Source organism: Periplaneta americana, chromosome 7 (assembly GCF_040183065.1).
Source record: "Periplaneta americana isolate PAMFEO1 chromosome 7, P.americana_PAMFEO1_priV1, whole genome shotgun sequence".
Taxonomy (NCBI): Eukaryota; Metazoa; Arthropoda; class Insecta; order Blattodea; family Blattidae; genus Periplaneta; species Periplaneta americana.
The window spans coordinates 105306017-105594374 of NC_091123.1; the positions used below are offsets into that span (position 1 = coordinate 105306017).

At 33.5% G+C, this 288358-nt stretch overlaps 1 protein-coding gene and 1 non-coding gene across 2 annotated transcripts; both read right to left on the reverse strand.

The window, feature by feature from the left end:
• Nucleotides 1–267562: 267562 nt before the first annotated feature.
• TRNAY-AUA (transfer RNA tyrosine (anticodon AUA)) lies at nucleotides 267563–267634 on the reverse strand. The gene has a single exon. It is a non-coding gene; the product is annotated as a tRNA-Tyr (tRNA).
• A 4145-nt stretch (nucleotides 267635–271779) lies between these two features.
• LOC138703330 (uncharacterized) lies at nucleotides 271780–277525 on the reverse strand. The gene is made up of 2 exons (XM_069831129.1): nucleotides 277309–277525; nucleotides 271780–276835 (listed from the first exon to the last, which is right to left on the reverse strand). Exons 1-2 carry the CDS (start codon nucleotides 277483–277485, stop codon nucleotides 275912–275914), a joined length of 1101 nt encoding a protein of 366 aa, XP_069687230.1. The 5' UTR covers nucleotides 277486–277525; the 3' UTR covers nucleotides 271780–275911.
• Between the last annotated feature and the right edge of the window lie 10833 nt (nucleotides 277526–288358).

Below are 288358 nucleotides of genomic sequence, written 5' to 3' on the forward strand. Positions count from 1 at the left end.
ACAAACCCATATTCATCTGCATGCGAACGTGAATTTGTTGTTATATATAGGTGAATCCATATGAATTAACATTTTTTTAAGAAATTAGACAAATCCCACGGAATTTGTAGATTTTATTGATATTTATATAGTCATAAATCTCGATAAAACAAAATTTTTTGAAAGATTTTTTTTTTGTGGGGAAAATCGAAACCAGTGATATAATACAGTTCAATCATGTATATTCAACACTCTGTCAAAGAATTAGAACAATCGGTTAGAATATAGAGATTTTATTAACGTGTATAGCAAAATCGTGTTTTTACCGCAAAAACGACGTTTTTTACAATTGGACGAATTACAGAAACAAACCCATATTCCTCTGCATGCGAACGTCAAATTGTTGATATATATAGGTGAATCCACATGAATTTAACATATGTTTAAGAAATTAGACAAATCCCACGGAATTTGTAGATTTTATTCATGTTTATATAGTTAAAAATCTCGCAAAAACGAAATTTTTTGAAAGATTTTTTTTGTGGGGAAAATCGAAACCTGTGATATAATACAGTTCAAACATGTATATTAAACACTCTGTGAAAGAATTAGCACAATCGGTTGGAATATAGAGATTTTATTAACGTGTATAGCAAAATCGTGTTTTTCCCGCAAGAAAAGACGATTTTTACATTTGGACGATTTACACAAACAAACCCATATTCCTCTGCATGCGAACGTGAAATTGTTGTTATATATAGGTGAATCCACATGAATTTAACATATTTTTAAGAAATTAGACAAATCCCACGGAATTTGTAGCTTTTATTGATATTTATATAGTTAAAAATCTAACAAAACAAAATTTATTGAAAGATTTTTTTTTTGTGGGGAAAATCGAAACCAGTGATATAATACAGTTCAATAATGTATCTTAAACACTCTGTGAAAGAATTAGCACAATCGGTTGGAATATAGAGATTTTATTAACGTTTATAGCAAAATCGTGTTTTTACCGCAAGAAACGACGATTTTTACAATTGGACGATTTACACTAACAAACCCATATTCCTCTGCATGCGAAAGTCAAATTGTTGATATATATAGGTGAATCCACATGAATTTAACATATTTTGAAGAAATTAGACAAATCCCACGGAATTTGTAGCTTTTATTGATATTTATATAGTTAAAAATCTAACAAAAAGAAAATTTATTGAAAGATTTTTTTTTTGTGGGGAAAATCGAAACCAGTGATATAATACAGTTCAATAATGTATCTTAAACACTCTGTGAAAGAATTAGCAAAATCGGTTGGAATATAGAGATTTTATTAACGTTTATAGCAAAATGGAGTTTTACCGCAGGAAACGACGATTTTTACAATTGGAAGATTTACACAAACAAACCCATATTCCTCTGCATGCGAACGTGAATTTGTTGTTATATATAGGTGAATCCATATGAATTAACATTTTTTTAAGAAATTAGACAAGTCCCACGGAATTTGTAGATTTTATTGATATTTATATAGTCAAAAATCTCGCAAAAACAAAATTTTTTGAAAGATTTTTTTTTTTGTGGGGAAAATCGAAACCAGTGATATAATACAGTTCAATCATGTATATTCAACACTCTGTCAAAGAATTAGAACAATCGGTTAGAATATAGAGATTTTATTAACGTGTATAGCAAAATCGTGTTTTTACCGCAAAAAAAACGTTTTTTACAATTGGACGAATTACACAAACAAACCCATATTCCTCTGCATGCGAACGTCAAATTGTTGATATATATATAGGTGAATCCACATGAATTTAACATATTTTTAAGAAATTAGACAAATCCCACGGAATTTGTAGATTTTATTCATATTTATATAGTTAAAAATCTCGCAAAAACGAAATTTTTTGAAAGATTTTTTTTGTGGGGAAAATCGAAACCTGTGATATAATACAGTTCAAACATGTATATTAAACACTCTGTGAAAGAATTAGCACAATCGGTTGGAATATGGAGATTTTATTAACGTGTATAGCAAAATCGTGTTTTTCCCGCAAGAAAAGACGATTTTTACATTTGGACGATTTACACAAACAAACCCATATTCCTCTGCATGCGAACGTGAAATTGTTGTTATATATAGGTGAATCCACATGAATTTAACATATTTTTAAGAAATTAGACAAATCCCACGGAATTTGTAGCTTTTATTATTATTTATATAGTTAAAAATCTAACAAAACAAAATTTTTTGAAAGATTTTTTTTTTGTGGGGAAAATCGAAACCAGTGATATAATACAGTTCAATAATGTATCTTAAACATTCTGTGAAAGAATTAGCACAATCGGTTGGAATATAGAGATTTTATTAACGTTTATAGCAAAATCGTGTTTTTACCGCAAGAAACGACGATTTTTACAATTGGACGATTTACACTAACAAACCCATATTCCTCTGCATGCGAACGTCAAATTGTTGATATATATAGGTGAATCCACATGAATTTAACATATTTTGAAGAAATTAGACAAATCCCACGGAATTTGTAGATTTTATTCATATTTATATAGTTAAAAATTTCTCAAAAAAGAAATTTTTTGAAAGATTTTTTTTTTTTTGTGGGGAAAATCGAAACCAGTGATATAATACAGTTCAATCATGTATATTAAACACTCTGTTAAAGAATTAGCACAATCGGTTGGAATATAGAGATTTTATTAACGAGTATAGCAAAATCGTGTTTTTACCGCAAGAAACGACCATTTTTACAATTGGACGATTTACACAAACAAACCCATATTCCTCTGCACGCGAACGTGAAACTGTTGTTATATATAGGTGAATCCACTTGAATTTAACTTTGTTTTTAAAAATTATACATGTCCCACGGAATTTGTAGATTTTATTGATGTTTATATAGTTAAAAATTTCGCAAAAACGATATTTTTTTAAAGATTTTTTTTTTGTGGGGAAAATCGAAACCAGTAATATAATACTGTTCAATCATGTATATTAAACACTCTGTTAAAGAATTAGCACAATCGGTTGGAATATAGAGATTTTATTAACGTTAATAGCAATTTCGTGTTTTTACCGCAAGAAACGACGATTTTTACAATTGGACGATTTACACAAACAAACCCATATTCCTCTGCATGCGAACGTCAAATTGTTGATATATATAGGTGAATCCACATGAATTTAACATATTTTGAAGAAATTAAACATATCCCAGGGAATTTGTAGATTTTATTGATATTTATAAAGTTAAAAATCTCGCAAAAACGAAATTTTTTTAAAGATTTTGGTTTGTGGGGAATATCGAAACCAGTGTTTTAATACTGTTCAATCATGTATATTAAACACTCTGTGAAAGAATTAGCACCATCGGTTGGAATATGGAGATTTTATTAACGTTTATAGCAAAATCGTGTTTTTACCGCAAGAAACGAAGATTTTTTCAATTGGACGATTTACACAAACAAACCCTTATTCCTCTTCGTGCGAACGTCAAATTGTTGATATATATAGGTGATTCCACATGAATTTAACATATTTTTAAGAAATTAGACAAATCCCACGGAATTTGTAGATTTTATTGATATTTATATAGTTAAAAATCTAACAAATAAAATTTTTTGAAAGATTTTTTTTTTTGTGGGGAAAATCGAAACCAGTGATATAATACAGTTCAATCATGTATATTCAACACTCTGTCAAAGAATTAGCACAATCGGTTGGAATATAGATATTTTATTAACGTTAATAGCAAAATCGTGTTTTTTTCCGCAAGAAACGATGATTTTTCAATTGGACGATTTACACAAACAAACCCATATTCCTCTGCATGCGAACGTGAAATTGTTGTGATATATAGGTGAATCCACATGAATTTAACATATTTTGAAGAAATTTCACAAATCCCAGAGATTTTTGTAGATATTATTGATATTTATACAGTTAAAAATCTCGCAAAAACGAAATTTTTTTAAAGATTTTGGTTTGTGGGGAAAATCGAAACCAGTGATTAAATACTGTTCATTCATGTATATTAAACACTCTGTGAAAGAATTAGCATAATCGGTTGGAATATAGAGATTTTATTAACGTTTATAGCAAAATCGTGTTTTTACCGCGAGAAACGACGATTTTTACAATTGGACGATTTACACAAACAAACCCATAATCCTCTGCATGCGAACGGGAAATTGTTGTTATATATAGGTGAATCCACATGAATTTAACATTTTTTTAAGAAATTAGACAAATCCCACGGAATTTGTAGATTTTATTAATATTTATATAGTTAAAAATCCCGCAAAAAAGAAATTTTTTTAAATATTTTTTTTTTTTTGGGAAAATCGAAACCAGTGATATAATACAGTTCAATCATGTATATTAAACACTCTGTGAAAGAATTAGCACAATCGGTTGGAATATGGAGATTTTATTAACGTTTATAGCAAAATTGTGTTTTTACCCCAAGAAACGACGATTTTTACAATTGGACGATTTACAGAAACAAACCCATATTCCTCTGCATGCGAACGTGAAATTGTTGTTATATATAGGTGAATCCACATGAATTTAAAATTTTTTTTTAAGAAGTTAGACAAATCCCTCGGAAATTGTAGATTTTATTCATATTTATATAGTTAAAAATCTCGCAAAAACGAAATTTCTTGAAAGATTTTTTTTGTGGGGAACATCGAAACCAGTGATATAATACAGTTCAATCATGTATATTAAACACTGTGTGAAAGAATTAGCACAATCGGTTGGAATATAGAGATTTTATTAACGTTTATAGCAAAATCGTGTTTTTACCGCAAGAAACGACGATTTTTACAATTGGACGATTTACACAAACAAACCCACATTCCTCTGCATGCGAACGTGAAATTGTTGTTATATATAGGTGAATCCACATGAATTTAAAATTTTTTTTAAGAAGTTAGACAAATCCCACGGAAATTGTAGATTTTATTCGTATTTATATAGTTAAAAATCTCACAAAAACGAAATTTCTTGAAAGATTTTTTTTGTGGGGAAAATCGAAACCAGTGATATAAAACAGTTCAAACATGTATATTAAACACTCTGTGAAATAATTAGCACAATCGGTTGGAATATAGAGATTTTATTAACGTGTATAGCAAAATCGTGTTTTTACCGCAAGAAACGACCATTTTTACAATTGGACGATTTACACACACAAACCCATATTCCTCTGCATGCGAACGTGAAATTGTTGTTATATATAGGTGAATCCAAATGAATTTAACATATTTTTAAGAAATTAGATAAATCCCACGGAATTTGTAGATTTTATTGTCATTTATATAGTTCAAAATCTGGCAAAAACGGAATTTTTTGAATGATTTTTTTTTTGTGGGGAAAATCGAAACCAGTGATATAATACAGTTCAACCATGTATATTAAATACTCTGTGAAATAATTAGCACAATCGGTTGGAATATAGAAATTTTATTAACATTTATATCAAAATCGTGTTTTTACCGCAAGAAGCGACGATTTTTACAATTGGACGATTTACAAAAAAAAAAACAAACCCATATTCCTCTGCATGCTAACGTGAAATTTTTGTTATATATAGGTGAATCAACATGAATTTAACATTTTTTTAAGAAATTAGACAAATCCCACGGAATTTGTAGATTTTATTGATATTTATACAGTTAAAAATCTCGCAAAAACGAAATTTTTTGAAAGATTTTGGTTTGTGGGGAAAATCGAAACCAGTGATATAATACAGTTCAAACATGTATATTAAACACTCTGTGAAAGAATTAGCACAATCGGTTGGAATATGGAGATTTTATTAACGTGTATAGCAAAATCGTGTTTTTCCCGCAAGAAAAGACGATTTTTACATTTGGACGATTTACACAAACAAACCCATATTCCTCTGCATGCCAACGTGAAATTGTTGTTATATATAGGTGAATCCACATGAATTTAACATATTTTTTAAGAAATTAGACAAATCCCGCGGAATTTGTAGCTTTTATTATTATTTATATAGTTAAAAATCTAACAAAACAAAATTTTTTGAAAGATTTTTTTTTTGGGGGAAAATCGAAACCAGTGATATAATACAGTTCAATATTGTATCTTAAACACTCTGTGAAAGAATTAGCACAATCGGTTGGAATATAGAGATTTTATTAACGTTTATAGCAAAATCGTGTTTTTACCGCAAGAAACGACGATTTTTACAATTGGACGATTTACACTAACAAACCCATATTCCTCTGCATGCGAACGTCAAATTGTTGATATATATAGGTGAATCCACATGAATTTAACATATTTTGAAGAAATTAGACAAATCCCACGGAATTTGTAGATTTTATTAATATTTATATAGATAAAAATTTCTCAAAAACGAAATTTTTTTAAAGATTTTTTTTTTTTGTGGGGAAAATCGAAACCAGTGATATAATACAGTTCAATCATGTATATTAAACACTCTGTGAAAGAATTAGCACAATCGGTTGGAATATAGAGATTTTATTAACGTGTATATCATAATCGTGTTTTTCCCGCAAGAAACGACCATTTTTACAATTGGACGATTTACACAAACAAACCCATATTCCTCTGCATGCGAACGTGAAATTGTTGTTATATATAGGTGAATCCACTTGAATTTAACTTTGTTTTTAAGAAATTAGGCAAGTCCCACGGAATTTGTAGATTTTATTGATGTTTATATAGTTAAAAATCTCGCAAAAACGAAATTTTTGAAAGATTTTGGATTGTGGGGAAAATCGAAACCAGTGATATAATACAGGTCAATCATGTATATTAAACTCTCTGTGAAAGAATTAGCACAATCGGTTGGAATATAGAGATTTTATTAACGAGTATAGCAAAATCGTGTTTTTACCGCAAGAAACGACCATTTTTACAATTGGACGATTTACACAAACAAACCCATATTCCTCTGCACGCGAACGTGAAACTGTTGTTATATATAGGTGAATCCACTTGAATTTAACTTTGTTTTTAAGAAATTATACATGTCCCACGGAATTTGTAGATTTTATTGATGTTTATATAGTTAAAAATTTCGCAAAAACGAAATTTTTTGAAAGATTTTTCTTTTGTGGGGAAAATCGAAACCAGTGATATAATACTGTTCAATCATGTATATTAAACACTCTGTTAAAGAATTAGCACAATCGGTTGGAATATAGAGATTTTATTAACGTTAATAGCAATTTCGTGTTTTTACCGCAAGAAACGACGATTTTTACAATTGGACGATTTACACAAACAAACCCATATTCCTCTGCATGCGAACGTCAAATTGTTGATATATATAGGTGAATCCACATGAATTTAACATATTTTGAAGAAATTAGACAAATCCCACGGAATTTGTAGATTTTATTCATATTTATATAGTTAAAAATTTCTCAAAAACGAAATTTTTTGAAAGATTTTTTTTTTTTGTGGGGAAAATCGAAACCAGTGATATAATACAGTTCAATCATGTATATTAAACACTCTGTGAAAGAATTAGCACAATCGGTTGGAATATAGAGATTTTATTAACGTGTATATCATAATCGTATTTTTCCCGCAAGAAACGAGCATTTTTACAATTGGACGTTTTACACAAACAAACCCATATTCCTCTGCATGCGAACGTGAAATTGTTGTTATATATAGGTGAATCCCCATGAATTTAACATATTTTTAAGAAATTAGACAAATCCCACGGAATTTGTAGATTTTATTGACATTTGTATAGTTAAAAATCTCGCAACAACGAAATTTTTTGAAAGATTTTTTTTTGTGGGGAAAATCTAAACGAGTGATATAATACAGTTCAGTCATGTATATTAAACACTCTGTGAAAGAATTAGCACAATCGATTGGAATATAGAGATTTTTTGTTAACGTTTATAGCAAAATCGTGTTTTTACCGCAAGAAACGACGATTTTTACAATTGGACGATTTACACAATCAAACCCATATTCCACTGCGTGCCTACGTGAAATTGTTGTTATATATAGGTGAATCCACATGAATTTAACTTTTTTTAAGAAATTAGACAAATCCCACGGAATTTGTAGATTTTATTGATATTCATACAGTTAAAAATCTCGCAAAAACGAAATTTTTTGAAAGATTTTGGTTTGTGGGGAAAACGAAACCAGTGATTAAATACTGTCCATTCATGTATATTAAACACTCTGTGAAAGAATTAGCACAATCGGTTGGAATATAGAGATTTTATTAACGTTTATGGCAAAATCGTGTTTTTACAGCAAGAAACGACCATTTTTACAATTGCACGATTTACACAAACAAACCCATATTCCTCTGCATGCGAACGTGAAATTGTTGTCATATATAGGTGAATCCACATGAAATTAATATTTTTTTTAGAAATTAGACAAATCCCACGGAATTTGAAGATCTTATTGATATTTTTATAGTAAAAAATTTCGCAAAAACGAAATTTTTTGAAATATTTTTTTTTTGTAGGGAAAAACGAAACCAGTGATATAATCAGTTCAATCATGTATATTACACACTCTGTGAATGAATTAGCACAATCGGTTGGAATATAGAGATTTTATTAACGTTTATAGCAAAATCGAGTTTTTACTGCAAGAAACGACGATTTTTACAATTGGACGATTTACACAAACAAACCCATATTCCTCTGCATGCGAACGTGAATTTGTTGTTATATATAGGTGAATCCATATGAATTAACATTTTTTTAAGAAATTAGACAAATCCCACGGAATTTGTAGATTTTATTGATATTTATATAGTCATAAATCTCGCAAAAACAAAATTTTTTGAAAGATTTTTTTTTTGTGGGGAAAATCGAAACCAGTGATATAATACAGTTCAATCATGTATATTCAACACTCTGTCAAAGAATTAGAACAATCGGTTAGAATATAGAGATTTTATAAACGTGTATAGCAAAATCGTGTTTTTACCGCAAAAACGACGTTTTTTACAATTGGACGAATTACACAAACAAACCCATATTCCTCTGCATGCGAACGTCAAATTGTTGATATATATAGGTGAATCCACATGAATTTAACATATTTTTAAGAAATTAGACAAATCCCACGGAATTTGTAGATTTTATTCATGTTTATATAGTTAAAAATCTCGCAAAAACGAAATTTTTTGAAAGATTTTTTTTGTGGGGAAAATCGAAACCTGTGATATAATACAGTTCAAACATGTATATTAACCACTCTGTGAAAGAATTAGCACAATCGGTTGGAATATAGAGATTTTATTAACGTGTATAGCAAAATCGTGTTTTTCCCGCAAGAAAAGACGATTTTTACATTTGGACGATTTACACAAACAAACCCATATTCCTCTGCATGCGAACGTGAAATTGTTGTTATATATAGGTGAATCCACATGAATTTAACATATTTTTAAGAAATTAGACAAATCCCACGGAATTTGTAGCTTTTATTGATATTTATATAGTTAAAAATCTAACAAAACAAAATTTATTGAAAGATTTTTTTTTTTGTGGGGAAAATCGAAACCAGTGATATAATACAGTTCAGTAATGTATCTTAAACACTCTGTGAAAGAATTAGCACAATCGGTTGGAATATAGAGATTTTATTAACGTTTATAGCAAAATCGTGTTTTTACCGCAAGAAACGACGATTTTTACAATTGGACGATTTACACTAACAAACCCATATTCCTCTGCATGCGAACGTCAAATTGTTGATATATATAGGTGAATCCACATGAATTTAACATATTTTGAAGAAATTAGACAAATCCCACGGAATTTGTAGATTTTATTGACATTTATATAGTTAAAAACCTCGCAAAAACGAAATTTTTTGAAAGATTTTTTTTTTAGGGGAAAATCGAAACGAGTGATATAATACAGTTCAATCATGTATATTAAACACTCTGTGAAAGAATTAGCACAATCGGTTGGAATATAGAGATTTTATTAACGTTTATAGCAAAATCGTGTTTTTACCGCAAGAAACGACGATTTTTACAATTGGACGATTTACACGAACAAACCCATATTCCTCTGCATGCGAAGGTGAAATTGTTGTTATATATAGGTGAATCCACATGAATTTAACATTTTTTTAAGCAATTAGACAAATCACACGGAATTTGTAGATTTTATTGATATTTATATAGTTAAAAATCCCGCAAAAAAGAAATTTTTTGAAATATTTTTTTTTTGTTTTGAAAATCGAAACCAGTGACATAATACTGTTCAATCATGTATATTAAACACTCTGTGCAAGAATTAGCACAATCGGTTGGAATATGGAGATTTTATTAACGTTTATAGCAAAATCGTGTTTTTACCGCAAGAAACGACGATTTTTACAATTGGACGATTTACACGAAGAAACCCATATTCCTCTGCATGCGAAGGTGAAATTGTTGTTATATATAGGTGAATCCACATGAATATAACATTTTTTTAAGCAATTAGACAAATCACACGGAATTTGTAGATTTTATTGGTATTTATGTAGTTAAAAATCTCGCAAAAACGAAATTTTTTTTAAAGATTTTGGTTTGTGGGGAAATCGAAACCAGTGACTTAATACTGTTCAATCTTGTATTTTAAACACTCTGTGAAAGAATTAGCACAATCGGTTGGAATATAGAGATTTTATTAACGTTCATAGCAAAATCGTGCTTTTACCGCCAGAAACGACGATTTTTTCAATTGGACGATTTACACAAACAAACCCATATTCCTCTGCATGCGACCGTGAAATTGTTGTGATATATAGGTAAAAACCACATGAATTTAACATATTTTTAAGAAATTAGACAAATCCCAGGGAATTTGTAGATTTTATTGATATTTATATAGTTAAAAATCTCGCAAAAACGAAATTTTTTGAAAGATTTTGGTTTGTGAGGAAAATCGAAACCAGTGATTTAATACTGTTCAATCATGTATATTAAACACTCTGTGAAAGAATTAGTACAATCGGTTGGAATGTAGAGATTTTATTAACGTGTATAGCAAAATCGTTTTTTTACCGCAAGAAACGACGATTTTTACAATTGGACGATTTACACAAACAAACCCATATTCCTCTGCATGCGAACGTGAAATTGTTGATATATATAGGTGAATCCACATGAATTTAACATATCTTTAAGAAATTTGACAAATCCCAGGGAATTTGTAGATTTTATTGTTATTTATATAGTTAAAAACCTCGCAAAAACGAAATTTTTGAAAGATTTTGGATTGTGGGGAAAATCGAAACCAGTGATATAATACAGGTCAATCATGTATATTAAACACTCTGTGAAAGAATTAGCACAATCTGTTGGAATATAGAGATTTTATTAACGAGTATAGCTAAATCGTGTTTTTACCGCAAGAAACGACCATTTTTACAATTGGACGATTTACACAAACAAACCCATATTCCTCTGCATGCGAACGTGAAATTATTGTTATATATAGGTGAATCCACATGAATATAGCATTTTTTTAAGAAATTAGACAAATCCCACGGAATTTGTAGATTTTATTGATATTTATATAGTTAAAAACCTCTCAAAAACGAAATTTTTTTAAAGATTTTGGTTTGTGGGGAAAATCGAAACCAGTGATTTAATACTGTTCAATCATGTATATTAAACACTCTGTCAAAGAATTAGCACAATCGGTTTTTAATATAGAGATTTTATTAACGTTTATAACAAAATCGTGTTTTTACCGCAAGAAACGACGATTTTTCAATTGGACGATTTACACAAACAAATCCATATTCCTCGGCATGCGAACGTGAAATTGTTTATATATATAGGTGAATCCACATGAATTTAACATATTTTTAAGAAATTAGACAAATCCCACGGAATTTGTAGATTTTATTGATATTTATATAGTTAAAAATCTCGCAAAAACGAAATTTTTGAAAGATTTTGGATTGTGGGGAAAATCGAAACCAGTGATACAAAACAGGTCAATCATGTATATTAAACACTCTGTGAAAGAATTAGCACAATCGGTTGGAATATAGAGATTTTATTAACGTGTATAGCAAAATCGTGTTTTTACCGCAAGAAACGACCATTTTTACAATTGGACGATTTACACAAACAAACCCATATTCCTCTGCATGCGAACGTGAAATTGTTGTTATATATAGGTGAATCCACTTGAATTTAACTTTGTTTTTAAGAAATTAGACAAGTCCCACGGAATTTGTAAATTTTATTGATGTTTATATAGTTAAAAATCTCGCAAAAACGAAATTTTTGAAAGATTTTGGATTGTGGGGAAAATCGAAACCAGTGATATAATACTGTTCAATCATATATATTAAACACTCTGTTAAAGAATTAGCACAATCGGTTGGAATATAGAGATTTTATTAACGTTAATAGCAATTTCGTGTTTTTACCGCAAGAAACGACGATTTTTACAATTGGACGATTTACACAAACAAACCCATATTCCTCTGCATGCGAACGTCAAATTGTTGATATATATAGGTGAATCCACATGAATTTAACATATTTTGGAGAAATTAGACAAATCCCACGGAATTTGTAGATTTTATTCATATTTATATAGTTAAAAATCTCTCAAAAACGAAATTTTTTGAAAGATTTTTTTTTTTGTGGGGAAAATCAAAAAACCAGTGATATAATACAGTTCAATCATGTATATTAAACACTCTGTGAAAGAATTAGCACAATCGGTTGGAATATAGAGATTTTATTAACGTGTATATCATAATCGTGTTTTTCCCGCAAGAAACGAGCATTTTTACAATTGGACGATTTACACAAACAAACCCATATTCCTCTGCATGCGAACGTGAAATTGTTGTTATATGTAGGTGAATCCCCATGAATTTAACGTATTTTTAAGAAATTAGACAAATCCCACGGAATTTGTAGATTTTATTGACATTTATATAGTTAAAAATCTCGCAACAACGAAATTTTTTGAAAGATTTTTTTTTGTGGGGAAAATCGAAACGAGTGATATAATACAGTTCAGTCATGTATATTAAACACTCTGTGAAAGAATTAGCACAATCGATTGGAATATAGAGATTTTTTGTTAACGTTTATAGCAAAATCGTGTTTTTACCGCAAGAAACGACGATTTTTACAATTGGACGATTTACACAAACAAACCCATATTCCTCTGCATGCGAACGTGAAATTGTTGTTATATATAGGTGAATCCACATGAATTTAACTTTTTTTTAAGAAATTAGACAAATCCCACGGAATTTGTAAATTTTATTGATATTTATACAGTTAAATTCTCGCAAAAACGAAATTTTTTTTAAAGATTTTGGTTTGTGGGGAAATCGAAACCAGTGCCTTAATACTGTTCAATCTTGTATTTTAAACACTCTGTGAAAGAATTAGCACAATCGGTTGGAATATAGAGATTTTATTAACGTTTATGGCAAAATCGTGTTTTTACCGCAAGAAACCACCATTTTTACAATTGGACGATTTACACAAACAAACCCATATTCCTCTGCATAAGAACGTGAAATTGTTTTGATATATGGGTGAATCCACATGAATTTAATATTTTTTTAAGAAATTAGACAAATCCCACGGAATTTGTAGATTTTATTGATATTTATACAGTTAAAAATCTCGCAAAAACGAAATTTTTGAAAGATTTTTTTTTTTTTTGTGGGGAAAATCGAAACCAGTGATATAATACAGTTCAATCATGTATATTAAACACTCTGTGAAAGAATTAGCACAATGGGTTGGAATATGGAGATTTTATTAACGTTTATAGCAAAATCGTGTTTTTACCGCAAGAAACGACGATTTTTACAATTGGACGATTTACACGAACAAACCCATATTCCTCTGCATGCGAAGGTGAAATTGTTGTTATATATAGGTGAATCCACATGAATTTAACATTTTTTTAAGCAATTAGACAAATCACACGGAATTTGTAAATTTTATTGATATTTATGTAGTTAAAAATCTCACAAAAACGAAATTTTTTGAAAGATTTTGGTTTGTGGGGAAATCGAAACCAGTGACTTAATACTGTTCAATCTCGTATTTTAAACACTCTGTGAAAGAATTAGCACAATCGGTTAGAATATAGAGATTTTATTAACGTTCATAACAAAATCGTGCTTTTACCGCCAGAAACGACGATTTTTTCAATTGGACGATTTACACAAACAAACCCATATTCCTCTGCATGCGAACGTGAAATTGTTGTGATATATAGGTAAAAACCACATGAATTTAACATATTTTTAAGAAATTTGACAAATCCCAGGGAATTTGTAGATTTTATTGATATTTATATAGTTAAAAATCTCGCAAAAACGAAATTTTTTGAAAGATTTTGGTTTGTGAGGAAAATCGAAACCAGTGATTTAATACTGTTCAATCATGTATATTAAACACTCTGTGAAAGAATTAGCACAATCGGTTGGAATATAGAAATTTTATTAACGTGTATAGCAAAATCGTGTTTTTACCGCAAGAAACGACGATTTTTACAATTGGACGATTTACTCAAACAAACCCATATTCCTCTGCATGCGAACGTGAAATTGTTGATATATATAGGTGAATCCACATGAATTTAACATATTTTTAAGAAATTTGACAAATCCCAGGGAATTTGTAGATTTTATTGATATTTAATAATAATAAGAGAGAAATGCGCACGAGTGTGCATTGTTAGAGATACTAGTAAGTGTCACTTTTTCCTATCTCGGTTATTGATTTGTCTGCCCTCTGACACGTCAGTATGTGATATTGCCGACATAGTTCACCACATAATTTGCACACGCAATCTCCGTCAGCAGTATGGAAGCCTGATCTGATGCACAGTCTGTGGTGGTAGCCATGGATTGATAATCTCGTCACCACATGTCGCAACGGTTGGTTTGGTCCCATCCAGTTCCTGTCTATCACGGCTCCCGTGCTGTAGAACCCGTCCGGAATCTGGCGTCTTTTCTCTTCTCTTTCCGATAGAAGCTGCTCGTAGCCGCTGGTAGATGGCAGTAAGTAGTCCGTTCTGAGGTCTTCTATCAGGAAGGTTTCCCTTGAAAGTATATATATCAGCCTCGACGGTGCATATTTTGATGTTCCCAGGGCTCTTTTCAGGAAGGTGGCTTTAACACTTTCTAGCATCTCTAGATCCTTCTTCTTTAAGTACTGCCAGATTATTTGAACCCCGTACGTCAGTACTGGCCTTATCTTCGCCCTGAATAGGTTCATTGCTGTTTCCAACGACAGTGATTGTAGGTGCTTTATGTCGCTTATTGCCCTGATCGCGGCCACTGACCTCTCCTTTACATGCATAGTAAAACAGGTCCCTGATGTTTGGAAGATCACTCCGAGGTATCTGAACGAGTTCACTACTCCTAGTGGCTCTTGGTTATGCTGGATTATATCATTCCTCGATATCCGACCTCCTTTGCGAAATATCATAACCTTAGTCTTTTCTGTGTTTATATGAAGTCCGTTGTTATTCGCCCAGTCATTCAATCTATCGAAGCACGATTGCAGATCCTCCACATTTGCTGCTGTTAAGGCCATGTCGTCCGCATACACGTATACGTCCGTCTGTCCACCTCCGCGAACTGCTTCTATCACGTCCGCTGTCATTAGGTTGAAGAGTAGGGGGCTGACGGGATCTCCCTGCAACACACCGTTTGTTTGCGTGATGGGTCTTGATGTCCTTAGGTTGTCGCTTATGTTCACCACATTATACTCTAACATATTCCTTATTATGTTAGTGAGATAATTCCGTCCAAACTTGGTCTCCAGCTTTGAAACTAATATCTGTCTATCTAGCAGATCGAAGGCCTTTTTATAGTCTATGAAAACTACGTATCGTTTCCCTTTGTCATGACGTAGAGCTTCCTCTATTACTTGTAATAATTTTGTGACAGCCTGGAGCGTTGATCTTCCTTTCCGGAAACCAAATTGCTCTTCTGGTATTATATTTCCTGCAAGTTCCGAGAGTCTTTGTGTGATGATTTTGGTGAAGATCTTGAAAGCAGCATTCTCTAGAGCGATGCCCCTATAAGCGTCCGGTAGCGTTGTATCTCCTCTCCCTTTGTAGAGGACTTTGATTGTCGACGTCCTCCATACTTCAGGCAATTTGCTTGTCTCCAGGCACTTATTGAATAGCATTGCCCATGTTTCCCTCAAATTTGGTAGAGTGTCTTTTAAATTCTCGTTGAAGATTGCGTCTGGACCTGCGGCTTTTTTGCATTTTAGACTCCGTATTGCTGCAGTGACTTCTTCTTCTGTAATTTTTGGGAAATCCTGTGCTTCTGTTATTATGGTTGTAGGGTATGCTCTCTCAGTATGCCTGTTGTTTAATGTTTTCTGGAAGTGTTCCTCCCAAGTACTCATAGATATTTCCTGTGAGAACTTCGGTTTTCTGGATTTTAGTGCTACATATGGGTCTTTCACTGCTTCTTCGACAAGTCTTCTGCCTTCTTTCTCTACGTGCGCTGCTTTTTTCTCTTTTATCAGTAGTTTGTATTGTCTTCTAGCCTGGCCATACTGTTGTAGCGTCTCCGGGGATTTTGCTTTCTTGGCTGAGTGTAGAAGGTTGAGCACGTCGCATCTCTTCCTGTAGCAAGTAATGTCAAACCATGGTTGGGCCTTTCTATCTCTTTTTTCAGTTACAATTTGCACTGTTCTAATGATGTCCGTTATTTTGCAAGCAGCTTCATTTACTTTGCCATCCTCGATGTTCTTGTTCACCGTTATTATTTGTTCTGTGGCTTCTTCCAGTGATGCTGTGTCTACGTGTCGTGTTGTTTTCTTGCTATTGCTTAATTCTTACTTCTTATGAGATATCTCGAGGTTTGCCAAAATGGGAATATGCTTCCTGAGAGGGGTTGTAGCCGACTTTGTCAGTGCTTGAACGGAGATTTTTGTGACACGCGGATTCAGGAAAATGAGGTCGATTGTGCTGGCACCATTATAGCTGATATACGTGGGTTCTTTTGGATCGTTTATAAGCTTGAAGCCTTCCTGTTCAAGATACGCTATTGTTTGGGCTGCTTTAATGTTGTGAATGTCCGTCCTACAATTGAAGTCACCGGCTATCACAACCGCTTCTTCTGTGCTTGTGTTTGCTATAGATTCGTTCAATGCTTCAATTATCTCTTGGGCAGAAAATTCCGGCTGAAAGTATCCGCCAATGATAGTGATGCAATTTGTTTTTAGCATGAACAGATTTGGGGTCCTCTTTAAAACAGTTATAGGAGCTAGCCATGGCTTCACTAGACATGTTATGCCGCCACTTGGTCTTCCCATATTTCCTTGGTTAGCTAGCACGTGGTAGTTGTAAAACCCTGGGAGGTCTACTTCTTTTGTGAGGAATGTTTCGGTAAGTATCGTAATGTCTTCCTTGAATATGTTTACTGGCATGATATTCCTTACACCGTTCAGTCCTTCTATGTTCCATAGGAGCATGGATGCTTTCCCGCTCCTAGAAGGAGCTGCTTGCTGGCTGGTGACTGTCCAGCAGCGCACCGGTGTTTCTTTTTCTTCCCCGAAAAAGGTACTGCCTGACAAGAACATCTTTTGGCCAGAAATCTGGCAGATTCACCCTGTTCAGGTCTGCGAACGGTATGCCTACTCTAAATGCTTTGTTCGTCCCTTTCGTCTCGAGTTGTATACACTCTCGTACTTCTTGAACACCATTCCTAGTTAGGTAATTTCTGAGTTCCTCCGACGTGGTGGCACTGTGAAGCTTGCCTACATAGAGCCACCCGATACGTTCTGCTGCTCTCAGAGAATTATCTGGTTTGTTTCCTGTTATTCGTGTCCGCTTTCGAGCTTGTCTCTGTACTACATTCGACCACGCGTTTTCTCCATGGTCTCCGTCTGGTTCTATCGCCGTACCTGGTTCTCTGCTTGCCTCCTGAACATTCTGCTCACTATCTCCTCGGATTATTGGTTCGCCATGCTGATTTCCTTCTTGGACATCTGTCTTTGTTACTTCTGTGCTTGTTTCCTTCTCCTTGACAATAGCGACATGCTTTGGTTCCTCCTCTTGCGCTTCGGTGCTCCCTCGTTGGGTGTCGTTCTTTGCTGTGATAGCGGGGTGGATGTTCTGGGACATCCTAGACAGCACTTTCTCCTCGATATTGGTTTCAAAGGCGCGCAGTTCCGCTGATATTACATTTCTGATCCTTTCCTCGATACTGAGGTCCTCTTGGATTGATAATAAGTTAACAATCATGTCCACTTTGTTTGTTAGCTTGGAGAGTTCGTCCTCTATTGTCTCCAATCTTTTCAGCTTTGGTTTGCAGTCGCCGCAGAGCCACATTAATTTGCAATTAGGTCGTTTTAAATTGTCAAGCTCTGCTTGGGTTAGTCCGGCGCACTTCTTATGGGTCCGGTTATGGCAGCTGTCGCATTTGACTGAGTTACTGTCATCGGTGAGGTCGTTCATGCAGGTTCCGCATATCTCCTTAGCGGCGCTGTTCTGCTGTGGAGTTCCGCTTCCTGGTTTCATGGTCTCTCGGCAGTTTTCTCGGTCCCGTGTTACTTATCTTTGCCACTAGCTGTCTCTGTTTTATTTCCGTTGTCGCACCCTGTTGTTCGTCTGTTCTCTCCTACGTCACTTCCGGTTTTAGATATTTCAGTTTGGCCAACCTTATTGACGCTGCTTTGTTCCTTTGTCTTGCTCCTTAACCTCAATTTGAGGTATGAACTTTTTGTTCGTTGATTACTTCCTCAATAAATTATTGCCATCGTTGCTAACATATACATTTTATCCTTATCTGTATTACTCACGTTTGCATTAACTTCTCGGCTTCTAGTTACACACCTTTGTCGCTAATATTTATTCATTCTATACGTCATTCATCACTTATCCTGTACCGCCGCCATGTACACTTCTATTCACTATTGATATTTATACAGTTAAAAACCTCGCAAAAACGAAATTTTTGAAAGATTTTGGATTGTGGGGAAAATCGAAACCTGTGATATAATACAGGTCAAACATGTATATTAAACACTCTGTGAAAGTATTAGCACAATCGGTTCGAATATAGAGATTTTATTAACGAGTATAGCTAAATCGTGTTTTTACCACAACAAACGACCATTTTTACAATTGGACGATTTACACAAACAAACTGCATGCGAACGTGAAATTGTTGTTATATATAGGTGAATCCACCTGAATATAACATTTTTTTAAGAAATTAGACAAATCCCACGGAATTTGTAGATTTTATTGATATTTAGATAGTTAAAAATCTCTCAAAAACGAAATTTTTTGAAAGATTTTGGTTTGTGGGGAAAATCGAAACCACTGATTTAATACTGTTCAATCATGTATATTAAACACTCTGTCAAAGAATTAGCACAATCGGTTTTTAATATAGAAACTTTATTAACGTTTATAACAAAATCGTGTTTTTACCGCAAGAAACGACGATTTTTTCAATTGGACGATTAACACAAACAAACCCATATTCCTCGGCATGCGAACGTGAAATTGTTTATATATATAGGTGAATCCACATGAATTTAACATATTTTTAAGAAATTAGACAAATCCCACGGAATTTGTAGATTTTATTGATATTTATATAGTTAAAAATCTCGCAAAAACGAAATTTTTGAAAGATTTTGGATTGTGGGGAAAATCGAAACCAGTGATATAATACAGGTCAATCATGTATATTAAACATTCTGTGAAAGAATTAGCACAATCGGTTGGAATATAGAGATTTTATTAACGTGTATAGCAAAATCGTGTTTTTACCGCAAGAAACGACCATTTTTACAATTGGACGATTTACACAAACAAACCCATATTCCTCTGCATGCGAACGTCAAATTGTTGTTATATATAGGTGAATCCTCATGAATTTAACATATTTTGAAGAAATTAGACAAATCCCAGTGAATTTGTAGATTTTATTGATATTTATATAGGTAAAAATCTCGCAAAAAAAAATTTTTTGAAAGATTTTGGTTTGTAGGGAAAATCAAACCCAGTGATTTAATACTGTTCAATCATGTATATTAAACACTCTGTGAAAGAATTAGCACAATCGGTTTTAATATAGAGATTTTATTATCGTTTATAGGTAAATCGTGTTTTTACCGCAAGATACGATTTTTTCCATTGGACGATTTACACAAAGAAACCCATATCCTCTGCATGCGAACGTGAAATTGTTGTTATATATAGGTGAATCCACATGAATTTAACATATTTTCAAGAAATTAGACAAATCCAACGGAATTTGTTGATTTTATTCATATTTATATAGTTAAAAATCTCGCAAAAACCGAATTTTTTGATAGATTTTTTTTTGTGGGGGAAAATCGAAACCAGTAATATAATACAGTTCAATCATGTATATTAAACACTCTGTGAAAGAATTAGCACAATCGGTTGGAATATAGAGATTTTATTAACGTGTATATCTAAATCGTGTTTTTACCGCAAGAAACGACCATTTTTTACAATTGGACGATTTACACAAACAAACCCATATTCCTCTGCATGCGAACCTCAAATTGTTGTTATATATAGGTGAATCCACATGAATTTAACATATTTTGAAGAAATTAGACAAATCCCACGGAATTTGCAGATTTTATTGATATTTTATATAGTTAAAAATCTCGCAAAGACGAAATTTTTTGAAAGATTTTGTTTTGTGGGGAAAATCGAAACCAGTGATTTAATACTGTTCAATCATGTATATTAAACACTCTGTGAAAGAATTAGCACAATCGGTTGGAATAATAGAGATTTTATTATCGTTTATAGCAAAATCGTGTATTTACCGCAAGATACGACGATATTTACAATTGGACGATTTACACAAACAAACCCATATCCTCTGCATGCGTACGTGAAATTGTTGTTATATATAGGTGAATCCACATGAAGTTAACATATTTTTAAGAAATTTGACAAATCCCAGGGAATTTGTAGATTTTATTGATATTTATATAGTTAAAAACCTCGCAAAAAACGAAATTTTGAAAGATTTTGGATTGTGGGGAAAATCGAAACCAGTGATATAATACAGGTCAATCATGTATATTAAACACTCTGTGAAAGAATTAGCACAATCGGTTGGAATATAGAGATTTTATTAACGTGTATATCTAAATCGTGTTTTTTATCGCAAGAAACGACCATTTTTACAATTGGACGATTTACACAAACAAACCAATATTCCTCTGCATGCGAACGTGAAATTGTTGTTATATATAGGTGAATCCACATGAATATAACATTTTTTTTTAAGAAATTAGACAAATCCCACGGAATTTGTAGATTTTATTGATATTTATATAGTTAAAAATCTCAAGAAAACGAAATTTTTTGAAAGATTTTGTTTTGTGGGGAAAATCGAAACCAGTGATTTAATACTGTTCAATCATGTATATTAAACACTCTGCCAAAGAATTAGCACAATCGGTTTTTAATATAGAGATTTTATTAACGTTTATAGAAAAATCGTGTTTTTACGGCAAGAAACGACGATTTTTTCAATTGGACGATTTACACAAACAAACCCATATTCCTCTGCATGCGAACGTGAAATTGTTGTGATATATAGGTGAATCCACATGAATTTAACATATTTTTAAGAAATTAGACAAATCCCACGGAATTTGTAGATTTTATTGATATTTATATAGTTAAAAATCTCGCATAAACCAAATTTTTGAAGAGATTTTGGATTGTGGGGAAAATCGAAACCAGTGATATAATACAGGTCAATCATGTATATTAAACACTCTGTGAAAGAATTAGCACAATCGGTTGGAATATAGCGATTTTATTAACGTGTATACCAAAATCGTGTTTTTACCGCAAGAAACGACCATTTTTAAAATTGGACGATTTACACAAACAAACCCATATTCCTCCGCATGCCAACGTGAAATTTTTGTTATATATAGGTGAATCCACTTGAATTTAACTTTGTTTTTAGGAAATTATACAAGTCCCACGGAATGTGTAGATTTTATTGATGTTTATATAGTTAAAAATCTCGCAAAAACGAAATTTTTTGAATGATTTTTTTTTTTGTTGGGAAAATCGAAACCAGTGATATAATACTGTTCAATCATGTATATTAAACACTCTGTGAAAGAATTAGCACATTCGGTTGGAATATAGAGATTTTATTAACGTTAATAGCAATTTCGTGTTTTTACCGCAAGAAACGACGATTTTTACAATTGGACGATTTACACAAACAAACCCATATTCCTCTGCATGCGAACGTCAAATTGTTGTTATATATAGGTGAATCCTCATGAATTTAACATATTTTGAAGAAATTAGACAAATCCCAGTGAATTTGTAGATTTTATTGATATTTATACCGTTATAAATCTCGCAAAAAAGAAATTTTTTGAAAGATTTTGGTTTGTAGGGAAATTCGAAACCAGTGATTTAATGCTGTTCAATCATGTATATTAAACACTCTGTGAAAGAATTAGCACAATCGGTTGGAATATAGTGATTTCATTATCGTTTATAGGAAAATCGTGTTTTTACAGCAAGATACGACGATTTCTTCAATTGGACGATTTACACAAACAAACCCATATCCTCTGCATGCGAACGTGAAATTGTTGTTATATATAGGTGAATCCACATGAATTTAACATAATTTCAACAAATTAGACAAATCCCACGGAATTTGTAGATTTTATTGATGTTTATATAGTTAAAATTCTCGCAAAAACGAAATTTTTTGAAAGATTTTTTTTTGTGGGGAAAATCGAAACCAGTGATATAATACAGTTCAATCATGTGTACTAAACACTCTGTGAAAGAATTAGCACAATCGGTTGGAATATAGAGATTTTATTAACGTTAATAGCAATTTCGTGTTTTTACCGCAAGAAACGACGATTTTTACAATTGGACGATTTACACAAACAAACCCATATTCCTCTGCATGCGAACGTGAAATTTTGGTTATATATAGGTGAATCGACATGAATTTAACATATTTTGAAGAAATTAGACAAATCCCAGGGAATTTGTAGATTTTATTGATATTTATATAGTTAAAAATCTCGCAAAAACGAAATTTTTGAAAGATTTTGGATTGTGGGGAAAATCGAAACCAGTGATATAATACAGGTCAATCATGTATATTAAACACGCTCTGAAAGAATTAGCACATTCGGTTGGAATATAGAGATTTTATTAACGTTAATAGCAATTTCGTGTTTTTACCGCAAGAAACGACGATTTTTACAATTGGACGATTTACACAAACAAACCCATATTCCTCTGCATGCGAACGTCAAATTGTTGTTATATATAGGTGAATCCTCATGAATTTAACATATTTTGAAGAAATTAGACAAATCCCAGTGAATTTGTAGATTTTATTGATATTTATACCGTTATAAATCTCGCAAAAAAGAAATTTTTTGAAAGATTTTGGTTTGTAGGGAAATTCGAAACCAGTGATTTAATGCTGTTCAATCATGTATATTAAACACTCTGTGAAAGAATTAGCACAATCGGTTGGAATATAGTGATTTCATTATCGTTTATAGGAAAATCGTGTTTTTACAGCAAGATACGACGATTTCTTCAATTGGACGATTTACACAAACAAACCCATATCCTCTGCATGCGAACGTGAAATTGTTGTTATATATAGGTGAATCCACATGAATTTAACATAATTTCAACAAATTAGACAAATCCAAAGGAATTTGTTGATTTTATTCATATTTATATAGTTAAAAATCTCGCAAAAACGAAATTTTTGAAAGATTTTGGATTGTGGTGAAATTCGAAACCAGTGATATAATACAGGTCAAACATGTATATTAAACACTCTGTGAAAGAATTAGCACAATCGGTTGGAATATAGAGATTTTATTAACGTTAATAGCAATTTCGTGTTTTTTACCGCAAGAAACGACGATTTTTACAATTGGACGATTTACACGAAGAAACCCATATTCCTCTGCATGCGAACGTGAAATTTTTGTAATATGTAGGTGAATCCACATGAATTTAACATATTTTGAAGAAATTAGACAAATCCCAGGGAATTTGTAGATTTTATTGATATTTATATAGTTAAAAATCTCGCAAATACGAAATTTTTTGAAAGGTTTTGGTTTGTGGGGAAAATCGAAACCAGTGATTTAATACTGTTCAATCATGTATATTAAACACTCTGTGAAAAAATTAACACAATCGGTTGGAATATAGAGATTTTATTAACGTTTGTAGCAAAATCGTGTTTTTACCGCAAGAAACGACGATTTTTTCAATTGGACGATTTACACAAACAAACCCATATCCTCTGCATGCGAACGTCAAATTGTTGATATATATAGATGAATCCACATGAATTTAACATATTGTTAAGAAATTAGACAAATCCCACGGAATTTGTAGATTTTATTCATATTTATATAGTTAAAAATGTCGCAAAAAGCGAAAATTTGAAAGATTTTGGATTGTGGGGAAAATCGAAACCAGTGATATAATACAGGTCAAACATGTATATTAAACACTCTGTCAAAGAATTAGCACAATCGGTTGGAATATAGAGATTTTATTAACGTGTATACCAAAATCGTGTTTTTACCGCAAGAAACGACCATTTTTACAATTGGACGATTTACACAAACAAACCCATATTCCTCTGCATGCGAACGTCAAATTGTTGTTATATATAGGTGAATCCACATGAATTTAACATATTTTGAAGAAAATAGACAAATCCCACGGAATTTGCAGATTTTATTGATATTTATATAGTTAAAAATCTCGCAAAAACAAAATTTTTTGAAAGATTTTGTTTTGTGGGGAAAATCGAAACCAGTGATTTAATACTGTTCAATCATGTATATTAAACACTCTGTGAAAGAATTAGCACAATCGGTTGGAATATAGAGATTTTATTATCGTTTATAGGAAAATCGTGTTTTTACCGCAAGATACGACGATATTTACAATTGGACGATTTACACAAACAAACCCATATCCTCTGCATGCGAACGTGAAATTATTGTTATATATAGGTGAATCCACATGAATTTAACATATTTTTAAGAAATTAGACAAATCCCACGGAATTCGTTGATTTTATTCATATTTATATAGTTAAAAATCTCGCAAAAACGAAATTTTTTAAAGATTTTGGATTGTGGGGAAAATCGAAACCAGTGATATAATACAGGTGAATCGTGTATATTAAACACTCTGTGAAAGAATTAGCACAATCGGTTGGAATATAGAGATTTTATTATCGTTTATAGCAAAATCGTGTTTTTACCGCAAGATACGACGATATTTTCAATTGGTCGATTTACACAAACAAACCCATATCCTCTGAATGCGAACGTGAAATTGTTGTTATATATAGGTGAATCCACATGAATTTAATATATTTTTAAGATATTAGACAAATCCCACGGAATTTGTAGATTTTATTGATGTTTATATAGTTAAAAGTCTCGCAAAAAGGAAATTTTTTGAAAGATTTTTTTTTTTGTGGGGAAAATCGAAACCAGTGATATAATACAGTTCAATCATGTATATTAAACACTCTGTGAAAGAATTAGCACAATCGGTTGGAATATAGAGATTTTATTAACGTTAATAGCAATTTCGTGTTTTTACCGCAAGAAACGACGATTTTTACAATTGGACGATTTACACAAACAAACCCATATTCCTCTGCATGCGAACGTGAAATTTTGGTTATATATAGGTGAATCCACATGAATTTAACTTATTTTGAAGAAATTAGACAAATCCCAGTGAATTTGTAGATTTTATTGATATTTATATAGTTAAAAATCTCGCAAAAACGAAATTTTTTTAAAGATTTTGGTTTGTGGGGAAAATCGAAACCAGTGATTTAATACTGTTCAATCATGTATATTAAACACTCTGTGAGAGAATTAGCACAATCGGTTTTAATATAGAGATTTTATTAACGTGTATAGCAAAACCGTGTTTTTACCGCTAGAAACGACGATTTTTACAATTGGACGATTTACACAAACAAACCCATATTCCTCTGCATGCGAACGTGAAATTGTTGATATATATGGGTGAATCCACATGAAGTTAACGTATTTTTAAGGAATTTGACAAATCCCAGGGAATTTGTAGATTTTATTGATATTTATATAGTTAAAAACCTCGCAAAAACGAAATTTTTGAAAGATTTTGGATTGTGGGGAAAATCGAAACCAGTGATATAATACAGGTCAATCATGTATATTAAACACGCTCTGAAAGAATTAGCACAATCGGTTGGAATATAGAGATTTTATTAACGTTAATAGCAATTTCGTGTTTTTACCGCAAGAAACGACGATTTTTACAATTGGACGATTTACACAAACAAACCCATATTCCTCTGCATGCGAACGTCAAATTGTTGTTATATATAGGTGAATCCTCATGAATTTAACATATTTTGAAGAAATTAGACAAATCCCAGTGAATTTGTAGATTTTATTGATATTTATACCGTTATAAATCTCGCAAAAAAGAAATTTTTTGAAAGATTTTGGTTTGTAGGGAAATTCGAAACCAGTGATTTAATGCTGTTCAATCATGTATATTAAACACTCTGTGAAAGAATTAGCACAATCGGTTGGAATATAGTGATTTCATTATCGTTTATAGGAAAATCGTGTTTTTACAGCAAGATACGACGATTTCTTCAATTGGACGATTTACACAAACAAACCCATATCCTCTGCATGCGAACGTGAAATTGTTGTTATATATAGGTGAATCCACATGAATTTAACATAATTTCAACAAATTAGACAAATCCAAAGGAATTTGTTGATTTTATTCATATTTATATAGTTAAAAATCTCGCAAAAACGAAATTTTTGAAAGATTTTGGATTGTGGTGAAATTCGAAACCAGTGATATAATACAGGTCAAACATGTATATTAAACACTCTGTGAAAGAATTAGCACAATCGGTTGGAATATAGAGATTTTATTAACGTTAATAGCAATTTCGTGTTTTTACCGCAAGAAACGACGATTTTTACAATTGGACGATTTACACGAAGAAACCCATATTCCTCTGCATGCGAACGTGAAATTTTTGTAATATGTAGGTGAATCCACATGAATTTAACATATTTTGAAGAAATTAGACAAATCCCAGGGAATTTGTAGATTTTATTGATATTTATATAGTTAAAAATCTCGCAAATACGAAATTTTTTGAAAGGTTTTGGTTTGTGGGGAAAATCGAAACCAGTGATTTAATACTGTTCAATCATGTATATTAAACACTCTGTGAAAAAATTAACACAATCGGTTGGAATATAGAGATTTTATTAACGTTTGTAGCAAAATCGTGTTTTTACCGCAAGAAACGACGATTTTTTCAATTGGACGATTTACACAAACAAACCCATATCCTCTGCATGCGAACGTCAAATTGTTGATATATATAGATGAATCCACATGAATTTAACATATTGTTAAGAAATTAGACAAATCCCACGGAATTTGTAGATTTTATTCATATTTATATAGTTAAAAATGTCGCAAAAAGCGAAAATTTGAAAGATTTTGGATTGTGGGGAAAATCGAAACCAGTGATATAATACAGGTCAAACATGTATATTAAACACTCTGTCAAAGAATTAGCACAATCGGTTGGAATATAGAGATTTTATTAACGTGTATACCAAAATCGTGTTTTTACCGCAAGAAACGACCATTTTTACAATTGGACGATTTACACAAACAAACCCATATTCCTCTGCATGCGAACGTCAAATTGTTGTTATATATAGGTGAATCCACATGAATTTAACATATTTTGAAGAAAATAGACAAATCCCACGGAATTTGCAGATTTTATTGATATTTATATAGTTAAAAATCTCGCAAAAACAAAATTTTTTGAAAGATTTTGTTTTGTGGGGAAAATCGAAACCAGTGATTTAATACTGTTCAATCATGTATATTAAACACTCTGTGAAAGAATTAGCACAATCGGTTGGAATATAGAGATTTTATTATCGTTTATAGGAAAATCGTGTTTTTACCGCAAGATACGACGATATTTACAATTGGACGATTTACACAAACAAACCCATATCCTCTGCATGCGAACGTGAAATTATTGTTATATATAGGTGAATCCACATGAATTTAACATATTTTTAAGAAATTAGACAAATCCCACGGAATTCGTTGATTTTATTCATATTTATATAGTTAAAAATCTCGCAAAAACGAAATTTTTTAAAGATTTTGGATTGTGGGGAAAATCGAAACCAGTGATATAATACAGGTGAATCGTGTATATTAAACACTCTGTGAAAGAATTAGCACAATCGGTTGGAATATAGAGATTTTATTATCGTTTATAGCAAAATCGTGTTTTTACCGCAAGATACGACGATATTTTCAATTGGTCGATTTACACAAACAAACCCATATCCTCTGAATGCGAACGTGAAATTGTTGTTATATATAGGTGAATCCACATGAATTTAACATATTTTTAAGATATTAGACAAATCCCACGGAATTTGTAGATTTTATTGATGTTTATATAGTTAAAAGTCTCGCAAAAAGGAAATTTTTTGAAAGATTTTTTTTTTTTTGTGGGGAAAATCGAAACCAGTGATATAATACAGTTCAATCATGTATATTAAACACTCTGTGAAAGAATTAGCACAATCGGTTGGAATATAGAGATTTTATTAACGTTAATAGCAATTTCGTGTTTTTACCGCAAGAAACGACGATTTTTACAATTGGACGATTTACACAAACAAACCCATATTCCTCTGCATGCGAACGTGAAATTTTGGTTATATATAGGTGAATCCACATGAATTTAACTTATTTTGAAGAAATTAGACAAATCCCAGTGAATTTGTAGATTTTATTGATATTTATATAGTTAAAAATCTCGCAAAAACGAAATTTTTTTAAAGATTTTGGTTTGTGGGGAAAATCGAAACCAGTGATTTAATACTGTTCAATCATGTATATTAAACACTCTGTGAGAGAATTAGCACAATCGGTTTTAATATAGAGATTTTATTAACGTGTATAGCAAAACCGTGTTTTTACCGCTAGAAACGACGATTTTTACAATTGGACGATTTACACAAACAAACCCATATTCCTCTGCATGCGAACGTGAAATTGTTGATATATATGGGTGAATCCACATGAAGTTAACGTATTTTTAAGGAATTTGACAAATCCCAGGGAATTTGTAGATTTTATTGATATTTATATAGTTAAAAACCTCGCAAAAACGAAATTTTTGAAAGATTTTGGATTGTGGGGAAAATCGAAACCAGTGATATAATACAGGTCAATCATGTATATTAAACACGCTCTGAAAGAATTAGCACAATCGGTTGGAATATAGAGATTTTATTAACGTGTATATCTAAATCGTGTTTTTACCGCAAGAAACGACCATTTTTACAATTGGACGATTTACACAAACAAACCCATATTCCTCTGCATGCGAACGTGAAATTGTTGTTATTTATAGTTGAATCCACATGAATATAACATTTTTTTTAAGAAATTAGACAAATCCCACGGAATTTGTAGATTTTATTGATATTTATATAGTTAAAAATCTCTCAAAAACGAAATTTTTTGAAAGATTTTGTTTTGTGGGGAAAATCGAAACCAGTGATTTAATACTGTTCAATCATGTATATTAAACACTCTGTCAAAGAATTAGCACAATCGGTTTTTAATATAGAGATTTTATTAACGTTTATAGCAAAATCGTGTTTTTACCGCAAGAAACGACGATTTTTCAAATTGGACGATTTACACAAACAAACCCATATTCCTCTGCATGCGAACGTGAAATTGTTGTGATATATAGGTGAATCCACATGAATTTAACATATTATTAAGAAATTAGACAAATCCCACGGAATTTGTAGATTTTATTGATATTTATATAGTTAAAAATCTCGCAAAAACGAAATTTTTGAAAGTTTTGGATTGTGGGGAAAATCGAAACCAGTGATATAATACAGGTCAATCATGTATATTAAACACTCTGTGAAAGAATTAGCACAATCGGTTGGAATATAGAGATTTTATTAACGTGTATAACAAAATCGTGTTTTACCCCAAGAAACGACCATTTTTAAAATTGGACGATTTACACAAACAAGCCCATATTACTCCGAATGCGAACGTGAAATTGTTGTTATATATAGGTGAATCCACTTGAATTTAACTTTGTTTTTAAGAAATTATAGAAGTCCCACGGAATTTGTAGATTTTATTGATGTTTATATAGTTAAAAATCTCGCAAACACGAAATTTTTGGAATGATTTTTTTTTTTTGTTGGAAAAATCGAAACCAGTGATATAATACTGTTCAATCATGTATATTAAACACTCTGTGAAAGAATTAGCACAATCGGTTGGAATATAGAGATTTTATTAACGTTATTAGCAATTTCGTGTTTTTACCGCATGAAACGACGATTTTTACAATTGGACGATTTACACAAACAAACCCATATTCCTCTGCATGCGAACGTCAAATTGTTGTTATATATAGGTGAATCCTCATGAATTTAACATATTTTGAAGAAATTAGACAAATCCCAGTGAATTTGTAGATTTTATTGATGTTTATATAGTTAAAAGTCTCGCAAAAACGAAATTTCTTGAAAGATTTTGGTTTGTAGGGAAAATCTAAACCAGTGATTTAATGCTGTTCAATCATGTATATTAAGCACTCTGTGAAAGAATTAGCACAATCGGTTGGAATATAGAGATTTTATTATCGTTTATAGGATAATCGTGTTTTTACCGCAAGATACGACGATTTTTTCAATTGGACGATTTATACAAACAAACCCATATCCTCTGCATTCGAACGTGAAATTGTTGTTATATATAGGTGAATCCACATGAATTTAACATAATTTCAAGAAATTAGACAAATCCAACGGAATTTGTTGATTTTATTCTTATTTATATAGTTAAAAATCTCGCAAAGACGAAATTTTTGAAAGATTTTGGATTGTGGGGAAAATCGAAACCAGTGATATAATACAGGTCAATCATGTATATTAAACACTCTGTGAAAGAATTAGCACAATCGGTTGGAATATAGAGATTTTATTATCGTGTATACCAAATTCGTGTTTTTACCGAAAGAAACGACCATTTTTACAATTGGACGATTTACACAAACAAACCCATATTCCACTGCATGCGAACGGAAATTGTTGTTATATATAGGTGAATCCACATGAATGTAACTTTGTTTTTAAGAAATTAGACAAATCCCACGGAATTTGTAGATTTTATTGATGTTTATATAGTTAAAAGTCTCGCAAAAACGAAATTTCTTGAAAGATTTTTTTTTGTGGGGAAAATCGAAACCAGTGATATAATACAGTTCAATCACGTATATAAAACACTCTGTGAAAGAATTAGCACAATCGGTTGGAATATAGAGATTTTATTAACGTTAATAGCAATTTCGTGTTTTTACAGCAAAAAAAGACGATTTTTACAATTGGACGATTTACACGAACAAACCCATAATCCTCTGCATGCGAACGTGAAATTTTTGTAATATATAGGTGAATCCACATGAATGTAACTTTGTTTTTAAGAAATTAGACAAATCCCAGGGAATTTGTAGATTTTATTGATATTTATATAGTTAAAAATCTCGCAAATACGAAATTTTTTGAAAGATTTTTTTTTGTGGGGAAAATCGAAACCAGTGATTTAATACTGTTCAATCTTGTATATTAAACACTCTGTGAAAAAATTAGCACAATCGGTTGGAATATAGAGATTTTATTAACGTTTATATCAAAATCCTGTTAGTACCGCAAGAAACGACGATTTTTTCAATTGGACGATTTACACAAACAAACCCATATCCTCTGCATGCGAACGTCAAATTGTTGATATATATAGATGAATCCACATGAATTTAACATATTCTTAAGAAATTAGACAAATCCCACGGAATTTGTAGATTTTATTCATATTTATATAGTTAAAAATCTCGCAAAAAACGAAATTCTTGAAAGATTTTGGATTGTGGGGAAAATCGAAACCAGTGATATAATACAGGTCAAACATGTATATTAAACACTCTGTCAAAGAATTAGCACAATCGGTTGGAATATAGAGATTTTATTAACATGTATACCAAAAATATTGTTTTTACCGCAAGAAACGACCATTTTTACAATTGGACGGTTTACACAAACAAACCCGTATTCCTCTGCATGCGAACGTGGAATTGTTGTTATATATAGGTGAATTCACATGAATTTAACTTTGTTTTTAAGAAATTAGACAAGTCCACGGAATTTGTAGATTTTATTGATGTTTATATAGTTAAAAATCTCGCAAAAACGAAATTTTTTGAAAGATTTTTTTTTGTGGGGAAAATCGAAACCAGTGATATAATACAGTTCAATCATGTATATTAATCACTCTGTGAAAGAATTAGCACAATCGGTTGGAATATAGAGTTTTTATTAACGTTAATAGCAATTTCGTGTTTTTACCGCAAGAAACGACCATTTTTACAATTGGACGATTTACACAAACAAACCCATATTCCTCTGCATGCGAACGTCAAATTGTTGTTATATATAGGTGATTCCACATAAATTTAACATATTTTGAAGAAATTAGACAAATCCCACGGAATTTGCAGATTTTATTTATATTTATATAGTTAAAAATCTCGCAAAAACGAAATTTTTTGAAAGATTTTGGTTTGTGGGGAAAATCGAAACCAGTGATTTAATACTGTTCAATCATGTATATTAAACACTCTGTGAAAGAATTAGCACAATCGGTTGGAATATAGAGATTTTATTATCGTTTATAGCAAAATCGTGTTTTTACCGCAAGATACGACGATATTTTCAATTGGTCGATTTACACAAACAAACCCATATCCTCTGCATGCGAACGTCAAATTGTTGTTATATATAGGTGAATCCACATGAATTTAACATATTTTTAAGTAATTAGACAAATCCCACGGAATTTGTTGATTTTATTCATATTTATATAGTTAAAAATCTCGCAAAAACGAAATTTTTGAAAGATTTTGGATTGTGGGGAAAATCGAAACCAGTGATATAATACAGGTCAATCATGCATATTAAACACTCTGTGAAAGAATTAGCACAATCGGTTGAAATATAGAGATTTTATTAACGTGTATACCAAAATCGTGTTTTTACAGCAAGAAACGACCATTTTTACAATTGGACGATTTACACAAACAAACCCATATTCCTCTGCATGCGAACGTCATGTTGTTGTTATATATAGGTGAATCCTCATGAATTTAACATATTTTGAAGAAATTAGACAAGTCCCAGTGAATTTGTAGATTTTATTGATATTTATACAGTTAAAGATCTCGCAAAAAAGAAATTTTTTGAAAGATTTTGGTTTGTAGGGCAAATCTAAGCCAGTCATTAAATGCTGTTCAATCATGTATATTAAACACTCTGTGAAAGAATTAGCACAATCGGTTGGAATATAGAGATTTTATTATCGTTTATAGGAAAATCGTGTTTTTACCGCAAGATACGACGATTTTTTCAATTGGACGATTTACACAAACAAACCCATATCCTCTGCATGCGAACGTGAAATTGTTGTTATATATAGGTGAATCCACATGAATTTAACATAATTTCAAGAAATTAGACAAATCCAACGGAATTTGTTGATTTTATTCATATTTATATAGTTAAAAATCTCGCAAAAACGAAATTTTTGAAAGATTTTGGATTGTGGGGAAAATCGAAACCTGTGATATAATACAGGTCTATCATGTATATTAAACACTCTGTGAAAGAATTAGCACAATCGGTTGGAATATAGAGATTTTATTATCGTGTATACCAAATTCGTGTTTTTACCGCAAGAAACGACCATTTTTACAATTGGACGATTTACACAAACAAACCCATATTCCTCTGCATGCGAACGTGAAATTGTTGTTATATATAGGTGAATCTACATGAATGTAACTTTGTTTTTAAGAAATTAGACAAATCCCACGGAATTTGTAGATTTTATTGATGTTTATATAGTTAAAAGTCTCGCAAAAACGAAATTTTTTGAAAGATTTTTTTTGTGGGGAAAATCGAAATCAGTGATATAATACATTTCAATCATGTATATTAAACACTGTGTGAAAGAATTAGCACAATTGGTTGGAATATAGAGTTTTTATTAACGTTAATAGCAATTTCGTGTTTTTACCGCAAGAAACGACCATTTTTACAATTGGACGATTTACACAAACAAACCCATATTCCTCTGCATGCGAACGTCAAATTGTTGTTATATAGGTGAATCCACATGAATTTAACATATTTTGAAGAAATTAGACAAATCCCACGGAATTTGCAGATTTTATTGATATTTATATAGTTAAAAATCTCGCAAAAACGAAGTTTTTTGAAAGATTTTGGTTTGTGGGGAAAATCGAAACCAGTGATTTAATACTGTTCAATCATGTATATTAAACACTCTGTGAAAGAATTAGCACAATCGGTTGGAATATAGAGATTTTATTATCGTTTATAGCAAAATCGTGTTTTTACCGCAAGATACGACGATATTTTCAATTGGTCGATTTACACAAACAAACCCATATCCTCTGCATGCGAACGTGAATTTGTTGTTATATATAGGTGAATCCACATGAATTTAACATATTTTTAAGATATTAGACAAATCCCACGGAATTTGTAGATTTTATTGATGTTTATATAGTTAAAAGTCTCGCAAAAACGAAATTTTTGAAAGATTTTTTTTTGTGGGGAAAATCGAAACCAGTGATATAATACAGTTCAATCATGTATATTAAACACTCTGTGAAAGAATTAGCACAATCGGTTGGAATATAGAGATTTTATTAACGTTAATAGCAATTTCGTGTTTTTACAGCAAAAAAAGACGATTTTTACAATTGGACGATTTACACGAACAAACCCATATTCCTCTGCATGCGAACGTGAAATTTTTGTAATATATAGGTGAATCCACATGAATGTAACTTTGTTTTTAAGAAATTAGACAAATCCCAGGGAATTTGTAGATTTTATTGATATTTATATAGTTAAAAATCTCGCAAATACGAAATTTTTTGAAAGATTTTTTTTTGTGGGGAAAATCGAAACCAGTGATTTAATACTGTTCAATCTTGTATATTAAACACTCTGTGAAAAAATTCGCACAATCGGTTGGAATATAAAGATTTTATTAACGTTTATATCAAAATCCTGTTAGTACCGCAAGAAACGACGATTTTTTCAATTGGACGATTTACACAAACAAACCCATTATCCTCTGCATGCGAACGTCAAATTGTTGATATATATAGATGAATCCACATGAATTTAACATATTCTTAAGAAATTAGACAAATCCCACGGAATTTGTAGGTTTTATTCATATTTATATAGTTAAAAATCTCGCAAAAAACGAAATACTTGAAAGATTTTGGATTGTGGGGAAAATCGAAACCAGTGATATAATACAGGTCAAACATGTATATTAAACACTCTGTCAAAGAATTAGCACAATCGGTTGGAATATAGAGATTTTATTAACGTGTATACCAAAAATATTGTTTTTACCGCAAGAAACGACCATTTTTACAATTGGACGATTTACACAAACAAACCCGTATTCCTCTGCATGCGAACGTGGAATTGTTGTTATATATAGGTGAATTCACATGAATTTAACTTTGTTTTTAAGAAATTAGTCAAGTCCCTCGGAATTTGTAGATTTTATTGATGTTTATATAGTTAAAAATCTCGCAAAAACGAAATCTTTTGAAAGATTTTTTTTTGTGGGGAAAATCGAAACCAGTGATATAATACAGTTCAATCATGTATATTAAACACTCTGTGAAAGAATTAGCACAATCGGTTGGAATATAGAGTTTTTATTAACGTTAATAGCAATTTCGTGTTTTTACCGCAAGAAACGACCATTTTTACAAATGGACGATTTACACAAACAAACCCATATTCCTCTGCATGCGAACGTCAAATTGTTGTTATATATAGGTGAATCCACATAAATTTAACATATTTTGAAGAAATTAGACAAATCCCACGGAATTTGCAGATTTTATTTATATTTATATAGTTAAAAATCTCGCAAAAACGAAATTTTTTGAAAGATTTTGGTTTGTGGGGAAAATCGAAACCAGTGATTTAATACTGTTCAATCATGTATATTAAACACTCTGTGAAAGAATTAGCACAATCGGTAGGAATATAGAGATTTTATTATCGTTTATAGCAAAATCGTGTTTTTACCGCAAGATACGACGATATTTTCAATTGGTCGATTTTCACAATCAAACCCATATCCTCTGCATGGGAACGTGAAATTGTTGTTATATATAGGTGAATCCACATGAATTTAACATAACTTCAAGAAATTAGACAAATCCAACGGAATTTGTTGATTTTATTCATATTTATATAGTTAAAAATCTCGCAAAAACGAAATTTTTGAAAGATTTTGGATTGTGGGGAAAATCGAAACCAGTGATATAATACAGGTCAATCATGTATATTAAACACTCTGTGAAAGAATTAGCACAATCGGTTGGAATATAGAGATTTTATTATCGTGTATACCAAATTCGTGTTTTTACCGCAAGAAACGACCATTTTTACAATTGGACGATTTACACAAACAAACCCATATTCCTCTGCATGCGAACGTGAAATTGTTGTTATATATTGGTGAATCCACATGAATGTAACTTTGTTTTTAAGAAATTAGACAAATCCCACGGAATTTGTAGATTTTATTGATGTTTATATAGTTAAAAGTCTCGCAAAAACGAAAATTTTTGAAAGATTTTTTTTTTTTTTGTGGGGAAAATCGAAATCAGTGATATAATACATTTCAATCATGTATATTAAACACTCTGTCAAAGAATTAGCACAATCGGTTGGAATATAGAGTTTTTATTAACGTTAATAGCAATTTCGTGTTTTTACCGCAAGAAACGACCATTTTTTCAATTGGACGATTTACACAAACAAACCCATATTCCTCTGCATGCGAACGTCAAATTGTTGTTATATATAGGTGAATCCACATGAATTTAACATATTTTGAAGAAATTAGACAAATCCCACGGAATTTGCAGATTTTATTGATATTTATATAGTTAAAAACCTCGCAAAAACGAAATTTTTGAAAGATTTTGGATTGTGGGGAAAATCGAAACCAGTGATATAATACAGGTCAATCATGTATATTAAACACGCTCTGAAAGAATTAGCACAATCGGTTGGAATATAGAGATTTTATTAACGTGTATATCTAAATCGTGTTTTTACCGCAAGAAACGACCATTTTTACAATTGGACGATTTACACAAACAAACCCATATTCCTCTGCATGCGAACGTGAAATTGTTGTTATTTATAGTTGAATCCACATGAATATAACATTTTTTTTAAGAAATTAGACAAATCCCACGGAATTTGTAGATTTTATTGATATTTATATAGTTAAAAATCTCTCAAAAACGAAATTTTTTGAAAGATTTTGTTTTGTGGGGAAAATCGAAACCAGTGATTTAATACTGTTCAATCATGTATATTAAACACTCTGTCAAAGAATTAGCACAATCGGTTTTTAATATAGAGATTTTATTAACGTTTATAGCAAAATCGTGTTTTTACCGCAAGAAACGACGATTTTTCAAATTGGACGATTTACACAAACAAACCCATATTCCTCTGCATGCGAACGTGAAATTGTTGTGATATATAGGTGAATCCACATGAATTTAACATATTTTTAAGAAATTAGACAAATCCCACGGAATTTGTAGATTTTATTGATATTTATATAGTTAAAAATCTCGCAAAAACGAAATTTTTGAAAGTTTTGGATTGTGGGGAAAATCGAAACCAGTGATATAATACAGGTCAATCATGTATATTAAACACTCTGTGAAAGAATTAGCACAATCGGTTGGAATATAGAGATTTTATTAACGTGTATAACAAAATCGTGTTTTACCCCAAGAAACGACCATTTTTAAAATTGGACGATTTACACAAACAAGCCCATATTACTCCGAATGCGAACGTGAAATTGTTGTTATATATAGGTGAATCCACTTGAATTTAACTTTGTTTTTAAGAAATTATAGAAGTCCCACGGAATTTGTAGATTTTATTGATGTTTATATAGTTAAAAATCTCGCAAACACGAAATTTTTGGAATGATTTTTTTTTTTTTGTTGGAAAAATCGAAACCAGTGATATAATACTGTTCAATCATGTATATTAAACACTCTGTGAAAGAATTAGCACAATCGGTTGGAATATAGAGATTTTATTAACGTTATTAGCAATTTCGTGTTTTTACCGCATGAAACGACGATTTTTACAATTGGACGATTTACACAAACAAACCCATATTCCTCTGCATGCGAACGTCAAATTGTTGTTATATATAGGTGAATCCTCATGAATTTAACATATTTTGAAGAAATTAGACAAATCCCAGTGAATTTGTAGATTTTATTGATGTTTATATAGTTAAAAGTCTCGCAAAAACGAAATTTCTTGAAAGATTTTGGTTTGTAGGGAAAATCTAAACCAGTGATTTAATGCTGTTCAATCATGTATATTAAGCACTCTGTGAAAGAATTAGCACAATCGGTTGGAATATAGAGATTTTATTATCGTTTATAGGATAATCGTGTTTTTACCGCAAGATACGACGATTTTTTCAATTGGACGATTTATACAAACAAACCCATATCCTCTGCATTCGAACGTGAAATTGTTGTTATATATAGGTGAATCCACATGAATTTAACATAATTTCAAGAAATTAGACAAATCCAACGGAATTTGTTGATTTTATTCTTATTTATATAGTTAAAAATCTCGCAAAGACGAAATTTTTGAAAGATTTTGGATTGTGGGGAAAATCGAAACCAGTGATATAATACAGGTCAATCATGTATATTAAACACTCTGTGAAAGAATTAGCACAATCGGTTGGAATATAGAGATTTTATTATCGTGTATACCAAATTCGTGTTTTTACCGAAAGAAACGACCATTTTTACAATTGGACGATTTACACAAACAAACCCATATTCCACTGCATGCGAACGGAAATTGTTGTTATATATAGGTGAATCCACATGAATGTAACTTTGTTTTTAAGAAATTAGACAAATCCCACGGAATTTGTAGATTTTATTGATGTTTATATAGTTAAAAGTCTCGCAAAAACGAAATTTCTTGAAAGATTTTTTTTTGTGGGGAAAATCGAAACCAGTGATATAATACAGTTCAATCACGTATATAAAACACTCTGTGAAAGAATTAGCACAATCGGTTGGAATATAGAGATTTTATTAACGTTAATAGCAATTTCGTGTTTTTACAGCAAAAAAAGACGATTTTTACAATTGGACGATTTACACGAACAAACCCATAATCCTCTGCATGCGAACGTGAAATTTTTGTAATATATAGGTGAATCCACATGAATGTAACTTTGTTTTTAAGAAATTAGACAAATCCCAGGGAATTTGTAGATTTTATTGATATTTATATAGTTAAAAATCTCGCAAATACGAAATTTTTGAAAGATTTTTTTTTGTGGGGAAAATCGAAACCAGTGATTTAATACTGTTCAATCTTGTATATTAAACACTCTGTGAAAAAATTAGCACAATCGGTTGGAATATAGAGATTTTATTAACGTTTATATCAAAATCCTGTTAGTACCGCAAGAAACGACGATTTTTTCAATTGGACGATTTACACAAACAAACCCATATCCTCTGCATGCGAACGTCAAATTGTTGATATATATAGATGAATCCACATGAATTTAACATATTCTTAAGAAATTAGACAAATCCCACGGAATTTGTAGATTTTATTCATATTTATATAGTTAAAAATCTCGCAAAAAACGAAATTCTTGAAAGATTTTGGATTGTGGGGAAAATCGAAACCAGTGATATAATACAGGTCAAACATGTATATTAAACACTCTGTCAAAGAATTAGCACAATCGGTTGGAATATAGAGATTTTATTAACATGTATACCAAAAATATTGTTTTTACCGCAAGAAACGACCATTTTTACAATTGGACGATTTACACAAACAAACCCGTATTCCTCTGCATGCGAACGTGGAATTGTTGTTATATATAGGTGAATTCACATGAATTTAACTTTGTTTTTAAGAAATTAGACAAGTCCACGGAATTTGTAGATTTTATTGATGTTTATATAGTTAAAAATCTCGCAAAAACGAAATTTTTTGAAAGATTTTTTTTTGTGGGGAAAATCGAAACCAGTGATATAATACAGTTCAATCATGTATATTAATCACTCTGTGAAAGAATTAGCACAATCGGTTGGAATATAGAGTTTTTATTAACGTTAATAGCAATTTCGTGTTTTTACCGCAAGAAACGACCATTTTTACAATTGGACGATTTACACAAACAAACCCATATTCCTCTGCATGCGAACGTCAAATTGTTGTTATATATAGGTGATTCCACATAAATTTAACATATTTTGAAGAAATTAGACAAATCCCACGGAATTTGCAGATTTTATTTATATTTATATAGTTAAAAATCTCGCAAAAACGAAATTTTTTGAAAGATTTTGGTTTGTGGGGAAAATCGAAACCAGTGATTTAATACTGTTCAATCATGTATATTAAACACTCTGTGAAAGAATTAGCACAATCGGTTGGAATATAGAGATTTTATTATCGTTTATAGCAAAATCGTGTTTTTACCGCAAGATACGACGATATTTTCAATTGGTCGATTTACACAAACAAACCCATATCCTCTGCATGCGAACGTCAAATTGTTGTTATATATAGGTGAATCCACATGAATTTAACATATTTTTAAGTAATTAGACAAATCCCACGGAATTTGTTGATTTTATTCATATTTATATAGTTAAAAATCTCGCAAAAACGAAATTTTTGAAAGATTTTGGATTGTGGGGAAAATCGAAACCAGTGATATAATACAGGTCAATCATGCATATTAAACACTCTGTGAAAGAATTAGCACAATCGGTTGAAATATAGAGATTTTATTAACGTGTATACCAAAATCGTGTTTTTACAGCAAGAAACGACCATTTTTACAATTGGACGATTTACACAAACAAACCCATATTCCTCTGCATGCGAACGTCATGTTGTTGTTATATATAGGTGAATCCTCATGAATTTAACATATTTTGAAGAAATTAGACAAGTCCCAGTGAATTTGTAGATTTTATTGATATTTATACAGTTAAAGATCTCGCAAAAAAGAAATTTTTTGAAAGATTTTGGTTTGTAGGGCAAATCTAAGCCAGTCATTAAATGCTGTTCAATCATGTATATTAAACACTCTGTGAAAGAATTAGCACAATCGGTTGGAATATAGAGATTTTATTATCGTTTATAGGAAAATCGTGTTTTTACCGCAAGATACGACGATTTTTTCAATTGGACGATTTACACAAACAAACCCATATCCTCTGCATGCGAACGTGAAATTGTTGTTATATATAGGTGAATCCACATGAATTTAACATAATTTCAAGAAATTAGACAAATCCAACGGAATTTGTTGATTTTATTCATATTTATATAGTTAAAAATCTCGCAAAAACGATTTTTTAAAGATTTTGGATTGTGGGGAAAATCGAAACCAGTGATATAATACAGGTCAATCATGTATATTAAACACTCTGTCAAAGAATTAGCACAATCGGTTGGAATATAGAGATTTTATTAACGTGTATACCAAAATCGTGTTTTTAACTCAAGAAACGACCATTTTTACAATTGGACGATTTACACAAACAAACCCATATTCCTCTGCATGCGAACGTGAAATTGTTGTTATATATAGGTGAATCCACATGAATGTAACTTTGTTTTTAAGAAATTAGACAAATCCCACGGAATTTGTAGATTTTATTGATGTTAATATAGTTAAAAGTCTCGCAAAAACGAAATTTTTTGAAAGATTTTTTTTTGTGGGGAAAATCGAAACCAGTGATATAATACAGTTCAATCATGTATATTAAACACTCTGTGAAAGAATTAGCACAATCGGTTGGAATATAGAGATTTTCTTAACGTTAATAGCAATTTCGTGTTTTTACCGCAAGAAACGACGATTTTTACAATTGGACGATTTACACAAACAAACCCATATTCCTCTGCGTGCGAACGTCAAATTGTTGTTATATATAGGTGAATCCACATGAATTTAACATAATTTCAAGAAATTAGACAAATCCAACGGAATTTGTTGATTTTATTCATATATATATAGTTAAAAATCTCGCAAAAACGAAATTTTTGAAAGATTTTGGATTGTGGGGAAAATCGAAACCAGTGATATAATACAGGTCAATCATGTATATTAAACACTCTTTCAAAGAATTAGCACAATCGGTTGGAATATAGAGATTTTATTAACGTGTATAACAAAATCGTGTTTTTACCCCAAGAAACGACCATTTTTAAAATTGGACGATTTACACAAACAAACCCATATTACTCCGCATGCGAACGTGAAATTGTTGTTATATATAGGCGAATCAACTTGAATTTAACTTTGTTTTTAAGAAATTATACAAGTCCCACGGAATTTGTAGATTTTATTGATGTTTATATAGTTAAAAATCTCGCAAAAACTAAATTCTTTGAAAGATTTTTTTTTTGTGGGGAAAATCGAAACCAGTGATATAATACAGTTCAATCATGTGTATTAAACACTCTGTGAAAGAATTAGCATAATCGGTTCGAATATAGAGATTTTATTATCGCTAATAACAATTTCGTGTTTTTACCGCAAGAAACGACGATTTTTACAATTGGACGATTTACACAAACAAACCCATATTCCTCTGCATGCGAACGTGAAATTTTGGTTATATATAGGTGAATGCAAATGAATTTAACATATTTTGAAGAAATTAGACAAATCCCAGGAATTTGTAGATTTTATTGATATTTATATAGTTAAAAATCTCGCAAAAACGAAATTTTTTTAAAGATTTTGGTTTGTTAGGAAAATCGAAACCAGTGATTTAATACTGTTCAATCATGTATATTAAACACTCTGTGAAAGAATTAGCACAATCGGTTGGAATATAGAGATTTTATAAACGTTTATAGCAAAATCCTGTTTTTACCGCAAGATACGACGATTTTTTCAATTGGACGATTTACACAAACAAACCCATATCCTCTGCATGCGAACGTCAAATTGTTGATATATATAGGTGAATCCACATGAATTTAACATATTTTTAAGAAATTAGGCAAATCCCACGGAATTTGTTGACTTTATTCATATTTATATAGTTAAAAATCTCGCAAAAACGAAATTTTTGAAAGATTTTGGATTGTGGGGAAAATCGAAACCAGTGATATAATACAGTTCAATCATGTATATTAAACACTCTGTGAAAGAATTAGCACAATCGGTTGGAATATAGAGATTTTATTAACGTGTATAGCAAAATCGTGTTTTTACCGCAAGAAACGACCATTTTTACAATTGGACGATTTACACAAACAAACCCATATTCCTCTGCATGCGAACGTGAAATTTTTGTTATATATAGGTGAATCCACTTGAATTTAACTTTGTTTTTAAGAAATTATACAAGTCCCACGGAATTTGTAGATTTTATTGATGTTTATATAGTTAAAAATCTCGCAAAAACGAAATTTTTTGAAATATTTTTTTTTTGTGGGGAAAATCGAAACCAGTGATATAATACTTTTCAATCATGTATATTAAACACTCTGTTAAAGAATTAGCACAATCGGTTGGAATATAGAGATTTTATTAACGTTAATAGCAATTTCGTGTTTTTACCGCAAGAAACGACAATTTTTACAATTGGACGATTTACACAAACAAACCCATATTCCTCTGCATGCGAACGTCAAATTGTTGTTATATATAGGTGAATCCTCATGAATTTAACATATTTTGATGAAATTAGACAAATCCCAGTGAATTTGTAGATTTTATTGATATTTATACCGTTATAAATCTCGCAAAAAAGAAATTTTTTGAAAGATTTTGGTTTGTAGGGAAAATCGAAACCAGTGATTTAATGCTGTTCAATCATGTATATTAAACACTCTGTGAAAGAATTAGCACAATCGGTTGGAATATAGAGATTTCATTATCGTTTATAGGAAAATCGTGTTTTTACCGCAAGATACGACGATTTCTTCAATTGGACGATTTACACAAACAAACCCATATCCTCTGCATGCGAACGTGAAATTGTTGTTATATATAGGTGAATCCACATGAATTTAACATAATTTCAAGAAATTAGACAAATCCAACGGAATTTGTTGATTTTATTCATATTTATATAGTTAAAAATCTCGCAAAATCGAAATTTTTGAAAGATTTTGGATTGTGGGGAAAATCGAAACCAGTGATATAATACAGGTCAATCATGTATATTAAACACTCTGTGAAAGAATTAGCACAATCGGTTGGAATATAGAGATTTTATTATCGTGTATACCAAATTCGTGTTTTTACCGCAAGAAACGACCATTTTTACAATTGGACGATTTACACAAACAAACCCATATTCCTCTGCATGCGAACGTGAAATTGTTGTTATATATTGGTGAATCCACATGAATGTAACTTTGTTTTTAAGAAATTAGACAAATCCCACGGAATTTGTAGATTTTATTGATGTTTATATAGTTAAAAGTCTCGCAAAAACGAAAATTTTTGAAAGATTTTTTTTTTTTTGTGGGGAAAATCGAAATCAGTGATATAATACATTTCAATCATGTATATTAAACACTCTGTCAAAGAATTAGCACAATCGGTTGGAATATAGAGTTTTTATTAACGTTAATAGCAATTTCGTGTTTTTACCGCAAGAAACGACCATTTTTTCAATTGGACGATTTACACAAACAAACCCATATTCCTCTGCATGCGAACGTCAAATTGTTGTTATATATAGGTGAATCCACATGAATTTAACATATTTTGAAGAAATTAGACAAATCCCACGGAATTTGCAGATTTTATTGATATTTATATAGTTAAAAATCTCGCAAAAACGAAATTATTTGAAAGATTTTGGTTTGTGGGGAAAATCGAAACCAGTGATTTAATACTGTTCAATCATGTATATTAAACACTCTGTGAAAGAATTAGCACAATCGGTTGGAATATAGAGATTTTATTATCGTTTATAGCAAAATCGTGTTTTTACCGCAAGATACGACGATATTTTCAATTGGTCGATTTACACAAACAAACCCATATCCTCTGCATGCGAACGTGAAATTGTTGTTATATATAGGTGAATCCACATGAATTTAACATATTTTTAAAAAATTAGACAAATCCCACTGAATTTGTTGATTTTATTCATATTTATATAGTTAAAAATCTCGCAAAAACGAAATTTTTGAAAGATTTTGGATTGTGGGGAAAATCGAAACCAGTGATATAATACAGGTCAATCATGTATATTAAACACTCTGTGAAAGAATTAGCACAATCGGTTGAAATATAGAGATTTTATTAACGTGTATACCAAAATCGTGTTTTTACAGCAAGAAACGACCATTTTTACAATTGGACGATTTACACAAACAAACCCATATTCCTCTGCATGCGAACGTGAAATTGTGGTTATATATAGGTGAATCCACATGAATTTAATTTTCTTTTAAGAAATTAGACAAATCCCACGGAATTTGTAGATTTTATTGATGTTTATATAGTTAAAAGTCTCGCAAAAACGAAATTTTTTGAAAGATTTTTTTTGTGGGGAAAATCGAAACCAGTGATATAATACAGTTCAATTATGTGTATTAAACACTCTGTGAAAGAATTAGCACAATCGGTTGGAATATAGAGATTTTATTAACGTTAATAGCAATTTCGTGTTTTTACCGCAAGAAACGACGATTTTTACAATTGGACGATTTACACAAACAAACCCATATTCCTCTGCATGCGATCGTGAAATTTTGGTTATATGTAGGTGAATCCACATGAATTTAACATATTTTGAAGAAATTAGACAAATCCCAGGGAATTTGTAGATTTTATTGATATTTATATAGTTAAAAATCTCGCAAAAACGAAATTTTTTTAAAGATTTTGGTTTGTTAGGAAAATCGAAACCAGTGATTTAATACTGTTCAATCATGTATATTAAACACTCTGTGAAAGAATTAGCACAATCGGTTGGATTATAGAGATTTTATTAACGTTTATAGCAAAATCCTGTTTTTACCGCAAGATACGACGATTTTTTCAATTGGACGATTTACACAAACAAACCCATATCCTCTGCATGCGAACGTCAAATTTTTGTGATATATAGGTGAATCCACATGAATTTAACATAATTAAAAGAAATTAGACAAATCCAACGGAATTTGTTGATTTTATTCATATTTATATAGTTAAAAATCTCGCAAAAAGCGAAATTTTTTAAAGATTTTGGATTGTGGGGAAAATCGAAACCAGTGATATAATACAGGTCAATCATGTATATTAAACACTCTGTCAAAGAATTAGCACAATCGGTTGGAATATAGAGATTTTATTAACGTGTATACCAAAATCGTGTTTTTAACTCAAGAAACGACCATTTTTACAATTGGACGATTTACACAAACAAACCCATATTCCTCTGCATGCGAACGTGAAATTGTTGTTATATATAGGTGAATCCACATGAATGTAACTTTGTTTTTAAGAAATTAGACAAATCCCACGGAATTTGTAGATTTTATTGATGTTAATATAGTTAAAAGTCTCGCAAAAACGAAATTTTTTGAAAGATTTTTTTTTGTGGGGAAAATCGAAACCAGTGATATAATACAGTTCAATCATGTATATTAAACACTCTGTGAAAGAATTAGCACAATCGGTTGGAATATAGAGATTTTCTTAACGTTAATAGCAATTTCGTGTTTTTACCGCAAGAAACGACGATTTTTACAATTGGACGATTTACACAAACAAACCCATATTCCTCTGCGTGCGAACGTCAAATTGTTGTTATATATAGGTGAATCCACATGAATTTAACATAATTTCAAGAAATTAGACAAATCCAACGGAATTTGTTGATTTTATTCATATATATATAGTTAAAAATCTCGCAAAAACGAAATTTTTGAAAGATTTTGGATTGTGGGGAAAATCGAAACCAGTGATATAATACAGGTCAATCATGTATATTAAACACTCTTTCAAAGAATTAGCACAATCGGTTGGAATATAGAGATTTTATTAACGTGTATAACAAAATCGTGTTTTTACCCCAAGAAACGACCATTTTTAAAATTGGACGATTTACACAAACAAACCCATATTACTCCGCATGCGAACGTGAAATTGTTGTTATATATAGGCGAATCAACTTGAATTTAACTTTGTTTTTAAGAAATTATACAAGTCCCACGGAATTTGTAGATTTTATTGATGTTTATATAGTTAAAAATCTCGCAAAAACTAAATTCTTTGAAAGATTTTTTTTTTGTGGGGAAAATCGAAACCAGTGATATAATACAGTTCAATCATGTGTATTAAACACTCTGTGAAAGAATTAGCATAATCGGTTCGAATATAGAGATTTTATTATCGCTAATAACAATTTCGTGTTTTTACCGCAAGAAACGACGATTTTTACAATTGGACGATTTACACAAACAAACCCATATTCCTCTGCATGCGAACGTGAAATTTTGGTTATATATAGGTGAATGCAAATGAATTTAACATATTTTGAAGAAATTAGACAAATCCCAGGGAATTTGTAGATTTTATTGATATTTATATAGTTAAAAATCTCGCAAAAACGAAATTTTTTTAAAGATTTTGGTTTGTTAGGAAAATCGAAACCAGTGATTTAATACTGTTCAATCATGTATATTAAACACTCTGTGAAAGAATTAGCACAATCGGTTGGAATATAGAGATTTTATAAACGTTTATAGCAAAATCCTGTTTTTACCGCAAGATACGACGATTTTTTCAATTGGACGATTTACACAAACAAACCCATATCCTCTGCATGCGAACGTCAAATTGTTGATATATATAGGTGAATCCACATGAATTTAACATATTTTTAAGAAATTAGGCAAATCCCACGGAATTTGTTGACTTTATTCATATTTATATAGTTAAAAATCTCGCAAAAACGAAATTTTTGAAAGATTTTGGATTGTGGGGAAAATCGAAACCAGTGATATAATACAGTTCAATCATGTATATTAAACACTCTGTGAAAGAATTAGCACAATCGGTTGGAATATAGAGATTTTATTAACGTGTATAGCAAAATCGTGTTTTTACCGCAAGAAACGACCATTTTTACAATTGGACGATTTACACAAACAAACCCATATTCCTCTGCATGCGAACGTGAAATTTTTGTTATATATAGGTGAATCCACTTGAATTTAACTTTGTTTTTAAGAAATTATACAAGTCCCACGGAATTTGTAGATTTTATTGATGTTTATATAGTTAAAAATCTCGCAAAAACGAAATTTTTTGAAATATTTTTTTTTTGTGGGGAAAATCGAAACCAGTGATATAATACTGTTCAATCATGTATATTAAACACTCTGTTAAAGAATTAGCACAATCGGTTGGAATATAGAGATTTTATTAACGTTAATAGCAATTTCGTGTTTTTACCGCAAGAAACGACAATTTTTACAATTGGACGATTTACACAAACAAACCCATATTCCTCTGCATGCGAACGTCAAATTGTTGTTATATATAGGTGAATCCTCATGAATTTAACATATTTTGATGAAATTAGACAAATCCCAGTGAATTTGTAGATTTTATTGATATTTATACCGTTATAAATCTCGCAAAAAAGAAATTTTTTGAAAGATTTTGGTTTGTAGGGAAAATCGAAACCAGTGATTTAATGCTGTTCAATCATGTATATTAAACACTCTGTGAAAGAATTAGCACAATCGGTTGGAATATAGAGATTTCATTATCGTTTATAGGAAAATCGTGTTTTTACCGCAAGATACGACGATTTCTTCAATTGGACGATTTACACAAACAAACCCATATCCTCTGCATGCGAACGTGAAATTGTTGTTATATATAGGTGAATCCACATGAATTTAACATAATTTCAAGAAATTAGACAAATCCAACGGAATTTGTTGATTTTATTCATATTTATATAGTTAAAAATCTCGCAAAATCGAAATTTTTGAAAGATTTTGGATTGTGGGGAAAATCGAAACCAGTGATATAATACAGGTCAAACATGTATATTAAACACTCTGTGAAAGAATTAGCACAATCGGTTGGAATATAGAGATTTTATTATCGTGTATACCAAATTCGTGTTTTTACCGCAAGAAACGACCATTTTTACAATTGGACGATTTACACAAACAAACCCATATTCCTCTGCATGCGAACGTGAAATTGTTGTTATATATAGGTGAATCCACATGAATGTAACTTTGTTTTTAAGAAATTAGACAAATCCCACGGAATTTGTAGATTTTATTGATGTTTATATAGTTAAAAGTCTCGCAAAAACGAAATTTTTTGAAAGATTTTTTTTTTGTGGGGAAAATCGAAATCAGTGATATAATACATTTCAATCATGTATATTAAACACTCTGTGAAAGAATTAGCACAATCGGTTGGAATATAGAGTTTTTATTAACGTTAATAGCAATTACGTGTTTTTACCGCAAGAAACGACCATTTTTACATTTGGACGATTTACACAAACAAACCCATATTCCTCTGCATGCGAACGTCAAATTGTTGTTATATATAGGTGAATCCACATGAATTTAACATATTTTGAAGAAATTAGACAAATCCCACGGAATTTGCAGATTTTATTGTTATATTTATAGTTAAAAATCTCGCAAAAACGAAATTTTTTTAAAGATTTTGGTTTGTTAGGAAAATCGAAACCAGTGATTTAATGCTGTTCAATCATGTATATTAAACACTCTGTGAAAGAATTAGCACAATCGGTTGGAATATAGAGATTTTATTAACGTTTATAGCAAAATCCTGTTTTTACCGCAAGATACGACGATTTTTTCAATTGGACGATTTACACAAACAAACCCATATCCTCTGCATGCGAACGTCAAATTGTTGTGATATATATAGGTGAATCCACATGAATTTAACATATTTTTAAGAAATTAGGCAAATCCCACGGAATTTGTTGACTTTATTCATATTTATATAGTTAAAAATCTCGCAAAAACGAAATATTTGAAAGATTTTGGATTGTGGGGAAAATCGAAACCAGTGATATAATACAGGTCAATCATGTATATTAAACACTCTGTGAAAGAATTAGCACAATCGGTTGGAATATAGAGATTTTATTAACGTGTATAGCAAAATCGTGTTTTTACCGCAAGAAACGACCATTTTTACAATTCGACGATTTACACAAACAAACCCATATTCCTCTGCATGCGAACGTGAAATTGTTGTTATATATAGGTGAATCCACTTGAATTTAACTTTGTTTTTAAGAAATTATACAAGTCCCACGGAATTTGCAGATTTTATTGATGTTTATATAGTTAAAAATCTCGCAAAAACGAAATTTTTTGAAATATTTTTTTTTTTTGTGGGGAAAATCGAAACCAGTGATATAATACTGTTCAATCATGTATATTAAACACTCTGTTAAAGAATTAGCACAATCGGTTGGAATATAGAGATTTTATTAACGTTAATAGCAATTTCGTGTTTTTACCGCAAGAAACGACGATTTTTACAATTGGACGATTTACACAAACAAACCCATATTCCCCTGCATGCGAACGTGATATTTTGGTTATATATAGGTGAATCCACATGAATTTAACATATTTTGAAGAAATTAGACAAATCCCAGGGAATTTGTAGATTTTTTTGATATTTATGTAGTTAAAAATCTCGCAAAAACGAAATTTTTTTAAAGATTTTGGTTTGTGGGGAAAATCGAAACCAGTGATTTAATACTGTTCAATCATGTATATTAAACACTCTGTGAAAGAATTAGCACAATCGGTTGGAATATAGAGATTTTATTAACGTTTATAGCAAAATCCTGTTTTTAACGTAAGAAACGACGATTTTTTCAATTGGACGATTTACACAAACAAACCCATATCCTCTGCATGCGAACGTCAAATTGTTGATATATATAGATGAATCCACATGAATTTAACATATTCTTAAGAAATTAGACAAATCCCACGGAATTTGTAGATTTTATTCATATTTATACAGTTAAAAATCTCGCAAAAAGCGAAATTTTTTAAAGATTTTGGATTGTGGGGAAAATCGAAACCAGTGATATAATACAGGTCAATCATGTATATTAAACACTCTTTCAAAGAATTAGCACAATCGGTTTCAATATAGAGATTTTATTAACGTGTATACCAAAATCGTGTTTTTACCGCAAGAAACGACCATTTTTACAATTGGACGATTTACACAAACAAACCCGTATTCCTCTGCATGCGAACGTGAAATTGTTGTTATATATAGGTGAATTCACATGAATTTATCTTTGTTTTTAAGAAATTAGACAAGTCCCACGGAATTTGTAGATTTTATTGATGTTTATATAGTTAAAAATCTCGCAAAAATGAAATTTTTTAAAGATTTTTTTTTGTGGGGAAAATCGAAACCAGTGATATAATACAGTTCAATCATGTATATTAAACACTCTGTTAAAGAATTAGCACAATCGGTTGGAATATAGAGATTTTATTAGCGTTAATAGCAATTTCGTGTTTTTACCGTAAGAAACTACGATTTTTACAATTGGACGATTTACACAAACAAACCCATATTCCTCTGCATGCGAACGTCAAATTGTTGTTATATATAGGTGAATCCTCAAGAAGTTAACATATTTTGAAGAAATTAGACAAATCCCAGTGAATTTGTCGATTTTATTGATATTTATATAGTTAAAAATCTCGCAAAAAAGAAATTTTTTGAATGATTTTGGTTTGTAGGGAAAATCGAAACCAGTGATTTAATACTGTTCAATCATGTATTTTAACACTCTGTGAAAGAATTAGCACAATCGGTTTTAATATAGAGATTTTATTAACGTCTATAGCAAAACCGTGTTTTTACCGCAAGAAACGACGATTTTTACAATTGGACGATTTACACAAACAAACCCATGTTCCTCTGCATGCGAACGTGAAATTGTTGATATATATAGGTGAATCCACATGAAGTTAACATATTTTTAAGAAATTTGACAAATCCCAGGGAATTTGTAGATTTTATTGATATTTATATAGATAAAAACCTCGCAAAAACGAAATATTTGAAAGATTTTGGATTGTGGGGAAAATCGAAACCAGTGATATAATACAGGTCAATCATGTATATTAAACACGCTCTGAAAGAATTAGCACAATCGGTTGGAATATAGAGATTTTATTACCGTGTATATCTAAATCGTGTTTTTACCACAAGAAACGACCATTTTTACAATTTGACGATTTACACAAACAAACCCATATAGCTCTGCATGCGAACGTGAAATTGTTGTTATATATAGGTGAATCCACATGAATATAACATTTTTTTAAAGAAATTAGACAAATCCCACGGAATTTGTAGATTTCATTGATATTTATATAGTTAAAAATCTCTCAAAAACATAATTTTTTGAAAGATTTTGGATTGTGGGGAAAATCGAAACCAGTGATTTAATACTGTTCAATCATGTATATTAAACACTCCGTGAAAGAATTAGCACAATCGGTTGGAATATAGAGATTTTATTATCGTTTATAGGAAAATCGTGTTTTTACCGCAAGATACGACGATTTTTTCAATTGGACGATTTTCACAAACAAACCCATACCCTCTGCATGCGAACGTGAAATTGTTGTTATATATAGGTGAATCCACATGAATTTAACATAATTTCAAGAAATTAGACAAATCCAACGGAATTTGTTGATTTTATTCATATATATATAGTTAAAAATCTCGCAAAAACGAAATTTTTGAAAGATTTTGGATTGTGGGGAAAATCGAAACAAGTGATATAATACAGGTCAATCATGTATATTAAACACTCTTTCAAAGAATTAGCACAATCGGTTGGAATATAGAGATTTTATTAACGTGTATACCAAAATCGTGTTTTTACCGCAAGAAACGACCATTTTTACAATTGGACGATTTACACAAACAAACCCGTATTCCTCTGCATGCGAACGTGAAATTGTTGTTATATATAGGTGAATTCACATGAATTTATCTTTGTTTTTAAGAAATTAGACAAGTCCCACGGAATTTGTAGATTTTATTGATGTTTATATAGTTAAAAATCTCGCAAAAATGAAATTTTTTTTAAGATTTTTTTTTTGTGGGGAAAATCGAAACCAGTGATATAATACAGTTCAATCATGTATATTAAACACTCTGTGAAAGAATTAGCACAATCGGTTGGAATATAGAGTTTTTATTAACGTTAATAGCAATTTCGTGTTTTTACCGCAAGAAACGACGATTTTTACAATTGGACGATTTACACAAACAAACCCATATTCCTCTGCATGCGAACGTCAAATTGTTGTTATATATAGGTGAATCCACATGAATTTAACATATTTTGAAGAAATTAGACAAATCCCACGGAATTTGCAGATTTTATTGATATTTATATAGTTAAAAATCTCGCAAAAACGAAATTTTTGAAAGATTTTGGATTGTGGGGAAAATCGAAACCAGTGATATAATACAGGTCAATCATGTATATTAAACACTCTGTGAAAGAATTAGCACAATCGGTTGGAATATAGAGATTTTATTAACGTGTATAGCAAAATCGTGTTTTTACCGCAAGAAACGACCATTTTTACAATTGGACGATTTACACAAACAAACCCATATTCCTCTGCATGCGAACGTGAAATTGTTGTTATATATAGGTGAATCCACTTGAATTTAACTTTGTTTTTAAGAAATTATACAAGTCCCACGGAATTTGTAGATTTTATTGATGTTTATATAGTTAAAAATCTCGCAAAAACGAAATTTTTTTAAATATTTTTTTTTGTGGGGAAAATCGAAACCAGTGATATAATACTGTTCAATCATGTATATTAAACACTCTGTTAAAGAATTAGCACAATCGGTTGGAATATAGAGATTTTATTAACGTTAATAGCAATTTCGTGTTTTTACCGCAAGAAACTACGATTTTTACAATTGGACGATTTACACAAACAAACCCATATTCCTCTGCATGCGAACGTCAAATTGTTGTTATATATAGGTGAATCCTCAAGAATTTAACATATTTTGAAGAAATTAGACAAATCCCAGTGAATTTGTCGATTTTATTGATATTTATATAGTTAAAAATCTCGCAAAATAGAAATTTTTTGAATGATTTTGGTTTGTAGGGAAAATCGAAACCAGTGATTTAATACTGTTCAATCATGTATTTTAGCACTCTGTGAAAGAATTAGCACAATCGGTTTTAATATAGAGATTTTATTAACGTGTATAGCAAAACCGTGATTTTACCGCAAGAAACGACGATTTTTACAATTGGACGATTTACACAAACAAACCCATGTTCCTCTGCATGCGAACGTGAAATTGTTGATATATATAGGTGAATCCACATGAAGTTAACATATTTTTAAGAAATTTGACAAATCCCAGGGAATTTGTAGATTTTATTGATATTTATATAGATAAAAACCTCGCAAAAACGAAATTTTTGAAAGATTTTGGATTGTGGGGAAAATCGAAACCAGTGATATAATACAGGTCAATCATGTATATTAAACACGCTCTGAAAGAATTAGCACAATCGGTTCGAATATAGAGATTTTATTAACGTGTATATCTAAATCGTGTTTTTACCGCAAGAAACGACCATTTTTACAATTTGACGATTTACACAAACAAACCCATATAGCTCTGCATGAGAACGTGAAATTGTTGTTATATATAGGTGAATCCACATGAATATAACATTTTTTTAAAGAAATTAGACAAATCCCACGGAATTTGTAGATTTCATTGATATTTATATAGTTAAAAATCTCTCAAAAACGTAATTTTTTGAAAGATTTTGGATTGTGGGGAAAAACGAAACCAGTGATTTAATACTGTTCAATCATGTATATTAAACACTCTGTGAAAGAATTAGCACAATCGGTTGGAATATAGAGATTTTATTATCGTTTATAGGAAAATCGTGTTTTTACCGCAAGATACGACGATTTTTTCAATTGGACCATTTTCACAAACAAACCCATACCCTCCGCATGCGAACGTGAAATTGTTGTAATATATAGGTGAATCCACATGAATTTAACATAATTTCAAGAAATTAGACAAATCCAACGGAATTTGTTGATTTTATTCATATATATATATATAGTTAAAAATCTCGCAAAAACGAAATTTTTCAAAGATTTTTTTTTGTGGGGAAAATCGAAACCAGTGATATAATAGAGTTCAATCATGTATATTAAACACTCTGTGAAAGAATTAGCACAATCGGTTGGAATATAGAGACTTTATTAACGTTTATAGCAAAATCGTGTTTTTACCGCAAGAAATTTAAAGATTTTGGTTTGTGGGGAAAATCGAAACCAGTGATTTAATACTGTTCAATCTTGTATAATAAACACTCTGTGAAAGAATTAGCACAATCGGTTGCAATATAGAGATTTTATTAACGTTAATAACAAAATCGTGCTTTTACCGCCAGAAACGACGATTTTTTCAATTGGACGATTTACACAAACAAACCCATATTCCTATGCATGCGAACGTGAAATTGTTGATATATATAGGTGAATCCACATGAATTTTACATATTTTTAAGAAATTAGACAAATCCCAAAGAATTTGTAGATTTTATTAATATTTATATAGTCAAAAATCTCGCAAAAAGGAAATTTTTTGAAAGGTTTTTTTTTTGTGGGGAAAATCAAAACCAGTGATTTAATACTGTTCAATCATGTATATTAAATACTCTATGAAAGAATTAGCACAATCGGTTGGATATATAGATATTTTATTGACGTGTATAGCAAAATCGTGTTTTTACCGCAAGAAACGACGATTTTTACAATTGGACGATTTACACAAACAAACCCATATTCCTCAGCATGCGAACGTAACATTGTTGTTATATATAGGTGAATCCACATGAATTTAATATTTTTTTAAGAAATCAGACAAATCCCACGGAATTTGTAGATTTTATTGATATTTATATAGTTAAAAATCTCGCAAAAACGAAATTTTTTGAAAGATTTTATTGTGGGGAAGATCGAATCCAGTGATATAATACTGTTCAATCATGTATATTAAACACTCTGTGAAAGAATTAGCACAATCGGTTGGAATATAGAGATTTTATTAACGTGTATAGCAAAATCGTGTTTTTACCGCAAGAACCGACAATTTTTACAATTGGACGATTTACACAAACAAACCCATATTCCTCTGCATGCGAACGTGAAATTGTTGTTATATATAGGTGAATCCACATGAATTTAACATTTTTTTAAGAAATTAGACAAATCCCTCGGAATTTGTAGATTTTATTGATATTTATATAGTTAAAAAATCTCGCAAAAACGAAATTTATTGAAAGATTTTTTTTGTGGGGAAGATCGAAAGCAGTGATATAATACTGTTCAATCATGTACATTAAACACTCTGTGAAAGAATTAGCACAATCGGTTGGAATATATAGAGATTTTATTAACGTTTATAGCAAAATCGTGTTTTTGCCGCAAGAAACGACGATTTTTTCAATTGGACGATTTACACAAACAAACCCATATTCCTCTGCACGCGAACGTGAAATTGTTGTGATATATAGGTGAATCCACATGAATTTAACATATATTGTTAAGAAATTAGACAAATCCCAGGGAATTTGTAGATTTTATTGATATTTATTAAGTTAAATTCTCTCAAAAACGAAATTTTATGAAAGATTTTGGTTTGTGGGGAAAATCGAAACCAGTGATTTAATACTGTTCAATCATGTATTTAAACACTCTGTGAAAGAATTAGCACAATCGGTTGGAATATAGAGATTTTATTAACGTGTATATCAAAATCGTGTTTTTACCGCAAGAAAAGACGATTTTTACAATTGGACGATTTACACAAACAAACCCATATTCCTCTGCATGCGAACGTGAAATTGATGTTATATATATGTGAATCCAGATGAATTTAACATATTTTCAAGAAATCAGACAAATCCCACGGAATTTGTAGCTTTATTGATATTTATATAGTTAAAAATCTCGCAAAAACGAAATTTTTAAAAGATTTTGTTTTGTGGGGAAAATCGAAAGCAGTGATATAATACAGGTCAATCATGTATATTAAACACTCAGTGAAAGAATTAGCACAATCGGTTGGAATATAGAGATTTTATTAACGTGTATAGCAAAATCGTGTTTTTACCGCAAGAAACGACCATTTTTACAATTGGACGATTTACACATACAAACCCATATTCCTCTGCATGAGAACGTGAAATTGTTGTTATATATAGGTGAATCCACATGAATAGAACATTTTTTTAAGAAATTAGACAAATCCCACGGCATTTGTAGATTTTATTGATATTTATATAGTTAAAATCTCGCAAAAACGAAATTTTTTTAAAGATTTTGGTTTGTGGGGAAAATCGAAACCAGTGATTTAATACTGTTCAATCATGTATTTTAAACACTCTGTGAAAGAATTAGCACTATCGGTTGGAATATAGAGATTTTATTAACGTTTATATCAAAATCGTGTTTTTACCGCAAGAAAAGACGATTTTTACAATTGGACGATTTACACAAACAAACCCATATTCCTCTGCATGCGAACGTGAAATTGATGTTATATATAGGTGAATCCAGATGAATTTAACGTATTTTTAAGAAATCAGACAAATCCCACGGAATTTGTAGATTTTATTGATATTTATACAGTTAAAAATCTCGCAAAAACGAAATTTTTTGAAAGATTTTGGTTTGTGGGGAAAATCGAAACCAGTGATTAAATACTGTTCAATCATGTATATTAAACACTCTGTGAAAGAATTAGCACAATCGGTTGGAATATAGAGATTTTATTAACGTTTATAGCAAAATCGTGTTTTTTCCGCAAGAAACGACGATTTTTACAATTGGACGATTTACACAAACAAACCCAAATTCCTCTGCATGCGAACGTGAAATTGTTTCGATATATAGGTGAATCCACATGAATTTAACATATTTTTAAAAAATTAGACAAATCCCACGTAATTTGTAGATTTTATTGATATTTATATAGTTAAAAATCTCGCAAAAACGAAATTTTTTGAAAGATTTTTTTTGTGGGGAAAATCGAAACCAGTGTTATAATACTGTTCAATCATGTATATTAAACACCCTGTGAAAGAATTAGAACAATCGGTTGGAATATATACATTTTATTAACGTTCATATCAAAATCGTGCTTTTACAGCAAAAAACGACTATTTTTTCAATTGGACGATTTACACAAACAAACCCATATTCCTCTGCAAGCGAACGTGAAATTGTTGATATATATATGTGAATCCACATGAATTTTAAATATTTTTAAGAAATTAGACAAAACCCACGGAATTTGTAGATTTTATTGATATTTATGTAGTTAAAAATCTCGCAAAAACGAAATTTTTTGAAAGATTTTGGTTTGTGGGGAAAATCGAAACCAATGATTTAATACTGTTCAATCATGTATATTAAACACTCTGTGAAAGAATTAGCACAATCGGTTGGAATATAGAGGTTTTATTAACGTTCATAGCAAAATCGTGCTTTTACCGCCAGAAACGACGATTTTTTCAATTGGACGATTTACACATACAAACCCATATTACTCTGCAAGCGAACGTGAAAATGTTGATATATATAGGTGAATCCACAAGAATTTAACATATTTTTTTAAGAAATTAGACAAATCCCACGGAATTTGTAGATTTTATTGATATTTTATATAGTTAAAAATCTCTTAAAAACGAAATTTTTTTAAAGATTTTTTTTGGGCAAAATCGAAACCAGTCATATAATACAGTTCAATCATGTATATTAAACACTCTGTGAAAGAATTAGCACAATCGGTTGGAATATAGAGATTTTATTAACGTTAATAGCAAAATCGTGTTTTTACCGCAAGATACGATGATTTTTTCAGTTGTACGATTTACACAAACAAACCCATATTCCTCTGCATGCGAACGTGAAATTGTTGTTATATATAGGTGAATCCACATGAATTTAACATTTTTTTTAAGAAATTAGACAAATCCCACGGAAGTTGTAGATTTTATTGATATTTATACAGTTAAAAATCTCGCAAAAACAAAATATTTTGAAAGATTTTGGTTTGTGGGGAAAATCGAAACCAGTGATTAAATACTGTTCAATCATGTATATTAAACACTCTATGAAAGAATTAGCACAATCGGTTGGAATATAGAGATTTTATTAACGTTCTTAGCAAAATCGTGCTTTTACCGCCAGAAACGACGATTTTTTCAATTGGACGATTTACACAAACAATCCCATATTCCTCTGCATGCGACCGTGAAATTGTTGTGATATATAGTTGAATCCACATGAATTTAACTTATTTTTAAGAAATTAGACAAATCCAAGGGAATTTGTAGATTTTATTGGTGTTTATATAGTTAAAAAATCTCGCAAAAACTAAATTTTTTGAAAGAATTTTTTTTGTGGGGAAAATCGAAACCAGTGATATAATACAGTTCAATAATGTATATTAAACACTCTGTCAAAGAATTAGCACAATCGGTTGGAATATAGAGATTTTATTAAAGTTTATAGCAAAATCGTGTTTTTACCGCAAGAAACGACGATTTTTACAATTGGACGATTTACACAAACAAACCCATATTCCTCTACATGCGAACGTGTAATTGTTGTTATATATAAATAGGTGAATCCACATGAATTTAACATTTGTTTAAGAAATTAGACAAATCCCACGGAATTTGTAGATTTTTTCATATTTATATAGTTAAAAATCTCGCAAAAACGAATTTTTTTAAAAGATTTTTTTTTTGTGGGGAAAATCGAAACCAGTGATATAATACAGTTCAATCATGTATATTCAACACTCTTTCAAAGAATTAGCACAATCAGTTGGAATATAGAGATTTTATTAACGTGTATAGCAAAATCGTGTTTTTACCGCAAGAAACGACGATTTTTACAATTGGACGATTTACACAAACAAACCCATATTCCTCTGCATGCGAACGTGAAATTGTTGATATATATAGGTGAATCCACAGGAATTTAACATATTTTAAGAAATTAAACAATTCGCACGAATTTGTAGATTTTATTAATATTTATATAGTTAAAAATCTCGCAAAAACGAAATTTTTTGAAAGATTTTTTTTGTGGGGAAAATGGAAACCAGTGATATAATACAGTTCAAACATGTATATTAAACACTCTGTGATAGAATTAGCACAATCGGTTGGAATATAGAGATTTTATTAACGTTTATAGCAAAATCGTGTTTTTTACGCAAGAAATGACGATTTTTTCAATTGCACGATTTACACAAACAAACCCATATTCCTCTGCATGCGAACGTGAAATTGTTGATATATATAGGTGAATCCACAGGAATTTAACATATTTTTAAGAAATTAGACAAATCCCAAGGAATTGTAGATTTTATTGATATTTATATAGTTAAAAACCTCGCAAAAACGAAATTTTTTGAAAGATATTGGTTTGTGGGGAAAATCGAAACCAGTGATTTAATACTGTTCAATCAAGTATATTAAACACTCTGTGAAAGAATTAGCACAATCGGTTGGAATATAGTGATTTTTTTAACGTTTATAGCAAAATCGTGTTTTTACCGCAAGAAACGACCATTTTTACAATTGGTCGATTTACACAAACAAACCCATATTCCTCTGCATGCGAACGTGAAATTGTTGTTATATATAGGTGAATCCACATGAATTTATCATAATTTTAAGAAATTAGACAAATCCACGGAATTTGTAGATTTTATTGACATTTATATAGTTAAAAATCTCGCAAAAACGAAAATTTTTGAAAGAATTGTTTTTTGTGGGGAAAATCGAAACCAATGATTTAATACTGTTCAATCATGTATATTAAACACTCTGTGAAAGAATTAGCACAATCGGTTGGAATATAGAGATTTTATTAACGTTCATAGCAAAATCGTGCTTTTACCGCCAAAAACGTCGATTTTTTCAATTGGACGATTTACACAAACAAACCCATATTTCTCTGCAAGCGAACGTGAAATTGTTGATATATATAGGTGAATCCAAATGAATTTAACATATTTTTAAGAAATTAGACAAATCCCACGAAATTTGTAGAATTTATTCATTTTTATATAGTTAAAAATCTCGCAAAAACGAAATTTTTTGAATGATTTTCTTTGGGGGAAAATCGAAACCAGTGATATAATACAGTTCAACATGTATATTAAACACTCTGTGAAAGAATTAGCACAATCGGTTGGAATATAGAGATTTTATTAACGTTAATAGCAAAATCGTGATTATACCCCAAGATACGATGATTTTTTCAATTGGACGATTTACACAAACAAACCCATTTTCCTCTGCATGCGAACGTGAAATTGTTGTTATATATAGGTGAATCCACATGAATTTAAATTTTTTTAAGAAATTAGACAAATCCCACGGAATTTGTAGATTTTATTGTTATTTATATAGTTAAAAATCTCGCAAAAACGAAATTTTTTGATAGATTTTTTTTGTGGGAAAATCGAAAACATTGATATAATACTGTTCAATCATGTATATTAAACACTCTGTGAAAGAATTAGCACAATCGGTTGGAATATAGAGATTTTATAACGTTTATAGCAAAATCGTGTTTTGCCGCAAGAAACGACGATTTTTTCAATTGGACGATTTACACAAACAAACCCATATTCCTCTGCATGCGAACGTGAAATTGTTGTTAAATATAGGTGAATCCACATGAATATAACATATTTTTAAGAAATTAGACAAATCCCAGGGAATTTGTAGATTTTATTGATATTTATATATTTAAAAATCTCGCAAAAACGAAATTTTTTCAAAGATTTTGGTTTGTGGGGAAAATCGAAACCAGTGATTTAATACTGTTCAATCATGTATATTAAACACTCTGTGAAAGAATTAGCACAATCGGTTGGAATATAGAGATTTTATTAACGTTTATAGCAAAATCGTGTTTTTACCGCTAGAAACGACGATTTTTACAATTGGACGATTTACTCAAACAAACCCATATTCCTCTCCATGCGAACGTGAAATTGTTGTTATATATAGGTGAATCCACATGAATTTAACATTTTTTTAAGAAATTAGACAAATCCCACGGAATTTGTTGATTTTATTCATATTTATATAGTTAAAAATCTCGCAAAAACGAAATTTTTTGAAAGATTTTGGTTTGTGGAGAAAATCGATACCATTGATTAAATACTGTTCAATCATGTATATTAAACACTCTGTGAAAGAATTAGCATAATCGGTTGGAATATAGAGATTTTATTAACGTTTATAGCAAAATCGTGTTTTTACCGCAAGAAACGACCATTTTTTCAATTGGACGATTTACACAAACAAACCCATATTCCTCTGCGTGCGAACGTGAAATTGTTGATATATATAGGTGATTCCACATGAATTTAACATATTTTTAAGAAATTAAACAATTCGCACGGAATTTGTAGATTTTATTAATATTTATATAGTTAAAAATCTCGCAAAAACGAAATTTTTTGAAAGATTTTTTTTGTGGGGAAAATGGAAACCAGTGATATAATACAGTTCAAACATGTATATTAAACACTCTGTGATAGAATTAGCACAATCGGTTGGAATATAGAGATTTTATTAACGTGTATAGCAAAATCGTGTTTTTACCGCAAGAAACGACGATTTTTACAATTGGACGATGTACACAAACAAATCCATATTCCTCTGCATGCGAAGGTGAAATTGTTGTGATATATAGGTGAATCCACATGAATTTAACAAACTTTTAAGAAATTAGACAAATCCCACGGATTTTGTTGATTTTATTGACATTTATATAGTTAAAAATCTCGCAAAAACGAAATTTTTTTAAAGATTTTTTTTTGTGGGGAAAATCGAAACCATTGATATAATACAGTTCAATCATGTATATTAAACAATCTGTGAAAGAATTAGCACAATCGGTTTAAATATAGAGATTTTATTAACGTTTATAGCAAAATCGTGTTTTTACCGCAAGAAACGACGATTTTTTAAATTGGACGATTTACACAAACAAACCCATATTCCTCTGCATGCGAACGTGAAATTGTTGTTATATATAGGTGAATCCACATGAATTTAACCTTTTTTTTAAGAAATTAGACAAATCCCACGGAAGTTGTAGATTTTATTGATATTTTTACTGTTAAAAATCTCGCAAAAACAAAATTTTTTGAAAGATTTTGGTTTGTGGGGAAAATCGAAACCAGTGATTAAATACTGTTCAATCATGTATATTAAACACTCTGTGAAAGAATTAGCACAATCGGTTGGAATATAGAGATTTTATTAACGTTCATAGCAAAATCGTGCTTTTACCGCCAGAAACGAAGATTTTTTCAATTGGACGATTTACACAAACAATCCCATATTCCTCTGCATGCGAACGTGAAATTGTTGATATATATATAGGTGAATCCACATGAAATTAACATATTTTTAAGAAATTAGGCAAATCCCACGGAATTTGTAGATTTTATTCATATTTATATAGTTAAAAATCTCGCAAAACCGAAAATTTTTGATAGATTTTTTTTGTGGGAAAATCGAAACCAGTGATATAATACTGTTCAATCATGTATATTAAACACTCTGTGAAAGAATTAGCATAATCGGTTGGAATATAGAGATTTTATTAACGTGTATAGCAAAATCGTGTTTTTACTGCAAGAAACGACGATTTTTACAATTGGACGATTTACACAAACAAACCCAAATTCTTCTGCATGCGAACGTCAAATTGTTGATATATATAGGTGAATCCACATGAATTTAACATATTTTAAGAAATTAGACAAATCCCAAGGAATTTGTTGATTTCATTCATATTTATATAGTTAAAAATCTCGCAAAAACGAAATTTTTTAAAGATTTTTTTTTGGGGAAAATCGAAACCAGTGATATAATACAGTTCAAACATGTATATTAAACACTCTGCGAAAGAATTAGCACAATCGGTTGGAATATAGATATTTTATTAAAGTGTATAGCAAAATCGTGTTTTTACCGCAAGAAACGACGATTTTTACACTTGGACGATTTACACAAACAAACCCATATTCCTCTGCATGCGAACGTGAAATTGTTGTTATATATAGGTGAATCCACATGAATTTATCATAATTTTAAGAAATTAGACAAATCCCACGGAATTTGTAGATTTTATTGACATTTATATAGTTAAAAATCTCGCAAAAGCGAAAATTTTGAAAGAATTGTTTTTTGTGGGAAAATCGAAACCAATGATTTAATACTGTTCAATCATGTATATTAAACACTCTGTGAAAGAATTAGCACAATCGGTTGGAATATAGAGATTTTATTAACGTTCATAGCAAAATCGTGCTTTTACCGCCAAAAACGACGATTTTTTCAATTGGACGATTTACACAAACAAACCCATATTTCTCTGCAAGCGAACGTGAAATTGTTGATATATATAGGTGAATCCAAATGAATTTAACATATTTTTAAGAAATTAGACAAATCCCACGAAATTTGTAGAATTTATTCATTTTTATATAGTTAAAAATCTCGCAAAAACGAAATTTTTTGAATGATTTTCTTTGGGGCAAAATCGAAACCAGTGATATAATACAGTTCAACATGTATATTAAACACTCTGTGAAAGAATTAGCATAATCGGTTGGAATATAGAGATTTTATTAACGTTAATAGCAAAATCGTGATTATACCCCAAGATACGATGATTTTTTCAATTGGACGATTTACACAAACAAACCCATTTTCCTCTGCATGCGAAGGTGAAATTGTTGTTATATATAGGTGAATCCACATGAATTTAAATTTTTTAAGAAATTAGACAAATCCACGGAATTTGTAGATTTTATTGTTATTTATATAGTTAAAAATCTCGCAAAAACGAAATTTTTTGATAGATTTTTTTTGTGGGGAAAATCGAAACCATTGATATAATACTGTTCAATCATGTATATTAAACACTCTGTGAAAGAATTAGCACAATCGGTTGGAATATAGAGATTTTATTAACGTTTATAGCAAAATCGTGTTTTGCCGCAAGAAACGACTATTTTTTCAATTGGACGATTTACACAAACAACCCATATTCCTCTGCATGCGAACGTGAAATTGTTGTTAAATATAGGTGAATCCACATGAATATAACATATTTTTAAGAAATTAGACAAATCCCAGGGAATTTGTAGATTTTATTGATATTTATATATTTAAAAATCTCGCAAAAACGAAATTTTTTCAAAGATTTTGGTTTGTGGGGAAAATCGAAACCAGTGATTTAATACTGTTCAATCATGTATATTAAACACTCTGTGAAAGAATTAGCACAATCGGTTGGAATATAGAGATTTTATTAACGTTTATAGCAAAATCGTGTTTTTACCGCTAGAAACGACGATTTTTACAATTGGACGATTTACACAAACAAACCCAAATTCCTCTGAATGCGAACGTGATATTGATGTTATATATAGGTGAATCCACATGAATTTAACATTTTTTTAAGAAATTAGACAAATCCCACGGAATTTGTAGATTTTATTGATATTTATACAGTTAAAAATCTCGCAAAAACGAAATTTTTTTTAAAGATTTTGGTTTGTGAGGAAAATCGAAACCAGTGTTTATAATACTGTTCAATCATGTATATTAAACACCCTGTGAAAGAATTAGCACAATCGGTTGGAATATATACATTTTATTAACGTTCATATCAAAATCGTGCTTTTACAGCAAAAAACGACTATTTTTTCAATTGGACGATTTACACAAACAAACCCATATTCCTCTGCAAGCGAAAGTGAAATTGTTGATATATATATGTGAATCCACATGAATTTTAAATATTTTTAAGAAATTAGACAAAACCCACGGAATTTGTAGATTTTATTGATATTTATGTAGTTAAAAATCTCGCAAAAACGAAATTTTTTGAAAGATTTTGGTTTGTGGGGAAAATCGAAACCAATGATTTAATACTGTTCAAACATGTATATTAAACACTCTGTGAAAGAATTAGCACAATCGGTTGGAATATAGAGATTTTATTAACGTTCATAGCAAAATCGTGCTTTTACCGCCAGAAACGACGGATTTTTTCAATTGGACGATTTACACATACAAAACCATATTACTCTGCAAGCGAACGTGAAAATGTTTATATATATAGGTGAATCCACAAGAATTTAACATATTTTTTTAAGAAATTAGACAAATCCCACGGAATTTGTAGATTTTATTGATATTTATATAGTTAAAAATCTCTTAAAAACGAAATTTTTTTAAAGATTTTTTTTTGGGCAAAATCGAAACCAGTCATATAATACAGTTCAATCATGTATATTAAACACTCTGTGAAAGAATTAGCACAATCGGTTGGAATATAGAGATTATATTAACGTTAATAGCAAAATCGTGTTTTTACCGCAAGATACGATGATTTTTTCAGTTGTACGATTTACACAAACAAACCCATATTCCTCTGCATGCGAACGTGAAATTGTTGTTATATATAGGTGAATCCACATGAATTTAAATTTTTTTAAGAAATTAGACAAATCCCACGAGAATTTGTAGATTTTATTGATATTTATATAGTTAAAAATCTCGCAAAAACGAAATTTTTTGAAAGATTTCTTTGTGGGGAAAATCGAAACCTGTGATATAATACTGTTCAATCATGTATATTAAACACTCTGTGAAAGAATTAGCACAATCGCTTGGAATATAGTGATTTTATTAACGTCGTGTTTTTGCCGCAACAAACGACGATTTTTTCAATTGGACGATTTACACAAACAAACCCTATTTCCTCTGCATGCGAACGTGAAATTGTTGTGATATATATGTGAATCCACATGAATTTAACATTTTTTTAAGAAATTAGACAAATCCCACGGAATTTGTTGATTTTATTCATATTTATATAGTTAAAAATCTCGCAAAAACGAAATTTTTTGAAAGAGTTTGGTTTGTGGAGAAAATCGATACCATTGATTAAATACTGTTCAATCATGTATATTAAACACTCTGTGAAAGAATTAGCATAATCGGTTGGAATATAGAGATTTTATTAACGTTTATAGCAAAATCGTGTTTTTACCGCAAGAAACGACCATTTTTTCAATTGGACGATTTACACAAACAAACCCATATTCCTCTGCGTGCGAACGTGAAATTGTTGATATATATAGGTGATTCCACATGAATTTAACATATTTTTAAGAAATTAAACAATTCGCACGGAATTTGTAGATTTTATTAATATTTATATAGTTAAAAATCTCGCAAAAACGAAATTTTTTGAAAGATTTTTTTTGTGGGGAAAATGGAAACCAGTGATATAATACAGTTCAAACATGTATATTAAACACTCTGTCAAAGAATTAGCACAATCGGTTGGAATATAGAGATTTTATTAACGTGTATAGCAAAATCGTGTTTTTACCGCAAGAAACGACGATTTTTACAATTGGACGATGTACACAAACAAACCCATATTCCTCTGCATGCGAAGGTGAAATTGTTGTGATATATAGGTGAATCCACATGAATTTAACAAACTTTTAAGAAATTAGACAAATCCCACGGATTTTGTAGATTTTATTGACATTTATATAGTTAAAAATCTCGCAAAAACGAAATTTTTTTAAAGATTTTTTTTTGTGGGGAAAATCGAAACCATTGATATAATACAGTTCAATCATGTATATTAAACAATCTGTGAAAGAATTAGCACAATCGGTTTAAATATAGAGATTTTATTAACGTTTATAGCAAAATCGTGTTTTTACCGCAAGAAACGACGATTTTTTAAATTGGACGATTTACACAAACAAACCCATATTCCTCTGCATGCGAACGTGAAATTGTTGTTATATATAGGTGAATCCACATGAATTTAACCTTTTTTTTAAGAAATTAGACAAATCCCACGGAATTTGTAGATTTTATTGATATTTTTACTGTTAAAAATCTCGCAAAAACAAAATTTTTTGAAAGATTTTGGTTTGTGGGGAAAATCGAAACCAGTGATTAAATACTGTTCAATCATGTATATTAAACACTCTGTGAAAGAATTAGCACAATCGGTTGGAATATAGAGATTTTATTAACGTTCATAGCAAAATCGTGCTTTTACCGCCAGAAACGAAGATTTTTTCAATTGGACGATTTACACAAACAATCCCATATTCCTCTGCATGCGAACGTGAAATTGTTGATATATATATAGGTGAATCCACATGAAATTAACATATTTTTAAGAAAATAGGCAAATCCCACGGAATTTGTAGATTTTATTCATATTTATATAGTTAAAAATCTCGCAAAAACGAAAATTTTTGATAGATTTTTTTTGTGGGGAAAATCGAAACCAGTGATATAATACTGTTCAATCATGTATATTAAACACTCTGTGAAAGAATTAGCACAATCGGTTGGAATATAGAGATTTTATTAACGTGTATAGCAAAATCGTGTTTTTACTGCAAGAAACGACGATTTTTACAATTGGACGATTTACACAAACAAACCCAAATTCTTCTGCATGCGAACGTCAAATTGTTGATATATATAGGTGAATCCACATGAATTTAACATATTTTTAAGAAATTAGACAAATCCCAAGGAATTTGTTGATTTCATTCATATTTATATAGTTAAAAATCTCGCAAAAACGAAATTTTTTTAAAGATTTTTTTTTTGGGGAAATTCGAAACCAGTGATATAATACAGTTCAAACATGTATATTAAACACTCTGCGAAAGAATTAGCACAATCGGTTGGAATATAGATATTTTATTAAAGTGTATAGCAAAATCGTGTTTTTACCGCAAGAAACGACGATTTTTACACTTGGACGATTTACACAAACAAACCCATATTCCTCTGCATGCGAAGGTGAAATTGTTGTGATATATAGGTGAATCCACATGAATTTAACATATTTTTAAGAAATTAGACAAATCCCACGGATTTTGTAGATTTTATTGAAATGTATATAGTTAAAAATCTCGCAAAAACGAAATTTTTTTAAAGATTTTTTTTTTTTGTGGGGAAAATCGAAACCAGTGATATAAAACAGTTCAATCATGTATATTAAACACTCTGTGAAAGAATGAGCACAATCGGTTGGAATATAGAGATTTTATTAACGTTTATAGCAAAATCGTGTTTTTACCGCAAGAAACGACGATTTTTTCAATTGGACGATTTACACAAACAAACCCATATTCCTCTGCATGCGAACGTGAAATTGTTGTTATATATAGGTGAATCCACACGAATTTAACATTTTTTTTAAGAAATTAGACAAATCCCACGGAAGTTGTAGATTTTATTGATATTTATACAGTTAAAAATCTCGCAAAAACAAAATATTTTGAAAGATTTTGGTTTGTGGGGAAAATCGAAACCAGTGATTAAATACTGTTCAATCATGTATATTAAACACTCTATGAAAGAATTAGCACAATCGGTTGGAATATAGAGATTTTATTAACGTTCTTAGCAAAATCGTGCTTTTACCGCCAGAAACGACGATTTTTTCAATTGGACGATTTACACAAACAATCCATATTCCTCTGCATGCGACCGTGAAATTGTTGTGATATATAGTTGAATCCTCATTAATTTAACTTATTTTTAAGAAATTAGACAAATCCAAGGGAATTTGTAGATTTTATTGGTGTTTATATAGTTAAAAATCTCGCAAAAACTAAATTTTTTGAAAGAATTTTTTTTGTGGGGAAAATCGAAACCAGTGATATAATACAGTTCAATAATGTATATTAAACACTCTGTCAAAGAATTAGCACAATCGGTTGGAATATAGAGATTTTATTAACGTTTATAGCAAAATCGTGTTTTACCGCAAGAAACGACGATTTTTACAATTGGACGATTTACACAAACAAACCCATATTCCTCTGCATGCGAACGTGTAATTGTTGTTATATATAAATAGGTGAATCCACATGAATTTAACATTTGTTTAAGAAATTAGACAAATCCCAAGGAATTTGTAGATTTTTTTCATATTTATATAGTTAAAAATCTCGCAAAAACGAATTTTTTTAAAAGATTTTTTTTTTGTGGGGAAAATCGAAACCAGTGATATAATACAGTTCAATCATGTATATTCAACACTCTTTCAAAGAATTAGCACAATCAGTTGGAATATAGAGATTTTATTAACGTGTATAGCAAAATCGTGTTTTTACCGCAAGAAACGACGATTTTTACAATTGGACGATTTACACAAACAAACCCATATTCCTCTGCATGCGAACGTCAAATTGTTCATATATATATATATATATATATATATATATAGGTGAATCCACATGAATTTAACATATTTTTAAGAAATTAGACAAATCCCACGGATTTTGTAGATTTTATTGACATTTATATAGTTAAAATTCTCGCAAAAACGAAATTTTTTGAAAGATTTTTTTTTTGTGGGGTAAATCGAAACCAGTGATATAATACAGTTCAATCATGTATATTAAACACTCTGTGAAAGAATTAGCACAATCGGTTGGAATATAGAGATTTTATTAACGTTTATAGCAAAATCGTGTTTTTAACGCAAGAAACGACGATTTTTTCAATTGCACGATTTACACAAACAAACCCATATTCCTCTGCATATGAACGTGAAATTGTTGATATATATAGGTGAATCCACAGGAATTTAACATATTTTTAAGAAATTAGACAAATCCCAAGGAATTTGTAGATTTTATTGATATTTATATAGTTAAAAACCTCGCAAAAACGAAATTTTTTCAAAGATATTGGTTTGTGGGGAAAATCGAAACCAGTGATTTAATACTGTTCAATCAAGTATATTAAACACTCTGTGAAAGAATTAGCACAATCGGTTGGAATATAGTGATTTTTTTAACGTTTATAGCAAAATCGTGTTTTTACCGCCAAAAACGACGATTTTTTCAATTGGACGATTTACACAAACAAACCCATATTTCTCTGCAAGCAAACGTGAAATTGTTGATATATATAGGTGAATCCAAATGAATTTAACATATTTTTAAGAAATTAGACAAATCCCACGAAATTTGTAGAATTTATTCATTTTTATATAGTTAAAAATCTCGCAAAAACGAAATTTTTTGAATGATTTTCTTTGGGGGAAAATCGAAACCAGTGATATAATACAGTTCAACATGTATATTAAACACTCTGTGAAAGAATTAGCACAATCGGTTGGAATATAGAGATTTTATTAACGTTAATAGCAAAATCGTGATTATACCCCAAGATACGATGATTTTTTCAATTGGACGATTTACACAAACAAACCCATTTTCCTCTGCATGCGAACGTGAAATTGTTGTTATATATAGGTGAATCCACATGAATTTAAATTTTTTTAAGAAATTAGACAAATCCCACGGAATTTGTAGATTTTATTGTTATTTATATAGTTAAAAATCTCGCAAAAACGAAATTTTTTGATAGATTTTTTTTGTGGGGAAAATCGAAACCATTGATATAATACTGTTCAATCATGTATATTAAACACTCTGTGAAAGAATTAGCACAATCGCTTGGAATATAGAGATTTTATTAATGTTTATAGCAAAATCGTGTTTTTGCCGCAAGAAACGACGATTTTTTCAATTGGACGATTTACACAAACAAACCCATATTCCTCTGCATGCGAACGTGAAATTGTTGTTAAATATATGTGAATCCACATGAATATAATATATTTTTAAGAAATTAGACAAATCCCAGGGAATTTGTAGATTTTATTGATATTTATATATTTAAAAATCTCGCAAAAACGAAATTTTTTCAAAGATTTTGGTTTGTGGGGAAAATCGAAACCAGTGATTTAATACTGTTCAATCATGTATATTAAACACTCTGTGAAAGAATTAGCACAATCGGTTGGAATATAGAGATTTTATTAACGTTTATAGCAAAATCGTGTTTTTACCGCTAGAAACGACGATTTTTACAATTGGACGATTTACACAAACAAACCCAAATTCCTCTGAATGCGAACGTGATATTGATGTTATATATAGGTGAATCCACATGAATTTAACATTTTTTTAAGAAATTAGACAAATCCCACGGAATTTGTAGATTTTATTGATATTTATACAGTTAAAAATCTCGCAAAAACGAAATTTTTTGAAAGATTTTGGTTTGTGGGGAAAATCGAAACCAGTGATTAAATACTGTTCAATCATGTATATTAAACACTCTGTGAAAGAATTAGCACAATCGGTTGGAATATAGAGATTTTATTAACGTTTATATCAAAATCGTGTTTTTTCCGCAAGAAACGACCATTTTTACAATTGGACAATTTACACAAACAAACCCATATTCCTCTGCATGCGAACGTGAAATTGTTTTGATATATAGGTGAATCCACATGAATTTAACATATTTTTAAGAAATTAGACAAATCCCACGAAATTTGTAGATTTTATTCATATTTATATAGTTAAAAATCTCGCAAAAACGATATTTTTTTAAAGATTTTTTTTTTGTGGGGAAAATCGAAACCAGTGATATAATACAGTTCAATCATGTATACTAAACACTCTGTGAAAGAATTAGCACAATCGGTTGGAATATAGAGATTTTAGTAACGTTTATAACAAAATCGTGTTTTTACCGCAAGAAACGACGATTTTTACAATTGGACGATTTACACGTACAAACCCATATTCCTCTGCATGCGAAGGTGAAATTGTTGTTATATATAGGTGAATCCACATGAATTTAACATTTTTTTAAGAAATTAGACAAATCCCACGGAATTTGTAGATTTTATTGATATTTATGTAGTTAAAAATCTCGCAAAAACGAAATTTTTTGAAAGATTTTGGTTTGTGAGGAAAATCGAAACCAATGATTTAATACTGTTCTATCATGTATATTAAACACTCAGTGAAAGAATTAGCACAAGCGGTTGGAATATAGAGATTTTATTAACGTTCATAGCAAAATCGTTCTTTTACCGCCAGAAACGACGATTTTTTCAATTGGACTATTTACACAAACAAACCCATATTCCTCTGCAAGCGAACGTGAAATTGTTCATATATATAGGTGAATCCACATGCATTTAACTTATTTTTTTAAGAAATTAGACAAATCCCACGGAATTTGTAGATTTTGTTCATATTTATATAGTTAAAAATCTCGCAAAAACGAAATTTTTTGAAAGATTTTGGTTTGTGGGGAAAATCGAAACCAGTGATTTAATACTGTTCAATCATGTATATTAAACACTCTGTGAAAGAATTAGCACAATCGGTTGGAATATAGAGATTTTATTATCGTTTATATCAAAATCGTTTTTTTACCGCAAGATACGACGATTTTTTCAATTGGACGATTTACACAAACTAACCCATATTCCTCCGCATTCGAACGTGAAATTGTTGTTATATATAGTTGAATCCACACGAATTTAACACTTTTTGAAGAAATTAGACAAATCCCACAGAATTTGTAGATTGTATTCATATTTATATAGTTAAAAATCTCGCAAAGACCAATTTTTTTAAAGATTTTGGTTTGTGGGGAAAATCGAAACCAGTGATATAATACTGTTCAAACATGTATATTAAACACTCTGTGAAAGAATTAGCACAATCGGTTGGAATATAGAGGTTTTATTAACGTTTATAGCAAAATCGTTTTTTTACCGCAAGAAACGATGATTTTTGCAATTGGACGATTTACACAAACAAACCCATATTATTTAGCATGCGAACGTGAAATTGTTGTTACATATAGGTGAATCCACATGAATTTAACATTTTTTTTAAGATATTAGACAAATCCGACGGAATTTGTAGATTTTACTGATATTTATATAATTAAAAATCTCTCAAAAACGAAATTCTTTGTAAGATTTTGGTTTGTTGGGAAAATCGAAACTAGTTATATAATACTGTATAATCATGTATATTAAGTACTCTCTGCAAGAATTAACACAATCGGTTGGAATATAGAGATTTTATGAACGTTTATACCTAAATCGTGTTTTTACCGCAAGAAACGAAGCTTTTTACAATTGGACGATTTACACAAAAAAAACCTTATTCCTCCGCATGCGAACGTGAAATTGTTGTTATATACATATAGGCGAGTCCACACGAATTAAGCATTTTTTTTTAAATCAGACAAATCCGACTTAATTAGTAGATTTAATTCTCTTTATATAGTCAAAATTCTCGCAAAATCGAAATTTTTTTAAAGATTTTTTTTTTGTGGGGAAAAACGAAACCAGTGACTTCGTACTGTTCAGTCATGTATATTAAACACTCTCTGCAAAAACTAGCACAATCGGTTGGAGTATAGAGATTTTTTTAACGTTTATACCAAAATAGTGTTTTACCGCAAGAAACGACGATTTTTACAATTGGACGATATACACAAACAAACCCATATTCTTCCGCATGCAAACGTGAAATTGTTGCTACATATCGGTGGGTCCACACGAATTTAACATTTTTTTAAGAAATTAAACAAATCCGACGGAATTTGTAGATTTTTTTAATATTTATGTAGTTAAAAATCTCGCAATAACGAAATACTTTGAAAGATTTTGGTTTGTGGGGAAAATCGAAACCAGTGATTAAATACTGTTCAATCATGTATATTAAACACTCTGTGAAAGAATTAGCACAATCGGTTGGAATATAGAGATTTTATTAACGTTTAAACCTAAATCGTGTTTTTACCGCAAGAAAAGACGATTTTCACAATTGGACGATTTACACAAACAAACCCATATTCCCACGCATGCGAACGTGAAATTGTTGATATATATAGGTGAGTCGACACGAATTAAACGTTTTTTTAAGAAATCAGACAAATCCGACTTAATTTGCAGATTTTATTCATATTTATATAGTTAAATATCTCGCAAAAACGAAACTTTTTTAAAGATTTTGGTTTCTGGGCAAAATCGAAACCAGTGATTTAGTACTTTCAGTCATGTATATTAAACACTCTCTGCAAGAATTAGCACAATCGGTTGGAATATAGAGATTTTATTATCGTTTATACCAAAATCGTGTTTTTACCGAAAGAAAAGGCGATTTTTACAATTGGACGATTTACACAAACAAACCCATATTCCTCCGCATGCGAACGTGAAATTGTTGGTATATATTAGTGGGTCCACACGAATTTAACATTTTTTTTTTTTTTTAAAGTAGACAAATCCGACGTAATATGTAGATTTCTTTGATATTTATATAGTTAAAAATCTCTCAAAAACGAAAGTGTGTGTAGGATTTTGGTTTTTGGGGTAAAATCGGAGCCAGTTTTATAATACTGTACAATCATGTATATTAAACACTCTCTGCAAGAATTAGCACAATCGGTTGGAATATAGAGATTTTATTAACGTTTATACTAAAATCGTGCTTTTACCGCAAGAAACGACGATTTTTTCAATTGGACGATTTACACAAACAAACCCTTATTCCTCCGCATGCGAACGTGAAATTGTTGTTATATATATGTTAGTCCACACGAATTAAAAATTTTTTACCATATCAGCCAAATCCGACTTAATTTGTAGATTTTATTCTTATTTATATAGCCAAGAACCTCGCAAAATCGAAATTTTTTGAATGATTTTGGTTTGTGGGGAAAATCGAAACCAGTAATTTAGTACTGTTCAGTCACATATATTAAACACTCTCTGCAAGAATTAGCACAATCGGTTGGAATATAGAGATTTTATTAACGTTTATACCAAAATCGTGTTTTTACCGCAAGAATAGACGATTTTCACAATTGGACGATTTACACAAACAAACCCTTATTCCTCCGCATGCGAACGTGAAATTGTTGATATATATCGGTGAGTCCACACGAATTAAAAATTTTTTAACAAATCAGACAAACCGACTTAATTTGCAGATTTTATTCATATTTATATAGTCAAAAATCTCGCAAAATCGAAATTTTTTTAAAGATTTTGGTTTGTGGGGAAAATCGAAACCAGTAATTTAGTACTGTTCAGTCACGTATATTAAAATCTCTCTGCAAGAATTAGAACAATCGGTTGGAATATAGAGATTTTATTAACGTTTATACCAAAATCGTGTTTTTACCGCAAGAAAAGACGATTTTCACAATTGGACGATTTACACAAACAAACCCACATTCTTCCGCATGTGAACGTGAAATTGTTGTTATATATAGGTGAGTCCAGACGAATTAAACATTTTTTAAGAAATCAGACAAATCCGACTTAATTTGTAGATTTTATTCATATTTATATAGTTAAATATCTCGCAAAAAGGAAATTTTTTGAAAGATTTTGGTTTGTGGGGAAAATCGAAACCAGTGATTTAGTACTGTTCAGTCATGTATATTAAACACTCTCTGCAAGAATTAGCACAATCGGTTATAGTATAGAAATTTTATTAACGTTTAATACCAAAATCGTGTTTTTACCGCAAGAAACGACGATTTTTACAATTAGACGATATACACAAACAAACCCATATTCCTCCGCATGCGAACGAGGAATTGTTGCTATATGTCGGTGGGTCCACACGAATTAAACATTTTTTTTTTAAGAAATCAGAGAAAACCGTCTTAATTTGTAGATTTTATTCACATTTATATAGTCAAAAATCTCGCAAAAACGAAATTTTTTTAAAGATTTTTTTTTTGTGGGGAAAAACGAAACCAGTGATTTCGTACTGTTCAGTCATGTATATTAAACACTCTCTGCAAAAACTAGCACAATCGGTTGGAGTATAGAGATATTTTTAACGTTTATAACAAAATCGTGTTTTTACCGCAAGAAACGACGATTTTTACAATTGGACGATATACACAAACAAACCCATATTCCTCCGCATGCAAACGTGAAATTGTTGCTACAGATCGGTGGGTCCACACGAATTTAACATTTTTTTAAGAAATTAAACAAATCCGACGGAATTTGTAGATTTTTTTAATATTTATGTAGTTAAAAATCTCGCAATAACGAAATACTTTGAAAGATTTTGGTTTGTGGGGAAAATCGAATACAAGTGATATAATACTGTTCAATCATGTATATTAAACCCTCTCTGCAAGAATTAGCACAATCGGTTGGAATATAGAGGTTTTATTAACGTTTAAACCTAAATCGTGTTTTTACCGCAAGAAAAGACGATTTTCACAATTGGACGATTTACACAAACAAACCCATATTCCCACGCATGCGAACGTGAAATTGTTTATATATATAGGTGAGTCGACACGAATTAAACGTTTTTTTAAGAAATCAGACAAATCCGACTTAATTTGTAGATTTTATTCATATTTATATAGTTAAATATCTCGCAAAAACGAAACTTTTTTAAAGATTTTGGTTTCTGGGCAAAATCGAAACCAGTGATTTAGTACCTTTCAGTCATGTATATTAAACACTCTCTGCAAGAATTAGCACAATGGGTTGGAATATAGAGATTTTATTAACGTTTATACCAAAATCGTGCTTTTACCGCAACAAACGACGATTTTTACAATTGGACGATTTACACAAACAAACCCATATTCCTCCGAATGCGAACGTGAAATTGTTACTATATATCGGTGGGTCCACACGAATTTAACATTTTTTTTTTAAATTAGACAAATCCGACGGAATATGTAGATTTCATTGATATTTTTATAGTTAAAAATCTCTCAAAAACAAAATTGTTCTTAAGATTTTCGTTTGTGGGGAAAATCGAAGCCAGTTTTATAATACTCTACAATCATGTATATTAAACACTCTCTGCAAGAATTAACACAATCGGTTGGAATATAGAGATTTTATTAACGTTTATACCAATATCGTGCTTTTACCGCAAGAAACGACGATTTTTACAATTGTACGATTTACACAAACAAACCCTTATTCCTCCGCATGCGAACGTGAAATTTTTGTTATATATAGGTGGGTCCACACGAATTAAAAATTGTTTAACAAATCAGACAAATCCGACTTAATTTGTAGATTTTATTCATATTTATATAGTCAAAAATCTCGCAAATCGAAATTTTTTTAAAGATTTTGGTTTGAGGGGAAAATCGAAACCAGTAATTTAGTACTATTCAGTCACGTATATTAAACTCTCTCTGCAAGAATTAGCACAATCGGTTGGAATATAGAGATTTTATTAACGTTTATACCAAAATCGTGTTTTTACCGCAAGAAATGACGATTTTCACAATTGGACGATTTACACAAACAAACCCATATTCCTCCGCATGCGAACGTGAAATTGTTGCTATATATCGGTGGGTCCACACGAATTTAACATTTTTTGTAACAAATTAGACAAATCCGACGGAATTTGTAGATTTTATTTACATTTATATAGTAAAAAATCTCGCAAAAACGAAAATTTTTTAAAGATTTTGAATTGTGGGGAAAATCGAAACCAGTGATATAATACTGTTCAATCATGTATATTAATCACTCTCTGCAAGAATTAGCACAATCGGTTGGATTATAGAGATTTTATTAACGTTTATAACAAAATCGTGTTTTTACCGAAAGAAACGACGATTTTTACAATTGGACGATTTACACAAACAAACCCATATTCGTCCGAATACGAACGTGTAATTGTTACTATATATCGGTGGGTCCACACGAATTAAACATTTTTTTTTAATAAATTAGACAAATGCGACGGAATTTGTAGATTTTATTGATATTTATATAGTTAAAAATCTCTCAAAAACGAAATTTTTTGAAAGATTTTGGTTTGTAGGGTAAATCGAAACCAGTTTTATAATACTGTACAATCATGTATATTAAACACTCTCTGCAAGATTTAGCACAATCGGTTGGAATACAGAGATTTTATTAACGTTTATTCCAAAATCGTGCTTTTTCCGCTAGAAACGACGATTTTTACAATTGGACGATTTACACAAACAAACCCTTATTCCTGCGCATGCGAACGTGAAATTCTTGTTGTATATAGGTGAGTCCACACGAATTAACATTTTTTTAAGAAATCAGACAAAACCGAATTAATATGTAGATTTTATTCCTATTTATATAGTCAAAAATCTCGCAAAATCGAAATTTTTTTAAAGATTTTGGTTTGTGGGGAAAGTCGAAACCAGTGATATAATACTGTTCAATCATGTATATTAAACACTCTCTGCAAGAACTAGCGCAATCGGTTGGAGTATAGAGATTTTATTAACGTTTATACCAAAATCGTTTTTTTACCACAAGAAAAGACGATTTTCACAATTGGACGATTTACACAAACAAACCCATATTCCTCCGCATGCCAATGTGAAATTGTTGCTATATATCGTTGGGTCCACACGAATTTAACATTTTTTTAAGAAATTAGACAAATCCGACGGAATTTGTAGATTTTATTTTCATTTATATAACTAAAAATCTCGCAAAAACGAAATTTTTTGAAAGATTTTGGTATTTGGGGAAAATCGAATCCAGTGATATAATACTGTTCAATCATGTATATTAATCACTCTCTGCAAGAATTGGAACATTCGGTTGGATTATAGAGATTTTATTAACGTTTAAAACAAAATCGTGTTTTTACCGCAAGAAACGACGATTTTTACAATCGGACGATTTACACAATCAAACCCATATTCGTCCGAATGCGAACGTGAAATTGTTACTATATATCGGTGGGTCCACACGAATTAAATATTTTTTTAAAAAATTAGACAAATCCGACGGGATTTGTAGATTTTATTGATATTTATACAGTTAAAAATCTCTCAAAAACGAAATTTTTTGAAAGATTTTGTTTTGTAGGGTAAATCGAAACCAGTTTTATAATATTGTACAATCATGTATATTAAACACTCTCTGCAAGAATTAGCACAATCGGTTGGAATACAGAGATTTTATTAACGTTTATTCCAAAATCGTGCTTTTACCGCTAGAAACGACGATTTTTACAATTGGACGATTTACACAAACAAACCCTTATTCCTCCGCTTGCGAACGTGAAATTGTTGCTATATATCGGTGGGTCCACACGAATTTAATATTTTTTAAAGAAATGAGACAAATCCGACTGAATTTGTAGACTTTATTGCTATTTATACAGTTAAAAATCTCGCAAAAACGAAATTTTTTTAAAGATTTTGGTTTGTGGGGAAAATCGAAACCAGTGATACAATATTGTACAATCATGTATATTAATCACTCTCTGCAAGAATTAGCACAATCGGTAGGATTAGAGAGATTTTATTAACGTTTATACCAAAATCGTGTTTTTACCGCAAGAAAAGACGATTTTTACAATTGGACGATTTACACAAACAAACCCATATTCCTCCGCATGCGAACGTGAAATTGTTGTTATATATAGGTGAGTCCACACGAATTAAACATTTTTTTAAGAAATCAGACAAAACCGACTTAATTTGTAGATTTTATTCATATTTATATAGTCAAAAATTTCGCAAAATCGAAATTTTTTTAAAGATTTTGGTTTGTGGGGAAAATCGAAACCAGTCATTTAGTACTGTTCAGCCATGTATATTAAACACTCTCTGCAAGAAGTAGCACACTTGGTTGGATAATAGAGATTTTATTAACATTTACACCAAAATCGTGTTTCTACCGCAAGAAAAGACGTTTTTCACAATTGGACGATTTACACAATCAAACCCATATTCCTCCGCATGCGAACGTGAAATTGTTGCTATATATCGTTTGGTCCACACGATTTTAACATTTTTTTAAGAAATTAGACAAATCCGACGGAATTTGTAGATTTTATTTACATTTATATAGCTAAAAATCTCGCAAAAACGAAATTTTTTGAAAGATTTTGGTTTGAGGGGAAAATCGAATCCAGTGATATAATACTGTTCAATCTTGTATATTAATCACTCTCTGCAAGAATTAGCACAATCGGTTGGATTACAGAGATTTTATTAACGTTTGTAACAAAATCGTGTTTTTACCGCAAGAAACGACGATTTTTACATTTGGACGATTTACACAAACAAACCCACATTCCTCTGCATGCGAACGTGAAATTGTTGTTATATATAGGTGAGTCCACACGAATTAACATTTTTTTAAGAAATCACACAAAACCGAATAATTATGTAGATTTTATTCATATTTATATAGTCAAAAATCTCGCAAAATCGAAATTTTTTTAAAGATTTTGGTTTGTGGGGAAAGTCGAAACCAGTGATATAATACTGTTCAATCATGTATATTAAACACTCTCTGCAAGAATTAGAACAATCGGTTGGAATATAGAGGTTTTATTAACATTTATACCAAAATCGTGCTTTTACCGCAAGAAACGACGATTTTTACAATTGGACGATTTACACAAACAAACCCATATTCCTCCGCATGCGAACGTGAAATTGTTGCTATATATCGGTGGGTCCACACGAATTAAACATTTTTTTAAGAAATCAGACAAAACCGACTTAATTTGTAGATTTTATTCATATTTATATAGTCAAAAATTTCGCAAAATCAAAATTTTTTTAAAGATTTTGGTTTGTGGAGAAAATCGAAACCAGTGATTTAGTACTGTTCAGGCATGTATATTAAACACTCTCTGCAAGAACTAGCACAATCGGTTGGAGTATTGAGATTTTATTAACGTTTATACCAAAATCGTGTTTTTACCGCAAGAAACAACGATTTTTACAATTGGACGATATACACAAACAAACCCATATTCCTCCGCATGCAAACGTTAAATTGTTGCTATATATCGGTGGGTCCACACGAATTTAACATTTTTTAAAGAAATGAGACAAATCCGACTGAATTTGTAGACTTTATTGCTATTTATACAGTTAAAAATCTCGCAAAAACGAAATTTTTTTAAAGATTTTAGTTTGTGGGGAAAATCGAAACCAGTGAAATAATATTGTACAATCATGTATATTAATCACTCTCTGCAAGAATTAGCACAATCGGTTGGATTAGAGAGATTTTATTAACGTTTATACCAAAATCGTGTTTTAACCGCAAGAAACGACGATTTTTACAAATGGACGATTTACACAAACAAACCCATATTCCTCCGCATGCGAACGTGAAATTGTTGTTATATATAGGTGAGACCAAACGAATTAAACATTTTTTTTAAGAAATCAGACAATTCCGACTTAATTTGTAGATTTTATTCTTATTGATATAGTTAAATATCTCGCAAAAACGAAATTTTTTTTAAAATTTTGGTTTGTGGGGAAAATCGACACCAGTGATTTAGTACTTTTCAGTCACATATATTAAACACTCTCTGGAAGAATTAGCACGATCGGTTGGAATATAGAGATTTTATTAACGTTTATACCTAAATCGTGTTTTTACCGCAAGAAAAGACGATTTTTACAATTGGACGATTTACACAAACAAACCCATATTCCTCCTCTTGCGAACGTGAAATTGTTGCTATATATCGGTGGGTCCACACGAATTTAACATTTTTTTAAGAAATTAAACAATCCCAAGGGATTTGTAGATTTTATTGATATTTATGTAGTTAAAAATCTCGCAAAAACGAAATTTTTTGAAAGATTTTGGTTTTTGGGGAAAATCGAATCCAGTTTCATAATACTGTACAATAATGTATATTAAACACTCTCTGCAAGAATTAGCACAATCGGTTGGAATATAGAGATTTTATTATCGTTTATACCAAAATCGTGTTTTTACCGAAAGAAAAGACGATTTTCACAATTGGACGATTTACACAAACAAACCCATATTCCTCCGCATGCGAACGTGAAATTGTTGCTATATATCAGTGGGTCCACACGAATTTAACATTTTTTTTTTTTAATTAGACAAATCCGACGGAATTTGTAGATTTCATTGATATTTATATAGTTAAAAATCTCTCAAAAACGAAAGTGTTTGTAGGATTTTGGTTTGTGGGGGAAAATCGGAGCCAGTTTTATAATACTGTACAATCATGTATATTAAACACTCTCTGCAAGAATTAGCACAATCGGTTGGAATATAGAGATTTTATTAACGTTTATACTAAAATCGTGCTTTTACCGCAAGAAACGACGATTTTTACAATTGGACGATTTACACAAACAAACCCTTATTCCTCCGCATGCGAACGTGAAATTGTTGTTATATATATGTTAGTCCACACGAATTAAAAATTTTTTACCATATCAGACAAATCCGACTTAATTTGTAGATTTTATTCTTATTTATATAGTCAAAAACCTCGCAAAATCGAAATTTTTTGAATGATTTTGGTTTGTGGGGAAAATCGAAACCAGTAATTTAGTACTGTTCAGTCACATATATTAAACACTCTCTGCAAGAATTAGCACAATCGGTTGGAATATAGAGATTTTATTAACGTTTATACCTAAATCGTGTTTTTACCGCAAGAAAAGACGATTTTCACAATTGGACGATTTACACAAACAAACCCATATTCCTCCGCATGCGAACGTGAAATTGTTGCTATGTATCGGTGGGTCCACACGAATTTAACATTTTTTTAAGAAATTAGACAAATCCGACGGAATTTGTATATATTATTTATATTTATATAGTAAAAAACCTCGCAAAAACGAAATTATTTAAAGATTTTGGTTTGTGGGGAAAATCGAAACCAGGGATATAATACTGTTCAATCACGTATATTAATCACTCTCTGCAAGAATTAGCACAATCGGTTGGATTATAGAGATTTTATTAACGTGTTTTTACCGCAACAAATGACGATTTATACAATTGGACAATCTACACAATCAAACCCATATTCCTCCGAATGCGAACGTGAAATTGTTACTATATTTCGCTGGGTCCACACGAATTTAACATTTTTTTAAGAAATTAGACAAATCCGACGGTATTTTTAGAATTTATTGATATTTATATAGTTAAAAATCTCTCAAAAACGAAACTTTTTGAAAGATTTTGGTTTGTGGGGTAAATCGAAACTAGTTTTATAATACTGTACAATCATGTATATTAAACACTCTCTGCAAGAATTAGCACAATCGGTTGGAATACAGAGATTTTATTAACGTTTATACCAAAATCGTGTTTTTACCGCAAGAAACGACGATTTTTACAATTGGACGATTTACACAAACAAACCCACATTCCTCTGCGTGCGAACGTGAAATTGTTGTTATATATAGGTGAGTCCACACGAATTAACATTTTTTTAAGAAATCAGACAAAACCGAATTAATATGTAGATTTTATTCATATTTATATAGTCAAAAATCTCGCAAAATCGAAATTTTTTTAAAGATTTTGGTTTGTGGGGAAAGTCGAAATCAGTGATATAATACTGTTCAATCATGTATATTAAACACTCTCTGCAAGAATTAGAACAATCGGTTGGAATATAGGGGTTTTATTAACATTTATACCAAAATCGTGCTTTTACCGCAAGAAACGACGATTTTTACAATCGGACGATTTACACAAACAAACCCATATTCCTCCGCATGCGAACGTGAAATTGTTGCTATATATCGGTGGGTCCACACGAATTAAATATTTTTTTAATAAATCAGACAAAACCGACTTAATTTGTAGATTTTATTCATATTTACATAGTCAAAATTTTCGCAAAATCGAGATTTTTTGAAAGATTTTGGTTTGTCGGGAAAATCGAAACCAGTGATTTAGTACTGTTCAGGCATGTATATTAAACACTCTCTGGAAGAAGTAGCACACTCGGTTGGAAAATAGAGATTTTATTAACGTCTATACCAAAAAGGTGTTTTTACCACAAGAAAAGATGATTTTCACAATTGGACGATTTACACAAACAAACCCATATTCCTCCGCATGCCAACGTGAAATTGTTGCTATATATCGTTGGGTCCACACGAATTAAACATTTTTTTAAGAAATTAGAAAAATCCGACGGAATTTCTAGATTTTATTTATATTTATATAGCTAAAAATTTCGCAAAAACGAAATTTTTTGAAAGATTTTGGTTTGAGGGGAAAATCGAAACCATTGATATAATACTGTTCAATCATGTATATTAATCAATCTCTACAAGAATTAGCACAATCGGTTGGATTATAGAGATTTTATTAACGTTTATAACAAAATCGAGTTTTTACCGCAAGAAACGACGATTTTTACAATTGGACGATTTACACAAACAAACCCATATTCGTCCGAATGCGAACGTGAAATTGTTACTATATATCGGTGGGTCCACACGAATTTAAAATTTTTTAATAAATTAGACAAATCCGACGGGATTTGTAGATTTTATTGATATTTATATAGTTAAAAATCTCTCAAAAATGAAATTTTTTTAAAGATTTTGGTTTGTAGGGTAAATCGAAACCAGTGATTTAGTACTGTTCAGGCATGTATATTAAACACTCTCTGCAAGAACTAGCACAATCGGTTGGAGCATAGAGATTTTATTAAAGTTTATACCAAAATCGTGTTTTTACCGCAAGAAACGACAATTTTTACATTTGGACGATATACACAAACAAACCCATATTCCTCCGCATGCAAACGTGAAATTGTTGATATATCGGTGGGCCCACACGAATTTAACATTTTTTTTTTAAATTAGACAAATCTGACGGAATTTGTAGATTTTATTTATATTTATATAGTAAAAAATCTCGCAAAAACGAAATTTTTTGAAAGATTTTGGTTTGTGGGGAAAATCGAATCCAGTTTCATAATACTGTACAATAATGTATATTAAACACTCTCTGCAAGAATTAGCACAATCGGTTGGAATATAGAGATTTTATTATAGTTTAACCCAAAATCGTGTTTTTACCGAAAGAAAAGACGATTTTCACAATTGGACGATTTACACAAACAAACCCATATTCCTCCGCATGCGAACGTGAAATTGTTGCTATATATCAGTGGGTCCACACGAATTTAACATTTTTTTTTTTAAATTAGACAAATCCGACGGAATTTGTAGATTTCATTGATATTTATATAGTTAAAAATCTCTCAAAAACTAAAGTGTTTGTAGGATTTTGGTTTGTGGGGGAAAATCGGAGCCAGTTTTATAATACTGTACAATCATGTATATTAAACACTCTCTGCAAGAATTAGCACAATCGGTTGGAATATAGAGATTTTATTAACGTTTATACTAAAATCGTGCTTTTACCGCAAGAAACGACGATTTTTACAATTGGACGATTTACACAAACAAACCCTTATTCCTCCGCATGCGAACGTGAAATTGTTGTTATATATATGTTAGTCCACACGAATTAAAAATTTTTTACCATATCAGACAAATCCGACTTAATTTGTAGATTTTATTCTTATTTATATAGTCAAAAACCTCGCAAAATCGAAATTTTTTGAATGATTTTGGTTTGTGGGGAAAATCGAAACCAGTAATTTAGTACTGTTCAGTCACATATATTAAACACTCTCTGCAAGAATTAGCACAATCGGTTGGAATATAGAGATTTTATTAACGTTTATACCTAAATCGTGTTTTTACCGCAAGAAAAGACGATTTTCACAATTGGACGATTTACACAAACAAACCCATATTCCTCCGCATGCGAACGTGAAATTGTTGCTATGTATCGGTGGGTCCACACGAATTTAACATTTTTTTAAGAAATTAGACAAATCCGACGGAATTTGTATATATTATTTATATTTATATAGTAAAAAACCTCGCAAAAACGAAATTTTTTAAAGATTTTGGTTGTGGGGAAAATCGAAACCAGGGATATAATACTGTTCAATCACGTATATTAATCACTCTCTGCAAGAATTAGCACAATCGGTTGGATTATAGAGATTTTATTAACGTGTTTTTACCGCAACAAATGACGATTTATACAATTGGACAATCTACACAATCAAACCCATATTCCTCCGAATGCGAACGTGAAATTGTTACTATATTTCGCTGGGTCCACACGAATTTAACATTTTTTTAAGAAATTAGACAAATCCGACGGTATTTTTAGATTTTATTGATATTTATATAGTTAAAAATCTCTCAAAAACGAAACTTTTTGAAAGATTTTGGTTTGTGGGGTAAATCGAAACTAGTTTTATAATACTGTACAATCATGTATATTAAACACTCTCTGCAAGAATTAGCACAATCGGTTGGAATACAGAGATTTTATTAACGTTTATACCAAAATCGTGTTTTTATCGCAAGAAACGACTATTTTTTCAATTGGACGATTTACACAAACAAACCCACATTCCTCTGCGTGCGAACGTGAAATTGTTGTTATATATAGGTGAGTCCACACGAATTAACATTTTTTTAAGAAATCAGACAAAACCGAATTAATATGTAGATTTTATTCATATTTATATAGTCAAAAATCTCGCAAAATCGAAATTTTTTTAAAGATTTTGGTTTGTGGGGAAAGTCGAAATCAGTGATATAATACTGTTCAATCATGTATATTAAACACTCTCTGCAAGAATTAGAACAATCGGTTGGAATATAGAGGTTTTATTAACATTTATACCAAAATCGTGCTTTTACCGCAAGAAACGACGATTTTTACAATTGGACGATTTACACAAACAAACCCATATTCCTCCGCATGCGAACGTGAAATTGTTGCTATATATCGGTGGGTCCACACGAATTAAACAATTTTTTTAATAAATCAGACAAAACCGACTTAATTTGTAGATTTTATTCATATTTATATAGTCAAAAATTTCGCAAAATCGAAATTTTTTGAAAGATTTTGGTTTGTGGGGAAAATCGAAACCAGTGATTTAGTACTGTTCAGGATTGTATATTAAACACTCTCTGGAAGAAGTAGCACACTCGGTTGGAAAATAGAGATTTTATTATCGTTTATACCAAAATCGTGTTTTTACCACAAGAAAAGATGATTTTCACAATTGGACGATTTACACAAACAAACCCATATTCCTCCGCATGCCAACGTGAAATTGTTGCTATATATCGTTGGGTCCACACGAATTAAACATTTTTTTAAGAAATTAGAAAAATCCGACGGAATTTGTAGATTTTATTTATATTTATATAGCTAAAAATTTCGCAAAAACGAAACTTTTTGAAAGATTTTGGTTTGAGGGGAAATTCGAAACCATTGATATAATACTGTTCAATCATGTATATTAATCAATCTCTGCAAGAATTAGCACAATCGGTTGGATTATAGAGATTTTATTAACGTTTATAACAAAATCGAGTTTTTACCGCAAGAAACGACGATTTTTACAATTGGACGATTTACACAAACAAACCCATATTCGTCCGAATGCGAACGTGAAATTGTTACTATATATCGGTGGGTCCACACGAATTTAACATTTTTTAATAAATTAGACAAATCCGACGGGATTTGTAGATTTTATTGATATTTATATAGTTAAAAATCTCTCAAAAATGAAATTTTTTTAAAGATTTTGGTTTGTAGGGTAAATCGAAACCAGTGATTTAGTACTGTTCAGGCATGTATATTAAACACTCTCTGCAAGAACTAGCACAATCGGTTGGAGCATAGAGATTTTATTAAAGTTTATACCAAAATCGTGTTTTTACCGCAAGAAACGACAATTTTTACATTTGGACGATATACACAAACAAACCCATATTCCTCCGCATGCAAACGTGAAATTGTTGATATATCGGTGGGCCCACACGAATTTAACATTTTTTTTTTAAATTAGACAAATCTGACGGAATTTGTAGATTTTATTTATATTTATATAGTAAAAAATCTCGCAAAAACGAAATTTTTTGAAAGATTTTGGTTTGTGGGGAAAATCGAAACCAGTGATATAATACTCTTCAATCATATATATTAATCACTCTCTGCAAGAATTAGCACGATCGGTTGGATTATAGAGATTTTATTAACGTGTTTTTACCGCAACAAACGATGATTTTTACAATTGGACGATTTACACATACTAACCCATATTCCTCCGCATGCGAACATGAAATTGTTGATATATATAGGTGAATCCACACGAATTAAACATTTTTTTTAAGAAATCAGACAAATTCGACTTAATTTGTAGATTTTATTCATATTGATATAGTTAAAAATCTCGCAAAAACGAAATTTTTTTAAAAATTTTGGTTTGTGGGGAAAATCGAAACCAGTCATATAAAACTGTTCAATCACGTATATTAATCACTCTCTGCAAGAATTAGCTCAATCGGTTGGATTATAGACATTTTATTAACGTGTTTTTACCGCAACAAACGACGATTTTTACAATTGGACGATTTACACAATCAATCCCATATTCCTCCGAATGCGAACGTGATATTGATTCTATATTTCGGTGGGTCCACACGAATTTAACATTTTTTTTAGAAATTAGACAAATTCGACGGAATTTTTAGATTTTATTGATATTTATATAGTAAAAATTCTCTCAAAAACGAAATTTTTTGAAAGATTTTGGTCTTTCAACAAATTACGATTTTGCGAGATTTTAGCTATATAAATATGAATAAAATCTACAAATCCCGTCGGATTTGTCTAATATCTTTAAAAAAAATGTTACATTCGTGTGCACGCACCGATTTATAACAAAATTTTCACGTTCGCATGCGGAGGAATATGGGTTTGATTGTGTAAATCGTCCTATTGTAAAAATCGTCGTTTCTTGCGATAAAAGCACGATTTTTTATATAAACGTTAATAAATTCTCTAAATTCCAAGTGATTTTGCTAATTCTATCACAGTGTGTTTAATATACATGACTGAACAGTATTATATCACTCGTTTCAATTTTCCCCCCAAAACCAGAATATTTAAAAAAATTTCGTTTTTGCGAGATTTTAGCTATATAAATATGAATAAAATCTACAAATCCCGTCGGATTTGTGTAATATCTTTAAAAAAAATGTTACATTCGTGTGCACGCACCGATTTATAACAAAATTTTCACGTTCGCATGCGGAGGAATATGGGATTGTTTGTGTAAATTGTCCCATTGTAAAAATCGTCGTTTCTTGCTGTAAAAGCACGATTTTTTGTATAAACGTTAATAAAATCTCTAAATTCCAAGCGATTTTGCTAATTCTTTCAGAGATTGTTTAATATACATTACTAAACTCTATTAGTTCACTTGTTTCAAATTTCCCCACAAACAAAAATTTTTAACAATATTTCGTTTTTGCGAGATTTTTAGCTATATAAATATGAATAAATTCAACAAATCCCGTCGGATTTGTCTAATATCTAAAAAAAAATGTTACATTCGTGTGCACGCACCGATTTATAACATCATTTTCACGTTCGCATGCGGAGGAATATGGTTTTGTTTGTGAAAATCGTCCAATTGTCAAAATCGTCGTTTCTTGCGATAAAAACAACGATTTTTGTATAAACTTTAATAACATCTATATATTCCAACCGATTGTGCTAATCCTTTCAGAGAGTGTTTAATATACATGATTGAACAGTATAATATCACTTGTCTCGATATTCCCCACAAAACAAAAGCTTTCAAAAAATTTCGTTTTTGCCACATATTTAGCTATATAAATATGAAAAAAATCTACAAATCCCGTCGGATTTGTCTAATGTCTTAAAAAAAATGTGACATTCGTGTGCACGCACCGATTTATAACAACAATTTCACGTTCGGATGCAGAGGAGTATGGGTTTGTTTGTGTAAATCGTCCAATTTTAAAAATCCTCGTTTCTTGCGATAAAAACAGCGATTTTTGTATAAACGTTAATAATATCTATACATTACCAACGGTTGTGCCAATTCTTTCAGAAAGTGTTAATATACATGATTGAACAGTATTATATCACTGGTTTCGATTTCCCCACAAACCAAAATCTTTCAAAAAATTTCGTTTGTGCTAGATTCTTAGCTATATAAGTAAGAATAAATTCTACAAATCCCGTCGCATTAGTCTAATATATTAAAAAAATGTCAAATTCGTGTGCTCGCACCGAATTATAACAATTTCACGTTCGCATGCGCGGGAATATGGGTTTGTTTGCGTATAGCGTCCAATTCTAAAAATCGTCGTTTCTTGCGGTAAAAGCACGATTTTTTGTATAAACGTTTTTAAAACCTATATATTCCAACCGATTTTCGCAATTCTTTCAGAGAGTGTTTAATATACATGACTGAAAAGTATTATATCACTGGTTTCGATTTTCCCCACAAGCCAAAATCTTTCACAAAAATTTCGTTTTTGCGAGATTTTTAGCTATTTAAATATCAATAAAATCTACAATTTCCCTCGGATTTGCCTAATATCTTAACAAAAAAGTTACATTCTTGTGCTCGCACCGATTTATAACAACAATTTCGCGTTCACATGCGGAGGAGTGTGGGTTTGTTTGTGTAAATCGTCCAATTGTAAAAATCGTCGTTTCTTGCGATAAAACAATGATTGTTGTATAAACGTTGATAAAATCTACACATTCCAAAAGATTGTGCTAATTCTTTCAGAAAGTGTTTAATATACATGATTGAACAGTATTATATCACTGGTTTCGAATTTCCCCTCAAACCATAATCCTTCAAAAAATTTCGTTTTTGCGAGATATTTAGCTATATAAATATGAATAAAATCTACAAATCCCGTCGGATTTGTCTAATATCTTTAAAAAATGTGAAATTCGTGTGCACGCACCGATTTATCACAACAATTTCACTTTCGCATGTGGAGGAATATAGGTTTCTTTGCGTAAAGAGTCCAATTGTAAAAATCGTCGTTTCTAGCGGTAATAGCACAATTTTTTGTATAAACATTAATAAAATATCTAAATTCCAAGCGATTTTGCTAATTCCTTCTGAGAGTGTTTAATATACATGATTGAACAGTATTATATTACTTGTATCGATTTTCCCCACAAACCAAAATCTTTCAAAAAATTTCGTTTTTGCTAGAATTTTAGCTATATAAATATGAATAAAATTTACAAATCCCGTCGGATTTGTCTAATATCTTAAAAATATTTTAAATTCGTACGCACGTTACGATTTAAAATAACAATTTCACGTTCGCATGCGGGGGAGTATGGGTTTGTTTGTGTAAATCGTCCAATTGTAAAAATCGTCGTTTCTTGCGATAAAAACAACGATTTTTGTATAAACGTTAATAATATCTATATATTCCAACCGATTGTGCTAATTCTTTCAGAGAGTGTTTGATATACATGATTGAAAAGTATTACATCACTGGTTTCGATTTTCCACACAAACCAAAAATCTTTCAAAAAATTTCGTTTTGCGACAATTTTAGCTATATAAATATGAATAAAATCTACAAATCCCGTCGGATTTGGCTAGTATCTTAAAAAAATGTCAAATTAATGTGCACGCACCGATTTATAACAACAATTTCACGTTCGCTTTCTGAGGAATATGGGTTTGTTTGTGTAAATCGTCCAATTGAAAAAATCGTCGTTTCTTACGGTAAAAGCACGATTTTGTGTATAAACGTTAATAAAAACTCTAAATTCCAAGCGATGTGCTAATTTTTTCTGAGAGTGTCTAATATACATGACAGAACAGTATTATATCACTTGTTTCAATTTTCCCCTCAAACCAAAATCTTTCAAAAAATTTTCGTTTTTGCGAGATTTTTAGCTATATAAATATGAATAGAATCTACAAATCCCGTCGGATTTGCCTAATATCTTAAAAAAAAATGTCAAATTAATGTGCACGCACCGATTTATAACAACAATTTCACGTTCGCATGCGGAGGAATATGGGTTTATTTGTTTAAATCGTCCAAATGTAAAAATCATCGTTTCTTGCGGTAAAAACAACGATTTTTTTATAAACGTTAATAAAACCTCTAAATTCCAAGCGATTTTGCTAATTCTTTCAGAGAGTGTCTAATATACGTGATTGAACAGTATTATATCACTTGTTTCGATATTCCTCATAAACCAAAATTTTTCAAATAATTACGTTTTGCGACATTTTTAGCCATATGAATATGAATAAAACCTACAAATCAAGTCGGAAATGTCTAATATCTTAAAACAATGTTAATTTCGTGTGCACGAAGCGATTTATCATAACAATTTCACGTTTGCATGCGGAGTAGTTTGGTTTTGTTTGTGTAAATCGTCCAATTGTAAAAATCGTCGTTACTTGCGATTAAAACAACAATTTTTGTATAAAAGTTAATAATATCTATACATTACAAACGGTTGTGCCAATTCTTTCAGAAAGTGTTCCATATTCATGATTGAACAATATTATATCACTGGTTTCGATTTTACACAGAAACCAAAATCTTTCAAAAAATTTCGTTTTTGCGAGATTTTCAGCTATATTAATATGAATAAAATCTACATATCCCGTCGGATTTCAATAATATCTTAAAAAAATATTACATTCGTGTGCACGCACCGATTTATAAGAACAATTTCACGTTCGCATGCGGAGGAGTATGTGTTTGTTTGTGTAAATCGTACAAATGTAAAAACGTCGTTTCTTGCTTTAAAAAAACGATTTTTGTATATACGTTAATAATATCTATACATTCCAACCGGTTGTGCTAATTCTTCCAGAAAGTGTTTAATATACATGATTGAACAGTATTATATCACTGGTTTCGATTTTCCCCACAAACCAAAATCTTTCAAAAAATTTTGTTTTTGCGAGATTTTTAGCTATATAAATATGAATAAAATCTTCAAATCTCGTCGGATTAGTCTAATATCTTTGAAAAATGTCAAATTCGTGTGCTCGCACCGAATTATAATAATTTCACTTTCGCATGAGCAGGAATATGGGTTTGTTTGCGTAAAGCGTCCAATTCTAAAAATCGTCGTTTCTTGCGTTAAAAGCACGATTTTTGTATAAACGTTAATAAAATCTATATATTCCAACCGATTTTTGTAATTCTTTCAGAGAGTGTTTAATATACATGATTTAACAGTATTATATCAATTGTTTCGACTTTCTCCACACAGCAAAATCTTTCAAAAAATTTCGTTTTTGCGAGATTTTTAGCGATATAAATATGATTAAAATCTAGAAATCCCGTTGGATTTGTCTATTATTTTAAAAATATGTTAAATTCGTGTGCACGCACCGATTTATAACAAAAATTTTACGTTCGCATGCGGAAGAATATGGGTTTGTTTGTGTAAATTGTCCAATTGTAAAAATCGTCGATTCTTGCGATAAAAAAAACAATTTCTTGTATTAATGTTAATAAAACCTATATGTTCCAACCGACTTTGCTAATTCTTTCACAGAGTGTTTAATATACGTGATTGAACAGTATTATATCTGTGGTTTCGATTTTCCCCACAAACCAAAATCTTTCAAAAAATTTCGTTTTTGCGAGATTTTTAGCTATGTAAATGTGAATAAAATCTCCAAATCGCGTCGGATTTGACTAATATCTTTAAAAAATGTTAAATTCGTGTGCACGCACCGATTTATATCAACAATTTCACGTTCGCATGCAAAGGAATATGGGTTTGTTTGTGTAAGTTGTCCAAATGTAAAAATCGTCCTTTCTTGCGGTAAAAACAACGATTTTAGTATAAACGTTAATAAAATCTCTATATTCCAACCGATTGTGCTTTTCTTTCAGAGAGTGTTTAATATACATGATTGAACAGTATCATATCACTGCTTTCGACATTCCGCACAAACCAAAATATTTCAAAAAATTTCGTTTTTGCGTAATTTTTAGCTATATGAATATGAATAAAATCTACAAATCCCGTCGGATTTGTCTAATATTTTAAAAAAACGTTAAAATCGTGTGCACGCACTGATTTATAACAAAAATTTTACGTTCGCATGCGGAGGAATATGGGTTTGTTTGTGTAAATCGTCCAATTGTCAAAATCGTCGTTTCTTGCGATAAAAACAACGATTTTTGTATAAACTTTAATAAAACCTATATATTCCAACCGATTGTGCTAATTCTTTCAGAGAGTGTTTAATATACATGATTGAACAGCATTATATCACTGGTTTCGATTTTCCCCACAAATCAAAATCTTTCAAAAAATTTCGTTTTTACGAGACTTTTAGCGATATAAATATGAATAAAATATACAAATCACGTCGGATTTGTCTATTATCTTAAAAAATATGTTACATTAGTGTGCACGCACCGATTTATAACAACAATTTCACGTTCGCATGCGGAGGAGTATGAGTTTGTTTGAGTTAATCGTCCAATTGTAAAAATCTTCGTTTCTTCCGATATAACAACGAGTTTTGTATAAACGTTAATATAATCTCTATATTCCAACCGATTGTGCTAATTCTTTCAGAGACTGTGTAATATACATGATTGAACAGTATTATATCACTGGACTCGATTTTCCCCACAAACCAAAATCTTTCAAAAATTTTAGTTTTTGCGAGGATTTAGCTATATAAACATGAATAAAATCTACAAATTGCGTCGGATTTGTCTAATATCTTTAAAAAATGTTAAATTCGTGTGCACGCACCGATTTATCACAACAATTCCACGTTCGCTTTTGAAGGAATATGGGTTTGTTTGTGTAAGTCGTACAATTGTGAAATTCGTCGTATCTTGCGGTAAAAACAACTATTTTTGTATAAACGTTAATAAAATCTCTATATTCCACCCGATTGTGCTAATATTTTCACAGAGCGTTCAATATACAAGATAAAACAATATCATATCACTGGTTTCGATTTTACCCACAAACCAAAATCTTAAAAAAATTCGATTTTGCGAGATTTTTAGCTATATAAATAACAATAAAATCTACAATTCCCGTCGGATTTGTCTAATATCTTAAACCAACGCGAAATTCGTGTGCACTCACCGATTTATAACAACAATTTCACGTTTTCATTCGGAGGAATATGGGTTTGTTTATGTAAAAAGTCCAATTGTAAAAATCGTCGTTTCCAGCGATATAATCAACGATTTTTGTATAAACCTTAATAAAATCATTCTGGACGCGACCATCAATCTTTGGTTACAAATACGTGTGTACACACTAATTTGATATTTTTTTAAGAAACTAGACAAATCGGATGGGATTTGTAGATTTTATTCCTGATTATATAGTTTAAAATCTCGCAAAAACCAAATTTTTACAGAAATTTTGTCTTAAGTGGAAAATCGAAACGATTGATAAAATGCGGTCTCATTGTGAATGAGAAACCCATTCAGAAAGTATTAGCACAATCGGTTGAAATTTGTAGGTTTTATTAATGTATATACGAAAAAACGCATTTCTAGCTCAAGAAACGACGATTTTTCCACTTTAACGATTTAAACTAACAAACACACCTCTTTCTGGACGCGAACATCAAACTTTGGATAGAAATACGTTTGTCCACACGAATTTGACATTTTTTAAGAAACTAGAGGCATCGGATGGGATTTCTAGATTTTATTCATGATTATGTAGCTTAAAATCTCGCAAAAACCAAAATTTTTTAGAAATTTTGTTTGAGTGTAAAATCGAAAAGAGTGATGAAATGCGGACTCATTGTCAATGTTACACACATTTAGAAGGAATTAGCACAATCGTTTGGAATTTGTAGGTTCTATTAATGTATATACAAAAAAACCGCATTTCTAGATCGAGAAACGACGATTTTTCCACTTTAACGAATTACACTAACAAACACACCTTTTTCTGGAAGCGAACATCAAACTTTGGATAGAAATACGTTTGTCCACATGAATTTGACATTTCTTGAAGAAACTAGAGAAATCGGATTCGATTTGTAGATTTTATTCATGATTATATAGCTTAAAATCTGGCAAAAACCAAAATTTATGACAAATTGTGACAGAGTGGAAAATCGAAACGAGTGATAAAGTGCGGTCTCATTGTGAAAGTTAAAATCATTCAGAAAGAATTAGCACAATCGGCTGGGATTTGTAGTGTTTATAAATGTATATAAAAAAACACATTTCTAACTCGAGAAACGACTATTTTTCCCCATTAACGATTTTCACTAACAAACTCATTTCTTTCTGGACGCGAACATCAATCTTTGAATATAAATACGTGTGTCCACATGAATTCGACATATTTTTAAGAAACTAGAGAAATCCGATGGGATTTTTAGACAACTTTTGTTTGAGTGGAAAATCGAAAGGAGTGATAAGATGCGGTCTCATTGTGAATGTTAAACCCATTCAGAAGGAATTAGCACAATCATTTGGAATTTGTAGATTTTATTAATGTACATACAAAAAATTGCAATTCTAGCTCTAGAAACGACGATTTTTCCACTTTAACGAATTACACTAACAAACACAACTCTTTCTGGACGCGAAGATCAATCATTGGATAGAAATACGAATGTCCACACGAATTTGACATTATTTTCAGAAACTAGACAAATCCGATAGAATTTGTAGATTTTATTCATGATTATGTAGCTTAAAATATCGCAAAAACCAAATATTTAGAGAAATTTTGTGTGAGTGGACAATCCAAACGAGTGATAAAATTCGGTCTCATTGTGAATGTTAAAACCATTCAGAAAGAATTAACAAAATCGGTAAGAATTTGTAGGTTTTATTAATGTATATACGAAAAAACGCATTTCTAACTCGAGAAGGAATGATTTTAACACTTTAACGATTTACACTAGCAAACTCACCTCTTTCTGGGCGCGAACATGAATCTTTGGATAGAAATACTTGTGTCCACACGAATTCGACATTTTTTTAAGAAACTAGAGAAATCGGATGGGATTTGTAGATTTTATTCATCATTATATAACTTAAAATCTCGTAAAAACCAAATTTTTTGAGAAATTTTGTTTGAGTCGAAAATCGAAAGGAGTGATAAAATGCTGTCTCATTGTGAATGTTAAGACACATTCAGAAAGAATTAGCACAATCGGATGGAATTTGTAGGCTTTATTAACGTATATACGAAAAAACGCATTTCTAGCTCGAGAAACGACGATTTTTCCACTTTAACGGATTACACTAACAAACACACCTCTTTCTGGAGGCGGACATGAATCTTTGAATAGAAATACGTGTGCCCACACGAATTTGACATTTTTTTAAGTAACTAGAGAAATCGGATTGGATCTGTAGATTTTATTCACGATTATATAGCTTAATACCCCGCAAGAACCAATATTTTTAAAAATTTTGTCTGAGTGGAGAATGAAAACGAGTGATAAAATGCGGTCTCATTGTGAATGTTAAACCCATTCAGAAAGAATTAGCATAATCGGATGGAATTTGTAGGTTTTATTAATGTATATACGAAAAAACGCATTTCTAGCTCGACAAACGAGGATTTTTCCCCTTCAACGATTTTCACAAACAAACTCACCACTTTCTGGACGCGAACATGAATGTTTCGATAGAAATACGTGTGTCCACACGAATTTGACATATTTTGAAGAAACTAGAGAAATCTCATGGAATTTGTAGATTTTATTCATGATTATATAGTTTAAAATATCGCAAAAACCAAAATTTTAGAGATAGTTTGTTTGAGTGGAAAATCGAAACGAGTGATAAAATGTGGTCTCATTATGAATGTTAAACCCATTCTGAAAGCATTATCACAATCGGTTGGAATTTGTAGGCTATATTAATGTACAGCCCATACGAAAAAACGCATTTCAAGCCGGGGAAACGAAAATTTTTCCACTTTAACGAATTACACTAACAAACACACCTCTTTCTGGAGGCGAACATGAATCTCTGGATAGAAATACGTGTGTCCACACGAATTTGACATTTTTTTTAAGAGACTAGAGAAATCCGATGGAATTTGTAGATTTTATTCATGATTACATAGCTTAAAATCTCGCAAACCCTAATTCTTGATAAATTTTGTCTGAATGGATAATCAAAACGCGTGATAAAATGCAGTCCAATTGTGAATGTTAAACCGATTCAGAAAGAATTAGCACAATCGGTTGGAATTGGTAGGTTTTATTAATGTACATACGAAAAGAAGCATTTCTAGCTCGAGAAACGAAGATTTTTCCACTTTAACGATTAACACTAACAAACACAACTCTTTCTGGAGGCGAACATGAAACTATGGACAGAAATACGTGTGTCCCCAGGAATTTGACATTTTTTTAAGAAACTAGAGAAATCCGATGGAATTTGTAGATTTTGTTCATGATTATATAGTTAAAAATCTCGGAAAACCAAATTTTTTTAGAAATTCTGTCTGAGTGGAAAACCGAAACGAGTGATGAAATGCGGTCTCATTGTGAATTTTAAACCCATTCAGAAAGAATTAGCAAAATCGGTTGCGATTTGTAGGTTTTATTAATGTATATACAAAAAAAACATTTCCAGCTCGAAAAACGACGATTTTTCCACTATAACAATTTACACTAACAAACTCAACTCTTTCTGGACGTGAACATGAATCTCTGGATAGAAATTCGTGTGTCCACACGAATTTGACATTTTTTTTAATAAACTAGAGAAATCCGATTGGATTTGTAGATTTTATTCTTTATTATATAATATAAAAACTCGCAAAACACAGATTTTTAGGGAAATTTTGTCTGAGTGGAAAATCGAAAGGAGTGATAAGATGCGGTCTCATTGTGAATGTTAAACCCATTCAGAAACAATTAGCACAATCGGATGGAATTTGTAGGCTTTATTAACGTATATACGAAAAAACGCATTTCTAGCTCGAGAAACGACGATATTTCCACTTTAACGATTTACACTAACAAACACACCTTTTTCTGGAGGCGAACATGAAACTATGGACTGAAATACGTGTGTCCACACGAATTTGACATTTTTTTAAGAAACTAGAGAAATCCGATAGGTTTTTTAGATTTTATTATGGATTATATAACTTAAAATCTCGTAAAAACCAAATTATTAGAGAAATTTTGTTTGAGTGGAAAATCGAAACGAGTGATAAGATGCGGTCTCATTGTGAATGTTAAAGCCATTCACATTAGCACAGTCGTTTGGAATTTGTAGATTTTATTAATGTATATAAAAAACGCATTTCTAGCTCGAGAGACGACGATTTTTCCACTTTAAAGGATTACACTAACAAACACACCTCTTTCTGGAGGCGGACATGAATCTTTGGATAGAAATACCTGTGTCCACACGAATTTGACATTTTTTTAAGTAACTAGAGAAATCGGATTGGATTTCTAGGTTTTATTCACGATTATATAGATTAATACCCCGCAAGAACCAATATTTTTGAAAATTTTGTCTCAGAGGAGAATGGAAACGAGTCATAAAATGCGGTCTCATTGTCAATGTTAAACCCATTCAGAAAGAATTAGCATAATCGGATGGAATTTGTAGGTTTTATTAATGTATATACGAAAAAACGCATTTCTAGCCGACAAACGAGGATTTTTTCCCCTCAACGATTTTCACAAACAAACTCACCTCTTTCTGGACGCGAACATGAATGTTTGGATAGAAATACATGTGTCCACAAGAATTTGATATTTTTTTAAGAAACTAGAGAAACCCGATGGATTTTCCATAGTTCTTCATGATTATATAACTTGAAATCTCGTAGAAACGTAATATTTGAGAAATTTTGTTTCAGTGGATAATCGAAAGGAGTGATAAGATGAGGTCTCATTGTGAATGTTATACCCATTCAGAAGGAATTAGCACAAACGTTTGGAATTTGTAGGTTTTATTAGTGTACATACAAAAAAACGCATTTCAAGCTGGGGAAACGAAGATTTTTCCTCTTTAACGAATTACACTAACAAACACACCTCTTTCTGGACGCGAACATGAATCTCTGGTTAGAAATACGTGTGTCCACACGAATTTGACATTTTTTTTAAGAAATTAGACAAATCGGATGGGATTTGTAGATTTCATTCATGATTATATAGATTAAAATCTGGCAAAACCCAAAATTTTTTAGAAATTTTGTTTGAGTGGAAAATCAAAAGGAGTGATAAGATGCTGTCTCATTGTGAATGTTAAACCCATTCAGAAGTAATTAGCACAAACGTTTGGAATTTGTAGGTTTTATTGTTGTATATACAAAAAATCGCATTTCTAACACGAGAAACGATGATTTTTCCACTTTGACGAATTACACTAACAAACACACCTCTTTCTGTACTCAAACATCAAACATTGTATAGAAATACGTGTGTCCACACGAATGTGACATTTCTTGAAAAACTAGACAAATCGGATGGGATTTGTAGATTTTATTCATGATTATATAGCTTAAAATCTGGCAAAACCAAAAGGTTTGAGAAATTTTATCTGAGTGAAAATTAGAAACGAGTGATAAAATGCGGTCTCTTTGTGAAAGGTAAACCCATTCAGAAAGAATTAGCATTATCGTTTGGAATTTGTAGGTTTTATTAATGTATATACGAAAAAAAAAAACTTTTCTAGATCGACAAACTAGGATTTTTCCTCTTTAACGATTTGAACTAACAAACTCACCTCTTTCTGGACGCGAACATGAACGTTTGGTTAGAATTACGTGTATCCACACGAATTTGATATATTTTGAAGAAACTAGAGAAATCTCACGGAATTTGTAGATTTTATTCATGATTATATAGTTTAAAATATCGCAAAAACCAAATTTTTAGAGATAATTTGTTTGAGTGGAAAATCGAAACCAGTGATAAAATGCGGTCTCATTATGAATGTTAAACCCATTCTGAAAGAATTATCACAATCGGTTGGAATTTGTAGGCTTTATTAATGTATAGCCCATACGAAAAAACGCATTTCTAGCTCGAGAAACGAAGATTTTTCCACTTTAAAGAATTACACTAACAAACACATTTCTTTCTGGACGCAAACATCAATCTTTGGTTAGAAATACGAGTGTCCACACGAATTTGATATTTTTTTAAGAAACTAGAGAAATCGAATGGGATTTGCAGGTTTAATTCATGATTATATAGTTTAAAATCTCGCAAAAACCAAATTTTTGGAGAAATTTTATTGAGTGGAAAATCGAAACGAGTGATAAATTGCGGTCTCATTGTGAATGTTAAACCCATTCAGAAAAAATTAGCACTATCGTTTGGAATTTGTAGGTTTTATTAATGTATACACAAAAAAAGGCATTTCTATCTCGAGAAACGACGATTATTGCACTTTAACAATTTACACTAACAAACTCACCTCTTTCTGGACGCGAATAAGAATGTTTGGATAGAAATATGTGTGTCCAAACGAATTTGACATTTTTTTAAGCAAGTAGAGAAATCCGATGTGATTTGTAGATTTTATTCATGATTATATAGATTAAAAGCTCGAAAATTCCAAAAATTTTACAAATTTTGTCTGAGTGGAAAACCGAAACGAGTGATAAAATGTGGTCTCATTGTGAATGTTAAACCCATTCATAAAGAATTAGCACAATCGGTTGGATTTTGTAGGTTTTATTAATGTATATACGAAAAATCGCAATTCTAGCTCGAGAAACGACGATTTTTTCAATTTATCGAATTACACTTACAAACACATCTCTTTCTGGACGCCAACATCAATCTTTGGATAGAAATACGTGTGTCCACACGAATTTGACATTTCTTTTAAGAAACTAGAGAAATCGGATGGTATTTGTACATTTTATTCATGATTATATAGTTTAAAATGTCGCAAAAACCAAATTTTTAGAGAAATCTTGTTTGAGTGGAAAATTGAAACCAGTGATAAAATGTGGTCTCAATATGAATGTTAAACCCATTCAGGAAGAATTAGCACAATCGGTTGGAATTTGTAGGCATTATTAATGTATATACAAAAGAAACGCATTTCTATCTCGACAAAAACGACGATTTTTCCACTTAACGATTTACACGAACAAACTCACCTGTTTCTGGACGCGAACATGAATCTTTGGATTGAAATACGTGTGTCCACACGAATTTGACATTTTTTTAAGAAACTAGAGAAATCCGATGCAATTTGTAGATTTTATTCATGATTATATAGCTTAAAATCTCGTAAACACCTAATTCTTGAGAAATTTTGTCTCAATGGAAAATCAAAACGGGTGATAAAATGCAGTCCAATTGTAAATGTTAAACCCATTCAGAAAGAATTAGCTCAATCGGTTGGAATTAGTAGGTTTTATTAATGTATTCACGAAAAAACTCATGTCTAGCTAGAGAAACGACGATTTTTCCACTTTCACGATTTAAACTACCAAACACACCTCTTTCTGGACGCGAACATGAATCTTTGGATAGAAATATATGTGTCCACACGAATTTGACATTTTTTTAAGAGACTAGAGAAATCCGATGGAATTTGTAGATTTTATTCATGATTATATAGCTTAAAATCTCGTAACACCCTAATTCTTGAGAAATTTTGTCTGAATGGATAATCAAAACGCGTGATAAAATGCAGTCCAATTGTGAATGTTAAACCCATTCAGAAAGAATTAGCACAATCAGATGGAATTGGTAGGTTTTATTAATGTATATACGAAAAAACGCATGTCTAGCTCGAGAAACGACGATTTTTCCACTTTAACGATTTACACTACCAAACACACCTCTTGCTTGAGGGGAACATGAAACTTTGGACAGAAATATGTGTGTCCACACGAATTTGAAATTTTTTTTAGAAACTACAGAAATCGGATGGGATTTGTAGATTTTATTCACGATTATATAGTTTAAAATCTCGCAAAGACCAAATTATTTGAGAAATTTTGTCTGATTGGAAAATCGAAACGAGTGATGAAATGCGGTCTCATTGTGAATTTTAAACCCATTCAGAGAGAATTAGCAAAATCGGTTGCAAATTGTAGGTTTTATTATACGAAAAAAAATTTCTAGCTCGAAAAACGACGATTTTTCCAAATTAACGATTGACACTAACAAACTCACCACTTTCTCGACACGAACATGAATCTCTGGATAGAAATACGTGTGTCCACACGAATTTGACATTTTTTTTAATAAACTAGAGAAATCCGATTGGATTTGTAGATTTTATTCTTGATTATGTAACATAAAAACTCGCAAAAACCAAATTTTTAGGGTAATTTTGTCGGAGTGGAAAATAGCAAGGAGTGATAAGATGCGGTCTCATTGTGAATGTTAAACCCATTCAGAAAAATTTAGCACAATCGGTTGGAATTTGTAGGCTTTATTAATGTATTTACTAAAAAACGCATTTCTAGCTCGAGAAACGACGATTTTTCCACTTTAACGAATTACACTAACAAACACATCTCTTTCTGGACGCGAACATTAATCTTTGGATAGAAATACGTGTCCACACGAATTTGACATTTGTTTAAGAAACTAGAAAATCGGATGGGATTTGTAGATTTTATTCATGATTATATAGTTTAAAATCTCGCAAAAACAAAATTTTTAGAGAAATTTTGTCGGAGTGGAAAATCGAAAGGAGTGATAAGATGCGGTCTCATTGAGAATGTTAAACCCATTCAGAAAAATTTAGCACAATCGGTTGGAATTTGTAGGCTTTATTAATGTATTTAATAAAAAACGCATTTCGACCTCGAGAATCGACGATTTTTCCACTTTAACGATTTACACTAACAAACAAATATCTTCCTCGAAGCGAAAATCAATCTTTAGATAGAAATACGTGTGTCCACACGAATTTGACATTTTAATAATAAACTAGTGAAATCCGATGGAATTTGTAGCTTTTATTCATGATTATAGCCTATAGCTTAAAATCTCGTAAAATCCAAATTTTTTAGTAATTTTGTCAGAGTTTAAAATCGAAAAGAGTAATAAAATGCGGTCTCATTGTGAATGTTAAAACCATTCAGAAAGAATTAGATCAATCGGTTAGAATTTGTAGTTTTTATTAATGTATATACGAAAAACTCATTTCTAGCTCGAGAAACGACGATTTTTCCACTTTAAACATTTAAACTAACAAACACACCTCTTTCTGGAAGCGAATATGAATCTGTGGATAGAAAAACATGTGTCCACACGAATGTGACATTTTTTTAAGAAACTAGAGAAATCCGATGGGATTTGTAGATTTTATTCATGATTATATTGCTTAAAATCTCGCAAAAACCAAATTTTTTTAGAAAATTTGTCTGAGTGGAAAATCGAAACGAGTGATATAATTCGCGCTCTCATAGAGAATGATAAACGCATTCAGAAAGAATTAGCACAATCGTTTGGAATTTGAAGGTTTTTTTAATGTATATACGACAAAACGCATTTCTAGCTAGAGAAACGACGATTTTTCCACTTTAACGATTTACACTAATAAACTCATCTCTTTCTGGAAGCGAACATGAATCTTTGGATAGAAATACGTATGTCCACACGAATTTGACATTTTTTTAAGAAACTAGAGAAATGCAATGGGATTTGCAGATTTTATTCATGATTATATAGCTTAAACTCTCGCAAAAACCACAATTTTTCAGAAAATTTGTCTGAGTGGAAAATTGAAATGAGTGATACAATGCGCTCTCATTGAGAATGTTAAACGCATTCAGCAAGAATTAGCACAATCGCTTGGAATTTGTAGGCTTGATTAATGTATATACGAAAAAAAGCTTTTCTAGCTCGAGAAACGACGATTTTTCCACTTTAACGACTTACACTAACAAACACATCTCTTTCTGGAAGCGAACATATATCTTTGGATAGAAATACGTGTGTCCACACGAATTTGACATTTTTTTAATATACTAGAGAAATCCGATGGAATTTGTAGATTTTATTCTTGATTATATAGCTTTAAATCTAGCAAAAACCAGAATATTTCAGAAATTTTCTCTGAGTGGAAAATCGAAACGAGTGATAAAATGTTGTCTCATTGTGAATGTTAAACCCATTCAGAAAGAATTATCTCTATCGTTTGGAATTTGTAGGTTTTATTAATGTATATACGAAAAAACTCATTTCTATGTCGAGAAACGACGATTTTTCCACTTTAATGATTTAAACTAACAAACACATCTCTTTCTGGACGCGAACATGAATCTGTGGATAGAAATACGTGTGTCCACACGAATTTGACATTTTTTTAAAAAACTAGAGAAATCGGATGGGATTTGTAATTTTATTCATGATTATACAGCTTAAAATCTCGCAAAAAACAAAATTTTTTAAAAATTGTGTCTGAGTTGAAAATCGGAACTAGTGATAAAATGCGGTCTCATTGTGAATGTTCAGAAATAATTAGCACAATCGGTTGGAATTTGTAGGTTTTATTAATGTATACACGAAAAAACTCATTTACTAGCTCGAGAAACGACGATTTTTCCACATTAACAAATTACACTATCAAACACATCTCTTCATGGATGCGAACATCAAGCTTTGGATAGAAATACGTGTGTCCACACGAATTTGACATTTTTTTAAGAAACTAAAGAAATCCGATGGAATTTGTAGATTTTATTCATAATTATAGCCTATTGCTTAAAATCTTGTAAAAACCAAAAGTTTAGACATTTTCTCTGAGTGGAAAACCGAAACGGGTGATAAAAAGCGGTCCCATTCTGAATGTTAAACCCTTTTAGAAAGAATTAGCACAATCGGTTGCAATTTGTAGGTTATATTAATGTATATGCGGTAAAACGCATTTCGAGGTCGAGAAACTAAGATTTTTCCACTTTAAAGATTTACAGTAACAAACTCACCACTTTCTGGACGCGAATATGAATCTTTGGATTGAAATACGTGTGTCCACACGAATTTGACATTTTTTTTAAGAAACTAGAGAATTCGAATTGGATTTGTAGATTTTACTCATGATTATATAGCTTAAAACCTCGCAAAACCAAAATTTTTGAGATAATTTGTCTGAGTGGAAAATCGAAACAAGTGATAAAATACGCTCTCATTGTGAACGCTAAACGCATTCAGAAAGAATTAGCACAATCGTTTGGAATTTGAAGGTTTTATTAATGTATATACAAAAAACGCATTTCTAGCTTGAGAAACGACGATTTTTCCACTTTAACGCATTACCTTAACAAACACACCTCTTTCTGGATGTGAACATCAATCTTTGGATAGAAATACGTGTGTCCACATGAATTTGATTTTTATTAGGAAACTAGAGAAATCCGATGGAATTTGGAGATTTTATTCACGATTATATAGCTTAAAATCACCTAAAAAGCAAATGTTTAGAGAAATTTTCTCTGAGTGGAAAATCGAAACTAGTGATAAAATGCGGTCTCATTGTGAATGGTAAACCCATTCAGAAAGAATTAGCTCAATCGTTTGGAATTTGTAGGTTTTATTATTGTATATACGAAAAAACTCGTTTCCAGGTTGAGAAAAGAAGATTTTTTCACTTTAACGATTTAAACTAACAAACACACCTCTTTCTGGACGCGAACATGAATCTGTGGATAGAAATACGTTTGTCCACACGAATTTGACATTTTTTTTAAAAAACTAGAGTATTCCGATGGATTTTCCAGCTTTTATTCATGATTAGCCTATGGCTTAAAATCTCGTAAAATCCAAATTTTTAGAAATTTTGTCTGAGTGGAAATTCGAAACGGGTGATAAAAGGCGGTCCCATTCTGTATGTTAAACACTTTCAGAAACAATTAGCACAATCGGTTGGAATTTGTAGGTTTTATTAATTTATATACGATAAATGCATTTCAAGCTCGAGAAACGACGATTTTTCCACTTTAACGAATTACACTAACACACACATCTCTTTCTGGACGCGAACATCAAGCTTTGGATAGAAACAAGTCTGTCCACACGAATTTGACATTTTTTTAAGAAACTAAAGAAATGCGATGGAATTTTTAGATTTTATTCATAATTATAGCATATTGCTTAAAATCTCGTAAAAACCAAATTATTTTAGAAATTTTGTCTGAGTGGAAAACCGAAACGGGTGATAAAAAGCGGTCCCATTCTGAATATTAAACCCTTTTAGAAAGAATTAGCACAGTCGTTTGCAATTTGTAGTTATATTATTGCATATACGATAAAACGCATTTCTAGGTCGAGTAACGAAGATTTTTCCACTTTAAAGATTTACAATAACAAACTCACCTCTTTCTGGACGAGAACATCAATCTTTGGATAGAAATACGTGTGTCCATACGAATTTGACATTTTTTTAAGAAACTAGAAAATTCGGATTGGATTTGTAGATTTTACTCATGATTATATAGCTTAAAACCTCGCAAAACCAAAATTTTTGAGAAATTCTCTGAGTGGAAAATCGAAACCAGTGATAAAATGCGCTCTCATTGTGAACGCTAAACGCATTCAGAAATAATTAGCACAATCGTTTGGAATTTGAAGGTATTATTAATGTATATACGAAAAAACGCATTTCTAGCTCGAGAAACGACGATTTTTCCACTTTAACGATTTACACTAACAAACACATTTCCTTCTGGAAGCGAACATCAATCTTTGGATAGAAATACGTGTGTCCACACGAATTTGACATTTTTTTGAGAAACTAGAGAGATCCGATGGAATTTGGAGGTTTTATTCATCATTATATAGCTTAAAATCTCGTAAAAAGCTAATTTTTAGAGAAATTTTGTTTGAGTGGAAAATCGAAACGAGTGATGAAATGCGGTCTCATTGTGAATGTCTAACCCATTCAGAAGGAATTAGCACAATCGTTTGGATTTGTAGGCTTTATTAATGTATATACAATAAAAAAGCATTTCTAGCACGAGAAACAACGATTTTTCCACTTTATCGATTTACACGAACAATCTCACCTCATTCTGGACGCGAACATGAATCTTTGGATAGAAATACGTGTGTCCACACGAATTTGACATTTTTTTAAGAAACTAGAGAATTCCGATGGAATTTGCAGATTTTATTCATGATTATATAGCTTAAAATCTCGTAAAAACCAAATTTTTGAAAAATTTTGTCAGAGTGGAAAATCAAAACCGGTGATAAAATGCAGTCCAATTCAAAATGTTAAACCCATTAAGAAGGAATTAGCACAATCGTTTGGAATTTGTAGGTTTTATTAATGTATATACAAAAAAACGCATTTCTAGCTCGAGAAACGACGATTTTTCCACTTTAACGAATTACACTAACAAACATATCTCTTTCTGGACGCGACCATCCATCTTTGGATAGAAATACGTGTGTCCACACGAATTTGACATTTTTTTAAGAAACTAGACAAATCGGATGGGATTTGCAGATTTTATTCCTCATTATATAGTTTAAAATCTCGCAAAAACCAATTTTTTAGAGAAAATTTGTCTGAGTGGAAAATCGAAACGAGTGATAAGATTCGCTCTCATTGTGAATATTAAACGCATTCAGAAAGAATTAGCACAATCGTTTGGAATTTGTAGGTTTTATTAATGTACATACGAAAAAACGCATTTCTAGCTCGAGAAACGACGATTTTTCCACTTTAACGCATTACACTAACAAACACACCTCTTTCTGGATGCGAACATTAATCTTTGTATAGAAATACGTGTGTCCACACGAATTTGACATTTTTTTGAGAAACTAGAGAGATCCGATGGAATTTGGAGGTTTTATTCATCATTATATAGCTTAAAATCTCGTAAAAAGCTAATTTTTAGAGAAATTTTGTTTGAGTGGAAAATCGAAACGAGTGATGAAATGCGGTCTCATTGTGAATGTCTAACCCATTCAGAAGGAATTAGCACAATCGTTTGGAATTTGTAGGCTTTATTAATGTATATACAATAAAAAAGCATTTCTAGCACGAGAAACAACGATTTTTCCACTTTATCGATTTACACGAACAATCTCACCTCATTCTGGACGCGAACATGAATCTTTGGATAGAAATACGTGTGTCCACACGAATTTGACATTTTTTTAAGAAACTAGAGAATTCCGATGGAATTTGCAGATTTTATTCATGATTATATAGCTTAAAATCTCGTAAAAACCAAATTTTTGAAAAATTTTGTCAGAGTGGAAAATCAAAACCGGTGATAAAATGCAGTCCAATTCTAAATGTTAAACCCATTAAGAAGGAATTAGCACAATCGTTTGGAATTTGTAGGTTTTATTAATGTATATACAAAAAAACGCATTTCTAGCTCGAGAAACGACGATTTTTCCACTTTAACGAATTACACTAACAAACATATCTCTTTCTGGACGCGACCATCCATCTTTGGATAGAAATACGTGTGTCCACACGAATTTGACATTTTTTTAAGAAACTAGACAAATCGGATGGGATTTGCAGATTTTATTCCTCATTATATAGTTTAAAATCTCGCAAAAACCAATTTTTTAGAGAAAATTTGTCTGAGTGGAAAATCGAAACGAGTGATAAGATTCGCTCTCATTGTGAATATTAAACGCATTCAGAAAGAATTAGCACAATCGTTTGGAATTTGTAGGTTTTATTAATGTACATACGAAAAAACGCATGTCTAGCTCGAGAAACGACGATTTTTCCACTTTAACGCATTACACTAACAAACACACCTCTTTCTGGATGCGAACATTAATCTTTGTATAGAAATACGTGTGTCCACACGAATTTGACATTTTTTTGAGAAACTAGAGAGATCCGATGGAATTTGGAGGTTTTATTCATCATTATATAGCTTAAAATCTCGTAAAAAGCTAATTTTTAGAGAAATTTTGTTTGAGTGGAAAATCGAAACGAGTGATGAAATGCGGTCTCATTGTGAATGTCTAACCCATTCAGAAGGAATTAGCACAATCGTTTGGAATTTGTAGGCTTTATTAATGTATATACAATAAAAAAGCATTTCTAGCACGAGAAACAACGATTTTTCCACTTTATCGATTTACACGAACAATCTCACCTCATTCTGGACGCGAACATGAATCTTTGGATAGAAATACGTGTGTCCACACGAATTTGACATTTTTTTAAGAAACTAGAGAATTCCGATGGAATTTGCAGATTTTATTCATGATTATATAGCTTAAAATCTCGTAAAAACCAAATTTTTGAAAAATTTTGTCAGAGTGGAAAATCAAAACCGGTGATAAAATGCAGTCCAATTCTAAATGTTAAACCCATTAAGAAGGAATTAGCACAATCGTTTGGAATTTGTAGGTTTTATTAATGTATATACAAAAAAACGCATTTCTAGCTCGAGAAACGACGATTTTTCCACTTTAACGAATTACACTAACAAACATATCTCTTTCTGGACGCGACCATCCATCTTTGGATAGAAATACGTGTGTCCACACGAATTTGACATTTTTTTAAGAAACTAGACAAATCTGATGGGATTTGCAGATTTTATTCCTCATTATATAGTTTAAAATCTCGCAAAAACCAATTTTTTAGAGAAAATTTGTCTGAGTGGAAAATCGAAACGAGTGATAAGATTCGCTCTCATTGTGAATATTAGACGCATTCAGAAAGAATTAGCACAATCATTTGGAATTTGAAGATTGTAGTAATATATATACGAAAAAACGCATTTCTAGCTAGAGAAACGACGATTTTTCCACTTTAACGATTTACAATAATAAACTCATCTCTTTCTGGAGGCGAACATAAATCTTTGGATAGAAATACGTCTGTCCACGGGAATTTGACATTTTTTTAAGAAACTAGAGAAATCGGATGGGATTTGTAGGTTTTATTCATGATTACATAGTTTAAAATCACGCAAAAACCAAATTTTTAGAGAAAATTTGTGTGAGTGGAAAATCGAAACGAGTGATAAGATTCGCTCTCATTGTGAATGTTAAACGCATTCAGAAAGAATTAGCACAATCGTTTGGAATTTGTAGGCTTTATTAATGTATATACGAAAAAACGCATTTCTAGCTATACAAAGGACGATTTTTCCACTTTAACGATTTGCACTAATAAACTCATCTCTTCCTGGACGCGAAGATAAATCTTTGGATAGAAATTCCTATGTCCACACGAATTTCACATTTTTTTAATAAACTAGAGAAATCCCATGGGATTTGTAGATTTTATTCATGATTATATAGCTTAAAATCTCGCAAAAACCACAATTTTTTGGAAATTTTGTCTAAGTGGAAAATCGAAACGAGTGATAAAATGCGGTCTCATTGTGAATATTTAACCCATTCAGAAAGAATGAGATCAATCGGTTAGAATTTGTAGGTTTTATTAATGTATATACGAAAAAACTCATTTCTAGCTCGAGAAACGAAGATTTTTCCACTTTAACGATTTAAACTAACAAACACACCTTTTTCTGGACGCGAATATGAATCTGTTGATAGAAAAACGTGTGTCCGCACGAATGTGACATTTCTTTAATAAACTAGAGAAATCCGATGGGATTTGTAGATTTTATTCATGATTATATAACATAAAATCTCGTAAAAACCAAATTTTTTAGAAATTTTGTCTAAGTGGAAAATCGAAACGAGTGATAAAATGCGGTCTCATTGTGAATATTAAACCCATTCAGAAAGAATGAGATCAATCGTTTGGAATTTGTAGGTTTTATTAATGTACATACGAAAAAACGCATTTCTAGCTCGAGAAACGACGATTTTTCCACTTTTTCGCATTACACTAACAAACACAACTCTTTCTTAACGCGAAGATCAAACTTTGGATAGAAATACTTGTGTCCACACGAATTTGACATTTCTTGGAAAAACTAGAGAAATCGGATGGGATTTGTAGATTTTATTCATGATTATATAGCTTAAAATCTGGCAAAAACCAAAATTTTTGAAAAATTTTGTCTGAGTGGAAAATTGAAACGAGTGATAAAATGCGGTCTCATTGTGAATGTTAAACCCATTCAGAAAGAATTAGCAACATCGGTTGGAATTTGTAGGTTTTATTAATGTATATACGAAGAAACGCATTTCTAGCTCGAGAAACGACAATTTTTCCAATTTAACGATTTACACTAAGAAACTCACCTCTTTCTGGACGCGAACATGAATATTTTTTTGTACAAATACGTGTGTCCAGACGAATTTGACAAGTTTTAATAAACTAGAGAAATCCGTTGGAATTTGTAGATTTTATTCATGATTATATAGTTTAAAATGTCGCAAAAACCAAATTTTTAGGGAAATTTTGTCGGAGTGGAAAATCAAAACGGGTGATAAAATGCAGTCCAATTGTGAATGCTAAACCCATTCAGAAAGAATTAGCACAATCGTTTGGAATTTGTGGGTTTTATTAATGTATATACGAAAAAACGCATTTCTATCTCGAGAAACGACGATTTTTCCACTTTAACGATTTACACTAACAAACTCACCTCTTTCTGGACGCGAACATGAATGTTCCACACGTTGTAAATACGTGTGTCCACACGAATTTGACATTTATTTAAGAAACTATAGAAACCAATGTAATTTGTAGATTTTATTCGTGATTATAGCCTATAGTTTAATTTCTCGTAAAAACCAAATTTTTTAGAAATTTTGTCTGAGTGGAAAATCCAAACGGGTGATAAAATGCGGTCCCATTGTGAATGTTAAACCCTTTCAGAAAGAATTAGCACAATCTGTTGGAATTTGTAGGTTTTATTAATGTACATACGAAAAAACGCATTTCAAGCCCGAGAAACAACGATTTTTCCAATTTTTCAGATACACTAGCAAACATATATAAATCTGAACGCGAACAAGAATTTTTGGATAGAAATACGTGTGTACAAACGAATCAGATATTTTTTTTTAATGAGCCAGAGAGATCAGTTGGGATTTGTAGATTTTATTCATGATTATAAAGCTTAAAATCTTGCAAAAACCAAAGTTTTAGAGAAATTTTTTATGAGCGGAAAATCGAAACTAGTGATAAAATGCAGCTTCATTGTGAATGCTAAAGCCATTCAGAAAGAATTAGCACAATCGGTTGGAATTTGAAGGTTCTATTAATGTATATACGGAAAAATCGCATTTCTAGCCCGAGAAACGGCGATTTTTCTCCTTTTCACAATACACTAGCAAACGCAGATATTTCTGGAAACGAACATAAATCTTTGCATAGAAATACTTGTATACACACGAATTTGATGTATTTTTAAGAAACTCGAGTATTCCAATGAGAATTTTTAGACTTCAATCATCATTATATAGCTTAAAATCTCGCAAAAGCCAAAGTTTTAGAGAAATTTTGTATATGTGGAAAATCGAAACGAGTGATAAAATGCGGTTTCATTGTGAATGTTAAAGCCATTCAGAAAGAATTAGCACAATTGGTTTCAATTTGTGGGTTTTATTAATGTATATACGAAAGAACGCATTTCTAGCCCGAGAAACGACGATTTTTCCACTTATTACCATACAATAGCAAACGCATAATAATAATAATAATAATAATAATAATAATAATAATAATAATAATAATAATAATATTAATAATAATAATAATAATAATATAATAATAATAATAATAATAATAATAATAATAATAGCAACCGCATATATTTCTGGATGCGAACATGAATCTTTGGATAGATATACGTGTCTACACACGAATTTCATATTTTTTTTAGGAATTAGTGAAATCCGATGTGATGTGTAGATGTTAATCATGATTATATAGCTGAAAATCTCCCAAAAACCAAATTTTTTTTAATTTTTGTATGAGTGTAAAATCGAAACTAGTGATAAAATTCGGTTTCATTTTGAATGTTAAAGCTATTCAGCAAGAATTTGCACAATCGTTGGCATTTTTTAGGATTTATTAATGTATGTACCAAAAAACGAATTTCTAGCGCGAGAAACGAAGATTTTTCCAATTTCTCAGATACACTAGCTAACATATATATATATATATATATATATATATATATATATATATATACGCGAAAAAGAATCTTTGGATAGAAATACATGTGTACACACGAATTTGACAATTTTTAAGCTAATAGAGAAATGCGATGGGATTTGTAGATTTTATTCATGATTATGTAGCTTAAAATATCGCAAAAACCAAATTTTTAGAGAAATTTTTTATGACTGGAAAACGAAACGAGTGATAAAATGCTGTTTCATTGTGAATGTTAAACCCTTTCAGCAAGAATTAGCACACTCGATTAGAATGTCTAGGTTTTATTAAGGTATGTACAAAAAAAAACGCATTTCTAGCCCGAGAAACGACGATTTTTTCACTTTTTCAGATATACTAGCAAACATATATATGTTTGGGCGCGAACAAGAATCTTTGGATAGAAATGCCTTTGCACTCAACAATTTGACATTTTTCTAAGAAACTAGAGATATCCGATGAAATTTGTAGATTTTATTCATGATTATGGAGCTTAAAATCTCGCAAAAACCAAATATTTAGAGAAATTTTTTATGAGTGGAAAATTGAAACGAGTGATAAGATGCGGTTTCATTGTGAATGTTATAGCCATTCAGAAAAAATTAGCACAATCGGTTGGAATTTGTAGGTTTTATTAATGTATATACGAAAAAACGCATTTCAAGCCCGAGAAACGACGATTTTTCCAATTTTTCAGTTACACTAGCAAACATATATATATATATATATATATATATATATATATATATATATATATCTGGACGCGAACAAGAATCTTTGGATAGAAATACGTGTGTACACACGAATTGGACTTTTTTTTAAGGAGCCAGAGACATCCGATGGGATTTGTAGATTTTATTCATGATTATATAGCTTAAAATCTTGCAAAAACCAAAGTTTTAGAGAAATTTTTTATGAGCGGAAAATCGAAACGAGTGATTAAATGCGGCATCATTGTGAATATTAAAGCCATTCAGAAAGAATTAGCAAATCTGCTGGAATTTGTACGCTTTTTTAATATATAGGAAAAAACGCATTTCTAGCCCGAGAGACGATGATTTTTCCACTTATTACCATACACTAGCAAACGCATATATTTCTGTACGCGAAGATGAATCTATGGATAGAAATACATTTGTTTCAGAAACAAGAAAAATCCGATGGGATTTGTAGATTATATTCATGATTATATAGCTTAAAATCTCCCAAAAACCAAAATTTTAGAGATATTTTCTATGAGTGGAAAATCGAAACGAGTGAAAAATAGGGTTTCATTGTGAATGTTAAAGCCATTCAGAAATAATTAGCACAATCGGTTGGAATTTGAAAGTTTCATTAATGTATATACGGAAAAAACGCATTTCTAGCCCGAGATACGGCGATTTTTCTGCTTTTTACAATACACTAGCAAACGCAGATATTTCTGGAAACGAACACAATTCTTTGGATAGAAATACATGTATACACACGATTTTGATATTTTTTTTAAGAATCAAGAATATTCCAATGGGAATTTTTAGATTTCAATCACCATTATATAGCATAAAATCTCGCAAAATCCATATTTCTAGGGAAATTTTGAATGAGGGGAAAATCGTAACGAGTGATAAAATGCTGTTTCATTGAGAATGTTAAACCTATTCTGAGAGAATTAGCACAATCGATTGGAATTTCTAGGTTTTATTAATGTATGTACAAAAAAACGCATTTCTAGCCCGAGACACGACGATTTTTCCAATTTTTCAGATACACTAGCAAACATATATATATATATATATATATATATATATATATATCTGGACGCAAGCAACAATCTTTGGATAGCAATACATGCGTACACACGAATTTGACATTTTTTTAAGCAACTAGAGAAATCCGATGGAATTTGTAGATTTTAATCTTGATTATATAGCATAAAATCTCCCAAAAACCAAATTCTTAGAGAAATTTTGTATGAGTGGAAAATCGTAACGAGTGATAAAATGCTGTTTCATTGAGAATGTTAAACCCATTCTGAGAGAATTAGCACAATCGATTGGAATGTCTAGGTTTTATTAATGTATGCACAAAAAAAACGCATTTCTAGCCCGAGAAACGACGATTTTTCCACTTTTTCAGATACACTAGCAAACATATATATATATATCTGGACGCGAACAAGAATCTTTGGATAGAAATACGTGTGTACACACGAATTGGACTTTTTTTAAGGAGCCAGAGAGATCCGATGGGATTTGTAGGTTTTATTCCTGATTATATAGCTCAAAATCTAGCAAAAACCAAAGTTTTATAGAAATTTTGTATGAGAGGAAAATCGAAACGAGTGATAATATGCGGTTTCATTGTGAATGTTAAAGCCATTCACAAAGAAATGGCACAATCGGTTTCTATTTGTGGCTTTTATTAATGTATATATGAAAAAACGCATTTCTAGCCCGAGAAAGGACGATATTTCCACTTAATACCATTCAATAGCAAACGAATATATTTTTGGACGCGAACATAGATCTTTGGATAGAAATACGTGTCTACACACGAATATGATATTTTTTTCAGAAACTAGAGAAATCCGATGGGATTTGTGGATTTTAATCTTGATTATATAGCATAAAATCTAACAAAAACCAAATTCTTAGAGAAATTTTGTATGAGTGGAAAATCGAAACCTGTGATACAATTCGGTTTCATTCTGAATGTTAAAGCCTTTCAGCAAGAACTAACACAATCGGTTGGAATTTGTAGGTTTTATTAATGTATATACAAAAAAAAACGCATTTCTAGACAGAGAAACGACGATTTTTCCACTATTTCAGATACAATAGCAAACATATATATATCTGGACGCGAACAAGAATCTTTGGATAGAAATGAGTGTGTACACACGAATTTGACATTTTTTTAAGAAACTAGAGTATTCCAATGGGAATTTTTTAGGTTTCAATCATCATTATATAGCTTAAAATATCGCAAAAACCAAATATTTAGAGAAATTTTGAATGAGTGGAAAATTTAAACGAGTTTAAAAATGCGGTTTCATTGAGAATGTTAAAGCCATTCTGTAAGAATTAGCACAATCCGTTCGAATTTGTAGGATTTATTAATGTATATACGAAAAAACGCATTCCTTGCCCGAGAAACGACGATTTTTCCACGTTTTACTATAAACTGGCAAACATATATATATATATATATATATATATATATATATATATATATATATATCTGGACGCGGACAAGAATCTTTGGATAGAAATGTGTGTGTACACACGAATTTGACATTTTTTTAAGAAACTAGAGAAATCCAATGGGATTTGCAGGTTTTATTCTGGATTATTTGGCTTAAAATCTAGCAAAAACCAAAGTTTTTGAGAAATTTTGTATGAGTGGAAAATCGAAACGAGTGATAAAATGCGGTTTCATTCTATATGTTAAAGCTATTCAGAAAGAGTTAGCACAATCGGTTGGAATTTGTAGGTTTTATTAAGGTATATACGAAAAAACGCATTTCTGGCCTCAGAAACGACAATTTTTACACTTTTTGCGATACACTAGAAGACGTATAGATATCTGGTCGCGAACAAGAATCTTTGGATAGAAATGAGTGTGTGCACAAGAATTTGCCATTTTTTTAAGTAACCAGAGAGATCCGATAGGGGTTGTAGTTTTTATTCATGATTATATAGCTCAAATTCTCGCAAAAACCAAATTTTTAGAGAAATTTTGTATGAGCGGAAAATCGATATGAGAGATAAAAGGCTGTTTCATTGTGAATGTTAAACACATTCAGCAAGAATTAGCACAATCGGTTGGAATTTGTAGGTTTTATTAATGTATACGCAAAAAAAACGCATTTCTAGCCCGAGAAACGACGATTTTTCCAAGTTTTACAATACTCTACCAAACGCAATTATTTCTGGACGCGAACATGGATCCTTGGAAAGAAATACGCGTGTACACACGAATTTGACATTTTTTAAGTAAATAGAGAAATCCGATGGGATTTGTAGATTTCATTCATGATTATATAGTTTAGAATCTCGCACAAACCAAATATTCAGACAAAATTTTGTATGAGTGGAAAATCGAAACGAGTGATAAAATGCGGTTCTTTGTGAATGTTAAAGCCATTCAGAAAGAATTAGCACAATCTGTTGGAATTTGCAGGTTTTATTAATGTTTATAGGAAAAAACGCATTTCTAGCCCGAGAGACGACGATTTTTCCAAGTTTTACAATACTCTAGCAAACACAAATATTTCTGGACGCGGATATGAATTTTTGAATAGTAATACGTGTGTGCACACGAATTTGACTTTTTTTTTTTTAACTAGAGAAATCCGGTGGGATTAGTAGATTTTAATGATCATTATATACGATGGAAGAGTAATGGAACGGAGAAAAATTCTCTCCGGCGCCGGGATTTGAACCCGGGTTTTCAGCTCTACGTGCTGATGCTTTATCCACTAAGCCACACCGGATACAACCCCGACGCCGAACAGAATCGTCTCTGATTGAGTTCCAGCTCTTGGGTTCCCTCTAGTGGCCGCCCTTTGCACTACGTCATAGATGTCTATGAACATCGGACCGAAGTCCACACATGTGCTCAGGTGCACTCGTTATGAGTGTACTTCGGTACATTGAAATAATAATAGATCATTATATAGCTTAAAATCTCACAAAAACCAAATTTTTAGAGAAATTTTGTATGAGTGGAAAATCGAAACGAGTGATAAAATGCTGTTTCATTGTTAATGTTAAACCCATTCTGCTAGAATTAGCACAATCGATTAGAATTTGTAGGTTTTATTAATGTATGTACAAAAAACGCCTTTCCAGCTCGAGAAACGACGATTATTCCACTATTTCAGACACACTAGCAAACATATATACATATATCTGGACGCGAACAATAATCGTTGGATAGAAATACGTCTGTACGCACGAATTTGACATTTTTTTAAGAAGCCAGAGAGATCGGACGGGATTTGTAGATTTTATTCCTCATTACTTAGCTTAAAATTTCCCAAAAACCAAATTTTTAGAGAAATTTTATATGAATGGAAAATCGAAACGAGAGATAAGATGCTGTTTCATTGTGAATGTTAAACCCATTAAGAAATAATTAGCACAATCGGTTTCAATTTGTAGGTTTTATTAATGTATATACGAAAAAACCTATTCCTAGCCCGAGAAACGACGATTTTTTCCACTTTTTACAATACACTAGCAAACGCAGATATTTCTGGAGGCGAACATCAGTCTTTGGATAGTATTAGGTGTGTACACTCGAATTTGATATTTTTAAGAAACTAGAGATATCCGATGGGATTTGTAGATTTTATTATTGATCATATAAGTTAAAATCTCGCAAAAACCTAATTATTAGAGAAATTATGTATGAGTGGAAAGTCGAAACTAGTGATAAAATGCAGTTTCATTGTGAATGTTAAAGCCATTCAGAAAGAATTAGCACAATCAGTTAGAATTTGTAGGTTTTATTAATGTATATACGAAAAACCCATTTCTAGCCCGAGAATTGATGATTTTTCCACTTATTACCATACACTAGCAAACGCATATATATCTGGACGCGAACAAAAATCTTTGGATAGAAATACGTGTGTACACACGAATTTGACATTTTTTTAAGGAGCCAGAGAGATCCGATGGGATTTGTAGATTTTATTCATCATTGTATAGCTTAAAATCTCCAAAAACCAAATTTTTAGAGAAATTTTGTATGACTGGAAAATCGAAACGAGTGATAAAATGCGCTTTCATTGTGAATTTTAAAGCCATTCAGAAACAATTATCACAATCGGTTTGAAATTGCAGGTTTTATTAATGTATATACGACAAAACGAATTTCTAGCCAGAGAAACGACGTTTTTTCCACTTATTACTATACTCTAGCATACGCATAAATTTCTGGATGCGAACATGACACTTTGGATACAAATACGTGTCTACACATGAATTTGACATTTTTTCCAGAATGTAGAAAAATCCGATGGGATTTGTAGATTTTATTCGCAAATCTCGCAAAAACCAAATTTTTAGAGAAATTTTGTATGAGTGGAAAATCGAAACGAGTGATAAAATACAGTTTCATTGTGAATGTTAAAGCCATTCAGAAAAAATAAGCACAATCGGTTGGAATTTGCAGGTTTTATTCATGTATATACGAAAAAAACGCTTTTCAAGCCCGATAAACAACGATTTTTCCAATTTTTCAGATACACTTGCAAACATATATATATCTGGACGCGAACAAGATTCTTTTAATAGAAATACGTGTGTACACACAAATTTAACATTTTTTTAAGTAGCCAGAGTGATCCGATGGGATTTGTAGATTTTATTTATGAATATATAGATTAAAAACTTGCAAAAACAAAAGTTTAGAGAAATTTTGTATGAGCGGAAATCGAAACGAGTGATGAAATGCGGCTTCATTGTGAAAGTTAAAGCCATTCGGAAAGAATTAGCAGATCTGTTGGAATTTGTAGGTTTTATTAATGTATATATGAAAAAACGCATTTCTAGCCCGAGAAACTTCGATTTTTCCAGTTATTACTATACACAAGCAAACGCATATATTTCTGGACGCGAAGATGAATCTATGGCTACAAATATGTGTCTACACACGAATTTGACATTTGTTTCAGAAACTAGAAAAATCCGATGGGATTTGTAGATTATATCATGATCATATAGTTTAAAATCTCCCAAACACCAAATTTTTAGAGAAATGTTGTATGAGTGGAAAATCGAAACGAGTGATAAAATGGGGTTTCATTGTGAATGTTAAAGCCATTCAGAAAGAATTAGCGCAATCGGTTGGAATTTGACGGTTTTATTAATGTATATACGGAAAAAACGCATTTCTAGCCCGAGATATGGCGATTTTTCTGCTTTTTACAATACACTAGCAAACGCAGATATTTCTGGAAACGAACATAAATCTTTGGATAGAAATACGTGTATACACACGATTATGATATTTTTTTAAGAAACTACAGTATTCCAATGGGAATCTTTAGATTTCAATCATCATTATATAGCATAAAATCTCGCAAAAGCCAAATTTTTAGGGAAATTTTGTATCAGTGGAAAATCGAAACGAGTGATAAAATACTGTTTCATTGAGAATGTTAAACCCATTCAGCAAGAATTAGCACATTCGATTGGAATTTTTAGCTTTTATTAATGTATGTACAAAAAAACGCAATTCTAGCCCGAGAATGACGATTTTTCCACTTTTTCAGATACACTAGCAAACATATATATATCTGGACGCGAACAAGAATCTTTGGATAGAAATGAGTGTGTACACACGAATTTGACATTTTTTTAAGAAACTAGGGTATTCCAATGGGAATTTTTTAGGTTTCAATCATCATTATATAGCTTAAAATGTCGCAAAAACCAAATATTTAGAGAAATTTTGAATCAGTGGAAAACCGAAACGAGTTTAAAAATGCGGTTTCATTGAGAATGTTAAAGCCATTCAGTAAGAATTAGCACAATCGGTTCGAATTTGTAGGATTTATTAATGTATATACGAAAAAACGCATTTCTTGCCCGAGAAACGACGATTTTTCCACGTTTTACTATAAACTGGCAAACATTTCCACTTTTTGCGATACACTAGAAGACGTATAGATATCTGGTCGCGAACAAGAATCTTTGGATAGATATGAGTGTGTGGACACGAATTTGACATTTTTTTTAAGTAACCAGAGAGATCCGATGGGATTTGTAGTTTTTATTCATGATTATATAGCTCAAATTCTCGCAAAAATCAAATATTTAGAGAAATTTTGTATGAGCGGAAATCGAAATGAGTGATAAAAGGCTGTTTCATTGTGAATGTAAAACACATTCAGCAAGAATTAGCACAATCGGTTGGAATTTGTAGGTTTCATTAATGTATATACAAGAAAACGCATTTCTAGCCCGAGAAACGACGATTTTTCCAAGTTTTACAATACTCTACCAAACGCAATTATTTCTGGACGCGAACATGGATCCTTGGAAAGAAATACGCGTGTACACACGAATTTGACTTTTTTTAAGTAACTAGAGAAATCCGATGGGATTTGTAGATTTCATTCATGATTATATAGCTTAAAATCTAGCGAAAACCAAATATTCAGACAAATTTTGTATGAGTGGAAAATCGAAACGAGTGATAAAATGCGGTTTCTTTGTGAATGTTAAAGCCATTCAGAAAGAATTACCACAATCTGTTGGAATTTGCAGGTTTTATTAATGTTTATAGGAAAAAACTCATTTCTAGCCCGAGAGACGACGATTTTTCCGCGTTTTACAATACACTAGTAAACGCAAATATTTCTGGACGCGGACATGAATTTTTGAATAGTAATACGTGTGTGCACACGAATTTCACATTTTTTTTAACTAGAGAAATCCGGTGGGATTTGTAGATTTTATTGATCATTATATAGCTTAAAATCTCGCAAAAACCAAATTTTTAGAGAAATTTTGTATGAGTGGAAAATCGAAACGAGTGATAAAATGCTGTTTCATTGTTAATGTTAAACCCTTTATGCAAGAATTAGCACAATCGATTAGAATTTGTAGGTTTTATTAATGTATGTACAAAAAACGTCTTTCCAGCCCGAGAATAGATGATTATTCCACTATTTCAGACACACTAGCAAACATATATATATATATATATATATATATATATATATATATATATATCTGGACGCGAACAATAAACGTTGGATAGAAATACGTCTGTACGCACGAATTTGACATTTTTTTAAGGAGCCAGAGAGATCCGTTGGGATGTGTAGATTTTATTCCTCATTACTTAGATTAAAATTTCCCAAAAACCAAATTTTTAGAGAAATTTTATAGGAATGGAAAATCGAAACGAGAGGTAAGATGCTGTTTCATTGTGAATGTTAAACCCATTAAGAAATAATTAGCACAATCGGTTTCAATTTGTAGGTTTTATTAATGTATATACGAAAAAACCTATTCCTAGCCCGAGAAACGACGATTTTTTCCCCTTTTTAAAATACACTAGCAAACGCAGATATTTCTGGAGGCGAACATCAGTCTTTGGATAGTAATACGTGTGTACACTGGAATTTGATATTTTTTAAAGAAACTAGAGATATCCGATGGGATTTGTAGATTTTATTAATGATAATATAAGTTAAAATCTCGCAAAAACCTAATTATTAGAGAAATTATGTATGAGTGGAAAGTCGAAACTAGTGATAAAATACAGTTTCATTTTGAATGTTAAAGCCATTCAGAAAGAATTAGCACAATCGGTTGGAATTTGTAGGTTTTATTAATGTATATACGAAAAACCCATTTCTAGCCCGAGAATTGAAGATTTTTCCACTTATTACCATACACTAGCAAACGCATATATATCTGGACGCGAACAATAATCATTGGATAGAAATACGTGTGTACACACGAATTTGACATTTTTTTAAGGAGCCAGAGAGATCCGATGGGATTTGTAGATTTTATTCATCATTGTATAGCTTAAAATCTCCCAAAAACCAAATTTTTAGAGAAATTTTGTATGACTGGAAAATCGAAACGTGTGATAAAATGCGCTTTCATTGTGAATGTTAAAGCCATTCAGAAACAATTATCACAATCGGTTTGAATTTGCAGGTTTTATTAATGTATATACGATAAAACGAATTTCTAGCCAGAGAAACGACGTTTTTTCCACTTATTACCATACTCTAGCAAACGCATAAATTTCTGGATGCGAACATGAGACCTTGGATACAAATACGTGTCTACACATGAATTTGACATTTTTTCCAGAATCTAGAGAAATCCGATGGGATTTGTAGATTTTATTCGCAAATCTCGCAAAAACCAAAATTTTAGAGAAATTTTGTATGAGTGGAAAATCGAAACGAGTGATAAAAATCGGTTTCATCGTGAATGTTAAAGCCATTCAAAAGAATTAGCACAATCGGATGGAATTTGTAGGTTTTATTAATGTATATACAGAAAAACTTATTTCTAGCCCGAGAAACGACGATTTTTTCACTTTATCAGATACACAAGCCAACATATATATATCTGGACGCGAACAAGAATCTTTGGATAGAAATGCGTTTGTACACAAGAATTAGACATTTTTCTAAGAAACTAGAGAAATCCGATGAGTTTTGCAGATTTTATTCATGATTATGGTGCTTAAAATCTCGCAAAAACCAAATATTTGGAGAAATTTTGTATGAGTGGAAAATCGAAACGAGTGATAAAATACGGTTTCATTGTGACTGTTAAAGCCATTCAAAAAAATTAGCACAATCGGTTGGAATTTGTAGGTTTTATTCATGTATATACGAAAAAAAGCATTTCAAGCCCGATAAACAACGATTTTTCCAATTTTTCAGATACACTAGCAATCATATATATATATATATATATATATATATATCTGGACGCGAACAAGAATCCTTTAATATAATACGTGTGTACACACGAATTTAACATTTTTTTAAGTAGCCTGAGAGATCCGATGGGATTTGTAGATTTTATTCATGATTATATAGATTAAAAACTTGCAACAACCAAAGTTTTAGAGAAATTTTGTATGAGCGGAAAATCGAAACGAGTGATGAAATGCGGCTCTATTGTGAATGTTAAAGCCATTCGGAAAGAATTAGCACATCTGTTCGAATTTGTAGGTTTTATTAATGTATATATGAAAAAACGCATTTCTAGCCCGAGAAACGACGATTTTTCCAGTTATTACTATACACAAGCAAACGCATATATTTCTGGAACCGAAGATGAATGTATGCCTACAAATATGTGTCTACACACGAATTTGACATTTGTTTCAGAAACTAGAAAAATCCGATGGTATTTGTAGATTATATTCATGATTATATAGCTTAAAATCTCCTAAACACTACATTTTTAGAGGAATTTTGTATGAGTGGAAAATCGAAACGAGTGATAAAATGGGGTTTCATTGTGAATGTTAAAGCCATTCAGAAAGAATTAGCGCAATCGGTTGGAATTTGACGGTTTTATTAGTGTATATACGGAAAAAACGCATTTCTAGCCCGAGATACGGCGATTTTTCTGCTTTTTACAATACACTAGCAAACGCAGATATTTCTGGAAACGAACATAAATCTTTGGATAGAAATACGTGTATACACACGATTTTGATATTTTTTAAGACACTACAGTATTCCAATGGGAATCTTTAGATTTCATTCATCATTATATAGCATAAATTCTCGCAAAAGCCAAATTTTTAGGGAAATTTTGTATGAGTGGAAAATCGAAACGAGTGATAAAATAATGTTTCATTGAGAATGTTAAACCCATTCAGCTAGAATTAGCACATTCGATTGGAATTTTTAGCTTTTATTAATGTATGTACAAAAAAACGCATTTCAAGCCCGAGAAACAACGATTTTTCCACTTTTTCAGATACACTAGCAAACATATATATATCTGGACGCGAACAAGAATCTTTGGATAGAAATGAGTGTGTACACACGAAATTTACATTTTTTTAAGAAACTAGAGTATTCCAATGGGAATTTTTTAGGTTTCAATCATCATTATATAGCATAAAATATCGCAAAAACCAAATATTTAGAGAAATTTTGAATGAGTGGATAATCGAAACGAGTTTAAAAATGCGGTTTCATTGAGAATGTTAAAGCCATTCAGTAAGAATTAGCACAATCGGTTCGAATTTATAGGATTTATTAATGTATATACGAAAAAACGCATTTCTTGCCCGAGAAACGACGATTTTTCCACGTTTTACTATAAACCATCAAACATATATATATATATATATATATATATATATATATATATATACATATATATCTGGACGCGGACAAGAATCGTTGGATAGAAATGTGTGTGCACACACGAATTTGATATTTTTTAAGAAACTAGAGAAATCCAATGGGTATTTGCAGGTTTTTATTCAGGATTATTAAGCTTAAAATCTCGAAAAACCAAAGTTTTAGAGAAATTTTATATGAGGGGAAAATAGAAACAAGTGATAAAAGGCGGTTTCATTGTGAATGATAAAACCATTCAGAAAGAATTAGCACAATCGCTCGCAATTTGCAGGTTTTATTAATGTATGTACAAAAAAATGCATTTCTACCCCGAAAAACGACGATTTGTCCACTTTGTCAGATACACTAGCAAACATATATATATATATATATATATATATATATATATATATATATACATATACATATATCTGAACGCGATCTAGAATCTTTGGATAGAAATGCGTGTGTAAACAAGAATTTGATAATTTTTTAAGAAAGTAGACAAATCCGATGGGATTTGTAGTTTTTATTCCTGATTATAGCGCTGAATATATCTCGCTAAAACCAAAATTTTAGAGTAATTTTGTATGAGTGGAAAATCGAAACGAGTGATAAAATGCGGTTTCATTGTGAATGCTAAAGCCATCAGAATGAATTAGGAAATTCCGTTGGAATTTGTAGGTTTTATTAATGTATATACGAAAAAACGCATTTCTAGCCCGATAAACGACGATTTTTCCAATTTTTTCAGATACACTAGCAAACATGTATATCTGGACGCGAACAAGAATCTTTGGATAAAAATACGTGCGTACACACGAATTTGACATTTTTTTAAGAAACTAGAGTAATCCGATGGAATTTGTAGATTTTATTCATGATTATATAGCTTAAAATCTCGCAAAAACCAAAGTTTTAAAGAAATTTTGTATGACTGGAAAATAGAAACGAGTGATAAAATGCGGTATCATTGTGGATGTTAAAGCTATTCAGAAAGAATTAGCACAATCTGCTGTAATTTGTAGGTTGTATTTATGTAATATACGATAAAACGCATTTCTAGCCCGAGAAACGACAATTATTCCACTTTTTGCGATACACTAGCAAACGTATAGATATCTGGTCGCGAACATGAATTTTTGGATACAAATACGTGTGTACACAGGAATTTGACCTTTTTATAAGTAACTAGAGAAATCTGACAGGATTTGTAGTTTTTATTCATGATTATATAGCTTAAAATCTCGCAAAAACCAAATTTTTACAGAAATTTTAAATGTGTGCAAAATCGAAATTAGTGATAATAGGCTATTTCACTGTGAATGTTAAACTCATTCCGCAAGAATTAGCACAATCGGTTTCAATTTGTAGGTTTTATTAATGTATATATAAGAAAACGCATTTTTAGCCCGAGGCACGACGATTTTTCCACGCTTTACAATACACTAGCAAACGCAAATATTTCTGGACGCGAACATGTATCTTTGGATAGAAACACGTATGTACACAAGAATTTGACATTTTTTTAAGAAATTAGAGAAATCCGATGGGATTTGTAGATTTCTTTCATCATTATATAGCTTAAAATATCGCAAAAACCAAATTTTTAGACAAATATTATATGAGTGGAAAATTGAAACGCGTACTAAAATTCGGTTTCATTGTGAATATTAAAGCCATTCAGCAAGAATTAGCACAATTGTTTGAAATTTGTAGGTTTTATTAATGTATATAAATAATGCATTTCTAGACCGAGAAACTACGATTTTTCCACTTTATCAGATACACTAGCAGACATAGATATATATATTTATATATCTGGACGCGAACAAGAATCTTTGGATAGCAATACGTGTGTACACACGAATTTGAACTTATTTTTATAAGAAACTAGAGAAATCCGATGGGATTTATAGATTTTATTCATAAATATATAGCTTAAAATCTCGCAAAACCAAAGTATTTGAAAAATTTTGTATGACTGGAAAATAGAAACGAGTGATAAAATGCGTTTCATTGTGGATGTTAAAGCTATTCAGAAAGAATTAGCACAATCGGTTGGAATTTGTAGGTTTTCATTAATGTATATACGAAAAAACGCATTTCTATCCCGAGAAAAGACAATTTTTCCACTTTTTGCGATACACTAGCAAACGTATATATATCTGGTCGCGAACAAGAATCTTTGGATAGAAATACGTGTATACACACGACTTTGACATTTTTATAAGAAACTAGAGAAATCCCGTAGTATTTGTAGTTTTTATTCAGGATTATATAGCTTAAAGTCTAGCAAAAACCAAATTATTAGAGAAATTTTATATGAGTGGAAAATCGAAACGAGTGATAAAAGGCTGTTTCCGTGTGAATGTTAAACACATTCAGCAAGAATTAGCACAATCGGTTTCAATTTGTAGGATTTATTAATGTATATACAAGAAAACGCATTTCTAGCCCGTGAAACGACGATTATTTTACGTTTAACAATATACTAAAAAATGCATTTATTTCTGTACGCAAACATGTATCTTTGGATAGAAATACATGTGTACACAAGACTTTGACATATTTTTAAGAAACTAAAGAAATCCGATAGGATTTGTAGTTTTTGTGTAGTTTTTTATATAGCTTAAAACCTCGCAAAAAAACAAATTTTTAGAGAAATTTTATATGAGTGGAAAATCGAAACGAGTGATAAAAGGCTGTTTCATTGTGAATGTTAAACACATTCAGCAAGAATTAGCACAATCGGTTTCAATTTCTAGGTTTTATTAACGTATATACAAGAAAACGCATTTCCAGGCCGAGAAACGACGATTTTTCCACGTTTTACAATACACTAGCAAACGCAAATATTTCTGGACGCGAACATGAACCTTTGGATAGAAATACGTGTGTACACTAGAATTTATCATTTTTTTAAGAAAATATCGAAATCCGATAGGTTTTGTAGGTTTTATTCACGATTATATAGCTTTAAATCTCGCAAAAACCAATTTTTTAGACAAATATTTATATGAGTGGATAATCGAAATGAGTGATATAGGGCTGTTTCATTGTGAATGTTATACACATTCAGCAAGAAATAGCAGAATCGAATTCAATTTGTAGGTTTTATTAATGTATATACAAGAAAACGCATTTCTAGCCAGAGAAACGAAGATTTTTCCACGTTTTACAATACACAATCAAACGCATATATTTCTCGACGCGAACATGAATCTTTGGATAGTAATACGTGTGTACACTCGAATTTGATACATATTTAAGAAACTAGAGAAATCCGGTGGTATTTGTAGATTTTATTCATGATTATATAGTTTAAAATCTCGCAAAAACCAAAGTTTTAGAGAAATTTTATATGACTGGAAAATCCAAACGAGTGATAAAATGCGGTTTCTCTGTGAATGATAAAGCCATTCAGAAAGAATTAGCACAATCGGTTGGAATTTGTAGGTTTTATTAATGTATATACAAAAAAAAAGTTATTCTATCTCGAGAAACGACGATTTTTCCACTTTTTCAGATACACTAGCATATATATATATATATATATATATATATATATATATATATATATATATATATATATCTGGACGCGAACAAGAATTTTCGGATAGAAATACGTGTGTACACGAATTTCACATTTTTGCAAGAAACTAGAGAAATCCGATGCGATTTGAAGATTTTATTCATGATTTTATAGCTTAAAATCTCGCAAATCCAAAGTTTTAGAGAAAATTTTGTATGACTGGAAAATAGAAACGAGTGATAAAATGCGGTATCATTGTGGATGTTAAAGCTATTCAGAAAGAATTCGGACAATCCGTTGGAATTTGTATGTAGTGTTAATGTAATATACCGAAAAACGCATTTCTAGCCCGAGAAACGACAATTTTTCCACTTTTTGCGATACACTAGCAATCGTATAGACATCTGGTGGCGAACAAGAATCCTTGGATAGAAATATGTGTGTACACGATTTTGACATTTTTTAAGCTAATAGAGAAATCCGATGGGATTTGTAGATTTTATTCATTCATATAGAGCTTAAAATCTCGCAAAAACCAAATCTTTAGAGAAATTTTATATGAGTGGAAAAACGATACGAATGATAAATGGCTCTTTCCTTGTGAATGTTAAACTCATTCAGCAAGAATTAGCACTATCGGTTTCAATTTGTAGGTTTTATTAATATATATACGAAAAAACGCATTTCTATCCAGAAAAAGACAATTTTTTCACTTCTTGCGATACACTAGCAAACGCAAATATTTCTGGACGCGAACATGAATCTTTCGATAGAGATACGTGTAAACACAAGAATTTGATATTTTTTTAAGAAACTAAAGAAATCCGATAAGATTTGTAGTTTTTATTCATGATTATATAGCTTAAAATCTCGCAAAAACCAAATGTTTAGAGAAATTTTATACGAATGGAAAATCGAAACGAGTGATAAAAGGCTGTTTCTTTGAGAAAGTTATACACATTCAGAAACAATTAGCAAAATCGGTTTCAATTTGTAGGTTTTATTAATGTATATACAAGAAAACGCATTTCTAGCCCGAGAAACGACGATTTTTCCAAGTTTTACATTACACAAGCAAACCCAAATATTTCTGGACGCGAACATGAATTTTGGATAGAAATACGTGTGTACACAAGAATTTGACTTTTTTTTTAAGAAACTAGAGAATTCCGATGGGATTTGTATATCTTATTCATCATTATATAGCTTAAAATCTCGCAAAACCAAAATTTTTGAGAAAATTTGTCTGAGAGGAAAATCGAAACGAGTGATAAAATGCGCTCTCATTGTGAATGTTAAACGCATTCAGAAAGAATTAGCACAATCGTTTGGAATTTGTAAGTTTTATTAATGTACATACGAAAAAACGCATTTCTAGCTCGAGAAACGACGATTTTTCCACTTTAACGCATTACACTAACAAACACACCTCTTTCTGGATGCGAACATGAATCTTTGGATAGAAATACGTGTGTCCACACGAATTTGACATTTTTTTGATAAACTAGAGAGATCCGATGGAATTTGGAGGTTTTATTCAACATTATATAGCTTAAAATCTCGTAAAAAGCAAATTTTTAGAGAAATTTTTTTTGAGTGAAAAATCGAAACGAGTGATGAAATGCGGTCTCATTGTGAATGTCTAACCCATTCAGAAGGAATTAGCACAATCGTTTGGAATTTGTAGGCTTTATTAATGTATATACAATAAAGAAGCATTTCTAGCACGAGAAACAACGATTTTTCCACTTTATCGATTTACACGAACAATCTCACCTCATTCTGGACGCGAACATGAATCTTTGGATAGAAATACATGTGTCCACACGAATTTGACAATTTTTTAAGAAACTAGAGAATTCCGATGGAATTTGTAGATCTTATTCATGATTATATAGCCTAAAATCTCGTAAAAACCAGATTTTTGAAAAATTTTGTCAGAGTGCAAAATCAAAACCGGTGATAAAATGCAGTCCAATCCAGAATGTCAAACCCATTAAGAAGGAATTAGCACAATCGTTCGGAATTTGTAGGTTTTATTAATGTATATACAAAAAAACGCATTTCTAGCTCGAGAAACGACGATTTTTCAACTTTAACGAATTACACTAACAAACATATCTCTTTCTGGACGCGACCATCCATTTTTGGATAGAAATACGTGTGTCCACACGAATTTGACATTTTTTAAAGAAACTAGACAAATCGGATGGGATTTGTAGATTTTATTCCTCATTACATTGTTTAAAATCTCGCAAAAACCAATTTTTTAGAGAAAATTTGTCTGAGTGGAATATCGAAACGAGTGATAAGATGCGGTCTCATTGTGAATGTTAAACGCATTCAAAAAGAATTAGCACAATCGTTTGGAATTTGTAGCCTTTATTAATGTATATACGAAACAACGCATTTCTAGCTAGACAAAGGACGATTTTTCCACTTTAACGATTTACAATAATAAACTCATCTCTTTCTGGACGCGAACATAAATCTTTGGATAGAAATACGTGTGTCCACGGGAATTTGACATTTTTTTAAGAAACTAGAGAAATCGGATGGGATTTGCAGGTTTTATTCATGATTACATAGTTTAAAATCACGCAAAAACCAAATTTTTAGAGAAAATTTGTGTGAGTGGAAAATCGAAAAGAGTGATAAGATTCGCTCTCATTGTGAATGTTAAACGTATTCAGAAACAATTATCACTATCGTTTGGAATTTGTAGTTTTTATTAATGTATATACGAAACAACGCATTTCTAGCTAGACAAAGGACGATTTTTCCACCTTAACGATTTACGTCAATAAACTCATCTCTTTCTGGAAGCGAACATAAATCTTTGGATAGAAATTCCTATGTCCACACGAATTTGACTTTTTTTTAAGAAACTAGAGAAATGCGATGGGATTTGTAGATTTTATTCATGATTATATAGCATAAAATCTCGTAAAAACCAAATTCTTCAAAAATTTTGTCAGAAAGGAAAATCAAAACGGGTGATAAAATGCAGTCCAATTGTGAATGTTAAACCCATTCAGAAGGAATTAGCACAATCGTTTGATATTTGTAGGTTTTATTAATGTATATACAAAAAAAAACGCTTTTCTAGCTAGAAAAACGACGTTTTTTCCACTTTAACGATTTACACCAATAAACTCATCTCTTTCTGTACGCGAACATGAATATTTGGATAGAAATACCTATGTCCACACGAATTTGACATTTTTTTTAGAAACTAGAGAAATGCGATGGGATTTGTAGATTTTATTCATGATTATATACCTTAAAATCTCGCAAAAAACCACAATTTTTTAGAAAATTTGTCTTAGTGGAAAATCGAAACGAGTGATAAAATGCGCTCTCATAGAGAATGTTAAACGCATTCACAAAGAATTAGCACAATCGTTTGGAATTTGTAGGCATTATTAATGTATATACGAAAAAACGCATTTCTAGCTCGAGAAACGACGATTTTTCCAGTTTAACGATTTACACAAACAAACACATCTCTTTCCGGAAGCGAACATCTATCTCTGGATAGAAATACGTGTGTCCACACGAATTTGATATTTTTTTTAATATACTAGAGACATCCGATGGGATTTGTAGATTTTATCCTTGATTATATAGCTTAAAATCTCGCAAAAACCAGAATATTTTAGAAATTTTCTCTGAGTGGAAAATCGAAACGAGTGATAAAGTGAGGTCTCATTGTGAATGTTAAACCATTCAGAAAGAATTATCTCAATCGTTTGGAATTTGTAGGCTTTATTAATGTATATACGAAAAAACGCATTTTAGCTAGAGAAACAACGATTTTTCCACTTTAACGATTTACACTAGTAAACCCATCTCTTTCTGGACGCGAACATGAATCTGTGGATAGAAATACGTGTGTCCACACGAATTTGACATTTCTTTAAGAAACTAAAGAAATCCGATGGAATTTGTAGATTTTAATGATCATTATATAGCTTAAAATCTCGCAAAAACCGAATGCTTAGAGAAATTTTGTATGAGTGGAAAATTAATACGAGTGATAAAATGCTGTTTCATTGTTAATGTTAAACCCGTTCTGCAAGAATTAGCACAATCGATTAGAATTTGTAGGTTTTATTAAGGTATGTACAAAAAACGCATTTCTAGCCCGATAAACGACGATTTTTCCAATTTTTCAGATACACTAGCAAACATGTATATCTGGACGCGAACAAGAATCTTTGGATAAAAATACGTGTATACACACGAATTTGACATTTTTTGAAGAAACTAGAGTAATCCGATGGAATTTGGAGATTTTATTCATGATTATATAGCTTAAAATCTCGCAAAAACCAAAGTTTTAGAGAAATTTTGTATGACTGGAAAATAAAAACGAGTGATGAAATGCGGTATCATTGTGGATGTTAAAGCTATTCAGAATGAATTAGCACAATCCGTTGGAATTTGTAGGTTGTATTAATGTAATATACCAAAAAACGCATTTCTAGCCCGAGAAACGACAATTTTTCCACTTTTTGCGATACACTAGCAAACGTATAGACATCTGGTCGCGAACAAGAATCTTTGGATATAAATATGTGTGTACACGATTTTGACATTTTTTAAGCTAATAGAGAAGTGCGATGGGATTTGTAGATTTTATTCATGTTTATATACCTTAAAATCTCGCAAAAAACCACAATTTTTTAGAAAATTTGTCTGAGTAAAAAATCGAAACGAGTGATAAAATGCGCTCTCATAGAGAATGTTAAACGCATTCAGAAAGAATTAGCACAATCGTTTGGAATTTGTAGGCATTATTAATATATATACGAAAAAACGCATTTCTAGCTCGAGAAACGACGATTTTTCCACTTTAACGATTTACACTAACAAACACATCTCCTTCTGGAAGCGAACATCTATCTCTGGATAGAAATACGTGTGTCCACACGAATTTTATATTTTTTTTTAATATACTAGAGACATCCGATGGGATTTGTAAATTTTATTCTTGATTATATAGCTTAAAATCTCGCAAAAACCAGAATATTTTAGAAATTTTCTCTGAGTGGAAAATCGAAACGAGTGATAAAATGAGGTCTCATTGTGAATGTTAAACCCATTCAGAAAGAATTCTCTCAATCGTTTGGAATTTGTAGGCTTTATTAATGTATATACGAAAAAACGCATTTCTAGCTAGAGAAACAACGATTTTTCCACGTTAACGATTTACACTAATAAACCCATCTCTTTCTGGACGCGAATATGAATCTGTGGATAGAAATACGTGTGTCCACACGAATTTGACATTTCTTTAAGAAACTAAAGAAATCCGATGGAATTTGTAGATTTTATTCATGATTATAGCCTATAGCTTAAAATCTCGTAAAAACCAAATTTTTAGAAATTTTGTCAGAGTTGAATATCGAAACGAGTGATAAAAAGCGGTCCCATTCTGTTTGTTAAACCCTTTCAGAAAGAATTAGCACAAGCGGTTGGAATTTGTAGGTTTTATTAATGTATATACGATAAAACGCATTTCTAGCTCGAGAAACGACGATTTCTCCACTTTAACGAATTACACTAACAAACACATCTCCTTCTGGACGCGAACATCAAGCTTTGCATAGAAACAAGTGTATCCACACGAATTTGACATTTTTTTTAAGAAACTAGAGAAATCGGATGGGATTTGTAGATTTTATGCGTGATTATATAGTTTAAAATGTCGCAAAAACCAAATTTTTAGAGAAATTTTGTTTGAGTGGAAAATCGAAACGAGTGATAAAATGCGGTCTCATTATGAATGTGAAACCCATTCAGAAAGAATTAGCACAATCGGTTGGAATTAGTAGGCTTTATTAATGTATATACGAAAAAACACATTTCTAGCTCGAGAAACGATTATTTTTCCACTTTAACGATTTACACTAACAAACACATCTCTTTCTGCAAGCGAACATCAATATTTGAATAGAAATACGTGAGACCACACGAATTTGACATTTTTTTAATAAACTAGAGAAATCCGTTGGGATTTGTAGATTTTATTCATGATTATATAGCTTAAAATCTCGCAAAAACCAGAATTTTTAGAAATTTTCTCTGAGTGGAAAATCGAAACTAGTGATAAAATGCGGTCTCATTGTGAATGTTAAACCCATTCAGAAAGAATTAGCTCAATCGTTTGGAATTTGTAGGTTTTATTAATGTATATACGAAAAACTCGTTTCTAGGTCGAGAAACGAGGATTTTTTCACTTTAACGATTTCAACTAACAAACACACCTCTTTCTGGACGCGAACATGAATCTGTGGATAGAAATACGTGTGTCCACACGAATTTGACATTTTTTTAAGAAACTAGAGAAATCCCATGGAATTTCAAGCTTTTATTCATGATTATAGTCTATGGCATAAAATCTCGTAAAATCCAAATTTTTAGAAATTTTGTCTGAGTGGAAAATCGAAACGGGTGATAAAAGGCGGTCCTATTCTGTATGTTAAACCCTTTCAGAAAGAATTAGCACAATATGTTGGAATTTGTAGGTTTTATTAATGTATATACGTTAAAACGCAATTCTAGCTCCAGAAACGACGATTTTTACACTTTAAAGATTTACACTAACAAACTCACCTCTCTCTGGACGCGAACATGAAACTTTGGATAGAAATACGTGTGTCCACACGAATTTGAGATTTTTTTTAAGAAACTAGAGAATTCGAATTGGGTTTGTAGAATTTATTAATCATTATATAGCTTAAAACCTCGCAAAACCAAAATTTTTGAGAATATTTGTCAGAGTGGAAAATCGAAACGAGTGATAAAATGCGCTCTCATTGTGAATGTTAAACGCTCTCAGAAACAATTAGCACAATCGTTTCGAATTTGTAGGTTTTATTAATGTACATACGAAAAGACGCATTTCTAGCTCGAGAAACGACGATTTTTCCACTTTAACGCATTACACTAACAAACACACCTAATTTTCTGGATGCGAACATGAATCTTTGGATAGAAATACGTGTGTCCACACGAATTTGATATTTTTTTGATAAACTAGAGAGATCCGATGGAATTTGGAGGTTTTATTCATCATTATATAGCTTAAAATCTCGTAAAAAGCAAATTTTTAGAGAAATTTTGTTAGAGTGCAAAATCCAAACGAGTGATGAAATGCGGTCTCATTGTGAATGTCTAACCCATTCAGAAGGATTTAGCACAATCGTTTGGAATTTGTAGGCTTTATTAATGTATATACAATAAAAAAGCATTTCTAGCACGAGAAACAACGATTTTTCCACTTTATCGATTTACACGAACAATCTCACCCCATTCTGGACGCGAACATAAATCTTTGGATAGAAATACGTGTGTCCACACGAATTTGACACTTTTTTAAGAAACTAGAGAATTTCGATGGAATTTGTAGATTTTATTCATGATTATATAGCTTAAAATCTCGTAAAAACCAAATTTTTGAAAAATTTTGTCAGAGTGGAAAATCAAAACCGGTGATAAAATGCAGTCCAATTCTGAATGTTAAACCCATTAAGAAGGAATTAGCACAATCGTTTGGAATTTGTAGGTTTTATTAATGTATATACAAAAAAACGCATTTCTAGCTCGAGAAACGACGATTTTTCCACTTTAACGAATTACACTAACAAACATATCTCTTTCTGGACGCGACCATCCATCTTTGGATAGAAATACGTGTGTCCACACGAATTTGACATTTTTTTAAGAAACTAGACAAATCGGATGGGATTTGTAGATTTTATTCCTCATTATGTAGTTTAAAATCTCGCAAAAACCAATTTTTAGAGAAAATTTGTCTGACTGGTAAATCGAAACGAGTGATAAGATTCGCTCTCATTGTGAATGTTAAACGCATTCAAAAAGAATTAGCACAATCGTTTGGAATTTGGAGATTATATTAATGTATATACGAAAAAACGCATTTCTAGCTAGAGAAACGGCGATTTTTCCACTTTAACGATTTACTCTAATAAACTCATCTCTTTCTGGACGCGAACATAAATCTTTGGATAGAAATACGTGTGTCGACGGGAATTTGACATTTTTTTAAGAAACTAGACAAATCGGATGGGATTTGTAGGTTTTATTCATGATTACATAGTTTAAAATCTAGCAAAAACCAAATTTTTAGAGAAAATTTGTGTGAGTGAAAATCGAAACGAGTGAAAAGTTTTGCTCTCATTGTGAATGTTAAACGCATTCAGAAAGAATTAGCACAATCGTTTGGAATTTGTAGGCTTTATTAATGTATATCCAAAAAACGCATTTCTAGCTAGACAAAGGACGATTTTTCCACTTTAACGATTTACACTAATAAACTCATCTCTTTCTGGACGCGAACATAAATCTTGGGATAGAAATTCCTATGTCCACACGAATTTCACTTTTTTTTTTTGAAACCAGGGAAATGCGATGGGATTTGTAGATTTTATTCATGATTATATAGCTTAAAATCTCGCAAAAACCACAATATTTTAGAAATTTTGTCAAAGTGGAAAATCGAAACGAGTGATAAAATGCGGTCTCATTGTGAATGTTAAACCCATTCAGAAAGAATTAGATCAATCGGTTAGAATTTGTAGGTTTTATTAATGTATATACGAAAATACTCATTTTTAGCTCGAGAAACGACGATTTTTCCACTTTAACGATTTAAACTAACAAACACACCTCTTTCTGGACGCGAATATGAATCTGTGGATAGAAAAACGTGTGTCCGCACGAATGTGACATTTTTTTAATAAACTAGAGAAATCCGATGGGATTTGTAGATTTTATTCATGATTATATAACTTAAAATCTCGTAAAAACCAAATTTTTAGGGAAATTTGGTTAGAGTGGAAAATCGAAAGGAGTGATAAGATGCGGTCTCCTTGTGAATGTTAAACCCATTCAGAAGGAATTAGCAGAATCGTTTGGAATTTGTAGGTTTTATTAATCTATATACAAAAAAACGCATTTCTAGCTCGAGAAACGACGATTTTTCCACTTTTTCGCATTACACTAACAAACACAACTCTTTCTTAAAGCGAAGATCAAACTTTGGATAGAAATACTTGTGTCCACACGAATTTGACATTCCTTGAAGAAACTAGAGAAATCGGATGGGATTTGTAGATTTTATTCATGATTATATAGCTTAAAATCTGGCAAAAACCAAAATTTTTGAAAAATTTTGTCTGAGTGGAAAATTGAAACGAGTGATAAAATGCGGTCTCATTGTGAATGTTAAACCCATTCAGAAAGAATTAGCAACATCGTTTGGAATTTGTAGGTTTTATTAATGTATATACGAAGAAACGCATTTCTAGCTCGAGAAACGACGATTTTTCCACTTTAACGATTTACACTAAGAAACTCACCTCTTTCTGGACGCGAACGTGAATCTTTGGGTACAAATACGTATGCCCACACGAATTTGACAAGTTTTAATAAACTAGAGAAATCCGTTGGAATTTGTAGATTTTATTCGTGATTATATATCTTAAAATCTCGTAAAAACCATTTTTAGGGAAATTTTTTTTGAGTGGAAAATCGAAAGGAGTGATAAGATGCGGTCTCATTGTGAATGTTAAACCCATTCAGAATAAATTAGCTCAATCGGTTAGAATTTGTAGGTTTTATTAATGTATATACGAAAAAACTTATTTTTCTAGATCGATAAACGACGATTTTTCCACTTTAACGATTTAAACTAACAAACACACCTTTTTCTGGACGCGAACATGAATCTGTGGATAGAAATGCGTGTGTGCATACGAATTTGACATTTTTGTAAGAAACTAGAGAAATCCGATGCAATTTGTAGATTTTATTCATGATTATAGCTATAGCTTAAAATCTCGTAAAAACCAAATATTTTAGAAATTTTGTCTGAGTGGAAAATCGAAACGGGTTATAAATAGCAGTCCCATTGTGGATGTTAAACCCTTTCAGAAAGAATTATCACAATCGGTTGGAATTTGTAGGTTTTATTAATGTATATACGAAAAAATGCATTTCTAGCTTGAGAAACGACGATTTTTCCATTTTAAAGATTTACACTAACAAACTCACCTCTCTCTGGACGAGAATATCAATCTTTTGATAGAAATACGTGTGTCCACACGAATTTGACATTTTTTTAAGAAACTAGAGAAATGGGATTGGATTTGTAGGTTTTATTCATGATTATATAGGCTAGCTTAAAACCTCGCAAAAACCAAAATTTTTTAGAAATTTTGTCTGAGTGGAAAATCGAAACGAGTGATAAAATGCGCTCTCATTGTGAATGTTAAACGCATTCAGAAAGAATTAGCACAATCGTTTGGAATTTGTAAGTTTTATTAATGTATATACGAAAAAACGCATTTTTAGCTCGAGCAACGACCATTTTTCCACTTTAACGATTTACACTAACAAACACACCTCTTTCTGGATGCGAACATGAATCTTTGGATAGAAATACGTGTGTCCACACGAATTTGATATTTTTTTAAGAAACTAGAGATATCCGATGGAATTTGTAGGATTTATTCATGATTATATAGCTTAAAATCTCGTAAAAAGCAAATTTTTAGAGAAATTTTGTTTGAGTCGAAAATCGAAACGAGTATTGAAATGCGGTCTCATTGTGAATGTCAAACCCATTCAGTAGGAATTAGCACAATCGTTTGGAATTTGTAGGTTTTATTAATGTATATACAAAAAAAAAGTATTTCTATCACGATAAACAACTATTTTTCCGCTTTAACGAATTACTCTAACAAACACATCTCTTTCTGGACGCGAACATCAATCTTTGGTTAGAAATACGTGTGTCCACACGAATTTGACATTTTTTTAAGAAACTAGAGAAATCGGATGGGATTTGTAGATTTTATTCATGATTATATAGTTTAAAATGTCGCAAAAACCAAATTTTTAGGGAAATTTTGTCTGAGTGGAAAATCAAAACGGGTGATAAAATGCAGTCCAATTGTGAATGCTAAACCCATTCCGAAAGAATTAGCACTATCGTTTGGAATTTGTGGGTGTTATTAATGTATATACGAAAAAACGCATTTCTATCTCGAGAAACGACGATTTTTCCACTTTAACGATTTACACTAACAAACTCACCTCTTTCTGGACGCGAACATGAATGTTCCACACGTTGTAAATACGTGTGTCCACACGAATTTGACATTTTTTTAAGAAGCTATAGAAACCGATGGAATTTGTAGATTTTATTCATGATTATAGCCTATAGTTTAATTTCTCGTAAAAACCAAATATTTTAGAAATTTTGTCTGAGTGGAAAATCGAAACGGGTGATAAAATGCTGTCCCATTGTGAATGTTAAACCCTTTCAGAAAGAATTAGCACAATCGGTTGGAATTTGTAGGTTTTATTAATATATATACGAAAAAACGCATTTCTAGCTCGAGAAACGACTTTTCCAGTTTAACGATTTACACTAACAAACTCGCCTCTTTCTGGACGCGAACATGAATCTTTGGATAGAAATTCGTGTGTTCACACGAATTTGACTTTTTTTTAAGAAACTAGAGATATGCGATGGGATTTGTAGATTTTATTCATGATTTTATAGTGGATATTCGAACTTTCTGGGGTGCAGACTGTAATTCTGACCATTATTTGGAGATTGGAGAATTAAGAGAAAGATTATCAGTAGCCAAACGAGTAGAGCAACAAGTTAATATTACTAAATTCAATATTTTGAAATTAAAGGACGAGGAAGCGAAGCAAAATTATCAGGTCGAAATTTCGAATAGGTTTGCCACTTTAGAAAGTTCCGACGAAGTTCAGAAAGAATTAGATGTTAATAGCGTGTGGGAAAATATCAGAGATAGTATCAAAATTGCAGCTGAGCAGAGCATAGGCTATTATGAAACTAAGAAAAAGGAACCTTGGTTTGATGAAGATTGTTGCATGGTAATATAAAGAAGGAAACAGGCAAAATTGAAATTCTTACAGGATCCAGTTGAGGAGAAGAGAGATAATTATTTCAATGAAAGACGGGAAGCAAGTCGTACACTTAGGAATAAAAAGAGAGGTTACTTGAAGGATAAACTGAATGAGGTAGGAACAAATAGTAAGAATAAAAACATTCGAGATCTATATAAGGGTATAAAGGAATTTAAGAACGGATATCAGCCAAGGGTAAACGTGATCAAGGATGAGAATGGTGACTTGCTTGCATACTCTCCATCAATCCTAAACAGATGGAAAAACTATTTTGCGCAACTACTAAATGTACATAGACCAAATAGAAATGATCGGGACGAAATTGAAATACAAACTGCAGAGCCATTTATACCCGAACCGACGCTTTCAGAAGTCGAAATTGCGATAGAAAATCTGAAAAAGTGCAAGTCTCCAGGTATCGATCAAACTCCAGCAGAATTAATACAAGAGGGTGGGAGTGCATTATAGAGCGAAATTTATAAACTTGTACTTGCTATTTGGGAAAAGGAAATTGTACCAGAACAATGGAAGGAGTCCATAATTGTACCTATTTTTAAAAAGGGGGACAAAACCAACTGTGGTAACTTTCGAGGAATATCACTTTTGTTGAAGTCGTACAAAATTTTGTCCAATATTCTTTTGAGAAGATTAACTCCGTACGTAGATGAAATTATTGGGGATCATCAGTGCGGTTTTCGGCGTAATAGATCGACTATTGATCAGTTTTTTAGTATTCGACAGATAATGGAGAAAAAATGGGAGTATAAGGGTACAGTACATGAGTTATTCATAGATTTCAAAAAGGCATATGACTCGGTTAAGAGGGAAGTATTATATGATATTCTTATTGAATTCGGTATTCCCAAGAAACTAGTTCGATTAATTAAAATGTGTCTCAGTGAAACATACAGCAGAGTCCGTATAGGTCAGTTTCTATCTGATGCTTTTCCAATTCACTGCGGGCTAAAGCAGGGAGATGCACTATCACCTTTACTTTTTAACTTCGCTCTAGAATATGCCATTAGGAAAGTTCAGGATAACAGGCAGGGTTTGGAATTGAACGAGTTACATCAGCTTCTTGTCTATGCGGATGACGTGAATATGTTAGCAGAAAATACACATACGATTAGGAAAAATACGGAAATTATACTTGAAGCAAATAGAGCGATCGGTTTGGAAGTAAATCCCGAAAAGACAAAGTATATGATTATGTCTCATGACCAGAATTTTGTACGAAATGGAAATATAAAAATTGGAGATTTATCCTACGAAGAGGTGGAAAAATTCAAATATCTTGGAGCAAGAGTAACAAATATAAATGACACTCGGGAGGAAATTAAACGCAGAATAAATATGGGAAATGAGTGTTATTATTCGGTTGAGAAGCTCTCATCATCCTGTCTGCTGTCCAAAAATCTGAAAGTTAGAATTTATAAAACAGTTATATTACCGGTTTTTCGGTATGGTTGTGAAACCTGGACTCTCACTTTGAGAGAGGAACATAGGTTCAGGGTGCTTGAGAATAAGGTGCTTAGGAAAATATTTGGGGCTAAGCGGGATGAAGTTACAGGAGAATGGAGAAAGATACACAACACAGAACTACACGCATTGAATTCTTCACCTAACATAATTAGGAACATTAAATCCAGACGTTTGAGATGGGCAGGGCATGTAGCACGTATGGGCGAATCCAGAAATGCATATAGAGTGTTAGTTGGGAGACCGGAAGGAAAAAGACCTTTAGGGAGGCCGAGACGTAGATGGGAGGATAATATTAAAATGGATTTAAGGGAGGTGGGGTATGATGTTAGAGACTGGATTAATCTTGCACAGGATAAAGACCACTGGCGGGCTTATGTGAGGGCGGCAATGAAACTTCGGGTTCCTACAGAGCCATTTCTAAGTAAGTAAGTTACATAACTTAAAATCTCGCAAAAACCAAATTTTTAGAGAAATTTTGTCTGAGTGGAAAATCGAAAGGAGTGATAAGATGAGGTCTCATTGTGAATGTTAAACCCATTCAAAAAGAATTAGCCCAAACGTTTGGAATTTGTAGGTTTTATTAATGTATATACAAAAAAAACGCATTTCTAGCACGAGAAACGACGATTTTTCCACTTTAACGAATTACACTAACAAACACATCTCTTTCTGGACGCGAACATCAATGTTTGGATAGAAATACGTGTGTCCACACGAATTTGACATTTTTTTAAGAAACTAGAGAAATCGGATGGGATTTGTACATTTTATTCATGATTATATAGTGTAAAATCTCGTAAAAACCAAATTTATAGAGAAATTTTGTTTGAGTGGAAAATCGAAACGAGTGATCAAATGCGGTCTCATTGTGAATGTTAAACCCAATGCGGTTCCATTGCGAAAGTTAAAGCCATTCAGAAAGAATTAGCACAATCGTTTGGAATTTGTAGGTTTTATTAATGTATATACGAAAAAATCGCATTTCCAACCGAGAAACGACGATTTTTCTACTTATTACCATACATTAGCAAACGCATGTATTTCTGGACGCGTACATGAATCTTTGGATAGTAATACGTGTGAACAGACGAATTTGACATTTTCTTAAGAAACTAGAGTAATCCGATGGGATTTGTAGATTTTATACATGATTATGGAGCTTAAAATCTCGAAAAACCAAATATTTAGAGAAATTTTGTATGAGTGGAAAATCGAAACGAGTGATAAAATGCTGATTCATTGTGAATGTTAAAACCATTCAAAAAAAATTAGCACAATCGTTTGGAATTTGTAGGTTTTATTAATGTATATACGAAAAAACGCATTTCAAGCCCGAGAAACAACGATTTTTCCAATTTTTTCAGATACACTAGCAAACATATATAAATCTGGACGCGAACAAGAATCTTTGGATAGCAATACGTGTGTACAAACGAATCTGATATTTTTTAATGAGCCAGAGAGATCCGATGGGATTTGTAGATTTTATTCATGATTATAAAGCTTAAATTCTTGCAAAAACCAAAGTTTTAGAGAAATTTTTTATGAGCGGAAAATCGAAACGAGTGATAAAATGCAGCTTCATTGTGAATGTTAAAGCCATTCAGAAGGAATTAGCAAATCAGTTGGAATTTGTAGGTTTTATTAATGTATATACGAAAAAACGCATTTCTAGCCCAAAAGACGACAATTTTTCCAATTATTACCATACACTAGCAAACGCATATGTTTCTGGACGCGAAGATGAATCTATGGATACAAATATATTTGTTTCAGAAACTAGAAAAATCCGATGGGATTTGTAGATTATATTAATGATTATATACCTTAAAATCTCCCAAAAACCAAATTTTTTTTAATTTTTGTATCAGTGGAAAATCGAAACTAGTGATAAAATTCAGTTTCAATGTGAATGTTAAAGCCATTCAGCAAGAATTGTCACAATCGATTGGAATGTCTAGGTTTTATTAATGTATGGACAAAAAAACCCATTTCTAGCCCGAGAAACGACGATTTTTCCACTTTTTCAGAGACACTAGCAAACATATATATATATGGACGCGAACAAGAAATTTTGGATAGAAATACGTCAGTACACACTAATTTGACATTTTTTTAAGAAACTGGAGAAATCCGATGGGATTTGCATATTTTATTCATGATTATATAGCTTAAAATTACGCAAAAACCAAAGTTTTAGAGAAATTTTGTATATGTGGAAAATCGAAACGATTCATAGAATGCGGTTTCATTGTGAATGTTAAAGCCATTCAGAAAGAATTAGCACAATTGGTTTCTATTTGTTGGTTTTATTAATGTATATACGAAAGAACGCATTTCTAGCCCGAGAAACGACGATTTTTCCACTTATTACCATACAATAGCAAACGCATAATAATAATAATAATAATAATAATAATAATAATAATAATAATAATAATAATAATAATAATAATAATACCAACCGCATATATTTCTGGATGCGAACATGAATCTTTGGACAGATATACGTGTCTACACTCGAATTTGATATTTTTTTTAGGAATTAGTGAAATCCGATGTGATGTGTAGATTTTAATCATGATTATATAGCTGAAAATCTCCCAAAAACCCAATTTTTTTTAATTTTTGTATCAGTGGAAAATCGAAACGAGTGATAAAATGCGGTTTCATTGTGGATGTTAAAGCTATTCAGAGATATTTTGCACAATCGGTTGGAATTTGTAGGTTTTATTAAGGTATATACGAAAAAACGCATTTCTGGCCACAGAAACGACAATTTTTCCACTTTTTGCGATTCACTAAAAGACGTATAGATATCTGGTCGCGAACAAGAATCTTTGGATAGAAATGAGTGTGTGCACACGAATTTGACATTTTTTTAAGTATCCAGAGAGATCCGATGGGATTTGTAGTTTTTATTCATAATTATATAGCTCAAATTCTCGCAAAAACCAAATTTTTAGAGAAATTTTGTATGAGCGGAAAATCGAAATGAGTGATAAAAGGTTGTTTCATTGTGAATGTTAAACACATTCAGCAAGAATTAGCACAATCGGTTGGAATTTATAGGTTTTATTAATGTATATACAAGAAAACGCATTTCTAGCCCGAGAAACGACGATTTTTCCACGTTTTACAATACTCTACCAAACGCAATTATTTCTGGACGCGAACATGGAAAGAAATACGTGTGTACACACGAATTTGACATTTTTTAAGTAACTAGAGAAATCCGATGGGATTTGTAGATTTTATTCATGATTATATAGCTTAAAATCTCGCAAAAACCAAATATTCAGACAAATTTTGTATGAGTGGAAAATCGAAACGAGTGATAAAATGCGGTTTCTTTGTGAATGTTAAAGCCATTCAGAAAGAATTAGCACCATCTGTTGGAATTTGCAGGTTTTATTAATGTTTATAGGAAAAAACGCATTTCTAGCCCGAGAGACGACGATTTTTCCACGTTTTACAATACTCTAGCAAACGCAAATATTTCTGGACGCGGACATAAATTTTTGAATAGTAATACGTGTGTGCACACGAATTTGACATTTTTCTTTTAACTAGAGAAATCCGGTGGGATTTGTAGATTTTAATGATCATTATATAGCTTAAAATCTCGCAAAAACCGAATGTTTAGAGAAATTTTGTATGAGTGGAAAATCGAAACGAGTGATAAAATGCTGTTTCATTGTTAATGTTAAACCCATTCTGCAAGAATTAGCACAATCGATTAGAATTTGTAGGTTTTATTAATGTATGTACAAAAAACGCATTTCTAGCCCGATAAACGACGATTTTTCCAATTTTTCAGATACACTAGCAAACATGTATATCTGGACGCGAACAAGAATCTTTGGTTAGAAATACGTGTGTACACACGAATTTGGCATTTTTTGAAGAAACTAGAGTAATCCGATGGAATTTGTAGATTTTATTCATGATTATATAGCTTAAAATCTCCCAAAAACCAAAGTTTTAGAAAAATTTTGTATGACTGGAAAATAGAAACGAGTGATGAAATGCGGTATCATTGTGGATGTTAAACCTATTCAGAAAGAATTAGCACAATCCGTTGGAATTTGTAGGTTGTATTAATGTAATATACCAAAAAACGCAATTCTAGCCCGAGAAACGACAATTTTTCCACTTTTTGCGATACACCAGCAAACGTATAGACATCTGGTCGCGAACAAGAATCTTTGGATAGAAATATGTGTGTACACGATTTTGACATTTTTAAGCTAATAGAGAAGTCCGATGGGATTTGTAGATTTTATTCATTCATATAGAGCTTAAAATCTTGCAAAAACCAAATTTTTAGAGAAATTTTATATGAGTGGAAAAACGATAAGAGTGATAAAAGGCTGTTTCCTTGTGAATGTTAAACACATTCTGCAAGAATTAGCACAATCGGTTTCAATTTGTAGGTTTTATTAATATATATACGAAAAAACGCATTTCTATCCAGAAAAAGACAATTTTTTCACTTCTTGCGATACACTAGCAAACGCAAATATTTCTGGACGCGAACATGAATCTTTCGATAAGAATACGTGTGTACACAAGAATTTGACATTTTTTTAAGAAACTAAAGAAATCCGATAAGATTTGTATTTTTTTATTCATGATTATATAGCTTAAAATCTCGCAAAAACCAAATGTTTAGAAAAATTTTATACGAATGGAAAATCGAAACGAGTGATAAAAGGCTGTTTCTTTGTGAATGTTATACACATTCAGAAACAATTAGCAAAATCGGTTTCAATTTGTAGATTTTATTAATGTATATACAAGAAAACGCATTTCTAGCCCGAGAAACGACGATTTTTCCACGTTTTACAATACACTAGCAAACGCAAATATTTCTGGACGCGAACATGAATTTTGGATAGAAATACGTGTGTACTCAAGAATTTGACATTTTTTTAAGAAACTAGAGAAATCCGATGGGATTTGTAGATTTTATAGCTTAAAATCTCGCAAAAACAAAATTTTTTAGAAAATTTGTCTGAGTGGAAAATCGAAACGAGTGATAAAATGCGCTTTCATTGTGATTGTTAAAGGCATTCAGAAAGAATTAACAGAATCGTTTGGAATTTGTAGGTTTTATTAATGCATATACGAAAAAAAGCATTTCTAGCCCGAGAAACGACGATTTTTCCACTTATATCCATACCCTGGCAAACGCATATATTTCTGGATGCCAATATGAATCTTTGGATAGAAATACCTGTCTACACACGAATTTGACATATTTTTCAGAAACTAGAGAAATCCGATGGGAATTGTAGATTTTATTCATCATTATATAGCTTAAAATCTCGCAAAAGCCAAATTTTTAATAGAAATTTTATATGAGTGGAAAATCGAAACAAGTGCTAAAATTCGGTATCATTGTGAATATTAAAGCCATTCAGCAAGGATTAGCACCATCGTTTGGAATTTGTATGTTTTATTAATGTATATACAAAAAAACGCATGTCTAGCCCGAGAAACGACGATTTTTTCACTTTTTCAGGTACACTGGCAAACATATATATATCTGGACGCGAACAAGAATCTTTGGATAGAAATACGTGTGTACACACGAATTTGACATTTTTTTAAGAAACTAGAGAAATCCGATGAGATTTGTAGATTTTATTCATGATTATATAGCTTAAAATCTCGCAAAAACCAAAGTTTTAGAGAAATTTTGTATGACTGGAAAATAGAAACGAGTGATGAAATGCGGTATCATTGTGGATGTTAAAGCTATTCGGAAAGAATTAGCACAATCCGTTGGAAATGCGGTATTTCTCTCCAAACATTCATCTTCGATTCCAGAAATATGAGTGTTTGTTAGTGTATATCGTAAAAAGTGGAAAAGTCGTCTTTTCTCTAGCTAGAAATGCGTATTTGTATATACTTTAATAAAATCTCAAAATTCCACCCGATTGTGCTACTCCTTTCTGAATGTGTTTAAAATTCATAATGAGACAGTTCTTATCACTCATTTCGATTGTCCACTCCTACAAAATTTTTCTAAACATTTAATTTTGCGAGATTCTAAGCTATATAATCATGAAAAAACTACAAATCACATCGGATTTCTCCGTTTCTTAAACATACGTCACATTCTTGTGTACGCATATATTTCTATCAAAATATTCATGTTCGCGTACAGAAATATATGTGTTTGTTAGTGTAAATCGTAAAAAGTGGAAAAACCGTCGTTTTTCGAGCTAGAAATGAGTTTCTTTGTATATACATTAATAAAATCTACAAATTCCTAAAGCCTGTGTTAATTCTTTCTGAATGTATTTATTATTCATAATGAAACAGCATTTTATCACTCATTTCGATTTTCCACTCATACATAATTTTTCTAAACATTTACTTTTACGAGATTTTAAGCTACATAATCATTAAAAAAAACTACAAATCATATTGGATTTCTCTAGTTTCTAAAAAAAATATGGAATTCGTGTGTACACACATATTTCTAACAAAAGATTCATGTTCGCGTCCAGACATATATGTGTTTGTTAGTGTAAATCGTAAAAAGTGGAAAAATCGTCGTTTCTCAGGCCAGAAATGCGTTTTTTCTATATACATTAATAAAATCTACAAATTCCAAACGATTGTGCTAATTCTTTCATATATGTTTGATATTCATAATGGAACAGTATTCTGTCACTCGTTTCGAGTTTTCACTCAAACAAAATTTTTCTAAAAATTTAGTTTTTACGAGATTTTAAGCTATAAAATAATGAATAGAAGCTACAATTCCTATCTTCTTTCTATAGTTTTTTTAAATATGTCAAATTCGCGTGTACGAATGTATTTCTCTCCAAAGATTGATGTTCTCCTCCAGAAATATCTGTGTTTGTTAGTGTAAATCGTAAAAAGTGGAAAAATCGTCGTTCCTCGAGCTAGAAATGCTTTTTTTATATACTGCAATAAAAACTAAAATTCCAAACGTTTGAGCTAATTCTTTCTGAATGTGTTAAATATTCAAAATGAAACAGCATTATATCACTCATTTCTATTTTCCACTCATACAAAATTTTTCTAAACATTTAATTTTGCGAGATTTTAAGCTATATAATCATGAATATAAACTACAAATCACATCGGATTTGTCTAGTTTCTTAAAAAAATATCAAACTCTTGGGTACGCACATATGTCTGTCAAAAGATTCATGTTCACGTCCAGAAATATGAGTGTTTGGTAGCGTAAATCGTAAAAGTGAAAAAATCGTCGGTTCTCGACCTAGAAGCGCATATTTGTATATACATTAATACAATCTACAAATTCAACCAATTGTAATATTCCTTTCCGTATTTATTCAATATTCATAATGAAACAGTATTTTATCACTCATTTCTATTTTCCACTCCCACAAAATTTTTCTAAACATTTATTTTGCGAGATTTTAAGCTATATAATCATGAATATAAACTACAAATCACATCGGATTTGTCTAGTTTCTTAAAAAAATATCAAACTCTTGAGTAGGCACATATTTCTATCGAAAGATTCATGTTTGCGTCCAGAAGTATATGTGTTAGTCAGTGTATATCGTAAAAAGTGGAAAAATCGTGGTTTCTCGGGCTAGAAATACGTTTTTTGTGTATACATTAATAAAATCTACAAATTCCAACCGATAGTGCTAATTCGTTCAGATTGTGTTTCATATTCATGAAGAAATAACATTTTATCAGTCGTTTCGATTTTCAACTACAACAAAATTTTTCTAAAAATGTAGATTTTGCGATATTCATGAATACAATCAACAAATCACATCGGATTTCTCTAGTTTCTTAAACAAATGCCAAATTCGTGTGCACACACATATTTCTATCATAAATTCATGTTCGCGTGCAGAAATATATGCTTTTGTTACAGTAAATCGTAAAAAGTGGAAAAATCGTCGATTCTCGAGCTTGAAATACGTTTTTTTTATATATATACATTAATAAAATCTACAAATTCCAAATCATTGTGCTAATTCTTTCAAAATTGTTTAATATTCATAATGAAACAGTATTCTGTCACTCGTTTCGATTTTTCACTTAAACAAAATTTTTCTAAAAATCTAGTTTTTGCGAGATTTTGAGCTATATCATCATGATTAATCCTACAAATCACATCAGATTTCTCTAGTTTCTTTTAAAAAATGCCAAATTCGTGTGTACACACATATTTCAATTACAATTTCATGTTTGCGTCCACAAATATATGTGTTTGTTAGTGTAAATTCTAAAACGTGGAAAAATCGTCGTTTCTCGAGCTACAAATGCGTTTCTCGAATATCCATTAATAAAATCTACATTTTCCAAACGATTGTGCTAATTCTTTCTGAATGTGTTTAATATTCATAACGAAACAGCATTTTATCACTCATTTCGATTTTCCATTCTTACAAAATTTTTCTAAAAATTTATTTATTCGAGATTTTAAGCTATATAATCATCAATAACATCTACAAATCCCATCGCACTTGTCTAGATTCTAAAAAAAATATCAAACTCCTCTGTACGCACACATTTCTTTAAAAAAAAGATTCATGTTCGCGTCCAGAAATATACGTGATTGTTAGTGTAAATCGTAAAAAGTGGAAAAATCGTCGTTTCTCGAGCTAGATGCGTATTTGTATATACATTAATAAAATCAACAAATTCCAACCGATTGTGATAATCCTTCCTCAATGTATTTAATATTCATACTGAAACAGCATTTTATCACTCATTTCGATTTTCCACTCATACAAAATTTCTCTAAAAATTTATTTTTACCAGATTTTAAGCTATATAATCATGAATAAGATCTACAAATCTCATCGGAATTGTCTAGTTTCTTTAAAAAACATCAAACTCCTGTGTACGCACATATTTCTATCTAAGGATTCATGTTCTATCTATGGAAACTCGTTTCGATTTTCAACCCCAACAAAATTTTTCAAGAAATGTAGATTTTCCGATATTTTAAGCTAATATAATCATGAATAAAAATTACAAATCATATCGGATTTCCCTAGTTTCTTTTAAAAAACATCAAATTCTTGTCTACGCACATATTTCTGTCAAAAGATTCATGTTCGCGTCCAGAAATATATGTCTTTGTTAGTATAAATCGTAAAAAGTAGAAAAATCGTCGTATCTCGGGCTACAAATGCGTTTTTTCTATACACATTTATAAAATCTACAAATTCCAACCGCTTGTGCTAATTCTTTAAAAAATGTTTAATATTCATAATGAAACAGTATTCTGTCACTCGTTTCGAAATTTCACTCAAACAAAAATTTCCTACAAATTTAGTTTTTGCGAGATTTTAAACTCTTTAATCATGAATAAAAAGTACGAATCACATCGGATTTCTCTAGTTTCTTAAAAAATGTCGAATACATGTGTACGCACGTATTTCTCTCCAAAGACTCATGTTCGCTTCCAGAAATATCTGTGTATGTTAGTGTAAATCGTAAAAAGTGGAAAAAGCGTCGTTTCTCGAGCTAGAAATGCGTATTTATATGTACAATAATAAAATCTACATTTTCCAACGGATTGTGCTAATCCTTTCTGAATGTGTTTAATATTCATAATGAAACAGCATTTTATCACTCATTTCGATTTTCCACTCTTACATAATTTTTCTAAACATTTATTTTTGCGAGATTTTAAGCTACATAGGCCTAATCATTAAAAAAAACTACAAACCACATCGGATTTCTCTAGTTTCCTAAAAAAATATGAAATTCGTGTGTACACACATATTTCTATCAAAAGATTCATGTTCGCGTCCAGAAACATATGTGTTTGTTAGCGTAAATCGTAAAAAGTGGAAAAATCGTCGTTTCTCAGGCTAGAAATGCGTGTCTTCTATATGCATTAATAAAATCTACAAATTCCAAACGATTGTGCTATTTCTTTCAAATATGTTTAATATTCATAATGGAACAGTATTCTGTCACTCGTTTCGACTTTCCACTCAAACAAAATTTTTCTAAAAATTTAGTTTTTGCGAGATAATGATTAAAAGCAACAAATCCCATCTTCTTTCTCTAGTTTCTTAAAAAATGTCAAATTCGCATGTACGAACGTATTGCTATCCAAATATTCATGTTCGCTTCCAGAAATATCTGTGTTTCTTAGTGTAATTCGTAAAAAGTTGAAAAATCGTCGTTTCTCGAGCTAGAAATTCGTTTTCTGTATATACAGTAATAAAATCTACAAATTCCAACCGATTGTGCTAATTCTTTATGAATGTGTTCCATATTCATAATGAAACAGCATTTTATCACTCGTCTCGATTTTCAAGTACAACAAAATTTTTCTAAAAATGTAGATTTTGCGATATTTTAAGGTACATATTCATAAAAAAAATCTCAAATCACATCGGATTTGTCTAGCTTCTTTAAAAAATATCAAATTCGTGTGTGCGCACGTATTTCTATCAAAACATTCATGTTTGCGTCCAGAAACATATGTGTTTGTGTGTGTAAATCGTAAAAAGTGGATAAATCGTTGTTTCTCGAGATAAAAATGCGTTTCTTGTATATACAGTAATAAAACCTACAAATTCCAACCGAGTTTGCTAATACTTTCTGAATGTGTTTAATATTCATAATGAAACAGCATTATATCACTCATTTCTATTTTCCACTCATACAAAATTTTTCTAAACATTTATTTTTGCGAGATTTTAAGCTATATAATCATGAAAAAAACCTACAAATCACATCGGACTTCTCTAGTTTCTTAAAATATATGAAATTCGTGTGTACACACATATTTCTATCAAACGATTAATGTTGGCGCTCACAAATATATGTGTTTGTTAGTGTAAATCGTAAAAAGTGGAAAAATCGTCGTTTCTCGGGCTAGAAGTGCATATTTGTATATACATTAATAATATCTATAAATTCCCACCGATTGTGATATTCCTTCCTGAATTTAATCAATATTCATAATGAAACAGCATTTTATCACTCATTTCCATTTTCCACTCATACATAATTTTTCTAAAAATTTATTTTTGCGAAATATTAAGCTATATAATCATGCATCAAAACTACTAATCCCATTGGATTTGTCTAGTTTCTTAAAAAAACATCAAAATCCTGTGTACGCACATATTTCTATCTAAAGATTCATGTTCGCGTCCAGAAATATATGTGTTTGTTAGCGTAAATCGTAAAAAGTAAAAAAATCGTGGTTTCTCGGGCGAGAAATTCGTTTTTTGTATATTTATTAATAGAATCTACAAATTCCAACCGATTGTGCTAATTCGTTCACAATGTGTTTCATAGTCATGAAGAAATAGCACTTTATCACTCGTTTCGATTTTCAATTACAACAAAATTTTTCTAAAAATGTAGATTATGCGATATTTTAAGCTATATAATCATGAATAAATCCTACAAATCACATCGGATTTCTCTAATATCTTAAACAAATGCCAAATTCGTGTGTACACACATATTTCTACGACAAATTCATGTTCACGTCCAGAAATATATGTGTTTGTTAGTGTAAATCCTAAAAAGTGGAAAAATCGTCGTTTCTCGAGCTAGAAATGCGTTTCTGGTATATCCATTAATAAAATCTATATTTTCCAAACGACTGTGCTAATTCTTTCTGAATACGTTTAATATTCATGATGAGACTGCATTTTATCACTCGTTTCGATTTTCAACCCCAACAAAATTTTTCTAGAAATGTTGTTTTTGCGATAATTTAAGCCAATATAATCATGAATAAAAATTACAAATCACATCGGATTTCCCCAGTTTCTTAAAAACAAACTCAAGCACATACTTCTATCTAAAGATTCATGTTCGTGTCCAGAAATATATGAGTTTGTTAGTGTAAATCGTAAAAAGTGGAAAAATCGTCATTTCTCGAGCACGAAATGCGTTTTTTTGTATATACATTAATCAAATCTACAAATTCCAAATGATTGTGCTAATTCTTCCAAAAATGTTAAATATTCATAATGAAACAGTATTCTGTCACTCGTTTCGATTTTTCACTTAAACAAAATTTTTCTAAAATTTTAGTTTGCGAGATTTTGAGCTATATCATCATGAATAAATGCTACAAATCACATCGGATTTCTCTAGTTTCTTTAAAAAAAATGCCAAATTCGTGTGTACACACATATTTCTATCACAAATTCATGATCGCGTCCAGAAATATATGTGTTTATTAGTGTAAATCCTAAAAAGTGGAAAAATCGTCGTTTCTCGAGCTAGAAATGCGTTTCTGGTATATCCATTAATAAAATCTACATTTTCCAAACGATTGTGCTAATTCGTTCTGAATGTGTTTAATCTTCATAGCGAAACAGCATTTTATCACTCATTTCGATTTTCCACTCTTACAAAATTTTTCTAAAAATTTATTTATTCGAGATTTCAAGCTATATAATCATGAATAACAACTACAAATCCCAACGGATTTGTCTAGTTTCTAAAATAAATATCAAACTCCTGTGTACGCATACATTTCTTTAAAAAAAAAGATTCATGTTCGCGTCCAGAAATATATGTCTTTATTAGTGTTAATCGTAGAAAGTGGAAAAATCGTCGTTTCTCGAGCTAGAAATGCGTATTTGTATATACATTAATAAAATCTATAAATTCCAACCGATTGTGATAATCCTTTCTCAATGTTTTTAATATTCATAATGAAACAGCATTTAATCACTCATTTTGATTTTCCACTCAAACATAATTTTTCTAAAAAAATTTAATTTTGAGATATTTTAAGCTATATAATCATGAATAAAAACTACAAATCCCATCGGATTTGTCCACTTTCTTAAACAAATATCAAACTCCTTTGTACTCACATACTTCTATCAATAGATTCATGTTCGCGTCCAGAAATATACGTGTTTGTTAGTGTAAATCGTGAAAAGTGGACAAGTCGTGGTTTCTCGGGATAGAAATGCATTTCTTGTATATACATTAATAAAATCTACAAATTCCAACCGATTGTGCTAATTCTTTCTTAATGTGTTTCATATTCATAATGAGACAGCATTTTATCACTCGTCTCGATTTTCAACTACAACAAAATTTTTCTAAAAATGAAGATTTTGCGATATTTTAAGCTATATAATCATGGGTAAAAACTACAAAATATTTCGGATTTGTCTAGTTTCTTTAAAAAACGTCACATTCTTGTGTACGCATATATTTCTATCAAAATATTCATGTTCGCGTTCAGAAATATATGTGTTTCTTAGTGTAAATCGTAAAAAGTGGAAAAATCGTCGTTTTTCGAGCTAGAAATGCGTTTATTTTTTATATACATTAATAAAATCTACAAATTCCAAACGATTGTGCTAATTCTTTCTGAATGTGTTTAGTATTCATAATGAAACAGCATTATATCACTCATTTCGATTTTCCACTCATACAAAATTATTCTAAAAATTTATATTTGCCATTTTTTATGCTGTATAGCCTAATCATGAACAAAAACTACAAATCACATCGGATTTCTCTAATTTCTTAAAAAATGTCAAATTCTTGTGTACGCACATATTTCTGTTAAAAGATTCATGTTCCCGTCCAGAAATATCTGTGTTTGTTAGTCTAAATCTTAAAAAGTGGAAAAATCGTCTATTCTCGAGCTATAATTGCATATCTGTATATACATTAATAAAATCTACAAATTCCAACCGATTGTGCTAATTCTTTCAAAAATGTTTCATATTCATAATGAAGCAGCATTCTGTCACTCGTTTCCATTTTTCACTCAATCAAAATTATTCTAAGAATTAAGTTTTGCGAGATTTTATGCTATATAATCATGAATAAAAGCTACAAATCAAATCGGATTTCTCTAGTTTCTTAAAAAAATGTCAAATTCGTGTGTGCGCACGTATTTCTCACCAAAGATTTATGTTCGCTTAAAGAAATATCTGTGTTTTTAGTGTAAATCTTAAAAAGTGGAAAAAAATCATCGTTTCTCGAGCTAGAAATGCGTTTCTTGGTATATACATTAATTAAATCTACAAATTCAAACCGATAGTGCTAATTCCTTAAAAAATGTTCAATATTCACAATGACACAGTATTCTGTCACTCGTTTCGACTTCTCACTCAATCAACATTTTTCTAAAAATTTAGTTTTTGCGAGGATTAAAGCTATATCATCAGGAATAACAACTACAAATAAGATCGGATTTCTCTAGTTTCTTTAAAAAGAATGTCAAATTCGAGTGTGCGCACGTATTTCTCTCCAAAGATTCATGTTCGCGTGCAGAAAAATATGTGTTTGTTAGTGTAAATCGTAAAAAGTGGAAAAATCGTCGTTTCTCGAGATAAAATTACGTTTTTTGTATATACATTATTAAAATTCAGAAACTCCCACCGATTCTGCTAATTCTTTCGCAATGAGTTTAATATTCTTAATGAAACAGCATTTTGTCACTTGTTTCGATTTTCAAGTCCAAAAATTTTTCTAACCATGTAGTTTTTCCGATATTTTAAGCTATATAATCATGAATAAAAGCTACAAATCACATCGGATTTATCTAGTTTCTTTAAAATATGTAAAATTCTTCTGTACGCACATACTTGTATCAAAAGATTCATGTTCGCATCCAGAAATATATGTGTTTGTTAATGTAAATCGTAAAAAGTGGAAAAATCGTCATTTCTCGAGCTAGAATTGCTATTTATATATATATATATATATATATATATATATATATATATATATATATATATATACATATATATTAATAACATCTACAAATTCCAACGGATTGTGCTAATCCTTTCTGAATGTGATTAATTTTTATAATGAAACAGAATTTTATCACTCATTTCGATTTTCCACTCATACAAAATTTCTCCAAAAATTTATTTTTACCAGATTTTAAGCTATATATTCATGAATAAGAACTACAAATCACATCGGATTTGTCTAGTTTCTTTAAAAAAATATCAAACTCCTGTGTACGCAATTATTTCTATCTAAGGATTCATGTTCGCGTCCAGAAATATATGTGTTTGTTAATGTAAATCGTAAAAAGTTGAAAAATCGTCGTTTCTCGAGCTAGAAATGCGTTATTTGGTATGTACATTAATAAAATCTACAAATTCCAACCGATTGTGCTAATTGTTCTGAATGTGTTTCATATTCATAATAAAAAGCATTTTATCTCTCGTTTTGATTTTCAAGTCCAACAATATTTATCTAAAAATGTAGTTTTTGCGATATTTTAAGCTATATAATGATGAATAAAAGCTACAAATCACATCGGATTTCTCTAGTTTCTTAAAAAAATGTCAAATTCCTAAATACGCACATATTTCTATTACAAGATTCATGTTCGCGTCCTGAAATATTTGTATTTGTTAGTGTAAATCGTAAAAAGTGGAAAAATCGTCTTTTCTCGAGCTAGAAATGCGTATTTGTATATACATTAATAAAATCTCAAAATTCCAGCCGATTCTGCTGATCCTTTCTGAATGTGTTCAAATTCATAATGAGACAGCTTCTTATAACTCACTTCGATTTTCCACTCATACAAAATTTTAATAAATATTTAGGTTTGCGAAATTTTAAGCTATATAATCATGAATAAAAGCTACAAATCCCATCGGATTTGTCTAGTTTCTTAAAAAAAATATCAAACTCCTGTGTACGCACATATTTTTAGCAAAAGGTTCATGTTCGCGTCCAGAAAAATTTGTTTCTTAGTGTATATCTTAAACAGTGGAAAAATCCTCGTTTCTCGAGCTAGAAATTTGTTTTTTGGTATAAACATTAATTAAATCTAGAAATTCAAACCGGTAGTGCTAATTCCTTAAATAATGTTCAATATTCACAATGAAACACTATTCTGTCACTTATTTCGATTTCACACTCTATCAAATTTTCCTAAACATTTAGTTTTTGCGAGATATCAAGCTTTATAATCATGAATAAAAGCTACAAATCAGATCGGATTTCTCTAGTTTCTTAAAAAAATATCATAATCGTGTGTGCGCACGTATTTCTATCAAAACATTCATGTTCGCGTCCAGAAACATATGTGTTTGTTTGTGTAAATCGTAAAAAGTTGAAAAATCGTCGTTTCTCGGGCTAGAAATGCGTTTTTGTATATACATTAATGAAATCTACAAATTCCAAACGATTGTGCTATTTCTTTTAAATATGTTTAATATTCATAATGGAACAGTATTCCGTCACTCGTTTCGACTTTTCACTCAAACAAAATTTTTCTAAAACTTTAGTTTTTGCGAGATAATGATTAAAAGCAACAAATCCCATCTTCTTTCTCTAGTTTCTTAAAAAATGTCAAATTCACATGTACGAACGTATTGCTATCCAAATATTCATGTTCGCTTCCAGAAATATCTGTGTTTCTTAGTGTAATTCGTAAAAAGTTGAAAAATCGTCGTTTCTCGAGCTAGAAATTCGTTTTCTGTATATACAGTAATAAAATCTACAAATTCCAACCGATTGTGCTAATTCTTTATGAATGTGTTCCATTATCATAATGAAACAGCATTTTATCACTCGTCTCGATTTTCAAGTAAAACAAAATTTTTCTAAAAATGTATTTTTTGCGATATTTTAAGCTACATATTCATAAAAAAAATCACAAATCACATCAGATTTGTCTAGCTTCTTTAAAAAATATCAAATTCGTATGTGCGCACGTATTTCTATCAAAACATTCATGTTCGCGTCCAGAAACATATGTGTTTGTGTGTGTAAATCGTAAAAAGTGGATAAATCGTTGTTTCTCGAGATAAAAATGCGTTTCTTGTATATACAGTAATAAAATCTACAAATTCCAACCGAGTGTGCTAATTCTTTCTGAATGTGTTTAATATTCATAATGAAACAGCATTATATCACTCATTTCTATTTTCCACTCATACAAAATTTTTCTAAACATTTATTTTTGCGAGATTTTAAGCTATATAATCATGAAAAAAACCTACAAATCACATCGGACTTCTCTAGTTTCTTAAAATATATGAAATTCGTGTGTACACACATATTTCTATCAAACGATTAATGTTGGCGCTCACAAATATATGTGTTTGTTAGTGTAAATCGTAAAAAGTGGAAAAATCGTCGTTTCTCGGGCTAGAAGTGCATATTTGTATATACATTAATAATATCTATAAATTCCCACCGATTGTGATATTCCTTCCTGAATTTAATCAATATTCATAATGAAACAGCATTTTATCACTCATTTCCATTTTCCACTCATACATAATTTTTCTAAAAATTTATTTTTGCGAAATATTAAGCTATATAATCATGCATCAAAACTACTAATCCCATTGGATTTGTCTAGTTTCTTAAAAAAACATCAAAATCCTGTGTACGCACATATTTCTATCTAAAGATTCATGTTCGCGTCCAGAAATATATGTGTTTGTTAGCGTAAATCGTAAAAAGTAAAAAAATCGTGGTTTCTCGGGCGAGAAATTCGTTTTTTGTATATTTATTAATAGAATCTACAAATTCCAACCGATTGTGCTAATTCGTTCACAATGTGTTTCATAGTCATGAAGAAATAGCACTTTATCACTCGTTTCGATTTTCAATTACAACAAAATTTTTCTAAAAATGTAGATTATGCGATATTTTAAGCTATATAATCATGAATAAATCCTACAAATCACATCGGATTTCTCTAATATCTTAAACAAATGCCAAATTCGTGTGTACACACATATTTCTACGACAAATTCATGTTCACGTCCAGAAATATATGTGTTTGTTAGTGTAAATCCTAAAAAGTGGAAAAATCGTCGTTTCTCGAGCTAGAAATGCGTTTCTGGTATATCCATTAATAAAATCTATATTTTCCAAACGACTGTGCTAATTCTTTCTGAATACGTTTAATATTCATGATGAGACTGCATTTTATCACTCGTTTCGATTTTCAACCCCAACAAAATTTTTCTAGAAATGTTGTTTTTGCGATAATTAAAGCCAATATAATCATGAATAAAAATTACAAATCACATCGGATTTCCCCAGTTTCTTAAAAACAAACTCAAGCACATACTTCTATCTAAAGATTCATGTTCGTGTCCAGAAATATATGAGTTTGTTAGTGTAAATCGTAAAAAGTGGAAAAATCGTCATTTCTCGAGCACGAAATGCGTTTTTTTGTATATACATTAATCAAATCTACAAATTCCAAATGATTGTGCTAATTCTTCCAAAAATGTTAAATATTCATAATGAAACAGTATTCTGTCACTCGTTTCGATTTTTCACTTAAACAAAATTTTTCTAAAATTTTAGTTTGCGAGATTTTGAGCTATATCATCATGAATAAATGCTACAAATCACATCGGATTTCTCTAGTTTCTTTAAAAAAAATGCCAAATTCGTGTGTACACACATATTTCTATCACAAATTCATGATCGCGTCCAGAAATATATGTGTTTATTAGTGTAAATCCTAAAAAGTGGAAAAATCGTCGTTTCTCGAGCTAGAAATGCGTTTCTGGTATATCCATTAATAAAATCTACATTTTCCAAACGATTGTGCTAATTCGTTCTGAATGTGTTTAATCTTCATAGCGAAACAGCATTTTATCACTCATTTCGATTTTCCACTCTTACAAAATTTTTCTAAAAATTTATTTATTCGAGATTTCAAGCTATATAATCATGAATAACAACTACAAATCCCAACGGATTTGTCTAGTTTCTAAAATAAATATCAAACTCCTGTGTACGCATACATTTCTTTAAAAAAAAAGATTCATGTTCGCGTCCAGAAATATATGTCTTTATTAGTGTTAATCGTAGAAAGTGGAAAAATCGTCGTTTCTCGAGCTAGAAATGCGTATTTGTATATACATTAATAAAATCTATAAATTCCAACCGATTGTGATAATCCTTTCTCAATGTTTTTAATATTCATAATGAAACAGCATTTAATCACTCATTTTGATTTTCCACTCAAACATAATTTTTCTAAAAAAATTTAATTTTGAGATATTTTAAGCTATATAATCATGAATAAAAACTACAAATCCCATCGGATTTGTCCACTTTCTTAAACAAATATCAAACTCCTTTGTACTCACATACTTCTATCAATAGATTCATGTTCGCGTCCAGAAATATACGTGTTTGTTAGTGTAAATCGTGAAAAGTGGACAAGTCGTGGTTTCTCGGGATAGAAATGCATTTCTTGTATATACATTAATAAAATCTACAAATTCCAACCGATTGTGCTAATTCTTTCTTAATGTGTTTCATATTCATAATGAGACAGCATTTTATCACTCGTCTCGATTTTCAACTACAACAAAATTTTTCTAAAAATGAAGATTTTGCGATATCTTAAGCTATATAATCATGGATAAAAACTACAAAATATTTCGGATTTGTCTAGTTTCTTTAAAAAACGTCACATTCTTGTGTACGCATATATTTCTATCAAAATATTCATGTTCGCGTTCAGAAATATATGTGTTTCTTAGTGTAAATCGTAAAAAGTGGAAAAATCGTCGTTTTTCGAGCTAGAAATGCGTTTATTTTTTATATACATTAATAAAATCTACAAATTCCAAACGATTGTGCTAATTCTTTCTGAATGTGTTTAGTATTCATAATGAAACAGCATTATATCACTCATTTCGATTTTCCACTCATACAAAATTATTCTAAAAATTTACATTTGCCATTTTTTATGCTGTATAGCCTAATCATGAACAAAAACTACAAATCACATCGGATTTCTCTAATTTCTTAAAAAATGTCAAATTCTTGTGTACGCACATATTTCTGTTAAAAGATTCATGTTCGCGTCCAGAAATATCTGTGTTTGTTAGTCTAAATCTTAAAAAGTGGAAAAATCGTCTATTCTCGAGCTATAATTGCATATCTGTATATACATTAATAAAATCTACAAATTCCAACCGATTGTGCTAATTCTTTCAAAAATGTTTCATATTCATAATGAAGCAGCATTCTGTCACTCGTTTCCATTTTTCACTCAATCAAAATTATTCTAAGAATTACGTTTTGCGAGATTTTATGCTATATAATCATGAATAAAAGCTACAAATCAAATCGGATTTCTCTAGTTTCTTAAAAAAATGTCAAATTCGTGTGTGCGCACGTATTTCTCACCAAAGATTTATGTTCGCTTAAAGAAATATCTGTGTTTTTAGTGTAAATCTTAAAAAGTGGAAAAAAATCATCGTTTCTCGAGCTAGAAATGCGTTTCTTGGTATATACATTAATTAAATCTACAAATTCAAACCGATAGTGCTAATTCCTTAAAAAATGTTCAATATTCACAATGACACAGTATTCTGTCACTCGTTTCGACTTCTCACTCAATCAACATTTTTCTAAAAATTTAGTTTTTGCGAGGATTAAAGCTATATCATCAGGAATAACAACTACAAATAAGATCGGATTTCTCTAGTTTCTTTAAAAAGAATGTCAAATTCGAGTGTGCGCACGTATTTCTCTCCAAAGATTCATGTTCGCGTCCAGAAAAATATGTGTTTGTTAGTGTAAATCGTAAAAAGTGGAAAAATCGTCGTTTCTCAAGATAAAATTACGTTTTTTGTATATACATTATTAAAATTCAGAAACTCCCACCGATTCTGCTAATTCTTTCGCAATGAGTTTAATATTCTTAATGAAACAGCATTTTGTCACTTGTTTCGATTTTCAAGTCCAAAAATTTTTCTAACCATGTAGTTTTTCCGATATTTTAAGCTATATAATCATGAATAAAAGCTACAAATCACATCGGATTTATCTAGTTTCTTTAAAATATGTAAAATTCTTCTGTACGCACATACTTGTATCAAAAGATTCATGTTCGCATCCAGAAATATATGTGTTTGTTAATGTAAATCGTAAAAAGTGGAAAAATCGTCATTTCTCGAGCTAGAATTGCTATTTATATATATATATATATATATATATATATATATATATATATATATATATATACATATATATTAATAACATCTACAAATTCCAACGGATTGTGCTAATCCTTTCTGAATGTGATTAATTTTTATAATGAAACAGAATTTTATCACTCATTTCGATTTTCCACTCATACAAAATTTCTCCAAAAATTTATTTTTACCAGATTTTAAGCTATATATTCATGAATAAGAACTACAAATCACATCGGATTTGTCTAGTTTCTTTAAAAATATATCAAACTCCTGTGTACGCAATTATTTCTATCTAAGGATTCATGTTCGCGTCCAGAAATATATGTGTTTGTTAATGTAAATCGTAAAAAGTTGAAAAATCGTCGTTTCTCGAGCTAGAAATGCGTTATTTGGTATGTACATTAATAAAATCTACAAATTCCAACCGATTGTGCTAATTGTTCTGAATGTGTTTCATATTCATAATAAAAAGCATTTTATCTCTCGTTTTCATTTTCAAGTCCAACAATATTTTTCTAAAAATGTAGTTTTTGCGATATTTTAAGCTATATAATGACGAATAAAAGCTACAAATCACATCGGATTTCTCTAGTTTCTTAAAAAAATGTCAAATTCCTAAATACGCACATATTTCTATTACAAGATTCATGTTCGCGTCCTGAAATATTTGTGTTTGTTAGTGTAAATCGTAAAAAGTGGAAAAATCGTCTTTTCTCGAGCTAGAAATGCGTATTTGTATATACATTAATAAAATCTCAAAATTCCAGCCGATTGTGCTGATCCTTTCTGAATGTGTTCAAATTCATAATGAGACAGCTTCTTATAACTCACTTCGATTTTCCACTCATACAAAATTTTAATAAATAGTTAGTTTTGCGAAATTTTAAGCTATATAATCATGAATAAAAGCTACAAATCCCATCGGATTTGTCTAGTTTCTTAAAAAAAATATCAAACTCCTGTGTACGCACATATTTTTAGCAAAAGGTTCATGTTCGCGTCCAGAAAAATTTGTTTCTTAGTGTATAACTTAAACAGTGGAAAAATCATCGTTTCTCGAGCTAGAAATTTGTTTTTTGGTATAAACATTAATTAAATCTAGAAATTCAAACCGGTAGTGCTAATTCCTTAAATAATGTTCAATATTCACAATGAAACAGTATTCTGTCACTTGTTTCGATTTCACACTCTATCATATTTTCCTAAACATTTAGTTTTTGCGAGATATCAAGCTATATAATCATGAATAAAAGCTACAAATCAGATCGGATTTCTCTAGTTTCTTAAAAAAATATCATAATCGTGTGTGCGCACGTATTTCTATCAAACCATTCATGTTCGCGTCCAGAAACATATGTGTTTGTTTGTGTAAATCGTAAAAAGTTGAAAAATCGTCGTTTCTCGGGCTAGAAATGCGTTTTTTGTATATACATTAATGAAATCTACAAATTTCAAATGATTGTGCTAATTCGTTCTGAATGTATCTCATATTCATAATGAAACAGCATTTTATCACTCGTTTCGATTTTCAACTCCAACAAAATGTTTCTAGAAATGAAGGTTTTAGCAATATTTTAAGCTATATAATCATGAATAAAAGTCACAAATCACATCGGATTTGTCTAGTTTCTTTAAAAAATATCAAATTCGTGTGTGCCCACGTATTTCTATCAAAACATTCATGTTCGCGTCCAGAAACATATGTGTTTGTTTGTGTAAATCGTAAAAAGTTGAAAAATCGTCGTTTCTCGAGCTAGAAATGCGTTTTTTGGTATGTACATTAATAAAATGTACAAATTCCAACCGATTGTGCTAATTGTTCTGAATGTGTTTCATATTCATAATAAAAAGCATTTTATCTCTCGTTTTGATTTTCAAGTCCAACAATATTTTTCTAAAAATGTAGTTTTTGCGATATTTAAGCTATATAATCATGAATAAAAACTACAAATCACATCGGATTTCTCTAGTTTCTTAAAAAACGTCAAATTCTTGTGTACGCATATATTTCTATCAAAATATTCATGTTCGCGTCTAGAAATATATGTGTTTGTTAGTTTAAATCGTAAAAAGTGGAAAAATCGTCGTTTTTCGAGCTAGAAATGCGTTTCTTTGTATATACAATAATAAACATACAAATTCCAACCGATTGTGCTAATTCTTTCAGAATGTGTTTTTTATTCATAATGAAACAGCATTTTATCACTCATTTCGAATTTCCACTCATACAAAATTTTTCTAAAAATTTAATTTTGAGAGATTTTAAGCTATTTAATCATGAATAACAACTTCAAATCCCATCGGATTTGTCTAGTTTCTTAAAAAAATATCAAATTCCTGTGTACCCACATATTTCTGTCAAAAGGTTCATGTTCGCTTCCAGAAATATCTGTGTTTTTTAGTGTAAATCGTACAAAGTGGAAAAATCGTCGTTTTTCGAGCTAGAAATGCGTTTTTTGTATATACATTAATAAAATCTACAAATTCCAACCGATTTTGCTAATTCTTTCAAAAGTGTTTAATATCCATAATGAAACTGTATTCTGTCACTCGTTTCCATTTTCTTAATTTACTAGAGAAATCCGATGGGATTTGTAGCTTTTATTCATGATTATATAGTTTAAAATATCGCAAAAACTACATTTTTAGAAAAATTTTGTTCGACTTGAAAATCGGAACGAGTGATAAAATACTGTTCCATTATTTATATTAAACACTTTCTGAAAGAATTAGCAGAATCGGTTGGAATTTGAAGGTTTTATTAATGTTTATACAAAAAACGCATTTCTAGCTTGAGAAACGACGATTTTTTCACTTTTTTTTACGATTTACACTAACAAACACAGATATTTCTGGAAGCGAACATGAAACTTCGGAGAGAAATACATACGTACACACGAATTTGACATTTCTTTCAGAAAGTAGAGAAATCCGGTGGGATTTGTAGCATTTATTCATGATAATATAGCTTAAAATATCGCGAAACTACATTTTTAGAAACATTATATATGAGTGGAAAATCGAGATGAGTGATAAAATGCTGTTTCCTGATGAATATTAAACACTTCCTGAAAGAATTAGCATAATCGATTGGAATTTGTAGGTTTTATTAATGTTTATACAAAAAACGTATTTCTAGCTCGAGAAATGGCGATTTTTCCACTTTTTACGATTTACACTAACAAACACATACATTTCTGGACGGGAACATGAATCTTTTAATAGAAATATGTGCGTACACATGAATTTGACATTTTTTTTAGGAAACTAGGCAAATCCGATGGTGTTTGTAGTTTTTATTCATGATTATATAGCTTAAAGTCTCGCTAAATTAAATTTTTAGAAAAATTTTGTATGAGTGGAATATCGAAATGACTGATAAAATGCTGTTTCATTATGAATATTAAACACATTCTGAAAGAATTAGCACCATCGGTTGGAATTTGTAGGTTTATTATTGCATATACAAAAAACGCATTTCTAACTCGAGAAACGACGATTTTTCCACTTTTTACGATTTACACTAACAAACACATATTTCTCTGGACGCGAACATGAATTTTTGGATATAAATACGTGCGTACAAACGAATTTGACATTTTTTTTATGAAACAAGAAAAATACGATGGGATTTGTAGTTTTATTCATGATCATACAGGGTTTTTAAAGAAGGGGGCATAATTTCAGGTATGTATTTCCCACATGTAGACAATCAAAATAGTTCATTACAACATGTGTCCGGAAATGCTTTATTTCCGAGTTATGGCCTTCACAACATTGAAATTCACCGGAACGTTTTTCTTTCCGCAGGTCGCTGCCGTCAAAGGAGACATTAATAGGGCCCACTGGCAGTTCATTCCGAGGCGAAGGTTACATTCAGTGTTGTGTAGGCGTTAGACTGTGCGTTAGACTCACTCACCTGATCTGAACCGTCTCGATTTCTTCTTGTGGGGCCATTTAAAATCATTGGGTTATTCGTCTCCTTTGCCTGATTTGTTATCCCTTCGGAATCGAATTGTGGCATGTTTTGAGGACATATGCAATACTCTTGGAGTTTGGGATCGTGTTCGCAGGTCAATGAGACATCGATGTGAGGTCTGTATTCAAGCAGGAGGTGGACATTTTGAACATCTTCTGTAATGACAACGACCTGCGGAAAGAAAAACGTTCCGGTGAATTTCAATGTTGTGAAGGCCATAACTTGGAAATGAAGCATTTCCGGACACATGTTGCAAAGAACTATTTTGATTGCCTACACGTAGGAAATACATACCTGATATTATGCCCCGTATTTTTTTAATACCCTGTCAAGCTTAAAATGTCCCAAACACTAAATTTTTAGGAGAATTTTCATTGCGTGCAAATCGAAACGAGTGAAGGAATACTGTTTCATTATGAATATTAAACACTTTCTGAAAGAATTAGCACAATCGGTTGGAATTAGCAGGTTTTATTAATATATATCAAAAAATGCATTTCTAGCTCGAGAAACGATGATTTTTCCACTTTTTACAATTTACACTAACAAACACATATATTTCTGGACGCGAACATGAATCTTTGGATAGAAATACTTGCGTACACACGAATTTGAAATTTTTTTAAAAAACTAGACAAATCCGATTGGATTTGTAGTTTTTATTCATGATTATATAGCTTAAAATCTCGCAAAAACTAAATTTTTAGAAAAAATTTGTATGAGTGGAAAATCGAAACGAGTAACAGAATACTGTTTCATTATGAACATTAAACACATTCTGAAACAATTAGTACAATCGGTTGGAATTTGTAGGTTTTATTAATGTATATACAAAAAACGCATTTCTAGCTCGAGAAACGACGTTTTTTCCATTTTTTACGATACACGAGCAAAGACATATATTTCTGGACGCGAACATGAATCTTTGGCCAGATATACGTGCGTACACAAGAACTTGACTTTTTCTTAAGAGACTAGACAAATCTGATGGGATTTGTAGTTTTTATTCATGGGTATATAGCTTAAAATCTCGTAAAAACTAAATTTTTAGAAACATTTTGTGTGAGAGGAAAATCGAAACGAATGATAAAATACTGTTTCATTAGTAATATTAAACACATACTGAAAGAATTAGCACAATCGTTTTGAAATTGTAGGTTTTATTATATATATACCAAAAACACATTTCTAGCTCGAATAACGACGATTTTTCCACTTTTTACGATACACTAACAAACACATATATTTCTGGACGCGAATATGAATCTTTGGATACACACGAATTTGACATTTCCTTTAGAAACTAGACAAATCCGATGGGATTTGTAGTTTTTATTCATGATTATATAGCATAAAATCTCGCAAAAACTCAATTTTTAGAAAAATTTTGTTGCACTTGAAAATCGAAACGAGTGATAAAATATTGTGTCATTATGAATATTAAACATTTTCTCAAAGAGTTAGCACAATCGGTTTGAATTTGAAGGTTTTATTAAGGTATATACAAAAACACATTTCTAGCTCGAGAAACGACGATTTTTCCAATTTTTACAATTTACACTAACAAACACATATATTTCTGGACGCGAGCATGAATCTTTGGATAGAAATACGTGCGTACACAGGAATTTGACATTTTTTAAGAAACTAGAGAAATTCGATGGGATTTGTAGTTTTTATTCATGATTATATAGCTTAAAATCTCGCAAAAAATAAATTTTTAGACAAATTTTCTTGGAGTTGAAAATCGAAACGAGTGATAACATACTGTTCCATCGCGAATATTAAACATTTTCTGAAAGAATTAGCACAATCGTTTGGAATTTGCAGGTTTTATTACTGTATATACAAAGAACGCATCTCTAGCTCGAGAAACGACGATTTTTCCACTTTTTACGATTTACACTAACAAACATATATATCTGGACGCGAACATGAATCCTTTGATAGTAATATGTGCGTACACATGAATTTGACATTTTTTTAAGAAACTAGACAAATCCGATGGGATTTGTAGCTTTTATTCATGTTTATATAGCTTGAAATCTCGCAAAAACTCAATTTTTAGAAAAATTTTGTTGCAGTTGAAAATCGAAACGAGTGATAAAAAAATAGTGTTCCTTATGAATATTAAACACTTTCTGAAAGAATTAGCACAATCGGTTGGAATTTGTAGGTTTTATTAATGTATATACAAGAAGCGCATTTCTAGCTCGAGAAACGAAGATTTTTCCACTTTTTACGATTTACACTAACAAACACATATATTTCTGGACGCGAACATGAATCTTTGGATAGAAATACTTGCGTACTGACGAATTTGACATTTTTTTAAGATACTTGAGAAATCCGATGGGATTTGTAGTTTTTATTCATGATTATATAGCTTAAAATCTCGCAAAAACTAAATTTTTAGAAAAATGTTGTATGAGTGGAAAATCGAAACGAGTGATAAAATACTGTTCCTTCATGATTATTAAACACTTTCTGAAAGAATTAGCACTATCGCTTTGAATTTGTAGGTTTTATTAATGTTTATACAAAAAACACATTTCTAGCTCGAGAAACGACGATTTTTCCACTTTTTACGATTTACACTAACAAACACAAATTTCTCTGGACGTGAACATGAATCTTTGGATAGAAATATGTGCGTACACACGAATTTGACATTTTTCTAAGAAACTACAGAAATCCGATGGGATTTGTAGTTTTTATTTCTGATTATATAGCTTAAAATCTCGCAAAAACTAAATTTCTAGAAAAATTTTGTTGCAGTTGAAAATCGAAATGAGTGATAAAATACTGTTTCATTATGAATATTAAACACTTTCTGAAAGAATTAGCACAATCGTTGGAAAAAATAGAATTTGAGAATTTCACGAAAATAGTTTATCCTTTTCCATCATGCCCAGTAATAAGAATAATATTAAAATAATAACAATATTAATAATAATAATAATAATAATAATAATAATAATAAAATATTTGTTGGCATCTTATATGTGGCCGTGTGTGTGTAGTAACGTCACAAGGGTTCTGAGATTTGCTGATAAATCCACAAGCGAAACGAGTGGAATTTTTTGGGAAATCTCAGACCTCGGGTGACATTTATTAGGACTATTTCGTGAATAAAATAAAAATGTAAATAATATATACCTAAAATTCGTTCACAAAATGTTAATAATTGTATATTTATGAAAATTTAACCTATTCAGAGATTGTGAAGTCAAAATAGATGAATAACGATTACTGCAATAAAGAAATTGAATGTTATTCAGTAATACCAATTGAGAAAAGCGAAATACAGGTTTAACAATGTTAATTACATGTACTGCGCTTTTCTCTTGTTATTATAACAGAAATACGTTTTCATTATCTGCTGAAATCATAATTCAATTTAACATTTTATAGTATAATTACAAATAACCTGATTAATACATTAATTAAATGAACAGTTGTTATGAAGGAGTGCCATTTTCTTTAGATACAATGGACATGGAATTGGTAGATGAAGATGTAGATGTGGAAGTATGATTTCGCACTTTATTTAATACATGGATTCATGCTCATCGATTTACGTGGAAACAGTTGGTGACACTGACTAAACAAAAGAACGGCCATGCGATAAATTGATAATGATGAATCTAGCTGCAATAATTATCTCGAAGTATGACTGTGATTGGTTGGAATTCAAAATTTCATTACACTTCATTGGCCGAAAATGGAATGATGTCATATAAACGAAAGAGTCTTAAATACTTTTGTTTATATTCAATTTCTGCGGTCAATTTATCCAGGAATGATGAACGAGAAATATATTTTTAATGTACATTAATACGTTTATATTTGAAGAAGTAACACAAATTGGGAGTTGTTCGACATTGACTATACAGGGTGTATAAAAATGATGGCGCAAACTTACACGGTTGAAAGCAAAAAAGTCCCAGCAATGAGGTATTCAGTTATACAGGATGTAAAAAAAAGGATGGCGCAGACTTACACAGTTGAAAGTACGTGGATATTTTTTGAAAAAAAAAACCTTTTCTGTATTAAAAAATTACGCAGAATAGTCTGAATGCAATGATACATACGTAATTTAATTATTTATTTACTTACTTACTAATTTATTTATTTATTTATTTATTTATTTACTTATTTGTTTATTTATTTATTTATTTATTTATTTATTTATTTATTTATTTATTTATTTATTTATTTATTTATTTATTTATTTATTTATTTATTTATTTAAATGAACATGTTATAACACAATAAAGGTCAGCTAAGACATTCACTTTTAACTTTACATTAATTTCCCAGAAGTTGAAATTTTTTCATACATATTATTTCATAACCCCACAACCATTAGAGATAGAATTCTGAAATTTTGCACATTAATTTTACATCCATTTATGCAAAAAATAGACTACAATAATGCCCATATATTTGAAAAAAATATTAGGCCACAAAACATGATGTAAATTTTAATATTTTTTATATAAGGTACATGAAAATTAATTTATTTAAATTAACAACTCTGTATGTCTGAGAGTAGGCCACTTTTTAGAAATAAGTTAAGTGTTTATTACATACAGTAAAACAATTTATCATCCAGTCTGCTATCAAAAAATCTGAAAGTTACAATTTATAAAACAGTTACATTACCGGTTGTTCTTTATGGTTGTGAAACTTGGACTCTCACTTTGAGAGAGGAACATAGGTTAAGATGTTTGAGAATAAGGCGCTTAGGAAAATATTTGGAGCTAAGAGGAATGAAGTTACAGGAGAATGGAGAAAGTTACACAACACGCATTGTATTCTTCACCTGACATAATTAGGAACATTAAATCCAGACGTTTGAGATGGGCAGGGCATGTAGTACTGTACGTATGGGCGAATCCAGAAATGCATATAGCGTGTTAATTGGGAGGACGGGGGGAAAAAGACTTCTGAGGAGGCCGAGACGTAGATAGGAAGATAATATTAAAATTGATTTGAGGGAGGTGGGATATGATGATAGAGACTGGATTAATCTTGCTCAGGATGGGGACCAATGGCGGGCATATGTGAGGATGGCAATGAACCTCCGGGTTCCTTAAAAGCCAGTAAGTAAAACAATTAAAGGTGTCAGAAATCCTAACAATGTTATGGTTACCAAATAATATAACTGCATAATTTTTTTCTTACTCTGATAAAACTAGCTTTTAAAAAATTATTATTCGTAACTTTTTTATACTTTTATTAGATGCTATTTACGTTTTAGTAAGTCTTGTTCTGGTACATTGTAATTTTTGTCCATCTGTGAGTTCATTTTCTTGTAAAAGTTTAGAAATGTAGAGCCTGAATTTTCTGATATTATTTGTGGTCGTTCAAATTCAACAATAAAACTATATACTGTACTCACTGCTTTCTTGTTACGAGTTCATCCAGAACCATATTGCTTCTCATACGTTCTCAGCTTCCACAGCGACTTTAAATCCGAAAGGAAAGTGCAAATGGTCACGGCCGAGAAGCAAGACCATGCCTACGGCAACGGAAACCACCATGAATCAGTTACTAGATTTTATCTGCTTCTTGCAATGTAATTTAGTTTGTGTCGTTCCACTTGAAAGAGAAAATAATTTACGATATCGCGGAACTAGATATTATTAGCCTGTGTATTCTGCGCTGTGGTTAAAGTCGTTTAAATTGAACTGGCCCTGATTCGAATCTCGGCGTACAAGTGGAAATTTATTTCTCCGAAAGCAACTTTATGTAAGTCTACGTACTGTATGTCTGTTTTCACGTGTTTATTTTCTTACTTATAGGCCTTCTTTCTCAGCAAATAATTAAAACGGCATGGAGCTCTCCCTCCACGCCCCGAAGCGTCCACCACCACCACCACCACCACCACTTCAGCGAGCTGTCGGAAATACAGGATTGAACATGATGTCGCCGCAATGTTCATAATCGTTCATCTGCTGAATAAGAATATAGGCTAGAACTGCTACCCATCTATAGTATACTGCTAGGACTGACCATAGGTGCTTGGCTTGGCTTTAATTGAGCTGGCTGCGGAACGCACGCTTTGGCCCATTGTGCGTCCTATATGCGATTTTTGTTTTTTTAATACTAAATTATAATAATTGTCCCAATTTCAAAGTTTACATAAATTTTCTTTAAATTTATATTTAATTTATTCCTAATAGATGTATGTAATAGTAATATGCGTTGACGTTTTCATGTTCGAGGAAAAGATTGAAAAAGCGAAACGTAGTTGAGCTTTTTTAATTTCCGAGAACATGAAAACAAACATACCGCTCGTGTACCGTACATTATTTTGTGCGAAGATCGTTTATTACATACCTGAAAGAGGAATTTCTAATTAGCTGCAATGAAATCTCCATCTTTGTTTCTGTTCAATGACGGCAACTTTGGAAAACAAATATATCTTCAACATTGTTCCTATAAAATGTTTTCTGTGTTTACTATACTCCAGCAGGCCGTGATATATAGTACGTCTGTCTTTTTTTTCCCCCCAGTCTATGATGAGTATGGAATCTTGTTGATTTTTTCACGGCTTCCTTAATGTTACTTGCATTACAAATGCAGTAACTTTTGTGGTGTTGTAGAGTTTATTTAATTTTTGCAAATATTTAAAAACAATAATTAACAGTGCAATTTAGGTGAAATTGCAGTTGTAAGTTTCCAATTTATAATTATTACTATATTGAACGCCTTTAAAAATAATATGTTAAAAGCCTAAAGCAGTCAAATGAATATGACGCTTAAGCGGTAAGAATAGGGAAATTGTTATGTGTGTTACGTTGGGAATACTGAATGTGGTATTTCACACTTACCGCGTATTGGTTTTGTGCGGAAAGCAACCAAATACGCACGATCTCGCACAAAATATGACACATGCTTTTCATGTTTTTCCAAATACTTTTTTAGAAAAATATATTTACTCTTTTGGTTGTTAATTTTTCAATTTTTTAAAACGTATCACATCCTCAACACATGGTGATTTGTATATTTTCAATAGCAGAACAAAACACATGTATCAGTTTACTTCACATGCTTTTGTGGACTTGTGTGCAAAATTTCACTGAGATTGGAGAAAAACTGCATTCATTAGAGCATTTTGAATGTTATAAAATTTTTAAATTGGAAAATCTAGAAAACTAATCCAAGTCCGACAAGTGATCCAGCGAATAGGTAATTATAAAGTACGGACACTTCGCGTCGGTACCTTTGATTTGGCAGGACTAATTTCAATCACCTTCAAACCAGCTTGAACGTGAGATTCTACTTTTTCCCTAGAGTTGGCGCTGACATTACACCAGCTAGCAGTCGATACAGCGGAAATATAACAGACATACAATTAATACATCTAGGCACATTATGTACTCAAATAAAATAAATTAGAACCGATAATAAATCCGTTATTACCTATAATGTCTAGACTCTAGAGTTCCTTTATAATGAGAGTTGAGACGTTGACCCCAACAACAATTAAAATATGTAAACGATTTGATAGCGCTGAAAATGGAAAAACAAAACTCCTATGAGAAGTAAAACCATACGCCTATATATATTGTAAACAAATATTAAACGAATATGATATGTAATTATGTTAGAGTTGAAAACCCGGGTTCAAATCCCGGCGCCGGAGAGAATTTTTCTCCGTTCCATTACTCTTTCATCGTATGATGACGCAGAATATCTGCATGGAAATATCATATGTACTTCGGTACATTAAAATTATATATATATATATATATATATATATATATATGATTGTGCCTAAATCACTTTGTGATTTAAGACGGCGCTTATTCCGTCGGATCCCGGCCAACTAGTCACTCATAACATGTGTGGATTTCGGTCCTACGTTCATAGACACCTATGACGTAGTGCAGAGGGCGGCCACTAGGGGGAACACAAGAGTTGGACAATTCTGTCCGACGCCGGGGTGGTATCCGGTGTGGCTTAGTGGATAAAGCATCAGCACGTAGAGCTGAAAACCCAGGTTCAAATCCCGGCGCCGGAGAGAATTTTTCTCCGTTCCATTACTCTTTCATCGTACTTCTTGATTAGCCTACGCTGACAGGAAGGTCATCCTGGCTCGGCCTCTGATAAAGCCAGGTACCATCTGTACACGACTAGCCTGGCTAGCCTCAGGAACCCAGAGCCACAAGCCCTTCCTACATCAGCATCGGAAAACCGTACTTAATCCTAAGATGTTCGATGAAATGAGGGAGAGGTGGAGATTGTTGGTGGGACTACAAAGAAGAACGGGAGTATCCCGAAAAAAAAAACTCTTTGTAACGTCTGCTTTTTCCACCACAAACTCCCTCATGACCTGGTCGGGGATCGAACACGGGCCGCCTGGTTGGAAGATCAACGCGCTAGCACGTGAACTTCAGAAGCAGCTGGTTATAGGAGACCCAGCAGCAGCTTTAAGAGTTAAAGTTGAGGCCTGGATGTAAGAAATTTAACTGAACAGATTCAAGCACCATCAGGATCCAGGATGCTGTGGGCGACATAATTATACGGAGAAGTCTGTCTGTGTTTTTCGGGGGTGACGTCAAATCCATAGCATAATGGTAATTGGTGAAAACTCGTCTTGAGGAAGCAGAGCCGTGTTTCCTGTCGGATGCAGAAACGTCGTAAGACAGTGCGGTACAGCCCCACGCACTACTCAGTGACAGAACAGAATAACATTAGCGCTGTGGCCACAGCGGACACGAGTTCGAATCGCCCCAAGAACCTGGAAACTTGTCTCACATGTTTTCAGAAGTATGGATAGAGTCGGGTATTTATGGAGATCGCGAAAATCACGACATTATAGATATACAATAGATTTTTACTAATCTTTACGAATTAATTGATTCTGATTAATAATATGCGGATAAAATAATCGCGATAAAGCATGAAATATGAACACATTCGCGAATTATTACTATTACATCGTTTTATAGCGAATTTTATATTCTGAGTTTTTTTTTCGGATTTTTTTACTTGAATTTGTTAGCTAATATATCCAAGTAGGCTACATTACATGGTATTCCAGGTTACATTGGTGCACTAATAATTTGAAAGTGTTAATTTGAATGTGTGTTAAATACAGTATCAATGCAAAAAATATTGTCTATAGGCCATACCGCACTTTTACCAGAATCCCAGGTAACTTTAATGTTAATTATTTGGAAACTAATATTCATACTGAGATAATAATCCAATTCTAAAATGATTGTATTTTCCAAAATTTCCATTAATCTCCCCCAAGAGTACGAATCAATCTCAAACTATCTCCTCCGACATCAATATTAAAAACACAAATGATAAAATTAATCTCCATAAATACCGCCCCTGAGTATGGGGAACACGCATGTTTTTTTTTTTTTTTTTTTTTTTTTTTTTTTTTTTTTTTTTTTTTTTTTTTTTTTGGACGTTCACAATTTTGACTCTTTTAGTGGGAAATATAACATAATTTCATAATATGTAGGCTTTTTGAAGGGTATAGCGAACTTTATATTTCTTAATAAAAGTGTAATATAAGTCGAAAAAAAATATGTAACACAAAAACGCCATGTCATTGCTGAGGTGTCATTACAAGATACAACTGAAGAGTTCGCGGGAAAAACGATGAATGTCACATTTCTGTTAAGGATTAGATAATGATCTAATTGAGTCTATAACTGCGAGATGTAGTGCTGTTTCTATAGAAAATAAAGGAAAGGATTACTGTATTCGTGATGATAATTCTCCTTTTTACCATTTTTCATAAGAACAACATTAAATTTCGTAGTGATCCTTTGAATTAGAATAATAATGACATCAACCTTAACAAAACTGTGACATTCATCGTTTTCCCCGCGAACTCTTCACTGTTTCCGAATTGAACGTAATGAATCTATCTTTCCTGCACGTAGTTCTTTTTATTCCTATCCATTGCTTGTCTGTCATCTGTTACAGAAATTTATTATGCCATTATTCTTCCTGAAAACTTGTACATGAAGAAATATTATGAATGTGTGTCAATGTGTAATAACACATTCCTCCCGAATCGGTGGAAATGACGAAAAAAAATCATTAAAAAATGACAATTTTGTTTTTAACTCTAAAAAATAAAATAATGTTTCAGTTTTCTAAATATGTGCTTATTTTGGCCCTATAACAATTTAAAGGACTTCAGGACGAATTTAAAGGGACAGCGCGTGCGTGGAGCTGCAGCACTTTAAACAGACACTCAGCTGTCATCTGACAGACTTTTTTCTTCATTCTGACTGATTTTCCTTTTCAGCCAGTTCACATTTCGCTCTGTTATGTAGGAGAAAAATGTGTGTGTTAGACCTGTATAGGAAGGATATCGATAGTATATATCATATACATGATGTACTTTGATACTCGTCTTCTCGATTTTCCAATTTTCAAAATTTTGTAACATTCAAAATGTTCTAATAAATGCAGTTCTTCTCCAATCTCAATGAAATTTTGCGCAAAAGTCCACAAAACCCTCTGAAGTAAACTGATACATGTTTTCTTGTGCTATTGAAAGTATTCAAATCATCATGTGTTGAGGATGTTGTTTTTAAAAATTAAAAAATTAACAAATAAAAGGGTACTGAAACACAACTATGATCAATTCAGATTTTATGCTCCATAACGTAGTACCTCATTTTTTCATCGTAATTTCGTAAGATTTCCATTTTTTCCGTCACAGTTGCCTCTGTCTCATTGCTTTTGTGCTGACTTCCAGCAATGAAGTAGTGGACGATGTTTATACAGCTCCGATGCGATAAGGAATGTTTATATATAAGAATATACATAAAAAAGTATTTGGAAAAACATGAAAAGCATGTGTCATATTTTGTGCGAGATCGTGCGTATTTGGTTGCTTTCCGCACAAAACCAATACGCGGTAAGTGTGAAATACCACATTCAGTATTCCCAACGTAACACACATAACAATTTCCCTATTCTTACCGCTTAAGCGTCATATTCATTTGACTGCTTTAGGCTTTTAACATATTATTTTTAAAGGCGTTCAATATAGTAATAATTATAAATTGGAAACTTACAACTGCAATTTCACCTAAATTGCACTGTTAATTATTGTTTTTAAATATTTGCAAAAATTAAATAAACTCTACAACACCACAAAAGTTACTGCATTTGTAATGCAAGTAACATTAAGGAAGCCGTTTATATATAAGAATTTTGAGAACCATAAACTTACAGCTTCAAACAAAGGGTCTCTTCAGAATATAAACAGAGTTATCTCTTTGTGAGAGGAGAGAAGAGAGACTACTAAATTGAAATGTCAGTTCGATTTCTGATGGTGTTGTGTGCAGTTGGCTCTGTTTAAAGTACGGTATATGAAAGTGTAATGTAACATCTTTTTCGTGTGTTGGCAATTTGGCATTCTCAAAACAATTAATATGTCTCTTAGTGAGCCCAGTACAAGTGGGAATGGTGGATCGAGTGGATATGGCAGTAAAATTCGGAAAATGGTGTTTAGTGTTTATAATTTCTTTAGGAAATACTCTTCTGAAGAAATGCGTAAAAATCTTAACTTTTCAAAATGTCAAGCACTGACTGCCGAAGCGTGTTCCAAAAAGACGTTGTACGACGTACAATTTTTTACTTTTGCGATATCGGAAAATTTCCGACAGCTGACAAACTAACCGTACTGCTTAGAAAAAAAAATTACTCAGGTTCAGTTTCTTCCACTAAAAGATTATTGAATCGGTTGGGATTCCGCTACAGGAAAACCATTGATGGGCGAAAATATCTAATGGAACGGATGATATTGTTGCCGCAAGACTGAAGTTTCTGCACAAAATGCACATGATCAGATCATCAGGTGACACTCGACCCACATTTTACCTTGATGAAACGTGGGTCAACAAAAATCATTCTCTGAAATATGTTTGGCAAGGCTCAAATACTGTAGAAATGGAGGTCTTAAAGTGTCTTTAGGGAAAAGAGGTAGACTTATTGTTTGCCATGTAGGATCAGCTGAAACAGGTTTCGTTCCAGGTAGTAAATGGGTATTCAGATCAAAGGAAACCAGTGATTATCACGAAGAAATGACGGCACAATCATTTCGCGATTGGTTCTTAAACAGATTTCTAAATCATCTAGAAGAAGGGAGTATAATTATAATGGAAAATGCTCCCTACCATTCCGTTAGCATTAATAGAACACCAAATACCTCCTCTAAAAAAGATGAAATCAGTGAATGGGTGAAAAATAAAGGTGTTAGTTTTTCTCCATCAGAAACTAAGTCAGAACTTTTGGAAAAAGTGTTGCCTTTCAAAAGCAGTGAAAAAATGTATGAACTTGATCAGCTGGCCAATGAAATGGGGCATTAAGTGATAAGACTCCCACAAAAGGTACGTTTTATTAATTCATCATTTTCCTTAAACGAAACACAGGCATATAATAACCGCTATTTTTGTAAGAATGTGCTCTGACAACATGGACATAATGCTATTTAGAGCCAGTCAATTCAATTCATTTGTACAGAAAATTAACCCTATCATTCAATTTATTTGATCAAACTGCGCCTTTGTGTTATTCGACAATTTTATTAACCCTAATAAAAGTAAAACTTACAAAACCGATATAGATTCAGCGAGTTACGTCTGACTCAATAACAAATATTATTACTACTACTACTACTACTATTATTATTATTATTATTAAGTCTTCTGCATCTCCCTATCAAACCAACCTCAGGTAAAGGGTCGCGCTCCACAGTTTTAAAAGTACTGCCGCTGAGAGACAGAGACAGAGAGAGTAGTTGTGACCAGAGCAGTGGTTGTGACAACATCGCGCTCGCATGTTACTGGCTTTCGCGAAACGTCAGGAGGTTTGAGCGCAACTTGTAATTTGCTGTTTATATTACACTGTGATCCATATCCGTTATTTTAACATAAAATTGATTTCCACTTCTATTTTACACGTTCAGTAACCGGTCTACTTGGTGTCTCATTAATCCTCTGTGTCATTTCCTCAACTAATTTGAGGGCTTCTGGCATCTCTTGCTCTGACTTTTCTAACCGTGTAATACTTTCAGACGCAGTTTGAAAATAGATTTGTATGAAAACCAAATTATTCGTCAGAACCTTCAAATCCAGAGCGTTTTCCTTTCGTATTTGTTGGCATTCATTCTACAGTACTCCTACCCATTTTACGCTTTACCACTATACTCAGTACGCGTTATGCGGATTTCCCACTGAACTGCTCTATCGGGTCCAAAGTCTCGAAGCCTGGTAATAAGGTAACAGCCATCACATTAAAAACTTTATGGTAAATACAGTATAATAAAAAATGTTCATTTTTCTCAGGAAACGTCATACTACATAAAGTATATTAAATTTATATTTAGCTAATTATACAATTTCACATCATATTCAAAAGCTAAAACTGAAATTTAATTTTGCTACAAATTTATTAAGGATGCTTACTTCACTAGATTATGCAAAAATATGAGTAGAACACGTTTTTGGGCCTAAATTATGCAAAACATTTTAGACGGTCCGTCAAAATGAAATATGAAACTTACGGTGTCTGTGACACTCAAAAGGCTGGGAGCCACAGGTATAGTAACAGAGTACAGAATGCTGTGAGATGGAGACAGGAGTCCATTATTATGTAAGTTGAATGCGTAAGTTCATACCTCTATTGTTGAGGGGGTGGGGGAGGAGGCGAGGGCGGTTGGTCGGCCCCTTCAGAGGTCTGTTGGCCCTCTTGTTCCGTTGTCTTCGACGGAACCTCCACCTCTTCATATGTCGTGTAATCCGTGACTTCGATGACCTCCTCTGACGGATCGTATGGATGAAACTCTTTTAGTTTGCAGAACTTCTTGCTCCTTTTCAGGAACATCCTCTTCATTGTGGCTTTCTGTGTGTCATCCTCGGAGTAGTCACAATTGCCGCTTTGGTTGTAGTAGCGGTAGGCAGCGTAGGCGGCTCCCGCCAAGCCTGCTACGCCTACAGTTCTTATCCCGTTGACGAGGTGTCTTTCTGGTCTTAACGACTCCCTCAGTCTGGGGTTATTTTTTATTTGTTGCAATGCGCCTCTCAATCTTCCTAGCATTTTCATGAATTATAATTCGGAAAACATGTAACTCAGCAACGGCATTGCTATTGTTGCCATGCATCGTCGTCTCTCTCTCCATAGAGAATGGATTTAGAGTTCTCGATTGTTGTTTCGCTAAGTAACGTTTATGTAGATGCAGACCCTACCTCTTTTTATAATATTCATAATTATAAATGTTGATATGGGCCTATGTTTTGCCTGTGTTGTAGGCATAATTAGAACTTGAATGTTATGAATCCATTAATATATTGCAACATGTATCGGCTTAGATTCCAAAAGTAGGCCTACATATTAATAAGCAGTTTGTTACTTCGCGAAACTGACTTGTTAAATCAGTTGATATCGATTTATTTGTTATTAATTAATTCATTCATTCGTTCATTTATTTAAATATTAATTCAATAATTTATTCACTCATATACATATTCATTCCTTCATATATTATGTATTCATTCATTTATATACCTATTATTTCATTTATATATTTATTTTCTCACTTACATATTTATTTGTTCACTTATATATTGATTCATTCATTTATTTATTTATTCATCCATTCGTATATTTATTCATGCATTCGTATATTTATTTATCCATTTATATATTTATTCATCCATTTATATATTTATTCATCCATTTACATATTTATTCATACATTTATGCATTTATTCAACCATTTATATAATTATTAATCCATTTATACATTTATTCATCTATTTATATATTTATTCATCAATTTATAAATTTATTCATCCATTTATATATTTATTCATCCATTTATATAATTATTCATCCATTTATATATTTATTAATCCATTTAAATATTTATTCAAACCATTCATATATATTTATTAATCCATTTAAATATTTATTAATCACTTTATATATTTATTCATCCATTTATATATTTATTAATCCATTTATATATTTATTCATCCATTTATATATTTATTAACCCATTTATATATTTATTCATCCATTTATATAATTATACAACCGTTTATATATTTTTTCATCCATTTACACATTTATTCATTCATTTATATATTTATTCAACCATTTATATATTTATTCATCCATTTACATATTTATTCATCCATTTATATATTTATTCAACAATTTATACATTTATTCATCAATTTATATATTTATTCATTCATTTATATATTTATTCAACCATTTATATATTTATTCATCCATTTAAAAATTTATTCATCAATTTATATATTTATTGATCCATTTATATATTTATTCATCAATTTATATATGTATTCATCCATTTATAGTTTTATTAATCCATTTATATATTTATTCATCCATTTATATAGTTATTCAACCATTTGTATATTTATTCATCCATTTACATATTTATTCATCCATTTATACATTTATTCAGCACTTCATATATTTAATAAGCAATTTATATATTTATTATAAATTTATATATTTATTCATCCATTCATTATTTACTCATCCATTTATATATCTAATCTTCCATTTAATGATTTAACATCTATTTATATATTTATTCATCCATTCTTATAGCCTATTTATTCATGCAGTTATATTTTAATTACGCTAATCCAATTCTAAATTTATTCTGCCACATATACATTTATTAATTCATTGTTATATTCATTAATTCATTGCTATAATATTCATTCATTTTCACAGTTTTACATAAGGCCTAATCATTCATGTAGACATTTATTCAAGCTTGTATAAATTTATTCACACATTTACACATTTGTTCACTCATTTATACATTAATTTATAAATTTTTTCTTCAACATATGTACCGTATGCATTTATTTATTTATTTATTGTGATACTTAATAATTCATAGTTATATTTATTAATGCATTGTTACATTTATTCATTCATTTTTACATTCATTTATCATTTATTCATAATGCAAAGTCACTACCTGCCACCTAGCGGCTACTCGCGCATAAGCGTTGATTGGGCAGGCAGTGTAAGCAGGCATAGGATGTGATCCAGCAGGCAGTGTCAACAAGTACCCGATGCTACCAAAACATTAGCTCCCGCTTAGCATATGGATAGTTGATTGTGGTGTTACATCGTCTTTTTTATTCATAAATCAACTAATTTCAAGATGCCTACATGTGCTGCGTATGACTGCACAAACAGATTTTGAAAGAAAATACTGCAATAACATTTCACAGCTAAATATGCGTGTGTGGAATGTACTTATTTATAATGATTTAGGCTATGTTAGATTCTTATTGTTCATGTATTAGTCTGATTAAGAGAAGGGATTAATATATTAATATTATTGTAATCAGTTTTTATAATCACAATACCACAAAACCCTCCATTTAACCCATATAACCATATAAGAAACTTATATCAGACGTCAGTCCCTTGTGTGGTGTGCTAGTATAAATAATCTTATTACAAAATCTCTAGATGATATTGTTTTAGAGAAATAAATAATTCAAAAGTCATTAGCATCATCCTTGTCGTATTCACTTTATGAGTATTACATTATATATATACAGTACTGTGGAACTATTATTAAACTGGAAACGATTATATTATTAAATAATAAATAACAGTCAAAACGAAGTAACTGTAGATGGCGACATACTTCCGTCAAAATTATCCTCCTACCGATACAGGTAGGTGTGTTACACAGTAGTTTACACCATGAAGAAACATAAGTGAAATCCTACCTAAATAAATATGTATTAGTTACATGACATTTGGTTATAAATTTTTCGATATTTATTATTTCTATATAATATATTTTATTTTACATAGGTGCTAATAGAAAGAATTGCAACCAGCAGTAGAAATTAATTTCAATATTAATTGTGAAAGCTTTTATTTCATACATTATTTTCATTCGCCAACATCAATAATAATGCAATAACTATGGTAACATTTTGTACATAATGCAGTTGACAATAAAAAATGTTATAGCAGAACAATTTTAACGAAGAACCTATCAATTTTATATGATTAAGGAGATTCTATTTTCTCTATGCAAAACCGGGACCTCTACATGAAATAAAGGGGACTGACATTATATAAACATCAGTAATAATGAATGTTTAGATAAAATGTTGATTCATGTCAAGTGTCCCGTTTTTTTATTTTTTAAATCTAGTCACCCTACTGTATACATATGTATAATACCTAATAAAAAGGTATGGATTATTATTCGTTGGGGTAGTCGGTTCTTAGGGACCACAGAGGCAATGCCAAACCAATATTTCGTTAAATTTAAAAATTCATACTTTTGTTTAAGACAGTGTACTGAATTCATATGTTTTAATAAATTGAGGCATATAAAGCAACATCTGTCGATAACATTTCATAGGACACACAAATTACAAGAATAAGGGGCTTTACATAGCTATGTGATAGGGGCCCCTAATTTATCGGTCCTACAACTTGTACTACTTTAGCACCCATCTTTCGAAGAGCTAGATGTTACGCTTAGAGAGGGTCATTGCTCCCTGCCGCATGCTGAAGGGCTGGCCCTAAATGGACTGCAGCGGCAGTATCGTAGGCCTAGGTATTAGAGTTGGGCAACACGATTCTTTTTCAGAAGTCGATTCCAACGATTCAATCACACATTACGAATCGATTCTAACGATTCGTTCACGATTCTTCTCAGTCTGCGATTCCAACTATTCCTTTGAATCGTCAACGAGTTCACGATTCTTCCCAGTCTGCGATTCCAACTATTCTTTTGAATCGTCGCAAGACACTTTCCTTTGCAAACCACGCGTAGAACAAAAACGTTCTACATCTCTCTCATAGATGGCATAAGAGGCGAGACATTGGATTGTCTCTTTCTCATTGGCTGGAACCATTCAGTATGGACTCCATTAGTCTACAAAATTACCCAAGATAATGTCTCTAAATTATAATTTATCAACTGAACCTTATTATGAAGTACATTTTTTGCATTACATCTCTATTTAACTATGCAAATTTCAGGTTTGTGTTCATTATTTTCCATACTTAACAAATGCAGTACATATTTTGATTTCACTCTCGCTCGGGAGCATTCGACACGGTTCGGAAATGTCCGTTGACAGGTTACATCAAACAACGAATAGAATCGTGGGTTACGATACCATGCCGATTCCTTCATATTCTTTTGAATGACGATTCGTTACGATTCGTTTGAACGACGATTCGTTACGATTCTTTTGAACGACGATTCGTTGATACCACGAATCGATTCTTACGATTCTTTATTATTAGTCGTTCGAATGAACGATTCGTTCACGAATCGACCCAACTCTACTAGGTATTGACTTTAGACGCACAAGAACACCTGTGTGATGTGTGTTAAATGATGAAAGTGTAGTTTATTGTATTTTAAAAGTTTTCTTCATTTTCACCTTACTCCACTAACATGAAGGTAGTAGCCAGTAGCTCTTAAATTTATGATGTTCAGTTTTACTATAATATACAACATTTATTAAAATAAATGAAGTAAGATTATGCCTGTTTTAGAAAAATAATTCAAGCATCCAGAGTGTGATGAAAAAAAAAGATACGCCCTATTAATTTCTTACATATTTGAACTTCGTATTAAGTTTTATGTTTCCCACAATGTGACAATTTTAAACCGAAGAAGTTTTTGGTTTATATGAAGCATATTTTTTAAGTATTTTCCTGACAATTATTATTCAAACTCAAATACAAAAAAAAATGGTTTACAATCTTTACAAGAGATTCTCGAAATGAGAAACATTCACTGTGAAACAGTGTCCCAGTGTATCATAAAAATATATTGATCTGCTGCATGGATTTGAGGGAGGTGGGATATGATGATAGAGACTGGATTAATCTGTTTCAGGACAGGGACCGATGGCGGGTTTATGTGAGGGCGGCAATGAACCTGTGGGTTCCTTAAAAGCCGTAAGTAAGTAATGGTAGGGATAGGGAAATTATTTTTATGCTCGACCATGCCGAAATGTAGTAATTATACTCCTGATAGCAGCCCTTTAATGGACCTCATTAAAGTACACCTATTCATTAAAGTTCAGGTGTTCCACCAATCAGAAAACACCATTGTAGCAATATGAAAGCGCAAGTATCGATTATTCTCGGATATGCAATCGAAAGACAACTAGCGAAACGTCACGGAGGCTGGAAATCCAATACTGTCGCAGAAGGTTATGTTCTGTTACTATAATAATTAGCGTTAATTGTAAATAATAGTCGAATAAATTCAATTTGCCATCTCGTTTTTCAATGTCTAAATCAATTTCAAGGTTATATCAAGATTAATGTTTATTTTACTCTCTAGATTATATCAAGGTCAATGACATTTGTTTCTCGGAAAAAATCAATACTTTCGCGTCTGCTCACATCTCACAATTTACGAGATATTGCATAAGGTCAGTTCCGCTCCCCAGTCCGATAAGAATAACATGAATACTTATGAATAATTTCAACTTAGAAATATGGTCGAGCATAAAAAGTCGTATGAAACTTGCCTATAATGGTAATGAAGACGCTCGTATGACAATTATGAAAGTCGCTTGCGCTCGTTTCATAAACATACTCGCGTGTTAATTACTACTATTATAGGCTCGTTGCATAATGTACTAAGGTCCCAGTGGATAATAAAGCTCAACGTGAAATAAGGCCCAACTTTGAAATTCGCGGATCAAGGCTAAGAGGAAGAATGATCACTCTGTAGTCATGTTGGGTAACTAAAATAACATCTGCCTAATAAATTGCGCACAGCTTATGTTGGTAGTAGTGGAGTAACAAGAAGAAAACGCACCGAAACATTGTTGAAGAGACAAAACTATAATATTGGAAGTAAAGATTAATGTAATAATTTATTTCATTGCTCAGAATATTGAAAATGTTATCGCATGTTATGCTAGACAGATATTTCATCGTTCCAGATACAGGTTCAAAATAATTTTTCCAAATCTCTACGACACAGATATAACCTCAAAATCATCCCATGTCTGTGATCGTGTAATAAGGCCCAAGTAACAACAGGTAAATAAGGCCCGGGCCTTATTTTCCCACAACTATTGCAATCAGTAATACCACACATGAACTTCAACCACTTGATAAAGCAGTCTATAGATCTTTCGAACACTATTGGAATGCTCAGATACTGGGATCTTCAGCCTGAAAGGCGACTAAATAAAGAGAGATTCTCAGCAATGTTTACACCTGTCTGGAATAAGTGCATGACAGTACAAAATGTCACCAACGGTTTCCGAGCCACTGGTATCTATCCTTTTGTGCCAGATGTTATACCAGAAACAGCCTTTGCTCCAAGTTTGGTCCTGAACGTCCACTGAAACAACAGGAGTTAGAAATACCAGCAGCAACTCATTCACAAATTACAACTGAATCATCTTTATTTGGTATAGAAAATACGGCATTTGGCTCCCAGCCTTCAACACCTCAACCAACTACAATAGAAGGTAGCCAGAGTGATGACAATCAGGGTGCCAACACAAGTGGAGTACAAATCAAAAATACTGGCAAGATAACAAGCCCAGTCGCAACTATTCTGAGCACACCGAAGAAAGTAGCATGCGAGAAACGGGTAATCCGTAAAAAAGCATTAAATTATAAAGCAGTCACACTTACAACGGAATTCTTTGTGAAAGTAACCAAAGAGAGTGAAGAAGAAAGATGTAAGAAAGACAATAATAAAGGAATGGGAAGTAAGAATCCAACCCTTAAAAGGAAAAACACTAAGGAGAAAGGTATTGAGAAAACGAAAATAGTTGGCTTGAAAAAGACCAATTTCTCCCAATCGAGACATGATATTAATAATGATTGGTACTGTTTCGTCTGTGAATGAGCTGAAGCATTGGATGTGAGACAGTGTGCGTCATGTTCATTGTGGGTCCATGAAGATGTGTGGGCCTCACTGCCTCTGATAAAGATGTTTTTGTGTGCCCTAAATGTTTGGCATAGTCAGATTTTTTCTGTAACACACTGTTTCAGATTTTCAGAATGTTATTGTCACTATTGTTTACAAATACGATTGTTCAGGTATTTCAGTTCACGTAAATTGTTGCTTCTATTCATTTCACTTTATGTTATTGTGATATTAACTCTGTTTACTAATTTGATGAGTTAACTGAAATGTATTCTCTTTGGGCTCTATTACCCTACGGCATGGGCCATATTAACAGACTACTCGGGAAATAAGGCCCAGTTGTAAATATTTGCTAAATGTGGAATAACAGGGGAACATTTTGATATATCAGTCTGTTCTTTTTGTATTTTGTTAAATAAATAAACATGTTTAGACATTACCTCATTAGTGTATTTCTAAATCACCGTCAGTAGCGGCCATAATAAAAGATCCGTTAGGTGGGCCTTAATACCCCCAGGGACCTTACTATGAATTGCTTCCCAGGAATTTAACTATAACTGCTGACATTTATTTCCAACAACTCGGACGCCTTACGGCCGCAATTGAAGAAAAACGACCGGAAAGACTGCTTCAAGTGCTGCTGCAACACGATAATGCAAGCCCGCACTCCGCTAACATGACGAAAGCAGGTATCCAGGAGGATGGTTCGGAGGTGATTGCACATCTTCCATATTCTCTCGATCTTGCAGCCTCAGATTTGTACCTTTTCCGTTCTCTAGCTAATAATCTTCAAGAGAACTTCTTTGACAACGAAGATGTTTACAAACTTGGCTTGGCGTTTTCTTTAAACTCCAAACCAGCTGATTTTTTTCAGACGCGGAATCCAAAAACTGCTCCAGAGTTGGTAAAGAGTCATAGATAATGTAGGCGAATATATTACTGATTAATTTGTCTTCTATTCATCTCAAAAATTTTTGTCACAGTGAAAAACGCTACGAACTATTGCATTATCCCAATAATAATAATAATAATAATAATAATAATAATAATAATAATAATAATAATAATAATAATAATATTAATAATAATAGTAATAATAATAATAATAATAATAATAATAATAATAATAATAATAATAATAATAGAAAAAGATAATATGACCAATTAAATGCGAGACGAAAAGTTCTTCATTTTTCTGTCGTTGCCCACGACAACCAGTTTTCAATTCCGCAGTTAATGAAGCGTTGCAGTCATACATAGAAAGAAGCTGTAATAGTAAAAATGCAGTTTTAAACTGGTATTATCATTTAGTTTTTTTTTTTTTTTTTTAATGACAGTTGCGTGCTTCGAACTCAGTTCACTCGATCGCGGACGAGATTGGCTTGAATGGCGCAATTGACGTACGCGCTGACACGATCACAATTTCAATTTGTTGAGGCTCAAGAGACAAATGTGGCAACGTAAAAAGCAGCTCTCGTTACGTGATAGCTTGCTGAAACAGGACGACAAATGACCGCCATATTGTTTAACAAGCAATAATAATAAATCTCGCAAGTTCAATACTACAAAAAGGGTGGAAAAATCTAGTTTTCATTCAGATGCTTCTCGTAGGGAGTTAATTAAGTCTCCAGTGTATATTTATGCCTTCTTACATTGTTTATGCCTCATGGGGGTACAGGACCTCTGCTAAAGTTTCTTCTTTCAATACTTGAGAAGGATCACTTCCCTGTATAAAATTTAATCCGAGTCTTTAAGTATAAATTGTAGGCGTAAACCAAGGCTTCTATACATTCAATAGGTTATCTCATTTTTTATTAGCCAACCAAATGGCTAATTGGCTGATGACGCGCGAAGAGTCCATGCTCATTGGTCCTTTATTTTGAATTTGATAGCGACATCAGTGTACATTATAAACATAACCGCCTGAAATAAAAACATTACAATGAGTATAAACCAATTGTGTACGTATCATGGCATAATACAAATACGTTGAAAGTTTTTATAACGTGTATATAAAAACTGTACTTACACTTGTCACTGCATTATTTTTCTGTATTTCTTAACAACTCATCTGTTCTCAGTGTCTGCCGTCCGTTTTCGTCTGCTAGTTTCCAGTCTTGTGTTTATAAAAATTCTAACATTGAATGTTTTTTAATATCTCATTCTAAAGTTTGGAAAAAGGAGCATGTATCGGTAATGAAATGTCAGCCACACGTTCTTTTGCAATAATCATTATAACTCAACAATGAATTGTCACTGGAGGCTTTAATGATTAACCCACTGAATATGCCATATGGACAAAATGTCATAAATCATTAATATAAAATCAATATGAAGTATAATGAAAAAACATTACTAGTATCAGTCACTATACCTCCACCCCTTTGGTATGCGACTGTTAATATAAGTAGCATGATTATTTTTTTAATTGTAAGTTATGTACGACCCAGCAAAGATTACAAAAAAAAAAGAAAATAATTTGAAGGTTAGCATAGATGAATGTAATCTAATTATTATGCAAAGCTGGTATTAATGTAGGCTACTTATGTAGGTCATATGGGCAGGGCATGTAGCACGTATGGACGAATCCAGAAATGCATATAGGCCTACAGTGTTAGTTGGGTGGCTGGAGGGAAAAAGACCTTTGGGGAGGCAGACACATAGATGGGAAGATAATATTAAAATGGATTTGAGGGAGGTGGGATGTGATGATAGAGACTGGATTAATCTTGCTCAGGATAGGAACCAATGGCGGGCTTATGTGAGGACGGCAATGAACCTCCGGGTTCTTTAAAAGCCAGTAAGTAAGTAAGTAACTTATGTAGGCCTACGTGATTTATTTAAACGTACCTGTAGGCTTTAACATTCTCGATCGTTTCGCCTTTATTTTCATTAATGCTGCTCGAAAATCAGGAACAAAATCGTCATCTTTAAAATAATCAGAGCATATTCTGCTTGTACCAGGATTGAATTTATCCTGTCTTTTGCACAGTTACCCATTTTTTTTTCTAAATCCTAAATTTTTAGGAATGGTAAATAAAGACAACTCTTTATTTTTATCATTACAATTGTTGCATACCGCAACAGCACATCTTTGACCTGCCATAATGCATTCGAGACAACATAAACAACAAAAAACACGAGATACTGCTTTGGAGCATTTGGGCTTTGGCGCAGTCAGCTATCTTGTGACGTCAGAATCGCTCTCCTTTCCCCGTCGATCCCTCGCCAATAAGCTCGATACTAATGCAACCTATGAGAAGTTGGGAGTAAACTCTGTCTGAGCTTACAAGTAAACCTTCACCAGAGGTAAAAAACAATGAAAATGAAACTTATATTTTTGGAATCAGCATAATAAAATATGAATAATCCTAAAATTTCGTAACTCGACTGCAATTATTAAGTGCGATACACAACGCAGAGCACGAGGCTTCAAGCAGCAAGAAAACACACCTTCAACTAGCGATTAATGCATAAGAAGGAAAACGATGATGTGGTCATCATGTTACTTAACGCATCGTATTCCAGAATCTGATTTGTTTTTATCCGGAAACATATGTCGCACAACAGTGATAGCTAATGCAAAATGTTGGAAACACAAATTGTCAGTACACCACCCCCACTTTATACAGGCTGATTTTGCACAAATCGTACATATTCCTTGTACATTTCGGTTACAGTACTCTGTAGTGTTTTTAAAACGTTGTCCACTTCTGGATCCCAATCCAGCTAACACCCAACCATACCCATGCGCCTGTTGGAATCGTGGAGAAGGAAACTTCTGTTAAGCAAGTGACTGTAGTTTCAATCTATTGTTGCGTTGTTGTAATGTATCAGATGAATCATCAAAATCTACATTATGAGAACTGTGTCAAATCATATGCTTACACATTCGAAAAAAGTACCTGTCCAAAGATTGCAACTCATAAGTCGTATTGGAGGTATGATTTTAACTACTAGTTTTTCAAGACCATAGTCCCCTTCTTCTAACAGTTGCTTAATTGTATTTTCGTCGCAGTGGACACCATACTCCGCAACTCTTTGACTTATATCTTTCGGTTCTTGGAGAATAAGTAGTAACTTTGGCATCAGTTTTCCAGCTTTAGAAACCACCGGCGTTATAGTGTAGGAATGTGTAGTTAGTTGCCCCCTTGGATTGCACGACACCGTACACTTTACTGGTTCCTTGACGCTCTAATGTTCTGCCGAAAGGCATTTCCTTATGGAACCCACATTCGTCTGTATTAAACACTTGAACACTTAAACATTGTACATGTCCAAACTGTCCAAAATCATACCACCAAATACGATTTATGAGTTGCAATCTTTTGACAGTTGACTTTCGTGTGTTAACCAAGTGAATTTATGCTTCATACTGCTCCATGACCTAAGGTTAAACTTTTTCTTTATGTTTGTCGGTGCACCTGACAGAATCCAATACTCTGCTACTTTACATTTTTCTTGAAAGTCAATTATTCGGGAAGTTTTGGGAGTGGACGGAGCGTGTTGAGAACCGGAACTTTGTGAAGTACTTAATTCCTCTTCTGACGTAGTATTTGTTTTTTCAGTCTCCCATTCTCGTACATGAGGCATGACATTGTCATCATTTCATGGTTCATTTTCACCATTGTCCAGAGTATGACTTTCTTCAACTGCTTCCGATTCATAACTCTTATACAACAATATCAAGTTCCTTCCGCGACATTTCACTGTCTCCTTATAACCCCCTTCATTTAGTTTATCCAGAATTTTAATCATTATATTCACTGGGTTCATCTTCTTCAGCTCACTGCACATAACATTACACAATAAACTGCAAGGTACAAACTAGCTGACAGCGCGACTATAGCAGTACTGTCTTCGCTCTCGCGTCTAGCATTGCTGCGTGGTATAGTTGTTTGCAATCTAAGTAGCCCATGTCAACTTGATTTTAATTGGTCGCGATCTCTGGTGTTCATTGCGTTCGAGTTGTAAAATTTACGTATTTTGCATTGCTTTTAATGCTTAATCGAATGGTAATAAAGGTAAGTCTTTGTTTTCTTACCCCACCTGAAGGTTTACTTGTTAGCAGAGGACCTGTGATAGTCGATATCCCACAGTTTATTAAAAGATAGGCCTAATATTATTTTTGGAAAATTTTCATGATTTTCAGTGGAGTCTTTACGTAGGGTACAATGAGGAAAAGAATACTTGTGCAAATTTTCATAAAAGACTCTCAGTTTTAAACAAAGGCCCACTTTTGAAGCTCAATGTTACTATATTAAACTTGTAGTGACAGGTTCCAACTTCTCGATCCTTATTCTTTATGCACGTTAAATATCTTTATGTCAAGTAGCAATTGAAGTGTTATCAATCGAATAGGAAATCGTAATAGTAATATGCGTTACAAGAGCGGTATGTTGAAGTTTTCATGTTCGAGGAAAAGTTTGAAAAAGCGAAACGTAGTTGAGCTTTTTTAATTTCCGAGAATTGAAAGAAAACATACCGCTCGTGTATCGCACATTATTTTGTGCGAAGATCGTTTATTATATACCTGAAAGAGGAATTTCTAATTAGTTGCAATGAAATCTCCATCTTGGTTTCTGTTCATTGACGGCAAAATTGCAAAAAAAAAAATTGTCTGTGTTTACTATACTCCAGGAGACCTTGATATAGGTCTGTCTTCCCCCCCCCCCAGTCTATGGAATCTTGTTGATTTTTTCACGGCTTCCTTAATGTTACTTGCATCACGAATGCAGTAACTTTAGTGGAGTTGTAGAGTTTACTTAATTTTTGCAAATATTTAAAACCAATAATTAACAGTGCAATTTAGGTGAAATTGCAGTGGTAAGTTTCCAATTTATAATTAAAATCAATATGTCACTTAAGCGGTAAGAAGAGGGAAATTGTTATGTGTGTTAGGTTGGGAATACTGAATGTGGAATTTTAGACTTTCCGCGGATTGGTTTTGTGCGGAAACCAAGCAAATACGCTCGATCTCGCACTAACTTACATGGAAGATAAGCTTTATATAGCTCAAGCAGGACTCGCACGTTCAATAAACAACTGCAGAAAATATTCAGACTACAAGTACCCATAAAAGCGCTATGCAGACGACTAATTGTTTAAAGATAAAAAGGTTAAAAATTGTATTTCCTGTTACAGCCAATAAAACGAACAAGTTTTCCTCTTTGTTTATACCACTGCCTGCTGGATCACATCCTTTGGCTGCGTAACCAGCGAATAGGGATTATAAAGAATGGACACTCCGCGTCGGTACCTTTGATGTAGTCAGACTTATTTCAATGACCTTCAAGCCAGCTAAAGCGTGAGATTCTGCTTTCTCCCTAGAGTTGGCGCTGACGTCACACAGTCGACACAGCGGAAATATAGCACATATAATTAATACATCTTGGTACATTATGTACTCAAATAAAATAAATTGGATCCATAAAATAATAATTCCGTCATTAACTTTATAATGAGAGTTGAGACGTTGACCCCAACAATAATTAAAATATGTAATGATTTGATAGCACTGAAAATGAAAAAACAAAACTCTTACGAAAAGTAAAACCATATACCTATATTATATTATATACAAATATTAAACGAATATGATAATTTTATAATGTATTATATTATTTTATAATATAATTTATTATATCTGAAATATAAAAAATTATTATTACAACTAGTTCGTCACTGAGAAATAAGGAAAATCTGTTAACTTGAATTTATTTGAAGCAAAGCGTTATTGGATTATGCAATAAGGTAGGCAATGTTTGAATCCTGTGTCTCAACTCTATTCTCAATTATTACTTCACTCTTGGTGAAAGTGTTTGAATGTAAATTGTATTTTATACTGAATCATGTACTAGGTTACATACATCTGGTAAAAGGCATGGGTCCATTTTGCGACCTCGTACTTAAATAAATATACATTTGTGGGGGGGGGGGGGGAACTCAATTATTATCTTAGCCTATGCTCGATTACACTAACCTCTAGCGCTTGAAAGTAGAATTAACCGCTGGCACACAGAGAAACAAAATACACGCAAATTCGCTCAGTGTCCATTCTTTATAATCCCTATTCGCTGGCGTAACTGCCTGCTCATTGGACATTATTGTCCAGTTTCGACACTAGAGCGCAGGAAGTAACTGCCGTTGAATTGGCTGTACTAAATGTGTAGAATTAATTATACTGTCTTATTTGACATCTTAGAAGTAATTACAGTGTTTGTCAGTTATTGTTTATTAATGATATGATTTTCTTCTTTAAAATACATTGGAAGAAAGGAACATTCGGTTTGAAATACATTTAATTTTGTGAGATATAAAACTTGGTTTCCTGAAATAACAATATTAATTATAATATATTTGCAATGGTGTCTTGTTGTGTCCCTTTCTGCAAAGCGCACAGAGGAAAATTGAAATTCAGAAGATTATCATTTCATGAATTTCCATCTAATAGTGAGCTGCGGGAAAAGTGGTTAAAGGTTAAATATTATATCAAGAGAAGGTGACAAAAGAGGAAGTAAGTGGATTCCTTCTGATCGTTCATGTGTGTGTAGTTTACACTTCAAACAAGAAGATTTTAAAGAAGATACAAAATATAGGAAACTGAAAAATTTGTCGATACCAAGTATATTTCCTGGATATCCTTCATACAAGAAACCTTCTAACAAGAGGAAGAGAAAAGTCAGAAAATCAAGTTCATCATTCTCCAAGAAGAACAACGTCTCAAGATTGGCTGCACAATGTCAAGAGGACATTGAAGCCGAATATCGTGAGAAAGACATAGAAGCCGAAATTATAAAAGACAAGGCAGATGTAAACGTATATTCCAGACATATTGCTGTTCAAGTAAATACTGTAAGATTAAGTGAACTGGAATATCATAAAAAATTAAATAAAAATCTTCAAGCGAAAGTATACAGACTCGAAAACAAAATTGTGGAAATAGAGAAGGAACTTCAAGAGGCGAGGGAAGAAATTAATAGCTATACTGAGAGAAAGTCAGTAAAAGGTAAAAGGTAAAGGTATCCCTGTAATATGCCATGAAGGAACTTAGGGGACATGGAGGTATAGCCCCATGGTTTCCATGACCTCGGCACTAGAATGAGGTGGTGTGGTCAGCACCACAGGAAAGACCTGTTAATTAATTTTATAGGAGGATGAGTGAACCTCAGGTCCGTTCTGAAAGTTTGGCAACAAGAAAAAATCCTGTCACCACCTGGAATCGAACCCCGGACCTTCTAGTCCGTAGCCAGTTGCTCTACCAACTGAGCTACCTGAGAGAAAGTCAGTAGATAACATAAAGGAATCAGCACATGATGGCTACAAAATGGCTGCATATATATACTGGATCAAATTAGAAATTTAAAAAAAAATCGTCCAAAATGGTCCGAGCCAATTATTCGGTACTGCTTATGTTGGCGAATATCGTCTCCTAAAGGCTACGACTTTGGAAAACATTTGAAATTAATACAAGCACCGTCGCGCAGCATATTAGATAGGTATATGGGCTCAACGGAATATGGCGTTGGTGTTTCCCCTTTAATTAAACAGATACTTAAGTTAGAAGCCACAAAATTTAATGAAATTGAGAAAGTAGTTTCTCTTATATGCGATGAAATGGCAATAAAAGAAAGCTTGCTTTATAATAAAGAAAAGGATAAAATTTTTGGTTTAGTCGAAGCTGAAGGAGTTTATAATAAAGAAATAGGAATAAATCCCGTCTTAGCCAACAAACTTCTGTGTTTAGTTATTCATGGATTATCTACCAAGTACACAATACCGGCAGCATATTTCATGGTACGAAATTTGCAAGGAAATGATCTGCTCTTATTAGTTCAGCAAGTGTTGAAAGCTGTAAAGACTTGGATTTCATGTGCTTCGGCTTGTAACTGATAACCATAGAACTAATACTGCTATGTTTAAGGGTTTAGGCGGCGGAGATCTACAGCCGTCCGTAGTACACCCATGTAACTTGCAACATAATTTATATTTAAGTTTTGATTACTGTCACATCATCAAAAACATCCGTTCACAGTTTCTGGACCAGGATATAGCAGACAGAGAAGGAATGATCAGTTCAAAATTCATCAAGGAAATATACAGGATACAAAAGGACTTAGCTGTGAAACCCATTCGATTTCTAATGAGGAAGCATGTCGAACCCAGTTCCTTTGAGAAAATGAACGTTCTTTATGCTGTACAGACATTTTCACTGGAAGTTACAAGCACTTTGGACTATATGAAGGACAATCATATAGGCCTACGTCTGACATCTCGGGTAAACTTTTCAGAAGCAGGACCAACAATACGTTTCATGAAAAATGTGTACAAATTTTTTACTGTACACGACATAAGCGATAAATTATCTGTTTACAGTATTTTACTCGGCATTTCTTTTCGGGGACGGAGGAGAATTTTTTAATGAGCGCAAAATTTATCACACTTCAAATGGGCCTTTTATATATGGGGAAGTTACTTTCTGGCAATAATGAACTTAATAAAACAGTAGACCAAGTATCCGTATAACAATTTCATGGATTGGAAGATACTGCAGGAAGATACCACATACTGTCGTTAATTCAAACCGTGATTTCCAATAATCTTGTAGCTCGGTTAAAGGAAGCATATATTTTTTCGTAAATATGTTTAAACTTGTTGAAATATTTTATATAAGTTTCAAATATTATTTTTATTACGTTAATTGATTTTAATAATAATTTTAGTAAACGCCTAAAGCAAGTATAGGCCTACTTGTTTGGATGTAGTATCGCTTAGAAAAAAAATTAAGTTTTAATTTCAGTGTTAATAGTATTAGGCCTACATTTTAAGCATTGCGGAAGGATTCGGACACCCTGGGCCATCGTTTCCATAAGCCCTTGTCTCTTCTGGTACCTAAGACTTCGTAATAATAGTTATTTTAGGGTACTTTGCATATACTGATAATGTTAATAGTGGTGGGCACTACCTGCCACCTAGCGGCAAAATAACTTTTTTCAAGACTCGCACATAACCGTTGATTGAGCAGGCAGTGTAAACAGCCATAGGATGTGATCCAGCAGGCAGTGATTTATACACTTAGCTTGAACAAGAAAATCATATTTCGCTGTTGAATAATGGCTGCGTGGAAACAAAGACAGAAACACCAAAACGACCAGCGAATAGGGATTATAAAGAATGGGAGCCACCGGCGTGGCTCAGTCGGTTAAGGCGCTTGCCTGCCGGTCTAAAGTTGCGTTCGGGCGTGGGTTCGATCCCCGCTTGGGCTGATTACCTGGTTGGGTTTTTTCCGAGGTTTTCCCCAACCGTAATGTGAATGCAAGGTAATCTATGGCGAATCCTCGGCCTCATCTCGCCAAATATCATCTCGCTATCACCAATCTCATCGACGCTAAATAACCTAGTAGTTGATACAGCGTCGATAAATAACCAACTAAAATAAATAATAATTATAAAGAATGGACACTGAGCGAATTTTCCTGTGTTTTGTTTCTCTGTGCGCCAGCGTATAGTTTCACTTTCAAACGCTAGAGGTTAGTGTAATCGAGCATACGCTAAGATAATAATTGAGACACAGGATCCAAACATCGCCTACCTTATTGCATAATCCAGTAACGCTTTGCTTCAAATAAATGCAAGTTAACAGCTTTTCCTTATTTCTCAGTGACAAACTAGTTGTAATAATAATATTTTATATTTCAGATATCATAAATTATATTATAAAATAATATAATACATTATAAAATTATCAAATTCGTTTAATATTTGTATATAATATAATATAGGTATATGGTTTTACTTCTCGTAAGAGTTTTGTTTTTCCATTTTCAGCGCTATCAAATCATTACATATTTTAATTGTTGTTGGGGTCAACGTCTCAATTCTCATTATAAAGGAACTCTAGAGTCTAGATATTACAGTTAACGACGGATTTATTATTTTATGGATCCAATTTATTTTGGGTACATAATGTACCTAGATGTATTAATTATATGTGTTATATTTCCGCTGTGTCGACTGCTAGCTGGTGTGATGTCAGTGAAAACTCTAGGGAGAAAGCAGAATCTCACGCTTTAGCTGGCTTGAAGGTCTTTGAAATCAGTCCGGCTACATCAAAGGTACCGACGCGAAGTGTCCATTCTTTATAATCCCTATTCGCTGAAAAAGACGAATAGACTCATAATGTACACTAGACTGCAAAAGAAATTCCGAGTCGAAGTCGCTATCGATTTTAAATATTATTGTGTTACAGGGACTTCGCTGTATGTATGAAATAATTATACAAACTCATCTGAACTGGTTTCAGTTTTCTAAAGAGTTTTTATTCCATGCAAAGAAGAGAAATGTGTAGTTAAATGTTTCAATTAGATTCAGTTTTCAGTTCTGTATCTGTATTTATAATAACATTTTATATTTACATTTATGATAAAATTGATACTTTTTTTGTTATTAATAACACTAGTCTACAACATTTTTTGTGCCGACAAACAGAATGCTGATTATTACCAAGTCTGATGCGCTGATTACGAATATGTAATTAGATTTTTTCCATCACGTAAGGTTTCTGAGCACTGCAATAATGTTATATTTTATGAATAGTCATAAACAGGGAAAGGATTTATATGTAAATACATATTTACTTATAAAGCTAATATAATTTATATTTTGCATTATCTTCATGTTTCACAATGTGTAGGGTTGAAAAATCGTACTTTTATTTTCCATATTTTTCCATATTTTAGAGTTTAGTACATATTTTCGTTAATTTCCATATATTTTCCATATTTCATATAAAACAGTCCATATTATATTAGGTTTAACAATAAAACAAAACAAAATTCCATTAACTTTTAAAAATACATTTCAACAATAGAGATTTAAACACATGTTCAGTAATCCCTTTAACATCAGAGTTATTTGAAAATTAGCAGTCCTATCAACAATGGGAAAGTAAGTTACAAAACTGTATTAATTTAATTTAAAATTTTTAACAGACTTCAGTTGTGCAGCTCAACAGTTAAATGCCAGTCAGAGTACACATAGGTTCAGTTTTGTAAATCATACTATAAAGACGGTAAATATGCCAAAAGTACGGCATTCAGTCAATTTAAAATCAAAACTAACAAGTTACATTTCAGAATTTAAAGAAGATGGTTTATCAACTGACAATAAAATATTATTTTGTAATTTGTGTCAGTGTGCAGTATCATCTACACAAAAGTTCCTGGTGCAACAACACATTACAACTAGTAAACATCAGGCCAACAAACAACTAAATTCCAAGCAGAGATAATTGTTTTTAACACAACCAACAACATCGAATGTAAGATCTGAGTTTAACATCGACCTGTGCCGTTCTCTCATCTCTGCTGATATTCCTCTCTACAAACTAAAGAATAAGGTCTTCAGGGAATTCCTTGAAAAATATACTCAACATACAATCCCGGATGAGTCAACACTTAGGAAGACGTATGCTCCATCCATCTACGGTGAGACAATACAGAAGATAAGAGATGAAATTAAAGATAGTTCAATTTGGGTTTCCATTGATGAGACTCCCGACAAAGAAGGTAGACTTGTTGGTAATGTAGTTATCGGTTTGTTAAGTGAACAATATTCTGAACGAATTCTTTTACATTGTGATGTTCTAGAAAAGTGCAATAACAAAACTATAGTTAAACTGTTCAACGAAGCTATGGGTATCCTGTGGCCAAAGGGTATTATGTACGATAATGTGTTATTCTTTATTAGCGATGCTGCCCCTTATATGGTCAAAGCTGGACAAGCATTATCTGTTGTATATCCTAAATTGACTCATTTTACTTGTGTGGCGCATGCATTTCATTGTGTGGCAGAAGTGGTCAGAGATAATTTCCCTAAAGTAGATTTGTTGATTTCATCAGTGAAAAAAGTATTTCTCAAAGCTCCCAGTAGAGTTAACGTGTTGAAAGAAATGTACCCTGAAATTCCATTGCCACCAAAGCCAATTTTAACTAGATGGGGTACATGGCTAGAAGCAGTTGAATATTATGCCGAACATATAGACTCTATTAACAATGTTCTCCTTGCATTGGACTCTGAAGATGCAGTCTCAATTGATACTGCGAAAACAGTTACCTGTGACATAAGTGTGAAGAATGACTTAGCTCACATTCAGCATACATTTTCATGCATCATAAAAACGCTCAAAAGTCTCCAAAATAGGCACCTTTCACTATCTGAAAGTTTTGAAATTATAAATAGTACTGTGGAACAACTGAATCGTGGTAGAGGTAAAGTTGCAGATGCAGTAAGAGCTAAGGTGGACACTGTACTTTCAAAAAACCCTGGATATGAAGAACTACAAAAGGTTGTTGCTGTGATGAGTGGTGAATCAACAGTGAAGATTAACTTGGACTTATCCCCAGCAGACATTGTGAAATTGAATTATGTACCAGTTACTTCTTGTGACGTCGAACGCTCTTTTAGTCAGTATAAATCTATCCTCAGAGACAATAGAAGAAGATTCACTTTTCAGCACTTGAAAGAAATGTTTGTAACCTATTGTTATGGTAACAGACAATAAAAATTGTGTTTTGTTGAAACTACATTGGAAGATAAGGTACGTCCATTATATTTTTTGTTTAGTTTGATTAAAATGTACCAATATTTAACGTACATAGTCATTTTTTTATAATTTTAAGTCCATATTTAATTACATATTTTGGTAAAAATCCATATTTAATTCCATATTTTGGTAAAAATAACTACATATATATTTACATATTTCATATATTTTTAGTCCATATAAATCCGTTCCCTGGTCATAAATATAGTGCGGGCGGGAAGTTACAATTGGCTGTAGAATTTTTAATATCGATGGAATCATAATGAAAATTGTGTGTACATATAGATCATTAAATATAGTTTGAACTTTTGCTCGTCCGTAGTATAGATGGTGGCCGTGAGGGGCGGTTCGCGCAACAATAGCAAAGATGGTCGATCACCTGTTTGTTCGCGAGAGAGCGCAGATTGCTGCTCGCTATGAAGTGTGGAATTCCGTTGTTTTCGTTCGAGGTGATTCCATATGGAGAAAGGAAGGAATGCCACAATCCGTCCAGAGACGATAAAGAATTGGAAGCACGGATTCGGGGCATTATCACCAATGCCCCACGCAACTTCCTCCAGAAGACTATGGATTCCATTACTGGCCGCTTGAGGAAATTGGTGGAAGCCACAGGTGCCTACGTTTAATTTTGATGTATGCATACGTATTCCCATTTAACAAGGTACACATGAAATAAATTTAAATAATTTAATGTTGTAAATATAGAATTTATACACATTTTTCAATACCTAGTATACATGTAGCGCTTCTTTGGTTTCTATCCATTATACCAAGTCCCTCTTCACTTGACACATTTGAATCATGGTTTGTTGATACTTGAAAGATAAGACAGACTTACAGGGTACCTGGTAATGAAAACAGAGACAGTCTATACTGTGTTTAGTTCGAGTGTAGAGGTTTTGTTAGTAGTGTGAGCTGTTCTGTGTGAAATGAAATGAAGAAGCAAAGGCGTAGTAGTTGTAAAAACTTTCCGAACCAATGGTATGGTGTGAACAGAAAAATCACTAAGATGATTGTTATTTCTGATTTTACTGGATTTTCTTAAAAAAATGAGAGACTCATTCAGTATCCTAATCTCCCTTCAGCTATAAGACCAATACCTCAAGGAGAAAATTTACCAGTTCCCATTCCACCTTCTACATTGCAAGAAGAATCGGATTATGGCATAACGTTATCTGATGATGTTCAGCCCTCTACATCAAGGGATGACGTCTACATTCCAGATAAAGAGAGAGAAGAAAAGCCACATTTAATAACATAGGTGGAACTAAATGATTGGTATATGTGATTTGTACTTAACTAAACAGGTGACTGAGCTTCTAGGATCTCGTCTTCAGGAATGGAAGGTGCTGAATAAAGATGCTAATGTTTCAGTATTTAAAAATATAAATAAGGATCTATTACCATTTTTCATAGTTACAGATTCTGGAGTTTGTGCATGCAGCGATGTAAATGGACTGATTAAAACTAGGTATTACACATAATGCTAAGAGCGGCGCTTATTTATAGATGCTTCTAAAATTAGTCTGAAAGTCGTTTTGTTACACAATGGCAATAAACTTCCATCCATACAGTGCACCAATGAAAGAAACATACAAAGAAATGTGTCGTATTAAAACATGAAAACCATTGTTGGCATATTTGCGGGATCTTAAAGTCTTCTACATGGAATGCAGAGTCGATTCACTAAATATCCTTTTTCCTGTGCCTTTTGGACACCCGAGATACTCAACATCACTATAGAGTCAAGGAATGGTCATGATTTCACTCCTGGGAAACATAATGTAAAATTTAAACCTTTAGTTGACTCACAAAAAATATATCTCCATGCTTTACACATTAAATTAGGGCTCATGAAGAACTTTACGAAAGGTATGGACACAACAGGCGAAGGTTTCAAATATCTACGGAGAATATTTCCTGGTTTGAGTGATACAAAATTAAAAGAAGGAATATTCATTGGACCTCAGATTAAAAAAGTGATGGGTGACCAATTTTTTTTTTTTAGAAAAAATTAACTCCAAACGAACGTGCAACATGGGAGTCATTTAAAGGTCTTGTGAACGGGTACCTCGTCAACAAGAAGGAAGACAATAATGACGAACTAGTTCAGAGTCTTTTTCAAAATTATAAGAATTTTGGATACAGGATGTCTGTCAAATTCACTTCCTGCATTCTCATTTAAATTTTTTTCCTAAAAACTTGGGTGCAGTGCATAACAAACAAAGGGAACGCTTTCATCAAGACATTTTAAGATGAAACAGCGTTATAAAGGGAGATGGGATCCATCTATGATGAGTGATTACTGCTGGTTCATACAAAGAGAGAATACTACAACATACACAAAAAAGTGTTTTAAGGCGATGCCTGCCTTCCACTGCGTAAACATAAGTAGCCATTTACATCATTATAACATGAAGGATACTTTATTTTTAGTACTAACACCACTGTAATAGTGGAAGACAATGTTTATGCATTCTGCATTAGATATTAAAAATGTGGAACTGCTTAGTTAGTATCGAACTTTTCAGAAGTGTAATGAAGGTGATAACTGAAAATCTGAGGGTGCTGCTGAAAAATGGGTTCGATTTTTGGATTCAGCATGGCAAATATGTGGATAGTAACAATGTTTCATTTCGGCACAATTTTCAAAGTTAAAATGTGTTGACTAGTGTAATAATCCGTGGCGCTACAGCCCGTGAAGGGCCCAGTCCGACCAGCCGGCTGCTGGCCTCACGCCCACATGCCGAAGCAGAGGTGGACGATCATCCAACCAGAATGGAGGTATCATGTGGATAGCACAATTCAATTCAATTCAATTTATTTGGCCATTAGACATACAGTTTTAGGCTTCGTCAGAATACATTGAAAAAACATATAGGGTAAACTAGGGTCTGTTGGACAGTCGGGCATGTTGGACACTCTGTACTTTAACGTGTTACCTCGCCACTTGTGGGCACCACATTCTGCTAGATGTCAATGACGGAAGTAGCCCCACTTGTGGCTACTTCCGTCATTGACTTCTAGCAGAATGTGGTGCCCACAAGTGGCGAGGTAACACGTTAAAGTACAGAGTGTCCAACATGCCCGACTGTCCAACAGACCCTAGTTTGCCCTAAATGCATTTAAAAAAACACTAATAATAGAAACAGTAAAATTTAAGTAATACAATGAAAACATAAAATAATTTGAAATTTTTAAATTGAAGAAAACTAACTAAATTACAGTTAAACTTATTTATTCAAATACAATTTCATACAAATTTCTGTTGAAAAACTCAGCAACAGAAACAGCCGTTATAGCTGGCTTTCGCAACCGGATTTCGCTACCTGTCGTAGCTTCCCACGTGCATCACGATGCTGGGTGGGCACCGGTCCCATACACTGGCCGAAATTTCATGAGAAAATTTCTTCTCCCATAAGGACTCAAACCAACGCGCATTCTGTAACGCAAGTCCTAGGCAGGATGCCTACGGCGCGGGACAATATGTATTTTTGTTAATACAATATGAAATTATTGCTGTCCTTAGCAAAGGAGATACTGGTGAACAAGTGACAACCAATCTTCAAAATTTTCTACAGGAAATTGAAATGTGGAACAAAAAGTGGAGAACAGCCATGAGCATGAATATCATCAACAGTAACATTCACATACCTCAAAAAAGAAAAAGCACTTCCATTATACCTCAACTGTTCACCAGTACCACAGCATGAAGAAGTACGACATCTTGGACTCATCCTAGATAGTCGCTTTATCTGGAATAAACACCTCACTCACACCTTTCAGAGATTAAGATACAGACTTCATCGATTGAAAGCAATACTTTCCAGCTCTTGTCTTTCCCTTTCCAACAGAAGGTTAATATATGTAATGCTTCTTAAACCTATTTGGCTCTGTGTGGGATCGGCTTCTATAAGCCAAATCAAGCGTATTCAAACATTCCAAAATCGGGCACTCACCGGAGCACCATGGTACATGAGAAATGAAACACTTAATTCAGATCTAGATATAGCCAAAGTAGAGACTGTAATTCATTCTTCTTACACACGGTTATACGCAACATTGCCAACACATTCTAACAGCTTAATCAACCAGATTACTCGGAACCTGCCCCCTGCACGACCCGATCGTCGCCTCAAGAGGAAAAGACACACTGATCTATTGATACGTTAACGGACGTCATCCTCTCCACAAGTTTCATATTATTGTCACAGTCTAGTATATACAGTCACGAAGCTCAATACGTAGGAAATATGCATCCATAGATAGTTGCTGACCACTAGGATCGCAACTATCCCATCACAGACAATGCGAAATAGTACCGGCACAGTCTATTGTTCCTAGTACCCTCAATGACTCAAGCTTCGTGACTGTATATAGGCTACTAGACTGTACTATTGTGATGTTAATTATTTAAGCAAAATTTAAGTACAAAAAAAAACAATATGAAACGTAAATGGCCGAATATATATCGATTGTAACAATGACAGCATCCATAGATAATAAGGAAAGCTGTGGAATACCATATAAACTGCAGTTTCACTATTTTCGTGTAGTATTTTTATTAATGTTGTAAAATAAAAGTATATGAATAATTTAAAATCAAGTCATATTAAATAATAACGTGAACATGTTATAAAAGTCGTAATTACATGTTTTTAAAGAACTAATCTCAGAAAAATAGCTTTCTACCTCGCCATGTTTGCTAAAGTCCTCGGAAAACGATTTAATTTCGTATCGGCATTTCTTTTGCAGCCCAGTGTACAAAGATGGACTGTATTAAGTCCAGGTGAAATGCGTATGGCTGGGGATTTCATCTCGAGATAACTTTCAGAACGCCTTCGGGGTCCACAAAATTGATTACCCAGGCCTTCTCGAGGGTAGAAGGTAACCGAAGCGTGGCAATGACCACATCATCTCCTTATAGTAATGCTAAGGGCCAAGAAACGTGGCTGTTCTACCTAATTCTCTTAATTAAAATGGCGTGTACCAAGACCGTCTCCAATACTCAGACCTTAATATAGAAAAAAGATGGCCGCCGTAGAGGTCCAACCATTTCCATTTATATAGATGGTTCCGACATATCTTTATGTCAAAATACTTAAATTGTTCGTATTTCTGAAGTTGAAATACTAACTTTTGTCTTGAATAAACGTCCAGAGTTAATTTATGAGCAATGTTAGGTTCAATTTCAAAGGCAAGACAATAAGATAAATACGGTACGAGTAGAAACACATTGCTATGAAATTATGAACTTGACAGTGCAATCGCAGCTTGAAAACACTTTTCAGTAAGTTGAAAACCATACCCTGAACTCCGCGTAAGTTGCTGCAGTATATGCAAACATTCACTAATAGTTGTTGGGCATACAAAAGGTTAACACATACTCAAAATCAATAACACAATTAAACAAGGTCAGCCAATATTAGGCCTACAAAGTCTACTAATACAACTACCTACTGTTGCTGCTACTACTACAACAACTAATAATAATAATAATAATAATAATAATAATAATAATAATAATAATAATATCGAGAGTGTAATAACTATAATTGAAAAATATAGAAATAATTGGTACGACCATATAACAAGAATGTCCAACGACAGGATACCTTTCAGAACATGGTGTTATAGACCTACACGAAGAAGACGAGTGGGAAGACCAAAGAGACGTTGGAGAGACCAGTTTGATGGATAAAATTCTGGAGGCGGAACAGGCCATCGGCCTAAACCTTGAAGTTATTGAATAATAATAATAATAATAATAATAATAATAATAATAATAATAATAATAATAACAATAATAATAATAATAAATCAGCTTATATTTTATATTTTTAATAGATGGATGTTGACAATCTATTGTCCTTAGCCTAATTCGTCTTGAATTTCAATTCTTCATGTTTTGTCACTTTTAGGCTTAGGCCTAACTCTTCATGACTTCTTTTCACTTTTCTCGATAATTGGTTTGAAATGTTTTTCTCTCGTTCAACATCTTTGTATAGTTATTAATGACAGAGTTTCTTCTACACTGTCATCTTTCATATTTAAGAAAATAACAGTCACCTTAAACAACAGTCATAAATGAAACCATATTTCTTTCCTGAACATTACTTTGAAACTGATCGAAAGTGTTAATAATTTCCCTTTCACACCATTCCCTGAAAAATTCTTCTCCCCTCATCTGTTCCCCTTTCCGTTGATGTGGATTCTTTCTAGGCATTAGAATGACTGACAGTACGATATAAAGTTGGTTAGGAAATATGATTCTTTAGGCGCCATGGGTAAGATTCGAAATTTCCCGAGGAATACGAAAAGGATCACTATTTACGATGGGAAAATATCTTTCCTAATAACTAATTTAGGTTCAAAATGTATTATGTGTAACACTGTCATTCTAGGAAGATACGAACTGGCCACCCTACCTCATAATCTCTTGGTTTAGTTGCCTCATAAGTGGTGCCTTGTTGGTATCATTTATGATGCTCAGACCTGTCTTCGGACAGTTGACTAAACAACAACAAACTGTAATTTCCTTAACTTGGAAATTGTCACGATTATGCACCTAAACTATTTTACACGTAGTAAAGTTGTATTTTTCGGGAACTTAAACGCTAAAATATGAGACATAGATCCACTATTAGAATTACAACCCAGTACACAACACGATTTCACGACGTAATTAACACAAGAAAACATCATAACAAAACCACGTGGTAATCATGCTTGGATCTCTACCGGCGCCATTTTGGCCACTATCGATACCTACATTAAGGCACAGTCTAATACTTACAGTCGCGCAACTCATACGTATCAAATATGCCAACATTTGACAGCTGGCGCGACAGTAGCCCTCTAGCGGCAGGCAAGTTAAAAGTGTGCACACGACATATGATAACACATCAGAAAACGGGTTTTGCATAATTTATTTTGTATTTTTATGCTATACAGTAAGTGTATATGGTCCTTATTAATTTTACTTTAGAATCCTAAAAGAATTTCACACGCAGTTAATCTACAAGTTTCAGAAGCTAGGAATAAATGTAATTCTTTCTGCTCCTTACAACTGAATCATGGCCCTGATTACGGATCATGGTTTGAAATAATATAATTGTTCGTACGTGGACAGTTAATTCAATTCATTCCTAAATATATTTATGAATCATTGAAACTCTATATTATTTTCCTGTGAGACGAGTCAAAATTAGTTGCTTCAAAATTGTAGGGCATATCTCGTAGGGTCTATCGCGTTGTGAACTCCTCTCCCTATTTCCTGAGAAATTAACTATTTTCCATTCCGAAAATTGCGGTAAACTCGGGCGCTGAGGTAAACTTGAAAATAAAAAAGGGGAGGATTTAAACCTTAATATGATAGATATTGATTTACGAAGTTCATTATTTTTCCATTTTTTAAGAATCGGTATTTCCTTTATTATTTGAGTCACAAATAGTGCTGATATTATGGCTTAAATTTTTATGGCAAGTTTACCGCATTTTACATTACATTTCCCGTTTTCACACATAAGCTTAATTTGAACTTATCCTACAATATATAGTACGTAATTTACATGCACTTACTGTTAATATGACGTAGGTGAGAACAAATAAATGAACACACAATTTTGTTGAAAAAATTGTAACTTCAATTAACTCAGAAAATGTAGGCCTAATTTTGACTTACACCATTTCTGCTCTGGACGGCTCAAATAATCACTGGGAATGTAAAATCAACACCAATAACAGTCATGCAAATTATTACAGAAAATATTGCTTTTTATATGAAATTTAAAAAGGCTCTTTTATTTCTTGAGAACTTAATACGTCTGCCACATGAATCCACACCAACACATCAGAAATTTATCGACACAGTCTGGATTTATTCAAGAAGTGAATATCTTGCAAAAGGATTACAATACTCCATGAATTCTTGAAAAATTAACACCATGATCCTTATTTGAATTCAATATAACATTCAACTTTTGAAAAATATAAAGAAAAAAATACGAATACAAAAATTATGGAATTACTTGCATTAAAAACTGTAGATACGTTATCCAAAATCGGGATGGTTACGTATTTATACATATTGTTGTTATTTATTGTTGTTTATTGTTAATAAAATAACATTAACAGAAATACAATCTTAGTTCTTCCCTGAAGGAGTAAAAAACTCGTGCTCAGGGAGATATCTAAACACAAAGATAAACACAAAGATAATTTTTTGACACAAACTGGGTCAAGAAAAAAAAATTACAGGATTAAATTAAATTTAAAAATACAATTTCAATTTTAACAATTTAAGTCATACAAATACATATACATATTAAATCAATATATATTCTTTAAAAATTAAATTCCTAACGCTATTTTTGAAATTCCTGATACTAAAATTTTGCAAATCTGGATATTTATGAATTATTTTATTGTATAACCTTGGACCAAAGTAGGTACCATGGCTCAGAGCTGTGCTTGTGAAACACTTTGGTTCCTCTAGTCGTATAAAATCGGATCTTTTAGTTCCATATTTATGATGATACAATTTGAATTTATTACGGTTTTTATGTATGAAGATTAATAAGGCAATATAATAAATCTGTTTAATTTTCAAAACATTAAAATCAGTAAACAAAAGCTCAGATGAATAATCAATTGGTTTATTAAGGCATATTTTAATGATTCTTTTCTGAATAAGTATTAGTGGAGTGAGATTAGAATTACAAGCATTTCCCCACCCTAAAATTCCATACTGGAGAATGGATTGAAATAAAGCTAAATAAATTAGACGTAAAATATTAACTGGTAAATATGACCGAAGTATAACAAAGATATAAATTGTTTTACGTAATCTATTGCATAAATATGCAATATATTTGTTCCATCGTAACTGTTGGTCGATCGTAATGCCTAAATACTTAACTTCTGAGGATTCGGTTAATATGGGACAATCACAATTTTGAGAAGAACAATCTGAATGATAAATTTTGAGCCTAAAGGAAGATTGAGGAGATTGAAGACCACTGGACCTTAGTGAAAATGGAACAACAGTTGTTTTGGATGTGTTTAAGGAAAGAGCGTTTGAATCAAACCACTCTTTAATTACCTGTAATCCATTATTCGCATTAATATAAGTGCCTTCCCAAGATTGTTCACCAAAAAGAATTACGGTATCATCCGCATATGAATATATAACCCCATTATATTTGCGTATATCTGTTAATAACAAATCATTTATATAAATCAAGAATAAAATTGGACCAAGAACTGTGCCCTGAGGGACCCCTACTTTTATGTTTTGAGTAAAACTAAAATCATTATCAATTTTAGTTACTTGATTTCTGTTATTCAAATATGACTTAAATAAACTTAGAACATGATCATTAATACCTAAAAAGTTTAATTTCTCTAATACAGTATCATGGTTAACGGTATCAAATGCTTTTCGAATATCCAAAAATATACCAAAGCATTTATTCCCCCGGTCTAACTCACATATGATTTTGTTTGTAACACATGAAATAGCGTCATCTGTGCCAAGTTTATTTCTAAAACCGAATTGATTTGAAGAAAGTACGTTGTATTTGTCCAAATAATTTAATAGACGACTTTTTATGCATTTTTCTAAGAGTTTAGATATACAATGAGAGTAAAGATATTGGTCGGTAATTATTCATACATTTTTTATCTCCTGATTTGAAAATAGGGACAATTATAGCATTTTTCAATTTATCTGGAAATTTAGCATGTAAGAAGCACAAATTAAATACATGAACAAGCGGTTTAGCCAAGAAAATACTGAACAGTTTAAATATTTTGGAGGGTATAGCATCTTCACCAGGGCTTATGTTATTTTTAATTAGGTAATATGTTTAATTATTTCACTTTCTGTTACAGGGAACAAAAACATAGAAGACTGTAGTTGTTTCATATTATTACAAAAATTACCACTCTTTCTAGTTCTTATACTAGAAGCAATTTCAATGCCAATATTTGAAAAATAATTATTAAACTCCTGAGCCATTTCAAATTTGTCCGTAATTAATACACCATCTTTATTATACAATTCCGTAATATCATCTTTCACTTTCGGTTCTAAGTTAGTTGCCTCTCTAATTGTCTGCCAAAATTTTTTAGGGTCACTTAGATTGTTTTCTAGTTTTTCGGAATAATAGCTAATTTTCCTGGATTTTATAACATTTGTTAGAATATTTCGATATGTTTTGTATTTATATTTAAGTTCAGTATTGAATGGTTCTTTATGTACTTTCTTAGCTAGTTTATCTCTAGTTCGTATAGACCTCACGATACCAACTGTGATCCAAGGCTTTATTTTTTTATATATATTAGATTGTTTAAAAAATTTATTCGTAGTATTTTTACTAATAACAGCATTCAAAATTTCATATGATCTCTGCAAAAAAAATAATATACTGTAACAGGTATTTACTTTGTTTTTATTTAAACTCTCCTTCCCGACATACAAATAGGTACCTGATAACTATAAATGTTTTATAGAACACAATACGTAGGGTACCTACAACGTGGATTATTGGTTATGACTGAGTTATGCTTTTCTCTTGGTCTTTAGGGAATCTGAAGAACGACAAATTCGGAGATTTAAACTTGTTGTTACTGCAATTTTCGTCATTGCACACATTGCCTTTATTCCGACGCATGATTAAAACGTTATTATAACATCTCGCATCCCTTTAAAGCACCTGCTGGCTGAACGAGACTGTATCAACCCTATGACCAGTGCCTTGCCTGCCGCTTGGGCGCTAGTGTCGCGAATGTTGGTAAAAAAAGTGTTGAAGTTGCGCGACTGTAAGTATTAGACTGTGATTAAGGTCTGAGTATTGAAGACGGTCTTGCGTGTACACTAGAAATTTAATAATCGAACTGCCTTATCGATCTTTGTTCGTGTAAATGTAAACTTACAGTATTATAACGGAAAAAAATATATAGCCTATAGTATTTGTCTGTGTATAAGACGCACATTTTTTCCCTCAAGATATTTCAACGATTTTTCTTTGCGTATACGCACTATGAACAAGACTGACAATCAAAGCGCCGAGATGATCCCCCTATGTGCAGGGCCCAAAATGAACCGGAGCGGACACGTTCCGGTTCGTGAATTTCAGTAATCTTTCCGTTCCGTCTCGTAAGAAATAGCTATTGTCCGATTCGTATCGTTTCAATTTGGTATTAATTGTAGGCCTATGTGATATTTCAATACATTTTTCAATTAAGTGTGAATTAAATTGTTAAAAATACTGGCGACACTGTCGATGCTACTAATTGTACAGTCTGATCCGTTTGGGTTTGGATAATATTAATTTATTATTATAAAGCTATTATGATAGTAGGAAAAATTTCTTGCTGATTATATTATGATTAAAAGATGGGAGTTTCCATATATGACAATCAGCAATGCATAATCTGAAGAAAGAAAAATCGTAGATGATTAAAATGGCTACTACAAATCAACAGCGGACACAATGTGTTCTTTGGTATGCTAAATTTGAGAGTGTTAAAAGAGTTCAAAGGGAATTTCGACTTGAGTATGGTATACGTAATATACCTAAATAATGTTGTGGTATCGAACATTTCGATCGTCTACTTCAAAAGTGCGACAACTCAAAAGAACAAGTTTTGAGATATCTTCAGATGAAAGTTTCAATTAAATTACTTAGAAAAACCGAGTTCTGGTTCATAACCACAATTAGAAATGAGTCAGTATTCAGGACGAGTATATCACAATCTTTCAGTTCATTATTAATGCATTTCGAAATGTACTAATAATGAATTAGTAAAGTCCATAGTCATAATTATTTCTAATGCAGTTTATTTAGTTTTTTCTTTATGGTTGTAAATATGGCTTATCTCATTACTGAATCGGAAAGAGCTCCGAAAGGGGCTTTCAGTAGTATAAATGGCAATTTTTGAGTTGTCGCACTTCTGAACTGGACGATCAATTTGTAGAAACAGAGTATATGTTAAAAAAAACATGCAGGAGGTCGCAGGCGAAACCCAGTACGAGAAGCAGCTATCTCTTGGTTTGGTTCCCAAACTCTCCAGATCTAACCCCTCCTGACTTCTTCGTGTAGGGTTTTGTTAAAGACATTGTCTATTCACAGAAACCCAGAAACATTGATCATCTGAGAGTAAAAATTACTCAAGCTTTTCAAGAAATCACCCCCCTTATGTTACAACGGACATGGGCTGAATTGCATCACCGTTATGAGTTGTGCTGGGTGCGCAATGGGAGTCATGTTGAGCTCTGAGGAATCTCCCATCTTTCAGTGTTGTATACACAAAGTTTCAACAAATAAAGTTTAATAGTAAATGTTTTACGGTGCTTTTATTTTATTCATACCTAAACGGATCACCCTGTAGCCTATTATAACAGGATTCGTATAAACGCACGGTAATTGATAATAGGCCTACTCCTGCGGAATATGGTTGATATGTTTGATTTGACTGTCGTTGAGGTCTGAAAAATAGCGCGACGTTCACGAAAATAAAAGGACCGGGATTCAGCAACAGTTTATCACTCCATATCAAGATCATCATCAGATGTCATAGGCCATTGTTAGGCACCGAGTCGAATATTATTTGTTATTGTTTAAACTGCGACCAGAATATCCAAAGACTTTGCGTAACAGAAGTTTCATTCATTCATTCATTCATTCATTCATTCATTCATTTATTCATTCATTCAATCATTCATTCATTCATTCATTCATTCACAGTGTTCTGGCCAAGGGCAGGTCTTTCACTACAGACCCAGCTTTCTCTAATCTTTCCTATTTCTGCCTTCCTCTTCGTCTCTACATATGATCTATATATCGTAATGTTATCTATCATCTGATATCTTCTTCCCGTTCACTATTTCTTCCAGCGAATCCTTCAGTAGACAGTTTCCTCTCAGTCAGTGACTCAACCAATTCATTTTTCTCCCCTGATCATTTTAAGCCAGTCATAATTCTATAGTGCTCGCGAAAAGTGGCACAAGTGAAAAAATGTTAATTTTACAGGAGAAAGAAAAAACTGTCTTCATACTGGTTTATATCGATTTGATTTTCTTCTGTATTAATTATTGTAATGGGAGAAATACTTATGTCTCTTTTCGCAAGCGAGCAGATGTTCCGTAAGTTGTCAATAAATTGTTAAAAAATGCTTGTGGAAACTGACTTATGCCACTTTTCCCAAGCACTCCAGAATTATATGGTCGGAAATTATTTTCTTTCGCTAATAATAATATACAAGTCTAAATAAATTACTAAAAATGTGTACATTTTAATCAATATAATATTTTTTGGGACTCAATGAAGTGACAACCATTAGTGGTTTCCGTCTTTGTAAATAACTTATGATAAAGGGATGAATATTTTCTAAGATATTTGTCTGAAATTTTTATATTGATTGATAGTAGAATAGAAATTGTGGTCACGTGACAGTTGTAAGGGAGCTAGGCAGGAGCGAGGAGGCGTGGTAAGTAACGTCACAAGTGGGCGTGGCAAGTGACGTCAGAAGTGGGCGTGGCAAGTGACGTCAGAAGTGGGCGTATGACGTCATGAAGGGTGTGGGGCTTAAAGTACGACGTAAGAAAGGGGCGTAACTTAAATAATGACGTCATAAATGGCTATCTAAGAGTTCAAGGTTAAAGTGTGACGTCATGCACACGTGCAGGTACATAATTGAAGTTGGGGCATGACGTGTTCATACAAGTTTGTATATTTGGGGGGGGGGTTGAAATACACAACTTCATACATGTTTGAAAATCCCATCTCCTCAATGCAGATCTAATGTGCATATTCGCTATCTGCTATGTGTGCAAATATTATGCAAGATTGCTGATTCACATCCGGCGATTGTTCTCGCAGCGTCTTATGTTACACAAATATTGTATTGAATACATATGCATACTCGCTATCTGCTATGTATGCAAATATTATGCAAGCTCACATCCGGTGATTGTCCAATTGCTGAGTAAAGAATTAATCTATCACACTTAAACACATACATTCTTTTTCTTCTTATTATTAAGATTATAATGTAATGGTAATTTAATTGATGGGGAATGGAAATGGGGGGGTTGGGTGTTGGAAATTCGCAAGTGTAAATTGGAATGTGCGACATAAATGGTTGTACTTTAAACCAATTGCTGATAAAAAATTAATCTACCACACTTGTAAATTAAACAGGATGTGTCTTACGTCACGAAGGGGCGTAACTTAAAGTGTGACGTTATAAATTTGTAATTGAAGTTGGAAATGGGCGAGGGGTGTTTATAATTTGAAATACATACGTTCATATTGGCGTAACTTAAAGTGTGATGTTATAAATTTGTAATTGAAGTTGGAAATGGAGGAGGGGGTGATAATTTGAAATACACACGTTCATAGTGGCGTAATTTAAAGTGTAACGTCATAAATTTGTAATTGAAGTTGTAAATGGGGGATGGGGGTAATAATTTGAAATACACACGATCATAGTGGCGTAACTTAAAGTGTGACGTCATTCACAAGTATGTAATTGAAGTTGGGGCGTAACGTAATAATTTGAATTACATATGTTCATACAAGTTTGTATAGTTGAAATACACAAGTTCATACATGTTTGAAATTTCACCTGCACAATGATGATGTGATTACACGCGCAAATATTATGCAACCTCACATCCGGTGATTGTCCGGCGATGAAACTGCTGAGTGATGATAAAAAAATATTACACAAATATTGCATGATGCAAATAATATGCAAGCTGTTAATTCACATCCGGCGATTGTTCTCGCAGCGCCTTATGTTACACAAATATTGTATTGATTACCAGTGCATAAGCGCTATCTGCTATGTGTGCAAATATTATGCAAGGTTGCTAATTTTACATCCGGCAATGAAATTGCTGAGTGATTATAAAAAAAATATTACACAAATGTTGCATGATGCAAATAATATGCAATCCTTGCTAATTCATATCCGGCGATTGTTCTTGCAGCGTCTTTTGTTACACAAATATTGTATTGATAACATTTGCCTAATCGCTATCTGCCATGTGTGCATTATTAAATTGAATATTAATTGCTACTTTGTGCTGTATTTTACAGAATGTTTACTTTAACCATCAATACCATTTTTGACCTACACTACTTCTGCTCTGAACGTCTCAAATAATATTGTATGATAGGTCCAATATATTGCACCATTTCAATAATTACTTAAGTTGGTGCTCTCTATTCGTACGTGATATTTGATTAAAAACAATCGCAGAATATGGCATTATTATTATTATTATTATTATTATTATTATTATTATTATTATTATTATTATTATTATTATTATTATTATTATTATGGTTTTCCAATTTAATACATTTTGAAGTAACATTTATTGGATTGATTAATAATTTAATACATTTTGAAGTAACATTTATTGGATTTATTTTAAGCCATACATTATTACCAAAGCAGTTCATAATACAGTAATTGTAGCAGATAAATATGTGTTATGAGATTGAAATATACAAGTTCATACATGTTTGTACTTATAGTTGGAGTGGGGGATTTGAAATATACAAGTTCACGCATGTTTGTATGATGAATGATATAAAAGCTGAGGATATGAAAGCATAATTGAGTGTCATGCATAGCACAATTATGGGAAACGATGTGGCGCTAGCCATTGATAATCCACTAATATTGAAAGCAGAATTGAGGTAACGTACGCATATTTTCCAGATGTGAGAGATGAGTGGTTAAATAAACCATATGAAAAAACACGCAAATACAATATAATAAATTCTGAGAAAGTACACACTGAGGTGGTAAGAAAAATTTATGGTGCTAATCAGTGTTACGTACGGATTGGTCGTTGGTGTTGCCTTGTGGTAATACGGAAATGATTATTATAAATGCACCTTCAACACATGAGGACATATCATCGCAATATCTGTTTGGGTAACGGTGAACATCGCATTGAATGCACAGATCCCAAAGAGTCCAGATTACATGTGTGGCGGGAACTGTGTGATCCCAGCTGTCTTACTTACAAAGAGGTGAGTACAGTTTATGTTCCTTTTATTAATTATAATATTATGATATATTTAATGATGATATTTGTTATTTTGTTTTTGTGCAGAAACCAGAGATTGTTGCCATGGATGTCAAAGCACCTAAAATGAGATTTTATCGGAAGAGATGTGATGAAGCTTGTCCCAACTACAAACCAGTAAGTTTTTTTTTCCCCCACATGAAGTATGTCTATATTTGTGATTCAAAATGGCTATATTTGCGATTGTTTCTGTTTAACAGAAGTCGGAAAGTGTGAAAATTGTTGAGGAGGAGAAAAAAGGAAAAAGGAGGAAAAACAGATTGTGGCGGGAGACATGCATTGAAACATGCCCCAACTATAAAGCAGTGAATGTATGTTTTGTGTTCTGATATTGAATGGCGATTATGTGGAGCATATACATGACTAACTTACATTATTGTTTTCAGAAGACAACTAAAAGAGGAGGAAAGATGAAACATAGCGCATTGAAGGAGGAGGTGATGGATATTGAAGCCATTGTTCAACAATTGAGTGTATAGAAAATAGAAAATAAATGTGACATTTTCATAGTATACAGAAAAGTGGTTGTGATCAAGTGAGATGCAAGGACAAAAGATAATAATAATTGGTTGTTAAGACAATACATGTATGTATTGTGCGTAATATGAGAATAGTAATAATAAAAAATGGATTTAATGAGTTATTATTTCGAATGAACCTGAATTCCTTGTCATTGGGGATGGGAGAGTAACCTCACCTTAAGTCCTTGTCATTGTGGATTATGTCGAAAACGTTGCAATAACGCAACAACATGACGTTGCAATAACGCAACAACATGATACATTATTGTTTTCAGAAGACAACTAAAAGAGGACAAGTTGTAACATATATGTCGCTTACGATTTTCGACTAGTTGTAACATATATGTCGCTTACATATATATGTATAAATCATTTGGTACAATATATCCCGTTCAAAAGGCGGAAGAGATGTGTGCAAAAAAGGCGTAACAGCGTTGTTCGAACACAATGTTCAAAGTGTCTTATTGGATTATGTATAAAATGCTTTTACTCATATAATATCTTTAAAAATATAAGTATGTGTTATTTTTTTCTGTGACATATAATTTACAATAAGTATAATGCTACACATTTTTATTTTGTTTCAGGACGTCAATTGATGTACAAGGTTTCCTATTGGATTATGTATAAAGTGCTTTTTCTCATATCATGTGTTTAAAAATGTAAGTATGTATTACTTTTTTCGGTGACATTATACAATTTACAATAGGTATGATGCTACACCGTTTTTATTTTGTTTCAGAACGTCCATTATGATAACTGATGTACATGGTTTCCAAGAAGCTTGGACAAACAACTGCATTTTAAATGAACTCGCCGTCTCCATGGGAATTTGCAGCAAGGATGATGTTTTCTGCTGAAAACACCCCGTCACTTGGCGCCGTCGTATTGGTTGTGTTAAAAATAGTGTGTTTATACAAATGGTGTGGAAAAGAAAGAATTCTTGGAACAATTATTTATCATCAGTGCAACGTCATGTTGTTGCGTTATTGCAACGTCATGTTGTTGCGTTATTGCAACGACATGTTGTTGCGTTATTGCAACGTCATGTTGTTGCGTTATTGCAACGTCATATTGTTGAGTTATTGCAACGTCATGTTGTTGCGTTATTGCAACGACATGTTGTTGCGTTATTGCAACGTCATGTTGTTGCGTTATTGCAACGTTTTCGACATAATCCACAATGACAAGGACTTAAGGTGAGGTTACTCTCCCATCCCCAATGACAAGGAATTCAGGTTCATTCGAAATAATAACTCATTAAATCTATTTTTTATTATTACTATTCTCATATTACGCACAATACATACATGTATTGTCTTAACAACCAATTATTATTATCTTTTGTCCTTGCATCTCACTTGATCACAACCACTTTTCTGTATACTATGAAAATGTCACATTTATTTTCTATTTTCTATACACTCAATTGTTGAACAATGGCTTCAATATCCATCACCTCCTCCTTCAATGCGCTATGTTTCCTCTTTCCTCCTCTTTTAGTTGTCTTCTGAAAACAATAATGTAAGTTAGTCATGTATATGCTCCACATAATCGCCATTCAATATCAGAACACAAAACATACACTCACTGCTTTATAGTTGGGGCATGTTTCAATGCATGTCTCCCGCCACAATCTGTTTTTCCTCCTTTTTCCTTTTTTCTCCTCCTCAACAATTTTCACACTTTCCGACTTCTGTTAAACAGAAACAATCGCAAATATAGCCATTTTGAATCACAAATATAGACATACTTCATGTGGGGGAAAAAAAAACTTACTGGTTTGTAGTTGGGACAAGCTTCATCACATCTCTTCCGATAAAATCTCATTTTAGGTGCTTTGACATCCATGGCAACAATCTCTGGTTTCTGCACAAAAACAAAATAACAAATATCATCATTAAATATATCATAATATTATAATTAATAAAAGGAACATAAACTGTACTCAACCTCTTTGTAAGTAAGACAGCTGGGATCACACAGTTCCCGCCACACATGTAATCTGGACTCTTTGGGATCTGTGCATTCAATGCGATGTTCACCGTTACCCAAACAGATATTGCGATGATATGTCCTCATGTGTTGAAGGTGCATTTATAATAATCATTTCCGTATTACCACAAGGCAACACCAACGACCAATCCGTACGTAACACTGATTAGCACCATAAATTTTTCTTACCACCTCAGTGTGTACTTTCTCAGAATTTATTATATTGTATTTGCGTGTTTTTTCATATGGTTTATTTAACCACTCATCTCTCACATCTGGAAAATATGCGTACGTTACCTCAATTCTGCTTTCAATATTAGTGGATTATCAATGGCTAGCGCCACATCGTTTCCCATAATTGTGCTATCCATGACACTCAATTATGCTTTCATATCCTCAGCTTTTATATCACTCATCATACAAATATGCATGAACTTGTATATTTCAAATCCCCCACTCCAACTATAAGTACAAACATGTATGAACTTGTATATTTCAATCTCATAACACATATTTATCTGCTACAATTACTGTATTACGAACTGCTTTGGTAATAATGTATGGCTTAAAATAAATCCAATAAATGTTACTTCAAAATGTATTAAATTATTAATCAATCCAATAAATGTTACTTCAAAATGTATTAAATTGGAAAACCATAATAATAATAATAATAATAATAATAATAATAACAATAATAATAATAATAATAATAATGCCATATTCTGCGATTGTTTTTAATCAAATATCACGTACGAATAGAGAGCACCAACTTAAGTAATTATTGAAATGGTGCAATATATTGGACCTATCATACAATATTATTTGAGACGTTCAGAGCAGAAGTAGTGTAGGTCAAAAATGGTATTGATGGTTAAAGTAAACATTCTGTAAAATACAGCACAAAGTAGCAATTAATATTCAATTTAATAATGCACACATAGCAGATAGCGATTAGGCAAATGTTATCAATACAATATTTGTGTAACAAAAGACGCTGCAAGAACAATCGCGAGATATGAATTAGCAAAGATTGCATATTATTTGCATCATGCAACATTTGTGTAATATTTTTTTTATCATCACTCAGCAATTTCATTGCCGGATGTAAAATTAGCAACCTTGCATAATATTTGCACACATAGCAGATAGCGCTTATGCACTGGTAATCAATACAATATTTGTGTAACATAAGGCGCTGCGAGAACAATCGCCGGATGTGAATTAACAGCTTGCATATTATTTGCATCATGCAATATTTGTGTAATATTTTTTTATCATCACTCAGCAATTTCATCGCCGGACAATCACCGGATATGAGGTTGCATAATATTTGCACGTGTAATCACATCATCATTGTCCAGGTGAAATTTCAAACATGTATGAACTTGTGTATTTCAACTATACAAACTTGTATGAACATATGTAATTCAAATTATTACGTTACGCCCCAACTTCAATTACATACTTGTGAATGACGTCACACTTTAAGTTACGCCACTATGATCGTGTGTATTTCAAATTATTGCCCCCATCCCCCATTTACAACTTCAATTACAAATTTATGACGTCACACTTTACGTTACGCCACTATGAACGTGTGTATTTCAAATTACCACCCCCCTCCCCCATTTCCAACTTCAATTACAAATTTATAACATCACACTTTAAGTTATGCCAATATGAACGTATGTATTTCAAATTATAAACACCCCTCGCCCATTTCCAACTTCAATTACAAATTTATAACGTCACACTTTAAGTTACACCCCTTCGTGACGTAAGACACATCCTGTTTAATTTACAAGTGTGCTAGATTAATTTTTTGTTAGCAATTGGTTTAAAGTACAACCATTTATGTCCCACATTCCAATTTACACTTGCGAATTTCCAACACCCAACCCCCCCATTTTCCATTCCCCATCAATTAAATTACCATTACATTATAATCTTAATAATAAGAAGAAAAAGAATGTATGTGTTTAAGTGTGATAGATTAATTCTTTACTCAGCAATTGGACAATCACCGGATGTGAGCTTGCATAATATTTGCATACATAGCAGATAGCGAGTATGCATATGTATTCAATACAATATTTGTGTAACATAAGACGCTGCGAGAACAATCGCCGGATGTGAATCAGCAATCTTGCATAATATTTGCACACATAGCAGATAGCGAATATGCACATTAGATAGATCTGCATTGAGGAGATGGGATTTTCAAACATGTATGAAGTTGTGTATTTCAACCCCTCCCCCAAATATACAAACTTGTATGAACACGTCATGCCCCAACTTCAATTACGTACCTGCACGTGTGCATGACGTCACACTTTAACCTTGAACTCTTAGATAGCCATTTATGACGTCATTATTTAAGTTACGCCCCTTTCTTACGTCGTACTTTAAGCCCCACCCCCTTCATGACGTCATACGCCCACTTCTGACGTCACTTGCCACGCCCACTTCTGACGTTACCACGCCCCCTCGCTCCTGCCTAGCTCCCTTACACTTATCACGTGACCACCATTTCTATTCTAATATTGATGTCTATATTTGAGTCTGTGTGATGTATCTTGTCTCACTGTGAAAAGAGGGAGAAAGGAGATATGTCTTATTTCGTCTGTATTGTTATGGCGATGGGGGAATGGAGCGGTGCCGTCCATCCATCCAGTGGCGGAAGGGATCAGTTGATACATTCTGTAGCGCAAAATAAAATTACAAAATATCTCTCTTTGTACTGTGTAGTTCCGTCACTGAGCTTGTCTTTCAAGAAATTGAGTTCCGGTAGCCTGTACAATAACAAGGTTTTGAAAGGAATACTGAAAATTTACAACCCTCCTATAATCTCCACCCTCATTTGAAGGGACTTGGTTTTATTGCTACTGAGACAAGATAAACCTTACCAGGTATAGCGTCGTGCATTATAGGCGCTATGTTCGGTTCAAGTTTGTCGAGTATGGCGAAGTTCGATATTCGCCTATGTTCGCTCTGCAGAAGGAGGCCTGTCGTGTTTGTTTCACCTAGTTATAAAATATTCGCTGTCCTTCACTTATGTTTTAACCGCTTAAGAATTTTAACACAGATCTTGCGATTAGTTTTTCATATGAAAAAAGAAGAAATCTTTAATGTCTTGGTTTCCTCTCTAATGTTCGAATATTGCAGGACACTATAATGTTGACCTATATGCCCTGCCTATGTGTATCGAACTGTAAAGGCCCATTCACAATGAAAATTAAACATAACCGTAACATAAACACAGAAGTTTGCGCCCAGGGTACCAAATGGGATCATTCACAATGATTCACATAAGCATTGACATAAATATTACAGTAAGACGTTAACATGAAAGTTTGCAAACTCCAAACTTTCATGCTTATGCTTACGTGACTTGCAAACCAGAACACAATCGTGGAGCGCTGAAGTATACGACAGAATATGAGAAAATGGCGTCGTTGTTATGTTTCCATGGTTACCAACTATGTTTGCTGTTATGTTTATGTTCCCATCGTGAATGATGGTATGACTTCTTGATTTTAATGTAACGTTTATATTCTTAAGTTAACGCTTACGTTATGTTTAATTTTCATTGTAAATTAGCCTTAAGACTGCTAAGTGAGGAAGTACGCACAAATAGCTTAGTAGAAATCGTAGTCACGGACAAATGGCATGCAGAAAACCATCTGCCTGAAACAATGGATGCAGAAAACGGATATTTTCAACACAATCTCGACATCGATTTTTGCATTATTTCAATATTCCCTCAATGTGTTTCATGCAATGCGAAGAGGGGAAGAGGAAGCCGAAAAATCGATGATTCGCGCAAATGGAATTCCAGCGTGTGCCGACCGCTAGCCAGGCTGTAACGCAATGATCGGCCCTCCGACATGTGACATTAAATGACGGAGCATAATGGAAGCGCGCCATTGCGCACTGCGGAATGAGGTTCATTACAGAATTAGAAATGTTTTGCGTGCCCGGTAATATTGGCTTATTACCACCTGTCAGCTCTCGCCCCAGAGAACATCACCGCTATTTCTTTCTGTCATGTTCACCCGTTGCTCTCACCTTCATAGTACTGAATTTACATCGATCTGTTGCCATGGGGAAGTTGTTTTTTTATTATTATTTACATTACAAAATGTAACTTAATTCAAACAATAATTTAATTTCACAAAATCGGGAAATGAAATATAAAATCTTTTTTATTCACTACCACAACAAACAGCAGAGGTTTTCCAAACATTTTTGATGTGAAAATTAGACTCTTTCTATACATCATAGAGCGGACCGGAGAAAGATGCCCGACTTTTTCTTTTATTGAAAATTTAAGATACTGTTCATTTAGTTTTGAATTTCACATTGAAATATCAAAGTCTGGACGGTGTTTTGAAACTTTTTTTTTTATTTTAGTTGGTTATTTAACGACGCTGTATCAACTACTAGGTTATTTAGCGTCGATGAGATTGGTGATAGCGAGATGATATTTGGCGAGATGAGGCCGAGGATTCGCCATAGATTACCTTGCATTCACATTACGGTTGGAGAAAACCTCGGAAAAAACCAACCAGGTAATCAGCCCAAGCGGGGATCGAACCGCGCCCGAACGCAACTTCAGACCGGCAGGCAAGCACTTTAACCGACTGAGCCACGTCGGTGGCTATTTTGAAACTATATTTTTGGTACAAAACAGAAAACAATAATTACCTTGTTTATAGATACAAGTTTTCTTCTTGCTTGCACTGTAGGAATCTTTCTCCGATAGTCGGGTAAGATGGCAAATGCAATTAACACATTTACTGATATATGTATTTTACCTGAACTTGGTTTGACACATGTATATAACAAAATTGACTTAATCTGAAGCTCATGGGCACTTTTTCACTCGTTTATCACTACTTAGCAACACAGTCATTGTACATATTTTATTGCCGTATGCTAGACACGTGAAATCACTTCTTGCACACAATGAATTTAATCCAGTACATTTTTTTGTCATCATTCCCTTTTAGGCGGCGTTTAAGGGTGCGGTAAGGAATCCCGTATGCTTGCAATGCTTTAAAACAGTTCATACCCTATGTTACAACATGTTCCATAGCAAGTTGAAGACTGTCCTCAATCCATTGACTTCTATCAGAGGATCTTACGTAACGTTCACACATTCCCTACAATAAAACAAAAAATAAAACTCTTGCAACAAGTTACCATCTTACCCCGAAAAAAGTGATCAACTTCCCCAAGTATCGGGGTAAGATGCCTAGTGCTGTGACGCAACCTAAGATGGCGGAACAAGGTCGTTGATTGTTAACAAATCAAACTTTAGAAGCTTTATTACAACATCCATTACAAAGGTTTGACAGTTATTACGAATTCAAGAAATTATTGAAATTTTAACATTTTTTGCAGTTATTTTATAGCGGAAAAATGAGTTAGCTTCCACGCTACAGACATTCACCTGTCTCAGTGATCATGAAGGTGTTGAATAAGTGGAAAAATAAAGAATATTGGCTGATTTTTAGCTTATTTTGTGGATATACACTCAAGGATATACATTCCTTCAACACTAGAAATAAAGATAAATTAGATTACACAAGGTGCAGATTGAGTGTAAGCTCAAATACCTGCTTTTTTAATGGCATAAATATATTTAATAAGTTACCATTGGAGGCGAAAAAGTTACCAATAAATAGGTTTAAGTCCTGCATACATAGATGGTTGCTGAACAGACCTTTTTATTCAGTGAATGAATTCATGGAGTGTGATGTAAATATTGTATTTTAGAAATGTAACCCTTTCTTTATATTTTAATTTGTCTCTTTGTATTTTAATTATACCTTTTGTCCTTATATAAATGTGTTAACCTACAGCATACTCTGTTTATCTCTCAGTGTTTGTTTATTTGACTATGTATGTTTATTTGCTTATAATTATTTGTCTATATTTATTCGTGCTAAGTTTGTTTATGCATGTGTGAGTGTATGTGTGCGTGTGTGTGTATTATCGAACCTGACGATGTCATATCCAGGCCTTGTACACTGGTTTCTGACAAATAAATATTATTATTATTATTATTATTATTATTATTATTATTATTATTAAGGTAAGTAAATTAAATTGCCTTAACATATATAGATATAAGTATTTTACCATAATTCACGTAATATTTATGCTATAGTACATGAAGATTAAGCCATACTGGTACATGTGTTGATGGCATCGCAACTGATTTATTATTTCCTTTAAATAGTTACATATTTAAGCAATCGTCCGGATAAAAGTCAGAAATATTATATTAAATTCCCATACATTCCGTTCTTTACAGTGTTTATCTCCTTTTTCAGTCATATTTAACAAGTTATGGAACGGATGATTTTGAAACAAATTTTTTAGGGTATGCCTACTCTTCAGTAAATTATTTAAGATTTATTAACGGCAATTCTTTATGATTGTGTTACCACTTTAAGGTGCAATGTATTTATCTACTTGGCTTCTAGTTGAGACATATGTACCGTAAACAAAAGAATAATTGAGTGCTAACACCAATTTCGCACCGAAATAATATTGGCCAGCAGAGAGGTGCGGGAAGACGAAATAGTAGGAGAGAACTGGAAGTGGTAGGCGACAGGGAGGGGCAGCACATGTCATTTCGGTGCTTTTCTTTACTGATCACGAGTGATCACAGAGAAAAACGAGTTTTCGTAAGATTGAATCAGTAACAGGTTAGTCTAGGCTTTTGGTATGTCTTGAAAGAAATGGCAATTGTGAGTATGTGTAAGGCATGCCAAAAGCTTACACTAACCTAATCTGTCACTGATTCGATCTTACGAAAACCCGCCTTTTCTGTGATTAGTGAAACGCACGGAAATGAGAGTATGTGCTGCCCCTCTATGTCGCCTACCTCTTCCACCTCGACGAAGCGATCCCGTCTGCCCGCACCTCTCTATCAGACTTCATTTTCTCAGCAATGTTTCACCCTTATTTTGGTGCAAAATTGGTGTCGGCACTCAATTTTTATTTTGTTTATGGTATATATGACTCAACTACAAGCCAAGTACGTAAATACATTTGTGCTTCAACGTGGTAACGCAATTGTAAAGAAATACCTCATTAATTACCTTGAACTTTTCAGAAGTTTTAAGCATTACAAACTTTATACAACTGCAATGAAAACTCTGTATTACTATTAAATTACAAGTATAAGTCACAATTTAATCTGTATAAACAAATATTTATTCAAAATATTCCTCAGTAAAACACAGTAGGCCTACCACACTTTACTATTCAAATAGCATTTTAGTTTAATTATATTTGAACATATTTTGTCTGTTATGAAACCACCATATTCTATACTGCTTAATTTGCATAGAATACATTATTTCACATGTGATTTTTATTATAGACATGGTTGGATGTGCAGCATATGGATGCATAAATCGATCTGAAAAGGGCTTTTTAATGAAAAAGTTCCCTAAGGATCCCCAAAGGAGGAAGGCCTGGACTTCTATGGTCAGACGTGAGGGATGGATTCCTACAGACAGGTCTGTCCTTTGTGAGGTTCATTTTGAAGAATCCATGTGGGAAAAAACTCGAGAGGATGGAACTCGTAAACTTAAACAAAATGCAATTCTTATTATTTTTGCATTTGTTCCAACAAAGAGAACACGGAAACCACCTAAGTTACGTCACTTAAACCAAGATGCTTCTACGTCTTCTGTTTCTGTGTTCGAAGCTGAGCCTTTTGCTGGACCATCGAATGCTAGTACATTGAGTTGCTCAGCAGATTTGGAAGCTTTCAGTCCCTCGGAACAGGAGAAGAATGAAGACTTAGTGTTTCAAATGAGACAGCATGAGATGAAATACAAGAAACTGTTAATTAGAAATCAACAGTACAAACAACAAATTAGACAATTGAAGAGCAAAGTGAAACAAAGTGAACCAGCAGAAAGTAGTATGCTGTCTAAAGTTTTCAATCCTGATCAAGTAGAAGCATTACGAAGATCCTCCACAAGAAATATGAAATGGAGTACTGAAACTGTGAAAAGGGCTTTAAAATTAAAGTTTTCGTGTGGAAACAATGGCTATGAAAAATTATTACGCCAAAACATTCCTTTACCATCATTAAGAACTTTAAGAAGATGATTGCAAAATCTACACTTTGATATCGGTATATTAGATGAAGTGTTTGACTTCTTATGTTTAAAAATTCACAACTTTACCTCTCCCCAACAACGAGAATGTGTGATAGTGGTAGATGAAATGGCTATCACTCCGGCTAATGTTTATGATACAACCACAAATAAATATTTTGGAAATGTAACATTACCAGATCATACTGGAATTGCTACACATGCCCTTGTTGTAATGTTAGGGGGCATCAGCTCAAGGTGGAAACAAACTGTAGCATATTACTTCACAAGGGATTCTATTAATTCTTCCATTTATGAAAATATTCTCTTTGAAGTGATAAGGAAGACAGAAGCAGTGGGACTTCATGTTACCAGTATAACGTCAGATATGGGAGCTGCAAATCAAGGCTTATGGAGAAAGTGGAATATCAGAGCTGGACGCTTTTCAAAAGTAAGTAACTTCATTACACATCCATTTGATCCGACAAGGAAGATATATACGGTATCTTAACCGATGTCCCTCATCTTTTCAAGAATATTAAGAGCATGATTGTCAACAATGAAACTGTTCATATACCAGAAGACATACAGAAAAAACATAATCTGAGTAGCAGTATGGTGAAGGCTCAGCACATTCAAGACTTGGTGAATTATCAAGATACTTTGCAATTTAAATTAGCACCCAGACTGACACAAGAAGACCTTACACCAAGCCATTTCCAGACTATGAGAGTATCAACTTCCACACATGTTATAAGTTATGATGTGAGCAGTGGCCAAAAATTCTTGGCTAGTGAATGCAATAAATCAGAATACGACACAACTGCGTGGTTTATTGATCAGATCGAAGAATGGTTCACTATTATGACATCAAGACATCCAGTACATGCTCTGAGCAAAGAAAAAGTTTAAATATATGAAAAAGTTATCTCATTCCTGAATGACTTCATGGACATGTTTTCAAGAATAAAAGTTGGTGAGAAACAGCAATGGAAACCTTCGCAGACGGTGTGGTTCTTTCAACTCAGTCAATTTTAGACAAACAAGAACAATTCCTCAATGAAAGAGGTTATAATTTTTTGTTGACATCACGCTTCACACAAGATTGTTTGGAAAATTTGTTTAGTGTAGTGAGATCAAAACAAGTTGTCCCTAATGCATCGCAGTTCAAGAATACTTTAAGACTAATATGTGTGTCACAATTCCTTAATGATGTGTCAAAGGGCAGTTATGATGAGGATGACAGAGAACTTTTAAGTGGCTTCCTAGATGTTATACAAGAGAAGGGTAATAATGTGTGTGAAAAACAATTACCTTATAGAGATATTGAAACAGACTACGAACTTCCAAAAATGAGTTACAGTGAATTGAGCTCATTGTATAATATTTGTGGATATGTAATCTCTAGTATAGTGAAAACTGCTAAAACTTGTGACGTGTGTTTAGGCACTGTTGGTTCCAAAACATACAATCATTCCTTAGAGTATGCTGAATTTGCACGTATTAAGTGTTTCAGAGAGAACTGCTTGTTTTTTTGTAATAATTTAACTTTTCAATTTTTCTGCAAGCTAGAGCATATTTTTTGTAAATACTGGGCCATTGTGAAAGATCTTAACATTGACTTGAAATAATTTTTCCTAAGTAAAATGCAGGATGTTGAAGCAGCTCACATTTCTCCCTGTCATAACATAAGAAAACAAATTGTCCGTAGGTTTTCAGTCTTTAGACTTAAAATAGCTGGTAAAAGAAAAATCAAAGGCTTAAGCAGAAAAAAAGAGTAGTAAGTCTGTTGCTATGCACAGCATTTAGAATAATGTTATTCAATTCTTGCAAATTCCTATGAGTTTGTTTTTTAGGCTTACCTAGCCATTCTGCTGATCTTGTTTTGCATTTATGTTTAATAGCGATTTATGGCTTCAAAAACTTGTTGTGTATAATATGCAGCATTTGTTTTTTTTTTCTGTAATTACATGGTGTTATTGTTCAATAATTATCTTAGCTGGAACAGAGAGAGAGTCCCTTTGCAGACCAGTCCCAGGTAGTAATGTTCTGTTGGCTTAATGCCTGTAGTGTGGAGTTCCGTCCCAAGGAAGATAAATGGTAGAGGATGGAGTAGGACTGGAGTGTAGAGAAGCGTGTACAGACTTGTCCATTGCTGGCAAATGACCACTTGCATCCCGCCAACAAATTTTGTTAGGTGAAGGTTGGAGTGGGACCGATCTGCATAGAAACTCTTTGTGTGTGATGCAAAAATGCCTCATGGAGATAGTGAAACAGTCTATGATCCTCCAGAAATGACTTACAGTGAATTGAGTTCATTATATAATATTTGTGGATATGTAATCTCTAGTATTGTGAAAACTGCTAAAACTTGTGACATGTGTTTAGACACTGTTGGTTCAAAAACATTTAATCATTCTTTAGAATAAGCAGAAGATGCACCTGTAAGTGCTTCAGAGAGAACTGTTTGGTTTATGTAATTTTAATTTAACTGAATTTTTCTGCAAGCTAGAGCATACTCTTTGTAAACTCTGGGCTATTGTGGAAGATCTCAACATTGACTTTTAATAATTTTTCCTAAGTTCTGTAAAATGCAGAATGTTGAAGCAATTCTCATTTCTCCCTGTCATAACATAAGAAAACAAATTGTCCGTAGGTTTTCAGTCTTTAGACTTAAAATAGCTGGTAAAAGAAAAATTAAAGGTTTAAGCAGAAAAAAAAAGTAAATCTGTTGCTTTGCACAGCATTTAGAATAGTATTGTTCAATTCTTGCAAATTTCTACGAGTTTGTTTTTTAGGCCTACCTAGCCATTCTGCTGATCTTTTTTTTTTTTCATTTGTGTTTTAATAGTGATTTATGACTTCAAAAACTTGTTGTGTGTAATATGTAGGATTTGTTTTTTTTTTCTGTAATTACATGGTGTTATTGTTCAATAATTATCTTAGCTGGAACAGAGAGAGAGTTCCTTTGCAGACCAGTCCCAGATAGTAATGTTCCAGTGGCTTAATGCCTGTAGTGTGGAGTCCCGTCTCAAGGAAGCTAAATGGTAAAGGATGGAGTAGGACTGGAGTGTAGGGAAGCGTGTATAGACTTGTCTATTGCTGGCAAATGACCACTTGCACCCTGCCAACAAATTTTGTTAGGTGAAAGTGGAGTGGGACCGGTCTGCATAGAAACTCTTTGTGTGTGATGCACAAATGCCTCATGGAGATAGTGAAACAGTCTATGATCCTCCAGAAATGACTTACAGTGAATTGAGTTCATTATATAATATTTGTGGATATGTAATCTCTAGTTGTCTCATCTATGCGGATGACTTAAATATGTTAGGAGAAAATCCACAAACGATTAGAGAAAATACGGGAATTTTACTTGAAGCAAGTAAAGCGGTAGGTTTGAAAGTAAATCCCGAAAAGACAAAGTATATGATTATGTCTCGTAACCAGAATATTTACGAAATGGAACTAGAAAAATTGTAAATTTGTCCTTCGAAGAGGTGGAAAAATTCAAGTATCTTGGAGCAACAGTAACAAATACAAATGACACTTGGCAGGAAATTAAATGCAGAATAAATAATTGGACAATGCTTGTTATTTTTCGGTTGAGAAGCTTTTGTCATCTAGTTCTTGTCTGCTGTCAAAAGATCTGAAAGTTAGAATTTATAAAACAGTTATATTACCGGTTGCTTTGTATTGTTGTGAAACTTAGACTCTCACTTTGAGAGAGAAACAGATATTAAGGGTGTTTGAGAATAAGATTCTTAGGAAAATATTTGGGGCTAAGAGGGATGAAGTTACAGGAAAATGGAGAAAGTTACACAATGGAGAACTGCACGCATTGTATTCTTCATCTGACATAATTAGGAAAATTAAATCCAGACGTTGAGATAGTCAGGGCACATAGTACGTATGGGCAAATCTAGAAGTGCATATAGTGTGTTAGTTGGGAGGCCGAGACATAGATGGGAAGATAATATAAAAATGAATTTGAGGAAGGTGGGATATTATGGTAGAGAGTGGATTAATCTTGCACAAGTTAGGGACTGATGACAGGCTTATGTGAGAGTAGCAATGAACCTCCGTGAAATCATTTTTCGTAAGTAAAATGCAGAATGTTACCATGAGACAACAAATTCTGCGTCGGTTTTCAGTCTTTACACTTTTAAAGTAACTGGTAAAAGAAAAATTAAATGCTTAAGTAGAAAAGAGAGTACCTAGTGGTAATAAGTCTATTGCTATGCAGATACACAGCATTTAGAATATTATTGTTCAGTTTCTGCAAATTTATTAGTTTGTTTTTTAGGCCTACCTGGCCATTCTGCTGATCTGGTTATTCATTTGTATTTATTAGTGATTTATGACTTTAAAATGTTATGTATATGTAGGATTTGCCTTTACTGTGATTTTTAGGCCTACCTACCCATTCTGCTGACCTGGTTATTCATTTGTATTTAATACTGATTTATGACTTTAAAATGTTATGTATATGTAGAATTTGTTTTTACTGTGATTATATGGTATTATTGTTCAACAATTATCTTAGCTTGGGAAAATATATAATCCTACAAGATGTAGTTTTGATGCAATAAACATAATAAAACATCTGATATCCCATAGCAGTTAACCTAACCTTACTTTGCAGTTTAGACCTATATTATTCCACGACAATATATAGGATGTTGGTAAGACAGGTAGTATTTTTGTTCTTATATACCTCAGATCTTCTTTAAAGACGCTGCGTGTCAATAATTGTGAATACATGAGTATTAGGTTACAATTTTCTTATTGGCTCCATAAGAGCCTTCAATGTGTTTGGAATCTTAATGGCGGCGGGTGGGCGTGTCCAACTCCAATGGCAACTCCAATGACTCCATACAGTCACTGTCTTTACAATTACAGTGACTGTATGAATACAGTCACTGTAGTGCAGTGCACGGACTCTGGTGCAGTGCGGCTCTTTGCGCCGCCTATCTGCCGTGTCGGAACTAAACAGCTGACACGAAATCATAAACTCGTATAAATTTGTATCATACGGTAGTCTTTGATCGGACTATAATAATAATAATAATAATAATAATAATAATAATAATAATAATAATAATAATAATAACGTATGAATGAATGCGTATAAGGTACATAGCATAGACAAATAAATTTATGTACATAGTGTGTAAGCAATAAGTTCTCTCCATTAATAACACAGTCTACTATATACAGTCGCGAAGCTTGAGGTGTTTTTTTGCAAATCTCGTGATAAAGCGCTCCAAGCGGTTAGCAACTAGAAACAATAGACTGTCCATGGTCGACTTTGGACTGTGTCGTATTTCTATCGAGTGCTAGCTCGTTGCGTATTTCACATTGATGCTTGTGAAATGTTCGTTATTGGTTATAATGAAAATGTTAATGGCTAAAATATAATAATTGGAATAATAATATGGGACAAGGATGAGACGTTTGTAGTGCTATAAATTGTAGCAACAGTAAGAGAAAGAGACCAGAGTTATCCTTTTTCGGATTTCCGAAAGATTCAGAAAGGTTCCTGGGTTTCCACAAGAATGCTGTGCAGAAACAAAACGGTTAATTTGAAGTTCTTTGTGACTGTTAGAATACATTATATCCTTAAATTTCACAATGAAAATTTCAGTCTAACCGAAAGGACATTAGATACCGGTTAAAGTTCTGTCACTTAGGCTGCTAAATTTCCAGAGAAATAAAGGTTAGGTCTACTTTTTTTTTCAGAGGATATATTTTTAATTGTAGCTATTAATTTTGTTATTATTTTTATGTGTTATTTAGTAAAGACGTAGAAAAATTAAGTTTGTTTTAATGAAATTTATTGATCACGTTTTATTTTCAATTCTGGTGGGATTATTATTGCTTAGGCCTACTTTTTTCTTCAAAGGATATGTTTTTAATTATAGCTGTTAATTTTGTTGTTATTTTTATTTGTTGCTTTACTAGAGACGTAGAAAAAGTCTGTTACAATAAAATTTATTGATCACGTTTTATTTCCAATTCTGGTGTGATTATTATTGCTTAACCTCATCCCACTTTGTTAACTACGTAAGCCTACACTACAAGTACCGGTACACGTAAGTTACTCCATTAATTCATATTTCCATTATTATTGTTGTAAAGAGAAATGCAAATTAATATTTACTGGTTTCATAGTTAATTATCACTATAATCTTGAATGAGTGAAGCTATTATAATAAATTTCAGTTCGTTTTCAACAAACAAAAATTATATTAACTTATGTCTTGCAGGTATCTTCGAGTTTATGGTGGAATTTAATATACTTCATTAAAATAATAAATTAACTTTATGCATTTAATATTTCAATAATGGAAGGAAGGTGTTAATTTTTCCAAAAGAACATGACAACGAAAGTGTAGCATATTTTGTCGGCTGCTAGGAGAGAGATCTGCGATGATGAGGCGATAGTAGCGATCCTAGTGGTGGGCAACTACCCATGTTTGCATTTTTACTACATATTGAGCTTCGCGGCTGTATATAGTAGACTGTGTTAATACCTTACGACCATTGCGTTTTTATGCTTGAAACCTAAGTTCTTTAAGACATTGTGCAGAGAAGAAACACTGACGTTGAAAAGATCCGCATCTCGGAGCGAAGTTTGCAGCTTTTTTTTATGTAGGATGCTCCTTCCGTCGGTAATATAAATATACATATCGTTGGATTACATCCTTCTAAAAGGCATCTAAATTTATCACCGGCTTTTCCACTCTCCTTTTCTTTCCCGGGGTTTCAAGTCGGGAAAGTCCATCCTCTTGTTCATTCAATCAAAATTTCTTCTTTCCTATTTTAACGATGGCGTTCTTTCCTATTTTGAGAGCCTTTGCAGTACTATTTACCATCTGTTGTACAGGAATAAGAGGCCCACCATTGTATCTTCTTTCTCGAAGTAGTCCCACACATTATAAACCATTTCTCTGGCCTGACTTATAAAGGTGGACGCTCACTGGCACGAACCGACCGGAACGGAAATCTACAGCAGTCCGTCTTCCGCGGAAGCTCTGACGCTCACTGCTCGGAATATTCCGGTATCAGTCGACAGGCAGTCTGGTTTAAACATGGAGTGGGATTGTAGTTCCGAAGATTATTTTATTTTACTGAGTCTTTAACTGATGAGGAAGAAAAAAAGAAAAGAGAAATGAAAATATGGGTCCATAACTAGAGCCCGGATTTTATGCAATGTGAAAATGAGAACTACTATATGTAGACTACATAAATATGAAGCTAAAAATGGCGAAGTATGTAGATAAATATGTAATAAATGAAAAAAAACATTGCTATTTTAAAATCTAAGCTTTATTAGATGTATTTTTGCACACTAATAAAAAAATTACAGGTGCACATGTGATTGAACCTCATTGTTTGGAAGCGCAATTAATAATTAAATATTTTTACAGTGTAGGCTTTCACGGCCGGAGTCTATAGATGTAGATTCATTTTCCGGGCTGAGAGGCCGTGGTCTATTGGTTGGTTTTATACCAGACGTTTCGTCTGCAACTGCGGCAGACATCTTCAGTGGAGTGGTATCCGAGGTCGCAAGACTCTTCTCGGCGTACCTGAGGCAACTGATCCTGTGGCTCGAAATCGAAAAATCGAAGGAGAATTCGGAGGAAAATTTAAAAGGTACGCAAAACGCGTCCTTGCAAGGGGTTGGGGGCTGTACAAAACTAAATATGTGAGCTCCAAGCCTGTTGGCCACTAGTCTCACTCCGGATCACGCTGCTCCCCTGAAGGAGCTCTAGAAAATTTTGAAGGGGAAGCCGAAATTGGACGTAACCTCTTAGGTACCACATACGCGAGGGGGACTGAGATTGATCAATTGATCACGGAACTGGGCGAGGAGTTGTCTGGTGTTTGCCGTTAGGACGGGAAGACGCCGTCATCTGTTGTTCGATGACAAAGCATGTGAAGGCCGTCGGAAGAAGCGCCGTGAAATCTAATCTGCAATTTGAGAGGTCCCTGTCCTTTAAATTTGCGACTTATTGAGTGACCTCGTATATTTAATAGACTATTAATATTATCTGAACTAGGGCATACATCGTTTATAATAAAGGTGGAATATATATGGGGAAGGGCATATAGGTCCGTGGCCCATTTCTTATAGGGCTCATCCCGACATTTGTCTTACGCCTGAGGAAAACCACGGAATACCTTAGGCGAGACGAGTTGTCTCATGTATAGGAGACTAGCCAATTTGGCTATTATGTAGGAGGTGATTGTTATCATGAGCCTTGTTGAATCGTCTCAATTTTGAGACAAGTCATTTGGCTATATGATGGCTCAATTACGAAGAGGGGGGAGAGATGTAATTAGTTAATTAATTTAAAGTAATTAGGGAGATTAATGGGGATATGAGTGCCGGTCCGTGGCCCATTTCTTTTAGGGCTCATCCCGACATTTGTCTTAGCGCCTTAGGAAAACCACGGAAAAACCTTAAGCAGGATGAGTTGTCTCAATATCAGAGACTAGCCAGTTGGCTCTTAGGTTGAATGACTCTATGAATCGATGGATATATACTAACCAATTGGCTCTATGATAGTTCCATCGATCAACAAATGTAGATATTGTTAGGGACGGATTTTATTTAGCCCAGTTAAGACAAGGTCATTTTACAGCGGTTGCACTATCCAAAGAGTCTCATGGAGTTGAGTCGTGGCTACCAAAACCTGGGAGTAACGCCAGCCTCCCTGTCCTCCTGTCTCAATAGTATAGCTAATGGACCTGTCTGGTGTCTACGCCGTAACCTAGGATCATACTGGCCGAGGCCAGATATGAGCGGGTTGGGGTTAGCACGAGCTTCCGCATACAGGTTCCTAGCTAGTCGAGCAATGAACTCGTCCTATGGTTGGCAACTCTAGTTCATCATGGAACTTTCTTCTCGAGGCGACTCGGGGGAGATGGGTAATGAGTCGAATCACCTGGTTTGGACAACTTGGAGTTTACGGAGATGGGACACTGCCGCAAACCCCCATGCGGGTGCGGCATAGGTAATGACAGAGCGAATGAGGGCCTTATACATGGTAAGTCCTACCCTCAGGTTGTCAGGAGTTAAGGCCGCCAGAATGGGATAGTGTCTAACTATCAGCCCGTTGGCCTTACGAAGAAGGGATTGGATGTGATCTCGGAAGTTGAGATGAGAGTCCATAATGATCCCTAAATATTTAATTTGGTTCATCCACGGCATTTCTCGTCCGAAAAGTGTGGGTGGTGGTGGTATGTCTTCGAGCCTCGCTCTTAGTGAAAAGAGTATGGCCTGACATTTATCTACATTGACCTTGATTCTCCAGTCGTGGAACCACGGCTGGAGGTGATCTAAGATCGACTGCAATTTACGGGACGCTAATCTATAGGTTTTTCTGCCCATCGCCAAGAGGGCAGTGTCGTCTGCATAGACATACAGATGACTACTTCTGCCGTGGATATAGCGAAACGGGAGGTCTTTAATGAATATATTGAAAAGTATGGGCCCGATAATGGAACCCTGTGGGACTCCTGCGTGAATTTCACGGGGGTGGAGAAACTAGTGCCTACACGGGTTTTGATGTACAGCCTCGGAGGTAGTTAGAAATGAGGCGTATCATTCCATCTGGGACTCCCATGCCCAGTAACTTAACGAGGAGTCCCTCATGCCAAACCTTGTCGAATCTCGCTCGATGTCCAGGTAAGCTGCAGCTACTACACGCTTCGTGCTCATAGCCCAGGTAATGTCCTCCGTCATGCGGAGTGCCTGGAGTGTAGTGAAACGACCAGGGTGGAAACCGAACTGCTCGTTCCTGATTTGGGGCAACACTACTTCAGTGAGGCGTCTATGTATGACCCGCTCCGCCAGTTTGCTGAGACAACTGAGGAGACTAATAGGCCTATAGTTGCTTGGATTCGTCTTATCCTTTCCGGGCTTTGGAAAGAGAACTACGTGAGCCTCTTTCCAGGGAATGGGATAGTGACAGGAAGCCAAGATGTTATTAATTATCTCTGCTATGCGCTTCATAGCTGACTTTGGGAGATGCTGCAATATAATTCCTTGGATACCGTCGGCTCCTGCGGCCTTATGAGGGCCGAGGCGACGAGTGAAATGGGCGACCTCGTGGGTGTTCGTAGGTCGTATCCCATTTTCCGGCTCCCTGCTAAGGAGGTCTCGAACCGATTCCTCAACAGCTCTGATATGGGGCAAGTTTAAATTTTGTTCCACGGGTTGAAAAGTGGTCTCTAGAACGTCTGCCAGTGCGGTAGCCTTCTCCTCAGGAGTAAAGGCCGTGACATCTGGACCGACTACTAATGGGTGAATAGATTGAGACGGATTGGACAGAGCTCGAGATACACGCCAGACATCTGACATTTTTCTCCTGTCCATCGTCTCAACCTTGGCTTTCCAAGCATCCACAACCGTTTCGTGGACTGCCTCACTGATCCGCCTGCGCAAGCGGTTCATTTCTATTCTATGTTCATCTAACCTAGTACGCTTCCACAATGTTCTTGCTCTATTGCGGGCGATCTTTAGGTCTCTAATATAGGCTGGGAGCTGCATCCGTCCCGGTTGTGAAGACCGTTTCGGTATTGCAGCAACCATTGCCTTCTTTATGCACTCCGTCAGGTCGCTAACTGACCTATCTATCCCTGCCGGAGTGACTTCAGGGGGGAGTGGTGGAAGCGTAGCGGCTACCTGGTCTTAAGGAAGAACACCCAGTCTGCCGCCTTGTAGTTGAATTTCTCAGCGGTTGGGGAGAGTTCGACTGGGTGCATGATCTCCATTATCACCGGTAGGTGGTCGGACGGAAGATCATCCAGGGTTGTTAGTCTCGCTCTAGTTGTGAGACCTTTCACCAGAGCGATGTCTAATATGTCAGGCAGTTGATTTGCAGCAGCCGGTACGTGTGTGGGTTCCCTAGGGGCCATCACGACGTATCCGTTTCCTGTAGAATTTAGAAAAAGCCTATCGCCCTGCCGATTGTGGCGTTGACAGTTCCAGCTAGCGTGCTTCGCGTTGAGGTCGCCGGCGACTACGAATCTATCGGATAGACTTGTCACTATATCTAAATCGCGTTCATTTAGTGTGCCCGGAGGACTGTAGGCAGCCATAAGCAGAAAGGGGAGTCTGCCTATGTAGGTTCTAATAGCCACTGCCTCTAATGCCGCTAGCTGGGGATGGAGATACTCACAGTGCGCGATCGAAGAACGAACGAACACCGCTACACCTCCGCCTCTTCTACCCGCTCTATCTTGTCTATAGACTTTAAACCCCGCGCATCTTAAATTTACTTGGGGTGTCAGGAACGTTTCTGTTATAAATGCTACGTCTATATTATTAGCGTCTAGAAAAGCCCTGAACTCATGTCTATCATGTCTAAGGCCCCTGGCGTTCCATATACACATCCTAGCAACTCCGTCACTTCGTCTGGCCATTGAGAGAAACGAGGGAGGTTAGGAGCTTAAATATCTCCGGGAGGGCAGACATAGGATTCTCCATAAGGAGAACTATCACTCTGGTTAATCCTTCTAGGATTGGGGCGAGCGGGTGGTTGGGGTTTGCTAATTGCAACGCCTCAGCAAAGTGCTGGACTTGGTCCAAGGTAGCGCCTTGACCGGTCGGGCCTTTCGAGGTGCTTGCAATAGCTTCCTGCTGAGCCGGTGGGACAGGGGCGGAGATGGACTCTACCGTGGTAGCCTTGGTGGCTTTTCTGCTGCCCCTGTTGCGCTTAGGGCGCTGAGAAAGGGGTCCTACATTATTGGCAGCAGTTTGGGGGGCTGTCGCTGCCACGGTGGACCACAGAGGCGCGGCAACGGGCACTTCCAAAAGCGAAGGGATGGTCGCCTGCTGCTGCTGCGTTTGCTGCTGCTGTTGGCGGACCGGCCCGAGTTCCGTGCGTCGATCCGCACGGGGCCCCTCCACAGGGGCGCGAGCCTGTGGCTGCGGCTGCTGTTCTCGGAACAGCTGCTGCTGCCTCGCAGCTCGCTCCACACGCTGCTGCCGGAGCCACTCGTATTGGAGCGTCCGCTGTTCCTCGAGCTCTGCCCTCCTCCGTCGGGCAGCCCTGCTCGTTCCTTCCGTGGCATCTCTAACCTGTAGTGCCACGGGACACCCTCCATAATTGGCGGTGTGAGCGCCAGTACAGAGTGCGCATGTAGCGGGGACATCGTGCGGCTTGCGACAATCTTTAGTCTTATGGGGGCGTGCACAAGCTCGACACATAGGCTGCGCTTTGCAGCTAGCCTGCGTGTGGTAGTACCACTGGCAGTTGCTGCACTGAGGCGGGCGCTTGCTGGGGACGTAGTCCTCAACTGTTACCCTCATCAGGCAGCACTGACGCAAGGCTCTCATTCTATCCCGGGTTTTGGGGGAGTTCTCCACATCGACAATGACCATTGGGAGTTTGGCCTTTGTCCTTGATGAGTGCATCCTCGTCACTCGCCGGACGATTATGCTTTGGAATTCCAGGTCGCCCTGGATGTCCTCCTCATCTGTGTGAATATCTATTCCTCTTAGAACGAATCGCAGAGGCTTGTCGTTCTTGGGGCGCAGCAAGTTGTACGCTACTCCCCGTTCGGTCAGGAACCTGCAAAGATTTGCGTAGTCCCTTTCGCAAACAGTTTTCACGGCCGTCCCGCCGCGCGCCCTGTACGAGCATAAGCCCAACGGTTCGTATTCGGCCTTGAACTCTAAGTTCAGTCGGCCCAGCGAGCCAGTGAAGGCTGGCGTAATAATAACGGGTGGGATATCACCACGTCGCCTAGTGAGGGCAGTCTCAACATCATCTTCCTCGTCCTCATTCTCCGACACGTGAGTACGAGCTGGGGAAGGGGGATGGGGAACTGCCTCATCTACCTCAGGGGCAGCAGCCGTCTCCTGTGGGGCCTCAGGTTCGGCGGGGGGTGCTGCCTCCTCGGTCACGACTTGAAGAGTCGCCGCCTCCAATTGCTCCAAGGTAGAGAGAGCCGATCTCTCTTCCTTGGTGAGCTCACTAGCGGAAGGAATGCCGCCCTGCTCAGTCTTAGCTGCGCCCTTCTTCTTCATCTTTTTGGCCTTAATGACCTGAAGTGCGCCGGACCCAGATGGAATCGGCGGCACTTCATCAGCCAAGACCGTAACACCACGGCTATTCAGTCCGCTAGGACCGGGCAAGTCAATACGTGTCACCTCAGTGACCTTGGGAGCTATCTTGGGAGGGGTGGGCTTTTTCGGGAGTCCTGAAGGGACTGGGATGGTGGTAGGGGGACGAAGCTCAAGGACTTCCGCAACGGGGACCGGGACAGGCGGCGTCCGTACAGGACCAGCCGATCGCAGGTTCCGACGCCTGGGCGGAGGAGTAATCTGCGCGGGACGCGACACGCGCAAGTAGGAGGTGGTGGGCCCTGTCTGGCTAGTGCAAACTAGCAACCGCTTTACGCCACCTGCAGTAGGAAGGCTCGTGGCCTTGTTGCTCTTAACTGGAGCCATTCGAATTACAGATTCGATCCTGTCAGGGGGGGAGACCTAAGCGGCACTCTGTCCGCAGTGCAAGAACCTGCTAGGCCCCTTTCCCACTAAGGGTGGAAGCCCAGCAGTTACGCCCGACCGGTCGCCGAAGCCTAGCCCGGTTAGCCGATCGCAACAAGCGTTGCGGAGCCCGCCGGGGACCGTCGGTTTGGTTCGCTAATTTCGTTGGCCCTGATAAGGGCCGGACGAAAATTTGCGTAGCCCTCAGAAGGGCCGGGCAATAGTAGAAGAGTGGAGGGCGGAAAGCAAATTAGCCCGAAGGCCCTGCCTTTGGGCAGTCACTCCGGCACGAAGGCACAGAGTCTCTCCCTAGCAGGAAGCCTGCCTAGGGGCCGAGGACGGCTAGGGGTCTCCTCGAGAGAGGACCCAATCCTCGACCGGGATCCGCCTGGCCTAGGGAAGTTAGTGCGCACAGCCCTCCGTAGGCTGCGCGGCTTTCTTCGCGCTGAGCGCCGGTGCGGCAATGGAACCAATAGGCTGCTCTTTAAGAAGTGCCGATTACGTAGGTGTCCGCCGCCTGGCCGACAGAAGTACGATGCTCGGCGCCTCGAGCCTCCCTGGCCGAGAGCTGCTTGGCTGCTGCGCTCGCTTGCTGCTGTAGAACTGAGGAATCTGGTTGGTTGCCCGCTGTAGCTGCTTTCGCCGGTGCGCCAATCAGAAGTTCTCAGGACACGTCTTGCTCCTTTCACGTCCAAGAAAGAAGTCCCTCCCTTCATCATCATCCTGTGGCTCGAATCGAAAAATCGAAGGAGAATTGGGAGGAAAATTTAAAAGGTACGCAAAACGCGTCCTTGCAAGGGGTTGGGGGCTGTACAAGACTAAATATGTGAGCTCCAAGCCTGTTGGCCACTAGTCTCACTCCGGGTTACGCTGCTCCCCTGAAGGAGCTCTAGAAAATTTTGAAGGGGAAGCCGAAATTGGACGTAACCTCTTAGGTACCACATACGCGAGGGGGGCTGAGACTGATCAATTGATCACGGAACGGGGCGAGGAGGAGTTGGCTGGTGTGTGCCGTTAGGATGGCAAGACGCCGTCATCTGTTGTTCGATGACAAAGCAGGTGAAGGCCGTCGGAAGAAGCGCCGTGAAATCTAATCTGCAATTTGAGAGGTCCCTGTCCTTTCAATTTGCGACTTATTGAGTGACCTCGTATGTTTAATAGACTATTAATATTATCTGAACTAGGGCATACATAATTTATAAGAAAGGTGGAATATATATGGGGAAGGGCATATAGGTCCGTGGCCCATTTCTTATAGGGCTCATCCCGACATTTGTCTTACGCCTGAGGAAAACCACGGAATACCTTAGGCAGGATGAGTTGTCTCATATAAGAGACTAGCCAATTTGGCTATTATGTAGGAGGTCATGAGCCTTGTTGATTTGTCTCAATTTCGAGACCAGCCATTTGGCTATATGATTGCTCAATTGCGAAGAGGGGGGAGAGATGTAATTGTTAATTAGGGAGATTCATGGGGATATGAGTGCAGGTCCGTGGCCCATTTCTTTTAGGGCTCATCCCGACATTTGTCTTAGCGCCTTAGGAAAACCACGGAAAAACCTTAGGCAGGATGAGTTGTCTCAATATCAGAGACTAGCCAGTTGGCTCTTAGGTTGAATGACTCTATGAATCGATGGATATATACTAGCCAATTGGCTTTATTAGATTTCCATCGATCAACAATGTAGATATGTTATGGAGGGATTTTGTTTAGCCCAGTTAAGACAAGGTCATTTTACAGCGGTTGCACTATCCAAGGAGTCTCATGGAGTTGAGTCGAGGCTACCAAAACCTGGGAGTAACGCCAGCCTCCCTGTCCTCCTGTCTCAATAGTATAGCTAATGGACCTGTCTGGTGTCTACGCCGTAACCTAGGATCATACTGGCCGAGGCCAGATATGAGCGGGTTGGGGTTAGCACGAGCTTCCGCATACAGGTTCCTAGCTAGTCGAGCAATGAACTCGTCTATGGTTGGCAACTCTAGTTCATCATGGAACTTTCTTCTCGAGGCGACTCGGGGGAGATGGGTAATGAGTCGAATCACCTGGTTTTGGACAACTTGGAGTTTACGGAGATGGGACACTGCCGCAAACCCCCATGCGGGTGCGGCATAGGTAATGACAGAGCGAATGAGGGCCTTATACATGGTAAGTCCTACCCTCAGGTTGTCAGGAGTTAAGGCCGCCAGAATGGGATAGTATCTAACTATCAGCCCGTTGGCCTTACGAAGAAGGGATTGGATGTGATCTCGGAAGTTGAGATGAGAGTCCATAATGATCCCTAAATATTTAATTTGGTTCATCCACGGCATTTCTCGTCCGAAAAGTGTGGGTGGTGGTGGTATGTCTTCGAGCCTCGCTCTTAGTGAAAAGAGTATGGCCTGACATTTATCTACATTGACCTTGATTCTCCAGTCGTGGAACCACGGCTGGAGGTGATCTAAGATCGACTGCAATTTTCGGGACGCTAATCTATAGGTTTTTCTGCCCATCGCCAAGAGGGCAGTGTCGTCTGCATAGACATACAGATGACTACTTCTGCCGTGGATATAGCGAAACGGGAGGTCATTAATGAATATATTGAAAAGTATGGGCCCGATAATGGAACCCTGTGGGACTCCTGCGTGAATTTCACGGGGGGTGGAGAAACTAGTGCCTACACGGGTTTTGCATGTACGGCCTCGGAGGTAGTTAGAAATGAGGCGTATCATTCCATCTGGGACTCCCATGCCCAGTATCTTAACGAGGAGTCCCTCATGCCAAACCTTGTCGAATGCTCGCTCGATGTGCAGGTAAGCTGCAGCTACTACACGCTTCGTGCTCATAGCCCAGGTAATGTCCTCCGTCATGCGGAGTGCCTGGAGTGTAGTGGAACAACCAGAGTGAAAACCGAATTGCTCGTTCCTGATTTGGAGCAATACTACTTCAGTGACGCGTCTATGTATGACCCGCTCCGCCAGTTTGCTGAGACAACTGAGGAGACTAATAGTTGCTTGGATTCGTCTTATCCTTTCCGGGCTTTGGAAAGAGAACTACGTGAGCTTCTTTCCAGGGAATGGGATAGTGACCGGAAGCCAAGATGTTATTAATTATCTCTGCTATGCGCTTCATAGCTGACCTTGGGAGATGCTGCAATATAATTCCTTGGATACCGTCGGCTCCTGCGGCCTTATGAGGGCCGAGGCGACGAGTGAAATGGGCGACCTCGTGGGTGTTCGTAGGTCGTATCCCATTTTCCGGCTCCCTGCTAAGGAGGTCTCGAACCGATTCCTCAACAGCTCTGATAAGGGGCAAGTTTAAATTTTGTTCCACGGGTTGAAAAGTGGTCTCTAGAACGTCTGCCAGTGCGGTAGCCTTCTCCTCAGGAGTAAAGGCCGTGACATCTGGACCGACTACTAATGGGTGAATAGATTGAGACGGATTGGACAGAGCTCGAGATACACGCCAGACATCTGACATGTTTCTGCTGTCCATCGTCTCAACCTTGGATTTCCAAGCATCCACGGCCGTTTCGTGGACCGCCTCACTGATCCGCCTGCGCAAGCGGTTCATTTCTATTCTATGTTCATCTAACCTAGTACGCTTCCACAATGTTCTTGCTCTATTGCGGGCGATCTTTAGGTCTCTAATATAGGCTGGGAGCTGCATCCGTCCCGGTTGTGAAGACCGTTTCGGTATAGCAGCAACCTTTGCCTTCTTTATGCACTCCGTCAGGTCGCTAACTGACCTATCTATCCCTGCCGGAGTGACTTCAGGGGGGAGTGGTGGAAGCGTAGCGGCTACCTTGGCTTGAAAGAACACACAGTCTGCCGCCTTGTAGTTGAATTTCTCAGCGGTTGGGGAGAGTTCGACTGGGTGCATGATCTCCATTATCACCGGTAGGTGGTCGGACGGAAGATCATCCAGGGTTGTTAGTCTCGCTCTAGTTGTGAGACCTTTCACCAGAGCGATGTCTAATATGTCAGGCAATTGATTTGCAGCATCCGGTACGTGTGTGGGTTCCCTAGGAGCCATCACGACGTATCCGTTTCCTGTAGAATTAAGAAAAAGCCTATCGCCCTGCCGATTGTGGCGTTGACAGTTCCAGCTAGCGTGCTTCGCATTGAGGTCGCCGGCCCTTATCAGGGCCAACGAAATTAGCGAACCAAACCGACGGTCCCCGGCGGGCTCCGCAACGCTTGTTGCGATCGGCTAACCGGGCTAGGCTTCGGCGACCGGTCGGGCGTAACTGCTGGGCTTCCACCCTTAGTGGGAAAGGGGCCTAGCAGGTTCTTGCACTGCGGACAGAGTGCCGCTTAGGTCTCCCCCCCTGACAGGATCGAATCTGTAATTCGAATGGCTCCAGTTAAGAGCAACAAGGCCACGAGCCATCCTACTGCAGGTGGCGTAAAGCGGTTGCTAGTTTGCACTAGCCAGACAGGGCCCACCACCTCCTACTTGCGCGTGTCGCGTCCCGCGCAGATTACTCCTCCGCCCAGGCGTCGGAACCTGAGATCGGCTGGTCCTGTACGGACGCCGCCTCTCCCGGTCCCCGTTGCGGAGATTCTTGAGCTTCGTCCCCCTACCACCATCCCAGTCCCTTCAGGACTCCCGAGAAAGCCCACCCACCCAAGATAGCTCCCAAGGTCACTGAGGTGTCGCGTATTGACTTGCCCGGTCCTAGCGGACTGAACAGCCGTGGTGTTGCGGTCTTGGCTGATGAAGTGCCGCCGATTCCATCTGGGTCCGGCGCACTTCAGGTCATTAAGGCCAAAAAGAAGAAGAAGAAGAAGAAGGGCTCAGCTAAGACTCAGCAGGGCGGCATTCCTTCCGCTAGTGAGCTCACCAAGGAAGAGAGATCGGCTCTCTCTACCTTGGAGCAATTGGAGGCGGCGACTCTTCAAGTCGTGACCGAGGAGGCAGCACCCCCCGCCGAACCTGAGGCCCCACAGGAGACGGCTGCTGCCCCTGAGGTAGATGAGGCAGTTCCCCGCCCCTCTTCCCCAGCTCGTACTCACGTGTCGGAGAGTGAGGACGAGGAAGATGATGTTGAGACTGCCCTCACTAGGCGACGTGGTGATATCCCACCCGTTATTATTACGCCAGCCTTCACTGGCTCACTGGGCCGACTGAACTTAGAGTTCAAGGCCGAATACGAACCGTTGGGCTTATGCTCGTACAGGGCGCGCGGCGGGACGGCCGTGAAAACTGTTTGCGAAAGGGACTACGCAAATCTTTGCAGGTTCCTGACCGAACGGGGAGTAGCGTACAACTTGCTGCGCCCCAAGAACGACAAGCCTCTGCGATTCGTTCTAAGAGGAATAGATATTCACACAGATGAGGAGGACATCCAGGGCGACCTGGAATTCCAAAGCATAATCGTCCGGCGAGTGACGAGGATGCACTCATCAAGGACAAAGGCCAAACTCCCAATGGTCATTGTCGATGTGGAGAATTCCCCCGAAACCCGGGATAGAATGAGAGCCTTGCGTCAGTGCTGCCTGATGAGGGTAACAGTTGAGGACTACGTCCCCAGCAAGCGCCCGCCTCAGTGCAGCAACTGCCAGTGGTACTACCACACGCAGGCTAGCTGCAAAGCGCAGCCTATGTGTCGAGCTTGTGCACGCCCCCATAAGACTAAAGATTGTCGCAAGCCGCACGATGTCCCCGCTACATGCGCACTCTGTACTGGCGCTCACACCGCCAATTATGGAGGGTGTCCCGTGGCACTACAGGTTAGAGATGCCACGGAAGGAACGAGCAGGGCTGCCCGACGGAGGAGGGCAGAGCTCGAGGAACAGCGGACGCTCCAATACGAGTGGCTCCGGCAGCAGCGTGTGGAGCGAGCTGCGAGGCAGCAGCAGCTGTTCCGAGAACAGCAGCCGCAGCCACAGGCTCGCGCCCCTGTAGAGGGGCCCCGTGCTGAGCGACGCACGGAACTCGGGCCGGTCCGCCAACAGCAGCAGCAAACGCAGCAGCAGCAGGCGACCATCCCTTCGCTTTTGGAAGTGCCCGTTGCCGCGCCTCTGTGGTCCACCGTGGCAGCGACAGCCCCCCAAACTGCTGCCAATAATGTAGGACCACTTTCTCAGCGCCCTAAGCGCAATAGGGGCAGCAGAAAAGCCACCAAGGCTACCACGGTAGAGTCCATCTCCGCCCCTGTCCCACCGGCTCAGCAGGAAGCTATTGCAAGCACCTCGAAAGGCCCGACCGGTCAAGGCGCGACCTTGGACCAAGTTCAGCACTTTGCCGAGGCGTTGCAATTAGCAAACCCTAACCTCCCGCTCGCCCCAATCCTAGAAGGATTAACCAGAGTGATAGTTCTCCTTATGGAGAATCCTATGTCTGCCCTCCCGGAGATATTTAAGCTCCTAACCTCCCTCGTTTCTCTCAATGGCCAGACGAAGTGACGGAGTTGCTAGGATGTGTATATGGAACGCCAGGGGCCTTAGACATGATAGACATGAGTTCAGGGCTTTCCTAGACGCTAATAATATAGACGTTGCATTTATAACAGAAACGTTCCTGACACCCCAAGTAAATTTAAGATGCGCGGGGTTTAAAGTCTATAGACAAGATAGAGCGGGTAGAAGAGGCGGAGGTGTAGCGGTGTTCGTTCGTTCTACGATCGCGCACTGTGAGTATCTCCTTCCCCAGCTAGCGGCATTAGAGGCAGTGGCTATTAGAACCTACATAGGCAGACTCCCCTTTCTGCTTATGGCTGCCTACAGTCCTCCGGGCATACTAGATGAACGCGATTTAGATATAGTGACAAGTCTATCCGATAGATTCGTAGTCGCCGGCGACCTCATTGCGAAGCACGCTAGCTGGAACTGTCAACGCCCCAATCGGCAGGGCGATAGGCTTTTTCTTAATTCTACAGGAAACGGATACGTCGTGATGGCCCCTAGGGAACCCACACACGTACCGGCTGCTGCAAATCAACTGCCTGACATATTAGACATCGCTCTGGTGAAAGGTCTCACAACTAGAGCGAGACTAACAACCCTGGATGATCTTCCGTCCGACCACCTACCGGTGATAATGGAGATCATGCACCCAGTCGAATTCTCCCCAACCGCTTAGAAATTCAACTACAAGGCGGCAGACTGGGTGTTCTTTCAAGACCAGGTAGCCGCTACGCTTCCACCACTCCCCCCTGAAGTCACTCCGGCAGGGATAGATAGGTCAGTTAGCGACCTGACGGAGTGCATAAAGAAGGCAATGGTTGCTGCAATACCGAAACGGTCTTCACAACCGGGACGGATGCAGCTCCCAGCCTATATTAGAGACCTAAAGATCGCCCGCAATAGAGCAAGAACATTGTGGAAGCGTACTAGGTTAGATGAACATAGAATAGAAATGAACCGCTTGCGCAGGCGGATCAGTGAGGCGGTCCACGAAACGGTCGTGGATGATTGGAAATCCAAGGTTGAGACGATGGACAGCAGAAACATGTCAGATGTCTGGCGTGTATCTCGAGCTCTGTCCAATCCGTCTCAATCTATTCACCCATTAGTAGTCGGTCCAGATGTCACGGCCTTTACTCCTGAGGAGAAGGCTACCGCACTGGCAGACGTTCTAGAGACCACTTTTCAACCCGTGGAACAAAATTTAAACTTGCCCCATATCAGAGCTGTTGAGGAATCGGTTCGAGACCTCCTTAGCAGGGAGCCGGAAAATGGGATACGACCTACGAACACCCACGAGGTCACCCATTTCATTCGTCGCCTCGGCCCTCATAAGGCCGCAGGAGCCGACGGTATCCAAGGAATTATATTGCAGCATCTCCCAAGGTCAGCTATGAAGCGCATAGCAGAGATAATTAATAACATCTTGGCTTCCGGTCACTATCCCATTCCCTGGAAAGAAGCTCACGTAGTTCTCTTTCCAAAGCCCGGAAAGGATAAGACGAATCCAAGCAACTATAGGCCTATTAGTCTCCTCAGTTGTCTCAGCAAACTGGCGGAGCGGGTCATACATAGACGCGTCACTGAAGTAGTATTGCCCCAAATCAGGAACGAGCAATTCGGTTTTCACCCTGGTCGTTCCACTACACTCCAGGCACTCCGCATGACGGAGGACATTACCTGGGCTATGAGCATGAAGCGTGTAGTAGCTGCAGCTTACCTGGACATCGAGCGAGCATTCGACAAGGTTTGGCATGAGGACTCCTCGTTAAGTTACTGGGCATGGGAGTCCCAGATGGAATGATACGCCTCATTTCTAACTACCTCCGAGGCCGTACATTCAAAACCCGTGTAGGCACTAGTTTCTCCACCCCCCGTGAAATTCACGCAGGAGTCCCACAGGGTTCCATTATCGGGCCCATACTTTTCAATATATTCATTAATGACCTCCCGTTTCGCTATATCCACGGCAGAAGTAGTCATCTGTATATCTATGCAGACGACACTGCCCTCTTGGCGATGGGCAAAACCTATAGATTAGCGTCCCGTAAATTGCAGTCGATCTTAGATCACCTCCAGCCGTGGTTCCACGACTGGAGAATCAAGGTCAATGTAGATAAATGTCAGGCCATACTCTTTTCACTAAGAGCGAGGCTCGAAGACATACCACCACCACCCACACTTTTCGGACGAGAAATGCCGTGGATGAACCAAATTAAATATTTAGGGATCATTATGGACTCTCATCTCAACTTCCGAGATCACATCCAATCCCTTCTTCGTAAGGCCAACGGGCTGATAGTTAGACACTATCCCATTCTGGCGGCCTTAACTCCTGACAACCTGAGGGTAGGACTTACCATGTATAAGGCCCTCATTCGCTCTGTCATTACCTATGCCGCACCCGCATGGGGGTTTGCGGCAGTGTCCCATCTCCGTAAACTCCAAGTTGTCCAAAACCAGGTGATTCGACTCATTACCCATCTCCCCCGAGTCGCCTCGAGAAGAAAGTTCCATGATGAACTAGAGTTGCCAACCATAGACGAGTTCATCGCTCGACTGGCTAGGAACCTGTATGCGGAAGCTCGTGCTAACCCCAACCCGCTCATATCTGGCCTCGGCCAGTATGATCCTAGGTTACGGCGTAGACACCAGACAGGTCCATTAGCTATACTATTGAGACAGGAGGACAGGGAGGCTGGCGTTACTCCCAGGTTTTGGTAGCCTCGACTCAACTCCATGAGACTCCTTGGATAGTGCAACCGCTGTAAAATGACCTTGTCTTAACTGGGCTAAACAAAATCCCTCCATAACATATCTACATTGTTGATCGATGGAAATCTAATAAAGCCAATTGGCTAGTATATATCCATCGATTCATAGAGTCATTCAACCTAAGAGCCAACTGGCTAGTCTCTGATATTGAGACAACTCATCCTGCCTAAGGTTTTTCCGTGGTTTTCCTAAGGCGCTAAGACAAATGTCGGGATGAGCCCTAAAAGAAATGGGCCACGGACCTGCACTCATATCCCCATGAATCTCCCTAATTAACAATTACATCTCTCCCCCCTCTTCGCAATTGAGCCATCATATAGCCAAATGGCTGGTCTCGAAATTGAGACAAATCAACAAGGCTCATTACCTCCTACATAATAGCCAAATTGGCTAGTCTCTTATATGAGATAACTCATCCTGCCTAAGGTTTTCCGTGGTTTTCCTCAGGCGTAAGACAAATGTCGGGATGAGCCCTATAAGAAATGGGCCACGGACCTATATGCCCTTCCCCATATATACTCCACCTTTATTATAAATTATGTATGCCCTAGTTCAGATAATATTAATTGTCTATTAAACATACGAGGTCACTCAATAAGTCGCAAATTGAAAGGACAGGGACCTCTCAAATTGCAGCTTAGATTTCACGGCGCTTCTTCCGACGGCCTTCACCTGCTTTGTCATCGAACAACAGATGACGTCGTCTTGCCATCCTAACGGCAAACACCAGCCAACTCCACCTCGCCCCGTTCAGTGATCAATTGATCAATCTCAGCCCCCCTCGCGTATGTGGTACCTAAGAGGTTACGTCCAATTTCGGCTTCCCCTTCAAAATTTTCTAGAGCTCCTTCAGGGGAGCAGCGTAACCCGGAGTGAGACTAGTGGCCAACAGGCTTGGAGCTCACATATTTAGTTTTGTACAGCCTCCAACCCCTTGCAAGGACGCGTTTTGCGTACCTTTTTAATTTTCCTCCCAATTCTCCTTCGATTTTTTCGATTTTTTTTTTCGAGCCACAGGATCAGTTGCCTCAGGTACGACGAGAAGAGTCTTGCGACCTCGGATACCACTCCACTGAAGATGTCTGCCGCAGTTGCAGACGAAACGTCTGGTATAAAACCAACCAATAGACCACGGCCTCTCAGCCCGGAAAATGAATCTACATCTAAATATTTTTACATATTTTCTGCGGTTATTGATCGTCTCGTCAGCGGCAACCCATACGTAGGAATCATCAAGTCCATCTCTAATCGTTTCCATTGTGTCAGTGTAGCAGGAGTTCAAATATTTTTTCCGGAGTGTTGATTCATGCGAAATACTGAAGTTGCAGTATTTGCGTAGGAATGCTTGGAACTTTGGAACTCCAAGTTTATACCACTGTATGTTTGCAGCAACCATTGCCATGCACAAATTTTTATTAAATTCACTTGTAGAAGACGAATGTTTCAGCACCACTTGTGTAAGAAGGACTTGTTTCTTTTCGACGGAGCACGTTTTTTATTTCTCACATGAAGTCCAATTTTTAAATGCTATTCTAATTGTGACTTCATGGAGCACCCAATGCGTTTGTCACACACTTTGGACTGCACGATTTTACCATTTTAGTAAAGGAATCGTCAATTGAAATCCAGTCTTTTAACTTGGATGCGAATATCAGTAGGCTTGCTACTTGTATTACCTGATGTCAAAATAAGTTTCTTAAAAAAACAGAAAAAAACTATTGTTTTCTTTTAGAGCAACTGATTGGGGGTGTTTGTGCGAAATGGTCATACCCACAGGGTAATTTTCATTTTTTCCTTCACTACGTTAGCAGTACAATGACCCACCATTCGCATTGGTATGTGTACCTACTTTACCGTTACTTCTGAAGGGATATAGCCTACAAACCGTGCGGTTTTTTTTTTAAAAGCAAGACGTAAAGCGCTGCAGCAAGACCGTTCTTTTATTACATTTGCTTCACCGTCGCTGCAGCAGCGCTGTAGCAAGCGTGCAGCAAATCAAAACTTCGCTTTACGAGTTTGCTGCACGATCCATCATGGCGGAATATGTGTTGATAGAAAATTTTATTCATAATGTCAGTGTAAAAGTTGATTTACAAGAATATAAACGGCTCCTCCAGCACTGTAAGTACATTATTTTACTTTTCGTTATTAATAATATATATAACAGTAATAATAATAATAATAATTATTATTATTATTATTATTATTATTATTATTATTATTATTATTATTATTATTATTATTATTGTTCGAATTCAACCGGAGAGTTCCGGTCTACGAAAGAATGAAAATAAAAATGGACAAATATAACTCTGTCTGTTTGTATTTTGTAGGTGACTATGCCGTTAAAATTCGGCAGTTGATGGCCCGAAAGAAAAATGAAACTGGAGAATATTCATATCCTCTTGAAAAAGGTATGTACTGGTACCGGTAATATTAAATGGAGTCATGTAGGCCTAACAACAGACTAATCAGCAAAATCACATATTTGAGGCATTCAGTTTCATTGAATTGTAAATTCATAGTATCAGTTTTCAGTGAAAATTCTATATTCCCCACATCACAAGCGGGGCGGGGGGAATACATACTTCATTAAAAATAACCTCAAAATTGGATACGAAATTCTAACACGCCATTCCAGAGACACAATGTGATCACTGAGCTATCAGCTCACCCAACTTGCCCCAAAAACCTTTCTCTATAACAGTTCCGTATAGTAAACACTACATACTGGATGATTAGCAAAGCAGCATTTTTAGTAACAATTTGTGGCTCTATCCTTGAGAGCGCGAGTCGTTATATAGGCCTACTCGGTAAGTCAAGACCTACTGCTAAAAATGAAACAATTAACAAAAATTATCTGAGCTGTAACGACCTCATAAAATATGAGATGAAACTATGAAGGAATTGAATAACTAAAATACGATCATTTGATCCAGGGAGCATGCGTCATTTAACGCGTTTCTTAATTGCATTATTTATATTCAATGTAGATCTTAACATCATCATCATCATCATCATCATCGGCCTTCCTCAAAAGCTTCTGCCATTTGCCCCTCCCTGTTCATTGCCACGATCCTGCAATTGTTAATTCCCAGCGTCCTGATATCCTGTCGAACACATTCTTTCCATCTTAACTTAGGTCTGCCAACTTTCCAAGTTCCTTCTGGCAAAATGTTAAATGTCTTCATTGTTCTTTGATCATCGGCATGCAGTACATCTCCAGCCCATTGTAGTTTCTTGAGTTTAACAATATCCGGTTCATTAAATATATTGTATCTTCCTCTCCATACCAGCACTCAGTGGCGGCTCCTGCGTATTTCTTAAGAGGAGGAAAGATGTTAACAGCACAAATTGACACCACCTTGAATTAAACATGCAATAAATTAGTCTACATGAATATGTAAAAACAAAGTTGATTACCTTTTATGAGAGTCATTACTGATAGAAGAATTCTGCTCGTCGCTGCTTTGCTGTTGCGAAATGTTCCATCACTTGATCATGCCATTTCGGATCTTTTCCATTTGCAGCAACAGTTCTTTCTCGATTGACATAAGTGCAAGAGAAGATAGCCTGTCTTGACCCATAGTGTTCCGACAATAAGTTTTTATTCTCTTCAGTGCTGAGAAGCTTCGTTCAGCACTTGCTGTAGACACTGGTATCGTCGCAAATAAGCACGCTAATTTGTATATATTAGGAAGACATTTGCAAATGTTTTCCTTAACAAAGTACACTAGTAACTCTTGAAGTTTAGTACAGTTCTGCTGTAGATCACGACTGTTGTAAAACACTATCAATTCATTTTTAAGACTCTCACTGTCGAAGTGATCAGGGAAATAGTTCACTAGTGATGAAAATGCAACAGTTGGGAAGTTCTTAGAAAAACATTCAAATTTTGTAGCATCGAGTGATTTTAGAAAATATAATTTCTTTAGGTCATCGAATCTCACTTGCATTTGTGTTGTCAGTGTATCAATAACATTAAAGTACAGCTGACGGAAATGTGTTTCTGGATCTTCAGCTGCAAAGCGTCTTCTCTTGATTTTAGGAAGAGAGTCTCCAGTTTCATTAGCAGCTGATTTAAAATGTCTCTCATATGCTGCATCACTTCTTGATTTCTTCAGAAATTCAATCATTTCACTCGCACAGTTAGCGCAGAAATCAATATCACTAGTTTTCGTTTGGAGAATGTCGAGGAGAATACTAGTTTTCGAAAACACTTCGCTGAAAACAGAAAGCAAGAAATTAAATTCAAAGTCTTCTAATAGACGAATAAATCCATTAGCTTCCCTAATTGTCGTATCATCCCACTTCCTCGAGTCGTCTTCCAAAATTCCAACAAACATTACTAGAAGACTTTCCTTAAGCACTTTTACAGATTCAATCAAACGAGATTTGAAGTTCCATCGAGTTTGGGCATCTTTTGGTAATCTGAGTTTAGTCACATTTGTAAGCGCCTCCATACGTTTCGAAGACTGATGAAAAAACGAAGGGAAACCACCGATACTGGCAAAGAAAAGCCTACATCCTGCTATGCTACTGCAGCTCTTAGACAACACTAGGTTTAGTCTGTGTGCATGGCAGTGCACAAATAATGCCTGTTTAGCTTTCTGCTTGATCTTCGCCTGTAGACCGTTTAATTCTCCCGCCATAACTGCTGCACCATCATAAGATTGCGCAACAAGTTTTCCCTCGTAATTCAATGGCTGCAGTTGTTGGTCCAGTAAATTGTACAGGGCAGTGGCTGTTCTATCGGCAGTGACAGTGTGGAAACCAAAAAAGCGTTCTTGAATATAACCACATGGATCTACATACCTCAAAATTATGGAGCACTGTTCAGTGAGAGACATATCTGAAGTTTCATCAGCTTCCACAGCAAAGAAGTCAGATTTCTGAATTTCGTCCTCTATTTCTTTTCTTAGAAGACAGGCAACTGATTCAATTAAATCATTTTGTATTGTTTTTGAGAAACCAACAAACGCTTTAGAATTGTTTAAATGCGTTTGCAGTACTTCATCGCGCTTCATTAGTAGTTTGAAAAGTTCGCGATAATTTCCTTGGTTTGACGATGTTTCACTTTCGTCATGTCCCCTGAACGCGAGTTCTTGCCTTCCTAATAGACACACAATGTCCACTAAACTGGATAAAACATGCCGATTTTGTTTCACCTGTTCATTGTGTTTCGCACGAGAAACCCTGGCTGCTTCACTTAATGCTAGTTCAATGCGATATTCTTTTTTACCGAAGAATGTTAATTTTAGTGAGCTATCGAGATGCTCCCGTGATTTTACGTGCCTCTGAATCCCGCGGCCCAGATTCTTAATGTCACTGAATCCACTAAAGGACCAAACATCCTTGGAAATTGAAAACAAAACACACGGAAAACAGAAAAGAATTTGTCTTTGTTCACAACCTGTTAACCAGGATGCTTTCTGGTACCATGTTGTGGAAAATTGCAGTTTCCCGCCTTTGCTGGTTCCACATGTAAGACCAGGTAGTGTTGGGGTTGGCCTTCCCTTTTGTATAGCAATAGGCCTAATCTGTTCTTGTAAACTGAGTTTTCTAAATTGTCCAAAATATAATATGTTTTCACTTCCATTCATTATTGAATAACTACACAAATTAACAATTACAAAAAAGTTCACAACCTCGCAGCATTTTTCGAGCACACTACAGCATCACACGTGTTGGAAGACACTAGCTACTAACACGGAACCGGAAGTGTTAGAAAAGCGAGAACAATGCAACCACCCACGTGGTCTGTGTTGCCACATGTACATTTTACAACAAGATTTTGAAGAATGTCAGTTCTTGTAAAGTCATACTAGTCATACTACCATTATTGTTAAAATATAGTTTGAACATTTAAGGTTTAAAGGAGCTGCCGGTGGCCGATTAATTTCTTTTTGTTTATGTTAAAAATAGAGTACTTTCAATTTCAAAAATATTTGTATAAAACTGGCAACTTGGCTGTCGTCTGTCTAGTAATATAGAACTACTTCCGCTTTCTTCTATATAAACCCGACTTTTAATTTTCAAATATCCTCGAAAATTTCAAACCATAAATAGTATCCTCTATAAAGTGCAATGAATAATATTTGATTTATAATTAAGCAACAAGTTCATATTATGTTGTCTTTCATAGATTTGTGTTAAAACTGTTTTTATTATGGCGCCTATGGTGTTATAGTCTGGTTAAATGCAATATCGCTAGATGGCAGCAGTAGCCAGCTTGCCACGCGACCTGTCGGTTTGTCTGCTACACTATTTACCGCGCATGCGAAGAATCAGAGGAGGAACTCCTTCGCTTGCTTTAAAACTCTGCTTCTTTCTCTGGCCGCTAGTGCGCTGTTGTCTATGTGTACAACGAGCACAGAATATATTCTGTGCTCGTTGTATGTGTATTCAGAGTCCGTGGATATCCAGAGTACCGCAATCGTTTGAGCCGGCAAATGCCGACAAATCCGCCATTGTCAGTCCAGCGCGCGCTATGCAGTATACAGTTGCATAGGGAAAGAATGTAATTTAAATGCGAAAAAAAATGCAATGCTCTGTGTTCAGAACTGTTCACAGAGAACTGAAAAAAGCGCACATTTGTTTTTTCTGTGACAATGTGAAAGAAATAAGGAAAAAGGAAAGAAGTGACTATAAATATAAAAAGGAACGATCCGCTACCTAAGCGAGCATACATTGTGAGATTAATGAATGACTGTATTTTGATATTTATTTTTTCAAAATTTGGGCCCCAAAATATTTTTATAAAACTAATCTAGAATTTAAGTTGATTCAGCAATGATATTTCTACATAAAACAAATGAAAGTCGCGTATCAATTAGTATCAGTGTCAAATTTTTACCATCTTCTCCCTTTCAAATCAAGCATTTCTGAATTTAATCCTATTTGCTATTTGCAAGAATGACATAATATATTTGTGAAGTTCTGAATTTATTCTTGAGACAAGATTGTATTGTTTGGCTCGATTAAAAAATACAAAGACCATAGAAACTAGAAACCCTATTAAGGTTAGACTGATGTGAAATTTCAATTTTCTAAACTATTCTAAGTAGATCTATGAAATTTTGTACATTTAATTTGTAATTTTAAATTGTGCAAATTTAGGTTTTCAAAAATTGCTACTATTTTGGCCAGAATTTTTGTCTACATACGTGTCAGACCTTCAGAAACGAAACTTACTATACAGTTTTCCTCTTTATTTTACTAAAAAATAATTAAACATATTTAATGCGCTAAAAGTGTAAAAACAGAAAAATTCAACTCGAGCGTAAAAAACTTAATATTAAAAAACACCTCTTCTGGCTCATATGCATAGAATATATAAGCAGGCAGTACATCTCACTTGACGATATGTGCCAGAGGAAGACAATTGTTTGTAAGTATCTGAAGTGTGATTAGTGGAATATGTAGCTAATCGGCGAAGTATGCATTGGAGGGGGAAAGAAACTTGCCACCCTACCCCATTATCTCCTGGCCTAGTTTTCTCATGAGTGATGCCTTATTGGTGGTACTTATGAGGTTCAAATCTGTCTTCGGACAATTGACTAAACAACAAGAACAACAAAAAAAATTAGTGTTAGTTTTGTTAAGAACATATTCAAAAACCTCTACAAAAAATCATGCATGTAGTACAGAATCTGTAGAAAGAGTAGCATTTTTAGCAATGCAAAATTTACAGAAAATTAAAGTGGAGAAAATTGACTTCAAAAGTTTGGGATAATAATAATTAACCAGGTCTCTGTTTTTATTTTCTAGGCATTTTGAAACATATAGAACTATCATATTATATACAGAACTTATCCTTATATACACTACCACGCTGTGCACACCTAACCTATACTAGTAAATAAAGATGACTAAAAAATTATGTAATCTTATGAAAACACTATAATAGATAAATATTATTTACAAATCACTATGGACTGTAGACACTATTATAAAACTAACAATAAAACTGTTAGAAACTTGCAAATATTTCTTGTATCACAAACAAAAACCGAGCATGGAAAACACGTTGTTATGGCTACTAGCAACACGTGGAATTTTCCTTTAGATAAGAGTTGCTCTCCTTTGTAACTGAATATCTTTTAAAGGAAAGCAGCCTCTGAAGTAGGTCTAACACCTGTTGGATTCTATGAAGAAATATTTCGAGAAGTCAAGAAGCTACACTGGCTCAATCGGAAATCTAATATAATAAATAATGTATGAAATATAGCGGAATTTCCAAAATGGTCGCAGAATTCAGAGTGGAGATCGTGGACGGAGAATTTAAATTAATAGTCAGAGCCCGCAGCCGTTTAAAACGTGACCCTAAACAGCTGATAGACCGGTCGTATGGTCATGAAAATTGGCAGAGGGCATCTTTAGATCATAAATGAATTTTTAAAGATAAAAACAAAGAAACGATTTTTTTTTTACCAAAAATGACAAAATCTCACATCAGTGTATCCTTGGGGACATTATAATGAAATTACTAACTTCCATACTTTTAAAGCTAAACTCACAAAATGTTTATCACTAGTATATCTGGTTGATAATAACACATGTACAAACTTTCGTCTCTCTCTATGATAAGTGGTTTGCACTTTATTAATAACTTAATTATATAGTGTATTGCTTAATGCAAAAAGTCCCTTGCGTCACAATTTACATTATTTTCCATTGATATTCACTTATAAGATTCTTTATATACATTGGAACAAACATTACTATTGGAATTTTCTGTACAGCGAATGGGTAAATTACTAGGAATTTTTATGACTATTAATTTTTTTTATTTACTAAAAAATTCTAACAATTTACTTATTAATTTTACAGCAAAATCTTATAGTAAGCTTTGATTCCATGTATGTATGGAGCCATGTAAGTGAAAATCACTTAAGAATAATGTCAATTGTAGTGCGACTTTTTATATAAAGCGGTTCAATATTTTAATAAAGTAATTAATAAACTGCGAACCACGTATCATAGGCGGATGCAATTTTGTACACTTGTCACTATTAAGCAGATATACGTACCAGTGATCAAAATTTGGTGAATCTAGCTTCGTAAGTATGGTAGTTATTGGTTTCACTGTTGTGAACTCTTAAAACTAATAAACTTCGAGAAATTTCAGTATAGTGTGCCCTTATATGCGGAAGCCGGAGAGTTTGCACGAGGAATGCAGTTGGAAATGTTTAGATTTATTGTTATTTTATTTGCAAAATTGTTGTTTTCATTTGTTACTTGTAATTTATTAAGTTCATGCTGCTGTAATACCTATAACTGTGATGTTTATGAAGGAGTATATTGAACACTTAAATGAGTATTTATGCTGTAATAATTATTAAATGAAGTTTTTATACATTAGTATGTTGACTGATAATAATGTTCTATAATGTGAGAAGATCCTTTCGACGTTTTTGCCCTTCAAATTAAAAATATCTGAGTTTTACTTCAAATATTCCTTTCCCTAGCGTGTTGAAAAGGACTAACAATGGCGGCCGACTCGGTGATTGCGCTACTCTGTATATCCACAGACTCTGTGTGTATTACCTGCAGTAGAGGAGGAACGGAGTGCCTTTCCTCACCACTAACAATCTCGCATCCTTCTCACAGTTTTCGCGCAGCACATGAGCGCGTGTCGTTTAAAACTCAATCAACCCAGGTTTTCTTAGAGCTGTGAACATAAAAATTATCGAATCTTTCTCGAATTTCAAGGCACATATTTTGTTTAGTATTGACTTGCAGAAGAAGAAAAATGTGAGGAGGACGTTCCTCCCTTCCCTCCCCCGAAAAACCGCCACTGCCAGCACTCCATTTTCTTCTACCGGATCAAAAATATATGTTAGGATTCTTGTCTCAAATGTATGTAATTCTTATCAAGCCTTGACAATGGCCAAGTTTCTGAGGCATACATTAGTACTGATGGAACTTTATACATCACTACTTTAGTTTTCTGTACAGCAGTCGAGACTTCTGGTGTTTCCTTAGGCCATGAAAGCACCTGTTTGCACAAAGTACTCGCTTTTGAACTTCAGTGCTAACCTTATTATGACACGATGAAAGAGTAATGGAACAGAGAAAAATTCTCTCCGGTGCCGGGATTTGAACCCGGGTTTTCAGCTCTACGTGCTGATGCTTTATCCACTAAGCCACACTGGATACCCACTCCGGCATCGGAAAGAATCATCTCAGATTGAGTTCCAACTCTTGGGTTCCCTCTAGTGTGGCCGCCCTCTGCACTACGTCATAGAGGGAACCCAAGAGTTGGAACTTAATCTGAGACTATTCTGTCCGACGTCGGGGTGGGTATCCGGTGTGGCTTAGTGGATAAAGCATCAGCACGTAGAGCTGAAAACCCGGGTTCAAATCCCGGCGCCAGAGAGAATTTTTCTCAGTTCCATTACTCTTTCATCGTATGATGACGCAGAATATCTGCATGGAAATATCATATGTACTTCGGTACATTAAAATAATATACTTATTATGACAATTAACCTCTGATCCTAAGTAGGTAAAACTGTGAACAACTTCGAATTTCTATGAATCGATTTGTATTATGTAGATCTATTACATTGATTTTTTTTCAGTTTTCTTGGTCACTAGCAGATACTTTCTCTTAGCATTCATTTTGGTTTAAGGATAATTACCTTAGCATGTTTTTAAATTAGTCTTGAATACATTCTTTAATAAATCACTCCAAAGCAATGTCAATATAGCGTGAATTGTGCACAAAGTCAGGGAGATCCTCAATTTGTCTGTGAACAGTGGAGTAAAAATAGGAATACTACTGATGATATCTATGCACATACTCAGCATCTTGTCAGTTGTGTCATATTGTACAGAGTTGTTATTTGAACATCTATAAGCTCATCAATCAACAGACCAATCAACCTTTTGTCTTTTTACTATTATAGGCTAAACAAATATGATATGAAAGTTGCAATAACAGACTAAGCTTGGGTCTGTTATTGCAGAATACAAACTAGAGGTAAAGAAAGTGAACAAGAACTAAAACTCAATGTTGAGAGTGGAAAACAAGAGATTTTGTGGTCAGGTATTTTTTTAAGATACAATAGTTTCAACTTCTTGCCTGCAGATGACAACAAAATTTTATTTTTACAAAATTGCTGGATGGTTATAGTTACATAACTCTGTTCAAATAGAAATGCAGGCTAAAACGGTGGAATTGGACACACTTATTTATATTCATATTTATAAATGTTACGTAACATGTACTTTTTTTTTTTGCAGAACGCAACTGTGTCTTTGCAGAAACGCGAAATGAGACTCCATCCATTGAAGTTGGCAACATGAGTAAAATCCAACAGGAGGATGAAAATGGGTTCCATTGGACTACTGCCAGCACATTATTGCTTATCCGTGTCCGGGAGGAAGTGGACCCTGAGTTTCAAAAACCAAAATGCAAAAAAAATAAATTATGGAATGTGGTACGTGATAGAATGTGTACCAGTAATTATAATGTGTCTGCTATTGAATGCGACAGAAAATGGAGGAACTTGTTGACAACGTACAAGAGACGGAAAGACACATCAAGAAAGAGTGGTGAAGGAGCACTACCTTTTTGGGAGTTTGAAGCCACTATGGATGCCTTCATGGGAGACAAACCCAATATTGAGCCACCAAGATCCCATTTGGTATCCACATTACCTCAAACTGATCACACTAGCCCCACTGATACACAACAGAACATATTGCAAGACATTTCCACAACAAACAATATTTCTGCCCCGGCTCGTAACTGGTCTCCGATCCCATCAACATCTACCTCATCCCCTGATATTCGATCACCAAGTCCTCATAGGCAGTTCAGTTCAACCCCCAGTAGTAGTAGTAATAATCAGAGGCGCCTCTCAAGAAAGAGGAAAGATGATTCTCCACCGAGGTGGTTTCGCGAATATATGGAGAAAAAGGAAGTGGCTGATAATGCAAAATTTCGTAAAATGCAAGAGTTGGAGGAACAAAAAATTCAGGCAATAAATGAGCTGACGAGTGTCATGAAACAAATTATAAATAAAAAGTAATGTTCTCGTTAATTAATACCGAAATAAGCGGAAGGACCTACAGGAAATCTCTTTTCTTATATTATTTTAAGTAGAACCTCTATTTCCCCAACATAGTTTCATATCAATAAATACAACATTTTCACTTTTGCCCTTTATGGTACAGTCGGACACAAAAAGTGCAAAAAAATCCAGTATTATAAAGAAAATTATATATCTGCTCTCAACAGTATCACAAATCTTGTCTTAAATGAAAGCTAAAAGACTGCTAATCAGTTTTGTTCGATGATTTTTAGCAATTTTTATTTTTCATTTTCATGAACAAACAAAAAATTGCACGTCTATTTTTAATTTATTCTTCAATTTGCAATTTCATAATTTCCTCTTACTGAATTATTAATGTATAATGTGAGAATGTCTGAAATGTTCTTCAATTATCACTATTATTATGTGAGATATTACATATTAAATGTTGAAAAATGTAAAATAAACAACCTCGAGATATTCAACAGAGAGTCCACACCTGTGGAGTAAAGGTTAGCGCATCTGGCCGTGAACCAGGTAGTCTGGGTTCGATTCCTGGTCGGGGAAAGTTACCTGGTTGAGGTTTTTCCCGGAGTTTTCCCTCAACCCAATATGAGCAAATGCTGGGTAACTTTCGGTGTTGGACCCCAGACTCATTTCACTGGCATTATCACCATCTCGTTCAGACGCTAAATAAACAAAAATGTTGATAAGCATCGTAAAATAACCTACTACATACATTCAGCAAAGAAGTTTGAGCACAGAGTAAAGGGACTGGAGAACAGCAGCTATTGAAAAATGGTGTAAAAGCAATTATTTTCTTCCTAACGACCTTGAAATTTTTCTCAAATGAAGTAAAAAAAAGTTATGGTTTATTTAACGACACTCGCAACTGCAGAGGTTATATCAGCGTCGCTGGTGTGCTGGAATTTTGTTCTGCAGGAGTTCTTTTACATGCCAGTAAATCTACTGACATAACCTGTCGCATTTAAGCACACTATCGAGGGTGTCAAATGAAGTCAATACTACGAAGTATTTTTAGACTAAAAAAAATGTTTAAATGTTAATTTTGACCATATTTGGTCATTCCTGTAGATCCTTACCCTTAAAGTCATCAACCCTTTTGCTCTGGTATATTTGAAGGGTTGTGGACAAAAACATAGTATCCCACAAGTATCAAGTTTTGAGAAAATTGTACTTTTTTATGACCTGGAATCTGCGTTAAAGAAAATGAACTGAAAATTTACCAGAAATGAAAATATTCATAAGCTAAACATTGTAAGAAATCATAAATACCGTTTATCAGCATTTAGGCACTTTTGTCTAACATTTTTATTCTATCTTTTTGTGGCTTACCATGTTTTTCTTTCGCCTACAGAGGAAAAATTATTTTGGGAGTGGCTTACAATTCTATGATATATATATATATATATATATATATATATATATATATATATATATATATAATATATATATTAGTCTTAGCTTTGACAAACTGCTTTAATTATGATTTGCTGAATTATTTCTTACCTGAGAATGTAGCTATATTCTCTATTACACTGTTGAACATAGAATAATGTTACATAAACTACACACTTACTACTACCAAAAACACAACATTAATTTTTATTGTAATTATGTTTTATGACAGGTAATGTAATATTGAACAAACCAATATTCATTATCTTAAATGAAGAAATTTTTTGATCTGAATGAAGGGGGGGGGGGGAGATCAATGGTGAATTGTTCAATGGTTGAGCTGTTTAGACATTTTCCATTGCTAATTTCCAAAATTGTAGCACAACATTTCGAAGAGTAGATCTCTCTTTGTCATCAGGTGAAAACCTACTGTTTGACTGACAGGCTAGCTGTTTGTAACGATCCCCACAGTAGGTTTTCACCTGATGAGGAGGAGAGATCCGCTCTTCGAAACGTTGTGCTACAATTTTGAAAATTAGCAATGGGAAAAGTTCAAACAGCACAACCTTTCAATAAGCAATATTGATGATAAACAATCATACGTATTATATTGTATTTATTTACATTGCATGGTATTCATACTAGCATCATGCATTACAGGCCCTATGTTTGGCTCAAATTAGGTGCTTCTTTAATTTGACCCTAAATAATCTTATGTTTTGAGTTTAATTTTTTATAATCATAGGAGGCTATTAAAAATTTTTATTGCCATATAACGCACTACTTTTTGATAGCATGATAGACTTGCCAATGGTGTATGAAAGTCATTTCTTTTACTATACCTGTTGGATTAGTTACAAAGTTTTTACGATTACATACGAGTAAGATCATTTATGAAAAAAATGTACTGACAAGCTTTGGGCATTATTTATAGTTTTGTTTAAAATGGACTACACAATTCCCTAGATTTGGCACACACTATTATTGTAATATGTGAACTCACTTTTAATATTTCGCTTATTTCATTATACCCTGAGGAGTTTTTTGACTTTAGACTTTTATATTATTTTAATGTACCGAAGTACATATGATATTTCCATGCAGATATTCTGCGTCATCATACGATGAAAGAGTAATGGAACGGAGAAAAATTCTCTCCGGCGCCGGGATTTGAACCCGGGTTTTCAGCTCTATGTGCTGATGCTTTATCCACTAAGCCACACCGGATAAAACTCCGACGCCGCACAGTGGGGCCAAACAGCGTTATTCTTGGCAAAAAAACAAAAAACGAATCTTACAAAAGTAGCAATATTTTATATTCTAACGATAGATAAATCCCTGAACTATACGTTTTTGATAGTGACAAGGTCACTGGGGTGCAGCTGACGTCACGGCGAATGTCAGAACCTGAGCCTAGCTGAGTCAGTGAGAGAGAAGCTTGTGCACGGGAAGTAGTTAAATGCGTCATATTGTCGTGTGCTGGTGGAACTACGAAGTGTGGCTTAACATGATGTCTTTACCATCAGGTAAGAAAATTTTAATGCAATTACATATAGGTTTTGTGGATTTTGTAGTGGTTTATGGGACGATAAAGAAATGAACCGAAAATGTGAAAAAGGGGTAAGTTTTTTTAAGGTTTTAGTATATATCAGGGCATATCATGTTCTGCATCTTGACATTTATGTTTATTTCACACATTATACTTGCCGTAAATGGAAACAAACCCTGCTCATATTTGCTCATTTTGGAACAGCAGCGGTTAAAAAATTGACAGCTTCTAAAAATTAGATAGCCAAGTACGCTTGACCTAAACACCCAAAGCATTCGTATACATTTTCTTCTTTGCAGGATCTGGTTGCAACGATGGTGTTTTTATAACTAGAAGAGAACTTTATGATACAGGACGTGTAAAATTACAGGAGCAAGTTACGGTTATGAAAGACTTCGTCCAGACGAAGACAAAATGGCTCTCTACAAGCAAATTTCATTTTTCGTGTCCGATTTTAAGAAGAGATGGCAGCAAGCTCGTAGGATAGAAGAAATATTTTTAGAGAAGAACAAGGACTGGTTAGACTCATCAGTGAGTGAAGTTATCCGTCCTTCACGCACGCATTAGGTTCTTTGAGTGTTTGCTCCATCTTGAATATAAACTTCCCCTTGAGAAATGGCAAGCTCGGGGCATCGAGTAGAAGAATGTTGTCTCGAACACAAAGAAACCCATTCAAGATAGATTTAAAAAAGATATGGGATTCTAGTAGACAAGCCAAAACCAGGCTTCGGCAATACAAATGATGGGAATACATCAAGGTGATTTTTTGAGAATCCGGCATTATCTGCGAGCATCACTGGTGTTGACATTGAAATCATCAGAACATTCAATATAATTTTGCAAGTGATCTCTTGTGGCCACGAAATAGATGTGGAAAAGTTTCGCAAGTATGCGTTCGAGACAGCCCAGCTCTTTGTACGGAAATACTCATGGTACGTCATGCCTCCAACAATTCATAAAATTCTAATCAATGGTCCAGAAATTATCCGTCACGCTATAGTTCCCATTGGTCAACTAAGTGAGGAAGCCCAAGAAGCTAGAAACAAGGAATTTAAAAAGTACAGATAAGGTTTCATCCGGAAGGTGTCCCGAACAAAAACATATGAAGATGTCCTCCACGTGCTGTTGATATCCTCGGATCCGATTATTTTTTCTCTCTGGAAGATGCCGAAGAAGAAAGCCAAGCAGTTTGACAAGGAGTGCTGGACATGCTGGATATTCGTTCTGCAGTACACGACAGCAGCGACGACACTGACAGTGCGAACGAGGCTGAAGAGTCCCGATGTTAGCTTTTTGTAATTACTTCCTAATTTTCTGCTTTGTGATTTGAAATCGCACTTTTCGTTGATAGAATAGCTTTACAAAAACCAAAAACTACTTTTCTTACTACGTAAATGACATTGAGACAATAAAATCTTTTTTGCCAAGAATAAGTGGGTTTGGCCCCACTGTGCGCCGGTTAGAATAGTCTCAATGCGTAAATCACTTTGTGATTTAAGACGGCGCTTATTCCGTCGGATCCCGGCCAACTAGTCACTCATATCGAGTGCACCTCAGCACATGTGTGGACTTCGGTCTTGCGTTCATAGACATCTATGACGTAGTGCAGAGGGCGGCCACTAGAGGGAGCCCAAGATTTGGAGCTTAATTTGAGACGATTCTAACCGGCGTCGGAGTTGTATCCGGTGTGGCTTAGTGGATAAAGCATCAGCACGTAGAGCTGAAAACCCAGGTTCAAATCCCGGCGCCGGAGAGAATTTTTCTCCGTTCCATTACTCTTTCATCGTTTAGACTTTTAATAATTGCAATTATTTGTTTGTTGGAAAATATGTTACTGTTAGTAACATTATCTTGGGGAATGTAGAAGTTATCAGTTATTGTAATAAAATATTTGTTAAATATATTTGCAATTTCATTTGTGTCTGATATTTTTGTATTGTTACATATAAGGATATAGTTTGTTACTTTACTTTTTGATCGTTCACTTTCCTTTTTAATTATTTTGATTTTATTCTCAGAGATTTGTATTATATTATACTGTAATTCTTTAGCTTTTTGGATCACTTTGTGTAATGATTTTTTAATAATTGTGCAGTGTTGTTTTAAGTTTGTGTCATTATTATTTCTGCTCTGTATTTATAATGATCTCTTGGTTTTTCATGAAATTTTAATACCTTGTGTAATCCATCTATTGTTGCATATTTATAGTGTACAAGGAAACTGGATTAAAAAAAATATTTATTGGAACTCGTTGAATTTACTATTCATATCACTTTGACTATATACTGATACCCAGTTAATATTTATTTTCTGAATCCCACTTTAGTTTTTTTTATTGATGTAGGTATTTACCATACAGTCTTTGATAATATTATTTCTTGGTACAATTTCTTTGATGCATATCAATAACAACCTCATAAAATTACTTACAAAAACACTCCCAAAAATAATATACACTTATTAAAAAAATATATAAATAAAAAATTATTGGATTAACAATATTTTCACCATTACAATTACACTAAATATAAACATTTATATAGAGATAAAAAAATTTTACAGGAGAAAAAGTTCGTCCAAAGGGCTGGACTCTGAAAGAGTACCCAAAACGCTCATTGCATTTCCACGTTGAATAGAAATACTTAAGCGTTGACGCAAATAAGTACTGCAACGGCGATCACCAGTAATGGAGATCAAAATTTGGCCGATTTGAGATACCAAAACTTTAGCGTCATGACTCCAAGGACCGAAGGTCTCCACAGCAAAGGGGACAAAGACATAATTGTCTAAAAGATGAGCATATTTATTGACTTTCTTCTTCACGGCTAATTCAGCAGCAGATGCTGCGTGTCTGGAGGTATTCGGCAAGTGAGATGGAGCTAGAGTGTCAATGCAAGTGGAGTCCCAAATTAAAGATTTTCCTCTAGACCATGGAATTAAGGTAAGACCATCGGGTCGTTTACCATCTGCGCGACTAATACCTGGTGGTTCCAAAAGAGACGGGATGCCACAAGAAGTCAGAGATCTTTTAATGATATCATTGAGTGATGTATGTCTGGGAATGCGACCCTTGCTCCTCACACAGCTGAGTGCATGATGACTGTAAATATCAGCAATTCCCCCGCAAATACATTGGTGTGGCTGGCAGAGTTTACAACCAAGGCGTAGTTGATTAGTATTAGAGATAAAAGGTACCTTCAAATGATATAAATACTAATGAAAATGCAGAGAAAGGTATTGAAATTGGCTTTAGAAACATAAAATTAAAAAAAAAAAAGTTAAGTATTTATACTTATTGTTCTATCATTTTCTTCTTCATCCAGTTCACCTTGTGTCTACGACCCATAATCAATTATAATTTGTCTTTGATTCGTCCATGCAAATAGGAGTTTTGAAGATCATAGTTTCCCAAGGCCCAAAATTCTGAAAAAATATTCTTTTTCTTAGTTCTTTGAGTTCAAATCCAAGTTTCCTGAGTGAGGTTTTTTTTGTGTGTGTGATTTTTCCTCAACCCATTCAGAGCAAAGCTGGATAACTTTTGGCGCCGACTCGAAAGCTGACATTATCTTCATCTCATTCAGACACTAGCTAACTGTAGCAGTTTATAGTGTTGTAATGTAACCAATAAAAAAGTTATATATATATATATATATACACACACACACGCAAACTGTTTGGGGTACTGCACCTGTCGTTGGTTAGTGGGTCCTTTTACCTAGTCAGGAGAATTGTCCAGCTCTAGTGATCGTATACCCTCATCACTGGGGGGGGGGGAGTGCTTATGCATGCCATGGAAGGACAGCATGCTGAAATATAGCTGATTTGATCCACAGAGCTTCAGTTGTTAAAAACAGGTTGCACCATGGGAAGGTGAGGATGGGAACTGAGTAGGAGAGATTATGAAATGCACTTCTTTACTCCTTGCAACACATGTAAATTTTTATTGATCATTATGTTTAAATATTAAATTGTGATGTGTGTTAACATGAAACTGTAATCTAATCTTGATCAATTATACGAGAGTTGGGGCATAAGTCAATCGATGGGGTATCACAAGATGTCATGTGATATCCATAGTGTGTATTTGCATCACTAGGGATCGCAGTGTGATATGGTTATCACACAGAGAGCGATGCAACTAGTAACAGTTGTGAGTCAACCATTGTACAGAATGAATGTTACCCAATGGGTTTTTAAAGTATGTGTACCTTAATGCTGTTCCAACTACCATGTAAACACGAGTACCATGATGCAGTGTTGTTTATGGAGGTTTGATCACTAGCCTACCCCTTGTACATACTGTCCTTTCAAGTAGCACATACCCATACCCTGCCCTTTCAAGTAGCATGATGCTTTGTCGTTCATAGAAGTTTGATCCCTACTCTATTAGAGTCTATTGCAACTCAGAAGGCTGCTAGCGTTTACATCGAGACAGAGAGAGGAAAGCAGCATTCAACATTGCCACATTGTACTTCACGCGCATATGTAATACAAATAGCGCAGGAGAGAATTTAAATTATCAAATGACAATAATGATCTTAGCCAATGAGTACTGTAAGCATAACACCAAACAAACCCTCTTTCCTTCTCTAACAGTATTCTTTACATGGTTCTCAATCCTACACCACATGCTTCTGCAGTCGTTTCTTGCACGTTGGCAACATTGCAGCCAGCATCAAGATTGCTGGTAGTGTTCTGCTCGTCAACGCTTTTAAAATAATTGTATACCTAAAAAACTGTTTTCTAAGTCTGCCTGTGCAATACTCGTTTTTTACAGTCTCTTCTACCATTTATTTATCTTACACATACACAGAAAATGTCAGTTTTACTTATTCAATGTACTGAAACAGTCGCATGTGAACAAACGAACTCTGGAAGTACTTATTATAGACTGATTCCTATTGGTTCTACTGTACAAGCTTGTGATGTCACATTTCAGAAATGCTACGGTGCATATAGCAGCTGACCGCCTTCCGAAATGCCGTCATTGTCCTTTCATTAGCATATTTCAAAATTTCGAACAACCCCACACTATCACAAAAAAAAAATAGTTGCCATGACTTATAACACTCGAATTATTTCTTATACTATGTACAAATATAAAAGTCACCCTTTTAATGAAAGTAATGTTGATATCATGAACTCATTGTTGCCAATTATTCCATGAATCACGCCTAAAGACATCTAGTTTTCATAAACAACGGATCCATGGAAAATTGTTTTTCAGCTGATAAAAGCAAAAATTTTGTTTCAAGTATTCCAGGTCAAAATTTCTTAAGTTTAAACTCACGAAATTCTTGAGAAAAGGACAAATTGGCACCCATCTGTGACGTATGAGAGATATGCAAGAATCTTACAAAGCATTCATTATCTGGACCAATTTAACAGTTGACAAACAGCTACCAGTAGTACCATTGAGGGGACGATGACCATTTCGACAATACTAATCTAAACCACCAGAAAAATATAGTATGAATATATTTTAATTGCAATTTCAAAAACTTTCTACCCATTGAAGGGAATGCCATATTTAGGGGGAAAAAAGCAACAAATGTAGGTACCTTAGTTGTTCACCTCTCAAAGCCATACGATTATGCCAACAGAAATATCACGTGCGATAATTTTTTTTAAATATTTGCAATTGGGTGAACAATTACTAGGCTGGTACAGTTAGGAAAAATGCATTTTTTCCTGCTGAATTCCAGCCAAACAGAACAAGCAAACAAGTCGTCCGTCTTTGGCTTCACTAAATTCTTCTCCTTAGTTCTATATGTACCAGCACCAAAAAAGTCTGTAATACCTTAACACTTCTCAGCAGTATGTATCACACAAATTACGTTGTGGTAGAAGCAGCAAACAATCCAAGTATTACATTTATATAAAAAAATATAGACAATAAGAAACACGCAGAGAAAACTACTACTCTTATATGGGTATGACAATAAAAGACAAATCGAAAACTTACATCAACACCTAAACAAAACAGGCCTAGATTCTAAATGAAAGTACACAATAAAAAATAGAACATAACCAATCTATTAATTTTTAGATATCACAAGAACAAAAGGAAATAAGCACGAATTTAAGTTTTACAAGAAACTCATTGCAACCACAACACACATACATATTTCTTCAAACCATCCCATCAACATAAACATGCAGCCTTCCGTACAATGAATGATACACAAATTAACATACCAACAAACGATGACGATTACATTGAAGAACTGAATACAATAAAATATATTGCACAAGACAGTGGTTACAACTTTAATAGTAGTAGTACATTGACTGCAAGCGATCCTTGATTATCCACACTTGATATACACGGCAGTTGGTTGCCAGCCTTTCTTTACAGCTCGAATTGTCTTTTACTTGTAGTTGTCACATTCTTGGTTATCTTCCATAATACACACGTTAATAAAAAGGCAAAACATAACACACAAGAATACATAATGTATCACAATATCAACACACAAAATTGCAGCTCAATTGAGAACACTAAAATTGGCCTACATAATAGCATAAACAAATAACACAATATAGAAATATCTGAACAATCATATCAATCATCGTAAAATGGGATTCCTAATCATGACTCATAATAGACGAATGCAAGCACCTATTAATTTCCCAGGTTTCAATGAAGGAAGAGGAAAGCTAACGTAACTTAATATGTTTATGTTGATGGAATGCTTTGAAGAATTATGAATGTGTGTTGTGGTTGTAATGAGTTTCTTGTAAAACTTAAGAGCATAAAAGAACAGTTTTAATAAATTTATTGAAAATATTATTACAGAACCGACAGCGCTTCTTCTTCTTCTTCTTCTTCTTCTTCTTCTTCTTCTTCTTCTTCGGCATTACAGCCCTTGTAGCCTACCCTTGGCCTCCCTTAAGATTTTGCTTTGGGCTTCTCAACAAGTTTTTTTTTTCCAGATGTGAAAATGTCAGTCCCACGATCCAACCCCCAACCTGGAGGACCAGGAACTTAATTTTGGAGATCCAATTCCTAGGATATTGCCTTCACCACAGCTTAAGAGTACACCCTACCCTTTTGCAGTAGGCCTACTTTACTGAGACCTATGAGTGCCACCGTTGACCTATTATAGGTTCCTCTCCTGCCACCAAAGGTGAGAATTCTGCAGCCAAATCCCACCATCCTGTCACACCTAATCCCAGGTTACCCCCAGGTAGCTCTGACAGAACCTCCATCTCTCGTTAGTTCGCTGACCCAGTCCGCCAAAGGGATTGGTTACCACAATCTTGAACTGGGTTGCTCAGCTTAATAGAGTCCACCACGAAAAGGTGAGAGCGGGGTTGAACAGGAGAGGCTAAGTGATCTCTCTTGATGAGATCATATCTTATGCATTACTGTCCCTTAGACTCCACTAAACTAAACTAAAACTAAACATATAAATTTCTGAAGAATATTTCCAATGCACAGGAAAATACTAGCCAACCTATTATTCATAATAACAAAACACAAACACCTATCATTCATAATAACAAAACACTAACAGATAGTAGAGATATAGCAAATGCATTTTATGAACACTACTCAAACTCTCACAGATTACATCCCAATAGCAAAAAAAAACTGACAAATTTATCAAAAGAGAATTACATAAAAATAATAAAAACAATATTACTAGTACTGTCACAAAACCTGAAATATTTCATCAAAATGTTACTTCCAAAGAATGAACTATAGCTATACAAAATTTAAAAACCAAGAAATCTCCTTGTCCCGACAACATTCATTCAGAATGTTTTAATCATCTGGGGGAAAAAGTCAAGTCTGTACTTTTATCCATTTTCAATTTATCATGGGACAACTTAATTCCTGCAGCTTGGAAAGAGAATTCAATATCCTGGCCTGGCATTAGAAAACGACAAAATATTTGGGTTGAGCATATGACCTCCAGAGCATATACAAATTTATCCATACAACAAAACTATTCACTCATAAATATATCTGCAATTGCATCGCGTTTTGCAGTCCCTTCATTGGATGGTCTGTCATTTCCTTCCTCTAGCACAATGTCTACAGTGTCAGGATCTATGGACTCTCCTGGTAGCTCATCACCTAACTCAATGCAAAAATTGTGTAGAATACAGGCCACATAGATAACTTTTCCCATGGCATCCACCTTTGACATATCCAAACATTTCAGCCTTCTGAATCTATTCTTCAGCAGACCTATTGCTTGCTCTACAATTACGCGAATACAAGAGAGCCTATAATTAAATCTTTTTTGCTTTTGTGTCAAATGACCATTATCCTTGTATGGACTCAGGATGAATGTCTCCACTTTGTAGGCACAATCACCCAGTAAATGATAGTCATTGGCACGGAATTGTTCGTCACTTTTTAATTTTTCATATAGCGGTGACCTCTTCCACATCCGGGCATCATTCGTCGAACCAGGCCAGCCACAAAAAATGTCTGTAAATTTCATATCTGCATCACAGACCACTTGCAATAGAATGGAATAGAATCCTTTTCTATTGTAGTAACTAGCTTTGTTGCATTTGGGTGCTGGTATTGGAATGTGAGTCCCATCTATGCACCCAATTACACCTGGAAATGGTTTATTGGGCCTCAATGTTTCAAATTTGTTAACTGCTCTTGTTGCATTATTTCCTTCTGGAAATGAAATATATCTAGAGCCCAGGTATTGCACAGCAGATATAAATTGCATGAATTTGTTGTGGGCATTACCCTTTGCCAATCCAAACCTGTCTGCTACGTCACGAAAAGATACGTTTGTTGCCAACACCCAAAGTGACATCAGCATAGTCTTTTCTACTGAGACTGGTTCCCTTCCGGCTGCTGCATCTTTCTTCGAAAGCGCAGGATAGATCAAGTTCAGCAAGTTCTATAAAGAAAGAGTAGAACAATCTAATGAAGTGTTATACCTTAGATAAAATGAAACTGTATGTACTAGCCCATAATTATGCTATAGTCTAGGGTTGCCACGTCGAGGATTTTTTAGGACCATATCGGAATCAAGGTATGTCCCAGTGTCCCGAAAATAATTCTCGGAACGCATAAATATCCCGATTTTCAGCGAACAAGAAATAAAAGGAAAATATTTGCATTTTCATTCTTTTCGCACGATTTGTTCTCTCAGTTTATGGGTACAGCAGCTCAAAATGCATACATTATATTTTTCAAGTTCATGATTCAACCAGGTTCATACTGAATGAAACATGCGGGCTAAATAAATACATAAAAAGAGATACCCCTTGCATAAAAAACAAATAATTCAATAATGCAGCAATAACTTAATAATAATAATAATAATAATAATAATAATAATAATAATAATAATAATAATAATAATAATACCTCTGCTGATGATCTGTTCAATCTGAAATGGCTTTGAAAATCTGATCCACCATAAGATGAAATTGTGTTTTCGACGTAACTACCCACTTTTGATCTTTTGCAACGTTTATTGTTGCTAAAATCTTGCAGTAATAATAATTCCATATCATTATTATTGAAATCAAAACGATCCAACATGTTCCGTTCTGTTAAAGTTAAATTTATTACTGTAGTAACAGCAGCCAATGCTACATCCTCCACCATTTTGCAGTCAGCTGGCCAGCCGCCGATGGCGTTTTTTTTCGACTCTCATTTTGCTGCAGCGCTGCATTGAAGCGCTTTACTGCAGCGCTTTAAAAAAAACGCAAGGAAACTATTAGCATTGCAAAGAGATGTCCATTTTTTGACAGAATACGTTATTATTTTCAATTATCAAATTATATTTATGCACTAGAGACGAAGGGATAAGCTTTATAAACAATTTAAAAAAATAACTTAAGCATTACGTAGAGAGAAAATTGGTGAAAAAAATGTATATATTCTTTCAAAACATGTAAAAATATATAATATATGCCAAAATATTTATTATGCACCAAAATATGTAAAAACATTTAAAACTTCGGAATAATGATCCCTTTCGTTAATCTTCGATGCTACTTACCCATTAGAGTTCTACGAAATGTTTATTTGGTCATTATTCAGTCTATCATTCAATACGGTATAATTGTTTGGGGTGGAAGTACAAAAATTAATCTTAGTCCGTTAAATTTACTACAAAAGGAATAATTAAAATTTGTTTGAAGAAACGTTTCGATTATCCAACTAAATTAATTTATTCTGAATTTAATGTAAGCTATTTAATATTGAAGAAAATTTATAAGTATACGCTGTTAAAATTTTATCATAAAAAATCGTAATAAGTTTGTATTACAAACACATAGGGGGAAGTCTTGCAGCGCAGGTCAGCATACAGTACCGGTCAGTGTGTGTTTTTAAATACCGACAACAATTAGCAGGAAGCGAAATGTAGTGTACGTTACTTCTAACAGTCAATAATCACTGGTAAATAATTCAAACTTAAATCTACATTCATTCGTTAACAAAGCCCGTTGAAAGACTTTTCTGTTTGGTGTGGCGCGAATCGACTAAATCTAAATTGACTGTCACCAAGGCAATTCGGTAAGTATCGTTATAAATCTTGTTTCATTCGATTCAGTCATGATTTATGAATTACTTTTGTGCATGATCCATGTTACATAACATAATGGTGCTATAGAAAAAAATATTGTATGTTTCGCTGCGTGTCAGCCAGTACCAGTCACCTCTTGATCTTGCAGTACCGGTCATATTCTTTCATGTAAGTTATGTTCGTTTAATATTTTTATAGGACGTTCATGATGCCTCGAGTGATAAGTAGACCTTCCAAATGAAAATGGCATCCAGATTCTATGAAACAAGCTGTAGAGAATGTGTTAACAGGCCAACTTTCTATCCGCAAAGCTGCTGAAATGTACAAGATCCCCAAAAGTACGTTGATTGATCGTGTTTCTACCGTAAAAAGAGGTAAGTAAATTACATTCACTCCTGCACTTGGCCGTTTTAAACCCACGTTCAATGCCGAATTGGAAGGAGTTATATTGGATCATGTGATAGTTCTATCTGATAGATTACTACCACTCACAAGGAAAGAGTTTTTGAATCTAGCTTTTCAACTTGCTGAGGCCTTAAAAATTCCTCATCAATTCAATCGTGACAAAAAGACTGCTGGTAAGCAATTTTATTATGATTTCATGAAACGGCACCCGGATTTGTCTCTCTGAACTCCTGAATCGACAAGCCTTACTAGATCAATTGGGTTTAACAAGCCACAAGTCAATCGATTCTTTGAGAGTCTTACAAATCTAATGGAAAAATATGAATTCACACCCTATAAAATTTATAACTGTGACGAAACTAGTGTCACTACTGTACAAAAACATTCTAAAGTTATTTCGCTGAAACAGAACCGTCAAGTGGGTAAACTGACTTCGGCTGAAAGGGGAAGAAGTGTTACTGTACTATTCTGTATGAATGCTGGGGGTCAGTACATTCCACCATTGTTCATATTTCCTCGACAACGCATGAATGAAAGACTCCTCATTGGTGCTTCCAAAGAGAGCATAGGTGAAGCTCAGTCAAACGGATGGATGACATCCCAGTTGTTCTTGAAATGGATGCAGCATTTTGCTCACTATGCCAATCCTGTTCAAAACCCCGTTTTGTTAATTTTAGACGGCCATATTAGCCATAAGGACTTGGAGGTGATCACCTATGCTCGAAACCGGAATATTCATATGGTAAGCACTCCGCCTCATACGACTCACAAGCTTCAGCCTCTTGATCGTGTTTTCATGAAGCCATTTAAAGATGCATATTATGAAGCTTGTGGGCTCTGGATGAGGAAGAATCCCGCTGCAAGGATAACAGAGTATGAGATAGCAAGTCTTGTAGGTGATGCTTTTGCAAGAGTTTCACGGGGTGAAATTGCAGTAAAAGGATTTCAGTGTACAGAAATTCATCCCCTGAATCCCGTATTCACAGAGCTCGATTACCTACCATCAATGATGACAGACATAGCATTGGATTCGAACGTGGATCAAACTGAGAGCCCAACAGTTAGGCCTATGCTTCCAATCCCTGACATGTCTTCTGCACCTAAGGCAAGTTCACATTATGAGACTAGTCTTAATAGGCCTACTCCTACTGATAGGTCTAATGATACCACTGTTGTAAAGGAAACAATTCAGCAGCTCAGCCCAATTCCGGATGCCAGTAAAAAGCGAGAAGTTAGTCGACGCCGAAAATCTGAAAGAAGTGAGGTTTTCACATCCAGTCCTTACAAGACATATCTAGAAGGAAAAAATAATGAAAAGCTGAAGAGAGAAGTCAAGAGCCTAGTGCGTAGGAAACGCCCCCTATCAGGAAAATTCTTCCCAAAAAGCTCAAAAAAGACAACAAAGAAAAATGACAAAAAGGAGGAAACTACATGCATTTTTTGCGGGGAATCTCATGACGAAGATTGGATCCAATGTTCTTCATGCCAAATGTGGGCTCACGAAGCCTGTGCCAGCATTCCTGAGACATCTGACACGTATGAACGTGATTTTTGTCAAAAGTAATATGTGACCGGTACTGCCTGCCAATTTTCTGATTGTATCGATTTTATGGACATTTAATTTGTTTATGTTTTGTATTAATATTAATTTCTGATTTTTTTTTTTTTTTGGAATTACCATTGAGTTCAATAATGTATGTACTTACATTATATCGAAAGAGTGTGTCAAAAGGTTGAATGTTTTCTTATTTATAACCCAAAAAACTTAAGGGTTCGGTACTGCAAGACTTCCCCCTAATTATGACACAAGACGAAATATTAATTCAACATTAATAGAACCTAAATGTCTCACATCTGCTGGTCTAAAGCATAGCATTCATTTTGGCCCTCGGCTGTACAATGCTTTAACTAAATTACAGCCAGAACTTCTAACATGTAGGCCTAACCCACTAACACATAACAAGAAAATTAGAAACGTGTTAATATCTTCAATTTGATTAAATAAATTTATAGCCTATGTGTATGAATTAATCAACCTATATTATATTTATATTCTATAATTTTGAAATATATATATATATATATTGTCCTACTTTTCACGTACGATATTATTCTTCTCTAGTGTTAATAATATATTATTCCATTGCCGCTGTAATTTAAATTGTATTTCCTATTTTATTTTACTTATTTATTTTTATTGTTATTTTTCATTTTCTATATTTCTCTTATATTAATATTGTATTATATAATTTCTGTAACTGTAATTTTAATTTTACTTCCTATTTTATTTTATATTTTCTTATAGGCCTATTAATATTATATCTGAACTGCGACCGAACACGAGCGCTGCTCATTCGGTCTCAAATTTTGTTAATACTACTGTATCTCCTTTTTTATATTGATTGTATTATTTTATTTCTATTTCTCTTGTTTGTTTGTAATTATATTCTTTATTCTGTATATTTAAATTTAATATGATTCGCGGACTTTTAGCTTTCCTTATAGCTACATATGTAGGAACGGAATATGTAATTACATACAATCCGGGCTCTAGACATAACATTATAAAAAGTGTTTTGAGTAATTTAACCATCTTTTCCCACATTTATGTAAAGATCGAGTAATGTTTTTTTTTTTAGTACTTTCGTATGAGCGAAGACAAATGAGGTGTATAGTTCCAAAAGTCGACATCTGCCATTTTTATGAAAAATGAGTTACGATCATTTCTTATATCTTTGGGTTGAAATACATTGAAAAAACACTATTTCATCCTCAAAAACTCGATATTTCTAACATAAATCAAGCTTTAAAATATGGAGTTTTTTCCAAAACCCGACTTATTTTGTTAAGGTATTGTTCCAAAACTCGACATATGCAGTTTATTCCAAAGTCCGACATTTACACTGCCATTGTGTGAACTATGAAGGCCAGTAACGTTCCAGAAGTCGACATCTTTGCTCAAGATAAAGAAAGTGTGTGATTTCTTTTAGAATATCATAATTCTTCAGTGCGCGGAACTTACTGGGAAAATTGACAATGGAACTTTAGCTGAATAAGAATGTGCTTCATTATATTGGTACTTCAGAGCTGTGCAGATATTTACAACGTGTTGACGTGTTGTGTGAGCTTCTTATAGAATAAAATTTTCATAGAATCTCACATACAGATTTCGCCTTCAGAGCCTGGGCGTGGAAGAAGGAGAGTCGGTGATACAAAGAACTAGACAAAACATAGAAAAGGGATAGGAAGTTAAGTTTTATGCTAACTGTAATGTTTGTCTTTACAGTGATTGTGCGATGCTTGCCTGTATTTGATAATTTTTTGTATTGATTATTGGTCGCTACTCTCTCAGAACTCAAAACTTTTCCCATAAACCAATGAAGTTTCCTAACTCAGCGTGATATCAACCATTTTTTACAAATTCATACTGAATACACAACAGCTGATCATCCTAAAGCATATTTTGTTAACAGAACAGTGAGACATCAGGGGATGGGAGCAGGTCGTGTTCTGCCAGTTTACCGACTAACTTTCTTAAAAAAACTTGCAAGAGTCAAAGAATTGGGTGGGACTTGTATTTAAGTGGCATTTAAAAATTGGACTTCCGCCAGTAAAAAAAAGAAGAGAAGAGGATACATGTAGCAAGAAATGTGAAATAAAGTGATATGCTATGAAAGACTTCATCGAAAAATTAGGTACAATGAGTCACTCCATTTCCTCCATACCAACGAATAGAATTTTTTTATGGAATTGAGAAGGAGGCAAAGAAGATGAACATTATGAAATCCGAAGATTACTGCAATATCGTCAACAATGACACCATAAACAAGTTAAGTACAGACTGTCCAGTTTATGAGTGGAAAACGAATATACAAACTGTTTTGAAGCCACCAAATGGCTAGCATTTCAAACTAAAATTCTGTAAAAGAATTAAGATAAGGGAATAAAAAATTGAGTTGCGATAAGGGGTGAACAAAACTATAGAAGAATTGTAAATTTGTACAAAGAATTTTCAAAAAGGGGAAAACGTGCTCTGGATGTAAAAATCACACTTGCACAAAAACACATGCATAATCTATAAGGAAGAACTAAGTAATGTTAACAAATTGCTTAAAGAAATGTTTAAGATAACTGGAGAGACATGGAAACTTTGGAATATTGCAAGAATATTACAGACCGTATTTATAACGAGGATGAGGATGAAGAAGATTGACTATCTGTGAACCACACGGAGAAGAGAATTTCAGGATTTAAAATGTACACTTAATGAAGGTTAAATATAATATTCTGATGATATATATAAATGAATGACAATTGTTTATTACATTCTTACTATTTAATACGAGAAAAATTCGTACCGGCACCGGGAATCGAACCCAGGACCTCTCAGCTCTGCGCGCTGAGCGCTCTTTCCAACTGAGCTATGCCGGGACACGATCCACGGCGCCGGCCGAACCTCTCTTGTTCGATTCCCGGTGCCGGTACGAATTTTTCTCGTATTAAATGGTAATAATAGACATTGGCTACTTCATAGTAGACGTGTAATATTCAATGAGGTGGGCGAGACCTCATACATAATGAATATTGATTTATTACATTCCATGGATTCAATAAAATTAATAGCTTTTTAGTATAAAATGTGGATTATTATGGGAAATAATGTTATTAGAATTTCCAAAATCCGACATAAATTTTATTGTTAGTTCCAAAATCCGACATATATTTTATTGTTAGTTCCAAAATCCGACATATGCAATAGTTAGTTCCAAAACACGACATGTTCATATTTAATAACCTAATAACTCTTACAAAAATACATACTTTTAGTTCAAACATGTAATTTTCTCCTCAGCTTTACTATTACAGACTATTATAAAAATTTCCTGCACATCTCAACACTGGAAATACTACAGATAGTTTTTTGGCTTTTTCTCTAAACCACTTAGAAAGGAAATGTCGGGTTTTGGAACTATACACCTCAAATGTTTAAAACTTCATCTGTTATTAGCACCTGAAATAATGAAGGGAAACATCACATTTCGAAGGCCAATCAGCACAGAAGCGCGATTAACACTGTTAAAATTAACTTTTCATCACCCATTTTAAGAATAATCTGTCTGGACAATGCACCAGCACATGTTGAGTGGGAAAGAACTGAGAACAGCCAACACACTTTTCTCCGAAGACCAGCGAAGACATACGAATGCTGACTATCGTCATCACCCGTCTCGGAAATTCCGCTAGGGTCGTGTCACGAGAACCCTGTCCGTCAGGACCGGCAGCCGGTTGCTTCCGTTCGGACAAGTGAGCGTTTGCCGTTTAAAATATAAGCATACGTCTCTCGCAGAATATTTCCGGTTCGTTCCGTTCCGGTCGGTTCGTGCCAGTGAGCGTCAACCTTAAGAGGAGCACCTTTTCCGTTACTTCTAGACTTCTTGCTGTCCATGGTAGCACTCCTTTCTCTCTCTGAGCTTATAGTTCGTTTTGTGCCGCTAACTGCAAGAGTGATGTGTAAGTGAAACACACGGACAGTATAAATTGCATTACAAATACACTCACAACGAAATTAAATTTGAAATTAAATTCAAACTAATTCTACCTTCATCAAAACAAAATATATACAAAAACAATAGCCACGACAGAACACCAATACTTGCTGTAACACAGTACTGGTAACGAAGATTCAACACGCAACTGGCTACAGTCGGCAACGTCGGCCTGTTGTCATGGTCTCTGATTGGCTAGTTTGAGCGGTTGACATGGTGACGCTTTGAAGCCGCTGAATTGTCAATACCTTTCTAGTTTTGTGTAGACTGTAAATATCTGCAAATCAAAGCTTGGGAGACACTTTTTAAATTAATGTCTATTCTGTCATTTGGTACTTTAAGTTTGTTCAAAAGAATCAAAACATGATCAGGAAGAACAAGGTCATTTTCGGTACCGGTATCTGTGGTATTATTCCCACCAGTTGAAAAGGTCTCTCCGCAATATATATTATCTCTAGTGACATTGGCTGCTTTGGAAGCTATCGTAAGTCCTGAATTCAATATTCTTTTGATAGCTTATGCTGCTGTACGTACATTTGTTATATCATTACTACCATCTCCCATTCTAACTGCGCTAAGAGAGACTCTACTGGATCTTCAGAAAATCTTCTTGTGAGAACGTAGAAAAATCCATTTTTCAAAAGATGTATGATACAATTAACTGTAGAGTTCACGTGAACAGAAGTGCCTCTGTCGTCTCTTTGGTTAGCCCTTTTAATTTAGCCCGTTTCGATTCAGCCTGATTCCTTATACAGGGACATAATTTTATTTTTACTTCAATTTTTATTGTACCTGCGTTTCTGAATGTACTTGACTCCCACCCCTTTCACTAATGTCCTTGCTAACGTCAGTCACACAAACTTACGGCCGCTGTTGCTAGCAGTGAAATAAACAGTAGCCTACAGAAAGAGCTTATATTATTGAAGTTTATTTTCACACAGATATCGTGTGTAGCATAACTAAATTTGTCTGTGTGGACTGAGCACAAGTGAAGATTAGAGTTACCGAAAGTACGGTGCCCTACAATGTGGTGCGGTACTTAACAACATTATTTAAACAAGAGTTTTGTTTTACTGTTTGTAGGTATGAAAGACGATGATGTAAACTGGAATTACAATATAACCGAATGTGAACAACAGTTTTTTTTTTTTTTCACAATTTCCTGATTATATCATTACGGAATATTTTCGTAGAAATGTCATTAATCTGGTAGATAAATTTAGAGCAATAGAGTGTACAGAAAGGAAGAAAAGTGTAATATGGCCAACAAAAGTGACAGAAGATTCTGTAGAAGATGCTAGAGAAAGGATGCAGCGAGGTCCTAATAAATCGGTCAAGAAGTTAGCCGTAGAAATTGGGGATTATTACGGAAGTGCTCACAAAATTCTCAAGAATAAATTAGGTTAGAAATATGCTGAATAAAGTAGACATTACATAATGAATATAACCGCCTGAAGAGTTGAGTTTGTGAAAAAAAAAAATTGTTACTATTCTACTGTTCTTTGATAAAATACTGTAAAGGTAATGATCAAATTGAAAATCGTAATATTGTATTTCCCTGTAACATAAATGGATACACTACTTTTCTCTCCTCCTATAGCTAGTAAAATGATTTGTTTACTTATTGCATTAGCAACTCCAAACTCCTGTAATGGTAGGGGGATAACAGTGTTTCCGGGTATAGCCAGGTTAATGTTGAAAATGTTGGTAAAAATAAAGTGATGTCCCTCTATATCCAACGAAGCATTCCTATAGCCACTGCAGTCTTTCATCAGCTACAGAATAAAACTGCATGCAATTCGGGTTGCATTGCTTCATATGTGTTCAGTCACGTCATGTACAGTGAAAAATGTATATTTATATACACTTCATGAAATGTACAGATGAGCCAGCTTCTGAGAAGTCTACATTGGTATTGATACGGGCATTGTTATTCATGAAGTCAACTGTGGCCGTTACTGCAGGAGAGAAAACTTGTACAGCCGTTAATACATTCATTTTTTCGAAGTTAGTAGGTTCAATACTTACAAGGAGAGGATATGCTCTATATATCACAGAATGGAATAAGATTGTGTAAGATGAAAGTACAAGACGTATTGTTTAAAGTCATACCTGATATGGGTGGCCAATGACCCCTCGTTTTGGAAATATTGGCTATTATTTGTAACATACTTCCGTTAGGTGCTCAATAGGGAAGCATTAGCCTGTGTAACAGCGTAGCCCATCTGGTTGGATGCTGAGTTGTTATCCTGGCAACCTGAGTTCGAATCTTAACTGGTTCTATATTTTTTTCTTTTAATAATGATTAATACTGTGATCACAGCAGGGGCGGTTTTTCGGGTGAAGCTCGTGAAGCGGCGCTTCACTCGTTTACTAAGTGCAACTTCACCTATTTACAAATACTTTAATATTTTATTTAATTTCACTTAATTTTTGTCTTTTACGTTCTGCGTTGTGATATGTTCTACACTTAGGTATTCTGCATTATGGAACACTAGTCCTATTGTAGAGTAACTTGTCACTACCTGTTGGCGTAGGGAGAGTGGGGAAGGGTGAAGATTGCAGCTGTTTCCCTCTTTCCGAGGTAGAGCTTCTCAATTTGCGGATTTGTTTACGGGTAACCATGGCAACGAACCTTTACAAGATTTCTATAGAGCCTGTCTTCGAAGGTACGTGAATCGCTGACAAAACATTTCCTTTGTAGCTGCAAACACCCTTATCGCTTCCTGGCTTCGCTCTTTTGAAAGGAAAATAACGGCATGCGAATACAATGAGTGTCCACACTTCTTTGCACTTCTTCATTTCAGTTTGTGAGACGTGTGCATAGAGTGACTATGTTATGTCTTGTTGCTAAAACGATATATTATAAGATTAAGTTTAAGCAGTTATTTATTTTTAGTGATAGTTTCATAATTATTTTTAAAAGCGGTGACACAAATATTTTTATTAACAACGAGGAATGTATCCTATAAACGATATAGTGTGTAGCGTGTTACAGACACCATTTTCGCGATGGACTGAGTTATGAAAGAGATGTATTGTTAGCGGGGAAACTACCGGCGTGGCTCAGTCGATTAAGGCGCTTGCCTGCCGGTCTGAAGTTGCGCTCGGGCGCGGGTTCGATCCCCGCTTGGGCTGATAACCTGGTTAGGTTTTTTCGAGGTTTTCCCCAACTGTAAGGTGAAAGTCAGGTAATCTGTGGCGAATCCTCGGCCTCATCTCGCCAAATACTAATCTCGCTATCATCAATCTCATCGACGCTAAATAACCTCGTAGTTGATACAGCGTCGTTAAATAACCGACTAAAATAAAAAAATTGTTAGCGGGGAAACCAACACTTGTTATTAATATATCGGCAAAGAAGTTGAAAAGGAACGGTGCAAGATCTTACACCAAACATTTTAAAAGTGCGTGGTACAGTGAAGATCAGTGGCTGTGCGGTAGTTCTTATTTGGTTATTTTGTTGGTCCTGTTTGTTAGTTGGAATAAACAAGTCGGCATGGAACTCGGATGGATTTTGTGAAAACAGATTAAGTTTTTGTCAGTTTTTTTGAAAAGGCTAAAGAAAGGACTGAATTTTCAGGGCGGAAATATGTTAAGCTGCCAGAAGGTGAACTTTTTCAGAAGTACAAAGAATTATTTTTTAAATAAGTTACTTGTCATATTTATGCAAGTTAACACTAAATGTCAAGATATTGAACAGCTTCAGTTTTGCTCTTTTGCTAATACTTTAAAATTTCTTCAGTATTCTAATATTTTTCCTTCTAATGCTCTTGGCGCTCTACAAAAGACTTTCCCAAATTTGTTCAATGTAAGTCGTTTGAAAACAGAACTAGAGCTTCTCTATGCAGATCATGAGTACCAGAACATTTCCCCTGATACAAGCACTAAAACTTGTAAGAGAAAACAAAGACGTATTGAAGAAACCTAT

Coding starts and splice junctions, on each gene's coding strand:
- LOC138703330 (XM_069831129.1), bottom strand. CDS start 277,485: ATGTTGGATCGTTTTGATTTCAATAATAATGATATGGAATTATTATTA. Junction 276,836..277,308: donor TGAACAGATCATCAGCAGAG/GTATTATTATTA, acceptor CTTTCTTTATAG/AACTTGCTGAACTTGATCTA.